This window comes from Vanellus vanellus (genome assembly GCF_965231255.1).
Source record: "Vanellus vanellus genome assembly, chromosome: Z".
Classification (NCBI taxonomy): Eukaryota; Metazoa; Chordata; class Aves; order Charadriiformes; family Charadriidae; genus Vanellus; species Vanellus vanellus.
Window position 1 is genome coordinate 51,596,241 of NC_138908.1, and position 288,358 is coordinate 51,884,598.

A 288,358-nucleotide genomic window follows, 5' to 3' on the forward strand; every position below is an offset into this window, starting at 1 on the left:
ACTATACAAAGGCACACAAAAAACATTTTTGGACCAAAACAGCAGCTCCTGTTTAGTGACATTTAATATCCACTATTTTCAACTGCAAGGAAAGAACTACAGAGAGACCAGCTAAAATGCCAATGGTACGTCTCTCTACCCTTCAGTAATGCACATTTGAAGTATCAGCTTTAGCTGTTCCTCTACATTTTACTTCCATATTAATCTTTCACTGTTATACTTTTACTAATTTCTTTAACACCAATTGAAACCACTGAGGACACACATTGGGATCACAGAGTTTATGACAAAGAGGTGAGGGGAGAGGCTTGTCTCTACATGTACATGGGGGAGTCTGGAAGCCTCCACAACCCAAGGAAATCAGTGTTTCTGCTCAATCCTTTATGTATTCCAGAAACAGTAGCAGACACATGCTATCTTTTTTAATAGGAGTGAATAAAATAGCAAATTAATAGTCAGTACTGAAACAGCAGTGTAAGTGGGCTCAAATGTCAGACGGAGATTTACAAGCAGGGCTGCAGCCACTGCACAAACTCCTAATCTAGGTATTTAGCTACTAAAGAAGATTTCCATGGTGGAATGTACAGGCGGGATAGGAGAGAGATTTAGAATATCAAGAGATTCAGACAGCTGAGATTATTCTATAGAGCAGCGAGATATCTTTCTTTCCCCTCCCTCTATTTCTGCCAAGAATGCATGAGCTTTGCTAACACTGGGATTATTCCATTTAGACTACCGTTTCCTTCAGGTTAATGTAGTGTAGGATTTGCAAGCCAAATTTTAGGTAGCTTTCTTGCAACATCTAGTTATACTTGGCAATGATAGAAACGCAAGGGTGAAGCCTATTTTATGTTTGGAATAACAGAAGAGCAGGACATGGACAAAATCCATTTGAAGGAAATATTAAAATAAAACCAAAAAAACTTCTGATTCCAAGACAAGCAAATAATCCAAACAACTAAAACACAGGCACCCCCATTAAATTTCAGCGCAACAGAGATTTTCAATTACAAAGCTCGCATGGGACTGGCAGAGTAATTTGTTAGAAACTTAAGACTGGCAGTTACATCTGTGAATATTCCTGCTGGAGCTTTTATTGCAAAAAAATTTATGAGATACAAGCACTCTTCCCTCACTTATTCATAACAACAAAACACTACATATACCAAGGTTGTACAGGCAAAAATGTTTTGCATTTACTTGGATTGGTTGTTTTTTTTAATGTATTTGTGTACACATGAACATCTGTACACAATTTATTCTTTAAAAATTAAGTTACAGTTGACTTTGGTAAATACTCATGTTTCACTTAAATGAGTTTTCTCCTTAGTGATTCTAGACTGCTTTCAAAAACAAGTGCTGTGTACAATCTAAAATAATCATTTTATAATATTCATACAAGGCTCAGCTAGGCAAGACCAGTATTGCTATAGGATTTTTTTTTGTTATGATTATGTTAATTTAAAATTGATCCACCAGGAAAGGAGATGTTTGCCTGCAGGGTTTGTTTTTTTATTTTTCGCCTTTCACTAGAAATTAATATTTTTCTTTCTCAGATAGAGAATTTGCACTGATTTCAATGAAACTGTCTAGCAATGCCCGACTTGCACCATGGCTGAAGCAGTCACTTAAGAAAGTGTAAGAACAGAGCAGGTACAATAAACCTAATTTCATCACACACAGCTATGATCTCTGCTCTTTGAATCTATGCCTTCCTATGCCTTAATTATGTACATTTTGAAGAAATACGGCCCTTTTTTTCCTTTTAATTTAACTTCTGTAATTTGAGGATCTCCAATTCTTAGATTGGAAGGGATAGTAACCAACTCTTCTCTATTCATGCGCTCTCCACTCCATTATGATTTCATCAACTTCATCAACCTATCAGAAGAACAAGCAGAGACACAACCGACAACTCCCCACATCTCTTCAATAAAAAAAAAAAACAACCCAGTGCAAAATACGTTGCCACTGCCTTTCTTAGTGGTTTATATGTTCTAAAGTTCAACAAGGTGCCCTTTTCCTCATGCATTTTCTTCTGCGTCTGTAATTTCAACCACAGGCGCCCAGGTTTTTAAAAGTTGCTACCCTCCATGTGTAGCTTTCTTACCTTGTTCTTAATCCTGCTCTCTTTCTTTTTACTCATCCCACCTTACTCCTTGTAATTGTTAGAGGCAAAGACAAAAGGAGTTGAGAATTCCTGAACTCCTCCACGTTTTCCCTTTACTCGTACATGGCTGCATTTTTTTTTCCCCTCTGTCAACCATCAGAGAGAACACACAGGGAACACCAGCCCTCTGCCTGAATGGACAGCTAAGAAGTACTAGGGTGTGAACACACCTCAAGGACACAGTGCTGAGGAATTGCTAAGGGAATCTTTATGTATATCACAGCTCTCAGTTAGGGATACAAAGCGCTCAGTTAGGAATACAAGAAGGGAAAGGTGAGAAGAAGGAGAACAGACACTGTGATGAATAAAGGCACCCACCTTTCCCAGAGGTTCCTTTCAAATTGTGCTTTCTGACTCAGTTGAAAAAAATCATAATGAAGATAATGAGCTAGCTCCCTGAAAATCTTTTCTACTTCACTTTAAGACATCTCTATTTATGAAATGAAACATTATATTCAGTTGCACTAAGGAGAAGTATGCCAAGTATTTTAAGATGTACCATTTGATCATTCTCAAAATTGAGGAAGAGGAGAGTCATGTATTTCAGATCACCTTATATCACCACAAGAGCTTTCCTCTTTCACTATTCCTTGCACCTTCCAAACCAAATCTATCAGCAGGGTATGACACCACAATCTACAGACACTCTTCATACAAATAGTATTCCTTAGAAAAACCTGCAAAAGCAGGCACACGTGCACAGACAAATATGGGATTGCCACAAGGTTGTATGCTTGTGCCGTTCCTATTTATGCCTGATGTGAGAAAGCTGGGTATATAAAAATGCTATACACTGTTTTGGGAGAACATACTGCTAAGACATTAGCAATAAGCATTAGCAGATGCCCCAGACTTATTGAGAACAATCTATACATTTGCCTGGACATGTGGAGTGGTCAGGCTGAATGAAGATGTAGAGGCATCCCCTACAAGAATACTTTGCAACTGTTGGCCAACTGAAAGCACAAGTGGCTTCCAAGCTGGGACTACAAATTGCACCACAGTGTGTTCCTCACTTTGGAAAAACATAGTTACAGAAAGAGGACACAAGAAGAACATAATGAATGCAACAGGAGCACTTACAGATAATTTCCAGTGGCTTCTGCCAGTTCCAAGAAAACAGTTCTGTGCTCGTATACCTAACTCTTCATTTCCTCATCAAGCATTTGCTGAACTCATTATCTTGGGAAATCACATAGTATTAACCCATAGCTTTAAACATTTTAATTTATGCAAAAATTTAGACAAATTTACAGTTACTAAGTGTAAGTGAAAAAAATACATTTTTTCATCAAGAATCAAATGTCTTCTGGGCAAATTTTTGCTATATATAGGGAACAAGGGGTCAAGACAAAAAGGGCAGAACTTCACTGGAAAGGTGAGTACTTTCTACTTGCAATTGTTCAAGTGAACAGTTAAGAAACATAAAATAAATTTCTTTCTTCTTTACGAAGATTAGTATTAGCAGTGTTTATTTTTGCCCTTTAAAGTTATTGTATATTTCCACATGCAGGAGTGCAACTTTTGGACAAATCAGTTGAAATACTTAGAATTACCAATGGAATGAAGAGATTTAAAAAAAAAAAAAAAGCCACTGTAGGATTTCATATGTAAAAGAACTTCCATAAATCAGGGTTTTAAATCTCAGTCTTTCTGGACACTTAGTGTCAGAGAAGACATATGGAGATGGCAAAACAGAAGAAATGACTCAAAACAAAGAACTTGCAAATGATTGACTATGAAACACTGCTGTATGTTTTTTCCTTACTATTGTGTATTAACCATACATTTATGTAAAAGTCACATTATATCCAAGCATGAACAAAACTGTCTGGTGATTTCCCTTCTGCCTATATGATCCAAAATGTCCACACCTACATAGTACTTACTATTCAGTGGTAGACCCCTTTTGAGAGTAGGGTATCACTTCACATACTGCTTTGCTCTCATTTAATCTCATTTAAAATACCTTTTCATTATCAGTGGCAATTCTGTCCCCTCCCATGGAATACAAATTCATTGGCAGATTTTTTACATTTTATTATAGATAGTCTTAGCATTTTTAATTAAGACTTATGCCATGCCTGGAAATATTTCTACTTAAGAAAAGAACTAAAGCTGATGAGTGAGCATGCCATCTTTTCCTTTAACTTATTTGGAGAAGAACACTCATCAACCAGGCACAGAGGCTGAATACTCTTTTCCATAGTGAGACAAATACTTTGCCAACAAATACTTCTCTAGGTTCACTAAGAATTATATGTCCTCTGAGACTTTAATTCCTCCAATTTCTCTGTGCTAGAGATAGTTCAAGCAGCAGTTTTGAAAACAAGATTCTCTCACTTTGCACTGTATATTTTTGTTTAAATTGACTTGCTACCATTCATATGGAGAAGAGATGTGCTGTTCTCCACATTTCCATCCACTTATGTTTGGGCCTGCCTCAAATTTAGAGGGTTTTAATAGCTTTGGGAAAAAAATATAATTAACATATATGTAGTCCAAGTTGAAAACACACAAATGTAGATCCCAGCGGGCATTTTGGCAGTATTGAGGACTAACTAGACAAGAAATAGGGACAAGGTTTCAATAGTCAGTATTAATTGCAGACAAAATAGAAAGAACACCCTTACACATTGATTCATTTCTTATTTTTTTCATGAAGAATGTGAGATCATTTGCCCAATATATTTCTTCATGAAAATATCACAGTATCAGCTCACTGATTTCCATTTCTTAGGTACACTGAACAGATGATAGAACTGCTCAGATTGTATTGCAAATTAACATGAAGACTGAGTCCTGGAGTCTAAGCACCATCAAACCAGATCTAGTTCCTCTGCTAATTGGTCTAAAAAGCGTGTGATTTAAACTTCACTTTATTTATTTTTTTTTAAATCCACTGTCTACCCTATGTATACGTACAAGGAAACCATAAAATTGTGCAGGGGAATCTATTTCTCTGTCAGTTGCATACCTGATCCTACAAATAATGTATTTTCACAATGGAGTGATAAAGATAGAAAAATGTGGGAAATTATACACTCCAACTGTATCCGTTGGTAGGATATGGGAAAACAATGCTGAGTTTCCTTTCCCTGAAGGGGAGGTAAGAGTGGCAGTCAAAGGAAGGTCCTCCAGCTTCCTCCTTTCAGAGACCCTCCTGTAGATGTCATAATACTGGTATTTCTCAGTGCTTCTAAATAGCCTTGGTGACCATAGCACTTTTTGTCATCAAAATGACAGCAGTAAGACACAGACGCAGTGAGTAGCATAGTATCCAGTTCAAGTTCTTTCCCCATCATGAATGCTTTTATTACCAACTTTATTATTAATTTATTTCTTCCCACCTCGCCCAGACGAGAAAGAATACAAGCGAGAGTAAATGACTGATTTTAGTATGTAGCTTCTATTTTTCACAGAAGAGAACTGGAACAAAACATTAAAATATTTGTGTGCAAAGCCATAGTGTCTTTTAAGGTATCCAAGTAAGGTTGGTCAAAAACCGTCCATTGACATTTCAAAGAAAAATGAAAACTATTTTAAAGTAAGGCTTTTTGGAACATGCTTACAGTTTCTTTGGACATTTGAGTTTGGCTCAAACCCATACTTTACCAGGTAAGAGTTTTTGATGTGCCTTTGCAAAAAGTAAGAACCCAGTCTCCAGTTCTTTCTTTTATCCAGGGCACGTACCTCGAATTGGCTAGCCATATTTCAGCTTAGCCATTTATCACCATTTACCCCATTTGCTGAAATGACTGTACCAACTTTAACACAAAAACATTTAAGAATAAATATTTCTTCTTTAACGAATCAACAGAAATTTACCACTCAGAGGACAATTTTACACCAAGCAAATGTGTGGAAATCTGGCTGTTGTCTTTGATGGAAGAAGTTTCAGATAAAGTGCATCTGTTTATGCCACATGCTGTAGTGCTACCTCTAACAGTTGAGGTACGAAGTATTTTTTTCAACCAGATTGTTCAATATCAGCAGCTCCCATCCTCCTACAGTGTACTTCCACATACACAGGCACACACACTTCCCAGAAGGGTGCCTGCCAGCTGTATCATTTGCGTAGGAAAGTCCTCCCAAGCTTATCTCTGACTGCAAGAACTGTGAAAGAGTTAAATCCAAAGACTCATTTTCTGTAAAATACAACAGCTGTGATCCCTGCAATAGTATTATTCACTTGGCACTTATTCACACACCATAACTACATACTGATAGTGATTCTACTGTTAGGCTATGAAATCTGGGCCAGCATGCTTACTTGTTTATGTGTTATACCTTGTAGACCACAATAAGAAGACCAAGAAGAAATTTTGGTCAAAGATGAAATCACAGAAGAAAGGGAAAGAAATTCTGTACACCTCTTCTTTTACTAATGCAGGGGGTATAGGGAAATCTAAAGAAAGGTAAGGTAACTCAAGAAGAGATGCTATAAGAGACAAAAAAAGACTTATTTGTTGATTTGTGCCATATTTTTCATTCAGCTTCGCTACAAAATTGACCCCGGAAACAAATAGCACTAGAAAACCAAAATCCAAACAAACAAAACAAAACAAAACAAAACAACAACAACAAAAAACCCTAAGCTTGGACTGTATTCCAGAACAGTTAAACTGGACTTCACTATTTATTTAACAGTTAGTGAAAATAAGTCCTATATTCAGGTATGGTTCATTAATGCTGTAGCAGTCAGGTAACTCATGTGGTAAAGCAAGAGTTTAATTGCGATTAACCAATGAATAGCAATACATTGCAGTATCAACTGAATTAATGATTTGTACAATACTTATGTCATGGCTTATGAGACACACCACAACAGACAGAAGAAATAGGCTGACAGACACTTCATGCAATCTAACAAACGGAAGCGCAAAGTCCTGCACCTGGGGAGGAATAACCCCACGCATCTGTGTATGCCAGAGAACAACTGGCTGCAAACCAGTTTGCAGAAAAGGACATGGAGGTCTTAGAAGACACCAAGTTAAACACAAGTCATTGTGGCAAATAAGGCAAGTGATGTCCTAGGCTGCATTAGGAGGAGTGTTGCCAGCAATCAAGGGAGGTGATCCTTCCCCTCTACTCAGCACTGGTGAGGCCACACCTGAAGTACTGTGTCTAGTTCCGGGTACAAAAGAGATATGGACATACTGAAGAGAGTTCAATGATGATCCACTAAGATGATGAAAGGACTGGAGGAAAGGCTGAGAGAGCTGGGACTGCTCAGTCTGGAGAAGAAAAGGCTCATGGGGGATCTCATCAATGTATATAAATACCTGAAGGGAAGCACCTTCCCATGGGGCCCAGCGACAGGACCAGAGGCAACAGGCACAAACTGAAACAGAAGAGGCTCTGTTTGAACATCAGGAAACACTTTCACTGTGAGGGTGACTGAGCACCGGCACAGGCTGTTCAGAGGGGTTGTGGAATCTCCATCCTTGGAGATATGCAAAAGCCACCTGGTGGTCCTGAGTAGAAAGCTTTAGGTGACACTGTTTGAACAGGGCAGTGTGGTGGGATACAATGACCTCCAGAGGTCCTTTCCAACTTCAGCCATTCTGTGACTCTGATTCTGTGATAAGACAATGGTTCAGCCAATTCAAAGTGGTGACATCCACACAATAACAAAGCTATGTACTCAGTTCTCTGACAAGATATGCCAACCTTATCCTAATACTAGGCAGCTAATGTATAAGTATACCCATTCCTGAACTGCAACTGAAAAAATCCAGTTCATAGATACAATATTTATGGATCAAAATGTTTTGAGGAAGCTTATCAAATATCAACATTTTCTGAAACAACTCTCAGAGATTTTCAACTGAACCATGGAGAAGATACCAACATTCAGGCTGTTATTTATGTATTCCTGTAAGCCTATGTATTACGCTAGTAAGGATCATCTCTTGTGAAGCATCTCAATGTGCAAAAACATTAAGAGGTGCAGGAAAAGCTTGACCCATGATAGATCTATCACTGCTATACTGGTAGAGAGGAAAGCAAAATCATAAAGGTATCCAATTCTCAGCTTCTAAAACAATGAAAAGATTTTGAGAAGTGGGTCAAAATTATTAAGATATAACTATTAAAATGCATATCTTTGCCTACTGGCACTGCTGCAGGAGAAACTATGTCTTTTTTCTCAGCCTCTTCTGATTTTTACTCAGGGTTGGCAGTTTGTTCCACCACTCATACTGGGTCTCTGCCCATTGGCAGCAAGGACTTTGGCATTGTGGTTGGTGTGAGAATAGCAACATTTTTTGACACTCATCTATCCTTTCACTCCTGGGAACTTTGATTAAAGCAAGTTAAAAAAAAAAAGTCTCAAAAAATAAACCATATGTTAATTTCCGTATATGCACAAAGCAAGTTGAGCCAAGGACAAAATGACCATTCAGCCACTATGCATGTGTTCTGTTCAGCCCTTAATTTCTAATGCCAGCTTCTGTAAATTCCCCTTGGCCCTGCCCTTGCTGAAGTAAAAATATCCTGCTTGCAGCACAAATTCTGCCTTCGTGCAGAAAAGCTCCCTAGCAGCTTTCAGTGATGCCAAACACATCCCTTATTTAGGCTAGGAGGGGAAGAGGTTGTGTCCTGGCTTGATGTTCCCTTTTATCTTCATCCTCAAGGTTGGTGAAACAGCAACAGTGCCAAGCTGTTGTTTCTCCACTGCTACAAACCTGGCTGTCGTGCTTAAACTCAGGGAAATTCAACCTGATTGGCTTGGGATTATTTTTGACCACCACTTCAGAGGTAATTACACAACAACCAAGCTACACTGGTATGCAACAGGCTCGTAAGAAGAAGAGATATTTCCCAGTTCACGCAAACAAAATTGTCCAGTGAACGTTTGCAGGTTAGTTACTGTCACATGCTGAAAAATTCCAAACTCTTACAGCACTGGGTGCTTTGTGAATGTTTCTTATTTTCTAGGGTAAAGAGTTTTCTGCACTGTGGAGGAGTACTGTGTATGTGCAGAGGAGTCAGGAGAGCACAGCTAGATTTATCCACCACCCAGTAAAACAGGTAAAAGCCCAAACTTCATCCAATAGACTTGTGATTTTCTTATTATACGTGTTCCTCCATTCCCCTCTTCCCCCCTACCCCCCCCTTTTTTAAAGTATCATTTAGATCTACTAACATACATTTTGACTTCGCGCAGACCAGGAAACAAGAACGGTCCTGTCGGCTAAATTGAGAGCTCAGTATTTCAGGACAGTAGACCACAAACAACTTTTGCCACCTTTAACTGAAAAAAGATCCATGACCACAGAAGAATTTTGACGTTACAAAGAATTTAGGGTACAATCCAAAGGATCTCACAAAATCTGTAGAATTAATTAATGGCCCTATTCCACTAGCACTGAAATTTAAATGAAATAAATAATCTTATTATTTTATTCTATCTTTTCTCACATTTAACAGAAAATTTCCACAGGTCCAAATTCCATCCTTGCATGAGAGATGAATTATGGTGTTCTCCAGAAAGGAACACCAGGAAAGGAAAGACTAGGAGATTAATCAGCTTTATAATTAAGCAATTATTTCAGTGATTTCTTTAGCTTGGTCTGGCACTGAGAAATTCACCATTAATTCACTAGGCTTAATATTTTCTGGGAACTGTAAAACTCATCAGCAGATACTCAATCATATTTATACAAAGCAGTGCAGTTAAAAATATATAGAAGATGAAACATATACCAGCAGAAGAATAGCAGCCACAAGCCACGATGGGCTGGAATGGCCATTGGCCTATTAAACTTGCCATAAATCTCCTCCAGAAGAGTTTCAAATACTGAAAAAATTTAGCTGCCTTAAATTGTACCTGAACTGCACTGTGTATGTACAGATATATCTTACAGCTCACCACCAGTGATCTAAAGCTACAACACTATTTAATGCACGCAATCAGCATCGTTCAAACTAAAAAAACTACCCATTCTCAGTATTGGCTGAAACATCTACTGATATTTAGACTGTATCCCACAATACTGAATGTCTGCAAGTACAAAAGCTAGTGTATTTTTAAATGCTACCTGACTTATACATATTTTACTTTTGAAAAATATTCTGACCAAAATGCAAAAATAATGTGAGAAATTAAGGAAGTATTTTGCCTCATGACAAATGCTTTCAGAAACTTACTTTAATAAGTGAAATAAAAACAGATTTTTAAAATTCAATTATAAATATCTGTCTAAGTTTCAATAGTAAATAGCTCTTTCCACTGACAAAGTCATAACAATTCCTAATTCCCATAAGCAAAAGTGTGGCCATTGTGGACTGAAAATCACTGGAGAATATTCATCATTATTTTATAAATCTAACCGATTATTATAATATATTACCTAAGTATGTAACATAGTGAATAATTTTCAAAAATAAGTTTGAGGTTGTCACTTTTCATTTCTATAACTTGAAAATATCTAGTTTTAAATTTTATTTTTATTTTAATTTTCAATTTTATAACTGAAGTTTCAAAACAAAAGGCTGTTGTAAAGCACAACAACCACATTTGTTCTGAAAATTTTTAAATACGCGTAGGACTTGACAAAAAAATATAGAAACAGTTTTTCTTTTTTCAGTTTTGATGAATCTACATTTTCTCACACACACACAAAAAAAAAGCAGCCTATATACTGTTCAAAATTTCCCAAACAATTAAAACCACGACCACCCAAAATGAGAAAACATAGTGCTTTCCAGTGATGAGCATCTGAAAAAGACATTCAGAAGCAAAGCTTCTCTGTTCTTCCCTGCAAGCCAGGCAGAAACAAGACTAAAGCGTGAGCAATGCCTGCCCTGGCTGGGCCACACCACTGAACTCTATGGTGCTTACAATACGGAAGAAAATTCTCCATTGACAGGAACATTCGAGCATACTCAAGCATGCTTTATACCGATGTTACCTCATGGCTGCACTCCAGAATTAAAAGGTTTCGTCCATCAGAGCATAACTGAGTAACTCTGAATTGCAGACTTCCGTAGTATGTTATCCAAATGTGTTTGAAATCTACTGCAGTAGCCTGATTTTATCTCTCACAGCTGCTACAGAATTGATGGAGAAAGAAGAGGAAGTGCCAGGTGAGAAGGAATTGCCTTGGGTGACCGATACTTTTAACAGCAAGAGGTAACTGCCTGGAGCTGTGCCTCCAGCTGAAGAAAGCACTGTTCCAAAGGTTAACAGTAAGTCATTACAGCTTTAGTCTAGCTAACCAAGTTGGAATTGCCACAAAGTTTTCAGAAAGACTTAAATGCAGTCTCTAGATGTCCACCAGATATTATGGGTATTTTACTTCAATTTCTATTTAATGTAAAAAAACCTCAACATAGTCATATCTTTCCTATGACTGTTGACCATCCGGGCCTATGAAACATACCAGAGATCTGCCCCGACGTTTTACACGTAGAAAGGTCTGTAATGCTTCACACAAAAGTCAGGGTTAGCAAAAGCATCCTGTTCAATTTCTAACGTAGGTAGATGCAATGAACCACATCTCAGTATCAGTCACCCCAAGTCTTCCAAAATTTCATTCCAGGTCTCCAGGATGGATGACACAAAATTATTATGAGATTCTTTTTTATTCGCTCACCTTCATTGAAATCACTGGAACTCACAATTCAATATTTTCTCCATAGTCAGAATAACTGGAAAACCATTTTTTCCCAAGTGGAAGGTGAGAGTCTAACATTCACGCACTTCCACAAGGGGGAGCTTAAAAAAAAAAAAAGAAAAAAAGAACACCGATCCCAAGAGAATTGTGATGAAAATCATGATAACTGGCAATATTGCTGTATTTTCAGGAAGACAGATTACCTCCTTATTGTTTGCAGTACCATGACTACATACTGTTAAACACATATCACTATCCACAGAGCAGACAGATGATGTCTTTCATATATTAAAAGCAGAAGATTCCAAAATTTGAATGCTCGCATCTACCCTGCCCTTGAGGTCATTAAAGGAACATATCTATATAAACTAAAAGCAAACCAAAATTCACATAGTTTGAGACAGAGAATTATCAGAGATGTTTTCTAAGATATTCTGTTATAATGCCATAAATAACGATAATTCTTTTCACTAATGCTGCATTATCACTAGCAGATGATGTAATCATTAATTCTTCCTCTCCAAATGCCTTGCACTGTCATTATCTTTTTTTTAAACCATGACCTCATTTTATTTTCCCTCCTGGGAGGACTACATGGAGACTACCAGTGAAACATGTATCCCACATGAAAAAAAAGACATGAAACAAACATTAAAATTATGCTATCAAGCTTTCAAGAGTCAGAGATGTACCAAAACTGAGACTTTTACAATCTTAATTAGGCTTCGTAATATATATGTATTCATATATAAAAGATAACACTATAGTCTTTAGCTTTATGCATTTAACTTGTGCTTTCTTAAAATCCTAAATCATGGCATCATGTATGACCATGCATGGTTCCACACATGTGAAATAACAGGACCCCACATAGAGCCCTTCTACAAACAGGACATGCTATTTATACAGAAGATACTATGTAAACTGTGGTTTCAACTTCTGGAACTTCAAAGCACTTCCAAAAAAACTGACAAAGATATATGTAAATTCCATTTCTGCATCTCTATGCCCAGACCCAACTAGAATTGCCAGTTCTACTGTAAAACTTCCTATTTTGAAGTTACAGCCCAGCCAAGCCCAGACTAGGTCTATATTACCAGTGACAGCAAAACTGCCACACTGGACATCTTGCCAGCACTTACTTTACTGTGATCTGTGCAGATAGATAAAAATGTGCTAACATACCTTTGATACTATCCCTGTTGATTAGGTGCAAATTTGTGTGAGTATGCTTACAACTGAAGTGTAGCTATAACATAATAACAAGGAAATAACATAATAACATATAAGGCAGCAGCCATAAAACTGCATGAAGATTTAAGAAAAGGTAATTTTTTAAACTAATTTTCTGGTTTAGGTATCAAATTTCTTTGTGTTAGCCATACAACCAAGTATTCATGGTGCTAGGGTAGAATTAAAACCCTTAATAGCTTGGGCTGACAATTGCATAGAATCACAGAAACACCGAATGGTCAGGGTTGGAAGGGACCTCTGGAGATCATCTAGTCCAACCCCCCCGCCAGAGCAGGGTCACGTAGCACAGGTTGCACAGGATGGCATCCAAGTGGGTTTTGAATGTCTCCAGAGTGGGAGACTCCACAGCCTTTCTGGGCAGCCTGTTCCAGTGCTCTGCCACCCTCAAAGTAAAGAAGTTCCTCCTCATGTTTAGATGAAACTTCCCATGTTCAAGTTTGTGCCCATTACCTCTTGTCTTATCACTGGGCACCACTGAAAAGACTGTTCCCACTGTTCCCATTCTCCTGGCACCCTCCCTTTAAGTATTTATAAGCATTGATAAGATCCCCCTTCAGTCTTCTTTTCTCCAGACTAAAAATTTGCAAGTCCCTCAGCCTTTCCTCAAAAGAAAGATGCTCCTGTCCCCTAATCATCTTGGTAGCCCTTTGCTGGACCCTCTCCAGCAGTTCCCTGTTCTTCTTGAACCAGGGAGTCCAGAACTGGACACAATACTCCAGATGTGGCCTCACCAGGGCAGAGTAGAGGGGGAGGACGACCTCCCTCGACCTGCTGGCCACACTCTTCTTGATGCACCCCAGGATGCCATTGGCTTTCTTAGCCACAAAGGCACATTGCTGTCTCATGATTAACTTTTTGTCCATGAGGACTCTCAGGTCCCTTTCCACAGAGCTGCTTTCCAGCAGGTCAGCCCCTGACATGTACCGATGCATGGGGTTATTCCTCCCCAGATGCACTACCCTACACTTGCCCTTGTTGAACTTCATAAGATTTCTTTCTGCCCAACTCTCCAGCCTGCCCAGGTCATGCTGAATGGTGGCACAGCCTTCTGGTGTGTCAGCCACCCCTCCCAGTTTTGTGTCATCAGCAAACTGGCTGATGGTACACTCTATCCCTTCATCCAGGTCATTGATGAATATGTTGGACAGGACTGGACCCAGTACTGACCCCTGGGGAACATCCCTTGTTACAATCCTCCAACTATACTCTGCGCCACTGGCCACATCTCTCTGAGCTCTATCTGTCAGCTAGTTTTCAATCCACCCCACTGACCATTCATCCAACCCACACTTCCTAAGCTTGCCTGTGAGGATGATGAGGGAGACGGTTTCGAAAGCATTGCTGAAGTCAAGGTAGACAACACCCATTACTTCACCATCACTCAACCTTCTCATTTCACAGGTCTCATCCACCTCTGCTACTATTATCATATACCATTCCCTCGCACCAGCGCTGCAGGCAGAGAGAGCAAGAAGCCCTAAGGTAATCAATTTCAGTACAATAACAAAATCTGCTCCCAGTGTAGCTGTGTAGGAGAAGAATATAGCTTGCTTTTTTTTTCTTTAGCCTTTAATTCCTGTAAATATTTTCTTTAAAAACCCTATGTGGAACAAACTGTAAATGACCAGTGCATTACTTATATGCCCTCCTCATCTTTGGTGTGACTGATTGTTCCCATGTGTGTGTAAGGCAAATATGGGAATCTGGGGAGTGCTTCCTTTGTTTTGGAGGATGAGGCAGGGCAGGGAGACAGGCTTACAGAACAGCTGAAGCTTCTAGGAATGATTTTGAGAGTTTCTAACACATCTTGGAAGCTTGCAAGCGAACTACACACTGAAAACTGACTACAGCCATCACCTATTCTCAAGAAACATATGTACATGTATGTACACATGTGCAGGTGTATTTTGTTTTTACTTTACCCTTAACTAAAAATGATGTTACCACCACTGCAGAGATGCTGTGGATGTCAAACCCACAGACAGATTCAAAGAATTGTTAGTCATATTCATAAGATAATTCACCAGTAAGGGACATGGATATCCACAGCCGCAAAGTGCTAGAAGCCTAACAGTGGAAAATATCACTGTGTACATGCCTAACATCTCTTGGTACTCATTGTTGCCTAATGTCAGAGAGAAAAACTCTGAGTTTGATGGATTGTTGTTTTCACTAGTCTTTAGATTCTTATGTCCTAGTGAGATGGCACCCTGATTCAAAGCCTACTCTCACTCAAATTGTCAAGGATTTTGTCATAAATATTCACAAGATCAAGAGGTCACAGAAACTAATCAGCCAAAAACAACATAAAGAAAAGAGGAAAAATAAAAATTTTGAATGCTTTGCTGCAGAACATATACATGACTTACACTTTTTTATTAAGATAATTCAGTTTTACAGGTGATTCATAACTGATGAAGCCATTGGCTGCTCTTTCTCTCAGCACAAAATTCTTCTGAGTTGTAATGGGGTTTTTTAAGTGTTTTTTCTTTCATGGTTATTTCCAAGTTTGAAATCAGATGGTGACTACCTCATACAGTCAGGATTCCGTTGTGTTTTCCGCTGTACATACACACAGTAGAGGTCAGAAAGCCAAGCTCTGTTTTAAGTACCAACCTAATTTGAGAGATGGATAAATGGCAGAACAAAGGGAAAGACAAAGAAGCCTAAGCTGCATGGGAAGTCTCTGTTAGAGATAAGAATGGACTCTTTATTTCCATTCTGATCCTAGGATTTCAAACAATAAAACCACTATCTCCTCCTATATAATTTCTGTTATTATCAGCTTATGTATTGTAGTAGGCTTTTATATCCCCCCTGAAACTGTACTTCATCTCAAAATGTATAGGTTTTTTCTTCAAAAACAGATAGTTTAAAAAATGTGTGGCTGGTGACCATATGAGGAACTCTATAATGCTTTTGGTATTTTGGTATTTTAAAAGTATACAACAATGAATTTTTTCAAGTTACAGTGAAAATGACATCACAAAATTTTTACCTTAAGGACCACACCAACTTTACCAACTTTACAGTCAAGAAGGTCATTATTCTAATTGTCACTACTATTTTTGAAAAACAAGATGCTCATTAATATGCTCTGTTGTGTCATGCTACTTTTATAGTTCCGCTGTTCAAACCATGAAAGTTGAGACTTCATAATAGCTTAGAAGAATACCAGACCATTTCCATTTAAACTAATTAGCTTTGAGCATTTAAGTGTCATACCCTAGGCCCACAAAAGTTGCAATTAGCCAAGTTTCTAACACTTCACACTGAAGCTGAACACTTTAAACTCATTCTAGATATATTTTGCATAGGCAAGGGGGTAAGGTGTGCAGGACTCAAAAGAAGAATAGCTGTAACAATAATCCTAGGTATTGGGATAATTCTCCATGTTTAAATATTTCAGTTAGTTGGATGAAAATAGCATTAAAGATTAAAATAAAATAATAATTTAAGAAAAAAAAAACAGCTTAACAAACATGTTCCAGAATTAGGGTGTTGAAAAACTGAATACAGTGTGATCTACAATTCAGTCTCAGAAATTACAGCAGTTAATCTTACTAATGGTTGCTAAATTGAGGAAAATGCTAAGCAAGGCTCTAAGATTCAAGAGAGCTTATTGCTGATGTTCTCAAAACGCCTACTTCTCAAGTCCCTGAGTGCTTCTTTCCGCTTTTTTACCCTCCTGGCTAGCAATCAAGGAAGCCTGCAGCTTAGTATGCTAACTGTGGCCACTAATACAACCACTTTGTTCATCAACATCTGCAGCAAATAAACCTGAACATATTACCAGCCAACAGTTGTTCTTAATCCACCAGTTACACAGAGAAAAGTGATAGCTATTCATGTAACAACACCAGCCTGTCTCAGCTTTCCATACTTTGCGTATATCACATGTGAAATACAGGGGTAGGTGTGCCCATACAATGAGCACAATAGGACTTGAACCATGTCATGACATTGCATGTAATGAAAGAAGAAGAATTACATTTGAGTTAAAGTGAGATACTATCAATTTATTGGCGGATGCTCTCGCACACATTATTTACCATAGTATCAACACAGCATAAAAGGATTAACTCAACTCTGTATTAGCATTTGAAAATGACAGCTTACCTCTTTTCATCCTTTGTGCACTCCCCATAAATGTTTTTTTCAGATGGTATTAGTATTTACATTGGAATTTAACAGTAAGCCTCTATGTTGATGGTAATTATTCAAAAATAAAACCAAGATGTTTAAATTGTGATGTACTGTACTGCAAAGATGAAATATATCAAGACAGAACTAATATTTTACATTTTTAGGATACTTTTTGGATAATGTTCTCCTGAAAACCTTGCAAAGCCAAAGGACCACACTCTGTACTTAGCCTAGGAAAGTCTCCGATCATAAGCTAAGACCTAGCACAAACCATGTCTGGCCACAGACTCACAAATCCGGAAATCAGGTCACTCAAAACTTAGATTTGTTGATGCATTCTTAACCTGTGACCTTGTGAGAATTCATTAAGATGCAGTCTTTCGTTATACTATGTGCTTAACCACAGGATACTTGCCTCATTTGCTACACTGACAAACAACCCCAGAAGCAACTTTGCCTATAACTAGCCTCTACGCCTACGTGACCAAATAAGAACATCACAGTGGGCTTAGACGACTGGGTTTTACCAGGGGAGCTGTATCTCTAAAAAAAATCAAGATTCAGATCTGGTAATAACCCTGATCACTAGCATATTTCACATATTTTGCTTAAACTTTCAACAAATTTAAAGTGAAATATGAACCTCATATAGAAAGTCAGTCAGCACAATTTAAAACAATCTACCTTACTCTCGTACTGTTGTGGATAGGGCTAACACAAAAATGGTGAAGCAATCTTAATAGGTGGATTTCTGTTGATAAACATACAGGAGCGTATAAATTCTCTCTTCACAGAAAAGAGCTGAATATGATCAGAGTAACTCTGGAGAACAATAATAAACTGTTAAAGTGTAATCTTTCTAGACTACTGCCTTGTGCTGTAAAAAGAAGAGGACCTTACAGAGGCAAGATATTAAAGTGAAAGGCACTGCTTCGGATATAGAGTGAAGACAAGAGAACCCATTGATTCACAGAGTAGATCAAACCCTCAGGGCTTATTTTTTTTCAGTAAGGAACTAAGTTTTCCTACTCAGTGAGTCTGGTGGAGACCCGATTCTGAGTATTAAAACAGTGGCGCTAATAGTGAAATGCATTCCAGTATGTAAGTTACTGAGTCTGTTTTTAATTGCCACATGTGCCATCCATTATCACGTAGCTGCTCATACTCTCGTCTTCACTCTAGAATCCATTTTCCCAAAGCCAGTAACCGGTTACAGTGGAATAGATTTGCAATAATATTAAAAATTTTCAGAATTATCTATAGAATTTTTAAATAGAGCTCTCAACAGCTTTGCTTGAAGACGGAAGATTTCTATGTCTTATACTTAACAGAACCTTTTGAGAAGTATGCTTGGAGAATGTAACTAAACCAGGAAGCAAGACTATGGTCTACTACTTTCTGAAAGATACACAGGGGATGACAGGTGTATATGAACTGACAAAATTGCTTCTTCAGGGCTACTATGCTAATCGTTCTTTTTTTACAGAGGAATTTCAGGGTGACAGATGGCTTCTGGCTTCTCTATCCATCTAACTGCAAAAATTTTAATGTGGATTGCAATGATGAAAACCCAGTAAGATTTCTGTAACTTAAAGATGTCATTCTGGTTGTAAGGTGAATATGAAGTGTCTAAATATGTTTTCCTTTCTGTTGAGAGGATGAGCTACATCATCAAAATGCCTTGGCATGTGTGCATAGCCTGCTTGTTCATACCATCATTCTCCCTCATCAACATCTCTTATGACTGGATTATAATTCAGCACTTCAGGTGGTAACTGGAAAGCTGACCACAGGTTGGATGTCAGTGTAGTTAGATCCTTGAAAATAAAAGTTTTAATAGTGGTCTGGTAGCAGATCTGATGGGACTCTCACTTTCAAATGTTATATCACATTATGACCTTTCTTTGATGTCTCATGGCATGTCTGAAAGATATATTTCAGCACTGATATTCAGAATATTTCAGACTAATCTTGCCCTTCATGATAGGATTACAGGGCAGAAGGAGGGCCTTCTGTAAGACTCAGCTTTGCCAAAAAAAATAGTGAAAAAGAGATAAATGAACCCCATTGAGGCTACAAGGGCTGTCAGCGTGAAATTCTGCACCTCCTGAGCAGCACCAGGGTCAGCCTCACTAGACATTGCAGTGGCAGCACAGGTAAAACTGCAAGTAGAAAATTTTTTACATCAATTGGATTTCTCTGTGGTCAGAGCTTCCTTTTTTAATGAAGTCTTAGTTTCATTTGTCCAGTCACAAAATTGAGAAAAAAAAAACCTCAAACACTTAAATTAACAAGTAAAAAGAAGACAGTCATTCAAAAGTATCAAAGTATTAGTATCACAGAAACTTACAGGGAGCTAATAGAAGAATCCTCATCTAAACCCAAAGAAAACAAGTTTTACTTAAAATATTTTCGTGTGGTTCAAAGGCTTAAACTGAAATGTTTACAGGTATAATTGACCTACCAGATAGACATAGCCTGTTGCAGTACAGTAAGAAAATACAGAATTTCTTACAAGTAGAAAGGGGTCTATAACACACTTCATATGGTGGTATAGCTGTGTATTGCAGGCAGAGTTTTTTCACTGAGTCCACCTAGTGATAAAGATAACATCCTGCAATCTGGCTACTGTCTTTTAATGGTATCTTCACAGTTTAGAAACCCTAGTGTTTACTGTGAAACACCTACTTCCTGTTGGCAAATTTTACTGTCTATTTAGTTTGTCCTCCTGCATGACTGAATCCTGTAACTTTGCCAGTAGCAGAGTTACCAGGACACTACTTTATCCTGGCCTTTCCTGGGAACTTACAGTCTGACCTTTCCATCTCTTGTGCGAGGAGAAGGTCCCTGCAACATTTGGTGGTGGACCCAGAGCCCAGTGGCACTTGCGGGGCCAGGTCCTACTCAAGAGAGACACTTCCAAAGGTCAGACAGGCCTGCAGACAAAGGTACAACTTCATCAGCCTTTTAGCAGTTTTAAGGTAAGACCCATATCTAAAAAATGGGTACCGGTCTACTTCCAACGCAGTTGCAACACCATATTCACATCTTATTTCAAAGACTAGAACTTATAAGACCTCTGGCTTCAATGATGTTGGGCATCCATGCTTTTGTGCCGAGTCAGGTTACTCCTCTCAGCATAGCAATGTCCAAATGCACCCCTCTACAGCCTGCTTCAGCTGTTGCTCCTCCTGGCTCCATTAGTTTCACTGAAGGACTGCTTGCTTCTGGCGTAAATGCTGCCACAACACTTCTGTTGAGAGGTGTTGCTGTGTTGGGCACAACATTGCCACCTCTGAAGTTTTAAACAGACATCCTAGTGAAGCACTTCATAATTTTAGGTCTCTGTATTTACCTGAGGGAAAAAGTCTGGAATATGAACATGAAGTCACTGCCCAGTAAAGCAAAAACTGTGGGGTGGGGCAGGGGGAAGCTAGTAACCTTTACTATACTATATAGATTTGAAGATTTTTTTCTTTAAAAAGTGTCAAGCATAATGTGTCATCTGAGCACTAATGCACTATATATAATGACAGATCATATATATATTATTTTCTTGCAGTAAGTTGTAACAAGGATAATGCTACATGTTCTATTAGCTTTTCTTAAACACATGATCAGAAAATAGAAAAGGTATTTTAAGGTGGCAATTTGTTCTGAAAGGACTTGGGCTGTTCAAGTATGCCTCAGTTCAAAGAAAAATCCATAAAATAATTACAAGTTAATTTGGATGCTTTAAATGGACATGCTAAGACATGCATTAAAGGCAATTAACTGCAAAGGGTATTTCTTTTACACTCTTCTCTGCTTATATAATTCCAAAGTAACACTAATAGTAGTGCATAGAAGGTAGACACTTTAATATAAGATAGTATATTTATATTTATGTGGTTGCTTCACTGGTGAGTGAAAATATAAAAAATTACAGTATCAGTTTGCATGTTTATGTAATATAAATTCATCACTTTCCACTCACTTAATTTTTATGTATAAATATAAGAAAATACTGTAGACTTTATAGGTCCTTATTTATATTTGGATACAGGGGCCATTAAAGGATGAAGAAACAAAAGGTCACTTCTAAAATGGCTTCGTCTAGAAGGAAAAAATGGTCTCAAAATTGAGATTATTAGATTATGAATTAGGGGACTTCATCTCAGTTCTTGAATTAATACATTTTCCTCTGCATCACTGGGATCTCTCTACAGATGAGGAATCATTAAACAGCAGCTGGTCAGAGGTAATAGAAGTGTTAAACATTCTGCTGAGAAGGCCATAATAATAATGTAGGGACAGGATTTTTTTTCATGGCTTTGTTTTTTTTTTAAATGGTAGTGCTAGAACTAGCATTTCCCTGTATTCCTGTATTAAAGGCAGCCCATGTTATAAATTTCTCTGACACTAAATCTTAAATAGCTCATTTAGATACTCAGTATACTCTTTCTAAATGCAAATGTTAAATTAGTCTTAAAAATTCCAAAAAGGAACAAATTTTCATTTTAAATAATCTGTTGAGCTATTCTTTTCCTAACCTACTTTTACATTAATCTCAAAAAAGCTGAAATCTCATTGTTGTATATAATTTCAAATTTATTTTTAGCTAACTAGAAAGACATAATAAATGCATACATTTTGGAGGCACTGATTTAGAAGCTGGAGAATGCATGTCTTACTACCAGATGACTATCAGTTACTATTTGGCTGAAAAGTGTAATTCAATTTTACAAGACCTGTTGTTACTAGTTACCGTGAACGAGCTGTACACAGAAAATTATGGAGCTGATCAGAGCTGTGCTCTACATCTAAAACTATATGCTTCATCGAAGACTGACTATTTTTTGCATCTAGTGAAACGAACCACTTCTTTTTAACATGTCCTACATGATTTTTTAATTTTGAGTGTAATCCAGTTATTGAGGAAGATGCCACAAAGACGTGTAAATGACAGCTCTCTGGCACCATACTTACTACAGTCTAGTCAGTTTTACTCTTCTCCTCTGTAATTTTTATCTATCTTACTAAGATATGTACAGATCAGTTTTAGGACAGAACATGAAAGTCTACTTCTGAAGATCCCCTCCAACCCCTACCACTCCGTAATCCTGTGAAACAGTAGAAAAGTGATGTAACATCAAATACAATACAGCGCTCCTGTTTCCTGATCTAGTGAGCATAGCCAGGGTAGAAGTGGTACAAGTTTTACTCATCCCCAAATTCCCTACTAGGTCTCTGGAGCAAATGGCAGCCAGCCAGCTTCACAGCAGCTTGCTGTGATTTACACTGCAAACTCCACTGGTACAGACTGGGTTCAGAACTGGCAAAACCAAGGTTACTGTTTAACTGTCCCCCTGAGCTCCTTGGAAATGAGCAAAGATACGGTCCAATCCACAATATATTCTGTTATGAAATGAGAGATAACTTTTTTTGAAACTCTAGCACGTGTGATTCTCTTGGTGATAGAGAAAAGTGAAAGGTTGCTCTTGAAGCATGGGAATATCATATCATAATTAACCAAGAGGGTGTGTGACACAGTTTAAAATTGTAAAAGAATGGGGAAAAGAGTAAAAAACAGGACCTGCTTTTTTTGTTTGTTTGTCATAAAAACGTATCTTCGTTTGCCATAGATTTCATTTTTTGGCACTACTTCACAATGGATCAATGGTATTTTAAGCTGTGAATATTGACTCTTTATGAGCACATAAATAGATGTTGGCAGTAACGTTACTAGTCACGACACTGACTAAGAAGAAATATCAGTCTTGTTTTTGAAAATCAAAACAAAACAAAAAAACACTGAAAATCCACAGCTCCCATTTTAAAAATAACAGAGATAATATTAGCTTTTTAAAGAAAAATATTTGCAGGATCCTCTGTTTCATACTAAATTTCCTAGTTTCTATATTAGTCATTCTTAGCAATTTTCATGATCCTCATGGGTAATCAAGCAAAGTCCCTTTTCAGCTGATACTTTGGACAGAGTCTTCTTCAAGTCTTATGAAGGGAATTAGTCCATGGAATTTATCAGATGTAGCATGCAACCTGTCACTGTCATTACTTAAAAAAAAAAAAAAAAGCCAAACACAAAACAGCTAATTCATGAAGTTTGAAATGCTTCCACAGAGTATCTGACTTTCTTCCAAACTATCTCATTCTGGAGAGTTTTCTGTATATGTTATCAAAGTAAAGGTCTGAAAGAATGCTGGATTCATAGGATGCATGCTCTGTCCTACAGCATTTGACAGATAGCACATCCCACTGATCTGTGTCCCAAGAGGAAGGAGGATAAAAAGGAGAGAGAGAGAGAGGAGGTTTCACCAAACCATCAACTCCGATCTGACTATCGAAGAATTTGCTCTCAGTAATGCCTTCTCAGTCCCCAAGTACTTTTCATTATGCTTATTCCATTCCTATAAATTATTTTGCAAAATATAAGGATCCTTATCTACAGAACAGTGAAATGGAAGTCAAAGCCATTTTTTACCATGGTTGGTAGTAGTTTTACACAGAAACTTTTAAGTCTGTAAAGCCTGCAATGTTTCTGAATAATAATGTTTTCACTCCATAGCTGGAGACAGTTCTTCATGAAAATTAAAAAGTGCATAAAAACAAAAGGGAAAGGAAAACACATACGTCAAAAGAACAAGACGTCAGTCTGAGACTTGTCCTGTCTACTGCCCTGAGTTAACTACAGCCTCTTCCCTTTTGAATATGTAGTGGGGTGAGGTATAGAGCTTAAGAACTGAAGCAGAGTACTAAGGTCACACATAATAGAGATCAGACTTCTACAATATGCAGGCAGTTAAGAGAAATTAATTAAGATCTTGCTTTTGGCAGGCAAGTATCTTTTAAATATATATTCCTGTTTTGATATCTATTTAAGTTTGAGTTACACTCTAACCTGACTGGGACAAAGCCAGTGCCACACCATATCCTTTAATACTCACTAGGAACTAAAGGCACTTGTGGAATGCAGCAGTGTGCTGGGAACCTCTCTATCAATAGCTCAAAGTTAAGCAAACTGCCTGTATAAACGGTAGACCTTTTCCTTTGCATCTGAAAGGCAAAGAAGTTTAATTAAGAATGCAGTTATTGCCAGTCAAAAGGAAATACTTTTATTTTTAGGGTAGGTAGTGCAGCATTTGTGACTCTGGTAGATTATGTTATAAAAAACCAAACAGTCACACTTTACCATTGCCAGTAAGCACTTTGCCACGCTATTTTTGGTTAGCTACCAAACTGAATGGGACAAGGTGGGTATAACATGAAGAAAAGTTAAGGAAAAGCTGGATTGAGAAGGACTTTGGCATGATTACATGGAATAATAGCAAAAATAAAAAAGTGGGATTAGCCTGAAAAAAATATTTGCACTAAACAAACAATTCACAGTCCTATCCATATTGTTTTAAAGTCCTTAACCTAACCAAAAAGTTGCTTTATTAAATGCTTACATACACCTATGCTTCCAGATCTCATTGATTCTTAATAAGAAATTTTCACCTTTAAAAATAAAATTTTGATATTTTGCAAATTTTTAAGCTTTTCAAAGTTTTTGTCTTATCCATGTGTCCCAAGCCTACTCTGGCTTATTCTGCAGGGTATTAATTGCAGTCTGTAAGGTAGGTTGCTACAGAACTTACATTGGAGGTCAAATTTTATTTAGGTCTTCAAAACAGTCAGGCTTCTTCAGAGCTTGGATCAAATCACTAAGAAAATATTCCTCCGTTGCTATTTTGTGATTTCAGTGTGTATATGGGTGTTAAAAAATTTTACATAAGAAAGCACAAGATCTGTGCTTTATTTAACTTTTGCTTCCGTTTTCAACAGAAGACATGCATGCAGTGACAGACAACTAGAATCTCTGTCAAAATATTGCAACAAATGGTTAATTACCTCAGGTAAGAAAACACAATATGTATTATTACTACTCTGTGTTAAAAGATCACTGCATTCTTAACTTTCTGACTCCTGCTTGTACTGGCTTGTCTCGCTTTTGCCAATGGAGATTACATGCTGTGTTCATTTGAAGTGCAACACACAGTACACCTTACACACCACAGAAGGTTAGGGCACATGAATTGTTTTTCCATTATCAGCAATAAGTACTATTTGTACTTCATAGACAAAGAACGTTCAATCAAGCGCCAAAGTAAGCAACCAAAGAGTAACACAATGAGTCAGGCTACTTTATAGGCCCAGTTTTGCACTTGCAGTGGATTACACAGATGCTCCATTCACATTTTACCTAACGGCTAATTGCTAGGAGAAAGCTGAGGGCACAGTTCTGATTAGAATAACAAATTTTGTCAGCTTGTATTATCAGTATTTTGCTTTTTTTTCTTTTGCCAAAAAAAAAAATAATATTGAGACCCTTATCCTTAAGTTCCTCACATCTATTTTTACATTTTAGTTGTCTTTTATGAAAGCCATTTTATATACAGAACTTATTGTAAGCAGAATACAATTTCACAGCTAACTGTTTGCAGTGCATGATTTGTATCATGATCTAATGCAAAACGTGCATTCCTAATCCTGTGTCAATGATTAAACCAAGTCCTTTTTCTCTGCAATTTTTTCCATGATGCTAAGCTTCCTGTTGTCAGTTGTGTTACCTCCCTGAAAGAATATTTATCCAATTATGCAAACAAATGGAGAGGCTGCTACATTGCTAGCCAAGACTCACAACAGTACTTCAGCAGGCCCCCAAGCACAATTTCAAAGTGTTTCTCCCACCTATAGACAGCTTTGAAATTAATTTTCTGGAGTGATATAGTTGCATTGCATGGATTTGCTCACCATATGGGCAATCATGCTTCTTGATGAAAAATGGCATATGTTAGCTATGTAATCAAAAAGTAGCTGCACAGATCCCAAGGGATAAGGAAACTTTAGCATTTGATTTGACTGAATCATACATTCATCACTGTAAGAGATATTTGTCCTGCCAGTTTGAAGTTGCTTCTCCACATAAAGCCAAAACACAGTCCCCAGCTATAGCCAGGCTTTTCAGAGAAGAGATTTAACAGACCTACCCTACTCTTAGGAAACCAGTAACAAAACTCGGGGAACTACACTTCTGTTCATATCAGGTAACAGTTAACTGGCTCCTGGGTGTCTCACTAAAGAAATGGCATTTCAGTAAGTAACACTCAACTACCCAGTAGCTGAAGTCGCTGCAATTTATTGTGTCCTGCAAAGCACTGGAAAAGACTGATAATTATTTAAACTGTCTGTGACCTGTCTTTGCCAAGCTTCCCTTGTCCTCTAATTCCTGCCAGAGTTGGCTGACTTGCTAATGAAGAGAAAAATATCTTCATACATCTGTCATACCTATTTCCACATTCAAAGTCTCCTGATTACCTTTTGGTACTTCTCACCAAGTTTGAAATCTTTTAGACATGGTCTACACACCATGTTTTTATGAACTGCTACTGTCCTTGGAATTTCTTTCCCTCTGGTGTAATTAAGCTCCTGGCATGGTCAGTAATCTCAGAACACCCAAGCTCAATTGTATACTCCGTTGTCCAAAATAGCTCAGCCCACAGAATGTGGTTTCTATCAGAGTAGAATGCAATTATATAGCTGTAACTAGCCATGCTCTTGTTAGACTAGGCAACAAACTACTTCAGCTACCAGTAACCTGAGTTTAAGCAAGACCTTGAACAGTCATCACCTCCTGAGGCTAAAAAATAAATATGAGCGTTAATAGAGATATCCATCTGCGTAAATGGACTAATGAAATGGTCAGTTTCCTGATGATAATCTCAACACTGAGTTCTTCTGTTCAGGGAGTGATCTTCTCAGAGGGTGGAGAGGGGAAAGAAAAGGAAGAAGAGGATGATGTCTGTACTTGATTGGAATATAACTTTAAAAAAAACAAAAAGAATTTGAAATATCAAGATTATCTTGACCCAGTCCTGCTTACCCACTGTTCAAGCCGTAGCAAGTGGATTTGAAGAAGAATGCAACATTTCACTGTTGCCCAGAGCAAAGTAGCTAAAAGGCTAAGCTCTCCAGAGCCTTTATTTTGATAACATAACTAACAGGTGAAAACGTAATCTTAAATAAGTATTAGCAAGAACTGATTATTAGTCAGAATATAGGCATAGTAGCTTTTTTCTTTTTTAATGACTGGATCTGATTTGAGACTTCAGATGGAGTGAGAGTTAAGAACATTTCACTTCTAAGGAATTAAGACAACAGGTAAAATTATAGTTTGTATTATAGTTCATGCCAACGGTTATCTCAAAAATTTCAATTTTTTTTTTTATATTGGGGAAAAAAAACCAAAACATGATCATTTTAAATTTAACCACAGCAAGTTGAGACAAAGCACATGGGAATAAGTACTCAGATTCAGATTCCTGTGACTCTTACAAAGCAGCTCAGTGCCCTCTCCTTCAGGCTGTGACCTCCCAGGCAGTCACTAGGCCATACATTTAGAGTGGTTAATCACCAAGGTGCAAGAAGTTAGCCTACATGAGCTAAATTAGTAAGGCAGTCTTCCTAAACTTACCGTATACTGAAAAGAGGAAACTACGCACTTTCAGAAAACAACAGAAGGCGCATAAACCTGCCTGCTTTTGACAGAACAGGGAGCCTAAAAAAAAATATTTCCCCTGTTTAAGAATTGAGCAGAGTAATTGACCTTTCCATCCCAGCTTCCTTCTTCAACAACACAGAACCGTACCATAAGACTTTGTAATAATAATAATAATCAGTGACAGCTTACATATGAAGTGCAAGAGAAACATTCAAACTCCTCACTGCACAGGCATCTTTCTCATCTCTCTGGCTACTCTATAATAGGTGCTCTTCTTTTTCTTAGTGGAAACAAGAGAATCATCCTGCATGTGGAAAACCCTCAGAACAAAAGTCTTGCTAAACAGAAATTTCTACAAAACGTTTTGACAAACGAACATGAGGCAACAATTGAAAATATGTTAGATAGGGACCTCTGACTAAATCGTTTTTAGGAAGAACATGTAAACAAAGATGTATTTTGTTTAACTGATAAGACCTTTCTTACTTACAAAGTAATCACATCCCTTTATAATCAAGATTAGGCATTTATATCAACCTTTTAATAAGAGTGGAAAATACATATAAACAAAGAAAACCTATCACACAAGCACAATTAAGGCTGAAATTCACCTGAACCTTACACAACATGTGATGCTAATGATAGATTTAAGATGTTTTTTACTGTCAAATGAGGAAAAAAATACCTGTGTTTACATAACATAGCATGAGGCATAATACAGCATTAATTAAATGAATGACTTCAATTCCTTTTGAAATGGCTTTTCTCTCTAAAAATGCATATGCACACACACTCCTTGGGGCTTAACTTAATCAGTACTTGATCTGAAGACCTCTGAATGGTATCCAGGGGTACTGATAAATAAGCAAATGAAAGTGATGTCTTACATTATGTATCCATAATAAATAGAAGGAATAAATGTAAGATATGAATCCTTAAGAAACACCTCTCTATGCCCTCTTGCCCAGAACCACATTCAGGGTCTCTAGTTTTCCTATTATCTAGGTTCTACCTAAATTTTCAACATTTTACAGGTAAGCAATTAAAGTGTAGTGTGCATTACACATATATAAATGCAGGGACAGCGGTATATTTTTCTGTAAAGTGAAAATACCCTTTCACTGAGGACTGGGAGTGGTAACACCCTTTTATTGACGTCAGTAAAAAGGGAAAGTTAAATCATTAACAGACGTTAAAAATCAATTTGGCTACTTCTGGCAGGTGAAGTCAGATATTTTATTATAAAAACGATGAATCTTTTGGCTCTTTCTTTCAATAAATTGATTTTATGAAATAAGGAGTGATAAGGGAGTTTTATGAAGTATAAACAGTATATATTATAAATAATAACACATGGCCCTAGAGCAAATGCTCTTGTGATTGATCACAGCTACAGAATCCCTCGAGTGGCTTACAGCATAGTCACATTGGGATCATCTATTGTACGATCCATATGTTAACTAGATAACTGCCTAGTGTGGAAAATTTATAAAGTTAAAGCTAATGAAACCAGTTTTGTTTGCTAGATTTATTTCTCACTGCAGAGATGATGTAAATGGATAGCAGCACATGGCAAGTCTTCAAGGGAGCAAACCCTACCTAATTCAGAGATACAACTCTCTAAAAGCAAGGAGTAGTTTTGATTTCACCTTCAAAATGTAATCAGGAGAAATAAAATACAAGCCAGAAAGCGCGCAGGCTTTGCCTGCACCTGCCAGGTTGTAGTTATATCAGCACAGTTCCCAGAAGTGAACACTGCCACATTGCAGAGCAACAGGACACCGTGATTAACACCAGAGAATAATGATGCAAAAATCCACAAATAAGTGAACATTCTCAACAAGCGTTACCATTCTGGTGTCCCAAAACAGTTTGTGCAGCCTGTGTAATTCAAGCAACGATGCAAATGCACAACGCCAGATGCCCATATGGAAATATCAATAAAAAACAAACTCACAAGACCCTCCCAACTATCATAGCAGCTATTTCTACACAGACCTGTTCTGGGAGCAACCTGGTTCCAACTCCCTGTGGCTGAGTCAGCACTTTGTTTTCACTTTTCAACAGTGAGTTTATGGATCTTGACTCTGCTGACATTTGTTTCAGAGAGGAAAAGGAAAACTGGTCCATAAAGTTCCCAAAGGCTGAAAAGCAAAACCAGGAATGCTTGTGAGAAAATTGAAAGCAGATTGCTGGGTGGACTCAACTGCCAGGGATCTTGGAGCTGGTAGGCCCCCCTCTTACCAGGTGTTACTACAGAAATTACTCTAAACGTAGCTTGCTACTAGCTCACTAGTAGTTCACAGGTAATTCGGCCTGAGAAAACAGGAAGACAGTGGCAGCTTGGTATGCCAGTACACACAATGACAGCAGGACCACCTCGTTAACCTTCCTCAAGCATGACAAATAAGGCTGCCTATCATCACATAAGAAGAAGTCATTCATTCAAATGGTTGGAGGTGTCCAGAAAAACCTTATCCAGCAAGCATTACCTGTTTCTGTACACAAAATAGTGAAATAAGCTACTCTCAGACAGACAATCTATGCTACATTCATGGACAAATTGTGAATTTTGGATGGAGGAAACAATACTGTTTTCCCTTTCATATTTTAGCACGCTACTATATTTTTTTTATAATCTTTCCAGTTGTGCTGGTGCCAAATATATTATGAGGTAATGTTTGCCCCAGACAAGTCTTCATTTCCAGTCATCTGTCAAAGGGAAAAGTCAAATAGTGGCACTGCTTCCACACCTGGTCCTTGAACAAATCCATTGTACTGTATCTTTATGACAACCTACAAATGAATTATCATTTGCTTGCCTTGGAAAAGCAATGGAGGAGATCTCATTGAAAAGCCTTCTATTCATCTTTGTCAAGAGGCAGACTTGAACACAAACCTGAAGATATTAAAATAGCTCTTCTTCACCATTTTATCTAAACTAAAGACATTCCTCATCAAGATATCTTATGGTTCACTGAACTCTCCATAAATACATGGAAAGAATTTACAGGTGGTCAATTGACACCCTCACCCTTCTCTCACTTCTCCTTATGTTCAGCTGTATAGTGACTTCCAACTGATGTCTGGCAGTTTTTAACAATTATTCCTTCCTTCTGCCAACTCCAGTCACATGCCCTCTTTCTATTTGCATGGGACAAATATTTCTATTTTCTATTTTCTATTTAGAATCATAGAAGGGACCTTTAAAGGTCGTCTAGTCCAAAGCCCCCTGCAATGAGGAGGGATATCATCAACCAGATCAGGTTGCTGAGAGCTCATCCAACTTTGACCTTGAACGTTTCCAGGGATGGGGCATCTACCACTTCACTGTGCCAGTGTTTCACCACCTTCATCATAAAAAATGTCTTCCTTATATCTCGTCTGAGTCTACTGTCTTTTAGTTTAAAACCATTAGCACTTGTCCTATCGCTACAGGCCCTATTAAAAATCTGTACCCATCTTTCTTATGAGGCCCCTTTAATTATTGGAAGGGCACTATAAGGTGTCCTCCTCTTTTCCAGTCTAAACAACCCCAACTCTCTCAGCCTGTCCTTATAGAAGAGGTGCTCCAGCCAGCGGTGGTGATTAAGTGCTGCTGAAACTTAACTCTGGATCTACCTTGAATCCTTAATAAATTTTAAATTGCTACTAAATCATAACTGTGTCAAATATTTCCATATGCGACATAGACTTCTGATCATTTTTGTGGTCCTCCTCTGGACAGGTTCATGTCTTTCTTGTACTGAGGGCTCCAGAGCTGGATGCCGTAGTCTAGGTGGGGTTTCACCAGAGCAGAGTAGAGGCGCAGAATCACCTCCATCGACCTGCTGGCCACACGTCTTTTGATGCAGCCCAGGATACGGTTGGCTTTCTGGGCTGCACGTTGCCAGCTCATGTCTAGTATTTCTTCCACTGGTACCCTCAAGTCCTTCTCAGCATGGCTGCTCTCTATCCCTTCATTGCCCACACAGCATTTAGTTCACGTGACGACCGGGAAGGCTTTTCTGATTCTTCAAAAGAACCCATCTGGAGGACGTGTAGAACAAATTCAGTAAAATCTAGTATTAAAAGAATTGTCCTATCCACCATTAGTTTAGCAGCCCTGTCCTTTTGGGAATACAGGTTATTTGAAAATTAAATAGCCTTTATACGCCTCTTTATATATTGTCTCTGTAGTGTCCCAAAGAAGAAAATATCAGAATCACATTATTCCTGCCAGACTGCTTGAAAGAACTGGTTACCAGTTTTCAAATAAACATATATTTCCTTAGTCCATAAATCTTAAAAAAAAATGACTGCTGTCCACCATATTAACTGGTATTAAGATGAATACTTATACAGTGTTAGACAACTTTGACGCTTTGAAATTATGATTTAATTTAACATTTTTAAATGGTCAATTAATTATATCATTTTTTGCGCCAGCTAGATGCAGGAAAACAAAAGTTGTATGTAAAACTTATTAAGAAAAAGCTTATTCCCTCTTATAACCAAGCTTTATTTTGCATATCTTTCAGTATAAAGCTATTTTTGATGGAAATGAAATGGTTAGTTCTGTCTGAGTTTGCACACCAGCTATATAAATTTATATTAAAAAGATTCTTAAGACTCACTCTGTCCTTAACTGAATTTGTAAAAACACACATACATATAAATATAAATTTACATATATATTTATATATATATGCACATTCCTTTCAAGTGTGTGTTGTTATGAGGGGTGTGCAGTTTGACTTATTTATTTTACTTGAAAAAGGCATCTGTGCTAAATTCTGAACAAGTAAGATCACAGAACACGCAGTACATGCTGCTCAGGAACTAAATGTACCCGCCATACCATACATGGTGATTTTGGCATGTTGGCTCAGTCAACTTTTAGAAAAGCAAAGTCTAATGGTTGTTGCTCCCAGCTACCATTACAATAAATAGAAAACTTTTTCACAAAAAATGAAACTAAGCATGCTCAAAGAGTTAAAGAAAAACTAACAAATGCAAATAATAAATTCTTAAAGTGATTATATTCACTCCAGGTCTAATCTAGCCTACTATTATCCAAATTATTCAGTGCTCTTCAATATCGTGCAGCACAGTGCCAGCTAAAAAGAGAAAAGTAATTCTGCAGCACCGGATTCAAAAGTCTCATTTTCCTTGAATGAAGTGATGATCTTATAAATATTGTTATCTCCCAGACTATCTGATCTAAACAGTGTTCCTGTACAATACAGGATAGTTCCCAAGCAGAAGTAACATGCGCAAACCTGCTTTTCTGCTTTCCCACCTACTTAAAATGGCATCACATACCTTACAGAGTCAAAATATGCATCCTTGGCTAATTGCCCACATTCTGGAATGTGTGCTTCATTAGTTCTATCGGATTTATCCCTTTGTGGTTAAATTTATCTCGTGCTGATACAGACCATCGTACAAATGGAACTCCAGAACTCCTTATATGCTCACATACTTAATGTATGGGCAATAAACATGTGGGTTTTAGCCACAGGCGGCTTATGACAAACTCTCTCGAAGTGCTACCAGCTAATTCACATGAGCACCAGAAGGCCTCTGCTAACGTGAGGGCTACTGTATAAATTAAATTCCCAGATAGGGTGAAAGGATCTGCTAAGAAACCCCAGGATCCAACAGGTTCCCAGTCCCAGCATTGTCCCAGGACAGGGACCCTGGGGAGTCACACGCTCCTTTGCCTCTGAGCGTTGCTCACCAAGGTGTCGGGGATGTGTTTGTGGCTCATAGCTACAAGAAGAGTTTACCATACAACCCCAAGTTAGTGAGGCTGCCATTTCCATCTCCCAGCTCAAATAACCTTATTGTACAGCAAAACCCACCTCTTGTACCACATCAAAATCTTGTGCCTGCTGTAAAGGGAAGATATTATTGGTTTTGAGGAACAACTCTACTAGTACGTAATTAAAAATAAATAATTTTGAGTCAATATGTCCATATCTTGCATAGCCAACTTTTAAATTTCAACACAAGTCACTGCTTAGCTACAGATTCTTTGGGTAAAATTCTATGGTGCAGATAAAGCAGAAGGTGAGATTAAGACAATAATAAAACAACTGTATGGTTCCTAATTAGAGTCCTGTTTTTGTTATAAGTAGCAATTGTCTGCAAAACCACATTAAGTTCTGGTTGGTATTAATATTTTCATTTATTTTGCCTCAGACACACAGACACAAAAAACAACCACAAAACCCCCCCCACTATTCACACAGTATCATTTTGCTTCTAATTTTTTGCCTCTCTTGTTTTCTGTCCCTCTAGATTTTCTGTGTTTATGGTGCGCTTACATGCTATTCTACTGTGTCTACATTGCTCTACTATCAGGTTTGCTCATCACTGCTCCTTTCATATACAGGCACAGATGTATGTTTCCCTCGCTATTGCTCACATGCTGGTGACTTTGATCCACAACACGCTTCTTTTTCCTCTTCTAGTCCCAGGACTTCAAAGATAGACAAGCCACCACCTTCTAATTTTTAGGTCTCCTGGGCAGGACACTGTATTTAAAAAAACAAAAAAAAAAAAAAACAAAAAACCAACCCTTGTCTAAACTTTTCCGTGAAATTGTGCCAGTGCACGTGCAGGATTTGGGGTGAGGGTGGGAGTGGTAACAACAGGAAAAAACAGCAGAGAAAATGACAGCATTACAGAGTTTGAGTTTTTAATTCAAGAGTGCCTATGCATTATTGCATTAAAATGCTACTGAATTACTGGATAAATAAAGGATAAATGTGGTTCTTAGCTCTTCAGTGCCAACTAATTTATTCTATTTAATCCCGTTTCCTTTAGATACTTTGTATTTTCTAGCTTCTACCATGGTAAGAAAACACTGAAATCTTAAACAGCACTATAACAGTTCCTGATGAAGAGAACAAAAATATTTTTTCAAATATAAACACATGCACTGGCAATTTGCTTTGATTAGAAAACCGAAGCTTAATGAAAGATTCAAAAAGGATTTATTTTCTGTTAATAGCTTTTTTGTCATGTTTCTATTGAACAAAATACAGTTACAGAGAACACAGATCTAATTATCCAAACCATTTTAAAGAAAATGAAGAAGGCTGATTAACAGGATTAATCACAGTGTGAAATTTTATTGCCATACTAATCAAGACAGGCAGTGTGGAGAGCCCATGACAATGGATAATACAAAAGCTGATAACAAATTATTTTCAAAAAACAATTACCTGACAGAGAGAAGAGACCTACCTGGGAGTACTTTTTTTTTGTAAGGCTCTGAGAACAGGGCTGGATAGAATCATGTGGGTCACCGATTTCACATAAGAGGCCAATTTCAGAAAGCTCCATAGCATGTTTACCACACACGTACAACCAAACACCCCTGGGAACGATGGTTAGACACATCTTTTTTGTAGAAAGTACCTAAGGTCACAAATCGGTGTACTTCATGGGGAAGGGAAAAATCGAACACATCATTGGCACCCCAACAACAAAGAAATTGTTAAATGAAACTTCCCAGATATCTTGAGAAAAGCACTGGGATGCTGACCTAAAAATCTGGCAAGTGGTTTAAGAGTGAGCAAAATGACACAACCAAGCACCAGGGAAGTTTCTCAAGTAAACAGCAACACTTGCACATGCAGCTCAACATCCTTCGAGCCATGGCAAATGTCCAGAGCTTCAGAGGAATGTGGGTGGGGGAAGAGGGGGAGGGAGAAACAAATAATCTGCATCAGGAGAGGATGTAAATAATTCTTCCAAGATTCTGGAGATAACTAGCATGTCATCCTGTTATTCAAGGTTAAGAAGGAACAAAGTCCCGTTTCTATTATCACTGGTTTTGTATAATTAATATCGTTAAATCTTTGTATTAAGCTTTGCTTTCAACAAGACCCGGTATGTTATTGTGGGGAAAACTGTTTATTTTTGCTGGTAGACTTGAAGAGATAGGAGAGGAAGAAGAGAGAAACATGAGAAAAGCCATGTGTCCATACAGAATGCAATCGTCATAGCAATTTCGTGAAAATAAGCTACTGACAACATTAAACCAATCACTTTTCTTTCTTTCTTTTTCCTCTTTCTTTCTTTTTAAAGGTAATGGACAAACTGTTAGCCAAGAGAAATCCAGGTCCAAAGGCTGCATCAGAACAAATGAATGTTTAGTTAAAGGCTTGTTAAAAAGGGAAATATCTATCCAGAAACATCAGAAGGAGTTATTTAAGTGTTTATCACAATGAAGTTATGATTACCTTCTCAGTTAATTGTTTATGTTCATACTTTCCTCTAAATCATTTTCCAATGTCCGATGTATTATTGCATATAACTATTCAAAACATTTCCAGTGAGATTCCTGTGCCTGCTCATGAATGTTGCTAGCGGTATTCATTAATTGAAAATCCAGGGTCATCCTCTATGCTGCTTTCATAACTTCCTTTGCACCACCTCTTTTCTCACTTTTAGAATTTAGTCTTTCTTGGAAATGAAACGATATTTTCCGAAGTACTCTGATCTGAAGATAACCTTGCTAGATTCCTGATTTTACAAGCATTTGTAACTGGCAGTGGTATGACAAAAGTCATGGCATAATGTGAAGAAGATGCCGTATTCAAGGAAATTGTTTCAAAGCAGTACCTATACAGTCTAGTCAGGAAATGGCATAGAATAATTTTATTTTGTTTGCTTTCTTTGCTCTTATAGTGCTCAAACACAAAAGAACAATGCTGTTTTGGTTTTGTTAAGTAGTTTACCACTGCATTTAAGAATAATAAACACATACTATGTATGTTCATTTAATCCTGTGGATTATGTAAACAAGCTTTCCAAAGGCAAATTTATTCTTTTTGACCAGCTATTTAAAAATAGTAATTGCATGGTTAATCATTATAACCTGAAAAGTCAAACTACTTGTTACTACTAAAGACAAACACAATCTCACATTTCATATTTTTTAACTACTCTGTACTTAATTATTTAAAAATACTTTCAAATTAATTCTGTCTAAAAATTCGTACTTCCTTCTTTTGTAACTCAGTGACTTTTATTCTTGCATCCAATAACCCCAGGCAAACACAGCTTTCAGTGCCTTGCAGTGATTTCCTACTTTCCAGATTGTGCTAAAAAAATGGAAGACGTTCTTTCAGCTCAACTATGAGAATGTTAAAGGAGATTTTCTACCTGTTGTTGACATCAGTAGGATCGGTTACATGCTCATCTAAACCACAGACAACTGGAAAGGAACAGTTCCAAACACTTATTCTTTGAGGCTCCATAGATGGTTTCCGCACCTCAATTTAAAAAAAAAAAACAACAACAACACAACAAACCACAACACAACTGTGACATAAACACATCTCTTGCTGCACTCCTCAATTATGTGAAACCAGCCAAAGTGATCTGAAGCTATAATCCCAGTAATTTCTTTCTCTCCCTATTGCTGTAGGGGAGGATCCTCAGAATTTCTGAACCTAATGATCTGTGATTCCTAAGAAACAGGTCATACTGAGAATATAAGGGCAAGGGTCACCTATGAAACACTGGGAAAAAAGCTCTAGGTTCCTAGTTTCAAAAGAGTTCTTGAGATCTCTCTTGCTAACTCTTGCACAACTTTGAAAATTTAGCATCAAGTGAAGAAGCTGCTGTTAAACATGAACCAAACAAAACCTATGTTCAAAGCCTGACAATTTTATAATCCTCCCTTTTAGTCTAAAAACACACAAACCCATGTCTTAGCAATGACATGGAAAGTATATCCAAGTTGCCACATGACATTATACTCCTTCTAGTTGTTCTAACACACCTCGAAATTGTTTTAACATTTCTTAGGTTTTAAAATCCAGTATAAGTTATTTGTCTTCTAAGAGTTACAAGTATACATCCCAGAGCTTTTAAGAAAATAGGATTCTTTGGATCCCTAGGCTTTAGATTTCAGAATAAGTGGGAAAAAATCTATCAGGTTGAATTAAGTCCCATGTTGTCTTCATTTCGTAGAACCATCTATATCTTTCTAACTTAGCCCATTTTACAAATCTAGTTTTTCATCTGGACATTTTTGAATATTTAGGAAGAGTAAACAGAAGTGAAAGCCCTATAAAAAACCCTAAATATGAACAGCATGAAGTCCTCCCAAAGTACTCCTTAAAAGTACAGGAGAAAAAAAAATCCTCCTGCTTTGTTAAAATAGGATGTAGTAGCCAAAAGTAATTGTTGTAAACATTATTTTGGCCTTAGGATATTTGACATTCTGTGCTTTTCATGCAATCAAGAATCTATTCTAAATTCTGAGTTCATAATAGATGCCACTGTTCAAACAAACACTGCCTACTGCAAGAATTGCAAATGTGCCAAAACCTCATGTTCGAGAAATGAAGTACAGCTGTCAAGTTCAATATCCTCACCGCCAATTTTGCTTACTATAAGTTTTCTATGTTGCAAAGACAATCAGCTAGACACATAAATCAATATGCAGAACTGTAGATGAAATTTTTCATGAAGGTAGTGTACCCAGAGGAAAGGATGTACTCTAACTTCTTTAGCTTCTGCCTCCTGTATTTCAGCTATGCTACAAAGTGTTGACAAAAGAATTAAAGCAGAGTATTAAAAAAGAGGAAGTTTCTTCCTAATTCTGTTTTACAAATTGCTTTCCAGACCATGATTTTACCCAGTATTACAGACAAATTTATCAGCAGCTGTAATCCTGGAAAAGGCTGGATATCACGACTAAAGCAGGGATAGTGATGGAAAGAACACTGAGAAGGAGTTTGAAGGACATGTGCTCATGACTGATTGTTTACACAATGCAGACTTCAGGGAGGAGACATGTAATCTTGTTATTACAAGTAAGAAAAATGCTCCCAGCAGATCCGAAACTGGATTTTTGAGCTGACATGTGCAAAAATCTAACTTCAACTATTTTAAACATCATTTTCAGGTGTTAATCCTGTAATCCAAAAACACTCAGCTAGCAAGAATGCAGCTAGCAAAGGTTCTGCCATTCAAGCCTGCGGTTTTCACAGTTGTTATTTAAATTACAATGTTTTCTGAAGAACTTTGCAAAGAACTAAGTTGTGTTGTGCTGTGCACTGCTTAAAGAACATCCCTGCTTTGAAACCAATCGAAAATATAAAAGACACAAGAAAATATAAATTCTCATCTCTGCTCTACAACAGGAAATTTTGTATAAAGAGTGTAAAATATGGGGTACTTAAGAGATGTTGGAAATTCAAGACCTCAGCTTGCTCCTGTGGCAGAATCTATGAACAAAATATCACCGTCTGACTGCAGAGTCGCATGGGGGCAGGAAGAAAAGTCTGGAGGTAAAAGGTTTTTAAGAGGGTCCAGTTCACAGCCCAAAGGAAAACACTAGTAAGATACAGGTTCAATATCCTCCTTTCATTCTCACGTTTCTCCATTCATCAGGGTTTAAGGGTATGCGAAAGACAAGCAGCAATCTTTTTTCTTGTCTTGCTGTTGGAAGTGTTTCTCCCGCCTGACACAGAAATGGGCAATATACAGAATGGTGTGTTGTTCAACAGACAGACAGATGAACATTTGAAGTTGAGGATAAAATCATAAATGTGATATCAGAGTTTAAGTTCATGAAAAAAAGAAAAAACATCCTTCCTCTTTTCTTTGAGATGTAAATACACATACTGTATTCCTTTTCCCTTACATTATTTTCTTCTTTGAGGGTAACAGTAATCCATTTCCTCTTTTCAGCCACATTCAACTTGTTTTGGTCCTTGTATCCTTTTCTAAATAGTCCATATCAACCCTGTCTCCTTGTTGCAGGATATAGCACTCAAAAGAAGCGAACCTTTGCCTCCTACCCCATTGGCCTAAAAACAACACAGAGTGAGATGTTTCTGCAAGTGACTATCTCTTCTCATCCTCCAAAAATCAAACAACCAGTTCAAATGGAAAATTCAGCTTTTGCCTGCTACACATGATACGTAACTTTATGCTTTGCTCCATCCTCATTACTGAATGCAGACACACACATGCAACATTGAACTCTGGCCCTCAAGAATAACTTTAAATAGACAATTTACTAATATATCTATAAATTACAAGGGGAATTTGCCCTTAAATTGGAAACTTACAGACCTGTTTGTTTCTGGTATAGCAGCCAGTAGGTCCATTCTGTACCTTTGATATAGCAAAAGCTATATCAAAATTTTATTAGTCTATTTTTATTACATACCTATCTTACTGTTATTCAAAATATTTTGTCCATATTTCAGCAACATTCCCACTAAGTATAATAATTTAAAATCTTGGTGCTGTCTTTGTGGTTAACTCTTAAATTTTGTTTAAAAATAACTAGGCACCTCTGTGCTCCAGCACAACTTTTTTTTCTAGGAGGAAAAGTAAGAAATTCATTTCATCTGCTCCCTCACAAGTGCTTAGAGGAAAAAACACCCAAATTACATCAACAGTTAGGGATTCTGGCTTCCCCAGTTAAGTGCCTGCATAAGTATCCTCTCATTACATCTTCTTTATTAAGGGAGAAGTAAGGGCTGAGAAACTGTACACCCCCTGAAAGAAGCAGCTGTGTTTGAAACACTGGCAGTACCATCCTCCCGGGTCTCTCAAGCTCTTCACTCCATAACAATTCTGTGATAAAATAATCTTTCAAATGCCAGTGTGCCTTTCAAAGATGTCTTTCATTTTGAAAAATAAGAGAATTTAAAAAGAAAAGACATTTCGTTTTCAATACACTTTACAAATCTGTTCCTTCTCCTAACCCTCTTTTTTTCCTCAGGTAGGTGAAGTATAATCCTGTAAGACAAGCACGGTCCTAAAATGGCCTAGCCAAAGGTCATTGAGGCTTTGTGCTGAAGCTGGCAGTGAATTCAAGCCTCTATTACCCATCCTTTAATGGATAAATAACCAGGGCTTTAACTTTTCCTCTCTGGATTAGCCTGCAGATTGCATTCAGCATTTTAATTTCATATAATTGTCATCCCTTCCTTCTCAGACCACACATTGTCATTTTTGGTAGAACTACAGCCTTATTTTAGTGGACCGTTTCCTGGGTTAACCCTGAACCAGAGACATGTAAATTTATACTAATGATGACTTAACAAACAGGGCATATAGACTTCAAAGCAAAGTGATATCCTACAATGGATTAACATCCTTTGAATAAACATTGGTTTTGATTGCAGTGAAGGCAAAATCACCAATAAATATACCTACTATAAAACATGGCTGTAGTAGATAACAGATTACTACAAATAGATATGCCCTCTGGAAAAGTTTGAGTCCCAAAGACAGAATAGAAATCCACTACATATAGAAACACAAATATGCCTTTTAAAGAACAGATAAAAATAAGCAGCATATATTGAAATGCACTTTTATGCATGCTATACTTCTATACACCCAGTTACAGAACAAACTTGTAACAGGACAATCTACAGAATAAATCGCTTTATAAGTAATCTGTTTACACATATCTGATTTATCCACAGCTGATTTCAATTTACATCTTATCGTACCTGACTTGGCAAAACCTATGGACCCTTAATCATGAAGCAAACTGGTTTCATAAGGCTCTCATGTTACACCATTACCCATATTCAGAAAATAACTTGAGAACAAAAAGCAGATATCCTGTACAAACCAAATAGTAGATGAAACGAACGTGTCAAATCATTAGAAGTCAGTTCAGAAACTCAAAGATCTCAACTACAGTCCTCTCAGTTTCTTTAAAAAAATCTTGCAGCAAAATAAAACCTCCAACTTATAGTAAAATCTACATATACTGCGCTATTGCATCCATACAGGTGAAAAGAGGAAAATGTTTCTCTCCTACTCTTGGAGTTTCACTGGTGACAAACCACTTGCAGTGATGTCTTCAGAAATATTTTTCAGGTCTGATGTGCAGAATTGAGATCCAGTAAGATCTGTCAGCAGTAGCACGCTTCTCTTGGTGGCTGATTCTACTTGTTTCAACACATATTTCTCCTCTCCTAACAAAAAAAAATTAATTCTACAACATACTAAATTAATCACACTAGACTCTTACAGCACTCACAAAATCAGCTTTTTAATCCTCCCTGTTCTCAAGCCATCCTGAAGCACAAATCCCAGACCCAGTGATATCTGATCAGCTCTATCTGCTGCTAAACCCCACACCAGTATCTTCCATCCCATGCAGGCCCCATTCCCCTTCTCTCCACCTATATCTGGAAAAAGCCTGTCAAAAAAATTAGCCCAGTTACCTCCATTTTCCCTAAACCTAATTGCAACCTGAGGCTTGGCATGACCAGGGCACCAGGGCAATAGAGCAGTAAAGGAACAGGCAATGTGGCCTCAAACCAGACCTTGTCTGAACTCTCAAACGTAGAGATCAACTGATGAAATCAGCTCCTCCTGCCCCACATACCTGAGCCCAAACTAGATACCCAACCTGAACTTAGCCTTGGCTAATCAGCCTAGGTCAGCTTCTTAGTTACAATTGGTTTCTTCCCACTTGGACCTTTGTTTTTAAATCTAATCCTTAAAAATTGACTCAATTAACTAAGTGGAGTTAACTAGAGTTCTTAGGCAATTTTCAGTTTTACTTAACTTATAATTTCAAAAACATACTTTTATTCGACACTTTACAGGAAAGAAAAAAAAAAAAAAATTAAAGCAGTGATTCATTACAAAGCCTCTACTGGCTATCATTGCCCTCTTAGTATTATGATGCGGTTTCCTTGGGAGACAGGAAATCTTACAAATCCATTCAGTTTTTGAGTATTGCTATTGCTCAACTGCGGGCCAAAAATGTTGTAGAAACTTCCGTACTGAGCTTTAGCAGTTTATCTTTATCTATGGAGCCTTTTTCTTTTTTTTCGAATCTATGTCTTATAGAGGTTATTATTTTCTTTCTGTAAAGACAATAATTGTAAGGAGCCCTGAAAAACCTACTTGTTTTTCCTTGTGTCCACAGCATACAGCAATTCATCAGCTCTGTTTATAGACTGCTGCATGCACACAATATTTGTGTTCATGCATGTATGTGGCCCAGAGAATCTGGGTCTGCATTTTCAAAACCCATTCATCCATATGAACAATTCTTTTTCTTTTCGATATTAAGTTATAAATTGTTTGATTATTTCTCAAGTCCAAACCCCAATTTTATTTTCACGTGTATTTTTTAAAGTAGTGGGAGTATTAACTGCCAGTCAACACCACTCTTACAATACAAAATACACATAAAAACTTGAACAAATTTAAATTTGACAGAATGCAATGCTAAGTTATATTAAATTATCTTCTTTCCCTCAAAATCTAGGCTATGTCATAATAAACAGTAAAGAAAATCAGGCAAGTATGTGGAGGACTTTCAAAATAGTACATTTGGGGGTTTACAGCTGGGTAAAAGTCAGCAACTGAAAATATAATTGCCTTCCTGTATCCCAATCTGAAAAAAAAGCATTCAAACATCTGATTGTAAGAACAGGCCTCCTGCAGCCCAGCAAACATATTTAAACAAATACATTTGTTTACATGCTTTCCTGTTTCTTGTTTTTCATGACTATTTAAAAATCCTGGATATTTTTACCATTTAAATATACAATTTTCACTTTCTCTGAACTGCAGGAAACTGATTTCCATCCAAGAACCTATGGACATTTGGAAAATATCTATTCATGCACATATAAGCCAGATGCATAAATAATTCTTATATACTCATATACATTTTGTCAAACATTTAAAATTTTGAACTCGAAATTTTTCAATGCGTTTTAGATATTTAAGAACCTGTTTAGTAAAATTTTTTGTGTGCTTCTCCAGAAGTGAAAATTGTAATTGTACCTGGTGCTCTGTATGAGTCAGAGTTGTACTGGAGTATCAGGAGGTTGAAAGACAGCCACACCTTTTCCCCCTGCACTGGAATGAGCTAGGTCACTTTTCTAAGCTGCCAAAGTCAAGACTTACCAGGGGATAAAAGCTAAGGAAAAAGAAAGTGACACCTAGCTGAAGGTTTTTTGCAACGTCTCACCTTTTCCACCAGGAAATAAAGCAATAACAGCACCTGGTGGAGGGAAAGAGGAGCATTAGGCAGAGTTTTCCTTTCATTTTTTCTCCTATCATTAACATGCCTAAGAAGCCGTCAGATTGGCTTCCAGAACATGCATTCAAGCAGTTCATCCCATCCAAAGAAGGTTTTATGTTATTACATTACCCGGTGTCCTTATCACAATCCAACCTTCACAACCAAGGGATTTGAAGCAAGTATTTGGAAATGTTTTAGTGTCCTCTTTTCAATCTGGTTTGCATCCATATACCACCTCCACCCAGGTTAGATCTAGCCAATGCTATTTACTAGAGGAAATGGAACACTGAGAAAGGAGTATATGCTGAAGAGATTCACATGGATTACAAACAATGTATTCATTAGCTATGATTTGGGAGCCTCTATCTGCTTCTCTTTTCAGAGTAGGACCAAACAGACAATATCTTCCTCATAGGGCAACTATCAAAATTCATATAATACATTAGGACAGAATGATGAGTGTTGGGAGACCACAGTAGTTGCTTACACATATGCAAAATTTGGGTGCCTTTAACCCTCTCTTCTATTTAACACATTGTCTGGGAAGGACACAGACTGGAACAACTGGTATACCATTTCTTTTGCTATTACCCTTATCCTTCAGAATTCAGGTGAATTTCTTCCACACCAGGATTCAATATTGGAAGAAGAGACAATTTTGCCTCTCATAAGAATAGAGAGGGTTAAAATTCAGGAAATTAAAATGTGATCACACCAAGTAAGATTGCTGTTTCCCTCTCCATTTCTTATTTTTCCTTAAAATATCCTAAAATTCCATGCTAATCCTCAGCAAGACTGTAATCTGAACACACCCAGAAAGCACCAAAAGTAAGCGTACAAAGTACTGTACCTTAACCATTTGAGTTACCAATGACAAAGCAAAGTATAACAGTCTTCATTTCACAAGGAGTCACAGACAACATGAGGGACTAAATAGGCAGCTCCCATAGAATGGTTTAAGTTGGAAGAGACCTTAAAGATCACCTAGTTCCAACCCACCTGCCATGGGCAGGGACACCTCCCACTAGACCAGGTTGCTCAAAGCCCCATCCAACCTGTCATTGAATACTTCCAGGGATGGGGCATCCACAGCTTCCCTGGGCAACCTGTTCCAGTGTCTCACCACCCTCACAGTAAAGATTTTCTTCCCAATATCTAATCTAAATCTACCCTCCATGAGTTTAAAACCATTACCCCTCGTCCTCTCACTACATTCCCTGATAAAGAGTCCCTCCTCCACCTTTCCTGTAGATCCCCTTTACATACGGGAAGGCCGATACAAGGCCTCCCTGGAGCCTTCTCTTCTCCAGACTGAACACCCCCAACTCTCTCAGCCTGTCTTCATAGGAGAGGTGCTCCAGCCCTCTGATCATCTCTGTGGCCCTCCTCTGAACTTGCTCTACGGGTCCATGTCTTTCTTATGCTTGGGGCCCCAGAGACAGATGCAGTACTCCAGGTTGGGTCTCACCAGAGCGGAGTAGAGGGGCAGAATCATCTGCCTCAACCTGCTGGACACACTTCTTTTGATGCAGCCCAGGATATGTTTGGCCTTCTGAGCTGCGATTGCACATTGCCAGCTCCTGTTCTGTGTTGCATCCACCAATATCCTCAAGTCCTTCTCTGCAGGGATGCTGTCAATCCCAGCCCATATGCATGTTTGGGATTGTCCCGACCCGGGTGCAGGACCTTACACTTGGCCTTGTTAAACTTCATGAAGTTCACACGGGCCCACCTCTCAAGCTTGTCTACGTCCCTCTGGATGGCATCCCTTGCCTCTAGATTACCAACCACACCATTCAGCTTGGTGTTATCCACAAACTTGCTGAAGGTGCACTCAATCCCACTGTCCATGTCGCCAACAAAGATATTAAATAATACTGGTCCCAGTACCAACCTCTGAGGCACACCACTCACCACTGGTCTTTATCTGGACATTGAACCATTGACCGCAACTCTTTGAGTGCAACCATCCAGTCAAATCCTTATCCACTGAGTGATCCACCCACCAAACCCATGTCTCTCCACTTTAGAGACAAGTATGTTTTGTGGGACAGTGTCAAATGCTTTGCACAACACCAAGTAGATGACATCAGTCATTCCTCCCTTATCCACCAATGTTGTAACCCAGTCATAGAAAGTCATGACAGCAAAACTTGCAAGATGAATGAAACATGCAAACCTCAACTTTCAGCTGCATGATCACAGGGATATCTTCATAATAGAGCATTAAATATAAGTATTTTGAAAATTATATTTCTGTAAAATCACTTCCCCACTTGTAATAGGTCCCTATTTTTTAATGTGGGACAGATTAAAGTCTTTCAGAGAGTAAAAGAAAACAAAATAAATGCAAAAATATACCTTTCTATCCCGTCTTCTTTAACTGAAATTCATTCACTGAATGTTGCATGCAATTTGACCACAGGAACACAAAAAACATCCTAGAGGTTGGTTTCATAAGATGCAAAAATATTTTAACTCCCACGTTAATCCCAAGAGCTCTTCCCCCCCCAAACAAACAAACAAACAAACAAAAACACAGACAAAAAAAAACCCAACAACTAACAAACAAACCAAAATATACAACAGTAGCTATGCCAGTAAGCAGCCTTGCCAGTAGTACTTTTGTATTTGTACTTTTATTAACCACTGGGGTCAGCTAATCATATCTGCTGCAATCTTAAAATGCTCATTACATGATGAAATATTTTTGGATCATATGGATTGCTGACCAACTATCCCTTTAACTACTGTTTTTTCCTAAATAGGTTGATGAACTCTTGCATTTTATCACATTATGTACCCACTGTGACCCTGTGATATGTCAGTTCTCTTCTGTAGCTATGGTCACTGTTTCAGAACATGTTTTGTTATACTTAAAATCCCATAAGGATATTACAGGAGCCTGACAAGGCTCTAAATATACTTTTATAAAAAGCCTGAGGAGCAGCGTTATACTTAGCCTTCTTCCATGTTTTCATCTTGGCTTGAATTTTTATGGGGGCCTAGGAAGATCCAAGCTCTCAGGTTTGCAAAGTTGGAATCTATTCTGCACAAAAGCAGACGCAGACCAGGACTGAAAATCTGCATGGAACTATCTAAGTCAAACCAGTGTTTCACATGGCAACAGCCCACTTTGGCTTTGTATTGATAGGAGAGAGGTAAGCTTTCAAAAATACAACATCACATCAGCACTAAAATCCAATATAGGCAGTGGTTAATTCCAAACCTCTAGCATAAAATACATACATAAGGGTTTTAACACATTTTTTAAAATACACCTGTTTTCCTCCTAGTATTGACATAGTCTCAATATAGTGCCAAGTTATAGCAAGGATAGAATCAGCTATATCCCTTTTAAAACAAAACTAGCCCATCCTTTACTGCACAGGTTCTTTCCTTCATTATTCTTATATAAACGTTTCAAATTATTTTAATGAACTCTTGGGTTTTCCTCTGTATTCTCACCTTGTTGGAAGTCTGATGTCACATAAATGGCATAGCTTATATTTGTAATATTTTTCTTGGTAATAAACCAGTTTGAAAGGCACCAAGTAAATACTCATTTTAACTGCACTCCAACATCCAGAATTCTTTGTGTGTGACCTGACATGAAAACATGCAGTCTCCAAGACCAGGAAAAGGGTTGTTCTGCAAACCAGAACATTGCAGGGATCCTGTTAAAATATCAGTTCCCCTTCCTTTTCATCAGCAACCTATTAATAGCAGTATGCCAGTGCTAGACATGTGGCAAGACTCTGGAATTACAGTTATTCATTGCAGTTGAAGATAGTTTTAATGCTATATAATCCTCCTTTCATTTTCCCCAGACTACTGCTTTACAATTGACATACTGAATAAAATTTGTTCTAGGTAAAAATTTCTACTGAAAGTTGAGGTTTAAGTTTAAGGAAATTAAGATTAAAAGCACTGCCACCAGAAGAAAAAAAAAAAAAAGTTATGATTTCTTGAAAAATATTTCAGATTGAATGCAAAAATTTAACTTACACCAACACATCCAAACCCTGCTCCATCACCTAATTTCAGGAGAGGGAAATAAGGACATGATGCAAGCTAATTTTGGTATTTTAAGCTTAAGCAGAAATCCAAGTTCTTCTCTTACAGAAATTTGAGAGATCAGGAATGTTATCGCAACAGTTTAGGAATTAAAAAGAAAAGAAGAAAAAAATAATAACTACAAACAGACCACTACTGCCCCAAGAAATCTTATAACTCCTGAGAGAAAACAAATAGCCAAACACCATCCAGTCCTTGTCAAAACCCTCTGAACAGCTTCCAGATTTCACCAGTTAAACTAATTTCAAAATGGTCTACTTGGACCAGGCATGAAGGATGAACTTTCAGATAATTACAGAAAAAAAAATCATTTTAAGCCTGACAAAGTCATACTTTTTACTTTTAATATAACTCAAATAAGGCTTTTAGAAAAAATAAGAGCAGTTTCTAAAATTTCTAAAAGGTCTAGAATTAAGCTCTTCCTAAGAATTTCCTTCTGATGAGTAGACATTTCTTTAAAAAATGTTCAACTGTAGCTTTAAAATCCTTTCCCAAAATTGTCTTTTAGCAACAAGTTTGATAATTTTGTGGAGTTCGTATTCATATACACATAGAGTAAGGTCATTTTCCCACTGTCAGGGTGCAGTTGCTTTTATACCATCTATCTCAAATGTTAAGCACATCACTTTTCAGCTTGTCGTCCCCTGACTGCTGCAGGTCAATCAGTCAAGGGAAGTGCACAAATTACCAACTGCGTGATGAATTCTGTTGTATTTCTCCCTCTGAACAGCAATGAAGCATCAAGTTTTCCTGTTTCTTTCCTTTATGTGTCCTTTCTAGCAGATAAAAGCATTCTTCACTATGTGGCTGTTCAGTGTCTAGTAGATTCCTCAGTTTCCGTAATAAGAAGATTAAGTTAGGTTTCCAAATTGTATTAAGTTAATGGCAGTCAGGTAACCCCTTGAAAAAAGCCAGTCATCAAATAATAAATCCTTTCTACAACACAGCCTCACTATGATTAACCCAGGGCAGATATGTTTAAAATTTGCCGTTGAAGATGCTATGTTCTACAAATACACAGTTTCAAATCAGGAAAACTGAATAAATAAAACAATGCAAAGATAAAGCTATTTCCTAGTCTTCAATTCAAAACCCCAAAATACATAGTCCTCGTTTCAGTATGCTCGTTTACTCATAAATACAAAACATCATAACAATGTTATGACACTGTTGCCAAAAGTATCAGAGACTGAATACAGAATGAAGAGGAAAGAAACATTTTTCTAATAAAAATAATACAGCACAAGCCTCTAAGTTAAAAGAGAAGCAGAGTTCTTTCATGTCTGTGTGCAACTTGTATTTGTTCGGTATCTTTGCTTACTATCAATTAAGCACATTTCTGGTAGTGCGTAATTCTTATTTGAAAGCACCCACTAAAATGTCTTCTCTCTACCCTCTGTAATTGAATGCCAAAGTAATGAGGGCAAGTAGCTTTCAAATGTAGAAGGTATCTCTATTTAATGACTTCCACCTTAGACCCACATAAGCATATACAGGTGTATTGGTGCAAGACTGTAATAACAGCTTATTACTGTAGAGGACTGCATGATAAGTGTACATTTTGTTAGCAAATGAAAACGATTAAACATTTATGAACTTGCAACATGAAAATGGGGAATTTAGAAAGCAAACATAGAGCTCACCTGCTCATAAAATGAAATTCAGTAGGAACCTAATTACCAACATAAATATTCCAATGAAAGCCAAAAGTTCTGACCCATCTAGCAACTGCTCTTTCATCTTCTGAAACAGTCCTTCATAAAGACTCAGCAAGGCTGGTTAGCATCTCATAGAATTTATCCCTAAACAAGACAGTTCCTACAAAAACATATATGTAGACAGGTCATTAAATATAATGCTGACTCATACCTGAAAAGCATCTTTTAAAAAATAATTTAAAAAAAAAGGTTATATGGTTATATTCAAAGATTGAAAATCACTCACCTCCGGGACAAACACTGCATTCAATTAATCATTGCGATACAGCACAGAAACTCAAAGTTTACCTCTTGACAGCAGTCTTCCACTAAACAGAATTTGAAAAGCCACTGTACAAATCACAGGTGAAGTATTACGCTTTAGTGACTGTGCTCATAATAAGCCTTTGGATGCAATATCCGGTGCCTTTATCCGCGAGTTAAAGGTTAGAAGTAAAAGACAATGGGGGAGAACATATCAAATGCAGAGGTCTTGTTGCCTTTCTAAGGACTGTTCAGACACAGTCTCCAAATCTGAAAACACATATGTTGATTCATATGACTGTTTTCCTATGTTCACTGGGATCACTTACAACCAAAGCAACAAATACACAACACATACACTTTTTAGCAGGAGCACAGCTGTAGCAAGAGGATTCAGAAAGCCAGGTAGAAGTAAGGGGGAAAAAGAAAAAACATTTGGAAATTATTTTCTGTCTCTTACATTGGCACACCTTTTTTACTTCAAGAGATTTTTCAAAGGCAGCTTTTTCTGCTTGAAACATACAGATGTCAAATGCCTAAAAGAGAATTTTCTAATAAAACTTCAGAGAAAAAATAAACTGTTGTCACTTCAAAATGGTCCCATGCACCACTCTATGCACCAGTCTACTATAATAAATTGACATGAAACTATTGACACTGCCTGTTACAATGAAGCAGTTGTTCTCTCCTTGAAAAAAAAAAGAGTAGTTTTACAAATGTGCCATTTTTCCAAATATTAGTTAAAGAAAATGATCACTAAGACATTGAGCTCTGACCTTTGCTGCCTCCTTAATTCTCCAGCCAAGTGAAAAATTTTAACCACTTAAATATCAAATTTTGTGAAATTGAACAAAAAGCTTGAGATGTCACTCATCTGTCAAAAAATTCTTCCCCTCTTCCTTTCCCCTTCCCTACCATGACATAGCTCAGCCAAGCCCATGGCAAAGAAGAAGGGGTGTTTGTCAATGCAGTGGTTGGTCAGTCATTTCTTTGGGAGTCAGGATATGTCTGGCTCCCCTCTATTTCCTCCAAAAACACACTAAGAGAAATAAAATAAAATAAAATAAAATAAAATAAAATAAAATAAAATAAAATAAAATAAAATAAAATAAAATAAAATAAAACAAAACAAAACAAAACAAAACATGCAGCCCCACAGGGCTAGTTTTTGGCTATTATATTACATAGTAGTGTCATTCTTATACATGAAGTATTTCCTTCATATCAACTCTTCATAGGTTCAAAAAACATGTGCAGCCCAAAGAAAAACCAGTTTCTGCAGCCCACCTGAGCTACACGGAGAGTGGCAATACTATTGTAACTATGTCAAAATCCACAAGCGGGTCTTTCCATTCAATGCAATACATACGCCTGTTTAATCCACAAATCAAAACAAAACTAAATGAAACAATTACTGGCAGTTTTGTATAAATCCACTCTTCCATTATTAAATGCCTCATTGAAGAACTGACATATATGGGGTTAGTTTAAAAAAATATATTTGTGCAGATGAAAATTCTGGAAACACTTGGTTCAGTCAAAAGTAACAGTATCAAACAACACTCCACAAGCCATATCTGGGACTGATGTAATGCAGTCATTATTTATGGCACCTAGCCATATAGGACTATGAACAAACTGAAGCATGGATGCAAGAATAGGCTTTGTTTAATTCCTCTGATGGATATTATTGGCTGAGATGGGACAGTCCTGCTAGATCACCCACTCCATTCCCACACCAGTCCTGAACTGGTGTGTAAGCAGCACATATAATACTGCTCTTGTCCACTCGGCAGAACAACGTGCTTAAAGAACCAGGCTTTCTGCTATCCAGCAGAACTCATTGTTATAATCTGATTTCCCCTGTATGTTCTGTCCAAATTTTGCAATTTATTTTTTTCTCTCCTTTCTTTTTCTCTCCTATTTGTAGAAAATTTAACTGTATGTCAAACACCACTAGTAATCTATTCATCCCACAATTTATTCCAAGGTACTTAGTGCAGCTCCGCTTAATATATATCCCAAAGGCCTTGAATTGTCTCTTTTCTTCCCATTTCTCCCCCTCTTGATAACCTTCCTTGCACATACATGTTCAACAATTATGCTGAATTCACATTTCTCTCAAAAGGCATAAAAAATACATACCCTTAAGACTGAGAAGGGTCTAAAGAGTTTAATTAAGTTTAATAGGGGCATGACTCAGATGCAAAAGGCATTATTCACCAAGTCTTGTAAACAACGTTACATTGCTTACTAAAACAGAAACATCTTGTTTGCAGCTGGGACACAACTGTATTTTTAGGGCGCAAAGTGCCTCAAGGTGAACAATGTTAATATGTACACATGGACTTGAACTGTTAAGAGATGATTTAAAATACAGGAATAGAAGCATACAGGGAGCACTGTGGTTGCTAAATCCAGCGAATGACTTGCTAGTCTACTAGCCATACATCATCCTATTAGCAGACCTCATCATGTTTTATCATCTTTTTGATCACAGGCAAGGCATACTTTATTATATTTTGTAGGAAAAAAAGAAGACACTGAGAAGTAAAGGTATTGAAGTGTGGATTGCAGTGAAAGAGGATAAAAAGCATACCTGGGCTCCTTTTTTTTTCCCCCCATATTAAGTCACCTCAAATACTAAGGAGGAGATTCAATTTCTAACCAAGATTTTCAAAACTCCTAATAAAAACACATGCTTATCTAATAGCCACACAGAATTCCTTAATCCTTGGGACACCTAGCAGCAATAATTTACATCCTCTGAGGTTTCCATATATGAACTTCTACACCAAGAACAGAGATGCATTTTAATACACAGGTTACGTTTTTATTAAGAGAAGTAATTTACCAGGACATGAGACTGGAACACGATACTAGTAATCTAATCTAGATGATCAAAAATTATACTTCCACTTTTTGAAGGATATGTTCATCAATCATTTCTGCCATCTCTCATTAATGATAAGATAACAGAGTATTCCATATCTGTACCTAACTGTATGGTTGCATTGTCATTCCAATTATTGCTGGAAATACTCATGAACAGGGCAGTAGTTTTAAGTCCATGAAATGTGGCATACAGCTCTAAAAGAGGAATGAGAAAATTTCAAATCAGATAGACACCATAAAAGTAGAGTCCAATTCCCTCTTTTTCCCTCATCTTACGAAGGCAAAAGCTACTACAGAAGAGTTGTTTATTGGGGTCACACAAAAGAGCAACAAGCAATATTGCCAGAGATCATATAACTTCTCAGAAGACCCGTGCTAAAATATTGCCCGTGTTTATCTCGTGACCTGTTGTAGCTTTTTTTTTCAGCTGCATTTGGATCTCGCAAAGCCTTCATTCACCCCACCTTTGCACAACATGTCCTGACGAAAACATGACTGTGGGATCCAGATGTAATGTCAGTTTGTGAATAACCTGACTTTGCCTGGTGCAACATATACACATATTCACATAGGGCCTGTGAAAATGTGTGAAAACGCTGAAGGCCTAAATCTCTAGTCAGCTGCAGGTTATGAATGTTCAGTAACTTAAGCAAATTTAGTCTCACTTTCACAATTTTAGCAATAGACATCTCCAGTGCAAGGCCTTCCTCTTGCTAAATTTTCAACCCTTCTTCACAAAATGATAAAGGGGGCTTAAGACTTTCACGAAAGAAAGGTCATTAGAACTGCTTTAAGTTACATTTTTCCACACAAACCTGAATTCTCAGAAATGGCTCTACATTTTTTCACAAAACTTTCCTAAAAACATTTGGTTGAAGTCAGGTGCCCACCATGGTAAAAAGCTAGCCCAAAGTCTTCTCTTCACCAAATTTGTAAGTAAAAAGAGGCTCTGCAGAAAAGGATGGGGCAGGCGCAGAGCTGGTGGACACAAAGCTGACCATGAGCCAGCAATGCACCCTTGTGTTAAAGAAGGCAAATGGGATCCTGGGCTTTATTAGGAAAGGATTGCCATCAGGTCAAGGGAAGTGACCCTTTCCCTCTACTTAGCACTGATGAGGCCATGCCTGGAGTCCTGTGTCCAGTTCTGGGCTCCCAAGCACAGGACAAACATACTAGAGAGAGTCCAATAAAGCGCCACAAAGATGATGAGGGGACTGTACCATCTCTGTTATGAGGAAAGGCTGTGAGGGACTGTTCAGCCAGGAGAAAAGCAGACTCAAGGGGACCTTATTAACGCATATAAATACCCAAAGGGTGGCTGCAACGAAGACAAAGCCAGGCTCTTCTCAGTGGTGCCCAGTGACAGGACCAGAGGCAATGGGCACAAACTGAAACATGGGATGTTCCCTCTGAACATCAGGAAACACTTTTTCCTGTTAGGATGACCAAGCACTGGCACAGGTTTTCCCAGAGAAATGGTGGGGTCTCCATCCCTGAAGATATTCAAAAGCCATCTGGACATGGTCCTGGGCAACTGGCTCTCAGTGAACCTGCTTGAGCCAGGGGGATTGGACAAGATGACCACCGGAAGGTCCCTACCAACCTCAACCAGTCTGTGATTCTAATTAGAAGGGGAGAGGCAATCTTATTTGAAACAACAGGAACTTCAATGATATGACAGATGATGACGTAAAAGGACTATACCTTCCTCCAACTTCATGCCTTCAGTTGACAATATAACCAAGAACCAATTTTAACTAATACAAAGCTTAAAAGACCACTCCAGTCATTAAATTAAAAGAAGTTTATTTAAGCCTTCCACAACAGGGTGAAATTTCTTTGAGTTTGCTCAACTTTAACATTACCAGCCATAATTATGTTCATCAATACAATTTTGGTCATAATACTACCAAGATCCACAAGAAACAATCCACAAAATTATTTTGATGGGTACAAACTGCTTTCAAGATGATTCTACATGGAAAAGTAGGGGCATGGTGATATTCAGTGGTGGCTGACTAGTTGAACTATATAAATATACTATTTGTATTCTAATATTTTGACATCTCATTTTTTTCTACAGTCTCTAAAAATGCTTCCAGACTGAAGTACTTTGACCTTCTAACTGTAACACGGTTAGTTTTTCAAATGTAGGGATTGTGAGTGTATTCCTATTTTCAGTAGCTTTGACTGGCTTTGTTTCCAACTTTATTCAATAGAAGAGAAAGTTATAGGCTTCTCTTTGCAATGGAACAAAACTCAGTGGGTCTTTGCTTGGGAAGTACTTTGTTGGAGAAAAGATAAAGGTAGATAGTTAATAAAATTTACTACTATGTCACTACATGCAAGTATTTTAGAAGAATGCTTTCTTCTACACACGAACTATTTCCCAATAAACAAAATACCCCTACTTCACTCCCTCACACCCTATATTTTGTGGACATAAAAAATGGAACACTGTAGCAACCACACTATTTAAATAAAAAATTGCATAGGATATAGCAAATATGAGGCACAAAAAGCCTAGGAATACAATGACAAGCATAAAAATTAAATTTACCAATGGTCTACATTTCCCTACGCCCCATCCAGACCTAAACCTGCTCATATCTAGTCAGCCTATAAAACACATGTGAATATGCCTGCAATCATCCACAAAGTCTATAGTCTATAGTCTCATAGACTTGTACATGAGTCTCATAGTATCATACATGAAGTTTAAAAGCTGAGTCTACTACAATAACTAATTTGACACAATTAAATTTAAAAAGCCAGTTTAGGTTCTTTTGTGGGGGTATCTGCTATAATCTCTTCCACATTTTTAAAATTCGAACAGCAAGTTTAAAAAAAAAAAATCACTCTGAGAAGTTCCACTAAACCCAATATATTGGTTTATAGACCTAGAGGAGGACAAAATGATAAAAACTGGTGATAGCCATTCCCTGTCAAAACTGTGCAAAAAGAGGAAATAGAAATTCCACAGGAACACTGAACTGAGGATGCAGTAGGAATGTACGTCATCCCCAGCAAACTAGAACTTCATTCCAAAATACAGCTTGAAAATAGAGTTCAGACCTATAATTATTAACAGATCCTATTTTTTACTAATTAAAAGACCCAATTCGGTCTAGTTCCTGAATGACTTATAAAACAGGAATAACAACAACACTCAATTTGAAGACTCAGTTTACTTCTCATTCCAATAAAAAATGGCAAAGGGTTTTGTATGCTCCTTTTTATCATAATATGCTATGACAATATCACCCAAATTCTAAATTCATGGTCATAGTTAGTACATGAGAACAAACGTTCTTCATCTTAATTTAATCTAAAATTTAGATTAATACAATGCAGAGTTACAGAATTACAGTAATTTTTAATATAGTCTTTGTGATACATGCACATACCTGTGACTGCTTAGTAAAGCATAACTTTAATCCCCACTTATTCCACTATCTCGCATTACCAATGCTAGAAAAACAACAGGAGGCTTCCCGGGCTGATTATGTTCTTGGCCCTAGGAAATGCTGTCCATGAGGACAACTGATTTTATTCACACTATCACTGTGTAAATTCGAGACTAGAGGTAGGATGCAGCGCCAAACTGCTATTTCAAGAGTAACACTATTTCAATCACTGTAAAATTAAATTAATGTAACTAAGTACCCAACATAAAAGCCAAAGGCAACTAAACTGCCTGTCTGTTCCAGCTCCCAGGCCACTTCACTGCATATCACTTGCGCCATACTTTTTCAAAAGTAAGCCTGAATTTGCATGTAAAAAAGAAGTAAGAAGTTATGTTAATTCCCCACAAAGAGGAGGTGCTTGCAAGAAAGAGGAAAAGCAGGTGCACAGGGGCAGGATAAGGAGGGACGGAGCTGAGTGCCAGGGGAGATCAGCTCAATCTCAGCCCTGGGAAAAAGCCTGTGGCAGGGTTAAAGGTTGTGGCAGATGAGGTTGCCATTGCAGGATCCCTGCTATTACGGCTCCAGAAGCCTTTATCAGAAAGAAATACCAGATCCCATCGGCCATTGGTCTCTATGGGCAAATCTATGCACCACTGGGGCACCCTAGTGCTACCAATGCACTCTGCAGGTTTTTGTCTACAACTTTTCCAGTGACGCAGTCATGATCCAGTCCTGACCACAGGTCTGCAGGTGTAGGTTGGCATCATCCTCCCATCCTCATGCCCCCACAGCTTCCCAATGTGCTTTTGAATCATCTCCTTCGCATGGTATCCAGAAGTGGTGCAACAAGAGAAGGCAAAGTAATCTAACATAAAAGTTTCTCTATCAGAATGAAGGACTTTATTCAGATTTCTAGGCTAACCTGCTCATGGATGTACAGTTACCACAGAGGTTCAAGGGAGGAGAAAGCCTGTGGTCAGGAGCACAGGAGGAGACCAGAAATGTCCTATTCAGCAGCAGCCTGAAGTTACACAGAATAATGTTTCTAAGTTTATTTCATGTGACCCTGTAGTTTTTTTTGTTGTTGTTGTTGTTGTTCTCTTCAGAGGTTTAAGTTAAGCTAATGCCCTGAACACAAAAAAGATCATCATCTTCATTGCAAATGTGCTATCACTTATTTAAGACTCATCTTCCAAATTTGAGAACAAAACCAAATGGTAATTATATAGGAGAGCCATGTTCACACTTGCTTTTCTTTAGGGCACATACAGAGCTGAAAGTGGGTTCATTTATTGTCTCCAGAAAGCTGACTGGGGCATCATCAGAGACGTTTTTGGGTTTGGCATGGTTTTTTCTTCCTTTTTTTGACTTGACTAGAGTCAAGCTGGGCAATGGCAAATTGATGACTAAGCAAAGCAAACTACCTGTAGAGCATGTTAGAGGATGTAAATTATACCCAAGGGAAACGCAGTGACACGGCCCAGCTCAGGACTCGGCTTCCAGAACAAAATACCCGTCCAAGAAACCCAGGCGGGGGACTCCCAAAGTTGCTCTGCATCTTGGAGAGTATGCCCCCCCCCGCGAAGGAGGCTGAGAACATCACCCCCCGACACTCGGCAAAAGCTCAGCAGTATCGTAACTTTTGTAATGGGGACCCTCCCATCTTCCCTTCCAGAGGGCTGTAAAACCCGCCTGGCGCAGGCTGCCGGAGACGTCCGCTCGGCAAACACAGCTGCCGGCAGAGCCTCCCGCCAGCCCCCCGTGCGGGGCAGCCACCGCGGGCACCCCCGGCAGATACCTGCCGGCTCCGGAGGAGCCCCGCAGCCGGCCCGGGGCAGCGCTCTCCCCTCGCCGCCCAAACCCGTCGACGGCAGCATCCCGGTGGCCGCAGGTGCGGAGCGCTCCGCCGCGCCCCGCGGAGCTCCCACCGCCCCTCTGGACCCTGGGAGCCCCGACCCGGCGCTGCCCCCGGACCCCCTTACCTGCGCGGCGGCGAGGAGCCCCAGGGCGAGGGCGAGCAGGGAGGCGGCAGTGCCCCGGCGCTGCCCCGCCGCCGCGGCCATCCTGCTCCCGCGGCGCTCCGGCGTGGTGCACCGGCGGGGAAACGCGGCGGGGGCCGCGGGGGGGAAAGGTGGGGGGAGCGCCCGGTCCGCCGCTCCGCGCTTGCTTCGCGGCCGCCCCTGCGCGCCTCTGCGAGCGGCGCGGGGTGCGCGGCGCCTCCGGGCCCCGCAGGGCAGGGAGGTGCGCGGGGGCGCGGCCCCCCGCTGCCGGGCGGCGGGGAGGGAGGCGGGGAGCCGCCGCCGCCGCTGCCGCCGGTCCGCCCCCGCCCGCCGCTGCCGCCGCCGCCGCCGCCTCCCCCGAGGCTCCCCCGGGTCTCGGACGGAGCGGGCGCTGCGGAGGGTGCAGGCGGGGGCCGCGCCCGGGCAGGGACGGAGCGTGCAGGCAGCGACGGGGCGCGCAGGGAGAGACGGCGTGCCGGCGGGGATGCGGTGTTTGGGGAGGGATGGGGCGAGCAGGCAGGGATGGGGCACGCAGGCAGGCACAAGGGCATGCAGGCAGGGATGGGCCGCCCCTCCAGGGTGAGGCAGGCAGGGATGGGACACGCAGACAGGGATGGGGCACGCAGGCAGGGATGGGGCACGCAGGCAGGGATGGGGCACGCAGGTAGTGATGGGACACGCAGACAGGGATGGGGCACGCAGACAGGGATGGGGCACGCAGACAGGGATGGGGCACGCAGGTAGTGATGGGACACACAGACAGGGATGGGGCACGCAGGCAGGGATGGGGCACGCAGGTAGTGATGGGACACACAGACAGGGATGGAGCGTGCAGGCATCGATGGGGCGCGCAGAGAGAGACGACGTGCAGGCAGGGATGGGGCACACGGGTAAGTGATGGTTAAAGGAGGAACAGGGCATACTGGCACGGAGGGGACACGGTGGCAAGCACAAGGCAGGTAGGCAAAGCCAGTCATGCAGATCCAGGGATGGTCACCCTCCCGCTGTGGTGCACGGGTCGGCTTTCTTTGATGTGCCTGCCTACTAAGCCTAAGAGCACTTCTAGGACGCATAAGCTGAAGTGCTGGTGCGCTGTGACACTTGCTGCTCACGTCTGCCTGGAGGTAAAGGCTGCAGGTGCTTGGCCTGGGGAGCAAAGACCCTTCACACAGCGCTCTCAGCTGCCTTCAAGCCTTCTCTTGAAGGCGTTGGCTAGTACCTGCAACTCCAGCATCTGCTAATAGAACGGTCAAAACGCAAGCTGTGGCAATCAAACGAGAACATCAACCTAGCCAAATTTGTGTTGGCCGCTTGTGAGAGGTTCGTGGCAGCTCCTATAAGTCTCTTGCAAAACCACAAGAAAATGTATTGTTATTACACACGTCTCTAAAGCTCCCACCATAAGCCTATTCAAATGCTCCCATAGCGTCTGGGCACATGTATTTACATACTTGGATTACCCCTGGAAAATGCACACCTCATTGAAGAGCCAAATAAATCATGTGGGAATCCTAAATAAAACTATATGTTGATGAAGTAGCATGTGCACGGACTAAAGACTGCCACATTTCTCTTCATCTTTTATGCGTTATGTCAGCCATTGTTGGGAAAGTCTTTGCCCTGTGCAGAGAAGGTATGTCGGGTTTAAGGCTCAGATCTGCATGTGAAATCATAACAGCCCTTCTACATTGAGATTTATAACCTATTTCATCTGATAACTCTCTACAACCTGTTATTTATACAACAAACAGAAGCTCTATGGTTAACATTTCAGAAATGCTCTTTCAAGTACAGCTACATAAAGCACAGTAGCTTAAATTGAAAAGTGCCTGCTTATTTAAGTATACCCAGGAATAATCTATGAATATGCATGACAGATGAACTTCTGGAATTTTTGTTTTCTTTCTAAAGACATATGGTTGGGCAAAGATGTAAACACTCTGCAGTTCTTGTTTTTATTAGCATGTAATTATAGAGGTTAAGGCTCCTGTATGTATGGAGGAGTAGTATGGTCTAAAATATGTCATAAATGCTACATGATCCAAGAAACACAATTTGGCTGAACCAAACATGACATCTAATTTGTCAGGAATGAGCTGTTTACAAGTTTCATGTTGCAAACTACGCTTATCTTTAAAGAAATAGGGAGGACATTTCCTGGCATTTACAACTGTCTGAAGGGCCTGAGGGTTCAAGGTAAAACCAAGCTATATGTTAATTGTCAGGAAATGTTTTATTGACAATTGTTACTATTTATGTTATGAATTCTGTGTTATTAGCATATGAAATGTAAGATTTCTCTATTCTTACACTGACTTTCTATCTACAGGTGATTTTAAACTCCTTTGATACTGAAAGTGTTGCTGTCTAACAGCAATGTAACAAAAAAAAAAAAGTTCTTTTTCTTACAGTTGTATCTAGAAGAACAGTAGAGTTGTGCAGTAATAACTGAGGGAAAAAAAGAGCTTTCTGAAAGTGTCTTCCCAATTAAATGGACATGAAGACATTTGACAATGCTATTTTTAACCAGAGAAGAACTTAATGCAACTTACAGAAGTATGCTCTTATTCTTTTGTAAGACTCACAACAATACTGCCAGGCACACGATATCAAATCTACACTGTCATCAGCCCAGGGATCTGAGAAGACTTAGGAAGATTTAAGATCTTTTAAGATCTAAGAAAAGATCAAGGCTTCATGTGTAGGGAGGGAACGTATGTAAGGAGATTTCCTAAGGAATGACTCTCCTTGTTCAGAAAAAGAGACGGGTTAACAACTTTGAAGTCATTTTTAGCATTAGCCAGAAGAAGGCAAATAATATGCTTAGCAAGGTTATGCTTTTCTCCACATTTAGAATGCAGGCAGGGTACGCTCTTAGAAAATCTAACTTTTTTGTCCTACCAACATTACCTTAGTGTTACAAGATAGGATTTTTCTATGTCTTTTTCTGTTTCCTATGTAACTGCATTATTTCATGCAGAAATAGCAGTGCATTTTTAAACACAGACTTGCCACTCTAAATTCAGGCAGAGCCGTCAAGCAGACATAATACTTGGTAGGTTGATGTTAAATTAAACATCTGAGGCTTCAGGCGTTTTCCTACATCATTCTCAGAATTACACAGCATGTTTGGCCAAAATGCTCCTCTGCACTACAATAGTGATGTCCAACCATTCTCAGTATTTCTGTGGGATTAATTCCAGGGGCCCAGGTTTTCCAGCAGCTCAGAAACTACAGAGAGGGCCACATTTCCATATAGATGTTCACAGTTTCCACTTAGGTGCTTGCATAAATAGAACTTGCATCAGTGAGCAGCACCTTGTGTTGTATGTACACAATCCTTTTCTAAATGTAGAACATTGTTGTGACACGTTGGTCCTGCTTAGATGATTGGGGGCTTCTGAATGTGGGACACCTCAGGTGACTCAAAGGGTTGGTAGACCCTTTGTTCCTATATGTCACCTGCTGCTCAGCATAGGCAGTGAAGAGCCCCAGCACTTTTCAAAAATACAGAATATGTGTGTATAAAATTTTCCCCTTCTTTTCCCCCACTGCTTGCCACTGATACAATGATTTTCAGCTTGTTTGAGAGTTTCCATTCTATAAGTAGAGTTAGCTCAGGTACAGGGTGCAAGAAGTAAATCATATGAGTAAACATCTTTGGATTCCTTTTCATCTGCATTTTTAGCTACACATTATTCAAAATCAATAATAAGCAGCAAATGTGATTTTTCCTTATAGTTGATAAAAGGCATGACTTCGACTTGAATCTTAGGAGTTAAATAAATAACAATCAGTGGAGGAAGCATTTTATGCAGAAAACAGCAATGTTTGAACTACTAAACTTGTTAGTGAGCTAAAATTCTCATTATTGAAAAGTTAATAATTTTCCTTAGAACATACGGTTTCGGTAGTGTAGTTCCATCCCAGACGGTGAAGCTGAAGGAAATTCAAATGCTAGAAATATGCCTTACTATTAGTGAAAAGAACAGTGAAGCAGAACATCTACAACTCTCCTCTCCTCTCCTCTCCTCTCCTCTCCTCTCCTCTCCTCTCCTCTCCTCTCCTCTCCTCTCCTCTCCTCTCCTCTCCTCTCCTCTCCTCTCCTCTCCTCTCCTCTCCTCTCCTCTCCTCTCCTCTCCTCTCCTCTCCTCTCCTCTCCTCTCCTCTCCTCTCCTCTCCTCTCCTCTCCTCTCCTCTCCTCTCCTCTCCTCTATTTTTCCTTTGCCATTTTCCATTTCCTAAAACAAACAAAGCCAGCATTTTGTTGACTGTGTACATGCATCAATCGGATTTTACCTGTTGGCATCTGAACAGACAATCACCTTTTAACTCTTTCTGCTCTACTTTTCATTGTGATCTGTCTTTGGAGACACTTAGCCAGCAAACACCTGATTATCCCAGAGGTGGTCTTTCAGAGTCTTCAGAATCAGGCCCCTTCAGAATCTGTTTCAGAGTAGTAGATTATAGTGAATTAATAAAAAAAGTCACAGAAATTCAGGAATCAGCATAGAAAAAGAACAAAGAATTCATATGCAAACTTAAACATTAAAACTACTTTGTATGAAAAGCAACATTATATCTGTACAGTAGTAGAAACTTATCAATGGGTTTATCTTTCTGTATTAAAAGTTTATTGGAAGCAGTTCAGAGATAGAGAAGCCAGACTGAACTAACTAATTGGATGAAATGTTTAAGTGTTTGGAACACTCAATCTCCTGATTTTTGGCTTGTTCAAAACTCAGAATGTGACAGCATTTGTTTTTCTTAACTTATAAAAAATGACATCATGATCAGTTAAGAAGTTAAACAATACAGCACAACTTCAGGTTTTGGGGTGGTTTTGTTTTTTTTTTTTTTTTTTTTTTTTTCTGGGGGGAGTGTGTGTGTTTTGAATACTTGCTTGTTTCATGGAAGAAAACCTGTTCTTTATATAAGAGCTCCCAGCAGAGACTGCATCTAAAACACTTAACATTCCAAAGTATAATAACACATATAAACTCTGCTGGGTGAGGCTTTCTGGGTGAGGCTTAACTAGCTATACAAGATGTAGGATTAATAACAATAAAAAGTTGTTGAAATTGCCATAAAGCGTTTAAAGACCTTCCCAAATCGCTTACCATCTGCTGTTCCCCAGGGACATGCAAGAGATACTTAAAATACTAAGACAAGTAACATTTGTGGAAGAGGCAGACTGATGCAGAAGTTATTTCTGATTCCCTTAGCACCTCATCTGTAGCTTAGAAGTCTCTATACGCGCAATGTAATCAGGAAACAGTCACATATAATGTACTGAATTTAGTTTCAGACTACATTTAGTAGGACTATGATTTTTCAAGGATCTGTGAGGTTTTTTTAAGGTATTTCCTTTATCCAAATAAGGAAGCCCCAGAAGTGGAAGTCAATAATGCTGCCAAAATATGTGGTCATGTCTATAGCAAGAAGTGCATCAATTCAGGGCAGTTCCGGAACAGCCTTCTCTAGCAGTTCTCCCTCGTCATTTAGGGAAAAGGGATGACAAGAGCAAAAAAATGCAACTCCCTTGACTCGTGAATGCAGTCTGTGATGTCAGACAGTGTATAAACTCACACCGGTGGACAGAATCCAGCAGGTCTCAAAGTGACTTGCTAGTATCCTTTTACTTAGGGCAAGGTAGATCCATGCCAGCAAAAGTGCTGCAGCATCTCAGGGAAGGAAGCTTCTCCTAGATTTATTTAAAATCTGTTATCTGTTAGGATGAATCCTATTCTTCATCCTGCACCTGCAATCCTCGGTCTCCTCTCAAGTGCTGGAGGAAGAGACAGGTGGTAGCAAAACTCTGTCACCTCCTTCCTCTTCCTCAACTCTTCTCAAGCGATTTAATCAATAAGAAAAGGGGATGGGAGCAGAATACAGTCATCAGCATTTGAATATGCAGTGTAAGGAGCTGTGGAAAAAGAGTCTCACCTTCTTGTTGGCCTGTAAACGATCACTTGTGATGTAAACTTCAGTATTTTAGCACGGTGCATTTACCCACTACTAGAAGATGGAGTGGCATGGGAAACGTTCTGTTGATATAGGAGCTGTCAGGCAGTTACACATTCCAGCCCCGACGGCTGCAGTAGAGTGGCACTCTCTGACATGGTTGAAATATTTGTTTGCATATTTTGGTGCTTTTTTTCCTTCACTAAAACATCACGCTAGTGTAGAACAAGGGCTTTTTTTTTTTTTTTTTTAAACTTTCATGTACTTACAGCATACCTGGAAAAATCTTTCCTGAGTTCCTGAGGTTTGGTATTTATTCCAAATCAGATAATGGCAATTCCTACATTCTGTCATAATGTTTTATCAACATGACTCTTGGAGTTTATTAAGTATTTCTTATTAGTCTTATTTGATAATAAAAATAAGCAGTCTTATTTGCCTCCTAAGGAACTTTTCAGTACTATGAGCTTTTGCTCATGATGTTCTCACCTTTAGTGAGATTAATTGTAATAAAATAAAAATAGGCTTTCTCCCTCTAAGTAAGATCGTCATTCACAGACCCCTTCTGCTGTACCAAACATGCCAATGACTTCTATTAACCTGCTCCTTTGGCCCTGTTATAGAGCAAAATCCAGTCTTTTTTGACATACAATCTAACAGACTTAAACATCAGGCAGTGAAAATGCAAGAAGTAAACATCCAAGCCCTTTGAATTCCAAAGGCTTGATTAAAAAAATTAAATAAATCCATAAGCAATTTCATACAACTGTTTCATTTGCACTGTTCAGATACTGGTAAATTGCCATCTGATTATCTTTTCAAAGCACTTTGTTACCAAAATTTTAATACAGCATCTATTGGTTTACTTGAATCTAAACCTGATCTCTAGCGCCTGCATCACTTCCAACACTTAAATCCCCAGGCCAAAAATATTTCTGAGCTAATATAATTCAGTATTTGGTATAGAGCACCAAACATGTCATAGTCAATGAGTTGTCTGGACAAGACTGTCACTGCAATTCTCAGTGTGAAACTGTACTTATTTCACATGAGAGCAGGTTGGAGCCACGTGCCACCTGTACTATGTCTGTCTGAAAGCTAGCACCCTGAAGCAATTCTGTATTTAAAGAACTGTTCTAAGACTTCATTTTCTCAGATTGAAAGGCAAAAGGCACCGCTTTGATTGCCTATGCTGACTTACTGTATAAGACAGGCCATAGGACTTCCTCAAATGATGCAAACTACAGCCTTATCAATTCTATCCTCTGACAAACTTAAGTAGATTTGGTTCCCTGAGTCTTTCCTTAATTATTCATTTGGGTCTTCTCAGAGCCTTCTCTACTTTAGCATCCTGCGTGAGTCATGGATGTAAGAAAACGATCAACAACACTTGCATCTGTGCTGGATACACTGCTATTCACCACTATTCAGCTATTCACCACTACCTAGTTTTCATTTTTTACACATCCAATGGTTGCATAAAACCTTTTGGCCACTGTATCACTGGCTCATAGTATCAACTATAACTTACAAATCTTTCTCAGTCTGTCTGTTTCCTTCTATGCCATAATATGAGTTGTGTTTCTTTGGAGTTACAGGTAGGAACACGTTTGAATTAAAAAAATACACAGTCCATTTTCATCTACCCTGCTTAGCAAAAAGTCCGAATCATTCTCTTACTCAGAATGAACACACTCTTTTATTATACAAATCAAATCAACATAATCCCCAGCACTTTCGGGTTATCTTCATGCTTTTATTGGATGATCAAGTTCCTTCCTGACATGTTGACTTTGGGTAGGTGCAGCAGCAGACATTTTGGAAGGGTTGTTCATCATTTCATCGTGTATTCCTTCCTTCCCTACAGAAGATGGATCAACTTTCCACAAAAGCAGAACTATTTACCTTATTCCTTGTCAGCTCTTTATAGCCATATTCTGTCTTCATTTGCTTACAGCACAGGAAGGTTTTTTCAGGAGGATAACTTAACCTTTTTCCTCTTGCATCCTCCAAAAATCCCGGAAATTATTTGTAAGCTCTAAGGTATTCTGTGCATCATTGTCTTTTGACAGAGTTATTGAAAACCAAAATGTATTAGTGACATAAAGCATCCCATTGCAGCGTATTTTTTTTTTCATTTTATCCAGCTTGCTCTCTCCCAATACTGAATTTATTTTCATACATCAGTCTCAGGCATCGGGGAGCAGACCACCCACAATTCCGCAAGTTAAAAGGACACATAAACAATCCACTTTTTTGAAAATAGGTCCCATGAGAACTGCTCATGATCCCTAATATTCTTTCCTGCCAGAAAAAATCTGACCAATTTTTGCAGAGTTAATTTGATCAGCAGTTGGGTGAGAACAGAATCAGGCCCCATATCTTTGATGAGCCTAAGCTGCCTGTGTAGAAGGAAGGCAACCGTTGTATGGAAAAATTGCCGACATAGAATATCTTCTTCTACCCTAACATATACAGAGTATGCATAGTAAAAACATTTACATTCACCAGTGGCGTGCACAGATAACCAAACTACTTTTCTCCTTCCTAGTAATAATGACACAGCAGGCCATGAGCTCATAAAGACAAAGCAACCTGAAAAGTTTAGGCAGTCTTAACGATATTCTCCTTTGGCACCAAGAAACACATCACATCTCAGTGTTAAAGTGCAATGGTAAAATAAAATAGAAATCCTATTATCACTTCCTGTTCTGTACAAAACAGAAGCAGCAGCCAACAGTAATGCACATTATATCCTGATAGTTTGAAGCAGAACATTATGAAATTCAGCAGGTGCACATCAGACTTCCTGGAAAGATGCATGGAAAACAAATATTCTCTCCTTTTTAAAGTAACAGCAATAACTCCACTTCAGTAATCCAGAGATGATTCAGTGAAGAACGAGCCCTGAACCAGGCATTTGGTCAGCAGCTTTGCTATAAAGCAAATCTACCTCTCTTTCTACTGACTGGTACTCATTTGTGTGATATTTTGTTTCATGAACAAGTAATTGAGGTGTGAAGTATTTTAAAACATCACAGTTAAAAAGCTGGCCTTTTTTTGCTTTTAGGACGGCTGTTTCTTTTGGATTGCATTCTCCTTCCCTTTATAGCCTAAAGTGAGGACCCTCCCACGTAGGAAGAGTCAGCAAATACCAGTCAGATGGCTTTTGAACAGACTATCACTGCAGTTACATCAGCTTCTGTACAGCACTGACATAAATGGGGACAGGAAAGCCAGCACTGGTAGAACTGAATAGAAATGTGTTTCAGATGAAAAACAAATAAGAAATAAGACAAATGTTAAAACAGGTTCATCCCACAGCCCTTGAATCCTATTGATAAGCTGTGGGTTAGATGCAGTCTTCTGAAATATCACTTCTGAAGTCAGAGAAGTTCAGTAATACTGGTGGGGAAGTAATCAGAGCTTGACAAGAAAGCCAGCAATATCCACTTATCTGAGATGTAAAAAGTCATCCCCAACTGTGATGAGTCCTAGTTTGTGTTCATTTTTTGTGTATATCCATGTAAATGTCCTACCATGTTTCATTCCATTTTACCACAGGCTAAAATTCGTTTAAAATTCGCCAGATAATGTTTTTATTTAAAGACTTTCATTCGGTTTGTTGATACTCAGGAAGCAAGTCTACAGCTCCATATTACTAATATTTTTCCTCTTCACCTTCTCTCACAAAGTTTTCAAAGTGAAACGCTTACAAGATGAAAAAATATACTTTTTGAAAATTGAAAGATGAACATGTTACAGCCACAAGATGTCACTGAGGCTAAAAAATCACTAGAAGGCAAAGTGGGCTAGACGTATTGCAAGGAAAATAGCTGTAGTTCTAAAATATGGTGTACAGAAAGTATCACGTGTCAGTCTCCAGCTATCTGATGAGGACTAGGCAGAAACATGCACTGTCTTGGCGCACAGTTGATTAAATTCTAGCATGCATGGCCACAGTCCGTCCAATACTGACAGATGGAGCCTCAGCCAAGCAGGCTACTAATTTCACCTAGTATGGAGCTCCTGCATAAATAGTGAAAAACAAGGGGCAGGAAAGATGAGCTCAGCGGTAGCTTTGTCTATGGCTCCACAGAGTTGTGTTCCAGTAACCCTGGAGACTAACTCCTGCCCTGGAAAACATATACAGTAGACCAGGCTTCCTCCTTCTCTGCTACAAGAGTCCTATCAGTCAGGATAAGATCTCAGAGTACAAAGGAAGGTGAGAACTCACCTTCTAGTCCTTCTTATGCCTTTTTTGAAGTAGAATAGATGACACCCATGCACAGCATCTAAACAGTTGGCACTGATTTCAACACTCTGCAGCCTGCTCCTTAACTCCCTAATGGATCGATAGCCGCCCTCCAGGCTGAAGAACCTGCTGCTGTCATGAGCATTACAGAACTGGACTGCTAGCCACGTGTATAAATGCTTCACAAACTTTTTTCCTTTCTTGACCAGGAAAAAAAAAAAAGAAAAAGGTATTTCTAGAATATATGTTCCTTTTAAGAGTCATACTTTACAAACTATATTCTGCCCTAACAATCATTTCCAGGCACTTCAGTTACATACACTGTTTTGAATTTTGCCTTTTGCCTTAGAATTTCTCAAGGTATCTTTCATGTTATACAAATAGGAGCACCAAGAGTTACTACAACATTGCTCCGCTGGTCATTTTTGTCCACCCATGTGTAACAAAGAGGAGAGGAAAAGTGAAGGGCAGAACGTGAAAAATACACAATCCAATATAGCTTTTGGCTATGACATCCTATCAAACTACATTTTTTCATACAGGTGAAGAGTCACTAGTAGTCAAATCTGACTACTGATTTATCATCTTGTACTAATGTTTAACTAAATTTTACATCTTTTAGTAAAACACTTCAAGCTTTGGGAAACCCAGTGCACCAAAAGTCTATGAGAACTTAAACATTGGTTAAAAATAAAATTAAAAAAGAAAGAACCTCCAGTGTTTATGGTAAATACCTCCTGGTTACCTTGGCGCAAATCACAGCTTACTACAGACTAAAATAGTGCTTCCAAGAACCCCCAGATTTTAGTGATTTGCATTCAGTTTTAGCGGACCTGAACAGAGGTGCTAGCATCTGTTGTATTTTCTATCAAAATATAAACCCAAATCATCCCATTTGAGGAAGGTGTGGCTTTAGATCTGCATTTTGCACGTTCTACCCCTTTTTTCGGCTTGCAGTTAACAAATGAGGGAAATAACTAACTATAAAAAGTCTTCACACAACACTAATGATAGAATTGCTGCCAGTTTTCAGAGCTCTATTTTGAGCCATTTTGAGCCTAAAATGATTCACAGTACAAAAGCTGTCTCTGCCACCATTTGAGTGTCTCAACAAAACCACCAAGGAATCAGTACACTAAGCAGCAGCAGTGTACTCCTCTTTCATTCCCTTCCAGGCCAAGGTGAAAATACGTTGTGGGGCACCATGGCACCCCCGATTCTCAACATGCAGATTGTGATATAGCACATTTCGCAAATAGAGACAGCTGAACACCATTTAAAATAGCTGTTCATAAGAGCATAGGTCTGATTTATGCCAACTACTTTGCATACTGAAAAAAAAAGTATGAAGAACAATACTGTGAAGAACAATACGGTAAAGAACACAAATGAAGAAACATTCCCACTTTGACTGAAGTAAATACTCAAAGATCTGACACTGCAGAAAATCAGAGTCCAAAATCCAAATGGAAATCCCTGATATTGTTACATAAAGTCTTTACTTAATGATCTGTATGTATGTTTTGAATACTACTTCACAGAAGAATTAAAAACTGCCTTAGAACCTGTTCAAAATTTCAAACCCCCAAAAATTGATTTGATTAGACTTTAAAGAAATCCAATAATTGCAACTGATCACCTTCCTTTGAGGTAGCATCTACACAGCTGTCTACTCCTTTATAATGCCTTTCTGAAGGACAGAAGCACAGACAGAGTTAGGCTGCATCATAGTGCCATTGCCAGTTTCTTTAAGGAGAGTTTTAATCAGTTCTTCACCAGAAATTAGAGAAGTGTTGTCATCCTTGCATTCTACATGGCATTCATCCTTTTAAGTGATAACAGAAAGTGTTATCAAACATTAAAAACCTGTTGCATACTATAATGCTGATTTCTAGATAACAGGGGTTTTGTTGGTTTGGTTTGGTTTTGTTTATATAGCAATAAACTGCTTTCTAATTTGAACTGTACACTTGAGCAGTTACTGCTTACACTAGTTACTGCTAGCATACAGTTTTACATAAGAAATATCTTCTGCTGGAGAACAAAAGTAGCCTTTTGCCTCTTGATTAAGATCATTTGTTCATAGCACCAACCTCTTTAATGTCAATATTTGCCCATTTGGAACAGGAATCCATGTCATCAAAGCATTAAAGTTAACATGAATAATCAAAGGCACGTGAGCATTTCAACCTTAACCACAATTATAAATTAGCTTCTTTGCCTTTAGAAACAACCTGTGGACTTCCAGAATGCCAACATCAGACTTTCTTTGTCAAGCTGAAGCAAAAGTGAACATGGACCTCACATAGGGAAAATAAGAACTGTGCCTTTTTAAGCAGAAAGAAAAAAATCACGCGTTCAATAACGCCACACACCCACACACACACCTCCACATCCCCCAAATTCTTGGATGACAGGTAGAGATACTAAATTTAGGGCACTTTCAGACAACGGACCAATAGGACAATGAATGATTTGGCCTTTTTTGCTGTATTCTGCTCTTAGTGGTATCACTTCCAACCTACAATGCTGCCATTGAACTGCTGCTTTCTAACAAGAATTGCCGAAGAGGATCAATGAGATTTGCATTTGGAAAGCAAGCTCTTTCTAGAGCTGGAATTGGTTGATGCTTTGCAGTTTTCTGTTCACAGATATTCCACAGAAAAAGCTGCAACTTCATGTACAAATATATATATAAAAGCCATGGACAATTTATTGACACATCCAATAGATCTGCAAAAGTTACCCTGTAAAACTGTGTGCATCAGCACAAGATATAAATCTTTGCATGTGAATACACTGGTAGGTAACAAAACTGGACACTAAAACTTATTTGCAAAATTTTGTTAGCTTTGCAAATTAAAATTGTTTCATAGAAAATATATCCAAGAGAACTTACATTTATTCACAAAAGCTAACATGCATTAAAAAAAAAGGTGTTTCACACTTCACTACAATGGAACTGTCATCCCCCTTAACTGAATTCCGTATTTTATTGGTGGGGAGAGAAGAGCAGCATTGGTTGGAGGACTAATATAAATAGATAAGGAATCTTTGTGACTCTACTTGTTTGTGCAGCATTCCACACTTCCCCAAGAAAGGCTACGGATATTGCAAAAGATGCATAACTTCTTCCTGAACTGATCCCTTCAGGGCTAAATCAAAATTAGCATTCAAACTGAGTGAATCAAGAAAGACATGTTTAATTATATTGCCAAGCAATATTAACTTCAAAATATATTAAAAGCCTACAGCCCATCAGTCTAAATGAAAATAATTTGAAAGCCTCAATTCTCTTTTTCTCTTTGGGTTTTATCGATTATGGTTAACTTATTTGCCAGAAATTGTACTTTTTACATGTAAGGGATCAAAGACACTGTTACATGTTTGGACTCTATTGGTTATTACATATTCACCAATATTCATTTGATATCCCCAGGAATTTTAATTTCTTACATAAAAAATCTTAGGAAGATTTTTCCAATAGCAAAAAATGGGAAGAAAGGGAAAAAATGTAGTCAATCCTGTTTATTCCTGATACAACTCAAATGCAGAACACAAGATTTCCTACTCTCACAGCAATAGTTATTTTTAGTTAATTTTCATTCAAAGCTAGGTTTGTAGGGGAAGAAAAAAACACTATATAGGTTTTTTTTTTTAATTTACTATTAAAAAGTTTCACTCCGGAAAATATAGAAATATTTCACCATTGATATAATGCCAGGAAGCTAAAATATTTTAATATGCTACACTGACTTCAGACTACTTCTGAAACATCAGAAGACCATGTTTGAATCTGTTCAGCATAGAATACATTAGCCGTTCACAGCTGCACAGTAGGTAGTTTTTTAAACAGTTTGGGACAGTTTTAAGAGAATTGTGTCTACTATTACAAAAAAGTCTAATGTGAACTATCTTTCTTTGATAGCCTTGGAAGAGACTAAGTAGGAACAGAGGCCAAGATACGCTGTTTTGAGGATGCTGGTGCATGTAGATCAAGTTTGGTTCAAGAACTGTATTGTTGTAGCCACTGTTTCTATCCATTCCTCTGTGGATCTGGTATCTTCCAGTGCTGGTGAAGTGGCATCTGCCATGAACAGTATTCAGCACTCTTGATTTAAGGCTGGGTGTTCATGCTACCATGAGGAAAATAACTTGATCAAATAAATTCATAACCCTCATTCAAAAATAAGCAGGAAAAAAAAAAACGGGTAATATGATAAGCATTTGTTAATAGTGGTTTGGCAATAATCAGACACTTAAAAAAAAAGTGTGAAAAATGCATTCATATGGACCAAAACCAAAATATTGTTTTAAGCACTGTTCTTCCATTAGTAATTTTCAACATGCTTTGCAAACCAATGTATAAAGATCTCTGACAGACTGAGAAAGAAAGGCATATAGAGACATGGTAACTTGCTTATAAAGTCAAAACTGTCACAAATAATAAGCTTAGGGGAGATAAGCACCAGTCAGTGTAAAATGGAGCATTGTTACCTGTAAGACCAGATCCTGTTTGTTGCAAAGTTTTCATTCCACAAACACTACAATATTTTTAGCTCTGGAAGGCCTGGATTCAATTTTTTAAAGTTTGGAAGAGTGGCTTTAGAATATAGTAAACTAGTTAAAATTTTTATTTTATTTTGTTTTCAGCAAATCAGATCTAATTATTAGAAAAAACCTCACTTTTAAACCACATTATTAGTATGTTTCAGATGTGATATGCATTATTCCAAAGTATAAGTACATTTTTTCAGGTAAATAATTCTATAATGTGTAGTCAATTAGGACTAGAAATACCTTCATCTAAGGCATGCCTATGATTTCAGCACATGCGTGTGATACAGAAAGCCAGAACCTAGTCAAAATGGAGACCTGTGATACATTATGATCACTCAGATATGAATAATATCTCCCCCTTATGATGTCATTAGTAGTGAGCAATCCATAACAGTCAGAATGAAGAATTAACTTCATTGCCCAAATAGGTGACTGTCTGCTACACTCATACTGAAGGCTGCTATGCGTTATGGGCAAGCTTACAGCCATTTTATGAGCTCTATGACAAGACAGATCTTATAAGAGGTTCTGTATGGGATTTTCCATTATATATATGGCATTTACCCTACCTTAGATGGGATTATAAATCCATGTATATTAAACTACTTGAATGGAGAAAAGCAGGGTTTGTTGTTTGCTTTTTCTAGTAAACAGTGAACACTTTCATGTCTAGCTTTTGGGCCAAAGAATGTATCTTTTGTGGGAAGTAAGTAGTGTTTCCTTAATGCCTTGAAAAAGACTCACCATAGATTTAAATATATATATATTTCATTTTAAAGTTGCCTATGAGATTGTTTTGAATAACCACCCCTTTTTCCTGGATTCTTAAGTCCCAAACTAGTGCCCTTTCCCCGCAGTCTACTTTAGGAGCAAGTCTTGTATTATAGAAAAAAATTTCAGTCAGAATGGAGTAGCTCCGAGACTCTGATCGTGCTGGAAACATTCTGACCAATTCCAATAATTTGTTCCAAGCTAGACGGGTTTTCAGTTTTGATGGGGTGAAAACTACAGCAAAACTAGAACAAACCACCTAGCTCATTTATAGTAGTTACAGCAGAAGGGACACAGAGGACAACCCATCCAGTTTGGGGCTCAGATACACTAGTGGTGAACCTTGCAGTACTGCTTTTTGTATTGTACCTGCTGTAGGATTAAGCAAGGTCTAAAGCCCCTCAATTTTAAAGAACAATATCTCATTGAATAGACTACTCCTTTCTCTTCTTCACAAAACATTCATATTTTGATGTCCCAACCACAACCAGCATATTTGTTGGAAGCGATAAGGAGTGGCTTGTTTGTACGTTAAATTTAGGAAGGGACGAGGAAGATCATAAACTACAGGTAGCAGAGATGTTTACAGATATTAATAATTTGGGATATCAAATTTGGGATATCAAAATACTTGTTTGATATAAAAAGTTATATGTCATTCAGCTTGAGAACTCTTGCTGTGTATTCAACATCAGCTTTAAGATGAAATTGTGTATTGCATAAGATTTCTCAAACTAATGTTTATCAAATAGGTTCCTACAATTCACATTTTTATATGTAGTTGCCCTAATGTCCATTACGTATTAATTCTCTCAGGACAGATGTAGTTTGGGGTTCTGGCTCATGATTGAAGACCACTCAATAAATGCATCTAAACCAAGGAATAAGGCTCCTATAGCCACGTACATACTGTGGCCACTTCCCAGATGCTGCTAAGACCAGTACATGTACCAGCCCCCTGCTTGCCCTCACTTCCCTTGGAAAGAAGGCTGCAGGGGCAGGTGGAGATGGGTTCTTTTATAGTTCCAGAGACTCTGGGGAGCAGAACTGTGGAGCACACCACCCATGCAGAACAGGAATGGGAACTCTCAGTCCCCTATATGAAAACAAACAGTACATGTTAACAGAGAAATTGAAAAAACATCACTGCAAATACTCTTCCTTTTTTTGTCAGGCTTTCCTTTTGGTCAGTGCTTTTTGATTTTATTTTATTTTTTCTCTTTATGATCAGTCAAAACTGAGGTCATATAATGTGATGTTTGGCGGGGAAAAAAAAAAAACAACAGAAAAAAAAAAACAACCAACAAAACCCCACAACTTGCTTCAGTTTGAAGTGTGAATTCTAAACCCCTAACTTTAAGCTTTGGATTCAGGCTTACTGGCTTCAGGAGTAAATGAGAGTGCAGCGAATGAATATGTTTTCCTGGATCAGGGTCTCAATGCCTTTGATTTTCTGCTGTCGTGTCCCCTCATCCCGAGCGTTTCTAAACAACTCTGAATTACCCTCCATACCAAAAGCTCCAAAGAGCATCTTTGGCAACCAGGCTGTCAGACATACAGGAGAGCTAGACACAAACCTACGTGCACTGAGGCACGCTATAGGGGAATGCTGGCTTTTCACAGGAAAAATGAAAAAAAAGGGGAAGAGAAAGAGAGCAAGAAAGGAGAGAATGGAAGAGAGGAAGAGAGGAAGGAAGGAAGGAAGGAAGGAAGGAAGGAAGGAAGGAAGGAAGGAAGGAAGGAAGGAAGGAAGGAAGGAAGGAAGGAAGGAAGGAAGGAAAGAAGGAAGGAAGGAAGGAAGGAAAGAAAAGAACCTGGGGCTGTTGGTTGACAGCTGGCTGAATATGAGCCAGCAGTGTGTCCATGTGGCCAAGAAGGCCAATAGCATCGTGGCTTGTATCAGGAATAGTGTGCCCAGCATGACTAAGAAGTGACTGTGCCTTTGTACTCAGCACTGGTGAGACCCCACCTTGAATAGTGTGTGCAGTTTTGGGCCCCTCACTCCACGAAAGACTGGTGCTGGAGTGTGTCCAGAGAAGAGCAACAAAACTGGTGAGGGGTCTGGAGCACAAGTCTTATTAGGAGCAGCTGAGGGAACTGGGGTTGTTTGGTCTGGAGAAAAGGAAGCTGAGGGGAGACCTTAACGCCCTCTACAACTACCTGAAAGGAGGTTGGTGGGGATCGATCTCTTCTCTCAAGTAGCAGGTGATAGGACAAGAAGAAATGGCCTTAAGTTGAGCCAAGGGAGATTTAGATTGGATAGTAGGAAAAATTTCTTCACCGAAAGCATTGTCAAGCATTAGAACAGGATGCTCAGAGAAGTGGTTGAATGACCATCCCTGGACGTATTTAAAAGATAGGTAGATATGGTGCTTAGGGTCATGGTTTAGTGGTGGACTTGGCCATGTGAGATTTACAGTTGGACTTGATGATCTTAAAGTTCTTTTCCAACCTAAACGATTCTCTGATTCTAAGGAAGGAAGGAAGGAAAGAAGGAAAGAAGGAAAGAAGACGGAGATATGGAGGGAGAAAGGGAAGAAGACAGGGAAGGAGAAAGGGTTGAAAAGAAAAAAATCTTCTGCTGTGATTTCAGTGCTTTGGAAATCAGCTTTACAATAGCAGAAAAAGAGAACAGAAGTGCCCTCCAACATTGTCATGGCTGTTGCTGCAGGCTGTTTTAAGAGCATATGCTGTACAGTAAAAAGCATTTAAACCCCACTAGTGAAAAGAAAAAGCCCCCATATTTAAACATTTGAAGTGTGTGGGGAGTATCCAGGAGCCTCATAGAGGAGACAAGGAATAATAAAGCAAAATTTTTAAATTGAAAACAACTTGCTTTAAGAGCATATCCTGAGCCCTAGCTGCAGAACGTGCCTGCATACCTTGCTTATGTATGCAATTTCAGAGAAATGTTGACAGTGAAAGGTGACCATCTGCCAGGAAAAATGACTGTGAAGTGGTCGACAACCTCAGCTGTAGCCATTTCCCATTTACTTAGCATTATAAACATATCAAAAGATTTCAACTATTTCCTGTGTTTCATGGTATGGCCTCCCACACCCGAACTACTTTACATCATCCTGCTAGAATGTCCTATGGGGAATATCCACTATTCAACAAGGAACAGTTTTATTTAAGTACAACTGCACGGGGCTTTTTTAGCAAGTGTGTCCCTCCATTCATTTTGCATTCAGATGTTCTTTAAAGCTGCTGTGCTTCGTTTCTTCCCCATTTATAATCCGATTTCGAATGTACACCTGCTGCTCTTGTTGTAAGTAGCTGGGCTAGCCTAATATCTCTGATAATCACTTAATTAATTCACCACCGTTTCACTGCTATTACTTTTTTAATCTCTCCCATTACTTTCATACATAGAAGTAAAGCACAATATTGATTGCCTGGAAGAGAAGTTTACTACAGGGCTATCTTTGTGGTAGCACACAAGCTAAGCTGGGGGTTTGAAGGCAAGCCACGCTGGGGTTTGAATGTGCCAGGTCCTATATCACTTTAAGGTCTGTTTGGAGACTGATTTTAGAATAGCAGATGGCACAATGTAGGACTTTCTGCAATATTCATGTTCCCCCTCACAAATAGTCCCTAGTTCATCTGTAATTAATAAACAGTTGCAGTCCCCATTCTCCGGCATTTTAGGGAAGTCAAGAACCCAGAAAGTCATGTAAAATGGTTGAAATATTTAGTAGAACAGATTCACCATGTGTTAAAAAGTAGATTGGTGCCTTAATCTCCCAGAACCCACAAAACATGGGCAACATGTGCCTTCAAAGTATATACCACTATTAGCACGAATGCAGGAAGTAAAGTCATCCCATTCAAACGGATGTTATATAAAACTGTGAGGTTAACAAAAGAAGCCATAAGAAATCTAGCAGCAAATATAAAAATGAAATAAATGAGAAAAATCAGATCAGCTATAACCAAAATGAAACATCCATAGGTCCAATATTTCATACATGCACGCCTGGGTAGTGAAACAATCGAATCAAAAAATCTGAGAGGAAATTCCAGGTGGGGCTATCAGGTTTTCACTGTTTGTGTTAACTCTCGTACAATGTATGGGTTTAGTTAGTGTTTATTAGCTTACAGAGTAATTCTGAAAGAATGACTAACCTATGTATCATTGCTCTGCCAATCTGTATTCCTGATAGTATCTCAAATGAAAAAGAAAAAAGAAAAAAAGATGCAAATATATTTTTGGAATATTTATTTGGATGTCATTGTTTTGGAAAACGAATGCTGTATAGCTTCCCTATTCCTCCTAATATAGCTATATAGCAAAAGATTCCTCTCTCAAGCTGTAAAAATAATTATGGTTTCCGTTGTCTTGGAATTTTAGAAAGTCCTTGTTTATCCCTGAGCTGCTCATATAGAAACAACCCAAAAGGTGGACAAAAGGTGGGTCGAGTATAAACAGCCACTCACAACAGACTGTGGGTATTTTACCTCCCCCCCTCCCCTGGGCCTGTTGGATCCTGGGATATAAGGAAAAGAAAAGTTTTCCATCCCCCTCTGAAGGCTCGAACCCTGCCGCTGTGGAGGGAGGGCAGAGCCGCCGTGTTCCCCCCGGCTCCCCGACCTGCAGCAGTGGTTTCCACCCTCTCCGCTGCCGGGTGCGGTGCGCAGCAGGCGGGGGCCCCGTGATATTCCCTCCGCCCTGTCAGGGATTTCAAATGTTTGTTCTGGAGCATTGCTAATCCTCAGGGAGCGCGGTTATTGCTGATCGGCGGTGTGGGGGAGCACAGGGGCAATATCCTTGTACGTTCCCTCGCTGGCACAATTGTGTGGGCTGCGACCCAGCCCAAAGTGATTCTGCTTCTTTCCACTTCCCCATTCTTAATAGCACTGTGCCATCAGATATGTTTTTTTTATTAGGCAGAATCCACTCCGCCACCACCGTGGCCACAATAACTTCATTTGTTGTTAGGAGGACGGAGAGGGGAGGAAAGGGTGAGAAAGAGGGAGAGGAGACCTGCATGCTTGCTGTTGAAGAAAAGCCTGTTTGTGCTTAATACATTGGAGAAATTGTTCAAGAACAGTTCATCCATGTGAAAAACATAACCCCTACATGGCTGCCAAGTTCAGTAAGGCCTAGTATGATCAGTTATGTAAGTGCCAATCCTAAAACTTGACGTTGCCTGGAGGCAGTTTCAACCTCTACACCCCATTTTTTCTAAGGTTGTAGAACATTTGAGAGAGATGTTACTTGCTTGTTTGGGTCAATTCCTTTCCTTTTTTTCCTGCTTGTTCCAAAATTAAAACAACAAAAAAAGAAATTATAAAAAAAAAAAAAAAGAAAAGGAAAAAGGAAAAAAAAGAAAAAAAAGGCGGGGGGGGTGGGGGGTGGGAGGTGAGGACATCTGTGCATCTGGCAAGTTCCACAAAATCAACACCTAATTCAGGGAGCTGGGATATGGACACCATGTAGCATAAAGGGACCCAACAGCACCGGAACAGTTACAGGAAAATCATGTGTTTTCATACATTTTATGGCACGTGTTTTCATACTGTACTAGGATTGGCTGATGGCCATTTCTTGACAGTCATACCTATGTGTTCTCAGGCAGCCCTGTGATTGGCTGCCTGTGTCTTTTGGGCCAGGAAGAGCCCAGACTTAAAAATATATATGTTTATATCTGATAGATACATATGTAGAAATATATATGTATAAAGGAGCACAAAAATATGTATGTATACATATATTTATATATACATAGATACGGTATTATATATATGAAACATTTATAAAAATATATAAATTAAATATGTATAATCCATAAAAGTATAGGTATAAAATGGATAAAGCATTATTTAATGAGCTAACCAGATGAGTAATTAAAGTTTAAATGTGAATAGAAAGCAATTAAACAGAAGTTGGGGCCCGGTTAGGGTCCCCCACTTCACAAGGCTGCAGAACAAGCCCAACACGTTGGGGAAGTTGACCTTCAAGAGAGCTGAGGGGTGCCAGAAGGGTGGGGGAACATGCCAAAGGGCTGTGGACCCTTCCTAAGAGGCCGACCAAGGGGCCCATGGTGCAGACCCTGTTGTGGGCATAGAAGAGACTGATCCCATGAGCCGGACCAAGAGGCTCCCACGCTCACACTCAGCCCAGCAGGATGGCCACATAGGGCACCTGGGGCAGGCCTGGGGGCTTTGCTTGGGGCTGCAAGACACAGACAACACTGTCTTCAAAACTGGTAAACCTGAGCAAAATGCCAGCTTCAGAAGAACATACACATGCGGGCAATAAGGAAAAGACCCAAAGGAGATCCCAGAAAAGACCAGGTGAACCAGAAGAACAGACCAATGGCCCATGAACTGCAAACTGGATTTCAAGGTCTGTGTCACACAGAAACGATGGGTAGTGGTGGGAAGCTCCCTTTCCCTGTGGCTGGGGAGGTTCTTACAGTTACCTGTAACATCATTATGGGATGCAGGTTGGTGCTATATGTGTCTCCATATGCTTAGGTTGATGCTGCAAATAAGAGGTGGAAGATTGAGCATGCCTGTTAGAACATCCTGATAACTGCAAAAGCAGCAAGACACAGGCTTTGGGACACAGACTGCAGACCCATGCTCTCAGAGAACATCACTGGGATGCTGCTAGTAAAAGGGCAGGCGGTGATGCTATGACAGAGACTGAAGAAGTCAGGAGGATGGTCATACAAGTGCTAGCTGTGCTGGTAAGGCTGTGGCTATTGTTAGTAGGACATCAAAGCAAAACACAGTGTTACAAACAAGACCATTAATTAGTACAGCTAAGACAGTTTTTGGAGGGTGCAGCAGTAAACAGTAAGAAAGGTTTTAGCAGTCACAAATCATGATTATTTATTTTCAAGCACCGAGGTGTAGCAAACAGTTTGGTGGTGATAAAAGGGCTGGTAGGGATGTTAGTTCTGATGGCTTACAGGTCATCAAAACAGAAAAAAAAAAAAAGTTAGAACAAAGACTGCTAATTAGGAAAGCCAAATAGATTTTGTGTGACTGCAAGTACCTCATTTTCAAGGGGGAACCACTAGAGCCCTTAAATGCAAACTGTTTTTCTGAACATGTGAACCAATGAACAAGTCTCCCAGTAAGGTAGAAGATGACCCCCTGGAAGGGACTTACCAGTTACTGCAGCAGGGTGGAGGAGGCAGCAGTCTGCCCTGTGGCTGCCATGGAGCATGTTAGGCAGTGGGACTGGCCAGTGCAGAGATTTGGAGCTGGACAATATGTAGAAGAATACATATTTATTACTTTCGGTCCAGTATCCCTACTTGAAGCTTATGAAACATTTGTTCAGGGTGTAGAGTAAATTTTTGATCATTTATGCCAGCTATTTTAACCTGGTGATTTTGCTCAGCTCCATCTTGAAGCTGTCAGCATGCATGACTCTATATTTTCCCACTATTTATTTAAACAATTTGAATCAACAGAATTTTTAGATTGGGTTAGTACTCTCCTGCAAAGTAAGAGAGAGCTGTGTTTTGATCACACTTTCATTCTGCCTGTCATTATTGTGAAAGCCATAGGGGGCAGGGTTTGAAGAACCCTGCAGCCTATCCCCTAGTCCAAAATTACAGACAAAAAGCTTCTCTAAGTAACAGAGTCACAGAATCACAGAATCTCCTAGACTGGAAGCCATTTCCTCTTGTTCTATCACCTGTTACTTGGCAGAATAGGTCAACTCCCACCTCTCTGCAACCTCCTTTCAGGCAGTTGTAGAGACCAACAAGGTCTCCCCTCAGCCTCCTTTTCTCCAGGCTAAACAACGCCAGTTGCCTCAGCTGCTCCTCATAAGATATGTGCTCCAAACTCCTCACCAGTTTTGTTGCCCTTCTTTGGACACGCTCCTGCTCTTCAGTGTCCTTCTTGTGGTGAGGAGCCCGAAACTGAACGCAGTTCAGCCTCACCAGTACAGGAGTAATATTACCTCCTTGGTCCTACTAGCTACACTATTGCTGATACAGGCCAGGATGCCGTTGGCCTTCTTGCCCACCTGGGCACACCGCTGGCTCATGTTCAGTCAGCTATCAATCACCCCCAGGTCCCTCTCTGCTGAGCAGCTTTCCAGCAACTCCTCCCCAAGCCTGTAGCATTGGCAGGGGTTGTTGTGGCCAAAGTGTAAGACCCAGCAATTGGCCTTATTGTAACTCATACAGTTTGCCTTGGCCCATCAATCTAGTCTGTCTAAATCCCTCTGCAGAGCATCCCTACCCTCAGGCAGATCAACCCCAATTTTGCGTCATCTGCAAACTTACTAAGGGTCCACTCGATCCTCTCATCCAGATCATTGATAAGGATGTTAAACAGGACTGGCCCCAATACTGAGCCTTGGGGGACACCACTCATGACCAGCTGTGAACTGGAATTAACTCCATTCACCACCACTCTCTGGGCCCGGCCTTCCAGCCTCAGTTTTTCTGCGAGTCTTAAAGCACTCATAGCCAAGAGGGGCCTGACAGATGCAGAACTGTTAAGCAGAGCAAAATTGCTACATGACAAACTGTGAAGGTCTGTGCATGGAAAGGTCATGTCGAGCGACATACCCTTGCATGAAAATCTGCTAAATGCTAATATACATATCATCCTCCTATCTGAGTGGTTAAAACATTGGGGGATTTTTAGGCAAAACAATGGTCTTAAATACCTGAAGAACTGTTTCCTTCTTTTACATGATGAACTTTTTTTGGTGTTAAGGAGTTCAGGAGGATGTTTGGGATGAGAAACCTCTGTGAGCTTTGCCATACATCATATAACCACTATTAATAAGTGTCGTTATAATTGCTGGCTCTGCTTGTCTTATGAACATGCATTTATCTTGGGGAAAAGTATAAGATGCCACAGATGCAGCCTGTTGTGCAGTTCTGGGGAATGCTTACAGAGAGGCACAAAGCTCTGGCTATTAAAAAAAAATAAATTGATATTTTAGCTAGGATTTTTTGTGAAAAGTGTAATGTCTGTGTAGAAAACCAGCATGAATGTAAAAGCTGGAAGTGCCGAATGTACTATACGCAGGTCTGTAATGGAAACCACCACCTAAGTTTCTTGCCAGTGATCAAAAAAAACAGGAGAAGGTCAAGGCTGTATTATCTATGATGTGGGATGTATGCAGGAGATAAGAATACATATCCCAAACTACATTTTTGCCATGGAGTTATCACCAGATGCCCCTTGGGATGAAGAAGGGGCAGAAAGGAAAACTGAAGGAGAATGGGAGTTTAAATGTCTCATGGACCTTATTGAGTTGTTTATGGACACAAAGTTTTCGGGCTACACTTTCCTAGCACCTGATGCCAAAGGCTAGGATGGCTACTTCATTGTTAGTCAGCTTCTAAATGAAAAAATGCAAGTGCAATTAATCACCCAAGGTGGTAAACTCATATGCATAGAAGTACCCAGCCTGAGTACACACTTCACTGACTCTTTAAATATTTTACCCATGAAACTAAGCAACCTTCCCCAAGCTATGAGTACAAAGATCTGCAAAAGTTTTTTCCCCATTTTTTTTCCAACACTGCTGAAAATCAGAGTTACATGGGCCCCTCTTCCACCACTGGAATATTACGGGGTGGTCAGCATGGTGCTTGAAGAAAAAAAAGACTTCTTGGCATAGCACAAAACTATTCAGGAGATTTTTGACTTGCAGAACAGGGTTACTATTGCCAACAAGATCATAGAATCATAGAATCATAGAATCATAGAATCATAGAATTGTCTAGGTTGGAAGAGACCCTTGGGATCATCGAGTCCAACCATCTACCCTACTCTACAAAGTTCTCCCCTACACCATATCCCCCAACACCACATCTAAACATCTCTTAAACACATCCAGGGATGATGACTCAACCACCTCCCTGGGCAGTCTATTCCAATGCCCAGCCACTCTTTCTGTGAAAAATTCTTTCCTAATGTTCAGTCTAAACCTACCTTGTTGGAGCTTGAAGCCATTCCTTCTTGTTCTGTCATTAATTACCTGTGACAAGAGACCAACACCAACCTCTCTACAGTCTCCTTTCAAATAGTTGTAGAGAGCAATGAGGTCTCCCCTCAGCCTCCTCCTCCTCAAACTAAACAGTCCCAGCTCCTTCAGCTGCTCTTCATATGATTTGTTTGCTAGGCCCTTCACCAGCTTCGTTGCCCTCCTCCGCACTCGCTCCAGCACCTCGATATCTCTCTTGTATTGAGGTGCCCAAAGCTGGACACAGTACTCGACGTGTGGCCTCACCAGTGCTGAGTACAGGGGCACAATCACCTCCCTACTTCTGCTGGCCACACTATTTCTAATACAAGCCAGGATGCCATTGGCTTTCTTGGCCACCTGGGCACACTGCCGGCTCATATTCAGCTGCTTGTCAATTAGAACCCCCAGGTCTCTTTCTGCCAGGCAGCTTTCCAGCCACACCTCCCCAAGCCTGTAGCACTGTACAGGGTTATTGTGGCCCAAGTGCAGGACCTGGCACTTGCCCTTGTTGAAACTCATACCATTGATGTTGGCCCAATGATCCAATCTATCCAAGTCTCTCTGTAGAGCTTCCCTATCCTCCTGGGAATCAACACTCCTGCTTAACTTGGTGTCATCTGGAAACTTGCTGATGATACACCCTATGTCCTTATCAAGATCATCAATAAAGACGTTGAACAGAAATGGTCCCAACACTGAGCCCTGAGGCACACCACTTGGGACCAGCTGCCAGCTGGATTTAAATCCATTGAGCACCACTCTTTGGGACCTTCCAGTCAGCCAGTGCTTGATCCAGCAGATCGTATGCTCATTCAGGCCGTGCAAAGCCAGTTTTTTCACGAGAATTGTATGGGGGACAGTATCGAATGCTTTTTGAAAGTCCAGGTATACAATATCAACAGCCTTTCCCTCGTCCAATATTCTGGTAATCTTGTCACAGAAGGAGATCAGGTTCGTCTGGCAGGACCTGCCTTCCATAAACCCATGCCGACTAGGCCTGATCCCCTGGTTGCCCATTATGTGGGTTTTGATGGCACTCAAGATGACCTGCTCCATGACCTTCCCTGGTATCGAGGTTAGACTGACAGGTCTATAGTTACCTGGATCCTCCTTTTTGCCTTTCTTGTAGACGGGTGTTACATTTGCCACCCTCCAGTCCATTGGGACCTCCCCAGGTAGCCATGATCTCCTGTAAATGATGGAAAGCGGTTTGGCGAGCACGTCTGCCAACTCTTTCAACAATCTTGGGTGTAGCCCATCCGGTCCCATAGACTTGTGTGCATCCAAACGGCATAGCGGGTCACTGATCTCTTCCTCTTTAATCGTGATGCTAAAACGTAAAAATGTTGAGGGAGGCATGCAGGTCATACAAGAGTGTGATTATAGCAATAACCCATCACACATTCTGAGAAAAAGAACAGTGAAAAGGTGAAGGCTTGTTGCTGTAGAGATCCCTTGCAGTACCTTACGCAAGCCTCTACTTGCATGTCCATGTACCTGTTTATTATCCTTAAACTTAGCACAGTTACACTCCTCCCTCCAGAGATCTATCATCAGAGGAAAAAGAGAGATTCAACCCTTTCTACTCAAAGGTTTATGTATGCGGCCAAAAATTAAAATAGTCAAATCTGTCATGTGTTACAAGATGGTGAATATCAAGTAGTATCCTACTTAGATGGCTGTGCAGTTATTAATAGAGTGCCAAGAGCTTTTTAATTTAATGAGTGCTTCTTCTGTGGCTGTATCTAATGCTACCATGAAAATGACTGGAACCCTCTGGAAGGCACCAGCTTTGGATATGTGTATTACACAACACAACAAAAGATGAACCACCTATAGAGAGCAGATTTTAACATCAGATCTAAACAGGTGCATGAGTGGGTCACTATAACAAAATCAGACATGGAGCTTGCAGACAAACTGCTCACACTGCTGGTCCCCAGAGATGTGCTTTTTGGTGGCAGGACGAATGCCAGTTGTGAGTATTACAAACCAGCCACTGACAGAAAAATACATTAGCATGATTTTTCTAGCCTCTATCCCTTCATCAACAAAACAAAATGTTACCCTCTTGGACACTCTGGAGTTATTTTTGAGTTTCGACACCCTGACAGCCTACTTTGGGATGTTCAAAGTAAAGGTCTACCAGCCTCCTGGGCTCTTTCTCCCTGTGCTTCCCGTAAGTGTAAATGGCAAGATACTGTTTCCCTTGCACAGAAAGCTGCCAGGCTCTCTGCAACTACAGCAATGAAGGAGTCCTTGTGGGTACCTGGTATTCCCTGGGACTGAACAAGGCTCTGAAGGAGGGCTATAGGGTATGTGAAATTCATGAGGCTTGTCATTTTGAACAGGGAGTGGGAGTAGTAGTCTTTTCCCAGATTATATAAAACTCCACCTCCACCAGAAGCAGGAAGCTTCAGGCTACCCTGTCTGGTACACAGATGATGACAAGAAAGCTAACATATTGAAGATTACAGGCAGAAAGAAGATGTTATTTTGTGGCCTGAACATATTAAGAAAATCCTCGCCAAATGCCAAGCTGCAAAACCATTTTTAAAATCCCCATGGGCAAAATTGAGACAAAGAATCAGATGAGTTATAGGGTTACTTCTTTTCTATGGCTTACAGCCTGTCCTCCTGTGATTGTACCAACAAGGATGCGGCCACTGTTTGTCTCATGGAAGCATGTCAGCAGATGTGTGACCCTAGAGTATAACACTAACAATTTCATAGTGTGCTTCACCGCAGCATACCCAGGGCTCAAGCTTTGTGATCTGTTACATGCCCTGCAATACCATTGCCTTTATCACGACACAGACTCTGTGACATTTGTAAGTCACCTGGGGGAACGGATGTTGCTGCTCAGGGACTATTTAGGTGGGTTGACAGGCAATTTGCTGCCAGATGAGCACATTCTGGTGTTTGTGTCATCAGGCCCCAAATTCTATGGCTACTTGCAGTCTGGAGGCAAGTGTTGTTTAAAGGTTAAAGGTATCACTCTAAGTGCAACAAAGAGAGAAAATACCAGTTTTGAGGCACTGAGAGGTCTTGTGTTGGACTGTATCATAAATCCAACCAGTGATGACCTTAAAAAGAGTGTGAAAGAGTAGTTTTTTACCATCAGGAATGAGGAGAAGTGGGCAACAGAAACCAGGACCCTTCAGAAGATGCAGAAGGTGGCCAATGGCAAAGCATACTGACCAGAATTTTAAAAGCTTCCTCTAGTTTTTCATCATGCGCATGTGCTGGAAGCACCCCTCTTCTACTATTCTGGCGTGGCCTAGCAACTGTGGGAAAGTTTATTTTGTAAAAAGCCTTTTGGAGAACATCAAACGCTACCTCTCTGATATGCCTGAGTATAACCTGTAGTCTGACCATTGTTGGCAGGAACTGCTCTGTAAACATTCTTCTATCAAATTGGTGGACGATTCACCTGAAAGTCTTAGTGATAACCATTTATTTCCCCCTAACAAAGTAAATACAGTTGTGATCAATAATTTGATGAAATTTGCTTGTGAGAGCAATGAAACTGAGAAAGATTTTGCTAAGTATGTGCATCACAGGAATCTCAGTGTCCAGAAAGATTTTACCAGGGTAAAATGAGTTGCACAGTCATTGTCAACACAGAATATATGGTGTTGTTTCATAATCACAGAGACAACCTCCAGGTTGTGTCCCCAGCTAGGCAGATGTATCCTGCTATGCCTTCTTCTTTTTAGAACTGTTTGAAATTACATAGGTACCACCTGGGTGTCTGTCTGTAGATTTAAATGCTTCTACCCAAGGATTTTAGGCTAAGAAGTGGTCTTTTCCAGTCATAGTGGCTGGTTCTTTACACATTGGAAATAAAAAAGACTGGTGTTCAGTAGTAAATAGAGAGGACCTGGACTGACATCTTGCATTTCTATCTGTGCAGGCTTAGGAACACAGTGCCCCAGTGACTGTCCCTCCTGGAGCTGTTGATTGGCCCTCCCCCTGGCAGAGGAAACCAATATTCTGCACTGCTCCTGATGACCTGATAAAGACTGTTTCTAAAATTGCCCATAATACATTGAAGGGGAACATTGCATTAACACTCCAAGAGATACACATGCTGGAAAAGATTTGCAAATTCATTAAAAGCCTGAGTAGTAAAAGCATGTCCTTCAAACTCCTGTTCCCTGCAAAGCTACCATAGGCATGTCTCCATCCAAGTCTACACACCAGAACAGTGCCTACTGAAAAGAGGGCACCAGGTAAGGCATTTCCACTTTCATCCAAATTGGAATAAAACCTGCAGTCTATCAAAACTCAAGCTGAAATCAGAAAGGAAGCTTTAGTTTAGTAGGCTGGGTGGGTTCTGCATAGGTTGAATGGGTGCGAAGTGCTTTGTAGCAATGCGTCCTTTCAATATATTGTCATTTTGGCATAATTGCATCATTTTGTCATATAAGGTAGATAGGAAGTACTTACAATTTGTCTTTCTTCCCCACACTCCCTAAAAGCACAAGTTTTTTCTTAAACCTGCTGAAGAACCAGCAAAATGCTTTTTCCTACAATAAGTAAATACTAGTCGTCAAAGTGGCATAGGCATACAGTTAGTCAGGATAAGGATCAGACCAGATCAACTGGGATGCTGTCTATGCAGGGCACTTCCACCTACTTCTTCTGGTGTCTGTGGCAAGATTTCTTTAATTTCTTAAATGCAGTTATCCCGCCCAGACTGAAGGGAAACAGACAGAAGAGTCAAGCCCATTCAGATCCCAAACCTGGAGTTAAAGATATTGTAATATGCTTGTAAAAATTGTGTGCTGCCTCTGCCTGCATAATGCACTGAATCACACTTAGCTCTTTCCCTTTGGGGTTTCAAGCAATTTTCTGCCTGGGCCTACTCAACCAAATTCCTATGGGTGTTGTGAATAGATGGGGGTCACAGTCCAGCAGGTTTATGCTGGCTTAATTTTTATTTCTGACTAAATCTCATCAGATTTTGTTTACCTGATGACAACAACTGGCTGAAAATTTCTCCACTGCAATTGCTAGTAAGTCTTGATAATTCTCTCAAGCCTTGCAAAGGAGCTAGCAAGAAGAACAAATAAATTGTGAATTGCTGCTAGGCAAGTGAAACTTGGAGGTCTGAAAGTGTGAGGTTAGATGATCTCCCAGGATACATCTTAAGCCCACATTTGAGCCTATTATTTATTGGAATGAAGCTGATGGGAGCAGAGGGAAGAAAGAGAGAGGGAAGAGAGATTTAGCTGTTTAAACTAAGTATAAGTAGTAAGGGAGAAGGACCACAAAAAAACCCAAAGGGAGTTTAGAAACGTGCATGCAGTTAGAATGCTGGTTCCTTGTTTTTATGCCTTAGCTGCATCAAGCATATTAATTAAAAAATTAGAGATTTAGTTCGGTGCAATTCTGTTTGACAGCACTTGATTTGAAAAAATCACACAGCCTCATGAGACACAGCTGGGACAAAGACTGCTATGAGGGTCAACAAACACCACACATTGGGGGTTAAAGAAAGCATGCCACAGTTTGCTTTTTCTTATTCAGGATTTCATCATAGTAAAAAAAAAAAGACACACACACAAAAAGGAAACCTCCTGGAAAGCCAAGTACTCACACAGGCCTCTGCTTCATAGGGATTAATGATCCCCATTCAAAACTGTGCTACATTCAGAGTAGCAGGGAAGACTATATCCTTTGTTGGCATGAAAGGGTGGGTCTCCTTTGACTTCAGCAGAGTTTGGCTTATTTATGCTAGCAGAGAATTTGGCCCCAAAATTATTAGTTGCATTATAAGTACCTTTCTCTGCCAGAGCAGGATTATTCCCTCGTTCAATGCATTTTGCAGTCTAATGTTAAACATGAAATGTTAAGCATTCCATATGACAGGGTTTTCCCTATGCCTCTTGGGATGCTAACTCATTAAGAACATTTTCTGATTGCTCAGTCTATGCTGATTTCTCTTTATTACCATCTGACTTCAGTATTCCCAGCTCTACTCCATGGTACCACCCAAAGCAATTCTCCATCCTTTCTTTGTGTGTAACTATCGAGTTCCAGGAAAAGGAAGGATCCTCTTTCCATAGCACTAACTTATGCATAACTGATTGTTCTGCAAAATGTTCAACATTTATTATTACAGGAGTTAAAAGTTAACTTAAGAAATAAGCCAAATGTCATCTTTGATCCTGCTTCTGTGCTAAAAGTAGTACAAAAATTCTTATTGAGTAGGTTGCCAGGAAAAAGTACATAAAGAAGTACAACATGCCTATGCCCCTACATGTAGGTGAATGGAGATTGCCAGATGCACTAGAGGCACTCTTTAAAGGGGAACCATAAAGAAAGCAAATGAGGAGCCTCCTACTTCTCTTCTGGTGCTGGAAGTACACTCTGTACACTCCCTGACACTGTTGCTAAATGCCAAAGACTGAGCCCTGCTTGTTGAGATGAATTAGATGAGCAGAGCTCTAAAAAAAGGCCAGCAATCCCTTGGCCCACTGTAAGGCCACTTGCTTTGGATTCCCCAAGATTGTGAAGGCAGTTCTGCTTTGTGATTGTTTTTCTTATATATTTTAAACCATAATTTACCTTCCAAGCATTCCCTTAGAGATCATTAAGGCTACTTATGAAATAAAATAGTATCCCATTGCCAGTAAAGATGGCACACAAAATAACCCCTGAACTCTCCTTTTAAAATTCTTGTTATTAGACAGCTCGGTAGGAGTTTAGCCAGTATACATACTTTCAGACTATCCCGAGTTGCAGAAGCTGGAAGTCCTACTCCAGTCCCGATACAGTAATTCTGTCTTTCATTTTCCAACTAAAATACACATCTTATGCTGTCTTCGTAAGTAAATGTTTACACCTTTGCAGGATGCTGCAAGTAGTTCTTCCTAATACACCGTGAAGTAGGTTAAACTGAGCGGAGATTGATGCCTAACATAAAACTGGTCTCTATAAAGTGAGAAGTCAGAGCATTGTGATTTTGGCTGCGGAGCCTCACCGGACTTGAGCAGCTAAACTGCTGGAGCCCGAGTGTAATTCTGATGCCAAACATTTGTCTGCACACTGTTCCTGTGCAGCTCAGGCTCAGCTTTGTCAACATCCCTGTGACTTAGAAGGCACTGCTCCTCCTTGCCTCATACGTGGAAACTGTCCCCTGTTAATGAAGTCATACTGGCTGAACATAGTATGCTCCAAGTGAACACTGATCGTGGGGCACGGGAGACACACAAAGAATGGCCCTGCCCTCCCCACCCCAACATGCACCATTTTACAGCCCATGGCTTCCTAGCACGGAGAGAATGCTAAAGTGTCACATCTTCCAGCTCTGTGCTCAAGAGGTGCTCCCAGCTTTGCCTCCGGATGGTCACCACCTGCGTGCGGTACACTTCTGCAGAATAGAAGTATGCTTATGAGGCAGGGAATTCATTTACTCTTTTTGTCTAGGTGCCACAGAACAAATTATTTTCAAATACAGCCCCTCCTAAATGAAGGTTTTGTTTGCACGCTGCACAGCCTACAATATAGAGTCAGTAGAATATTCACTACTTTTAGTGAAAGGTACTTACCATCACAGTGTACTTGTTTTCTAAGTTAGGTGGGTTGACCTAGAAGTCCATCCCTGGCTTTGGCTTCTGGGCTTAATTTCATCAGAAAGCAAAACAAAGTTTCTTGAAGATATTTTGCTATGGTTAAGGTACTTACTTCAATTATAACATTAGCTTAAATCATAAAGAATTACGCTTCCAGGTTCATTTCTATTAACAGTTCAGAGAAGGTAAGGTCATTCAAGAACAATGGTACTTTTCAACTCATTGGAATGGTTATCATGTGTAAAGGAAACAACAAATCAGTAACAAATGGGGAGTGGAGCTGACATGTCGGAGATGAACAATTCCAAAAGGAGGAACAAAACCTTCATAACAATAAATGAAAATACTAGATCTGCCAGTGTGTTACAAACTGTGTGGTCTTCATTATCTATATGGTTCTGGGTTTGAAAATGACTTATCTTGGATTTTTTAAATCCAAATGATGCCCTTTTAACTGAGTATGAACATGACACAATTGTGTTACTGAGATAAACCTTTTAGCTGAAAACTCACATTTCAAAAATATTTTTGCTCAATTTTTTAAATTTGCAGTGGTTAGCTTAACTGGTCTTACAAGGCAGTAGCAATGTCTTGAATATTTCTAGTCCCTAAAGTCATACATTGGATCACTCCAAAACTGAATTCAAGATAGTGGCCAGTAGCAGAATCCCACAATGAATTAATGCAGAAAAGTCTCTACACAGTATTATGCTTATCCTCTGTTTCTACTGCATTTAAAAAAAAAAAAAAAAGGCAAAAAAAACCAAAACAACCAAAAAACCACAGGACTAAAGGATTTCAGTGTTTCAAATAGTCTGCATAAAGCTTACTGTCTCAAAAGATAAATGTCAGATATAAGATGAAAAAAAGTGTAAGAATATATAAAAAAAAAAAAAAAAACAACCAAAAAAAACCCACAAGACAAAAGCCAAACAGATAGAATGGCCCAAGCAAGCAACGCTCCCCACCAAACATCTGGACACTGCAAACTCTGAGGAAGTTACTGCATCAGAATCCAGATTTTGCAGCTGTCTTGTAACGAGCTGTACCAAAACCTTGGATCTGATCATATCTGAGTTTTAAAGATGTTCGGATTTGGACCTTAGTTTGTAGCTCTGGCTGAGTTACAATACATGCATTTTAGATATTTCTGAGCCACTAAAATCATTGAGCTTTGTAAAAACCAAAACATTTTGAAATATATGTTGATATGCTTCACCATATTAAGAAACTGGATTAATTAATTTTAGATATTCTTATTTAGAAGTTATTCTCATATTCACTTCAAATTTCAACCGTGCACACTCTACTAGTCCCATGGAATGCATGTGCATTTTGTGTCCGTAAGTTCCACCTTTTACATTACAATGAAGTACTGGACATTTAAGAGTCAACTAAATGCTTTTCATTGGTTTTGTTTGCATACAGTATTACTTTGCTTGGTAAGCACAAGGCACCATTGATTGAACTGCTCAATTCTTTACAGGGTGGTTTCTCACATATCAGTCAGAATTCTTAACATTTTTCATAGGTCATTCGAAATCTTTAAGATCTTTGGTATTCACCAGAATATTTTCTCTTGCAAGATAAGAAGCTTTTTTGTTTGAATAGAAATATGAGTAAATAACTCTTCCTTATTTCCATGTTTGCCATCACACAGATTAATTCATTTTGTACCACAGAGAGGTGAATTATCTTCTTCAAATGCTATAGCTTTTAAAGACAGTTGTTTTAATTATTTCATATATACCATGAGAGATAGAAATACTTAGACACAAGGCACCTGACAGCAGGTTTTCAGAGAATAACTATTGCGAGACAGAGATATACAAAGTCTGAGCCCCACTGTAATAAATGTAGTACCCGTAGATTCACACAGTTATGAAAGTTGACCTAAATACCTGGCCAGGAAAATGACTGTTTGAAAAGGTTAAGCTTTTGCCATAAAACAGGAGCTCAGCATCTGCTGACACTAGGAGTTGCTGTTTCTCTCCCTCTTTCCTTCCCTGCCCTGCCACGGAGAAATCTGCCCGACATATCCATTCCCTGCTTCAGTCTCTTGGTAAAGAAATAAAAATCTGTCAAAACCCAGAGATCTGCCAAGTACTTCTACTATCTGGAAGATGCTTGGTATTCCCCTGGGCTGCAGGGGCCCTGTCCTCTTTCCGTAGGTACTGCTCACATTGTACAAATGCCTCACCTCAACCAGAAGTTGGGTTTCAGAAATAGTATGCCCGAAAGCCTAGCAGAAGTAGAAGTGAAATTGTGCCTTAATCTGCTGCTCTGCAGGGGACTGAATTACACCTTCACTGAGAAGATTGATTGCAAAGACTAGTCAGCTGCAGTTAAAAGCCCGGAGCACCTGTGTTTTTATGGAGTTCTTCACCCAGAAGGCTAAAACACCAGCAGGATAACAAAACCACCTTTGAAACAAAAAATTTTTCTCTCAGTGGAGAATTTGGGGAAGTATAATTTCCTTTTCTTTCAGGATATATTTTTGTCTTTCGTGACTTTTCAGAGACGTATCAAACTGCACTTCCAACACCATGAAGATTACAGTCACAATTGCCATTCAAAAATAGAAGGTTCTTAAAAATCATTACATTCGAGTTGTTGTAAATGCCCTTTTTAGCTATACTCTTTTTTTTTTGAGACTTTAGAAAACTTTTGGAAATTTTATAAGTATTTTTAACTCATATGAGAGCAAGAAAAATACTTAAAAGATATCTCATGTATCTGGTCATGTCTACACGTTACAGCTTTTTAAATAAAACTGGAGATATTGCAAGAAATACTTACAATTAATTTTGCTTTTTGACTGCACTGGTCAAGAGAGCTAAAACAATGCCATGTAATGAGCCATGAATATAATGTAACTCTTGTTTTCCCTCGTCTGTGTCTACTATCAGAGTAATTACACAGACATTGTCTTGTGCAAAGCATTTAACACTGTCCCGCACGACATCCTAGTCTCCAAAATTGGAGAGACATGGATTCAACAAACAGACCACTCAGTGGATAAGGAACTGGCTGGATGGTTGCACTCAGAGTTGTGGCCAACAGCTCCATATCCAGGTGGAGACCAATGATGAGTGGTGCTCCTCAGCGGTCAGTACTGGGACCAGTGCTGTTCATCATCTTTGTTGGTGACACGGACAGTGGGATTGAGTGCACCCTCAGCAAGTTTGTCAATGACACCAAGCTGTTTGGCGAGGTGGACACACTGGAGTGGAGGAATGCCATCGAGGGACCTAGACAGGCTGGAAAGGTGGGTCCATGCAAACCTCACGCAGTTCAACAAGGCCAAGTGTAAGGTCCTACATCTGGGTTGGGGCAATCCCAAGCACAAATACAGGCTGGGCAGAGAATGGATTGAGAGCAGCCCTGAGGGTGTTGGTGGATGAGAAGCTGGGGGTGTTGGTGGATGAGAAGCTCAACATGAGCCAGCAATGCGTGATCACAGCCCAGAAAGCCAACTATATCCTGGTCTGCATCAGAAGCGTGGCCAGCAGGTCAAGGGAGGTGATTCTGCCCCACTACTCTGCTCTGGTGAGACCCCACCTGGAGTACTGCATCCAGCTGTGGAGCCCCCAATATACGAAAGACATGGACCTGCTGGAGTAGGTTCAGAGGAGGGCCACAAAGACGATCAGAGAGCTGGAGCCCCTCTCCTACGAGGACAGGCTAAGAGAGTTGGGGTTGTTCAGCCTGGAGAAGAGAAGACTCAGGGGAGACTTTACAGCAGCCTCCCAGTACCTACAGAGGGCCTACAGGAAAGCTGTGGAGGGACTTTTTAGAAGGGCACATAGTGATAAGATGAGGGGGAATGGCTTCAACTGGAAGAGAATGGATTTAGATTAGATATTAGGAAGAAATTTTTCACTGTGAGGGGGGTGAGAAACTGGAACAGGTTGCCCAGGGAAGTTGTGGAAGCTCCATCCCTGGACGTGTTTAAAGCCAGGCTGGATGGGGCTTTGAGCAACCTGGTCTAGTGGGAGGTGTCCCTGCCTATAGCAGGAACTAGATGATCTCTAAGGTCCCTTCCAACCTAAACCATTCTATGAGTCTATGATTCTTGACCAGCAATTCAAAATCAGATCCTAAACATGCTAATGCCTTCTCCATCTTTATACATCTTTCCTCACCCATTTGTGAATTATATTTAAAAACAGTACCAACAAGTTCTGTGAGCCAAGGTGAGTAAATGAAATTGCAGTCCTGGGACTTAAGAAAGGGCAATGAACCAGCTATTTAGCTTCCAAGGATTTTCAGTCAGTCAGCACAAAGAGACTGGATGATATCCACATGAAAATGGAAATGGGACATCACTTGCACTTACTGCTCTGAGGCTTTAGTTAGATAAGTGAAATCCAGACCACCAGTACTCATGATCAAAATAAGAGGACAGCAGACACCTACGTGGTCAGGGATCACCTCTCATTTGCTCACTGAAGCAGTACGTAAAACAGACAGTTACCATGCTGTAACTAGCCATTAAATTGCCCTGCCATTTTACCTAGCTTTGCTTCGTGGGAGACAGAAGAAGGAAAAGAATGGTGAGGGAGTGATTTAATTTACAAGAGGAATAAATGCTATTAAAATGTATCACAGGGAACCTTTAAGAAAGCAGCAGGAATAAATTCTTCAATTCATGTCAAACTAAAGACTCAAATCTCACAGGCCTGATAATAAGAAACAGTGCTTTCTTTAGATAAACCAAAGTGCTATTCCAAAGCTATTGTAACAATCAAAATTAATCAACACTCACTGGAAATTTAAGATGAGTAACTGAGCATTTAATGATACTCTTAGGTATAACCCTAGAGTCTGTGGTTGCAGCAAGTCAGTAAGACAATAGTAAGTCTGTTTTAGAAAAATAAGATTGCAGAGGATCAGAGGGATAGCCAAGCCCAGTTTCTGCAATGAAAAAAAGCACTGTAAAAAAGGTTCAGCTTTGATAACTGTCTATAGGATTTCTATTCTTTGTGTCATCACAGAACTCACAGCACTTCTCAGTAGCCTGCAGAAAAGCTAAAGCCAAATGAAGAAAATCCACAACTATAAAGAAACGTAGGAAGTGAGCAGAAAGGACAGAAGGTCTCACAAATCTCACAGCTTCCTGATCCAGCAGGGACCCTATTTGATGAACATCCCACCTGATCCTCAACAGGAAACCATCCCTTACATTACCAAAGGAACAGAAAAAAATCTGATTTTTCTTCCAATTTGATCTAAAGGAAAATTATTTCTTTATCCCAAGCCCAGTAGTTAGTTAAATCTTGAGCGTATTAATTAGTAACATCAGTCAGACACCAGATAAAAATTACTATCAGTAATGACACTTTATCTATATCTACTTTGTTTTCAGTCCAATGCTTCAGAGAAAGACGACAATGCCCAGCAGCCTATCTTTTAAGTGTTTACTGAAGGGGGCGAGGGAGTGAGGAAGAGTGGGAGGGAGAAGAGAATCTTCTTGCCTTGGCAAGGAAATAAGCCTCCATAGCAACTAGCAGAAGACTCAAAGCACATATTAATACAGCAAAGCCAGACTGCAAACAAACAGTAATCCAGGCTCTTTTCAAACTCCTTTTAGAATATGATGTACTCACATATCCAAACTTCATTCCTGATCTCCTAGGAATGATCAGACTTTAAACATAAAACCCTGCTCCTAAGTTTTTTAAGCTTCATATTAAAACACTTTTAATTTATTGACCATATATCTTATTTCAAAGAATATTACAAGACTTCTCCTTAAATGGTTGGAAATACTATTGTATCAGTATCTGCGTTATTATTTTAGTGTTCAGTTATGATTAATTTCCCCATAACGAATGTATAACCATTTGAATATGCAGTCTTGTTATCCTTTAACTTAAAAAGTGTTTCATCTTCCTTAGATACTCTGTTCTGCAAATCTTTACAGTAGCTATTCTGTGCAACTGTTCCAATTTCAGGTCATCTTTCTTCAACATATATGATGACAACTGCATGATACAAAATAGTACAAGTGCTTCCCTGACTCTAAAAAAATATCTGTTGATAGAATTGCGAAGGGTTTTGGGAGCTATGACACACTGAACTCTCAAAAGCAAGCTCCTATTCACCAGAACACTGTGATCTCTTTCTTCTTCAACTGTCTCCAGTTATTGGTTTTCCCACTTAAATCATACCACTATTTCTAGCATCTGATTCCATGGTTATACTCTTGCACTAATAAATCTTATTCTGTGTCACTGTCGTCACTGTCAACAGAAGCAATTAACATCTTCTGTTCTATGCTAGGGGACAAATACCACAAGCGCTCCCTTGGTTGTTAGCCGTTTGCCCTAGCAAACATAAAAGAATGATAAAATACAATGAAAATGCAATTCCACATGGAAACCCAAGGTCAGGTCTCATTCAAGTATTTCAGACAGGTTGATGGAAGAGCTCGACTCAGTAGGGCTTGGAGATCAAGCTATGGTCTCTGCCTGTCCACCAGAGTGCTGACAGTTTTGGTAAGTCAAATCCCGAAATGAACTTCCAGTTCCCCATTTGAACCTCTGTTCTCTGTCTGGGAAGCCACTGGAGTCTGACTGATGGAGAAGCAACTGTATAAACAACATGTAAAAGTCTCTTAGACTTCCATGTTCACCCAGTGGCACTTGACCAGCATGCTAGATGTGACATACAAGTGCTACATTGCTCAAAGCTGGTACCAAATACTTATTATAATATTTAATATTTATTATTTAGGTATTTAACACACTTGTGCAGCACTACCCAAACTGTACATGAAAATCTAAAAGGTGGCTTTGTGCAGCCTGTGTGCATTCCAGAGATAGTTGCCACCAAGTGCTTTTTCAACCTGCTGCATTAATGAAGAAAATTTTAGGCTTTGTCTGAGGTTGTTTATCACTTTAAGGGACAGCTTCAGCAATTGGCCATAGTCAAAAGTATAAAAACCTATGCCATCTGCCTTTGTGACCTGCCGTGAAAAAGAGTGTTAGATATAGAGGGGCCTTGCAGAAGTTAGTAAACATTTGTTACTGCCCTAGGAGGAACACAAAGGAGTTAACGATAGAGAAATTCCCATGTAGGCCCAGATGTCCTCTCAAAGCTGCCAACTATTGCTTTTCTCAGGCTGAGACCTTTCTCAGGCTTCCTGCTTTCTCTCCACCACAGAGATGTTTCCTAACCAAGTAGAAGGAGACGATGCTTCCACAGCCTTTCCTTGCCTAAGTTCCTTGCCAAAATCCTTTGGCACAAGGGGCAGCCCCTACATCTCGCCCCAGGAGGGAGTCATCAGAGCCTGGAAGCCTTTGAGGGTCATGATCTCCAAGGCACTGGCCAGTTCCATTCAGATGGCGCTGTGACTCAGGTGACTGGGTCTAGTGGGGGCCCACATGGAGTGGGACCTGTCAGGGGTGTCTGAGGTGTGTAAGGCGGCTAGAGCAGCCCAACCACCGGGCAGGGGGGCGATCCTGGCTCAGCTCCCCAGTGCCTATGTGCGCTCCCAGGCACAGCCCTCTGCTTCTGCCTTCTGCTTGTCTTTAAGGGAGCCACCATTCCCCAGTGGACACAATACAGTCAGCTTCCAGCTGAATACTATACACACAATCTCAGGCAGATCTCAGTGCACAGGGTTTTTTCCTGAGGTAGGGAAACACTGGAGCAGTGGAGACCCAGCAGGAGCCGGCAGTTCTGGCAGGAAATGTTGAGGAGGTCTGGGCATTGCCAGAGCTTCTGCAACTGCCCCAAGCCCATAAAAATCAGCCTGGGGAGCCTGAGCAAGCAGTAGTGCTGGGAACAGAGCAGGCAAACTGGGCCTGGGGCGGCAATTTGGGTGGCAGGGTAGCAGAGTGGCAGGGGGCAGGAAGGGCATAGTCATCCCACCAGCTCAAGAGGTCTCTGCCAGGATGGTAGGCACTCACCGCAGAGCTAAAACCAGTGTATCTCCAGAGAAAGCCCCTAAGATGTCTGAGACTTCCACCCAGATGGAACTGGTAAGGAAGGAGACGTCAGTACAGATGGTAGGCTGCAACGAGTGCCCAGGCCCTTCTCCAGGAGAATAGGAAAGTACTTGCAAGCACCATGCACAGGTTGATGATCTGTTGCATCAGGTGGCTGAGGTGCGGGAAACAGTTAAAAGGCTGCGCAGTATTAGAGGAGGGGCCAAGGTGGAGGTAGATAAATGTTTTCAGAACCATGCTGCTGTGACAGTCATCGAAGAGAATGAGGCACCTCGCACCCTAGTGACTCACAAAAGCAGGACTTTGCCTTAGTCCACACTCTCCAGCATTACAACCAAAACCAGATACGAAGCTTTAACAGCTGTTGACACCCACAACCAAGGTGTGCAAGGAAAAACTGTGCCAGCAGCACACAGTAGATGTCACAAAAATAAATGACACGTGCTTGTAGTGGGTGACTCTGTTAAGGGGCACTGAGGCACCTATCTGCAGGCCTGACAGGGAGTCACAAGAGGTTTGTTGCCTTCTGGAAGCTAAGGTCTGAGATGTTCACAATAGAGTGCCACAACTTGTCAACAGCACAGACTACTATCCATTGCTACTCTTCTATGCGGGCATGAATGACACTGCAAGCCAGAACCGGGGCAGAATCAAGAAAGACTACAAAGCCCTGGGGGTGCAAGTGAAAATTATTGGTGCCCCAATTACCTTTTCTTCCATTTAGACAGAAGGGTACAGGCAGAAATAGATGTATAATGCAAATCAGCTTCTGGCTTCATGGTTGGTGCCATTGTGAGGGTTTGGGCTTTTATGACAACAGCACATTCTATAGCCTTTGAGGGAGGGTTGGCATCCATCTGTCTAGAAGAGGCAAGGGAATCTTTGGCAGCAGGCTGGTCAACTTAGTGAGGTGGGCTTCAAACTGAAGCACTCAGGGGGGTGAGGTTCAAAGAGCCAACACTCATGGCACTGCAGCCAACTGGAGAATAAGCTAGGCCAATCAGATGATCAGCGACAAACGTCCCTTAGCTGTCTCTCAAGATGTGAAACAGAAGACCAACCATCTCAAGTATATGCATATCAATGCATGCAGTCTGGGGAACAAACAGGAGGAACTGGAGCTTCACACCCAGTCAGAAAGTTATGATATCATAGGAATAACTCATGTGACTGAATGATTGTGATGGATGGCTATAGGCTGTTTCTTATAAAGACAGGCAGGGAAGAAGAGAATGAGAAGTCGCACTCGTTGTTAAGGAGAACCTTGAATGTATGGAATTCAACTATGGCAGTTATGGAAGCCTTATTGAATGCCTCTGGGTCAAGATCAGAGGGGTCGTCTCCAAGGGGGATCTTACAGCATCTGCTACCAACTTCCAAACCAAGACAAAAAGGCCAATGAAACAGTATTTGGATCATGTAAGCAAGCTTTGAGCCAACGGAACCTGGTTCTTATGGGTGACTTCAACTACCCAGGCATTTGTTGGAAGAACAATACAGCAGCTCACACGTCATCCATCAATTTCCTGGGATGCGTAGAGGACTGCTTCCTAATACAAATGTTAGATGTGGCAGCCAGGAATGAGGCAGTGCTGGACTTGCTACTGAAACACCAAGAAAATCTGCTTTGTAACATCTCGGTTAATGATAGCCTGGGCTGCAGTCATGACAATACTGTGAAGTTTGGGATCCTGCTGATCACGCTGAAGTTTAGTACAAAGACAAAGGTTTTAGATTACTGAAGAGCAAACTTCAGCTCACTCAGAGCTCAGCTGGGAGGGATTTTGTGGGAGGCTTCCATAGAAGGAGGATAAAGAAGCTATCGAGTGCTGCAAGTTTTTCAAGAATGCTCTTCTGGAAGCATAAAAACAGTTCATCCCATTTAAAGGTAAGGGAAATAGGTGGAGCAAGAAGTCACCTTGGCTTAACTGCGAGCTTCTGAGTCTGTTCAAAACCAAAAGAGAAGCATAACAGAAATGGAAAAACAGATTAATATCTGTTGAGAACTACAAGGGCATTGTCAGGGTGTGCAGAGAAGCAGTTAGAAAAGCAAAAGCTCAGCTCAAATTTCAATTTGCCAGAGATGTCGAAAACTTCGAGTAAAAGTTCTTCAGATACGTAAACAGCAAGCAGAAACAGAAGGAAAATATTGGCCAGGTCTTAAACAGGAGAGCTGAATTAGTCACCAATAACGCTGAAAACGCAGAGATTCTCAACACTTTCTTCACCTCTGTCTTTATCAGCACTGTTGGGCCCCAGGCCTTGGAAATAAAAATCCAGGTTGATGCAAACACAGACCTGCCAACAGTGAAGGAAGAGTTGGTATGTGATCTGTTACAGGAGCTTGACCTCTACAAATCAATGGGCCCTGACATTATCCACCCCAGGGTGTTAAGAGAGCTGGCTGTCGTTGGAAGCCTGTTCTCCATAACCTTTGAGAACTCATGGAGACCAGAGGATGTCCCAGAAGACTGGAAGAAGGCTAATGTCACCCCCATCTACAAGAAGGGCTTAAAGAAGGATCCAGGGGAATTTTAGGCTCATCAGTCTTACTTCAGGCCCTGGGAAAGTGATGGAATGAATCCTCCTGGGAGCTATCGCAAGTCAAATGCAGCATGAGATTGGGAAAAGCCAGCATAGATTCATCAAGGGCAAATCATACTTGACAAACCTGATTGCCTTCTACGACAAATTAACCTGCTCGGTTGATGTGGGGTGAGTGGTGGTCATTGTCTACCTGGATTTCTCCTAGGCTTTCGATACAGTTCCCCATAGCTTCCTCATAGAGAAATTGATGTGTTAGTCTAGACAAGTGGTCTGTGTGACAACTGGCTGACAGGCTGCACACAAAACATGGTGGGTTGGTGGTAAATAGCTCCTTTTCAAACTGGCAACCTGCCACAAGTGGGATCCCACAGGGATTGATACTGGGCCCAACACTGTTTAATATCTTCATAAGTGATCTGGATGATGGGATCAAGGGTAACTCTGACAAAGTTTGCTGATGATACCAAACTGCATGGGGAAGTGGACACTTGGGAAGGGAGAGCCACCCTGCAGGAAGACCTGGATAGGCTGGAAGAGTGGGTGAACAAGAACCTTATGAAGTTCAGCAAGGACAAGTGTAAGGTCTTGCACCTGGGAAAACATAATCCAGGAGTGCAGCACTGGCTGGGATCTACCTGGCTGGGGAGCAGCTCTGTGGAAAGGGACCTGGGGGACCTGGTGGGTAACAAGCTCAATATGAGCAAACACTGGGCTGCAGAGGCAAAGAAAGCCAACAGGATGCAACAGGGTTGCATCAAAAAGGGCATTGCCAGAGACAAGTCGTTATCCCACTCTACTCAGTGCTTCTCAGGCCACACCTGGAATACTCTGTTCAGTTTTGGTCACTGCTATATGTAAAAGATGAGGACGGGCTGGAGATGGTCCAAAGAAGGATCACAAAGATGATGAAAGGATTGGGAAGCCTGCCATGTGAAGAAAGGCTGAGAGAACTGGGTTTGTTCAGCCTTGAGAAAAGAAGTCTTAAGGGACACCTTGTCACCATGTTCCAGTATTTAAAGGGTGGCTGCAAAGAAGATGGAGACTCCCTTTTTACATGGGTATATGTTACTCTTGGGGAGATTCTGACTGGACACAACATGAAAATTTTTCACAATGGCAACAATCAGCGACTGGAATAATATCCCTAGGAAAGTGGTTGATTCCACAACACTGGACACCTTTAAGATTTGGCTGGACAGGGTGCTGGGCCATTTTTTCTAGACTGTGCTTTTGCATGCCAGATGATCTCTGAGGTCCTTTCCACCTGATATTCTATGACTGTATGATCGGTTCTATGATCTGTCTTTGTCATGGGGACATTTGCCCAGTTCAACTTTACATCAACAGCATATATGCAAGGGTATGGATCCACACCCATTCATCTCAGACTGATGTAAACTCCGAAGTCTAAAGCCAGCGGTTCCACTGTCGTCTCTGCTACTCTGCTAGATATAGCAGGCTTGAAAATCAGTGTAATCTGATTCTCACTCCAGTGGCTGCAGCTTGGCAGGGAAAGCTTGGGCACTTTCGTTCTTGTTCCATGTTGTCTTCCTCGCTTGCCTTTGAATTTAATGTGAGAATAGGCAAGTTCAGGTGGACAATTACATTGTCATCAAGCTAATTCACAGGTGATGATGGGAGAGGGTGGTGGGATGCTGACCAAGACTTGCACTGCTACTGTCTTCTATTGGCAGGGAAATGAGACCACATTGGTGCAAGCTTCATTTTCCATGAAAGACTGTCAGAAATGCTTGGAAGAAAAGCATCTGCTCAACTGTCTGCAAGAGGACAGCAGTAAGCTTAGAATCAGATTGGTTGAGGTTGGAAGGGACCTCTGCAGGTCATTTGGTCCAATGACCCTGCTCGAGCAGGGCCACCCAGAGTCAGTTGTTCAGGACCATGTCCAGACAGCTTTTGAATATCTCCAAGGTGGGATACTCTACAATCTCTCTGAGCAACCTGGGCTCAGTCACTCTCACAGTAAAAAAAGTGTTTCCTGATGTTCAGAGGGAACCTCCCATGTTTCAGTTTGTGCCCATTGCCTCTGGTTCTGTCACTGGGCACCACTGAGAAGAGCCTGGCTTTGTTTTCGTTGCAGCCACCCTTTGGGTATTTATATATGTTAATAAGATCCCCCGGAGCCTGCTTTTCTCCTGGCTGAACAGTCCCTCTCAGCCTTTCCTCATAACAGAGATGGTCCAGTCCCCTCATCATATTTGTGGCCCTTTGTTGGATTCTTTCCGGTAGATCCATGTCTCTCTTGTATTGAGGAGCCCAGAACTAGACATAGGACTCCAGATGTGGCTTCACTAGTACTGAGTAGAAGGGAAGTATCACCTCCTTCCACCTGCTGGCAGTCCTCTGTTTAATGCAGCCCAGGATGCTATTTTATTTTTTTTACTGCAAGGGTGCATTGCTGGTTCATGGTCAAGTTGGTGTCCACTAGAACCCCTAAGTCCTTTTCTGCCAAGCTGCAGATCCAATACACCATACCAACCATATATCGGTGCCTGAGGCTTTTCCTGCCCAAGCACAACACTGTGCACTTCTCACTGTTGAACTGATGGGGTTTCTGTCAGCCCATTTCTCCAGACTGTTAAGATCCATCTGGATGGCAGCATGACCCTCTGGTGTATCTGCTCCTCTTCCTAGTTTGAGTACCCTTGCTAAGGGTACACTATGCTCCATCATCCAGATCACTAATGAAGATGTTAAACAGGGCTGGACGCCGTATTGACCCCTGGGGGTTACTGGCCTCCAAATAGACTTTGCATATCAAAAATAAGGAGATGACTCGAGACAGACAGCATGGCTTCACCAAGGACGTCATACCAAGAGCATTTCCAGTTTGCCAAAATATGTGTTAGTTTGAAATGCGCTAATTCTTACTTGGCGATGATCTGATATTAGATATGGGTTAAAGGGATCTGAAACATCACATTAATGTTAGCTAAGTGTGCAAAGTCATACCAACAAATAAACAGTTATATTCTCATGACTTGTGAAAAATAAATTCACCAGATATATTTACACACACACAAACCATGGGAAGTACCTACACAAGTGTGAGATTTGCCTTAAGTATTTTGCAAGATACCGCATCACTGGATGCAATACTCCTCATTGAAACACTCCCCATTGATTTCAGGAGCTTTATTGAAAGTCTTTGGAATGAACTGACTTCTCCCCCCAAAGGAAGTAGCATACCAGAGCACTGAGACTGTTAGTAACTGTCAAGTTTGTCTTGTGTTTCCTGCTACTTCTTACTCCAGGAAAGCCTTGCAAATGAAGTTTCTTTCTCAGGGCAATATCTAAAGCACAATTCCTGCCTAACTGTTTTTCAAACTGTTATATACACCCCACAACCCCCCAATAATAAGGGGATTTCACATGATATTTTCATTTATAGTGGTGGAGACATGGGAAACACACAAAAAAGGATTACCAGTAAGTGGCACCATTCACTAGATGCAATACACACTAGAAAGAAACACATTTCCTGAGGTTGGTGAAGTGTCACTTTCCATCGTTAGGTCTCAGAGCATTTTGTGTATAAGTAGTTCTATCAGTAATCTTATGCTAAAGCTGAAAAGCAGTGATCTCTGCCTAGGTACCTCCCAGGCCAAAAGAAAAGGTAGGAAAAAAGAAGACTCTTAACCCATGTGTATTTGTCTACTGTTATACAACCTTGATAAAAGGCAGTTTGAAATTATGAGAAGGGGAAAAAAATAGGAGAAAAATACCGGTCCCTTGACAAAAAGAGGATTGCAAGAACCCAGCATTTCATTCTGCAGTATTTCAAGGCACTATCACAGAGCAAATGACTGTTAACCTAATCAGATACATTTCTAGCCTGTAGTTCTATCATTATCAAAAATTGACTAGTTTTGCCCCTGCCTCTCTATTTGGCACATGTGCTGCTGCAAACTCTTTAACCCAATGCATGATACGATAGAATTACCAAAAATGAAGTGAAGAGTATCTGCAAGCTAAACTATTTGCAGAGAGTTGCAAAATCTTAGGCTGAAGATGAGCAGCAGAAATAAATACTAAAGGAACTTCATAACCTATCATCTACTGAAATACAACCACCAGAAAGAATTTTTCTAACAGGTTGGTACAGAAACACAGAAAGTAAGAAGGCTTTTCGTTGTTTTGTTTCCTGAAGCATGTGGCATTTTACTTCACTTATTTGTGCTTGTGCCTAACCAGGATGCAAGATTGTATGGAGATTAAAGAGGACTTTGACCAGCAAATTCTGGGAGATTATTTTTCAGGTGTTTTTAAGCATGTCTCAAGTACTTCACTATCAGTACACAATTCTTCCTGTTAAAACTTGTGGAGATGCAAGAGGTCATCAGTTTGGTCGCTACAGTATTTTGGTCCTGATACAAAACCCATTGAACCAACATTATGTTTCAGTGTACGTGATGGCAGTATAAATATAAATATATTTGCCTTAAATAGTGTGAATTCACTGTTTTTTATCCAAATAAATAAATTGGTGCACACTGTAACAGATTCTGTGGTTTTGCAGCCACCAAAAATCATTTTATTCACAGCAAAGCAAACTGGTATTTAGAGTGATGTCAATAAATGCTATGGTAACTATCACATAGGCAGCAGTTTTTTACCAGGTTGGTTAATATTAATGATACTTGATTAACAGGTGCTATTGAGATATACAGAGAGTACATATTATGCTCAGGTGTACAGACTGAATCACATCAAATCTGAGTACAAATCATCTCATAAATTATCAAATAATTAGGACAAATAGAAGGGCAATGTTTAGTACTTTGCAGCAGTGAAATGGGCTAGAATCATTAATATAAAAAAGATATTGATTTTACTTTAAAAGAAATTTTAAACCATAAAAATACCATGAAGTTTGGATTTTTACTGTTTACTATCCATGCATTTGAATAATAATTCTGATTTTAAGATGCATAGAATACGTGGGAAAACTTAAAAGTCTTTCAAAGAGATAGACAATAAAGTAAGTTTGAATAATTAGGTACCAGATACTGTAATGTAGGCTCTAGCAGAGAGTTTGGTGCAGCCATTAAATCAGACAAAAAATTCTGGACATTATTTTCCTCCTCAGCTCTACTAGTGGCTCTCTACCTCCAACCTTTATGACTCAGATTTACCTTTCCATTGAGGTGCTTGGACAAGAAGCACTGGGTTCAATGTATCAATGATCAAGTACACAAAACTCTGAAATAGGTGCTTTCTGGGAACAAACGAAAAAATGAAGCAACCTATTGAACACTTCCAAATGCAAACAGGAATTCCCTCTTCACCAATATCTTTCTCCGTTTGCCTGGATGATATGCAACCCTCTCTCACTGCATTAAAGGTACTTGCAGGTATCCATTTCTTTCTGTCTTGGCCTGGTGTCGATTGCTCAAAGTTTTTGAAGAGCTGGAAGTAAGACAAAGCCTTCCTAGTTTTGCATGAAAAGGAGCCCACAGATCATTTGTTAAAAGATTTGTTCTTGTCATCTATCAGCTTGTCTTGTGTATCTCTAGCTAAAAGCCTGTATGAGCTTTACGTGATACACTTAACCCACTTATGCTTTCTGAAGAAGTTGTTTGACATATTTCAAAGGTTACTCAATTATTAATATATTTTTTACCGTACAAGGGATTAATTTCTTTCCCTAGTTACATCAAAAAAAGGATTAGGACAATGTAGCTCCTTTTGTAAAATGAAAATATGCAGGGAATCCATAGGTGTGCTAATAATACTTGACATTAAGAATGTTTTCCATAAGAGAAAATACAAAAGAAAAAGCACTTGTATGCCAGCTAGGCGGAGATTTTAAATATGATAACACGTCTTTTGCACTGTGCAGTTCTGGCATACAGTTACAAGTACCTAAATACAGTAGAAGAACATTCCTCAGGACTAGCTGGGGCTAAAGCATCCATTAAAAACTTTAAAATCACCTATCATGAATATAAATTGCCTTGCTCTTCATATACTATAGAAACATACATATGCCATTAGACTAAAATGGATGAAGTCAGGTAAATTTTCAGTACAGGGATTATGGAGGTGAAATGCTGAAGGGCCTGACTTTATAATGTCAAATGAAATGTTTTACATAGCTGTCCATGTTAGAAAGATCCTTGTGCTATATTCTCTTTTTAAAATATACGAGTGTGAATTTTCAGCTTCAAAAAACACTAGAAGAGGCCAAGTACAAGTGAGGAGAAACTGGTTGTAAATTTCCAAAGAAAAATAGTGTCTAAATACAAATATTTCTATCTTGTGTGAAAGTTAGCTTTGGCTGTTCAAATTTTTTATTTATTTCATTCGCAACAAATTTCTCTCAGATCATGAATGTTGCATAATTTCTATGAACCACAGATATAAGAAAATGTAGTTTAAACATTAACAACTTCCCAGTCATTCTCCAAAGCTCTTCCCTTGTTTAAAACACTTGAGTAAAAACTGCTGGTCATCGAAAATTGTGTCATGTTAAAACATACTAAGAAACTATGTAGTTAAAAAGCCCACTACGTGCTTATTTTTTTCTGATGGTTTTCTGACCTAGAATTGTAACTTACAGTAATACATTAAATATTGTCACATTTTTGTAAGTTCCATATTCTTTCTATATACCGTATTTTCTCTGGACTTTATCAGCTTTAAAGACTAGCTACCATAATGAAAGATTATGATGTTTAGTTGCTTTTTGACAGCATACCAGAGAGATAAAATAGGAGGTTTTCAGATCTTATTAAGCCATTCAACTGAAGCTACGGTGTTGGTCTGGTTTGTTGTCAGTCAGGGATAGTGACCAATTCAGTATCCTTTTAAGAAAAAAGAAAGGAATTTAGAGAGGAAGCCTTGAATAATGTATCACTTAAAACATTCTTCACACATCTAAACAAAACTTCTCATTAATAAACAATCAGTGCTGTTCACTTAATCAAAGGAAAGTCATTACTGTGATGTTGCTCTACCTTCCCGTTATCTAGACCTTCTTTGATGGCGTGTTCATTTCTTCCTCTACCCTCGAATTCCCTTGGTTTTTTCACTATCAACTTCTTATCTTTCAGACTGGTAGAGGCTATTAAACACATAGACAAATTTATTCCAGCCACAGAGTTTCATTCAATTGCCTTAGTAACTTCATCTATAAACTATGCCTTATTATGCTCTGCATTTTGGAAGGGACCCAGTCACTAACAGACTGCGGATGCATCTCTTCCCTTCATATTTTGGCCAAGAGACTTTCTTTACTATATTTATGAGCTTTACTAGACCCATTATATTCTCTGTTTTATCCCATTTATACCAATAAATATATTTTTCTACCAAAATTAAATTATCTCTGGTACTTATTAAGCTAAACAAGGACTGAATCTTGGCAGGGTGTTTCCTTAGCCTTCAAAAAATTAGCAATATTTTCCCACATTTCCATTTTTCCGTTCTTTGTTGATGTTAGAGCTGTATGTAGGTGTTCTGACACCAGTTTCACAAAAATCGCCTCTCTACTTCTATTGATTACTACCCTATTCACATATTTCAGGAGGTTAGTGGCATTGTTGTTAGGATGGAAGCGTATTTATTTTGAATTCCTGGAAGCCGCTATAAAGGAATGTCCTGGTTCCGGCAAGGATGGGGTTAATTTCCCCAAGGAGCCGGCAGGGGAGGCAGGTATTCCATACCACGTGAGCCATGCCCGGGCTATGAGAGGCGCTAGCCGGGGAGGAGGAGGCAGTCGCCACTCGGGGGCGGGCTGCGGTGGTGCGCTGCGGTACTGTAATCGCGTTCTTGTATTCCTTTATCGGTGTTATTGTTTTTCTTTCTTCTTCCCTTTGTCTGTTTTGTTAAATTACACTATTTCAACTCACGAGTTTTGCCCTTTTCTGCCGATTTTTCCCACGGCTGTGGGAGTCGAGTGAGTGGCTGCATGGTTCCTTGTTGCTGGCTGAGGCCAAACCACGACAAGGAACCACATTCATAGCAAATATGTGAACAAGTCAATATTTCTGCTATTAGAAACTAACATTTATAGCCCCAGTTTTATTTTGAACACCTCTTCCCAATGATGCTCAATGAGGGTATTGCCCCTGGCACCAATTCTGCTTCTCACCGTATTGTCTTGTGTAAAAGTTTGTGACCTTTGTTTTTATGCCCATATCTCAGTGCTGATACCCATGTTGTCACCTGACACTGATTTTGATGATCTGTATTTATCAGCCTCTAACAGTAGCCCAGAATGAAAACCAGTTTTGAATGGAGCAAACTCTTCAACTCTGTTGAGGCACTAACAGATTGTAGAGGTGAAGAAAGAGGATAAACATTAAAAGATGGGGGAAGAAAACTCACAAGTCTTCAGACCTTTCTGATAGCCTAAGCAGGTATGAGAAATGGAATTTTGATTACTACTTAAAGAATAACCATAGGTTGTCATTATTAATTCCTCCAAATGTCAGACCACCTGCACAGAATTATTAGGAAAGATTTCTGGATTTATGCAGCTGTAATATAAGAGAAGCTGGTCACAAAATCTAGCTATTCTTTTCTTAAAGATAAAGTTTTACAAAGCAAAACCACCCATGGTAACTTATCAATGTGGTTGTTTATGCTTTAGTCATTTTCAAGATGTTAGAAACTATACTAAACATAGTCACAGAGAAGCTTGCACAAATTATTTTGGCTGGTAAATTGACACTTTGGAAATATGTTTCATTGGAAGGTTTAGCTTTCTTGGTCTTAACTGGAAATAATAAAAGCAGAAAATATGAGATGCTTACACATGAAAATATCTTCAGACCTAATGAGACGAGAAGAACGTATCCCAGTGCTTTTCTTCTTATTACTCTGAGAAAAGAGCATTCAGTAAGAAGTTTCTTACTTCTTGTATCTCCATTGTGTCAAGCTAAGCAGGGACCTTGGAGGGCATCCTGCTTGATACCAACCAACCAGGAATTTCTAATTACCCTTTCCTATCACCAGAATTATTCACCATACTCCTAGCCTTCAGCATCCTTTTATATCTCCCTCTGTGTGCAGACACCCCCAGTAACTGTTTCGAATTTGCAGGATTGCTAACCCCAAGGATATCAAATGCTGTTAGCTGTTTAGCTGTTCCTAAATGTTGCTGATAAAAGACACTTCACCTGTTACTTCTTTTCTCTACAAGTGCAGTTGAGCATCAGCATCTGTAGCTTCATAGAATCATAGAATGATAGAATGGTTTGGGTTGGAAGAGACATTTAAGATCATCTAGTCCCAACCCCCCTGCTGTGGGCAGTGACACCTTCCACTAGACCAGGTTGCTCAAAGCCCCATCCAACCTAGCCTTGTACACCTCCAGCGATGGGGCATCTACAAATTCTCTAGGCAACATGTACCACTGTCTCACAACCTTCAAAGTAAAGAATTTATTCCTAATACCTAATCTAAATCAATCCTCTTCCAGTTTAAAAGTATTACCCCTCTTCCTATCACTACGCTCCCTGATGAGTCCTTCTCCATCTTTCCTGTGGGCACCCTTTACAAACTGGAAGGCTGCTATAAGGTCTCCCTGGAACCTTCTCTTCTCCAGAGTGAATAACCCCAACTCTCAGCCTGTTCTTATAGGAGAGGTGCTTCAGCCCTCTGATCATCTTTGTAGCTCTCCTCTGTACCTGCTCCAACAGGGCAATGTGCTGCTTATGTTGGAGGTTCCAGAGCTGGATGCAGTACTCCTGACAGGGTCTCACCAGAGCAGAGTAGTGGGGCAGAATCACCTCCCTTGATCTGCTGGCCACACTTCTTTTATGCAGCGCAGTTTGTGTTTGGCTTTCTGGGCTGCAAGTGCACATTGCATAAGCTCATGCTGAGCTTCTCATCAACAAACACCCCCAAGTCCTTCTCCTCAGGGCTGCTCTCAATCCATTCTCCACCCAGCCTTTATTTGTGCTTGTGATTGCTGCAAATCAGATGTAGGAACTTGCACTTGGCCTTGTGGAACTTCATAAGGTTTGCGTGGGCTCACCTGTCAAGCCTGTCCAGGTCCCCCTGGATGGCATCCCTTCCCTCCAGTGTTTCAACTGTTCCATACAGCTTGGCAAACTTGCTGAGGGTGCACTCAATCCCACTGGCCATATAGCAGACAAAGACATTAAACACCACTGGTCCCAATACTGACCCCTGAAGAACATCACTCATCACTGGTTTCCACTTGGACATTGAGCCATTGACCGCAACTCTATGAGTGCAGCCATCCAGCCAGTTCCTTATCCACCGAGTGATCCATCTATCATACAGATCTCTCCAATTTAAAGACAAAGATATCATGTGGGATAGTACCAAGTGCTTTGAACAAATCCAGGTAGATAACGTCAGTTGGTCTCCCCTTATCCACTACCACTGTAACCCCCTTGTAGAAGGCCACCAAATTTGTCAGGCATGACTTGCCCTTGGTGAAGCCATGTTGGCTGTCACTAATCACCTCCTTATTTTCCATGTGCCTTAGCATATTTTCCTGGAGGATCTGCTCCATGATCCCGCCAGGCACAAGAGGTGGGACTGACTGGCCTGTAGTTCCCTGGACCTTCCTTTTTTCACTTTTTAAAAATAGGGGTTATTTTTCCCCTTTTCCACTTGGTGGGAACTTCACTGGACTGCTGCGATTTCTCAAATGTGATGGATAGTGGCTTAGCAACTGCATCCACCAGTTCCCTCAGGACCCACAGATGCATCTCATCAGGTCCCATGAATTTGTGCACCTTCACGGTGCACCGTAAGGTTGTCCTTACAGTCTAGATTGTCATTACAGAGCTTAATACTGGAGATCTTTAAAAGCAAGTCTGAGTAATATACTATTACAGAAAATACACAGAGAACCGACTTAGGCCAAGATTAAGATATACTGGATATTATGTTGGATTATATCTATAGTTGCTAAGCATTCAGATGCAAAATTACCATACAATTTTCAGCATGCCAGGCATAGTGTTAAAAAACAGTATAGAGAATTTTCTCCTCTTTCTATACTAAGTGCTGTAGAAATAAAGTCAAGTAACTAATTGCCCAGGCATAGGACCAAAATAGTTGAAAGGCAGGGGCCTGTGGCAGTGCACAGTAAGTGCAGGCAGGAGTTACAAATTTCAGGGATTTTTAAAAGTGCTTTTTACCTAGATCCCTGTTGTCTGAGCATTCAATACAAAAATAAAAATAGCTCCATGAAGTTTTACCGAATGTTAAGTAGGTGATGACAAAGGCCAAATACAAAAGAGTTGCAGAGGCTACTCTGATACATAGCCAGAAGAAGTGAAAAGGAGTAACTATTTCCAGCCTCTGCTGGAAGATGAGCAGGTCCTCAGAGTTTACAGTGAATACACAAGAGAGATGTGACGAGAGGAAAAAATGAAAGGAAGAAGAATAATCTTGATAACAGAGATCTAGAAGTTGGTATTATCTGTATCAAAGTTATCTCCTTCAGGACAAACTCCTTAAAAAGCAGGTGTGCATCCTCTACATAAACAAAAGTTATCCCCCATATAAGCATGAAAAAAAATATAAAATAAGAGGCTGTTGCTTCCATTTGTAGACTGGAAAACTAGTGTAGGGGCAAAGACATGGTGCAAATTGTCCAGTAATTTTGCATATCAAAGGAGCTATAGATACCATTTTACATAACACCCAGTAAATCTTAATCTCAGTTTAAGAAGTCTTCTTGTAGCTAGGTGACATCTCTGAATTAGAGAGATACTCAGGAGATGATTGAAAATTGTTTGCCAAAGCTTATTTTTGCCAAGAAAAAATGTTATCCCTTTTTAATGACAAATTGTTTCCAGTGACATTTTTCTTAGAATACCAATTCAGAGTGGAATATCTGAAGAGTGTGAAATTTTAAAATATTTTTGTCAAAGCCAGAAATATTGCCTTTTTTTTTTTTTTTTAATTTCACATGCTTTCTTTTCTACTGAATCCTGGTTAAAACATGGTTTAAACATGGTTTATACAATGTATGAGAGAGAGAAAATAGCAGTCATTTTACTTCAAAGTGGATAATTTAAAAAGAGAGAACAAAACATTAAACCTTTTTACTCTTCATATTTGGTCAAAAGCAAGAACTCACCAAAAAAAAAAAAAAAAATTTCCAATGCCGAGACATTTACAGAAAACATTTTAAAAGTAAGAGAAAGTTTTAGTCCTTCCCAAATAGGGAGAAAATATTTTCAAGCAAGATATCTTCTATTCTGTGATAATAATATAGTGTCATGGGGGAAGAGAAACACAAGATAACATGACCTGGATGAGTTGACTTTATTAAGTAGACCAAAAAAGTGGGATAGGCTGTGTCAGGTAAAGGATTTCGCAGGCATATGCATGTGCACACACATGGGCTTGTACACACACAGAAACACACAGAGTTAACATATATAGTTATGTGCATGGTTCCCCCATCATTTCCATGCCAGAAAGTTGAGGCTGCAGAAAAAGCAACGCTCTCTCCAGCCACTCCATGGTGGGCTCTGCCTGAGGGCTTTGGCTGATGTTTTAACAGTTGCATCTTGGGTCCTCTGCTTCTACATGGTGCCAGATGTCCGCATACCGGCTTTCCCAAACTCTGTTGCTGGGTGGGTTTATAGCCAGGTGCTGTCTCAAATTGATAAATGATGATATCGCAATAGGCTTTTCCAGCAGTTTCTGGTGGCGTTCTCCTGGCATCTGCTGTTCCATGCTCCGTACCATGGCTCATCCCACTAAGTTTTAGCTCGCTTGCTTGCCTGTCAGCCATCGCTAATTGTGCTTAATTACTTATGATGAGGGCAAAGGTTGTGATACTACTCCAGCAGATAAAAAAAGATTTTGGAGACAAAAATACCAAGTATAATATTTGGAAAGAAATGAAAGTTTAAACACCTTATGAAAAAGATTTGCTTTCAGCCATTGCAAGGTATTTTGCCATCTGTACTGTCGAAAAATTTTGGGAATCTATGACAACACAGAATATCCAAATAATATGGAGTTGGGACTGCCTAGTCCTTGGAAACCCTGGTGCGTTTAACTGTAAGGAATTCCCCTAGGTCTTCAGGAACAAAGTACTAGCTGGAGCAAGCACTGTCACTAATGATGCTTTGAAAGGACCCAGGAATACAGACAGCAAGGATTAGTGGCTAGAAAGGATTTTCCAGAGCTCATCAACAAAACATTTCTACTTTGCACATTCAAGATACTTGCAAGGAATGTGCTGACAGCGTCGTGCCGGCAGCACAGCTTGTAAGCCTTTCCCACAATCGTGGTGTACAGGTGGAAGCAGAAGCCTGTATCCATGGAGCTCTGTCCCCACTCTTGTGTTCTTTTACTTATTTTTCTATTCCAGTGAGGTCAAAAAAGACCTGGTTTCTTTTTGTCAGTCTATTGTTTTCTTTTTAACTTGTTCTAAAGTGGCAAAATGATAGCTAGGGATGGTGAAAGCCTCTCAGGAGAAGGTGGGTCTGTGTGCTGCTGGGCAAAAACGCATTTTACAAAGCACCAGCATTGTTGATGATGTCAGCCCAGCTCTCTGATGGTACCATGCAGGGCACACACGGCACTGATTTGCCATCATTGCCGCTGTACCTTTGACATCCTGAGTCCTCTCTGCCTTGTCTATACCAAGCCCATAATGCCTCAGGTTATTATCTTCTTGCCCCACATGCTGCCTCCTTCTGCACATGTGCATGAGGTTGATATTCTTACAATCTGTTTTTGTGGATAGTTTTAAGATTTCACATGGAGAGGACTTGCTTCAGCACTTTTGAGAGGCATTTTCAGCTTAGCTGTTTACCAATATGAGTAACTTTCGGAATGTCTCTGGAGAACCCATGTTTACTCCTGAAAACACTTTTTGATCCTTATTCTCATACTTATCTCTTACAGTCAAGTTTCAGAGTAATTGAATTCTTAGATATTATTAGTTCTCACAGCTCCTCTTACTCCTAGTACATTTTTAGAGAACAAAACAAAATATATTTGAAATTACTCTAATCTTACAGTGAAGAGCAACCAGGCACAGAGATAACTACTTCAAGACACATTTTGGAAAAAGTGGGTCTTAATCACTTATGCCTCAAGGGCGCATATGAAAACTGAGTATAATAAAAAGATTTTGCTACAAGAAGGAACCTCAATTAATACACATGAAGTATTTAGGGAATTTCAGATTAAAGGTGCTGTGAACTGTCAAAACATTCATATTCTAATATGTTCCTTGAGACAGTTTGGCCCAAAGTAAGCATAATTCTTCTTCCCGCTACAGGCTGACAGATGTATTTCATGATGAATAGTTTGTGCTTGAATGAACAATTTCAGAAGTTATTCTGATATTTTTTTTTTTAATTTTATGTTTTCTGAAGGTGAGCATCTGCAATTCTATTACTATATGGGGGAGAGGGGAGAAAAGGCTACATATAAGCATGTGTGTGCCTGATTGAAATTATAAAGCTTTGTGCTAGAAGGATCTGTAGCTAGGAGACAGCTAAAAATAACTTTATTCAGGACAGATGGGTGATGTGGGTATGTGGGTGCTATGCAACTGTTTTACTGGACTTTTCAACCCTAAGGTTGTTTTATTAACCCATTCTGAAGATCCAAATGAAAAAAAAAAATTGCCTACATCATGAAAATATGACAGATGAAAGTAGGCAGGGTAAGCTTTAGAAATTTCCACAGTTCGCACTTTTGGGTGGTTTCGGTTTTTTTAAAGTTTATCATCATTCATGTTTGGGTGATATTGAAAAAGCAAGTTTCCACAACGAGCTTTGCACAATGGCCATTATCTATAGGAATCTTTACTTTTGTTAACAGTATCCTTTAAAACTTTAAATTTCAGAAAGAAAATGTATCTATTTAGAAGTTAATAATATTAAAATTAAATGCCAGTATGCCCTCTACTGGCTCACGGTATTAACACCAAACTGTAAAAGAAAAAATATATATATATTTATAACCTGGCAGGAACTATGTCCAAAATCTAAGAGAAGATTGCCAGCACATTTAATTTGAAACATGCTGGACTTGTTAAAAACAGATTTGGATCCCTCCCACATCTTGAAAAGGTGGTGGCAGCATACGCCATATGTGGTTTGAAGAAATTGACTGGCTTCTCCAGGGGCTGCTGACTGCATGGTGGAGCAAACCACGTTCATATTGCAGTAAGGAGGCTGCAATGTTATGTGTCGTATATAGAAAAAACGCTTTCCAGGGTACAAAACCAGAAACAAAGCATGCCCTGTTACACTTTCTACAGCTCATCAGAGCCTACAAGTTCAGCAGGGATTGTGAAATCCCTGCGGTTGCACAGTCCTTCCCCGCTCTTGTTCCCTGCAGGAGCTCTGACATAAGTGGGCTGCTGGCCTGTGTTAAGTTTAGAAACAAGACTTGATTGATAGCTGCACACTATCAAGAGGGAGCTCTTCACCTCAGACATCAGGTAAGAATCTTCCTGCGCAAACTGGAAATACTTGCTCAGGGGTGGAAGCAGGTGATTGCCGACCTTCAACAAGTGGTGTCCTGCACATTTTAACACCTGTCTGTGCTTCCAGTTTCACCCCCTGGTAATCTCTAGAAGCGTGCATACAGTGCTACAAGCCATATCAGCAGATTTGTTTCCTCATACCTCTTCATACCGCAACGTTGCAGAGAGTAGCAGGAAGTGAGAGCTTCTCTTGGGTTATAGGGAATTCTGGAATTCTGTGAACTTCCTTTAGACATAAAGAAATGAAAAATATATAAAGCAATGGGATTATTTATTACTTTTTCAGGCTGAGAAGAAGAATAGAAAAAGAAGCACTGATGCTGGTTGTGCTCTTAGTTGATAGGCCCTCAGTTGATGAGAGTGTGGAGGGGCACATCTTCAGCTAACATAGTCTAGTGAAGTGCGAAAGTAGTGACCTCCAGACATCTACCTACAAAACTGCAGCACATTAATACCTCTAGTTGACAAACATCATCCCAGTATTCAGTGGAAGATACCTTCAGCATAATTCCATTTTCTGACTCTCAATTGAAAAGCAGAAATTTTTATTTGGCTGGATTAATACCATAGGTGTACAAAGCAAACTGAACAGATTTTTCCTCAAGTCTACATTGTAAAGTCTGAGAGTTTTATGCACATCAATGTATATTCTCAACAGCTCTGTGAAACACAGAATTATTATCAGCCCTATTGTGTTGGAGAATTGAAACTAAATTCACTGCCCAGTTTATGGCAAAAATTCTTTGCCAGCACTGGAAATCAATTCTATGCTGAGTTCCATCCTAGGACCTTAAACAGATCTGGAAACGGGTATGATGTGACCTCAGCAACTTTGGAAACCCCACAAGACCCTGCTAGACTTCCAGGCCAATGCGAATAGTAACTTCATGATGCTCCACAATGACAGCAGAGAGCAGGTTCTGGGAGAAGGAATGTTGAGGACATAGTGAAATTATCTGTAATGTCCCATGCCTCTGGAAGCTTCCTCATTTTAAAAAGCTATCTCAGCTTTACACGCAGCTGAGCATAGCAGCTGCTGCTCGTTTGTAGTGGACATTGCAAGTCTAAGTTTTCGTGTGGTGTTAAAATGATGGCATAAAAAAATCCAGCTGCCTTCTACTTTATTTCTGTAATTCATTCTGTTCTTTGAAGAGCAAGCTTTAAAGCACCTGCTTACATGACTTGCAGGAGCTAATCAGCTGCCTTTGCATTACTCGTCCCGCTGCCCCACTCATCACTCAAGAACTGGGTGCAACATCGGATCAGGTGATTGCTGTAGGATTGATGAAGCTGATGCATCTGCAGTTTCCTTTGGACATGACCACTGATGTGTGCTGATGTCTATCATCATACTTTGTCTGAGGGTTTAAGTTTGTGTTACAGTAACTGTAAGCTGCTAACAAGCTTCTTCAGCCTACTGCAAAAGGACTGTCAGAGGCCACCTCCTTCTCTCACACTGAAGAAGTAAGATGCTTGCAAGGTTTTCTATTTATGACTCTGTTTTTCTCTTCATATCAGTATTTGTTTTAGAAGCAGCTCTGATGACATCATGTGGCAAAGGACATTCCACAGGTCAGTGATTGTTGAGGGACAGGGAAGTCCTATAGATGAGTACTGTTGATAATGGTTGGGTAAATCGCTGAATCCTCCAGTTTCAGGCAGTGACCCAAAGAAGCACTGGTGTGTTTCTGCATGTACCAGAAAAGCAGATCTTGTCAGAGAGCTGCCCAGCCCCTCCCGGAGCCTCCCATCCTGTAAATGAGCGGCAACACAGGAACTCAAGCCCCCTTTTCTTTCCCTGCTTTGTGTTTGTGCTTCTTTTCAACTCCAGGTTTCACAAAAGGTGAAAAGAGAGCGAAAGGCACAAGCCCTGAGCACTATGCAAGTGAGCGCAAGCAGCACGAGGCTAGCTGCCCCTACCCCACCAAATGAGCTGCGGGCAAGGAGAGGACTCTTACTGCAGGGACTTCAGCTCATCCACTGTCTGCCCCAGCAGCATCTGAAGGAGAAATGTTCTCTGTTTGAATCATAGAGCTGCCAGGACTTTCCAGAGCCAGTGGCTCTAGGAAGGAATGGCAAAATATGCTGCTGCTTTGACCTGCTCCCCTGTGCTTTATCTCCAAGGAGATACTATTAAAGGTAAATAGCTTAGAATTTATCTGTACTTTACAGTGCGCAGTAAGAATCTATCACAAAGCTGTTCCCATCTTCTGCAACATTTTGGGCCAAATGGTAAGGAAAGACAGCAAAGCCTTTTGGAAATTCCAAGTTGTGTTTGAACTACCAGAGTGCTGAGAGTTAAAAAATAATAAATTAATAATTACAGAGCATTCTAGAAATTCTGACCTTAAGTCTAAGTCAACCTACTGGTGCTTTACAGAAAATTAAGATCATTTGTATAGAATGCACTGGGGTTTATACAGTGTTACCTGGGAACATGCCCTAATTCATTACTTCATTTGCCCATCTGAAACCCAGCCTACTTTTATGCTGGGAAGAAGACCCATCTGCACACTGACCTTCACACACTGGTCCCTGCTTTCATGAGTCTAGCCAGTTTCCCCAGCCTGCAGATACGGCAAGCCTAGGACACATCCAAGAGCAGAACTATTGTTCAGCATAGCAGTAGCCATGAAAACTCAAAAGACCTAAAAATGCGAAATCAGGAAAGAAGTCCTCATAGCAGTTTTCAAGTCTTGTAGTCCATGTAGTTCATGTGATAAAACCAGTATGACTATCTGTAAAGGGAGAGTTGTCTGTATAATCACTAAGCCAAGACTCAAATACAAAATTCTGGGTGTGACTACCATCCTCCTGGAGGGAAAGGGATATTTTAAAAGAGGAAAAAAACCCACCCTCATTTGGTTCAATCACTTCTTTATTTAAATGGAGAACTGTTCAGGGAACTGTTGGGTTTTTTTGCTGTATTTTTCACAAAGTTTCTCTTTGCAATAAATGAGAAGGTCTAAGAAAGTAAAAGTTTCATGAAACCTTAGGGTTCAATAAAAAGAATGTGCGGCATCAAACCCAAACCATTTAGCTATATTCAGCAGCTGATAGCTCAGCACTGGAAGACTTCCTAATTTCCTCTGTGATGAGTAGCAGTTCTACAGCTAGGTTTGGTAATTAGGAACCCATGTCACATTTTTTAAATGTTTCTAAAAACATACACCTTAGGAAGTAGGATGACAGAAGTTGTAAGTCTGCCAGTGAAAAAGGGATGTTGCCTCCATCAACAGCGTGTCTTACGTGCTTCTAGAAGGGAACAGAGTCACAGGGCTCCATAGGCAAAGCTTTGAACTACCTCAGATGTAAAAGCAAACAGCATCCTGTTTTCTTCGAATCCCTGGATCACAGCCTTCATCCTAGCACTGAAGCTTTAGATACAAACTTTTGTCAGCCCTGGTAATCTCTGTCTTGGCCAAGTCGTATTTTGATCTTTCCACTTGAGGAATAAAAAGTTCTTTAGGGATTACCGTTGTGAGACAGAGAACAGAGCAATACAGAACTGCCAAGAATTGTGTAACATGTCAAGACCAGGCCCATGTCATCAAGAGATTGCGTGTAACACATTTTTTGGCTATATGCATTTCTTCTGGCCCCATTTGTTGAAAGACACAACAGTTCCTTACACCTTAAAAAATATGCTCCCTCAGCAGGGTGGGAGAGCACTGCACACCAATTATCCTTTTGCTCTAAATCATGTAAAACTATCTCTAAGGTAGTTGTGCTACGTTTGCATGCCCTCCACAAACACTAAAAAATAATAATCTGACAAAATAGGGGGGTGCCAGGGCCAGAAACGTGTGTTCCAGATCAGCAGCACTACCTGTGACTGCTAAGCTTTGATAATTAACATAGTTAATTAACTGTAACATAGTTCTTAACTGTAGTACGCCACCGGTAATGCATCTTTTAAAAGCTTCAGGGCCACTGGGTTTGAAACAGATTACTTCCAGTCATTGACAGAAACTTACTTAGAGGCCAGTCCTAGGATTTAGGCCAGAACTGCAATAAAAAGTAACAGGAGTTGTGTATCTCCCTCTATATATATATTTCTATATTTTTTTTAATAGTTTGGGTTGGAAAGGACCTTTAAAGGTCAGCTAGTCCAACTGCCCTGCAGTAAGCAGGGACATCTTCAACTGGATCAGGTTGCTCAGAGCCCCATCCAACTTGACCTTGAACTGAGCCTTGAATGAGGCTGCATCTCTGTCAGACTCAATCAGGGTCTCTGTCAGCATGTGTAGGGACATCCCTTAGATAGACCTATAGGGTTATGTGACAGGGCACTGGCAGTTGGGCACTGCAGGGCAGCCTCTGTGAGCCTGCCCAACAAGGCAGCTCCAACAGACCCATCACAGGGCACATCTGAGCCCCTCAGGCAGATGGTGGCACCTCAGAGAAAACATACTTAAGGGCAAAACACACTGGGCAGAGAGAGGAGGAGGGGACAAATACAAGAGTCAAGAAACAGCAGAGGGAACACCAAGGTCAAAGAAGGATGAGGAGGAGGCAGTTCATGATACACCAGCAGATATTCAAACCGTGGCCTGTGCAGGGACCCACTGCTGGAACAGGGGAAAACCGTGAGGAGGAAGGAGCAGCAGAGAGGAGCTGTTTCAGACTGACCACAAACTTCCCATCCACATCCCCCTGTGCTTCTGGTGGGGAGGAGTCAGGAATGAAGGAGTGAATTTGAGCTTGGGAAATGGGGCAGGAAAGATGCTATTTTAATGTTTGTCTTTTTTGTTTCTCACTACACAAATCTACTGTAATTGGTAACAAATTAGCTTTCTCCAAGTCAAGTCTGTTTTGCTTGTGACAGTGACCAGTAAGCAATGTCCGTCTTTATCTCAACCCATGAGCTTCCTTACCCTCTCACCAAGGAGGGACAGTAAGTGAGCAGCTGGGTGGGGTGTTTGGCTCTTTGCCAAGGCTAACCCACCATAACATGTGTACAACAAAGAATATAAAACAAAATAAAATGCTGTGTCAAGTGAAATTAAAAATAAATTAGAAGTTACCACATCTTTAAGCTTTACTAGAGGGTTTGTGAACACCATCATTCTTTAATGAGAGACAACCTGTATCCACAAGATGGCATGCTGATCATCATGACATTAATTTAATGTGTGCAGTGTTCAGTTTATCCTGTTTATAAGGGCATTATACATCCCATGTTTAATTGACTGAAGCAATATGATGATGACAAAAAAAAGTATTTTTCACACTTGCAGGAAATGAGTACTATGATTTCTGAAATTAAATTCTTGTTAGCTGAAGTTAGCACAACAGATTTGAAAGCAACAAAGTAATAATCCACATTATTCTAGTTATTCTCTCAGCATTTATTTGAAATATCAATACTTTCCATGATATAGTTTATACATTAAGCAGTAGGGAATTGTCTTCAATTCACATCATCCAGTACTGAAGTGGCACATTCGAAGCAGCACATTAAACCTCTGAAAGAGTCTGTACAATTTAGATAAATAAAACTCTGGATAACTAAGCTAACAGAACTTCTGCAACTGTTACCAAAAGAATGCCAAGAAGCTAGGCACAGCACTGTACACACAAAGTGCAGCAAGGAGGAACACAAGAGAACCAACTAAACATATGGGAAATGTTTTTGCATATACAGCCACATGTCTTTAATTCCTCAACACAAAAAGATAACAAGTTTTATTTAGTCCTCATTGAGGGCAGAATATGCACAAATGATATTTGAAGAACACATAGTAGACAGAAACAAATGAAGTGTGGGTCATGTTTGGTTGGTTATTGTATTCCTCGGTGACTGAGTTTACAAAGGATATCTGGTGCTTAAGCAGCATGATTTTTTGCCAAGACTTGACAAGAAACAGTTAACAAATGCCAGTTTTATTCCCCATCTTGCCCTCTTACTGGCATTTTGGTGAGCATGCTCAAGGTTCCTGAAGGGCAAATTCAGGTGGTTTGTGGTCCAAGGTTTTACTATAGGAATCCCCATTTTATGGTTTACAGTTTACCTCTGGATGCAAATAGGCCTTTTAAGAATAATTAAGAATATAAAAATGAGCAGAGAGCAGCAGGACACACAGTACAGTGGTTCACTTTCTGAGAAACCAAAGGGTCTACATTTACACTTCTCTGTGAGAACAGCAAGCCAGTTTGGTTGGAAGATACAATTCTGGTTAGTCAATGTTAGACCTGTGTGAACTGTATCATTTGGAAGAGAAAGATGGAATGGCAAGAACTTTTCCCTCTTTTTATAGAGAACTAAGACTGAAAAGTAATGCAGTGGTGATAGGCATTATCTTCCCAATACCACCTTCACTTCCTGCTATTTCACTATGAGCTACCTGCTTTGCTTGCCATCATCTTCCCTGCTTCACCTCAGTAATGACTCTGGTTACCACCAGGCCAGCATGGCCAATAAACTAACCAACACTATTCTGGCTTAGAAGATACCACGCATCACCACCACGTAGTATGACAACACGTAAACCAAAGATGCTCAGTGGGAAGCGATGACTCTAACCACTGCAGTTTGCACTTGTAAGGTGTAAGAAGCAGCATTTTCAAAGCAGTGGTACTGACACAACTATCTGGGTCAGAGGTGGTGGATCAGCCATCCTAATTGGGTAACGGAACTAGAATATCAACATAATTGATGGGAAAGAAACCTGACTGGCCATGAAGCATCCCCTCATACCAGTTTTCATCAATCTGGTTAGTGAGGGTAATGATATCACCCTCTTTAAATCCCAGCTCCCCTTCATTTTCTGGTTCAAAGTCATACAGAGCTCGGCAGCATGGCTGATCCATGTGAGCACCTATGGAGAAGAAACACAAAGAAACAATGTGCTTAAAAATCTCATCAGTTACAGTATCCTTTTTACCATTGTACCTACTACAGATTTTGCTGTTTCTGGTATCACTCATATGCTGATGACAGTTCCTTGATAACATCTAAATTTGGACTCCTAAACTTTGTTAGAAGACAGCTATCAGCTTTTGGCAGCCTTCAGTTTTCATATGTGACTGCTAGTCTGAGAATCCTAAAAGAACCAAGCTACAGTCAAGCCCACACCTAAAAGCATGGCTATGATCCATTTGGAAGCTATTTTTTATCTGTTTACAAAACATATAAAATGAAGCAAAAGCCCGAATGTATTTCCAGCTTTATTGGCACAGAGGTGCTTTGTTTGTTTACCTCAGGTAAGTAGTGTAAGGAGTAGCTTAACACAACAATGAAGATACAACTGTGTCTTTATTCTTTATTTGGAAACTTCACTGGTACAGCTAGACTGTAAACCCCTGTATATGCTCCTAATCCTCTGAATTTTAGTATGAGGTTTCCAAAGACCTTTTCTTGCCATTCCCACAAAATGATTGCAGAGACATCAGGATAGATTCAGAACAAGTCTGAAATGGAAAGATTTCTAATATGCTAGTTCATGAACGTCTGATCATAAACCCTTTAGGATGGCTAATGGATATTATAAGTCATTAGTTAGATTACATTTTCATACATCATATGAAATTAATAATTATTCCTCCCATGCACTATATTCCACTCCAATCCCCACCCCCCCACGAAGTCCCGAAGTCTCTATAGCTTTAAGCCTATCATCAAAAGCAAAATTGTTACTGGTCAAAATATTTAATATTTAGCAGCACTAAGTTATAAGCAGTCTTAGATCCCTACCTGACTTCCCATAGAAAAAGTTCATGGACTTCCAGTGGTGAGAATGAACCAATGTGTGCCACTCCACCATAATGGCACTTCTAAGAATACATATTTGAGCTTTTTCATGTACATTGGCTTCAGAATGAATAAATTTCAGATTCAAACTTTGTGCATATTCAGTTCAACCACTCACTATGGCTAGAAGGCCCATGTTTCAACTATTTTAGGACAAAAATATTCCATTTCTATAGATGTCAATAAAGCAAGTTTTTCAAATACCAGATTTAATTTATTAAATTATGTCGTGAACCTTCTTTAATTTCTTTACATATCACTCACAGTGAATTTCACTTTATTTGTCATGAAGACTATTTTGCTGCCACAGCCTTACAACGTGTATTTGGTATGCTCATTGCTACTAACTGAAATTTAGATTTAGCAAATAAACTGTAATGACCATAGGAGATATGATCTTTGAATGAACCAACCTAAACGTACATTAAGGAATTTTCACTGAAGAAGGCGTTTCTCTGAAACCGATAAACTCTTCAAAATAAAGAACCTCTATTGAAGAAAATGCTAAATACTGCTCTCTGAAGAGGAAAACATGAATGCTGAAGAAACACAGGAACATCAGTCTGCACTGCCTAAGCACAGACAAGTGTTCATGACGCTACAAAAAAAGCGAAGGAAAAAACTACTGGTGGCATGAGGAGAGCTTTAGTATGCAAGACTCAAGCCAGGCTCACGTACAAGGAGTCTCCATTGCATCCCCCTCCTTGCTAGCATGGTGAGGAGATTATTAGGAGTCTGCAAGATTATGCAAGACAATTTCCAATTGCAGGTGCCAAATGGAGATACTGTGGCTGCCTGTATCTGGGTGAACATCAAACATTCGCATCAGGATGTGATGGGAAGGAAGGAAGACCTGATTAAAGATCTAGTTAAAAAAACATCCAGTCTTGCTAGGTGGAGTGCGCTAGCAATTGTCACTGAGGTAAACTAGAATAACTGGGCTCAGGGTCTGGACAGGGGACAGCCCTCGCCATAACATGGGATAACAGACCATTGCAGACCATTTGAGAAACAAATAATAAGGCTTTCTTAGTATGTGCTGGTATGAAATAAACACTTAAGATAATAATTATGCACAGTCATATAAATGCTTAATCTGGCTTGTGCCACTCCCAATTAGACAAAGAAAATAACTCAGATGGTTTTGTTTTTCTTTTTAGTGATTTTTACTTTCAGGGTCCTTGTATTTTAATACCTGGTTTTAAAAAGCAGGATGAGGTTATAGAGGGTTGGGGGTGGGGGTGGTCAGGGTTCTGCATTTTCATGGAAAACTTGCAATTGTTCTTTTGGTTTTCCAAGTGCCTTTTTTGTAAAAATCTATATTTCAAGGTGAATTTAGTACAGCAGCATCTCTTTGAGCCTCTAAAACTAAGGAAATTTTTGACCGTAAGACACATTTAAAGCAGTGGATGATCCATCCCAGTTCTCCTGCTTGGGGATGTGAACACTTCACAAAGAAACAACAGTTCAAACAGCTCTCTCCTATACTATCCTTATTCTCATTTTACCTCACTATGGAAGAACTAATCTCAAAGAAGAATGCATGGAACTTCTGCATTGTAGCAAAACTTCAGAGTTGGCTGCTTCTTCTCACATTGCTACTGCCGTTACCTGACGGTTTGGGTGTGGTGGCATGGGATATTCCTCCATTGTGCTGAGTATTGTCCCCAGTTGTGAAATCCAGGCTCATACGTGGTTTGGGCTGGTATTCTCTCCTGGGCTGAGATGATGCCTCTTTTATTCTGCCAAAACACCAAGTTAAATGTCAAGAGTTAGTTTCTGGTGGTTAAGAGATGAGATGCATGCAATATCTTTATTTCCATGGCTGAAGTTCCCGTCCACCAATCATCCAGACTAAACAAGTTTTGACATTAGGAGAAATTTTTTGTTTACAACATTAGTTTAAATTACCAAAAGCCACCTGAAGTGACTATGCCATGAAGTTGTTAATTTTTCTTTTGCTCTAGGAACCTAGGATTTTGTCTGGCTTCCTTTTGTCTAATAATAACAAAGAGCTTCTAATAGAGAAAAACTTGTTACATGACTAGCAATGCTTACGGAAGGGCTGTAGAAACATCTCTGCTCCCATTTTTAGCATGATTTTTGCTTCTATCCCTGGCAAGCCTTAACTATTCAGTTGGTCGATGCCAACTCTTGTCATTTTGTGAGGAGACTGTGTGGGAATGTACTGTCTTCAGTTGCAGACAGTTCATTTGTAATTTGGAATACTTGTTTCACAAAGGCACACAACTCCAGTTTTCGTGACTTTCAAAATAAAACTATTATGCATCATTCATTTCAACTTATTCTTCTAATTGAGAAATCTAGAATTTCTATGAAAGGGTACATTTTCAGATTCCACGTTAAAATCCAGGGAAGGGATGATAACAGAATCAGAGCAGCTTATGCAGAACAACTGCCACATAGATTTCTAATACTGCATGTGGAAGAATACTGGAGTCAAGACCTCCATATTAAAGTACAAGCTGGTTTCTCTAACCTTCTCTACATCTGCCAGAGACTTGCTGTTGCTAGCAAATTTTGATTTCTCTATTGAAAAAAACTGCTTCTATCTTAACCAGTTTTGATCCTGATAACAGGGGTTTTCTCGCCATCCACAATGTTATCAATAATAATCAATCCCCAAAGACTGCTTTTCTGTTCATAAACAAAAACATAAGCATACTGAGTAGAGAAAATAAAGTTAAATAAAATCACAGAATGGCTAGAGTTGGAAGGGACCTTAAAGATCATCTAGTTCCTACCCCCTTGCCATGGGCAGGGACACCTTCCACTAGACCAGGTTGCTCAAAGCCTCTCCAACCTGGCCTTGAACGCTTCCAGGGATGGGGCATCCACAACTTCTCTGGGCAACCTGTTCCAGTGCCTCACCACCCTCAGAGTAAAGAACTTCTTCCTAATATCTAATCTAAATCTACCCTCTTTCAGTTTAAAAGTGTTATCTCTCATCCTATCACTACACTCCCTGATAGTCCTTCTCCATCTTTCCTGTAGGCACTCTTTTTGTACTGGAAGGCTGCTATAAAGTGTCCCTGGAGCCTTCTCTTCTCCAGACTGAACATCCCCAACTCTCTCAGCCTGTCATCTCATAGGAGAGTTGCTCTAGCTCTTGTTGTGGCCCTCCTCTGGACTCTCTCCAACAGGTCCATGTCCTTCTTATGTTGGGGGCCCCAGAGCTGGACGCGGTACTCCAGGTGGAGTCTCACAATAGCAGAGTAGTGGGGCAGAATCACCTCCCTTGATCTGCTGGCCACATTTCTTTTTATGCAGCCCAGGATATGGTTGGCCTTCTGGGCTGTGAGCACATATTGCCAGTTCATGTTGAGCTTCTCATCAACCAACACCCCCAAGTCCTTCTCCTCAGGGCTGCTCTCAATCCATTCTCCACCCAGTCTGTATTTGTGCTTGGGATTGCCCCGGCCCAGATGTAGGACCTTGCACTTGGCCTTGTTAAACTTCATGAAGTAAAAAGGCTTTGCTGTGTTACACTCATTAACAGGAGTCAATTTTTCAAAACAGTAAAGTTTTGAAGAAATACTTAAACAAGTTCTATTACACTTAATACTTCCGTGAAACAAACACTATTTTTTGCAGATAATGAACTAGAAGGTGACAGTTCTACTGATTTGCTAAAAATTACCCAAAAGCTCAGCATGAGACATGTTTCTTAAGAAAACATCTCCAAGGAAACCATTCCTACTTCCCAGCTGCTCTGTCACGATAGAGTGTCTTGAAAACTGCAGCCTCCTTTTGCTTGATGAAAAAGAGAGTTTAATAGGAAAAGCCTTTGCTGACCTTTCAGATTTTATTAATTTTATTGCAAGTCTCCCAATGTTTGCCAAGTTTCTAAAGTCTCAGTTCCTGGAATCATAGTATTTTGAGGAAGTTTATGCCTTCCATTAATGTGTAGAAGAAAAATGAAAATTCTTGCACTTGCAGTTCCTGAAGAAAGTTTTGAAGCCCAAGGGCTTCTAAAGGGCATAGCAAGAATAGAAGACTCTCATGCATTTTAAATTTTCATGGGTTTTGCAGTCTAACTCATACTTTTTTTACATTCTTTGTGCAATATTTTAAACAGGATAGTCTTAGCAGTTAGAAGACTTTGTCCATGCCAAACAACAGCACAAACAAGTTCCATTCATATCCTTTAAAAAGTATGTAGGAAATGGGCTGTATGTGCTGTTGACATCACTGAGACTGAAAAGTAACAAATTTGCTCGGTTTAAACATAAAGCATTATTTATTTTCTGGTCCATAACCTCCAAATCCCAGGGCCGTGCATTCCTTTCTGCCTGCATATCACCAACAGGAAAAGACAAATAGTTCAAACTGTAACAGCTCTACATCCCTGCTTAATCCCCGGCATAAGCATACCACAGTGCTCTAGTGTCTGGTGGTGTGGGCAAAGGATGATTTAGCCAGCAGACTCTTTACAATTAGGGATGCACAGCAAGTTTATGCAAAGAATTTACTTCAGCTGATCCACAATAGCAGTCTGATGCAAGGTTCTTGAAAAGCTAACATCATTCAGAACTGAAACTTAATGTAAAGATACCATTTAGCAGAAGTTTCAAAAGGGCAAAAGATAATCTCAATTGTTACAGGAAATCTGTTGCAGAGAGAAGTATTTTCACTTTATGGAGTAACTTATGGACTACATACCAACCCACCTGCTCCTGAGGATTTCTGATTGCTTCTGTAAAGTTAGTGAATTGCAGTATTCATTTGGAAGTGCTGAAAATCATTCTGTGAGCTGTTTAGACAGTACTGCAAACTGTATCCAGAAACAGCCTGCTGGGCAGCCTACCTAACAAAAACAAGTGCTACTCCTAATCGCGAAGAAATTTTAAGACGTAGAACTGGATGAGGCTTACAGACTGTGTGCTCTGAGAAAATAAACACTGACAGATCCAGTAGTACCAGAAACTAGATCTATACTAATGACGTGAGAAAACAGCAAAGAATCATACACGGTTAAAAAGCTGCCTTCACACTGTATGTGAACATTATCTGCTCTTGGGAATTACATCCAGCTTTTAGGAAGAGTCTTCCAGGACTGTGTGGATTAAAATCTTTCCTGTATGTTAAGTTTCCTTGAAGAAGGACACATGTGTGGGAAGCTGATAAACTTCTACAGACATTATTTTCCTCATTTCAAGGGGGTACAATCTGTTTTGTGTTGATAGAAACAAAAATTCTAAACTAAAAAATCTAGAATTCTAATAAAAAGATATTGTATCAATTCTGAGTTACAGAAAAGGGGATGGCAGAGGTAAAGTCAATTAAGCCTTGTATCAAGTTTGATCTGATAATAAATCTGGAAAAAAATTGTATTTAATAAGGTGACAAATGATGGGGGTCTCACGACCTGGCTCAGAAAGATCTTCTGGTAGATGAGAATGTAACAAGATACTCTTTTTCAATAGCAAACATTAACATCTCTCTCAGAAAGACTACTTTGTGAATACATGCAGGAACGGTAAGGAATCGGAAGTTTAAGTCCCACTGACTTCCAATAGTTATACACAATTGCTATCAGTTAAATCGTATTTAACAGTTTTATTGAGCTAAGATGCTTTCCTGAACTCAGTCCTCATTCAGTCATACTCAGAAGCATATGCATCTCCAAAACATATAAACCTCAGCTTGCAATTGCCTAATGAAATGGTCCTTGTTTTCACAAACATAAAATTACCAAGTTGCAAAGATAACAGCATTGCATTTTATTCGTAGGTTTTCTGTCTCTGTAAAACAAGAAAACAAGTCAACAAACTTACAAAAAGTGCATTACCTGTCTTCCAGCTTAGAAGTAACTCGCTGTAGGATCTGTGTGGCCTGCTTGTGGTACTCCAGCTGGGCTTGTACAAGAGCAGAAAGCTGGCTCACTTGTTCAATCTGAGGATTGACAATAAAACATCAGATCTCAGGCGAGTACTAACAGCTCAGCAATAGCAAGTAAAGACCACTGTCACACTGACACTGCAAAGGCAGTATTTTACTTATCTCTCTAAAAACTTGATTCATCTCTGTAGTTCATAAACAGTTACGTATCAGTCTTTATTCATCACCATGTCTGGTTATGACCTGATCTGGAACGGTAACTGCAACTCTTCTCCGCTGATCATCTCCACAGCTGATTTGCATGAACAGCAGCCTACAGACCTACCTCATTCAGCAAACACTATGAAAGTAAAAATGAGACTGTAATGACAGCATAATACACCTTCTCCCTCCCTGCCTTTGAGGGGCACAAAACCATAGGCACTATGGTCCTGCTTCTGTTGTATTCTGGCCTGTGAAGCAGACCAAACCAGGAAGATACTACGTACTCTTGGATGCAGAATATTTGTAGGGAAGGCAGACAGCACTCTAATTCATAAGGGAAAAAAAAAAAACCAAAACTCTGGTGTGGGCAATGCAATTGCTAGCAGTTTCAATAATACACAATGCCGCAACAGTGTAATGCAGGCCATCACTATCTGGCCACATGGGATTGGATGTTGTACAGAGGATTAAAACTACAAACTTGTTTCATTTCAGTACAGCTATATTTAATTTCTAACATGCAAATATTTTTAGGTTTGTTAGGGCTGCTCTACAGCAATCTGGTAACAAAATGAAGAATTAAATTAGGTATGTATTTAAACTTTAAATAAATCCAATCCTTTACCTCAACAGAAATATTAAAACTGAGTTTCCTTTGACCACATATTCTGTAAGACAGACTTCAGCTGAATTTTTTTTTCCTCCAAAAGAGATAATTTTTTCTTCTCGATTGATTTTACACTTTCAACATTAATTATAAATAGAAGATTAAAAAAAGTAATAGATGCTCAATCTTAAACCAGTCTGTAAGCAAATTTATGCTGCAGAATCAGATTTGAGCAGCCACTTTAACTTTGGCTTTCCTACTCACTATTGCATCCGATTACAGCAGAGACTGTGGAGCTGTGAATTCATCATCTCTGATCTTTACCAATCAGACCACACACTTGAGCAAAAGCCTTGGCTGAAACACTGAAACCACAGCTAAGTAAAAGTCATGACTTACATTCACATAATTCTAAGAAGGAAGATATTTTGGTTTTGTAAGTAACACTATGCAGTTAGGAAGCACAACGATGCTACAGAGGACTTATGTTCTTTAGCTCAGTTACCTATAAAATGCCTATAAAATTAGTCCTACATGTGCATGCTTCTGAGTCCACCAAGGAGTCAAATGCACCTCCATTTTACAGTGACAGGAATCTGTGGTGTCAACAAGGCTTTCAAGTTTTAGGCTGCTTTAAACTGCATTCGCTGCTGAATCAGTATCTTCTGCTTTTTAAGATTCAGCTCAAAGATTAGAAAGGGATATCTCACATCCATCTCCAGAAGGTTGAACATGCTTGACTCAGCAATTTCTTTTGATTCATCAAATTTCTCCAGAGCTTGGCGAAGTTCTTCATCGGGGAGCTTGCCCTGTCTTTTCTTTTTGTAATCAAAATCCAGGCGTCGACCCTCCATCTTCTTTAGGTGATGCTAAAAAACAAAAATGCAAATAGAAGCACAGAATAAAGGATGTTCCTCAACTCTCCTTACGATGCATTGTAATAGGTAGTCCATGTACATTTGCAAGCACGTGCTGTTGCGGTGTATCAACCCTTCCCCAGAGAGCAGAAATACAGAACAATGAAGTAGGTGGTTTTACATATCATTTAAGCAGTGATGGTGCACTGCTGTCTAAATAACAGACTGTCAACATTACAAAAGGCCACGCAGCATGGATAAACGCAATTGCCACCTGTATATAAGATACATGAGTTTCTAGCTTTTTAACTCTGATGCAGAATTACCTGAACACTATGGCTTTTCCCTAGACGTTTAAGAGAAAATTCTATTAAAAGCACAAGTTAGTACATTTTTGCCTGTGTAACAGATCGCATAAACAAAGCGACACAGAGAATATTTTTATCATTTCTATCAGACCACCAAAGGATCTTAATGTTGTATTTTATTAAATATTTTCTAGTTTGTTAACTGACATAACTTTCATGTCAATTTGTTTAGCAGCTGCCACATCTAGCTGGCCAAAAGTTAACACTACCAGCACAAGCATTAATACTTTAGGTGCTTCCCTCAGAAGAATCAATTTGTCATCTATTATAATAATTATGACTTTGTCAACTTGTACATTATATCAAACTGCCTAAGACATCTTTCTTCCACATACATTTAACAATATGAAAGCCTTATGGAGCTCAGAAAAACAGTTACTTACACAGATAAGCATTTGCTGAATTGGGAGGCACTTTTACTTCCACAGTTATAAAATTATGTTGTACTCGGAGAAGTATGTGTGCAAACAGATTTTTCTCTGTAAATGTTGGCTGGTTCTTAGATTACTAATTACATAATTCATGCAAGCAAACAGTGTTTGCGTTCAAAATTCCTAGGAATGTTTCAGATGATAGTTTTGTATAGACAAAAGAGTAGAGCCAGTCTAGAGGCAACTATCAAAACCCCTCACATTTCATACACTAGAAAATTGAATGTAAACATCTGTTCATCTGTTTAGTGAAATGAGCTTTCAAATGGTAGGATTAGACTACTGTGTTGATGCTTGCATAAGCTTGACAATGCTACAGTCAAAGAAATGTCAGGATTCTGATCTTTCCCTTTCTAAAGCACCACCAAGAAAGACAGAACTGAAAAGTAAAAATCAAGCCAAAAGAGATTAAAATCGGATAATCTGTGAATCTGAAAGCCCATTTTAAATAACAAAACTTACACAAACTTTGAACATTTATACAGTCTACACATTTGGCATTATTAAAATGCCCCATTGAGGGCAATACCTGTATTTCTCTCAGATCTTTGTCATGGAGATTCTGAAGTGGGTCAATGAAGTTTTGTTTCACTTCCATGTCTAAAGAGTCCTTAACCTCAGAAAGCTCCTTCATAGCTTCTCCCACATCTGCAAGTGCTGGTCCTGAAAGAAAAGATGTCCAGTTTATCTCAAAACAACTTAGTTCCAAACCACTGTAGAATGAAACTGAGTCATGGAAATTTCAGCTAACATTTCATTTTAAGTCTCAAGTTTAAGAAAGAAATAGAGTATGATCCACTGTGTGAATGGGCAACATGGGTTTTACACTTCTGCAGCCCCCAAAGTTTATGCCTTGTAACACAGCCGAACTTGAGGATCCATGCTGTGTCAAGACAGCCTCCTTCACACCCCTCATTGTCCATTCTTTCCTCACTCTGGTGAAACATGCTAGAAGAAAATTGTATGTATTAGCTCCAGTGTTGCTGTCACCAGACACTTGACTGCATACAAAAATAGCTATAATGCAAGCGTAAGTCTCCCCGTTTGTATCAGTGAGACTGGTGACAGTATCAAATGTAAAGATTCTTAACAATGTCACAGATTATTTTTTTTATAAAAGATTTTTTTGACTTGATACACCTACTCAAGTTCATAAACTTCAATAAGAATCAGCTGCCTTCTGAGATTTCCTCCAAGATTAACCTGAGGGTCACAAAAATTACCACTCTGGTTTACCTTCTCTGCATAAAAACAAAAGCAAGAAGCTCAAAAATACCCTCCTGGCTTGAGGTGGAGGTTGATAGGAAAAAATCAACTTTCAAAGAATACAAAGGGTCTGAAAACCTGAAAATGTGAGAAATCAGAAGGAGCTTTGTCTCCCAACCAGGGTATGCCCTGCAAAAGTAGAGAGCCTGCCAGGCCCAGATGAAGAGTGACAAACAGACATAATAGCTACTATGAGTTAAGAATGTGAAAATAATTGCCATATCTATTCTGCTGCGTGCTACTGCAATCATCAGGGAATATACAGCAATTTACACAAACTAAATTCTATTAGTTCTTCATTTTCCCTTTAAAAATGTTTTTGAAATTTAGCAAATGCGAGGCAACCAATTAAAAAAACAATTCAGTTGTTTTTAGCACAAATCAACCTACATCTGCCAAGCTAACAAGTAAATTATGTAAAACAAACAAGAATGTACCTTTTCCATTGCAGATGTCTTTATGCCAGCAACAACATTTTGTGAAGATTCAAATAGGAAACAGAATTTTCACAGTCCTATTTGAGGGTTCTGTGTGTTGCCATATAAAAATGGCCACAGAGAAGCCCACACAAAAAGGACAGAAAGACAAAGAATCCTGTCATGAATGTCATCTCTTTTAGTTAGTCCTCTACTGTCAAGAACACAATGTTAAGTCTCTGTTTAACATTTCTAACTCAGGCAGCCATAAACTCATTTGGGGCTTGGATGGAGGACCAGTTGACAGATAAGACAGGAGTATCCACTAGTGCCTTAAAATGTGGAACTTGGTCAGAAAAAAAAAGGTAAAAGTCTAATAAAAATCTATTAGCCTTTATTCCTTGCAACATTTATTATAAGGATTCTGAGATTAAAAGTGTTTTATTGTACACATTCATAGACAATAATAAGATTACGGAACACGTACAACTTTCATCCCAACCCATACCCAGTAACATAATCTATGACAGAGAGCCTAAAGCCTATACGGATATGGGTCCAAATGGAAACAATTTGACTTTCATCCACAAGAAAAAAATCTGTAGTCCAAATCCGCAAAAGATACTCAACAGTCCTGGACTGACCTTAGAGAAGTCTGATGAAGCAGAACTCTGATGCTTCTTGCAGAGGTTCTTCTGTTATAAGAGTGCAACACTCTAATAATGAAAGTTATATTAAATTTTACTACCATTTTTCTTGCTTTATAAAAGAAAGGGAAGCAATCAAGTTACCAAAGTTGCATTCTTCTCCAAGTTCTCGGCCAAATTTCAGCATCGCATCTGCCAGCAAGGCTTCAGCCTGAGGGTAACCTGGTCCCTTTTCCTGACCTCGAATTTTTGACATAGTGTTGATCATGCTGAGTTTAGCTCTGGAAGCTGAAGGACGCAAGTGACAGAGGTTACAAACGTGCAATAATTTGACTACACAGACAGGAATGCACTCTTTACATTTATCTGAGCCACCTACAATGTGTTTGAAGGGCGTTATCTAAGTTTAGGACTAAGTCCTGTTTTTCATCAACTACTTTTAGAGCAAAGAAATGAGATGTTGTTGATCACTGACTTTTTTCTTCTGCTGGTAGGCCAGAGAGGAGGCTTTGTCCTGAACTTTAAGTCGAAACTTCCCTTGAAATGACTTGGACAGAAGAAAGCCCAGGAACACGCCCAAGATAGAATGTTTGACATGTTGTAAAACTCAGGTAGAAAAATCTTTAAGCTATGCCCAAATTCTTAGTCTTAAAATCCGCAGGCACCAGATGGACAGCAGATTGAGCTGGCGTTCCTCTCAAAGAAGAGTCCAGGCTAGGCACACTCAAGATTAAACTCTGGTACCCCACATTTTTTAAATGTTTGAAAGCTTTTCTGTTGTATAATATTAAATAAAACCTACATCCACAAACAGGATGTCCAACAACCTTTGAAAAACTTGTTGCTTTTTATGGGGATTTGGGGAATCTCCTACTTCAATATGGTTTTCAACTGTACTTTATAGAATCATAGAATTGTTTATGTTGGAAAATACACTTAAGATCATTGAGTCCAACTGTAAACCTAACACTGCCGCGTCCACCAAGAAACCATGTCCCTAAGTGCCACATCTACATGTCTTTTAAATACCTCCAGGGATGGTGACTCAACCACTTCTGTGGGCAGCCTGTTCCAATGCTTGATAACCCTTTCAGTAAAGATATATTTCCTAATAACCAATCTAAACCTCCCCTGGGGCAACTTGAAGCCATTTCTCATTGTCCTATCGCTTGTTACTTGGGAGAAGAGACTGACACCCTGGCTACAACCTCCTTTCAGGTAGTTGTAGAGAGCGATAAGGTCTCCCCTCAGCCTTCTTTTCTCCAGGCTAAACAAACCCAGTTCCCCCAGCTGATCCTCATAAGACTTGTTCTTAGACCCTTCACCAGCTTTGTTCCCTTTCTTTGGACGCATTCCAGTACCTCTATGTCTTTCTTGGAGTGCGGGGCCCAAAACTGAATACAGTACTCAAGGTGTGGCCTCACCAGTGCTGACTACAGGGGGATTGATCACTTCCCTAGTCCTGCTGGCCACACTATTCCTGATACAAGCCAGGATGCTATTTAGCTTGTATTTTATTTTAGATACACAACTGCAGATCAGAAGAAAACACATAATTATCATACTTGATAAAAACAAAGAAAACAAACATAAAAGTACTAATTTGTTTGATGACGTGCTTTAGTGAATTTTTGCAACTACAGAACGTGAATGGCCTGCAGAGAGGGAATTATTTAATGGCACTTGACTTCAAATTTTGCCAGCTAAATCCTATTGCCAGCAAAGCTGACTCAGTGAGTGTTTCTACCTACGTTATTGTGCGTGCTATGGGAGAACGACTAGGAATGCCTCTACCTTCCTCCTTGCAAAGGCCTGACTTTGTTAGTTGCTCTTATGAGTTACTATTTCTGTTTACAAAACATTAGAAGCTCACACTTTATGTGCTGATTTCATTGGTCAAAACTCAACCTTGCACACATTTCTGCAACAAAGCAAAACACTATCAGACTGGAGTCAACAAGCATTTTGCTCTTAATTTACTGTTGAAAGTGCGTATCAGGAGATGGTTCTTATTGCTGTATATGTTTCACCTTGTGGCACACAAATGTATGCAGAGATATAGACACAGAAACAGACACAGGAAAATCAGGCAAGTGTCTAGTAATGACTTTGCCTGACAAGCAGCTATGAAAGGATAACATATTTTTAACATACAGTAATTATGGTTTTCTAAGCTTTCTCACTATGCTTGACTGCCACAAGATCAGGCTTTTCAGCATCTGAATTTCTTGATGCCTTCTGTTTCTGCCCACTACAAAACTACAGTCAGCAGACTGGCTGACTGTTCAGTATAAGAAACTGAATTTTAATGAAGTGTCTGGCCTTTAAAAATGGCATCAAAATGATGGTGGCAATGGGAAAATACAGAAGCACAAAAGAAACTAAGACAAAACCAAAATCAGTCAGGGGAATGGATGCAACAGGCTGAATTAAAACAGGAACAAATGGGAGTATTTTCAGAAGTAAAAGAAAAAAAAAGTAAGAGGGCATACAAAAAAATGAAGTGGCTATATTCCAGACAGGCAATTAAGAGTAGGAAGCAAAAGGTACAGGAAAGAATGAAAGAAGTCAAAGGAAAATAAGGGAAGGGCAAGAAATAAATGATAATGAGAAGAAAGACAAAAATGAAAAATTCATGCTTCAGTGATTCATCTAATCATTTAATAATGTTACATTAGAATCCTGATTTAGTAGGAAATCTTAGAGTACATCCACCACTGGTTTAATTCCACTTTTCCTCTTTTAAAGTTGATTCCAGTAACTTCCATGGGAGCAGAGGTAAGGCTGTGCTCAGTCAATCTCAAAATCCCATCCTGAGCCCTTTCATTTATATTGCTTTATTGTGCTAGTGTCACCTGCTTTCTTCTCGAAGTGATGTTTCAACCTGACTGAAGACAGGCAGAGATGTACAAAACACCACATGGAAGTGACCTAAATACTTGATTCTTTTCCCAGTTGCACTCCCTCTCCTTTACATTGACTTTCATGGTGCCACTAATGATCCACCTTAATATTAAGTGTTAATAGACCCATGGCGAATCATAAGAATACTGCCAAAAGAGTTTGAAAGAAACTTCAGCAGTGGGTTCAATTGCTCATTCTTTGTACTTTCAATCTTGTTCATCCTGCACCTCTTTTTCTTGAAATTATGGTCATGTACATCTGCATGGAAAGTCTTTGGGCCTTCATCATGTTCAATTTTAGTTATTTTCAGCTGTCCTTCAGCTTTTTTCGTAACCGGGAGAAGTCTACATTTGCGCTAACCTCAGCCCAACATCTCTTTTAATACATTCACCTTTGTCTTTAATATCCTTTTGCCTTGCCTTCCCTTCAGCTTCTCCTCCCCCTCCACCCCTTACTCTTCCCCTTCTCCTTCTTCTTCCCCTTCCCCTTCCCCTTCCCCTTCCCCTTCCCCTTCCCCTTCCCCTTCCCCTTCCCCTTCCCCTTCCCCTTCCCCTTCCCCTTCCCCTTCCCCTTCCCCTTCCCCTTCCCCTTCCCTTTTTCCTTTTCCTTCCCCTTTCCTTTTCATTTTTCCAACCAGCATTAATTAATTAACTGCTTAGTAAAGTTAGACAATGCTGCATACTTAATTTATTGATTCTTCAAAACACCACGATGCCAACTGATTTCTAGCACTGCAATACTATGTTATCCAAGCATATTGATGTTTTCAGGGCACATCTTACTTATCAAGGAATGTGTGCTACATCCCAAACCCTCTTCTCCCTACCAAACCCAGGTAAACTTTTAAAGAAAATCTTCTGTTAAATATCACTGTTAAAGATTTTTTTTTCGTTAAATTTCCCTTCTCTTCCCAATGTAATGTTTCAATGTTTTTTGAAAATGAGAAAGCAAACAGAAAATACTGGATATCAGCATTTTTGGTGACCCAGGTAAATAGCAATATAGTTGCAGGGATAATTTTAAAGAGGAAATTTTTTATTTTATTGAAAAAAGAAATAATTTTCCCTACAATTCTTGTCACTATAGGGACCCCTTTTTCAATTGGCATAAAACAATCTAAGATCAGGTGAGAGCTGCAAAGGGTCAGTCCTCATTTCATTTTACTCCATCTGTTACCATTGCCCAGCTGTGGAATGAATAACATGATCTCCTTTGGCATGCAAGAAAGTAAATCTTCCTCCTGCCTATTACAATTTTAATTTTCTGATCCTACTTCCACATGCCATGGGCAGATGAAGGGATGTGTGGCTACAGTATGCAAACTGCTCTTTCCCTGCAGCACTGCAAACTTACATCAGCCTGAAATGCCTGAAATCACACCCTTAGCTACTTCCAGAAATTTTCCTCTCTGACGTTGCTGTGAGCCTCCTCCATGATTCACAGCAATCATAATCAGTCCAGATGTGTCAGTAAGGCAGCCAGAGAAGCACTAAAGAGCCAAAGCTTATTACTCAGTCTATACGATGTTGCACAACAGCAGCTTGACAGTAGTTAACAATTTTATCACTAGTCTCATAATGTTTGTCAATCCTATTGCTTTTCCTGCAGAGTGCTTGTTGACAATGAGCAATGAAGCTGTGGACTGAAGTCATAAACAGCATTTCCTCTGTTGACATAGAAACCATTCTAGTCATCATTATTTTCTCTCTAGGAGTTCTTGAACTTGTAAATATTATTCCTCCTTTTCTCAATCCACTGGCAGTATCATCAAATTATCCTCCTTTCCTCTGTGTTCTAACATAAAAATACCACCAATTAAGCTATACCAGTAACAGTCCTTCATCCTACCACACTGGAGTTAAAATACTTGGCACCAGTTCAAATTTGTTTCCAGCTTTTAGGAAAAAAATTCCTCACAGTGAATGAGTGAATTTGGTCTGTACTTCCATGAAACTCTGAGATACTTACGGTAAGTAGCAGGCCTCATTTTACCTTCACGCTAATTGTGCACAAGCATAACTCTGTTGACCCCATCAGTGAAGCTGGCATTGACTTATACTAGTAGCAAAACCTTTATGTTCCTAGATCACTATGGAAATCTTCAAGTTCTTGAATTTAATGGTTTACTTGATTATAACAGCTCCACATCACCCTTCCTTGTGAAGATCCTTTGGCAAGAGAGGCGTGTGCAACTCTCCATCAGCCCAATCACAAAATCTTTCTTTCATCTCCTCATGGAAACCAAGCATTTATTTCTAATTGGAAAGTTCAATTTAGTCTTCTCTAACTACGTCCGTTCATCTGCCCTTTTCCCCAGTTCAGCATCAACAGCTCTTCTTCACCCTCTCTTTTGTAGTAACTCTAATGAGGATGGGAAATTGCTACAGGACCAGGTGAAAGGTGTTGTTATGACTCTTCCTGTGCCCTGGAGGAAGTTGCTTCAGAACTTTGCCTTTCTTCCCATGGTCTGCAAGGACTGCCTGGTCTTTTTCCCTTACCCAAGGTAAATAACTGGGGCTGTAGAAGAAAGAGATGTCTCACGCAGACACCCTCATCATGCCTGATCCTGATCCCCATACCCAAGGAGGTGCCTGAAACCCAGGTCTGCTGCTGCCCCAGTGCCCCCCAGCTGCCCTGCTCCTGGCTGGAGCAGTGGGATGGGCAGTGACTGCCACTCTGGGGAGTCCACAGCCATCTCCAGCTCTCAGGGAGCCCCCATGCTCACAGTGGTGGCATTCAGATGCCTGCAAGTAAATACGCCCGGTTTCTGGGCATAGGCTACCCCCTTTACCTAAAGCAAGAACACACAAAAGGAAAACAATCCTCCCAAAGCCAGTCTCCGTTCTCCCTGACAGCCTAACACAGAAGTCTGTACTCGTCTCTGTCTTTTACTTCACAGTAACTTCACCAATTTTGTGTTAATCTTCACTGCACCAGTGAGGATGAGATCAGTAAGACTATATGTCAGTGAGAAAGAGTATTTTCAAAAACTGCTGCAACTACCGTGAGACTATGAAATTACATTACCTGGATTGGGCTGAAGATACTCTATCGTCTTTGCCATTATTTCCATAACTGCCCTGCTGGTAACATCCACTTTCTAAAGGACAGAGTTAAACAAAAAGAAACATGAAATAAAGATGTTAGACAAAACGAAGATGTTTTTCTCTCTTCTTTTTGTTCTTATAAATTCTTTTAACTCTTCTTATAATTTTATTTTTGAGTCCTTGAGAACAGCCCTGGTACCAAAATGGTGATAATACCTGCAAACCTACCAAAGCACGAGTCCACCATTTCAATTTGAAGCAGATCCATTCTCAAGTGAGGCCATTAGTACAGAGTATCTCAGGACATGTTTGGAATTAGATACAATTCATTGTACCATGCCGATACTTTACATCACCCTAAGAAATGTCCGCAACAGGGAAAACTTTTTGATAGAACAGTCACTGAAAACTATTTGAATATTTGAATAATTAGCCGTCTTTGATCCCCTGGCAAATGAGGGGAAAGCAGATGTCAATTTAAACCAACCACCAATGATAAAATGGGCTGTCTACCTCTTTCAGAGCAAGGTCTGGAAAAATTGGGGTAAGGAAGACTAGGTATCACTCAATTTCCAATTTCAAGAAACCTATCAGCATGGACACACTGACCGTTTATTTCCTCTGGCTGACTCCATGAAGAATTATTTTATATTTAGGAATTTAAAATACTTAAAACTGAATAGCATTCATTTCTTCTACTGTAATAGGAATTCTTGCTTACTTAAGAAGTACACTGCATCAGCTTCCTAAACTGCATATAGCAAAGTATGCGAGTAATCTCCTTCTCAGAATCAGGCCTCAAAGTAAAAAACGCTGCTTTGGCAGATTTGGGGATCCCTGTATCCTGTCCTGTACTCTACATTTATGAAGACACATTGCATTTCTCTGCAGGGTAGCTTCTGTCTCGCAGATTGAACTCCCTTCCCATAATGGCAAGTTCCTATTTTAAAAAAGAACACCTGAGATAGGTTGGTTGCAACACGCTGTGACTGACATATTTCGTTTCCTATTGCCATTGCCATCTGCCAGGTCTTGCTCTATGCTTTACACAAAGAAGCAGAAGAGGTCTGCCAGCACTGGGTGAATAAGTAGCTGAACTGCCTGGTAGGGAGCCCAGAAATGGCTGGAAGGCTGCAGAGGGAGTGGGGGCGAGGGAACAGAAGGTCAGGGATAGGCAGAAGGAGCATGTCCACTGCCTGCAGAAAAGCTGGCAAGGGACACGGGGCCAGGTGGGCAGCGTGGAGGCAACCGATGAGTTTACTCCATTCTATTCTCAACTCTCAGTGCTCTGATCTCCTGGGCTGCCAACCCATGCCACCCACGAGCACATGGGACTCACCCCTGGCTGTTGCAATGTCCTATTTTCCACTCTAAACCTTGCATCATTTTTCTGAATCTTTGTTAACATTTTCCAGTTTTGACAGCAGTGCTTATACTTGTGCCACATTCAAAGGGCAGCTGGGGGGAAGGGGAGAAATCAAATCTGAAGTACTTTCACTGTAAGAAGTACACAGGATATGCCCTTCTTTATTTTCCATCCAAGGTTTTTTCCCCATCTCACTATACAAATGTACAGATAAATAGCTTGTTTCTGTTGATCAGAGTTATATAGCAGATATGTACTCTACAAATAGCCTAGCAGCATCTTGTGTTACAAGATTCAATAGTACCTTTCAAAGTCAAAGCCAGAAAAAATCCTGCCCCTACTGATCCTTCCAAATGAAATATTATCACCGCCACACACAGCTGTGGCTTTTTTTTCGCTCCCCCTCCATAGAAACGCTCTGTGTTACCACTGCCAGCCTCTCCAAGCAGTATGTTGGGGGGTTAGCCCCATCTACTCAAGGCCCTTTGCCAGACCTCTGAACCTATGGATGAATATCCCAGTGGCACTGTCAACCCTCTTCAGCAGACAGCTTTTGCTTCTCTTGACTGATGCTCAGGAAGCTGAGAATTACAAGCACCCTTTGCCATTGAAATTACCACCTTCTAGACGGACTCTCTGTTTTCAGAGATTCTCTACAAGGGTTTAACTGAAACTAATTTGTAGCTGACATCAGCCTCAATCTCTGAATGAACTATTGGCATTATAAAAAGTGCCTTATATTACGTATGCCTTGGTTAGAAAACAAAAAGAAATAAGAAATGGAAATCTCAGTCTTGCTGAATAGAAGTTAAGTCTTTCAAAATTATTTGAGTGATTCAGGGGCAAAAGCTTTGAAATTCCTGTCCTAGAAAGTAAAACTGAATGGTAATAATGAATAAATGCATCTGTATTTAGACTTACCCTTTCCATTTCTTTGAAGTCATCATCTAGCTTGGTTCCTTCTGCACCTCCTACTTTTTCGCTCACTTTCTGCAGTTAAAAAAAGAATAACAAACAGATTCAGCAATAACTGAAAAATACAGCCATCATGTTCTCCTGGGGAAAGGTTTTTATTTTCTGTAAGTTGATACAACAGTCAGACATATTATTCTTTCTGAAAAACTTATTTCAAGCACACCTAAGTTAAACAATCAGAAAATAAAATATTACTACTTAAGTCTCAGAGACCCAATCTTCTGCTGGTATCAGAAGTACATACTATCGTGTCTTTGCAAGATCACACCTTTATTTCTCTTGTGAGCGAATGTCTGTATCTTGGAACTTATCAAGCAATTAATCAACAATGACAGATCTGTATTCAGCAGACAGAAATATCCATGGTCATGTGCGCTGATGAAAAAGGAGGTGACTTGATAGAATGAAGGGGGGAAGGAATCAAAGCACTAAAAAATTTCTCATCAGAGCTGAAAAATGACCACAGCTGCTTTGTCCAGTGTGTACCAATGCAACACCAAGGGTAATAACCATGCCCAAGCACAGAGCGAAAAGAAGCTCCCAAGGCCTGACTCTAGCCACCCACAAGGTAACAGGCACCCACGCCTGAGAACTCTCAGAAGCACACTGACTCAAACCACAAGCAGACTTTAACCATTAAAAATCAAGTTTATAAATAAAAGTGGTAGGTACATACAAACCCCCCTACATCTGCACCGTGCAAAAGCCTGAGGTTCACATGAGTTATACATAAAATACCCAGTTTACATATCTATTAGAAAGAATGAAAGGGAACTTTGGTGTCATGTCTTTAGCAAATACTCCATAAAATACTTGATTTGAAAACTAATTGGAAAATGATTTTGTGCTACTGTTTCATTTCCCTGACTCAGTGGAACACATTGAACTGAGTTTCCCTTTACTGTCAGTAAAAGTGACAGTAACAGATTTGAATGGTATCTGCTATGCAGCACCATTCAAAATGGATTTTAGCAATTGCATTGTCAGTCACAAAGTTTTTAGGGGTGTAATTCCACAACTAAGTCAGATGAATATGATCCAGTGAATGTATTAATCTTTCACTGGGTTGGTATTTGTCAAAAGAAATTCATCAGACATATGACTTTCTGTTTTCAATCCATTTTCGGCTCTTTGTACTGAACACCATTTTATTTTACAAACTTTCCTAGGTGCCCCTGAATCATCTGTTTTAACTAAGTATAACTACTGATTTCAGTGAAATGACTCCTGCAATAAACTAGGAGAAATGAAAGAAAAATTACACTTTTTCCTCTTGGTTTCAACCACTTTGTTAACTCTTCCATAGCTTTCTTTTAGTATGAAGAGAAGGAAGACCCATAGTCAATCACTCACATGCCAGTAACAAAACTCAGACATTTGATTCATTTAAAATTCACTCCAGTTCACTCCAACAAAGCTGCAAGTGCAGCATGGCCAAGCACTAATGCAAGCTGTAATTATCTGTGCAATAGAAAATGCCTATTAGCTCTGTTTATTTTCTGTCACCTCCTTGCAAATTAGTACCCAAAATGGTGCATTAATGAGACATCAATATTATGAAACATCCTGAAAAAAAAAAAAAATTTACTTATCCCTTCTTTCCTATACAGAATAGATGTGCAAATCCATGCAGACGCTCTCTTGTCATTAAACTGAATGCAGATGAGTTTGTGTGGTCTGTATCACTGAATTTGTGCCTTACAGAGATTAGTGAAGTGTCACAAAAAATCATAGATTTTAAACTCAGTGCTGTTAGGAGCAATACTGCAGTGGATGAGGGACAGATGCAATGTCCTAAAAGGTGCTATTCATTTGCAGTCTCTGTGGAAAATCGTAACAAAGGAAGCCTAAAAGACCAGGAGCTTTCTTCACCAATCCATGAATGAATCTTCCGCAAATGGACCTCCTACTGCAGATGATACAGCAAAATCTGCACAGGAGCTTTCTACCACAAAGATTTCAGGTTCCTGAAAATAACTGTAAGCAAATATGAAAGTACTTGAATATTCAAAACAGATTTGGAATAACTGAATTCAAAGTACCCAAAGGTAATTAATATTCCAGCCCTTTTCAGTTGTAGCTTTACTTTTCATCACTTTGAGATATTTTCATAGTTGCTGAGGATTCGCAAGGACAGGGATTATCATCCCCACAGATGGCCTAAAGATCCCATCTCACATCTACAAACCATAGCCATTGCTCCTTCCCATCATATTCGTCATTACTCTAGCTGAGGAATGTATGACACTTTTAATAGTGCAGCTCTGGAGTCTGCTGGAGTGGTCACTGCTAAGTCTTAAAGGCAGGTCATCCCTCTCTTCTAAACATGCTTTCCATTTTTGGCCACTGTCAATTCACCATCATGAGTCACTCATTTAAAGTGACTAACAAAACTATGTACCAAGTAGAGAATACATTTGTAAAACCATGGGTAAATACATTGGGTATTGTAAAGCAATGGGTAAATACAAATTACATTTGTAAATACATGGGTAAAGTACTGTTACAGACAACAGAGGTGAGTCAAAGGAGAGATATGAGCTGTGAAGTCTTCAGCCCTTCTGGACCTGGGTGACTCCTCTTTCAGGTAGTTACACCATAGGTCCTCAAGGAAGTACATTTGCCTCCATTATCCAGACAAAAATCTGGATTGGAAAAGCACTGACAGACCACAGGAAAAGAGCAGCTGAACCAAAAACCCACTTGAAAATTTAAATACTGTTTTTTTCTTGAACACCAGAGCCACTCAGCAGTCAGAGATGAGAACTCAAATTAAGGATTTAAATTTAAGAAAAAAAAAAAAAAAATTAAGCCCTCCACAATTCTTGCCCCTTAGGGCAGAAGGGAGCAGTGGGCCTGAGAAAGGCAGCCTAAGCTTTTGTAACAGAGCCAACATCTATATCATCACTGTACTGATAAATTCAGAGATATTCTCCAGTCTGTTTATATCTGTCCTCCAAATCAACTGTTAAAGCATTTCATTAAGGCTACTTCTCCACCATTCTCTAAGATTGTCAGATTTGATTATCATAGGTCATGAAGCTATGCCAGCTTACATCAGCTGAGGATCTGCTCCTGTGCTAAAGATTCAGAAAGTCAGAAACATTGCCAGCTAAAAGCTACAGCTAGCCAGCAAACAAAAGTCTCCCTTGTCATGTCATTTGAGTCAAGGTTTCAACATTTGGGTTCTTGCTTTACAACAGAATGAAAATTAGGCCCTTTAAGTTGTCTTTAAAAACGGTACTACTACATGTCCTCCTAGTCCAGTCATATGGAAGAATCAAGACCTAATCTCATACCACAGCCAATATTATTTAGTTATTTTGTGATTGTGTCTTCTCTTTCTAATGTTGATTACCTATTCCATCTTGCCTCCAAAAAGACTTTACAGTAAAATTACCATTAAAATATCAACATCTTTTCATGAAAAAGTACAGATTCAAGATACAAACATTTTCTGTGCGGGGGAAAAAAATGTCACAAAAACATTTTTGTGCATCAAAAATATACAGACCTTTTCTACACCTAACAATGTCATGTTTTACAGTCAGGATCACCATATTTTATATGACTGAAAACAAGTGCTATGTGCCTTAGAGCAAATTCCAATTTTATAAAGATCCTATTGCTACTCAGGCAGAATATTAACTTAATATCTGATGGTCAGTCTGGTTTCAGTAGGGACAACAAACATGGAATGAATCGTACACTTAGGAGAAAAAATAAACTTGTTTTTTTCCTGGGAGATAATATGAAAAAGGCATTTTATTGGTAAATGCTGACAGGATCTGGAATATAAACCATAGTGACAGGAGCATGGTTTGGTAGATAGATTTCATGTGAAACAACAAAACTTATTAGGTTTTAGTTATGGAGCCATTTGTTTTATTTTTCACATAGTTGTGCAATTAACCTTTTTTTTTTTTTTTGGTATGGTTGTGTCATGATGCAGCATGTTGTGCAGGACAAAAAAATGCTTGCACGGTCACTATGAATATGCTGAAAATTCCAGCTGCCTTTTATAGACTACACTGATGGTCACTTGTGCAATATCCCATACAACAGTCTTCTAACTAATGATGATACAAATCTGACGCTGTCATCTCCCACTACTCACAAGATATTAATGTAAATCATATGTGCATTAGATAGATAGCTATTCCATGAGAATTATGTTCTTCAGTACTATGACACTGCACTGTACTAGAGCGCCTTCTGAACAACTCACAGCTCAAACAACTGCTGCCAGAAAGCCTTGCACAGTATGATATGCCACTACCCAAACGTGAAAATGCAGCAAGATCAGCATTAAACTACAATAGTAGTCACCTGAGTCTGCAGCTGTATTACTTTCATGAAATACTAGTTTGGCAGCATAAATAGAAGACAGCTTTGCTTCTATACAGTAGTAGAAAGCCAGCTTTGAATAGATTACCACCACAACGCACTGCCTCTGCCCATGATGCAAACTGAATGCCCTGTTTGCAAAGCAGTCAGACCACAGTAAGAGTGAAAAAGTAACAGTCTCTTTATGGCATGCATTCATAGCTCCAAATAAGGAGCACAGCAACATTTTCACTCAAGGCACACAGCAAACTCTCTGCTGGCTCAGCTGGTGAGAGGGAGCTTAGCTATGGTCTCCACCTGGCAGAAAGCTACGTCTTCTGCACTTGCCAGAGCAGAGGTAGCAACACAAACAGAGCTCCCACATTAACACACAGCCACCTTGGTCTCAGGCTGGAGGGAGTGCCACATCCTTACACTGCTAACGGACAGTAGTAGGGAAAACAGCTGTGTGAGGTGTGACTAGGTGGACTATCTGCTCAACCTGGTGACAGAGCTAAGAGAGGAGGTAGAAAGGCTAAGAAGCATCAGAGAGCGCAGGAAAGAAATAGACTGGTGGAATCATGCTCTCAGCTCCCTATGAGAGGAACAGGGACAGTCACCAGAAAAAATAAAAAAAAACCAAGATCAAAAGGACCTCGTATCCTGCCCCCACCAGGCTGAAGGTGGTGGCTTACTGGAAAGCTGTAAATGGAGACAAGTCCGTGCCAGGGGCAGCAAGTGACCCCCCTCCTTGTCCACCTCACCTTCCCAGGTGCCCCTGTACAATAGGTATGATGCTCTGGATGTGGTGGGCTAGCCCATGGATGATGTGGATGATGGTCCAACTGCACCAGAGGAGTTGACAGGACCGAAAAGGTCTACCCCATATATAACAACCAACTCCATGAGGAAGAAAAGAGAGGTTGTAGTTGCAGGCAACCCTTTTCTGAGTGGAACAGAAGGTGCAATATGCCTGGGAGTCCCTCCTCCTAGGGAAGTTTGCTGCCTCCCTGGGGCCTAAGTTAGGGGCATCACTAGGAGACTTCTTACCCTGTTATGGCCCTCAGACTATTACCCACTGGTGCTCTTCTATGTGGGTGGCGATGGAGTGGCAACACGTAGTCCAAGTGTGATTAAAAGATTTCAGGGCTTTGGGATGGTTAGTAAGGGAATCTGGGGTGCAGGTTATTTCTTCTTCTCTCCTTCCAGTTGCAGCCAGTGACGCTGGAAGAAACAGACACACTCAGTCTGTTAATACAGGGCTCCATAGCTGGTGTCACCACAATTTTGGGTTTTTGAGAATGGGATGGCCTACATGGCACCAGGGCTGCTGGCGTCACACAAGGTTCATCTTTCTCAAAGGGGGAAGAGGGTCATTGCTCACGAGCTAGCGGGGCTCACTGACAGAGCTTTAAACTAGACTTGATGGGGAAGAGAGGTATTATCAGGCTTGCCCATGACAAGTCAAGGGACAACTCACCAAAGTTTGAGGGATGAGTCGCTAGCAAGGCCCCTCAGCCTGCTGCTCTGAGATGTGCTGGGTACACTGCAGAACACTCAAAGTCTTATGGACGTGAGCCAGCAACTCCTAAGGTAATGGGAGCCAACAGGGAAACACGGGTAAAACACCTCAGAGGAATGCCACCTCCAAAGCAGCACAAAGGAACTGCAGCGACTCCAGTCGGCAAGTCAGCTTCAACAGGGACCCAACTTAAATGTCTCTATGCATGGTAGCATGGGGAATAAACAGGACTTACGAGACCTGCACACACCTTCAGGGCTATGATCTCACTGGCATCACAGAGACATGGTGGGATGGCTCCTATGACTGGAACATTGGAATAGAAGGATACAGGCTCTTTAGGAAGCACAGGCAGGGGAAACAAGGTGGGGGTGTTGCCCTCTACATAAATGACCAGTCGGGGTGCATGGAACTCCCCCTGGGGATGGATGAAGAGCTGACTGAGAGTTTATGAGTTAGGATTAAAGGGCGGGCAGGGGCAGGTGACATTACAGAGGGGGTCTGCTACAGGCCACCTGACCAGGATGACTGAGAGGATGAGACCCTCTATGGACAGATAGGAGCAGCCTCACATTCACAAGGCCTGGTCCTCATGGGGGACTTCAACCACCCCGATATCTATTGCAGGGACACCATAGTAGGGCACAAGCATTCCAGTAAGTTCTTGGAATGCATTGATGACAACTTCCTTCTCCAAGTGGTAGAGGAGCCAACAAGGAGAGGAGTTATGCTTGACCTTGTCCTTACCAACAAGGGTATATGGGGAATGTCAAGCTCAAAGGTAGCCTTGGCTGTAGTGATCATGAAATGGCAGAGTTCAAGATCCTTGCAGCAGTGAAAGGGGTGTGCAGCAAGCTCGCCACCCTGGCCTTCAGGAGAGCAGACTTTGGCCTCTTGAGGGATCTGCTTGATGGGGTACCATGGGATAAAGCACTGGAGGGGAGAGCAGCCAAAGGAAGCAGGGTAGTATTCAAGGATCGCCTCCTCCAAGCTCAGGAGCAATGCATCCCAAAAATGAAAGTCAAGCAAAAAAGCCAGGAGGCCTGCATGGTTGAACAGGGAGCTCCTGGACACACTCAAAAGCAAAAAGGAAGCCTACAGAGGATGGATGCAAGGACGGGTAGCCCGGGAGGAATCCAGAGAAACTGACCGAGCCACCAGGGATCAGGTTAGGCAAGCTAAAGCCCAGACAGAATTAAATCTGGCCAGGGACATCAAGGGCAACAAGAAAAACTTCTATAAATGTATCAGCGATAAGAGCATGTCCAGAGGAAGGCCACGAAGATGAGGGCTGGAGCACCTCTCCTATGAAAACAGGCTGAGACAGTTGGGTTTGTTCAGTCAAGAGATGGCTCTGGGGAGACCTTATAGCGGCCTTCCAGTATCTGAAGGAGGCCTACAGGAAAGCTGGAGAGGGACTTTTTACAAGGGCATGTAGCGATAGGACGAGGGGTGATGGCTTCAAACTGGAAGAGGGGAGATTTAGAATAGATATCAGGAAGAAATTTTTCACCCTGAGGGTGGTGAGGCACTGGAACAGGTCGCCCAGGGAAGTTGTGGATGCCCCACCCCTGAAAGTGTTCAAGGCCAGGCTGGATGGGGCATTGAGCAACCTGCTCTAGTGGAAGGTGTCCCTGCGCATGGCAGGGGGGTAGGAACTAGATGATCTTTAAGGTCCCTTCCACCTCTAACCATGCCATGATTCTATGATACCTTTTATCATTACCACCACCCTGGACTGGTTTTCCCATTAATATATTTGGGAGATTGTCTTTCCACAACGTTTCTTATCTACCACATAGTTTGGTTTCCATGGCATAACTTCTCCATCCCTAAAAGGAAAGCTGTTGACACTACAGTCCTATCAAATTGCCACACAGTGGACGGGATGGTAGGAACAAACATTTTATTAATATGAAAGCTACAGGAAACAGTATTGAATGGAGCTTACAAATTCACGATAGAGAAAAATAATGCTCTCTGTAGCTCATCATTACTAAATGCAAATCACCCTGTTGATTTCTCATTCCTGATTGCTTAGTATCTGTTCCACAGGTTTCTATAGTTCTTCCTTGCAGTTTTATCCTTTCAGACTTTTGCTTGTCACTGTAAGGGTTCAAGTTCTGGAAGCACAGTGACAGAAGAATCTTCAGGTTTGTGAAAGATTTTCAAACAGGCTCTAAAATGCTGTGATGCTTTGTTAGCTTTCCAAACACAAGGAAAACATAGCTGACTTGCAAAAGAAAGTAGTGAGAAATACACATTTTAATGGGAAGAAGTCTGTCATTTTAATGGGAAGAAGTCTGTGTACACATGGTGAAGGTTTGCCAACACTGTAGGCTTTTCAGAAGAATAAAACATTTGAAAAAGAACATCTATAAAAAGCACAGTCTCTAATCAAGATTTTTTTTTATTTTATTCTCTCTGTCACTTCACATGCTACAGTAAGACAAAACTGCCACTTGCAGGCTAATTTTCCTGTCTGTTTGATCCTGCGTGGTTTGGCATTTATGGTATCAGAATTTGTTACCACAGAAAACATGTGACATATTCAATTAAAATTTATGGCCATGGCTCTGGTTCTCTGCAGATAATGAAGCATACTTCCTTGTGGCAAATCACACTCAGCAATAACAGCAAGCAAGAGAGGAGATTTTTTTCTGATTTCAGATAAATTAGAATAGGGATGAAAAGAAAAACCCACCTCAAAAGCATATGTAAAATAGCTGTCTTTTAGACTTCTCCTTCTCCAACTGACATCAGAATATGAAAGAGAAGGACCTTTTCCAGATTAATCTGGAGATAGCTTATCTTCAGAAACATTAAGAGGCTTTAGAAAATATCAGAGTTGGTTTACACCTTATCCTGTACTGGAAAGGAAATTAACACCTGATTTCAACTGAGGTAGAGTCATCTTGCTCAAGCATTTCTAGAACAGCCATCTAGATGAGTGATGTCCTGATTTACAAGCCAAATGATCCAATATCATTAGTCTTGGAAAGCTTCAGGAAACCCAACAGATGTGATAAATCTCACCAGAAGCCAGAAGTGTCTGATTAGCCTTACACTTACACTGCACTCATTTGTTAGAGAAACTGAACAAAATCCACACTTTCATTAAACACCAAAGATAACACAAGACAGGAAAGCTTACCACCCTCTCCCTTGCATTTAAAATTGTTTGAATTTTATTCTATTTTCCTTTTAATTTGTAAACACCTTACGCAAAATAGAGACTGTCAACAGGACATGGCATGACAATGTAGAACAAGCCACTTCAGTCATAAAACAGAAACAGGATCCCAATTTAACATACTTTTAAGAGACAGTAATGCCCATTTACATTTCATTAGTAAATTTCTCTTCTTCAGCTGGAACGGCTACAGGGGCATCCACAAGGCCAGCTGGAGCTCGTCAGCACAAGAGCCTTCCCTTTCAGAACAGAGGAGCACATTGACACTACTGCTACCACAGAGACTGCAAAGAGATCATGAAGACAGCATGAAAGGTGAAAGGGAAAAAATGAGAGACCAAACAGTCTCCAGATAACTTCTTTGTTTATCTCCTGTTTGCACTCAGACTTTGCTTATGTCATTGAAGCTTTGCTTTATCCTTGGTAAAATGAAGAAATACACTTGCCTACCACATGGGAAAATAGTGAGCATTAACTGGCACCTGCTACTGCTTGCCATCAGCAGCATATCTAACAGCAATGTTCGTGATGTAGTTAAGGTAAGCATCTGCCAGACAAGCCTGAAATCATCTTTTCCTTCTCCCCTCTGTCACTCAGCAGATATATTTAATCAGGAAATAATATACTCCCTCCCCTGATAGCACTGAAATCACTTTCTTTCTGCTACAAATCTTTGTTCTCTGGCCTGTTCCACCACAACACCACATTAGCCACACGGTGGGTAGGTTTATTCTCCCTTAAAAGTTCCCTTGACTCTGCTGTTGGATGCAGAAAGTCAACAATAAAGTGCACTATTCAAAGATCAGGAAGTGAACTGAATTTTGGAAACCCAAGAAGAAAAGGGAAGGCTATGACTGGACTCTGAAAGGCTTGCCTTCATCTCTCACAAAACAACTTCTAAGTACCCTTTATATATATATACAATAGGTTGGCCTTGCTAGTCCTCACAGCTGCTAGTAGTAGGGCCCATAGCCCTGTTAAAAGCTCCACTAACTGTCTGAAGGCAGGTCAGAAAGCCAGGGAAATTGGCTATAGATGTGACATACATAAGACACAAGAATTGGCAATGCTAAAGACAAACCGTTGCTAAAGCTTGTCAAGTCATGAAGGAAATTCTTTGTGGGATAGGTTCTCTAGTAACACCAGTGAGTCTGGAGCAAAACCAAAATAGCTCAGCGGAACCATTTCTCCCCGAGAAGGATAAAAAGAGATCAGGATCCCAACCCTCAGCACTGTTGCAGTGCAAGAAATATGCATTGTGAACTTGTCCTGTGTTCTTACTCTCCTCATTTAGAATCAATTCCTAATTTGCCCTTTTTTTTTTTTTTCATTTTTAGCAAAAGCTGTCAAAGGGGAGAGAAGTGTCTGGATCAATCCTTTCTTTGACCAATCTGATCTCGCATTTTGCTTTATGGCTACTAACAAGGACCACACTGCAGAATTCCTGCAACTCCAGCATCACAGGGGGAGTCATTCACATTCAGCACTAGCGCACAGAATGAATGTATGCCGCAAGCTTCTGCACTGACAGGAGTTACTGCAGAGCCTCTGCTGCAATGCCACTGCATTACATTGGAGGCTGTCCACTGGTAAGTGAAATAAAGCAGGGTGAGAGCAGGGGAAGAACTGCTGAGGAAGTACTGGTGTAATAGTGCCCTGTGCTGTATCTCTGTATGGAAAGTCCCTGCACAGAGGCACCCACAATGACAGATGAAGTAAGTAATACCCTAGGGCAGACAAAAATTTAAATCAGTATTATGCGTTCCAATGACAGAAGTCTGCTGATAGCTGAGACACTGCAGTGCATCCACAATAGCCAAGAGAATCTATTTCATGCATTTAAACTTGTTACTGAAATTTTGCATGTTTACCAAACACGAACTCTAGGAGGTCCGTTCTCTGCAAAGTTTAAGTTGAGCCAGAAAGCCGGTCACAACCCCAGCACCTTTGCAGTTTAGAGTGGCCTCAGGAGCTGGCAAAGAGAAGCTGGCAAAAGCTCAAAAGCTGCCAAAGAGCTGAGGACAGTCAGAACACTGTGTGCTTTTTTAACATTCTCTGTCCCCAGCAGGTCATCAGTATGAGAAACAGAGAAGAAATTGGCATTAAAAAGATGGCTGTATTAGCTAGAAGATGTGCCAATCTCTGCTTTTTTTTCAGGACAGAAAAGGAGCAGAGAATCTATTCCCGTATGTTATCTATTCCCACATGGGATTTCTGCTTCTGATGACAACAGTAGCATGACCCAGTCCCTTCAGCGGACCTGTGGGCAATAAAATGCTCCCAATTTTTTTACTCCTGTGCAAAGAGATCTGGATTTAGACCAACAATCCTTACGAGTTCTCCACACAGCAGTAGTGGGAGCCCTGCCCTACACTGTACTGCCACAGAGAAAGAGGACATCTGTGCTCTATTTCCTAGAGTGCCAAAGAATTTGGTAGCTGCCTGAGTGTTTCTTCAATGTAAATGGCTCACTCAGCCGGGTGGTGAGAAGGAAACTTTGAGAGAGAGGCAAAACTAATACAAGACCACTAACAGTTTTGGGGGTTCTCAGATTTCTTGCCTAGAGAGATGCACAGCACCAGCTTTCTCATCTGCAGCACTATCAGTTGCCAGCTCCTGACCTATCATGCTGTGTTACCATAAATAAATAATGGCTTTGTATTATAGAAACAGAGTGTAAACCATGAAATTACACATTCATTCAAATTTTCATACTTCTCTCATGTCTCCAAAGCAATTTTTACGAAGCTTTAAGGAAAAGATGCTTTCTCTGGGTGGATAGAATTGCAGCTTTAAATTTTGTTGCTGCGCTTTCAGGCAGGTGAGCTGTGGATCTTAAAACCATATACAGAGGTGTATGACAGCACTCAGAGTAGAAAAAGAGGGAAAGAGAACACAGAGCATTTATCCATCCAGCTAGCATCCTAATCTGGAGCCCAGGTACAGCATGCTTATGGATCATGATCCATCTTATCTCAACTATATACATTAACACATGCTTGATCCATCCACGTACCTTCTAAGTTCAGCAGAAACAACAATCTCTTCCCTCCCACTGCCTTACTTGGCACATGCATACCTCACCACATAGTAGACCCAATCTGGGTACAGGTGACAGGTGGCTTAAACGATCCCATGGTTTCTTAAACCACATCACCAGACTGCTTGAGCTCACCTGCCCCATTTCAGCACAAAACTGAGTTTCCTGCAGCAATGGTTTAAGCTGCCAGCTAGGACGCAGAGTTCACATTCAATCCTCATGGAGAGTAACATTGTCTTGGCTGCTGATCCAGCTAACTTACGTGCGCTAAATGTCAACTTTGAAAAACACTACAGTATTTCACATGCGGGCATAGTAGGCGAAGAGTGCTAGGGCACAGTCTACACCTTGCTAAGATATCCATGAAACATGGAGTCCAAACATCTGATCAGTATTATGCAAGCAGTGATGCAACGATGTGCTGTCGATTGGTAAAGCAGACTCTACTACATGTGACTCTGTTAGGCAAATCAACTGCTCGTTTTTACAGAGTATTAAAGCTGTGGGGGTGTTGTAATTTATTTCAGTACAGGAATGAATTAAAGTTTAGCAGAAATAAATAGGACATACTCAGGCCAAAAAAAAAAAAGGCAAAAGAACAGCATGAGAAATTTACAGCAATTAAATCTGATTTGAGGCATATTTTATAACTCTACATAATTTACACCAGTCTGCGTGCCTTCTGCTGGGTGCAAGTCATCCTAGTCCTTAACATCTGGAAATGTGAGAATGCTGGGAACATTCAGAAGCTGCTAGAGGCCAAGAGAACAAAACACGGCTTAAATACGATTCATCAATTTAACAGCTGTACAAACTGCGCTATTGTGAACTCGTCCCTTCTACATTTGAAAGTGCATTTGCTGGAATCAGTCAGTGAATTAATTGTTATCTGCCAAAGACAAGACGTTAATGGGAGTTTGTGAGTGAAAGCATGTCTATAAGCTGTTGGTGGTGCTGATGTACATTTTATTTCTGGTGTTCCTATTGCCACAATGTCCGAAAGGCTGCAGTCTGTACAGCATAACAAAGTGCCAGTCCAAACTATTTGTAGATTTTCTTATGCTGTTGGCAGTGTTGATAATTTAATAATTACATACAGAGCAACACAAAGCTGTCTACCACTTTCAGTTTGAGAGCAAGCACATTTAGAAATTGCCAAGATCTGCTTTTTTACATGAGCACTACATAAATTAAGCTGAATGCCCTTTCCTTAAATTCATGTCCCGTGTCTCACACTCACTGTGTAAGAGCAATATGTCCCAAAGCACCGGCCTGTTATCAGGGGCAGGAGAGCACTGCAGTACAACAGTAACGCTCAGATAAGCTCTGGGTATTTCTGGGGTGATGCCCTTGATTGATTGAAACGGTGGTGTGCCTTTTTATGCTTCTGAGATGTACACAAATGAAAAGGGAAAAAAGAAAGGGAACTGGATGAGTTAAGACTGGATGAAGCATATCCAGATATACGAAAAAAATGATGGACAGCACCACTTAGCTTGATGCTGTACTATGTACGAGCACACTGCACAGCGCAATGGCCAGGAGCAGACGCAGCTCTTCTTCTGCAGCTGCAGCAAGGTCGGCAAGGGGATTCCGTCAGAGTCCCCGGTGGGGAGGAGGAGCAGCTCCTTCCTGCCAAAATTAATGCATAGCCATAGCCCTAGGGGATTAGTGTTTAAATTTGAAGATGATAGTTTTCTTCCTTTCACCACTGTATGTATCAGCTACTAGTGACAAAGGACATTTTAAAATGTAAGGAAACAAAACCTGCATAAACAAACAGGAGACCCAAGACAGCTCTGACCTTAACACTGCTGCAATTCACCAGCACAACCCCCCGAAGTCCAGGCAGTTACATAAACATACCTGCATTAAGCTAAAGAACAGCGGAGCCTGTTGCTCTCTGATACTTCCTTGGAAATTTTAAGAGGTACCGAAGAAATGAGAAAAATGACCATAAAATCCCCCTGGAAACAAATTACACTATAGTAATGATCTCACTAATTGGCTCATGACCACTGTCAGGACTGATCATAATACAACATGGATCAACACAACAAACTCTGCTTTTGATGCAGTAATATGTGTCTAAGGTTCTAGCTGGTATTTGAGATACCAATGCTCTAAGAAGGCCCCTGTGGCAAAGAAAAACGAAAACTAGGTTTTTACCTAATTTACAAAGCAGTGTCATATGACCAGGAGGGATATAGAGATTTTTGAGAGATAACAATTAAATAGGCTTTTTTAACTAATGTTACCTCACAATTTGTTTGAATTATGGAATCCAGATGAAGAGGTAATAAAAAAGAATGTTGGGCTTGGTAAAAGGACCTGTGGCAGGCTCATAAATTGTGAATACTTACACCTTTGACCATCTCAAGATATTTACAGTCTTTTAGCATTTTTTACAGTCAGTCTTTCAGTCTTTTCCAGGAGCTGAAGCTCCGAGCCACCGTGGATCAAATTGCATAGATACCTGAAGTTTCACAAAAAAGAAAAACGTTCCTCTCAAAGTGCAAACTCAGTTGCTGCTTTTTGCCAGGTTATATCCCCTGTAATTTTAATATCATATGAGAATAAACTATTGCAATGAATAAGTTCAGTTTTATAAAGCTATTAGATCCTATTAACTTATCCTAAAAATACTTGTCTTCATGAACTGGCTGCTTGGGCTCATTTACAGCCCTTGAATTTTAAAAACAGATTAGGAAGCTGCAAAAGTGGACCTGCTTACATTTCTTACCTAATACAGAGGTATGAAAAGAGATAACAGATTCTTTGCTGAATTGCCTTCTCAGAGTTAACCCATTGTTTGCTCTCTCCCTGCCCTCAGTGTCTCGAAGTCCTCTGCACGACCGCTACTGATAATGAAAGCATTTTCACACTGCATTAGCTCATCCAGAAAACGAAACAGGGAAGGTGGATTCCAATGCGCACATGCACATGTCCGTAGACTACTGTGAGAGGTAAGTCTGAACGATACTGAGGCCTCCTTAAAAAATAAAGGGAAGACTCTATAAATGCTGACATTTCATCCTTCCTACATCACACCATAGGCATGTCCCATCTGAAAAAAGGGCAATCACCTTTTAGACAGCGTACTACGAAATAAACCCATAGCTATATAAAGGGAGTAATATTCACAGATTAGAGTGCAGAAATGTATGCATGGGAATAATACTAAAACCCCACCTCATTCTTTCAGCAGGTTAAGGCAGGTGAAGGGCCATCCTGAGTACCTTTTTAGAAATGCATTTGCATATTCACGTCAAGTACAGTTACACAGCAATAATTTAAACCTGTATCGTCCTATTTAGGCAGACCATCTTTGACAGATGGGGAACGGCAGCCCTTGTGGCCCACTCCCACAAATCCTGCTTGCACAACCACAGCCAGCTCACTGACACCTATTTTCTCTGGACTGAATTTATTTTGCAGTACATAGCTGACATAAAGCATGCAATACAGTCCTCGCCATGTGCACAGGGACTTTCCAGCTTGTGTAAAACACATGGAGGTTACTGCTACCTGCAGAAGAATACTACCTGGCAGGAGGAGAGAGGGGATGTGAAAAAGTGCCAGGAAAGCAGAATATAAAGGAGACGTGATCTTTGGTTGGTGTAACATACACAAATCTGCTTCCATTATATGACACAAGTAATCCTAGTAGATGCTCTATGCTGCCCCTGTCAGTGAAAAACTCATCTCCTCTTCTTTCGTCTGTTTTCTTAAAAACATTTATATTGTGTCGGCAGGTGCTGATGTGTTTTCTGCCAGGTTCTAGCCCAGAAGTACCACATTTCATGAAAAGGTATCTGCGTAGTTTACAGATGTAAGGGACATGTAAAATAAAGCTTTCAAATGTCTAGGATTTCTCTTTCATTTGTAATAATCTAACGGAAAATGTTTTTAAAGACAATCACCTTACACTACAGGATAAAATAACACCTTTTCTTCTCTTCCTCCTCCCCATATTTTGCACACTGGCAAGTATTAAAATTTGTCTTGAATTTTAGGATGTAAATATCTTGCACTCTGCATGGGATATTAAAGCATGTATGATCCTTTGTGTCAATCCGCTAATTATATTTAGTAGAACATTTATATTCAATACAACATTTACCACAAGTTACTCTGTGGTGGTATAAAGCAAAAAATAACAAAAGATACAGGCCAGGTGAGATTTTCAAATGTCTAAATTCAAACATCACAACCATAAATAAAAATACAGCAATACCCTCTTGATGTAGTTAGTTAATGAGACTAATTAGCGTAATTACCTACGTGTTCAGAGTTACTGTCCATCATGTAGACAGCTACGCCACTAACATGTTCATTATACCCAAGCAGTTTTATCTTGGGGGGAGTGGTGGGAAGACTAAGTTGGGCTCTGTATTCTTTCACAACCTTCAAACCTGTAGTGGGTTGTAAAAGAAACAGATAGAAATGCTGCTAAATACTTCACTGCCTTACTCAGCCTTATAAGGTGCTTAGCAGTGTACTCACTGTGAGGTAAAAAGTAATTCCTGAGAAATCCTAAATCATTTACACTGTTGTTACTTGCTTTAAAATACTGTGTTTGAATTAGTTTCCAAAGGCAACACACAAGTAGAAATTACACACAGAGGTGGTCAGCTTGAAATAAATTTGATTTCTTAGTCTGGAGTTGTCTCAATGCCCCTTCCAATCTAGAGAAGAACCTCGACCAGACTGAACAAAGCATTCAGTGACAGGCAAGCTCATGGCATTCATCACAGTACCACCTGCCAGTTACTGAGACTCTGAAGAGCACAGATTTTTCACTGTTACCTGCTTATGATGGTGTGTCACAGTCACATAATTTTAAAAATATTTTTAACTCATTTATCATCAGAGCTTTCTAGAAAGCCAGAAAAAAAGGAAACCCTGTATTACAACTGATAGTGTATCCCTACAGACAGCTTCAGACACTACTTCTGATCACACGTGGGTGGGTCTCTGTTATGCTTTACAGGTTTTTGAGGTCAAGGTTCTCGTCATAAGCCACCTATCCTTAAAATACTTTTTCCTGGAGTTCTTCAGTCTCTTATGTTAACAAAAAATAACTGGAGTTGCTAACGTCATGCTAACCAGATTTCAGAAATACCATCTGAAAAGCGAACAGCAATGTTAGACATTTTGAAATAAACACCCGCTTTAAAAGAAATGTCAACCTTGCAACGGTTTTGCATTTCAGTAGTACCCATCAGCTGTTGTTTGATACAATATAATTCAATCAGTACTTAACAACTATAGTGCAGGAGTCCACAGTTAAAGCTATTAGCCTCTTTGCTTTAAGCACCATTTTAACTGCTTAATAAGAACATATAAAAGCTTTGCCTACTCTAGGGAGTGTTTTGCAAAAACACCTCCTTTATGGGTAGAAGTACACTGGCTCCAGGAGGCCTTCAAATGCTGGCAGGACGCTGCTGCCAATTAGAACAATGCTCAGAAGAGGTTTCCACTATGCAAAGCCAGGTGACCTACCTACACCTAGACTCGCAATACAGTCAGCAAAGGTGGAACTCAACCAGTTTAACACTTCTTTTTTGTTAGACAAGATATAGTAACAACAACTTAGACTTGATAGACAGCTTCTGTAATTTAAGAAAGCAGTAGCTTTGTGGCATGCTGAATTACACCTACCGTTGCACATGGGAGGTGGGCAAGAGGGAATGAGTGTAAATATAGCTACACTTTAACTATGAACATCCTAAATATGCAAATGAAAGCATTTTGATCCTCTAAATTCAATTAAAATGTGGAAGGTCAGAAATTATTTACACAAAATCCAATTCCAGCAAGCACCATGACAGTATGACAACTGTTCCCTAGGTGAACCATCCTTAATACTTAGCTCTACAGGATAATGGCATTAAAGCATCCAAACAAAGAAAAATTGTTCCTTCTTCTTAAGAATAAAGAACTATTTCTGTCTTACGCTTCTGTATTGCCAACAATAATTTGGTGTGAAATTTGCTACAGAGTTGTTCATCATGTAGTCACATCCTAATACAGGCATTACAATACATATGAGTACAGGTGAAGTTTTGTTGGGGTTTTCTTAATAATAAAAAAATATAAATACATATAATATACATGTATAAATGTAGACATGTAAATTTTAGTATTTCTCTCTTTCACCATGAGCTTATGGCAATGCAAAACCGAAGATTTTAGTGGTTGAAAAGTATCTTGAACTGAATACAGGGAGTATGCAGAAAGACAAGTCATAATGGCTTTTGCAATTTCTCATTTTTCATACTTCATTTATGCTGAATATGTCACTCACTTTGAAGTTGTGTAAACTGGTGGACAATAAATAAGCCACGCTGTGAATATGCATGAACCTGTGAATAACATTTTCTGTGTCCCAGTTCCTTAGTTACTGTGTGAAATAATACCCAGAAGAATAAACCGTTTTTATATCTTCTCCTTAAAGTATGCATGAGCTATGACTGCATCTACAGTCATGTTGTGCCTTCTGATTATGATCCGATAAACTCATATGCCAGCCACCCTGTGCCAACATAAGCATGAACAAATGCTAAACAACAGCTACAAAAAGAAGATTCTTGACATGCAAATTTAGCAGCACTTTTCAAAAGCCAAAAGAACGCCACACAGAAGCAACACTGAAAATAAGCTTGGTATATGCAATCTGACAAATCAGGGCAGATTAAAAAAAATGTATGGGTACATATACTAGAGGTGCTCTCAAGATTTACTATCCACTTCTTATCCTTCAAGCCTTAGGTTCTCCATTACCATCATGCGGGCCATGACAAGGTGGGCTGTGACCCATTGAATCTTGTCTGTGTTAGGACTTCTAAAAGAGCCACATGGGAAAGAAAGCTGTGGCCTTAGCAGTGGTGGGGAAACAGAAGCCTGGAGAAGACTGCCTTCCAGCACCACAGAAATGTTCAATAAGACTACCAGTACTGCCACTACGCTTCTGAAAGGGGACAGCATGACAGGGAAAAAGAAAACCAAGGCCAACAGCATATCTTTTTAAAGATGCCAAAAACGCATAGGCCAAAGTCTTATTTCTAAGGGAAGAAAGGCTACCCCCATCTATACATCATCTTCTGCTCTTCACCACGAACATGCACCAGTGTCTAGTGGTAGAGCTGTCAGAAAAATCATTACAAGCCCTCGTGGCCTGGTGGCCACCCAACCATTTGCTTTCATTTCAGATCACCACATACTACACTAGAATCTGTTCATGCATCAGTTGCGCCACAGGCCACCCTGACTTTGTATTTTTACAGTTTCAGCGTCGGAACAACGTGAGTCCTTTGCTGAGATAACCTGGCAGTGCTCTCCCCTGTCACGACCGATGACCTATTTTATTTAGTAGAAAGTGGAGGGATGAGAAGCCTTTGCTGCTTTACAGTTTCCATTTCATTCTCAAGCTTATCTTACCACAGCACAGCCACTCTGAGGGATAATGCTACTTTTAATTACTGAGGGAACTGAAGAAAGAATTACTGTGCTTAGTGCAAAAGAGCATGTAATTTGCTCTTATAACAAACATTGTACTTATCTTTAGGAGTAAATGATAAGTTTCTAATTTTTATTTGCTGTATAACATTCTTTTGTGAAGTTGGATTTTTTCCAGTTCGCTTTTCCTTTAACATATGAAGCTGCTTCTGTCAAACGGAGCAAAATGAACGGTTAGAATTGCAAATGAGTGTTTTCTTCTCTTATACTGTGGGAAGAAAACCAGTTTAAAATAAGGACATTATGCCCTGAATAGCTTATCAACAATAAATTTTACAATCACCATAAAACCTGAAGCTGGAAAAATAAACCAGAACAAAACAATTGAAAGTTCCGATTTTGCTGTCCTGACACAGGAAGAATTCCTATTTAAAATTCAGATAAATTGTACCTCTAAAAGACTGCAGGATTGGGACCAGATGCACTAACTACATAAGCTGACAGAGCTAGCCATTTCTTGAAATGAGGCTGCTAACGCTTCTATGTCACTGATCTTTGTGTGAAGAGTGATATCGACTTTTCCCTCAACTTTCCTCTCTCTTGCGTATATGAGCTGTAAGTCTGCCTGAGTAAAGACAAGTCTATTTTTACGCAGAGTACACATCATCGTGCTAGTTCAATCTATCGAGACACTCCCTAGGCTTGACACTCCCTAGGCACCTGTGCTGAGGAGACGTATACCTTCATTTTGACAGGGAAAATGCAGAGAAACTTTTCTAGCATCAAACTGCCCAAGGATACGTCTAAAAGCTAAAAAGCTCTCACATTCCTTATTACACATGAGCTTTATAGCCTCCTGTAAGCTGCAGACAAAAGCAATAAAACTGAAGCTATTATGACACTGGGCATCTCGTGCGAGACAATCAAGCAGATGACTGATCCGAGCTCTGTTGAAACAGCTCAAATGATACAGCATGATGGTGTCTTGTTCTTCCCTGGAATCCCTTCTACATAATGGCTTCTGATCATTCAGATGCCCTTTGTAAAGACAGTTGGGAACCCACAAGATTAATGCCTTTATTAACTGCAGAAAGATTTTTATAGTTTAGGGCATGTGAATGATAACCAGAAATAGTAACTGCCAGTACATATACAGTAAATTTAGAGATGTTTAGGAATTTCTCAAACAGTTTGACAGATAATGCCAATTGGCCAAAAAGACTTTTTACAGGATTCTACCAGTTTCACTATGACCTGAGAAATGTTTTCTCCATGCCAGGACAGATATTCTGTTCAAAACTGGACATAACAAGCGATGCTCTAAATTCATTCAGAGAGTCTCTTTTACAAAAGAGACTAAAATGTGGGTCTCTTGACATCTCACAGCCTTAGCCATTCCATAAAAAAGTTATGCTTGGACGAATTAACATTTGGAGGCTAGTGAAGGGGAGAAGAAGGAACTTACACAAAGTGGAGGAGGTCCAGTTCACAGGAGAAACGTGAGTGAACAGAACAGTACATATTTAAGTAGGCTGCTCTCAGCTTTTTCCACAGAAATTCTCTGCTACCTCAGAACTGTTTTCAGCATCATGCAAATTACAAAATTTCCTGTATTCTCAAAAATCTGCAGAGGGCAAGAAAATCATGCTCTTCCTCATTTGATGACTTTGGGCCTTACAGAGTTTCTAGGTATGTCGTGTTTTTAACAGACCCTATGGAAGATACCTTGCTCAAGGTTGGTGACAAGTTGGTTCCCCAATCCCTTTTCTACCACAATATTGACAGTGCTGAGAACTAAGTCAGCAGTTAATATGTGCAGGTTACAAAGTAAGGTAAAAAGGGTAGAAGATAACATTACAAATGCAGAATGTGTGAAACCCTCCATATGTGTAAATCAAAAACCACCAGGCCTGGTTTGCCTTACCATGACACCAATGAGGTTTCACTGGGTGATTCCCACTTAAAAAGGTACCAGAAAGAGCTACAGTAACTAAATGCACAAGAGACAAACAATTTGTTTGCACAGCAAAAACATCAAGGAAAATTCTTCATGACCTGTGAACTTTCTTAATTTAATTACCCATTAAAAACCTATTCATCTGTAGCTCTTGCGAAGTTAAATGATCAACTGTGCTTACTCAGACAAAGGCATTCTAGCACTCATTACAGAGCTTGCTGCTACTAAAACACAGCAAATCTACCTTTCTTTTGTATGTAACCACAAGTTATAAACTACGTATTTTGATTGCACTGTAAGGAGATGTTTGAATTACTTTATGGTAGTCTCCTGCACCTAATAAATGGTTCTGCTTTTAAATCATCAGCTTTCACAAAGGATAAAACAAGTCCTGATTATTCACAGCAGAATTGTAATTTTCCCTTACTTCTGTCTGTCTTTCCAATGGAGAAAACAGTGAGGGTTTTCAGACAGGTTTTGCTGCTTTGTGCAGATTTTAGAAAAATGCACCGATGAAGTCCATAGGATTGCTGGGTTTTACCCAAGGTGGTATGTGTAAACTTTTTTAAGGACTAAGTCAGCAAGTGAAACCTTGGTGTCTAGACATCTCACTCTCACGTTTCATCTTCAATTCTTTATACTAATTACTGCATGGAAATACTTTTACCAACAGAGGCAACAAAACTTGCTGATGTTAAGGATGTTGACAAAGCCCCAGAATTTCGATTAGTGTCAGACCTGTCTGTTTGACACTGCTAAGGTACATGTGTATGTCTGTACTGCATAATGCAGCCCCACATCAAAGCTATCCAGCTACCTCTGGGAAAGCTGGCTTATCAATGGAGCATAGCACAGTGCTGTGGAGAGCAAGTGACCTAAGCTCGTTCAGGGAAATGGTAGACGTGGTCCCACGGAGGTGGTAAAGGAAGGCAAAGGATTGCAGCAAGCCTGTCAGGTCTTGAAGAGCAGCCACCTCTGAGCACAAGTATGGTCTCCATACTCAGGAGAACAGGCAACACGTCAAGAGATCAGCTTGGCTACGCAGGGCACTCACAGCGGAGCTTCAGTGCTGTTTACAGGAGATGGCAGCAATGACAGGCTACAGAGAAGGAATATAGGAACCTTGCCTGGGTACGCAGGGACAATGCAGAAAAACTTGAAAGCTCAGCTGGAGCCAGAACTGGCAAGGGACACCAAGAGATGCAGGAAGAACTTCTATCACTGTATTAAAAGAATAAACGAGACAAATGGAGGCCCCTTGTTGAACAGGGGAGGAATTACTGTAAGGGGTGCAGATAAGGCCAAGATACTTGGTCCATTCATTGCCTTGGTGTTCACCAGTAAATTCTTCCATTCTTTATGTCACGGTTCAAAGAGTAGAGGAGCTACTGGTAGTGGAAGAGTACATCAGGGCTGTCTTGAGAAAATGTAATTACTATGAATCCATGTGACCAGGTGGGCTGCATCGATGGCTGCTGAGCAAGCTGGTGTGTTCTATCATTTTGGAAAGGTCATGGAGAATGGAGGAGAACCCCTTGGTGCAGAAGTAGTGCAAATATTGCACCCATCTCCAGGCAGGACAAGGCAGCAGATCCAGGGAACCACAGCCTCATTTTAGTCCTTAAGAAAATCGTAGACCAAGCCCTCTCAGTAGCCATTTCTGGGCACATTTCTAGGTGACTAGAAACAGTCAGCATGGATTTACCAAAGGCAAATCAACCCAATTGCTGTCTGTGGCAGAATGACTAAATCTGGGCATGAAGAAACCACAGCACGTCACCTACAGTAATTTTAATGAGGCTTTTGAGAGCATCCCAGTAACCAGGCTGAGATGCTACTGTCTGCATGAACAAGTAGATGAATGAAAAAATGGCTAGATCTTCAGTCTCACAGGGCCACGGCTAATGGTTCATACTCTACCTATAAACTGATAAAAACTGGGGTTCCTCAAGGGTCTGCCCTGGAATCTCATCGATTGTTCATCATCTTTATCAGGGACTAGCATTTCTTCTTGTCCTATCACTTGTTACTTGAGAGAAAAGACCGACCCCCACCTCGCTACAACCTACTTTCAGGTAGTTGCAGGGAGCAATAAGGCCTCCCCTCAGCCTCCTTTTCTCCAGGCTAAATAACCCCAGCTCCCTCAGCTGCTCAAGGTGCAGCCTCACCAGTGCTGAGTACAGGGGGACGATCACGTCCCTAGTCCTTCTGGCCACACTATTTCTCATACAAGTGGGGATGCTGTTGGCCTTTGTGTACACCTGGGCACACTGCTGGCTCATATTCAGCTGGCTGTTGACGAACACCCCCAGGTCCTTTTCCCCCAGGCAACTTTCCAGCCACTCTTCCCCAAGCCTGCAGCACTTCATGGGGTTGTTGTGACCCAAGTGCAGGACCCGGCACTTGGCCTTGTTGAACCTCCTACCACTATCCTCAGGTCACTGATCCAGCCTGTCCAGATCCCTCTGTAGAGCCTTTCTACCCTCAAGCAGATCAACGCTCCTGCCCAACGTGGTGTTGTCTGCAAACTTAATGAGGGTGCACTCAATCCCCTTGTCCAGATCATTTATAAATATATTAAACAGAACTGGCCCCAATACTGAGCCTCGGGCGACACCAGTTGTGACCAGCTGCCAACTGGATTTAATTCCATTCACCACCACTCTTGTGACCGGCTGCCAACTGGATTTAATTCCATTTGGGCCTGGCCGTGCAGCCATTTTTTTACCTAGTGAAGAGTACACCCGTCCAAGCCATAGGGACCACTTCATGTCCTTTTTCGAGCTGTGTTTATGGACTTCAGCCCTGTTCTTAGGACTACAGAAATTTCTGTAATATAAGAACTGTTTGACTAATTGAACAGTGAAAACATCAGTATACGTGAAGAGATACAGTAAAATACTGATTTTGTACATCCTACCAGATTGCATGTTTTAGATGATCTCTGACTAAAACAAGAGTAGGACACATCAGCATCAGAATAAAGCTCAGGGAAGTTTAAGAATCTTTTGGTAGAGAAAGCAAATCAGAAAGATCTAAATTTAAAGTGATCATTAATGCAAAATTACTACACGAACAGTTCATCTGTTTAGAAAATGCAGTGGCTAGCTAGATGACTTTCTGGGCAAAAAAGAAAGCAAATGCCTAAATCATCTTGCAGAATATGTATATACTCTAAAACTTAAATTAGAAATTTTTAAGTGAAGTTTGCATTTGAAAATCATAAGCAATGTATCTGCATTCCTAAATTAATTACCATTAAGGGAACAGATCAAGCCTTTCCCCTATGGAAACAAAATCTTGACCAATGCAATTAACTTGTAAACTGTGAAGGCAACAGCAGTTTGTGGTAATCTGTGATAAAACCCATCCGCACAGATGGATACTCTTTTGATGAAAAGCATGCTGATTGTTGTAGAAAACGTATCACAAATTTGTATTTAAGCTTCGGACTCTGTTCCCAGTAGAGTCCAGTAAAACACTATGCACAGAAATGCAGCATACCAAATCATATAACATTTTACACAATATGAGACAGAATTATTACTCATTGCTGCAGTAATTGCTCAGGACTTTCCTTTGGTTTATATCTACATGTAAAAAAAAAATGTGTAAATACATAAATACATCCTTACACTGCACACATACACTACCATTTTTCTATTAAAAAATTACTGTTAAAGAGATGAAGGATAGTATTTTCACTGTGTGAGTCACTGCTAAACTAACTTTAATTGCTTTCTGCTACATTGCAACTGGTAGGTCTCAGTGATTTGAATATAAGGTATTTCCTGACAGGTGAGCAGCTGTTGCATGCACGTAATGCATGCAAAACCAGACCTAAGTTCTTGTCTTCAGGCTCATTAAGCCGACTTCCGCATTATGCCAATTTCAGTAGCAATGCCAGTGGCACAAGTTTCCTAAATTAGCTTGTCTCAAATTAAATATTTAGAGAAGAAAAGCTTTTAAGACAGCAGGGCATCACTAGGCCACAACTATGATACAAAGCTACAGAGGCATCATCTCAAAATACTTGCAGAAAAAGAAATCTGCTGGCTTCATGGCTGATAATCACCAAGCACCATAGGTTAATGTAAAGTTTCAGAAGCACAGTACATCAACTTGCACTGATTTATAAACCGTGAGTATGCACCAAAAAAAAAATAAAAAAGAGAGTGCTAGGATACAAAATTATGCACATCCATGCACATCCAAATTAAAAAAAAAATAAAATCTTTTTAAAGTTGCATTCTCCAATAATGACGCTGGTTGAAAACACTGGGAGACAAGGCAGGTCCCTCAAATCAGTGAAGAGTGAACTTTGTTGTTGTTTTTCGTAAAAGAGAACTAAGTATTTGAAGAAATGGTGAATTCATGCCAAGAAAGGTCACTAAGTCATGCAATAACACAAACTTATTCAAGCAAAGCAGTGGACATACCCTTTATTTTTAAAATCTACCTGTCGCTAATTTCACATACGAAAAAAACCCACTCCTGTGTTAGACCTAAATTAGGATTGCACAGAGAGGAAAGGGTACACATCACATAGAGATTTGTACTGTGTCTTTAATAATCATTACTGCACAGAAATCAGCATAGATAAAGGTTTATTGCAACTACTCAGATGTAAAATGTGTATTCATTCAAAATTTGTTTCTTTTTTATTACAATTGTACAATTTTAGGCTTCATAAAAAAATTCTCTCTCAGAAAAGAAATATACTACCAACATAGCAGTAGAATGGTTTAAAACCAGTATTCAGACCACAACTTGGTTCTGTTTTTTTTTGCAAGCACTCTCAATGGCAGCAAAAGAGCAGAGAAGTCCCAGGTATGCTGTCAGCCATATATCCATCCTGACATGGCTTTCTCCCCAGTGTTTAGATTTGAGGGGCATTCTCTCATATCTTAGTCTTACACAAACAATCTCACTCCCACTTCCCACACAAGTAGCATTTATTACTAGCTTGTCCAATTTATTATCAGGTCAGCCATGCCTGTTTCAGTCCTGTTTAGGAAGATGTCAGATAAGCCACGAGTCACAAGACAGACATTACACAATGCCATGAACAAAAAAAAACAGGATGCAAGGAGAAAGAAAAAGCAACAGGCTCAATCTCTGTGGATAACTTTTGAAGCATCTTGGAATAGTTCCAGTCCTAATACAAAATGGATCCTGACACGGGTTTTGTGCACAAACTTCCCCACTGTTGAAGTAATTCCTGCCCAACCTCTTCTTAATGCAACTAGGAGGCACAGGGTATTTTTAGAAGGTGTCTCTGTAACAGATGCCAGATAGCAGGTAATATAAGAGTATTGATATTCGGCCCTGTTCAGGCCTAAAAATTTTTAGCTATCGACAGCTCCCTTATCTGGCCATAATGTACCACTAGCCTACAGTAAAATAATAATCTAAGGTCCAATGACTGTTGAACTTTATTCTTCCCCCTGAGTTTCCCCTCCAACTTTTTTACTGTCCGCAGGTTACCCCGTACTCTTCTCAGCCATTACACATGCTTGTATTTCCCTTCTTCAAATCCCAGTTTCTCTGTACTGCAGAAGCTTCTCTTCCACCCTCTCACAGGTCTCCCTCCCTAAAATATCTGTAAAACAGAGATGAACTATCTGCCAGTGACCCCAGCTATTGAAATATTTTACTAAATACACCTCTGGTGAACAATCTATTTGCAGCAGGACTGACACTAAAGGAACAGAAATCACAAACACTGAAGCTTCTGCACATAAAATATGCAATTTGCTATTCTTAGGAGATAGAAGAAAAAGATGCACTGAAAGCCTCAGACTGGCTGCACGGTTTGGTCATATTTATACATGACTTGTGTCAAATAAAGAGTTGCAAAGACACATGACAGAATGCTTTTTACCAAATCAGAACTCAATAGAGAGAGAACTTTCACAGAAACAGAAAAATAAATTAACATGCAAAAATATTTATTAAATATTATGTCTGATACTTTTAGACATACATGAGGGAACAAATACATACTGTAACCAGCAACCTTAGTTAACAATCTCATGTCATTATAGTTGTTTGCTTTACATACATAACATGCACAAAGAGGAAATTCAGGAAAGCTACTGTAAAGTGACAGCGAAAAACTTAAATACTTGTCTCAATGCTCAGCCAGTCACCAGAGCTGCATTGCTTTGGGCACATTATTTTACCTGTCAGTGTATTAGTTTTTCAGAGGAAAGGGAATAATACTATTCTCCTTTGTAAAGCATGTATGTATTTATAGTGCATCTCTTCCTTTATTCAGGACCCCTATTTACACTTTAGGATGAAAAATATATTCAATGTATATTCAATTTAGACAGCTACTATCAACAACAGGGATATCTCAAAACTGTTCTTTGCTATTCAAGATGATGATACAGAAGATCTTATTTTCTTGAAGAATACCACCATTAAGCAAAGCTCCACGTCGATTATTTTAAAGACACAGAACATACTATGCTATTGTCTGCCACAGCTAATAGAGACATGTTAATAGTTACTACGTTTGTCTGAAGACTGTTCAGGATGAACCACGCTCTGGCTTTATTTTGCCAGCATGTGCTGTATTTGTACCTGAGCTGAGCTAATCCTTCATTTGAAAAATTGTAAGATGTATCTCTGAAGACCGTTTAGCTTCACCTACATCAGCTATATGAACTATGGTAGAGCTGTGACTCAGTGAATGCTATCTTTGAGCTGTGTTTCATAACCAGGACACAGCTTTTTCCTCGTTACAGATGGTGATGCGTTTTTTTCTTCTTGGACACGCCACTGATTTATTACAAGTTCATCATGCTGCTAACATCTAAACACTGAAAGGTTTTTCAGAACTTTGTAAGGGCTATATAAAGACTTATCGGAGGGTAGCTATAAAACAAAAATTAAAAAACAGCAGTAGATGGTTAAATGGCATTCTGTAATAGACAATTAAAAAGCATCTGCAGACTTTGTGCATGAAAATAATTCTCTCTAGGTTTACCTTTTGCTGAGTTTATGTGTGTACACTACACTTTCACTTCAGTGCTTAATTTCACATCCTGTTTAACCCTACAAAGGAAAACGTGTTTGGTTTCAAGCTTTTAGACCACCTGTTCACACAATGAAATCATTGCCTTGGGCAACCTGGTCTAGTGGGAGGTGTCCCTGGCTATGGCAGGAGGGTTGGAACTTGATGATCTTCAAGGTCCTTTCCAACTCTAAACCATTCTATGATTCTATGATTATCCAGGGTTAATAATCTCTGCCTAGGAAAGGTCCCAGAATGGCTGAAGTGCATTAGCTTAGATGGAGAGACTGCTGCTGATCATGATTTAGTGCTACCAACCACATGACATTGCAAAGACTTCACATGTGCTGATTAATACGCTCGGTGCCCTTGACATAGAAGAGGTGTTGTGACCTGAAAGCGCAAAGGCTTAGAGATTTTCAGGTCACTGTTACTAATAGCTGACCTGCCAGACATTGCTACGCTTTTCCTACATGGAAGTCCTTTAATAAAAAAAAAAAAAAAGTAAAGAAATAAAAATAGGGGGAGAGAGAGAAGAGAAAGAGTAAAGCAGGGAGTCATCTTCAAGGTGCAAGAGGTACAAACCGGCCAGGGAGCTAGAGAGGGTCAGGAAATGGGACATATCAGACTATCAGATGCAGAATGAATCAAAGGGCTTACTCCTTTGTGCAGGATTTATTGCTATTTTCTCCCTTTCTCCTTTTTTTTCTCCACTATGGATTATGACTGCACTTTAACCCCACTTCTGGAGAAAACAAGCAGTTCAAAGAAGTTGACTATAACATCCTCTCTATATTCAGATGCTAAAAAACTCAGGTTAAGTATTATCTTTGTCAGATCACTAAGCAATGTCTCAAGCTAGGTTCAAGGACAGTTCTAAAATACTTCTCAAACCTATAATGTCATTTTACAAATCTCAAACTGTCAGTAAAGTTCCCAATAATAATGTTTCCAAGAAATACAGGTTAAAATTCTACTTTTTCTAACTTCTGAAATGAAAGAGATTACTGAAAAGTACAAGTGAAAACCACACAGAACAGAACTGTAAAGGCAATAAAAACAATATTCAAAGCTGCAGAAAAAAAAGAAACTTGAAAATTGAACAGTGCAGAAACAGAAAACTGATGAGAAACTGCTAGAAGCAAGAATAAAACAATCTATATGGACCAAAAGAAATGCCAATGCATGCGGATTTTTCAGCTACACAAATCTAAAATGGAAAACGATACCTGAGACAGCAATGTAAGCATGGAGCTGTGCAGTTCATATTCACCAGCATAAAAAATACCAGCCCAAGTGGTTTGAACATGAGGGAGGAGGGTCCCAGAGAGCGTGGAAAATGGCAGCCAACAGGTGATTTTCAGGTAAGGACACAACACGAGCAAAATCTCTAATAGATTAAGAGAACATGCAAAATTATCCTTATTCTGTGGTCTAAATTTCAGCTAAACTGGACACGATGGAAAATTTCTAGTACTTTTACTTGAAAGAGACTGGACCAATTTCTTCTTGGGGTAAATTTTACCTCTCTTTATAAACTGAAGTTCTATAGTCCTCTTACAGTTCACTACAGAGCTGAATCCACCTTTGCAACAGGCATCAAAATGCCTTGGGTAGTGAGAAAGGACTGGTTTGAATTTGCCTAGCTGAGAGACAGCGCTAGCTCTAAGCAGCCTGCCTGAGACTTGCAGCACTAATGACATGACCCAGTCACACCTACCAACAGAAGGATGTGGTACTCATGCTTTCAGGAGGATCTTTGTGATTAATAATGCTGACACACCACTCTCAAAGCTACGGCAGGGTCTTCCACAGAGCTGAATCCTTCACGTGCTCCACACTCCAGTTTTCACTTTGTGACTGAGTTAAGGTTTCCAGACCGGCACCAGCTGAATTAAAATAATTCTATGAAGTAGAAACTAAATAAGAAAGGGATGTGTTGCCACATCCCTTTGTGTTCCCTGGGAAAAAGGACTTTTATTACAAAAAATCCTTAGGGCTCTAGACAGGGATCAGGATCTTTTTTGTGCTATTGCAATAGTCACATACAACAGAATATTTGCTGGAGAAACAGAAATCATTTCTTCGCTAACTTGGACCTAAAAGGAGTAAATACTGTGTTAAAATTCTTTATCATGCCCTTAGCTGATCTCTTTCCCTCTCTTTAATAAGCTAAGTTTCAGGTTATTATTCTTCCTCACTTTCATACAGACCCAAACCATTTTTTTAATCTGAGCAGTATCTAAAGCTACCGGACAAGGATTACATCTCAAGCAAATATTCAATATCCTGAATGGATTCAGTGTTTGTTTCTGTTTCAAATTAATCCCCCTGTGCATTGGCTCGCTGTGTAACAGCAAGAAAAGGTGTGCGTGATTATAACGCTGTCCTTTGGCAGTACTAATGTTAGGACTTTTGTGAAGAGAAATTACCAAAGTACTTCCTGTAGTTGCACAGGAAGTAAATTCAAATAATCCACTAGATAAGACATTTTTCCCTTGAGTATGAAATGAAATTTACAGTAACACTTGGAATCTGAAATAGTACAAACTTAGGGGTTTATACCATCCATTTAGGTCTTCTCCGCTATCTAAAATGTTTGCTGTGCTTATTTTATGGTGGAAGAGATCTTTCTGGCAACAAAAAGAAAGCCGAATTTTTGCAGGACCTTGAACTGGAAGAGCATTTCAACATCTGCAGTCTCACATTCCTCTAAGCACTTGGCAATGGTTTTAACAACACATTATAATTGGTTTTCTTTCACAGACTTCCTGCATGAGGAGTAATTTTGTTCATACTTGTTATTCTTGCATGCAGTGGAAGGGGAGCCTCTGGGTCAGAGAAACAACTATATCTTTTGAAGGCACAAAGACTGATAATGGATTAAGTTGTGCAAGATTTCCCCCCCAAAAGTACAGGATTTCTCTGCTGTCAGTTCAAACCCTAGGGATGACCTCCCTCAATTAGTTAGTGGGGTGAGAGTTTTTTTCCTGAAATTATCTTAGCTTTTGCACTAAGTACAATGGTCCAACCACCAACCTCTGATAGTCTTTGACTTTATTTGGTGGGTTTTGATGCCAAGTCCCTGATTCAGTGTACTTCACATGAGGTTACAGGGGTTCATCTGCCCATTATCATTCCTCTGATCTTTCCCTGATCCTTGGTGGGTTTTTGTGTTTATTGTGATCATCAATTAACCGTGTAGCCTAACATATACCAGCTCAATAGCTGCTCACCAGAATAGACATACTTCCTCCCAAATGAAGAGAGCAGCACACAGCTTGTAAGTAAAACTAAAAAAATGCCAACTCTAAGTTACTCGTCCAAAACACCTTCCCCACATTTTTATCCATGACATACTTGAAATCTCACAACTCCACTATAGTTTTTGGAGTATTTTCAATCCTAGAGTACATTAGAAAGAAGAATTAGATAATGCCACCAGTGTCCTGAAACAGCTGCTGCCAACCCACTAAATAACTCCGGAGCATCACCTACACAATGGGCCTTACCATGCGCTACATCCCACAAGTAGGACATGTTGCACAACATGCCTTGCAGAAAACATCTCCAAACTCTGGGCCAGTTTCTAAATCCATAGGGTTTCAGTTCTGAAAGTAAACACTGCAGTTCCACTTCAATGTAAAAGATTGATGGTAAAGCGAGGGTCACAATAAACGCTCCCTTTACTTGACAGGTAAAAAGATGCCTTTGTACCAAAATGATGCAGTGCCTCCACATATCACATCTGCCAACACCACCAGGAGGTCACAACTCAGTTTTCTCAGCTTAGCATTCTGTACCAATTCTTTACTACTTAGCAAGTCTCTAATGGCATCTCATTACTCACAGCTGAATAACTTCAGTTTCATGGGTATTCAACTCCATGAATTTTTATAGATAATGTTAAAACTTGCTTGGGTATTTAGATAACTAAATATACAGGTTAAATTAATTTTCCTAAATTATAGTAGCTTTAATGGGAATCAATTGTCCAGTGGCAAGAATACTTCCCATATAACTGAAAATACTAAATCGGGATTTTTGATCCCCAAATTTGCTATTCCCATGAATGAGACCCTAAGAACCTTCACAGATGAATGAACAGTGCTGGATTCTTCTCCAAAATTTAAAATAATATATTTTAATGATATAAAAGGAATGTGAAACTAATTGTCCCGTGTAACTAGATTGCTGAAACAAAAAAGAAAGTCTACCAAATGCCTGCTCACATACCAATTAATTCCCCCAGGGCCAATTCTATCAACAGGTTGAAACATCAGAAGGTCTGTGTTGAAAATGCAAAAGAGAACAATATATTCTGAATTCTGCAGTGTAAAAAACATTAGAATATGCTTCCTGCCAATGCCAATCCATTTGAATATCAAAGAAACCTTGAGTCTATAAACAATATTGATGAAAAAAAAAAAAAAAAACAACAAGCCAAGTTCACTACCAAGCAATTTAAATTTATGAAACTGGCCCACAGGGAACATAACTTGAAAAAACTGCTCTCGTTCTGTAGGTGTTGAATCAGGGTATTGATATAATTGTACACTAATATATCACACATACAAATCCATGTCACAAATAGCAAATGGGCCAGGAAATTGTACTGCATTACCAGATTCCATTTCTAACACAGCACAGGCAAAACCCTGCACTGACTGCTAACATTTTTGACACACCCAAACACACAATCCCAAGGATGCTATCAAAAAGGCCCATTAGAAATAACACTTTGTTCTTTTTCAATTGAAGACTCAGATAAACTGTCACAGAAACTGCTTTTTCAGGGGGACGAGTCCTTACAACAGCCTAGACACATGCAGACTGGTAACAGCAGAAGCTCATTTATAAGCTGCTATCTCACTGTGTTCACAGCAACACCCCTGAAGTTAAAAGACTAATTAATTCCCAATATGTGGTTTTCTCTTACCATTTCTCTGAGTAAGGATGAGCAGGATAGCAGAATGCTTTGCAGCAGACCAAAAGCATCATTACTTTTAGCTCCACCTACACAAGTCATCTTGATACAACCTGGTGACTTAAAGATCAAACCGTTAACTTACCAGTGCTGAGTTATTTAACCACCTTCAGACAGGTCACTTAATGACCTTCCTAGGTTGTGTAAAAACATATTCACAGAACTTATGTTATCCTAGGTTACATTAAATGGTTTGTTTTATGTCCACCTGTTGCTTCGTAGAATTCAAAATATCCTATTAACACAGCTTTCCTGAAGCAATTTCTTCAAACATGTAAGCATCAGTTCAACTTACAGGACCCATTTTCCATTTCTTTTCTTGTACATAGTTCATATTACTTCACATTGCTTTTTCAGCAGTGTAAGAAATAGAACCATTGTGTTCTCTTAAAGCAGGAAATCAAAAACATACCTCAATTTTTTTCCTACCACTATCTGGAAAAGAGGAATAACTTTATGATCACATTCTATGCAGAAAGTCCTCTGCCTACAGAGACCCACTGTGACAGCTGATGACATAAAAGCCAAGACAGACAAGTCTTTTCTTGTTTCTTTATAGTGTAGACTTTTAGTCTTAAATCCTCTTTTCTTTAAACCAAACAGAATTTTGCTTCAGGAAACTATCAGTCCTTGTTCTCACCTTACAAAAACTTTTTGAGTTAGATAATGATGACACTGGATTCTCAGCCCTGAAGAGGCTTTAAATTCTGCTCTGTTTTCTAGAAGAAGTATCTGCTTTTTCATAGCCTCTCTAATATAGCACTGAGCAAAAGAACTTAATCAATTGTGGCGTGCTTTCAAGCTGAGGTGCCTGTTTGCCAGGAAAGTCCTGAGACAGTGATTTAACATTCTTCTGTTTCTCAGCTTCACTATTGCAATTCATTATTTGCAAGGCTCAGAGTGACCTCCATAAGCTCCAGTTACACAGAATACAGCTCATCAGTTTCTCACCAGGAGCAGCAGGTCAGGTCTGTTCTTTCTCTTCTGCTGAAGTTCTAAATTAGCTTTAAAATTAAATTGTTGTCTTGTGAGATTATGAGTGATGGAGGTCCCAGATCTCCATCACAACTTTGCATGGTTCATAGGAGTCATACACATGGCAAGAAAATAGTTTATCTGAAGAAACATATAGAACTGAGTAAGCTATGACAGCTCTTGCTCTAGAGCTCTGTACATTGTAAAAACAAAACCTGGCCCACCAATGTGAAAATTAATATCCCAGGACTGAGTCTATGATGTATCTTCTCTGCAGTGCAGTGCAGAGCTCCACACGCAGTTACAAAGCAAAGAGTGTCGGTGGGAATTGGGAGTCTCTGAAGCAAATACTGCCCAACGACGGATGCTTCATACCTTCAAAACTGTAAGAAAGCAGGCAGGGAAAACCAGAAGTCAATTTTCAGTTTTGGCTAGCCTTATTTTATCAACAATTTTCCACTGATTTTTAGGTAAATCACAATTAAAAAGAAATAATTTTCATGGACAATTTTGCCTGAATGTTTCAGAATAGATAACGTGTGATTTACATCAGATTGCTACATGCAGCACACTGCATATCTCTATAAAGATATGCAACTTCAACATTATCACTTTTGCCACAAAAAAGTTTAGCAAATTCTAAATAGAGGTCGTTGATCATTAATAAATCATCTGTGTTTTAAATTCAGTCTGTGGCTTTGTCATAAGCATTCAATGAGGCAGAAGTTGAAAAAAAGATTTCACACAAGACTTAAAATAGAGGTAAATTCTTCCAAAATTACAAAATAAGGTGTTCCCAAGCAGCTATAAAACGTAAGAAAAAATGGAAAATCCACTCTCCTTTAAGAACTACCAGATATTTTGCATTATCATGTTAGAATCAAAGAAGTATACTGACTTCCTGTCAGTAAACATAACTTCATTATGACCAGGGTTTTTTCCACTGTTGTACCCTAGCAGTGGTTATAGGCTGTTTAATGAGCTTCCTGAGCCATTCTGAAACACTTAAAAAAATGTCAGGGCATTTATTTTAATAAATCAGCTGCAAACAGTATTTCCTAAAAGACTAGGGTATTTCTTTCAAGGAAAATGAAACCTTTAGCACCACAAAGCATAGGATCTCAATATACTCCTGTACTTATCCTTTTTCATTTTTGCCCTCCAGATGTACATTTTTCTTAGTATACGAGACCGGTTTCTTTTATGCTGGTATGGCTGGACTTACAGTTAAAAAACAGAAGACTTTAAAGTCCAAGGGATGGTCCTGGAAATGAAAAAATAAAATACTAGAACTAAAAACTAGAAGTATTTCAGAGAAGTCACAGCAAAAGCTGGTAGTCCTGACAAAACGTATTCTTGGAAGTGATAGCTCTATCACAGATAGATTTAGATGTGGAGTGTCACAGACTGGCTGGTATGTACCAATGCCAAAGAGAAAGAAACATAGGAGTTAACAGCCGCCAGAGATCAAAAGCAAAATCAGAGACACATATCACTCCTTAATGTAAACATAATGCAGTCCATGCTCACTTGCCACATGCTCACATACTACATGCTCCTATATGCTCACATACTCTATGCCCATTAGAGAAGATTGGCTTTGAATACAGAAGTTACTGATCTGTCATGCAGGTGTGAAGTCAAACATACAGAAAAACCTGACTATGTCCAAGTTCAGTAAAGAATTAAGGGTTTTTACATAACTAATATATGAACTATACCGCTATAATCACCTGATTAGCTGCCTTGCTCACACTGTCGCGTGAGATGCAAACACGCAGCACGCAACTGCTCTGTGCACCCTCTCTGGATGTTCTGTGCTGATCACAAGGAGCTCTCCTGGGGACCTGATTCATCTCTTCTCTTATTTTGTACAAATGAACAAAAAGAAAAAGCAAACTCTAATTGAAGATACTGGATCACAAGTAGGATTGTTACCTCTGCGGGTGTTTCCAGTACAGACCAGTTTGACCTGGCTGACAGAGAAGCTGGTACTTCCCCTTGGGGAAGGGCTACCATGCCCAGTTGTCCCCACACTGGATAATCTGAAATGCCCCAGTGAACCTTGCTTTTCCCCAAATTCTCCACCACCCCAGCCCTAGCATTTCCTAGGTTTTTTGCTCAGCACACACAACTTCATTAACTTTCATGTTCCACAGTGCATTACCACCTTGTCCCCTGTCCTCCAAGCCTGTTTCTGGGGAACAAGGGCAAGTGCCCCGCTGTCCTCCCTCCCAGCAGACAGGGTCACCACGTGTGGGCTCAGAGCAGGGAGTCCCCAGGTCTCCTCTACCCCAACAGAGCAAGAACAGCAGATTCTCACCCTGATTGCCCCCAGAAGGAGACCCCACCAGATCCATAGAAAAGGAAGGATGGCTTTTACATGAATCTCCTCCTGCCATTTGAAAGCCAGTGCCACTTGCACTCAAATCCAGAGGCCATTGCCTGTCAATCCATCACTCTTTACACTGCTGTCAGCATAGCCTGATGTGTGTGCTTCTAAGGCGCAAGTTAACTGTTAACTTGTTAACTGTTAGCTGTGTATTCATGAGGAGGAACTCTCCCATATACCAGAAATGCAGACACGGGAAGAGCATACAAAACAAGTGGTTTATATAACGTGTTCTTTTTTGCTCAGAAAATGGTTTCGCATTGAGCAAGTGGACCTAAGAAGCTATAAAATTATTAAAGTGCTGTTGCCTGGATACAATTTTTTCCTATTTCATTCCCAAATGACTCTATAAAAAATCCAGGTTAGCTTTGTTCTTATTGTTCAACTGAAAAGTAAAAATTCCTTAAACTGCAGAGAGGTAATCAAGCCATTGTCTTAAATTGAAGATACTTGTTCTTCTATTGGATATATATTAAAAATTTGAAATTGAATTAATGTAAATTAATTATATTATAATCTAAAATAATTAATTCCATCTATAATCAATTTTCTTTCTAATCTGTTATTTTAAATCTACAGTTATTTCTAAAATACCATCTATGTATTAATTTCTAAAATACTGTTATCATAACTTTGTATTTTACAGGTATAAAAAGAGATAAACTAAACTGCATGCATAAAATTGTTTTAAAGATAATGAAGGATTTATAGAGACATTAAAAACACAAGAAATGACACAAAATTACTCTGTAACTTTAATTACTACGTAACTGTATATATGCATTATGATATATAAACTTTTACTATTTTTGCACTAGTTGCAGCTTCATTATCATTTTCTCATTCACTGTACAGAATGGGCAGTATTCATTTAACAAAAAACTGTTTTTTACTTTGTTTTAGCTCTACCGTCAATCTATGGACAATTGTCTTACGACAAAACCATATTCTGCATAAAGATTAAATTCTTCATAATGTTGTTTACCAACTATATTCATTAGTAGCTAAATTGAGTGCTACAAAACCATGTTTTAATTTATTTTAATAACTCTGCAAGATTGTTGAAAAAATTAATTTTTTATGTTTGCTAATTACAGTTCCTGATATTCTTTCAAGCTAGTATTTATAAATTGACAAGAATACATGATGTGGGGTTATGTACAAAGCTTAATCCCTGCTTAAAGAAATTTTTTTCCCAGTGCAGTAGAGACAGAGGTTTTTTTTTTCAGAGTTTTACTCAGCCATTCCAAGCTGCATTGCTGACTACTGAAGGTGCTCGAGTGAACATCATTTATCTAAATATAGCCTTGGTGAACCCCACATGCTCTCAGGTCCCTTCAGAATATACATCATATTTTAATTCTGAAGTAATGAAAGGTGTGCATCACAAGACATCTGAATTATTCCAACTGACTGTCATGAGAATTAAGCAGCTAAAGATCAATACAACTCAAATGAGGTTAAAAAACATGCACACCTCCCAGTAAGTTAAGTTAAAAAAAAAAAAAAAAGAGGTTATTTGCTTGTTTTTCACCCAGATTTATGTTTCCAATTCATAGGACTAGTTGAAATGTTAATAGTGATGAATGAAAGGTCTTCCTTTGACTCCCAGATACAATTACAACTATAGAAGCTACTGTATGGCTTTAACTGCAAGACCTGTTATTATAGGCATTCACCTGAAAAACTCCCATCTCTAGTATTAACCTCATGCAGCACTATATATATATCAATGCAGCATTAATTGCATTTTCCAGTTATAACTGCAGCAAATTTATCAGTTTCTGACTTCATGTTATTCTCAATTAGTCTCAGCTTCAAGAGGTCAGCAACAGAAATGCCACCTCGGGTGATTCATACCCCTCTCCCCAAGACCTAATCCAATACGCACAAAATTGCCTACTTTATTTCAGCCGTGAAGTGTGTGCTAAGTACAGAGGATGAGCAAGAGCAGAAGACAGAAAAACAAAGAAGAATAGGAAAATAAGAAAAGGAAAGGGAGGAAAGGAAGAAAAGGAAGCAGAACGTGAGGAGAAAACAGAAAAGAAAGAAAAAAATCCACAAAACATGCCTTTTACAAGTCTTGCTTGCACAGCAGTCTCTTTTACCTACTCTCTGATGGAAAAGCATAGCACTTAAAACTAATTTCCTGAATTGGAGTTTGCTGCTAATTTGTTGCATAACCTGGAAAAACTAGTCTTTAATGAAGTTATAATTATTTTTAGTGTATACAGTAACATTCTGTACAGTCACCTGTAGCATATGCTGTCCAGTCACACAGCGAAAGACCTTGTACTGCACCCCCAAGAGTGAAGGTTGTCATAGCTACTGTTACTTCAAAAGTCTTGACTTTTCATGACTAACATTTTATGTTTCAAAATAGTATTATGACAAAACATAAGAGACAAAAAAGACACCTCTGGGCATGGTGAATGGTTTGCATTATGGCAAACACAGTAAAAAGCTTTTTTCTCTAAACCATTTACAATCATACTATATAAAAGAAAACAAAAAAAAAAAAACAACCAACTTGGATTGCTTTTCCATACGTCTAGCAAAAGCACTCCTTAATGTCTTTACAAAGACACCATTTCTAAAAGCATAATGGACCACAGGGTAAAGTCCATTTTTAAGAAAATGCACAAAAATCACGAAAAATTATCATGCTTAAAATAGCTGTTACTGTATGATTTGGTTGTAGTAACAATTTGGTACACGCAGAAGCATATTTGACCAGTTTGCTTTTTATGCCATGGGGAGACTTTATCTCTATGAATTTGTGAAAGTCTTGCTTAATAAAGAGCCAAATCAAGACTGAAATAAACCTAGAGGACAAAAGTAAAAAAAAAAAAAATTCCTATTACTTTTCTACAACTATGTTGCTTTAACCTCAAGGAATTGCAAGTATTTTTTTCTACTTTGGGCATAAAGATTCAGCTCTACTTACGCAAGATGAGTCATGGGGATTTCTCCCCGATGAAACTGCCAACTTCAGAGCCTTTATTACTTTTTAATGACGTACGTAAAAGCTTGCTACTCACTACAGCAATGACGTACATTACTCCACGTTAGGACTTGACCCTAATTTACCTTCAACTCTGTTGTCAATTCACATTTCTTCCTCTTAATGATATTGATAGGGCATACACAGCCAGTAAAGAGAGGTTTTAGGATCTCAGAGTTCAATTCCCAGCTGAAGTTCAGTCTGAATATATCTCCAGTAAAATCAATTAAGCTATACCATTTCCGCATCAGTTGAAATCTGGCACCTGGAGAGAACTTAAACCCACTTTTTGGTTAGGATGGTTACTATTCATTCTGCATTTGTTCTTGTTTCTTGCTGAAGTTACCCCTCTCCCTACCTGCTGGAGATGTGGCCTGCAGAATGAGTAAGGGCTGTGCAGAAGTATCTCTGCAAGGTTTGGGGTTTTCTTTGAGTATGAAAGGAGAAGTCAAGACCTTTCTTCCCTTCTTCCCTGTGTGCAGTGAGTTTTCTGAACTAACATCAAATGGATTATCTAGCTGTCCACCATAAGTGGCTACACCATTTAGAACACATAATGTGATTTTGAACCAACTCAGCAACACTTATTTAAACCAAACTGAAACAAGCCTTGATTAAACAAGAGTGTGTTCCGGAAATATTGTGGTTCTATGAAAACAGTTTTAAAGTAATCTTAAAAAAAAAAAAAAAAATCAAATATAATTTGCAGCAAAGATTATAAGAATTATTATTACTTAATGGAGGTACAGCACTAAACCCCCAATCCTTGAAATATATTAGGTTATGGCGGCTCCTAGACCTCTGCAATAAAACCATTATCTTTTTTAGGATGATGTTTAACAGCAGTATGCAGAACATCAAAGAGACACTCAAAAAAGAAGATGAACATTTTAAGGTGAAAACACATCGCCTGGGGTCAAGATTTTGTAAAATGTGGTAGGTGCATTTTGGCCCAGCTGCATTTATCTGGTGGTAAAGCCAGCTTCAATCAGAGGCTCTCACAAGCAAGACTGCTTGTTGGACTTTACACAGTCTACCAGAACTTCCTAACCTTGGAGTTAAAAGGCTGAAAGGTCAGCTACACTTCTAATATGGATTAATCTGATGATGCAGTAGGCTTTGTAAAAATGGTTGTATTAGTCACTTTTTAAGTGTGAGGGGCTTGACACTATTTCATTCAGCAGCAATGTTTCCTTTCGTGTTCTCTGGTTTCAGATTTAGGGGACAATGCCCCAAAGCACAGAATCAGAGACGTTAAATAAAGGTGCAGTAAGGCTCTGTTTCTTCAGTGGTTTAAGACTTCTAGCACCTGTGTGAGCCGACTTGGGCAGGACGTAGGAATGACAACAAGACCATGGATGAAAGACAAAAAACAAATTTAATCTCAATACCTTACGAACTGGGGAGTCTCCGCAGCAACGCCTGGGCAGAGGGACACAAGCAGGGCATGCAGGCACTGCAGGGTGGGAGAAAGTCCTTGTTAGCAGGAGCGCGTGAGCTCCGACTTGCTGTTCTTGCCTGCTTTTCAAGGGTTCAAGCAGGCGTAGTTTTCTACTGGGCTTTGATCTTCTTCAACAACAAGGCAGTGATCCCATGTATGCTAGATAAGGTGTCCCTGTCCATCCCAGGCTTACATTGTGTAAGTGCAGATATTCTACTTGCAAGCACATAAGGCTGAACAACAATTAGTGTGATATATGTGTTGTCCAGCACCCCGGGTGCGAGTCACTTGAGCATGTTTACAATCCTCCTCGCCAATCTTCCATTACTTTCCCACAGCATCTTATATCTTAATGAATGCTAATGTTTGCATATTTTCATGTCTGAGTTACTGAGTATGTCAAAAGGGAAAAATGTTCAGCACACACCTAGCTTCACACTGATTAGCTTTAATAAAAGCTAACCTTCTAAGAAGGTCTTGATACTAATAGCAAATAAGAATCCTAAGGGCTAACTTCAACTGTTGCTTCTGACTTTGGATGGAGGCAAAGGGTACAAAGCAAAGCTGATTTTGACCTCTAATCTTCTGCACAATTTCAATAGCATCCTCACCAGGTAACACCCACTAACCTCCAGTGAAAAAAAGAAAAAAAAATTGCTCCTGAAAAAATGAGCAAAAAAAGAAAAGACATCAATCCAAAACTTTATCACTGAAAACCTTAACATGAATAAGAATGAAGAGACCGGTTTATCTCTGAAGGTATCTACCTGAACTGTTATATTTAGGACTTTTCTCCTCAATGTCCATCCAAAAGTATGTCCTTTGAGGAGAAGAAAATTTACATTGTTGTAATTGTATTCTAAAGAGATGAGTTTCTAAGATACTTACAATAGTTGAAAAAGACTCTGCTGCTACTCTGTACATTGAGAGTCTGATATTTTCTAAGTAATCTTTGGGGTCTAAGTAATTCTTTAACGAACAATTCTTGTCAGTACCAATATAAAATGAAGAACAGTATTATTGCAAACAGACAGTTAATGGCTAAGCCAAACTGTTTCTTAACAAAATCAATGTACATGTTAATTCCTACGAGGGCTTGTTTTATTGGAAATACACTCATGATCTGGCCAATATGGCAGCAAGTGGGAAAATGCCTTATACCTATATGCTCCTGGAAAATAGAGACGCTCACATACCAAAGACTTAGATAGTTTTGTGTACCATCTGTTACCGAAAAAGGGCACCGCTTAAAAAAAAAAAAAAAAAAAGAATATTGCATGTTTTTACTGAAATGCCCATGCAAAAATTGAGTACATTAGTTAAGTGATGGACAACTATTTTCAAGATCTGCATCAGTTCCATATTCTCTCAGATAAAGTCCAAGATAATGTCTTTAACCTTCAGAGACCTAGATTCATTGAAACATGCTCTAAAGACCATAATACTCTCCCCACTTCCATGACTGAGTTTTAAGGGAAGGAACTGCTTATAAACCATTATCTTAATTGAGCATTTGGCATTTGCTACTCACATTGGTACAAAATACCCACTGATACAGCTGAAAGGGTATAAAAATGAATTTAAGCATTACTATCTGTAAGAATATACAGCACAGAAAGAGAGTGATAGATTACAGTAGGAAGAGAACAGCAGAGAACCTGGGTCCAGACATCCCATGGGAATACTGAGATGGGAACTCAGGTTCCTGGTCTTTGAATTTGCCTTTACAGCAGTTATCCTTGCCACTGGCAATGTGACTATGCAGCTTCACCTGTTTCAGGTGAAAGTATGTGTATTACAAAGCCCTATTAGACAGTCTGGCCTGGTGTTACTGTAACGTGCTGTATGAGGTACTAGGTGTTATGCAAGATGTCTTACTGCGGCAATAAAACCTTAGCTGCTTCTTAAAGCTGGTAAGAACATATCAACATCGGGAAACTGGGATTCTTAGAATACTACCAGCATAAACATGAACAAAGCACTCAAAGCCAAACCCACATCTTCGAGACCCAGAGCTAACCCAGACACATAGCATCACATAACAGACATGAGGAGTTTGGGTCTTAATTATCTGTGAAAGCCCTGAAGAGAAGGCACCACCAACAAAATAGCTTTTCTTTCCAGATGTAACTAATTAGTACAAAATACGTGCCATTTCATACCTGTCATGATTGCTGTAAAGCTGTGGGCAGGTCTGCACTTAGTCCATGAAACGTGCATTTTCATGCTGTATATACTACTACGGCACTTTCCATTAGAAATGCCAAATACAACCTAGGTCAAACTGCCTCAGAAAGAGATAGTTTTGGCCATGGTCCCTTTCCTCATTAAAGGAAAAATGCCACCCTAAAGCAAAGCAGGGCAGCACTGGCACTCACTGCTGGGAGCAGGGAGGCTGCTGGTCAGGGTCTAGCAAACTGCAGCCCAGGCAAACTCTGTCCTCCACATTTAAATCCAGAGTCAGCTTCAAGGATGCTGACTACCATTCAGCTGAGTTTTCACATCATCAGCCGTTTGAAGTACATATTAAAATATTTCCTGGCCATCCACATATGCCATGTGCAGCCTGCAGGTCCGGGGCATTGTGCTTTGCAGCTGCAGAGCGACCTTATACTTACATTGGCGTGACTTAGTTCCCAAGGATGTCTCTCTCAGCTTGAAGAAAAGGATATCTGAGGTCATCACCTCCTCCCTGAAGGATTAATGACCAAATATGAAGTCACCTACTCCTTAGTTATTCCTCCTTAGTGGCTCCATATGGAAATACGCCATCCATCACAGCAGCCAGCAGTTATGGAAGCCAGTGCTGAACATAATTCACTTAAAAAATAATGTACAAAGTAGTGCATTCATCTGTTTTATAATGATAAAAAAATTCAACAGAATAAAAATTTAATTGTTAATCATATGATATGTACAAACAGAGCTGTGCATACAGGCCAATAGCAGATGATCTTTCCATACCTGTTCACTTGCATTTAAAGGATGAGGTGAAACACATTTTTAAAATTTCACCATATAAATGTTCAAATTTCTTTTATTCTAGAGTAACACCACCAAAAGACACTGTACTAGAGGAAAAATGAGCACTTCTAAGGACACACAGCATGAGAGCAGGAGGCGAAAAAGCACCACATACTAGTCTTCAATGTTTTTCAGAAGATAGGTATTTTAATTTTTCCCTGAAATGAAACAGATGCCATCATTCTCCTAAAGACAGCTCCAAAAGAAATAGAATACTTTTCAAGCCTCCCTGTCTGCGTAACCTTAGCTACACATCATGCTCTTCTGCAATACTCCATGTGCTAAAGTTACTTGACAGACTTGTTTTGGAATATTCAGTGTCTTTAAAAATCAAGTAAAAATAAGCTATTTTCTGCTGACAAGTGCTGATACTGTTCAATCATCTGAAGAATCCAGCACAGTGTTTAATTACATAACATTGTGTCTCCACCAAAAGGTAACTCCTATGATCACGGTCCGTCGTTGCCATGTTCAACTGGCAAAAAGCCACCCACCCCACTTGAAGGGGGACATTACTCATACGCAATTTCCAAGAGACTGATTTCTTAATGAGTTCCTGGGGCCACCTATTATTTAATTTCAAATTCAGTGATACAGTTGATGATCATAAAGGGAAAACAAGAGAAAAGAGACAGAGGTCCTTCTGACACTTGTTGAATGGTTATTTTTAGAGAGTTCTAAGACAGGAACCTGCTTCTTAATCTATAAATATTATAGATTATTATTATTATATATTATTATAAGATCATCAGAGTTGGAGATGATTTATTGCTTCTGTTTGTTATGGATGATACGTGAATAATCAAATATAAGGTCAAGTACTTGTAGACTTTCTTTTTTAAAACCAGATAGGGAGATACCTGGATGTCAAGAGCCATTTACTATTCTGGGTCTGTCACAGATCTGGAGTTTCGCAAAGTACATTTCCTTCTTGCAAGACACTTATAAGGATAATATTCACTCTGTGATTAAATGAAATATATGTGAAAACTAATGCAGAGTTTAATTAGCAGATTGACATTCTTAACACAAGCTGTTTGTTTACATGCAGTGTCTGTTTATCTGAAAGGGAACAACTGCATTTGGACAGTTTACCAGGGATTTTCACTAATACAGATGTAAGTAGCTGTGAGATAATCACACCTCTGTTTTTATCCTTATATCTCTGCCCCATTCCTCCAGAAATAGATTTTATCATGCCCACAACAGTCTATAAATAAAATTTCTGTTAGAGTGATCCTGTCTGGTGATAAGTCTATGCGGCTTAACTGAAACAGCGATAAATGTGCAGGTGTCTATGCAATCATGACAATAGTATCAAAATGGAATCACGGAATCACAGAATTTTCAGAGTTGGAAGGGACCTCTAGAGATCATCTAGTCCAACTCCCCTGCTAAAGCAGCATTGCCTAGAGCACATTACTCAGGACTGCATTCAGGTGCGTCTTGAAAATCTCCAGAGAAGGGGACTCCACAACCTCCCTGGGCAGCCTGTGCCAGTGCTCTGTCACCCTCACCGTAAAGAAGTTTTTCCATGTATTTGAATGGAACTTCCTGTGTTCTAACTTGTGCCCATTGCCCCTCGTCCTGTCACTGGGAACCATTGAAAAGAGCCTGGCTCCATCCTCCTTCAACCCACCCTTTAGATACTTGTACGCCATAATAAGGTCTCCCCTCAGCCTTCTCTTCTCCAGGCTAAAGAGTCCCAGCTCTCTCAGCCTTTCCTCATAAGGCAGATGCTCCAATCCCTCAATCATCTTAGTTGCCTTTCGCTGGACTTGGTCCAGCAGTTCCCTGTCCCTCTTGAACTCGGGAGCCCCAAACTGGACACAGTATTCCAGTTGTGGCCTCACCAGTGCAGAGTAGAGGGGGAGAATGACCTCCCTCAACCTACTGGCAACACTCTTCCCTATGCAGCCCAGGATTCCATTGGCCTTTTTGGCGACAAGGGCACATTGCTGGCTCATGGATAATTTACTGTCTACCAGGACCCCCAGATCCTTCTCCTCAGAACTACTTCCCAGCAGGTCCGCCCCTAACCTATACTGGTGCTTTACGTTCTTCCTCCCCAGGTGCGGGACCTTGCACTTGCTCTTGTTGAACCTCATTAGGTTCTTCTCTGCCCAGCTCTCCAGCCTGTCCAGGTCACGCTGGATGGCAGCACGGCCCTCTGGGGTGTCAGCCACCCCACCCAGTTTGGTATCATCAGCAAACTTGCTGAGGATACACTCTGTCCCCTCATCCAGGTCATTAATGAATATATTGAACAATATTTGACCGAGTATTGACCCCTGGGGGACACCACTGCTTACAGGCCTCCAACTAGACTCTGTGCCGCTGATCACAACCCTCTGAGTTCTGTCCCGCAGCCAACTCTCAATCCACCTCGCTGTCGCCTCATCTAGCCCATACTTCCTCAGCTTCCTAATGAGGATGTTATGGGAGACAGTGTCAAAAGCCTTGCTAAAGTCAAGACAGATGACATCTACAAAAAAAAACCAAAACACTCCACTTTTTAACAAATCCAGGAATTACTAAGAGTACTTCCCTCTCTTTCTCAACTTGAAATCTCTTAAAGATGAGGGCTGAAATATCAGTAGCAACTTATTTTTCTCTGTTAAGGACTTCACAAGTCCAGGAGGGTAAAAATGATGTGCTAGCAATCTGAATGTCTTGGACTTATTCTACTTTCTAACTCTACAGATGAAGCTGTAAGAGCAATAACTGTATAAGAAGGATTTTCTCTGCCTGCATATCGGTAGCAATGGTACACCTTTGCCAAGCAAACCGTGCTTTTTAGAGTTGATTTCTTCTACTTGCATATAAATGGATCTGGGTAATGCCGTGTCCAAAATCCTGAGGGACCTCTGCATGATCCATTTTCCCACTGAAAGCAATAAAGAAAAAGTCTTTAATTTTAATAATGTAAAATACAAATCCTATACAAAGGATACTTGCACAGGAGAACTGTCTTAATCATTTGGCCCAAGTAAATTGCCTATCCCATTGTCTCAGTTTCCTTATCTGTGAAAAACAGATAAAAAAATTTTAAGATGCTCCATGGGAGGCACTGTAAGTGAAAAATACTATTGCTCTATGAAAGAATTTGTAGGGCTAAATCTCCTGGTCTTCTATGAGGCCATTTTCTCTATATCCTTCCCCCCTTTTTGAAAGCAGCTTTTGCAAAAATGCTTGCATGTGACTTCTAGAAGAAATTTGCATTTATCCACAACTATTCATGGACGCAGTGGAAATTATAGGCAACTTCTTAATGTAAAGCAAACCGTGGGTGAAGTTAGACTTAACAGATGTTATGCTTCACATGTTCCTCTCAGAAAAAGACAAACAGCTATTGAGTTGTGCTTTGTGGGGCCTAGCTACATGAGCATGATAAAGAGCATAGGAACAGATACATAAACTTCTTGCTTGACTGCATTTGACAGACAGGGTACCTTTTTTGGTTACAATATCTGGACACATTGACGCATATTCTGTAAACTGGTCTCCCTCCCAGTCTCATTCCCCTCCTTCTATACTGCAGCAGATGTCTCCAAAACCTGTTTGAAAGGATTGTTCTAAATGCACAGGGTTAATTGTAACCAGCTGGGCCAGGACACAGTAGGCATTTAAATACCTTGTGAGGAAGCCAAAACATTAGACTTCCTTTTTTTTTCCCTCCTTTTCTTACTGTAGTTACTGCTAAAACCTGCTTTGCTCCTACAGATGCCAGCAGGCTCTGGTGTCCTGTGGAATGAATTGTTCATGATGTTTTGCTGAAAAGGAAAATGTACCAATCCACTCATCTGGAGACCATTTAAAGTTCTACTACACACATGAAGCAGAGCGAGCTCAATTTTCAGCCTTGTTTGTTCTTCTTCCCGTGTTTCACCTTCCATCTGCAGCCGGGGTTCCATTCCATTAGCAGCTTTCCAACCCCTAGAGAATGGTTAAGGGCAGGGAGTAGAGAAAAATACTTTCAGTAACTGCACACTTCGATGGCTTCAGTTAGGCTTTTATTACAACACTAACATTTAAGAATCTTTGGAGAGTCTTGCTTAGCATTAAATAACAATTTTGTACAATGAAAATCATATGGCAGTAAAATAATTTAAGCAAGAGGTGTTACAAATGTTGACTGCCTGCCCTTCCCCCTGCCCCTGGACAGAAATCTTCCAAATATGACATGGTCAAACCAGGTAGGGTAACATCACATCTCACGGCCATGTCCCCAGACGCTCAAATGATTACTTGTTCATTTGTTAGATCTGTTTCAGGAATATGGTGTAACATCCCCATTTTGGTGACTGAAAGACCATGAAGAAGAATAGGAGATGTGGACATTGAATCCTGGAAGCCTCAAGAAGAATTCTTCCATTTTCTGAATGAGTGTTATAAGGCCTGGTAAGAGAAGTGGTACAATGAATCCACCACAAAAAGAGGGATGACCATCTGAAAGTGAGTATAAGATCAAATCTTCTAACTGCGGCGAGGAAGGAATAACGATGCATTGACCGCTTCAGACAGATCAACATCAAGATTCTTAACCCCAGTTCTTCTGAAGTATAATCAAGGTGCTCTGCTACTAAATTGCCTAAAGGCTACAATTCAGCTGGTTATCTACAGAATCAGAATTAAAGTCACTGAGAGTTTTTAAAAGCCAGTAAAAGTTTGGATGCATTCCAGCCTAGGGGTAAGCTGAACAGGATTTTTCAGCATTTCAATTTTGGAATTTCAGGGACAGATTTCAGCTAAATCTGCTACAGGATCTAGCTGTAAGGTCAAATGGCCTGCAAAACATATATTATTACCATTTTTATTGGAGAAAAGAATCTGCCTGATTTTTATTTCTTAAGGTAAGTTTGAAGCCTGACATTGTTAAGTAAAAAATCATTGCATTTAGGATGTCAGAAAAACAAACCATAAAAGGCAATTTTAGCTACCTTCCAAAGTAAAACTACACAACTGTATTATAAGCATCTCCTAACATTGAAATGCAGCACTTTCACAAAACTTTGTTAGTCAAGAAGTCATATTACATAGAGAATTTCAAGATGAAATTCAAGATTCTCTAATGAATTTCAAGATTCTCTAGACTCAGAGAATGGTAAAGCTATGCAGGAATAAAAATGGCTTATAAGTTAATGATCTGTTTTGCCTGATTTGCCTCAAATGAAAAATAACAGATGCCTGTTTCATTAATGATTTTGATTGCCATTAAAGCCTGAGCTAAAAGCTCTTTAGACAAAGAAAGTAAGACTGGCCCACAGAAGAACTGGAAGTCAGCCGACAGGGAACTGTGGCTTATTCTTACTCACTTTGGACGAAGCAAAAGTCATGATTCCACTGAAAACTAGTGATGACTTATTGTCCAAGACCAGTGCAAACTGCATCTGAACAGACCAGGAAGAATCAGACGGAAAACCAGCCTAGTGACTGAGACATACCTTTTTCTGCTCTTATTCCTTATTATCAGAACATAATGCTCTTCCAGTGTATCTACCATTTCAGATCATTTTGGATTTACATTATAATGCACTGTGTAACTATCATATTTCTATGAAATCCTAAATTTTTATTCAAACTTGATGCTTAAGCAGATGGCGCGTTCCTGTAAGCAGTTCAGAATCACTATTTTTACCACCTGAGAAAGGGCTATAAGCATTTACCCCTTGAAATGACAAATGTAACAATTTATGAAGATTCATTGCTAGGAGGCCATGATAATGTGTCTTGTAGAAAGAAAGTCAGACTGGAGAAAAGGTATAATAAGCAGATAAATGTCATATATAACAATGACTAGGTGAGATACTTATTTTAGGTAACACAAAGGTAAGCATAATCAGAACGACTCATTAAGAACACATGACTGCAGATCTATATGCATCTCAGCTAGCAGCTGTTGCCTGATTAATTTAGCAGCTAACAAGAAAACTTGATAGTTTGTAGTATGACAATGATTTATTAAGGGTTCCAACTTTTTATTAAATTTATTTTGCATTTGTTGAAATATTGCAATTGGCCAAGCAATAAATTCCATATCACTTTCTCTGTATCACATTTTTATTTTGCTTGACAAAACTTTAAGTGTCGCAAACATGCACTTTGTTTTAGTTCACAAAAAAAATAATCATTACATAACAAATGATGGATCCTCTAGTATAACTTATAAGCACGGTAGGTCATGCTAGCAGTTAACACAGTAGCTATGGCAAAAGGTTTCTTATTCTAGAGCACAGAGATTTGTTTGTGTGTATCCATAATGTTTTAAACATGTTCCTCCTTGTCCTTAATTCAAAACACATAGCTAAGTCCTTAGATGGCACAAAGTCTGGATCTCAGAGGAGCCTCAAAAAGACTGTATTAGAAGATGATGCTAGGATGCTACATATCTCTAAATTTCACACCACTGCAATAAAAATGTGTACTTCTGCCTTGCTTTTCAACTATGATACATGCTTGAATAAAAAGCCTACGGAAAAGAGTGTGCCTTCACAGAGTCTTGAAAATATTACAAAACTCAAAAAATCTGCATAAAAAACCCAAAAGGTTCTTCTGTAGTTCACAGAAGCTATAAGGAAGCTCAGGATGGGTACACTTAGTTGTATAAGCAAGTAGTTAAAATTATTCACCTAACAGACACTCCTTATTGCATACACTCCAGTCGTTTCACAGTATTACCACATTACATTATGTAATGAGGAACTTCATTAGTATTTCTTCTGCCTATGGTTTTCTCTGCAGAAAGTGGTAAAATACTCATTTTGGGGGCATGGTGGAAGATATCCAAATATCAGGGTAAACTGGATTCCAAGATGAATGATTGACATCCCACTCATTTTCCAAGTGGAGAAACTGAGGGAGAATACAGATGATTTGGTTTGCTCTTCTACATAAAAGTCAGCAGCATGCCATTAATAGATTCTGATCTTAAGTATGAAACAAAAGTTTTTTTCATCAGTTGGGTTTCTTTGTTACATATGTCTGCATAAAGCAACAGAGATAGGTAGCTTGTGGTATACAAGCAGATTTCAAATCACTGAAATTTGGGAACATTGAATAATCCTATATTCAAAATAACATTACATGCTTTTAAAATACCCAAGTTGCAACAATCAAATACATTTCCAAGTACTGGTATATAGCTGACCTAAGTATGGAGACACTGAGATGACAATGATAAAAATTGACTTTGTGACTTCTGCTGGTAAAACCAAAACCCCCATGGAAAAAATAATGGGCTAATGAGTCTTTTTTTTACTGTCCCTGTTTACCCAAAAAAGGTTAACTGTGTGAAGATAAGTGCAGAAATAACAGAATGGCACCCACTGAAAGAAATCTACGTGACATACTATTTTAGCAGCTACTATGTTGTAGGAAAGCACAGCTGACAGGAACATTACTTGCTTGTCTGCATATGTACAGAAACAAATCAGCAGCAAGCAAAAGAAAATACAGGTAAAATATTATGTCACAAAAATGGTGTCCTCCACCACTTCACCAGCTGATTTAAACTCAGAGCTGCTCACCGTCAAGTGAATAAAATGTCCACAGTTTTGCACACTTACTAGTCAGGCAAGGTCTTACTGAAGCCAATGGATTTATTTCTTGTGTAAAGACTGAATAAAGGCATCAAGATTTACTCTACAAAGAGAAGTTCAAACATTTCATTAGTACTTTAACCCAAAGGACTGCATTAAGAAGTAACATTTACACATTAATTTTTCACAAATTATGTGAAAATTATCATTTTCATCTCTATTTCATTCAACAGAACTAGTAAGCTTGCTGAATGAAGCTAGTTTTACTGTCTGATAATTGTTCTTAATAGCATCAAATCAAATACATTCAAAATCTACCTTTTCTACTTAGAAAACATGACTCAGAAAAAGTATTATGGTGTCCTTAAGAATTATAATCTAAGAGCCTCCTACAGCCCACCCTTCTCTTGAAGGCTTTATAAGCAATGTAACTCATAGCATACCAGACCATACCGCTTTTCACACATCTGTAGCTCAGCTTGAGAGCTTAGCACATAAAGGGGGAAATATATCTGAAATACATCTCCCAAGCAGAGGAAAATATTCCTAATCATACCTTTTTAAATTTAATAAAAGAAGTTAAATTTTACTTAAAGAGCTGACAATTCTTGTGAAAGTGGTTTACCTGAAAGTTTAATTTTCATGAAAAATAAAAAACATAAGCAGAAATGGAGTTTTATTGAAAACATTTTAACCCTGCTTATTTACTCCTATGTACCAGCTCTGCTGAAGATGGGTTTTGCACGGTCTGTGCATTAATTTCCAGTGAACATCACTAAGCCTGCACTAGGAAAAAGAAAACCCCACAACCACACAAAAAAAACCCCAACCCTACAACCCCTATCCAAATGTTGCAGAAAAAAAAAAAAAATCATCAATCTTTCTTGGATACAGTTGTTTATGTCTGGAAAAGAGACACATACCAAGCTCCATGATCACTGTGTATTCTTATCAAGTAAAGAATGCCAACTACTAGCACAGCAGAAAACAGAGGACTGCATTAGTGTGACAAGATTGTATAGGTTTCCTTCTTCTCCTAACTTCTCCTTCGGTTATGGTTTTAGCTACGATGAAAATCAACTAAAAATCCAAGAAAATGAGAAGAGGAAACACCCTCTTGGAGCCCTGATTCATATGCAAACTGGAAATTAAATAGGAGAAGGGAAGATTAAGACTTTAAAACTAAGGAGAAGTCATCACTAACTGATAAGGGATTGATACAAGATCCATGCAGTTCCTGCTGTAAAACATCATTTCAAAATGAAGCCGCATCGGGAAATCAAGAAAGGAGATTCACCAGTGGCAATAATCATTTTAGGAAATTAACATGCAAGAGCTTAGGAAGACTACCAAAGCCATTCAGGAGGAAAGCTATTTTAAATCACATATATCTCTTTCATTGGTGGAAAAATGTTTTGGGTATACACACAATAGGTTTCACAGACTCACAAATAAACCACAAAAATAGTGTTTACACCTTTTTAAGTCTAGAAAGCAAGTAAATTATTCCTAAGATGTACACTTTCCTGTGTTCCCCTAAATCTATGCTTTAATTCAAAAACAAATCATAGAAATCCTTTGGAGTGGATGTTACTGGTGTTTTTCCATTTTGATACAAGTTGACACAGAGAACCAGAGACGTAATGGCATCTTTGAGATGTCAGGTTTTCCAGGGATTTTGCTTTCGGCTAGCCACAGAGATTTCAAAGTTTATCCTTCCTTTTTTTTTTTTTTAAAAATAAGCATAAATTTTTGAAGCATAGCTTTGCATATACTTTACTAGAGGTTGAGAAATACTGACCACTATTTCTGTCAATTTCCATCTGCTTCACAAAGATCTACGAATGTTTATTTCCTAAAAACAAAGAAACAAATAAAAGACAAAACCTATTAAGATGACAGATAAAGAAAAGGTCTCAAGATTAATGACATAATCATAACACATCAAAATTAGAAGCCAGCTGAACCAACTTTATGTATTTGGCCCAGATTATCAGACTGCAAATTAATTTTTCCAGTACTGTTAGGCACATATCAGAGTTTTACAATTTCCTATTCACTGGCACGGATAATCTCCAGGAAGCTTCTGACGAACACATGCTTATTCCAGAAGCTGCAGCAGTTAAATAACAAGCTAAGACAGCTGGGTTCAATTTAGGTTGCGGATTACTCATTCACTCAAAAAGATAACCACTCTTAGGCTGCTGAAAGCCAGAACTGCTGCTATTACTGAACCCAGTTGCTATGTCCAGCTTTTCTCTATTTAGGACATTAAGGAAATACTTCTAAAAGGCTACTATTTTCCAGGAATAAAAAAAAAAAAAAAGACACAAATTCAATTTCTGAAAAATGACAATTCTTTCTCCAAAATAACTACTAGTATTAATGCCCCAGATTTGTATAAATTAAAGAGCTTAAAAACACAGGAATTTGACATTTTCAACTTTTTGGGCAACGTTTTGCATAAATCTCCTATGTTTTACTCTATAACTGATTTGCCATCTTCTGCCTAAAATCTCTGCACATAGAGGAAAGACTTTGGGAAGGAACTATTGTTACAGATAATGGTATCACTTTTTCTTATTTAGTTCATAAATGCATTATAGTAGGAAATAGCAGGGTTATTCGAGGGTGAGTGTGGCATCTCAATCTATGTACTTTCATTTTCTGGCTGTCTCAATTTCAATTTCTATCTACTTCTTTCCTGTCAGAAATCTCAGTCAGTTACATCTTGACTTGCACAAAAGCACTGAAAGATTCTCTGCCCTATTTTCCATGGGATATTTGGAGAAATCCATATTCAACGTATAAGTCCTAGGGTTTAATATGATTCCATATAGACTTAAAATCTCTATCTAGTTTTTAGTATAAAGTAATCACTAGCCAATTTCTGATTTTAGTGATTTTTTGTTGTTGTTTTTCCAGCTGAATACAGTAAATGGGATACCAGATTCTGCTGAAATACTTAAAGACAGCTTATGGTGAATTGTGTTGATCACTTACTCATATTTGCCTCCAGGCATTTCCCATGTGCCTAACACATAACTTCACTAGACATTTTAATTTATCAAGAATCTATTTCCGGGTGTAGGCGTGATCCTATCAAAGGTAATTCCTCAGAAACTCTTGACAAGGCAGAAGAGGGAAATGATCAATACTGTCACAAGAATATCCAACTGCTTTACTGCAGTTTGATTTATTTATTTATTTGTAGAATGCATTAACCAATTTTGGAGTGACTGACTAAAACTATTCCAAGGCTAAAGCATCAGTTCCACACAAAAATGGGGCACCTGTGCCCTAGTATATTTTTGACTGAGACCTGAATCATTCCTTGTAAAATTTCTTGCACGATCAAAGCCTAAGTGATGGCATCTTTCCTTATATGGACAGAACTTTTTGTGACAACTTCAGCTTCTTCTTTAAGAGTTTTCACATCTTCACTACTTGACTCATCTTTTGTTTCTTCAGGCAACCATGATAGTTACTTTTGGAATATCTTATCTGTAAACCGTGTCACCTCCATGTTTGCACACTGATGACTTGTATTCAAAGCATAGATTAATAGGTCAGCATCTTAAGAATCAGAGTGCCATCATACCATCCATGAAAAGTTAGAATACCACTTCAGTGCAACTGTGACTTGCAAAGTTTCTGTATATTTAGAAATGGAAACAAATAATCTTTGCAGTATTAACTGGTTTCTGGGTCTGAACCTGAGAATCAGTTAAACTACAGTATGATAATGATTTTTTTACCATAAGTTCTTATTTTTCATTTTTAAGTTCTGGTGGCATTTCCCTGGAAACACAATGTGTTTAACAGCATCTGCATAACAGAAGCTTTTCAACACAGGGACATTCTGTTTCATACAGAAGCAAGCATATTCATGACATAAATAAGCAGCTAAATTCATACCAATGTACGCTCACAGGTAAGCATTAAAAGATAAGTAATCCACATCCATTTAAATACCGTGCTTTCCCCATGCACATTATTATTACAGCCATCGAAGGTTCATCCTTCAAAACATGATGAACAGAATTTCTACAAGATCTGAAAGCTTTTGAAACATTATTCACCATCTATTAGTAGTTACTGGAGGGCCACGGCTCTATCCTTGCTTATGACTGCAATGGAAATAAACCTGGGAGAAAGTAACGTTTGCTGTACGCTGGTAACTTGCTGCCTACTGGTTAATTGGTTGAATTACAGTAGTATAGCCTCAGATTCCTTGATCTTTCACAGTATTCACACTGGTATTATGATCCGTCTCTGAAGCATCCTTTTCTGGTAGATTAGGAACCAGGAGAAATGACTCAAGGGAATAGCAAGAGCCCACAAATTTAAAGGGACATTGTCAAGGCTGATAAGTTGAAATAGAATTCCTTGCTTCGTATAGTCATTACAGTAGTGCTACATCATAAGACGCTGTAGTTGTAAGACACATACTTCAGGAACACAGTATTTTGCAAGTAAGTCTACAATCATAAGCCAGTGCATACCAAATTGCAGAAAAAAAAAAAAAATATATATATATATATAAAAGTTTCCATACACAAGCTCCTTCCAGGAAAAACATCTTTAAACAACATCCAAGCAGTATAGTATCCTGCGGTAAGAATCTTTCAATTCCTGTTTTTGTTATTCTTTTAATTACGAGCAAAAGTCTTGTAAGCAGCCTTTGAACACTTTAAAGACATACTTTGTTGCCTTAAAAAACAGTGCTTAGTAAAGGAAATAAGATAAATGAACTGCAGAAGAGATACAAAATTCACAAATACTTGCAGCACTACCTGATTTAAGTTCACTATTAATAAAAGGATTTTTAAAACATCAAACAGCAGTGCTCATAAAGCACAAAGAAAAGAGTTTAAAAATCCTTTCAGGGTTCATTTTTAATGACAATATTTAAGTCAAACATCCAGGAGTTCAAGAGTCTTTATTACTGGAATATCATATCAGCTTTTGGTAACAACAATGCTCTTAAATATTTTTAAATTATAATAGAAAATATTCTATATTTAAGCAAACAGAACTGGAGACATGTCAGGCAAAATCTGGGTCTCACCACAGTACACGAAAGTTTAGAAATGGCAAAACATTGACAACAACTATTTCACGGTGTCATCGTGGTAACTAAATTCAAGACAGTGGAAACTTTCCATGTATGCAGCACTGTAAGTAAGTAATAATAATAATAATAATGAAAAAACAGACTTTATGTTAGATGCCTTGGCTCCTTAAGAGTTGTCCTTAGCATCTTTCATAAAAGGCCATGTGAAATGTAAGAGTCCTTTCTAAATAAATGGATAAATACAGTAGTGCCGCAGCACAAGCCCAGCTGAGCCCCCAGCCTGTGTCTGAGGGACATTATGCAACCTACGGATAAGCCGTATACAGCTTATCATACCCCGTGACTAAATAGAGTCTTACTTCCTATCAGGCAAGATCGAGAGAATAAAAGTGGCTTGTACTACTTTATGAGCTGGCAATGAATCAGTTCAGGAGGGTAGGGGGCACGACTGCCCGACAAGGGCTCATAAGCCGTGATGTCTCCAGTCAGGCGACCTCCGGCAGGCGATCTGCTGCCCGTGCCTCCTGGGACACAGCAAACAGCAGCGTTATCTAAGCTCTGTAATACTCTTACGTCAACTTGCAAAGGCCAGGCACAGGCTGAAGCACAGCTCCCTCACCCCCCCACACCCTCCCCCCCTCAGCGCTTATAATTGATAGTAACTGAAATTTGTTAGGCGAGGGCCTGACTCGACGCCACACTGCAGTCACTAAGCAGCTCCCAGCTGCCCACACGGGGCTCGGGATCTGATGCCGACGGCTCCCACGGCGCAGAGGTCTCCATGGGGGTCCCAGCGCTGCTCCGCAACAATCGTCCCCCCACCCTGAGCTGCCACATCACACCAAACACAGGGAAAGGAGGTGCTCACAGTGGGAGACACAAGAGACTAAGTGCGTACAGGCACAGGCGTTGCAGACATCAAAGGTGCCATCTTTAAAATTCTCCTAACAGCTGCTGAAACTCTTTTGCTGATGTGCTGCTCTACACCCTAAAAACAGACTGATACAAACAAACAATGCAGCTCTTTGAAGAATGAATTCGAAAGAGTTCAGGAGAGTTCCCTGAAGTCCTAGCAGGACAGAATGTGTTAATTAGTGTTACTGACACAGCCTCAACAGCATATTTGACTATTTGGAGATGAGAACAGTGACAAACCCTCTACAGTAAAACCATGTTCAAAGTACAGCTCATCAGGAATTGAACGACTTGTGTCTCTTAGAAAAACAACGGAGAGGATTTTCTGCTCTCATCGTTCCAGGGTTTATACCTGTTTGAGGCAAACACCAATAAAAAGAGTGCAACTTTTTTTGAAGGGATGGACAGCATGATTCAGCTCTGATCCATTAATGACAGCTCCTTCCAATACTCCATCTCTGCAGCGTGTACACCAGCCATAACCTCAGCCAGGGAGCCTAGGGATCCAAGATTAACCTGAACCATCTTGCACTTTTAGTCACAGATGTTCCTCATTTAGCACCCAACAGTCAGCCACAATAGCAATCACCATTTAAGCAGGATCCAGAGCCAAGGTCTCTGGCAGAGACTGTAACAATTCTTCCCCCGTTTACATGCATATAAAAATAAATTTATTACTTTACACTAAAAAAGTGAACTTTTAATTTCAATACGCAATCTTGAATGTGAAGTTCATTCATTTATAGACAGAAATGCAAAGAGAGGCAAAATACTGCAGAGATGTACTTTTTTCCTCTATGAATCCTTGCAGGAACCAGTATTTATCTGACTGCAAATTCCCAAGTGCTTCTGCGTCCAAGCTATTAAAGGTGAAAAAGTGAAGGAATAGCAAGCATATGAAATTGTAGCTGTGTTTTCTGTACCCTAAAAATGCAATGTCCAAACAGCAAAGTATTATTAACTTTTTACTGTTTTGCAAGAGTGTGAGGTTTAAATGGAAAATAATATTGAACAACACACTTACACTGACGATGTCACAGTTCCCCTCAGGGCAGCCCCAGTTCACATCACTATTCAAAGCACTAACCAGTCTTCTAGTCAGCACAGAGAATACTCAAAATATTAGGACATATTTTTTAATGTAATAAAATGCCAGTTAAATAATTTTTTCCCTAAGACATTTCCCGGCTACCAGTGGACATTTAGATCCCCACACTGTGTGTCTGTGCTGCCAGGCCCTCTAGGTACACCAGAGACAGACCATGGCATGAGATGCCTGGGGACGTTGGTAAAAAATAAAAATTCCTTCATTTCTAACCAGCCTACACTGAGTCTAAGACTGATCTCCCCGTCACTGAAGACAACTGCAATTTTCCCTACCACTTTCAATTACAGAAGGGATCCAGCCCTACATGACAGTAACATTCTTTTCCCTTTCCTGGCTCTTGTGACAAGCAAGTAGTCAACTGATGATCCCAGATTATTTTGTTCACAGAACGTACTGAAATGACAGTGGACATCTTGAACAAAGACCTTGTGGGCTGAGAGTGCAAAGTTTTCAGAATCAGAGCTCAAGCTTAATTTTGAATTATCCTAAGATACCATACACGATCATACTGAGCTGAGTGAGCATCTTTCTAGGGGCCATCTACAAAAACTTCTTTGGTACCTTGCACAGTGTGTATGAGTACAGGACTTCCACAAATGGGAAGTTGTCCCTGCTGTCTCCTACCACTTCAACCCATCAGAAGTCTAAGATTGATTTCAGCAGCCTAGCGCTCCTGGTTATGAATTTTTTATAAGCTCTAATGACAACTTATCTCTGTCAAAGAGATTTAGCAGGATCTAAAATGACAGGGGTACTCAACACTGAAATCACGCAACTTGCCTTAAACATCCTGCAGACTTTCAGCAAAGAAATCCTGGGATAGGAGTCCAAGGCATCACTACTTCCAGCTCATTCATAAGCCAGCTGTCACAAGGTGGCAAGGCAGAGAACAGGCTGCTATAAACTCTTCAATTCCCTTTGAACTACTGGCAACAGTCTGCACTGATAACTAAGTAAAGAGGGATGGTATGTATAACATAACGGCTCAGAATAGTCTCTTCCCTTTTCTGTTACATCAGTTTCACCTCTTTCCTAGTGACAGATGATGCTAAAAGTTAAATCAGAGAATAAACAATTACACAAAATTCTGTTTATTTTTTTTGTCTGGTTTTAGCCTGCAAAAGCAAAAATTAATAAAAATTAAACCCACAAGTACTTGGCTGAAGCTCTGGATTTCCCCACTGAAACAAGTGTTTGTCATCATTGGAAATACAGATTATTTTGTCCATCTAGTAAGCAACCGATGGTGCTATTTTTGAAACATAAATCTTCTCATGGAAAAAAAAAAAAAAACATAATAGAAAATAAACCTTTTATCTGTTGCTGAAAATGGTGACTATTTTCCACCAGCTCAACAGTACAAATTAGCTAAGTTCTTGTTTTTTTGTTAAAAGCAAAATATTCCTCTGTGTATTTGTTTATGAGAAGTTTACATGATTCCATCAAAAATGAAAATGAGCTCTACTATAAAAAACTAAAGAACCAAACAGTGAATGCTGCGTTGATAGAAAGAATTCAACTTCCTATTAAATTTCATCGGACTTCACTGCCATGGCAAGAATTAATCTTAAATGATAATACTGCTATTATATGCTATTACAGTGACCAGCTTATTTCAACATGCTCACTATTACATTTTTAGAGAAAAGAAGATGTCTTTGATACTTCTGTGAACACTCTGTGTTTTCCTGTATGCCTGTGTCTTTGTACACCATCAAACCAGATACATGAACAGTAGTACTGGATTTGTCTTCCACCAGCTTATTGCAACATGAGTATGCCAAGACAGATTTCTCAAAAAGTCTGAACTTCTTTCCTTCTCTTAGCATGTGTTGTTAATGGGTGCAAATCAGTAATTTTCTCAATGCCTCTTCAAGACTAGCATCAGGAAAGTAAAGGAAAGATGGAACACAGAAATACAAGATTTCCATCAGTCTCCCACTTGTAGTGGACATTTTAAATATTTCTGAATGGAAAAGGAATGTAAACTAAACAGTGTTCTGCTGGAAGAAAGGTAAAAGTAGCCTACAGTCCAGCTTCTCCACAGCGATCTTTTCTTAGGCTGAAATAAAACAAAAGCAAAAGATGACAGTAAGTGCAGCTTCAAATTATGGAGAGGTTGCAGGGGAGCAATATGCTCTGGGACAGCAACACGTAGCACACTACACTGGAAACCACCGACTTGACTGAAAGTGCTCCCAGCCAAAAAAGGCATCAATGTTCCAACATCACTGATATCTGCGCAAGTAGGCACAAATTAAAGAACAGCGGGACACTGCATTTTTACATCAGCAGTGTTCTGGGGAAGCCTAGAAGAAATGTGACCTTGTAATGTCCCACAGACAGGCACCATTAACATATTGATGCAAATTTCAGGTCAGTACTGGCTTTTCAACTGAGTATCTTCTGTGATTCCTGAATTGCCAAAGCTCAAAATAAATATATTTATGTAGTCTCATCCATAGAGCCAACAAATCAATACACTTATTTTTACTGTCTCATTTGAAAACTCCCTTGACAAATGGAGTAACCTTTTTTTTTTTTTAATTTTCCTCTACCTATGGACTACAATAAATCAGAACTCATTTAACCCTTAGTTCACTGTTAATTCATCTACTTGGCATAGCAAGTACCTAAATCTGAAGCATGCACACTGAGATTTGGGTATCTGGAACATGACTGAAATGTAAAATGGACTTTTCTATATAAAGTCAGACTACAAAGTTATTATTTTATTGATGCTGTTGAACTTCCAAAATACCCTGCAATTCATTTCCCTTTCTATCTTAATCAGATATGCTGTTCCTACAAAACACAATTATCTTGAATCTTCCATACAGATCCACTTTCTTCAGATTCCCTTTGTAGACCTCCACATAGTTTAGGGGGAAGAAAAGCAAAGAAAAGACAACAAGCTTGAAAGCCTCTAACAATGAACAATACCTTTGACACTGCTAGATTCTGCAGAGGTTAGTGCTCAGAAGCAGTTTAAAATTATTCACTAAATTAAGTTGTATTTGTACTTGCTGCAGACTAAAAGCATGCAATACAACAGTTACCATGGCTTAGAGGTGCTGTGGCACTTTGATAATGAGCATCACTGCACGTGTCAGAGCCTGAGATGTGTCAGAACTTTAGCCATCATCGCGTCACAAAGACATTCTCATCGCACAAAACAAGACTGAAAGACCAATTGTCATTGCTGTAATTTGGACTGTACAGTCAAACGTATTTGTGTGTTACCACACATGACTCATTTCTTTACTAATTGTTTACCACCATTTCCTAAAGTTACTTGTGTGAACATGAAGGGGATTACTGTGGTGTGTCAGCATATCCTATAATGATTGCATTCCCATCTGGAAACATATCAGCATTTTCCCTCCCTCAGACCAACTCTAAAAATGTGTATTTTTTAACCCCAGCATTTGTGCTTTGAATGCTTGTGTTTCTCCCTTCTAGACAGCTTCAATCAAAACTGAAATTTTCAAGAGGTCTTTTTTTCTGTTCCTACGACAGCCGTTATTTATACGAAAGGACTTACTCAATATCCCTTTTTTTAGGAAAACAAGATCCCCAGTTCTCATATTTGCACAAGTAGAGAGCTTCCACAGGCAGTCCTGAGAAGAAGGTTAATAAAAACTTTTATATTTGATTTAAAATGCCGTGAGGCTGCATCTACCAGTCTTGCCCACTAATCCTCACTGTTGTGCTCACCTTCAACCTGTTTTTGACTCTTGAACAGTGTTTTCCACAGTAATACTCCACCAAAGCCTTCTCCTTTTTTTCCCCCAACGGTAATTCTGCTACCACTTGCATCCCTGATCCTGAGGGGTCCCTCACTTAGCAATCTGAATCAAAACCGACTTCGTTGTCTGAGGCAGCACCAGGGCTTCAGGGAAAGGCCCACAGGATGTGGTCCTCTCTGCTATTACTTAAGGAGGGACAGAAATCCTCATGATGTAAGCTCCCTTGCTCTTACAACGCTACACCCTACTTGCTCACAAGTAGGCTGTGGTTTGCAGTGTTACTAGATTACTTTCCTGCTTTCAAAGTCTTTCACTTCTAAATAACCTGTTCTACTCTAAGAAACTGAAGCTGCTTAGGAAAGAGCAGCAGACAATCAGTGAAGCCCTGGCTTAAAAAATGCTTGCAAACGCAAACTGAAACTTCTGTGCCCTGATCAAATGCTTATAAGGACTTTATGTCTACATCTTCTATATCACACCGATAAATGTTGCAGTCTATCAACACTTGACAAAAATTTTGTGAAAATTTGTAGTTCTCAGCAAGAAATGCTCCATTCTATAGCTGGTGTTAAAGCATTACTCCTAAATCATGTGATTATTTATTAGCAAACATTTCAAGTATTTGTGTTTTGAATATTCTTCAACACATCAGAAGTACCTCAAGGAAGAACCACTTATTTGAGAACTCAAGTTCAAAGAAAATCACTGGGCAGAACTTGAAGTGGAAAAATAATCTATTTTCTTCCCCAAAAATATGCAGAACAAAATTCTATAATATATTACAATAAAATAACAATAAACATTAGGATTTTAAGAGCTTAAAAATTTCCATGCATCCTCTGTAGTTGGAAGGAATTAGGCTACAGAAATTACCTATACAAAAATGTTTGATATGTTATGTATAAATACCTACCTCACAAGCTTCTCTTTACTTCAACGTATCAAAATCTTTCTTCCTAGCCTTAAATCAAAACCTCGAGCCTAGACGAAAAATTTGAAAGCATAACTGAATGGTTCAGGAAGCATGACATTTTTGTCACCTGCACTGTGCCTGAAGACCAGGCCCTGCATCCTTTAAGAACATGGAGATCTGGGCTGATCTCCAAGACATATGTAGACACTGTACCCCTAAGCAGCCTTCTGCAGCCTGGTCTATCCCCCAAGCCAGCCATAACTCACAGAATCACAGAATGGTCAAGGTTGGAAGGGACCTCTGGAGATCATCTAGTCCAACCTCCCGCCAGAGCAGGGTGACCTACAGCTGGTTGCACAGGATGGCATCCAGGCAGGTTTTGAATGTCTCCAGAGTGGGAGACTCCACAGCCTCTCTGGGCAGCCTGTTCCAGTGCTCTGCCACCCTCAAAGGAAAGAAGTTCCTCCTCATGTTTAAATGGAATTTCCTATGTTCAAGTTTGTGCCCATTACTTCTTGTTCTATCACTGGGCAACTAGTTATTGCTTCAGCCTTTTTGGCCAGCATGAGTGACACTACATGACCACCCTCCTGTCCTTCCTTTTTTGCACACAACACTTGAGGCAGATCTACACTGCATACTTGCCCTGACACAGCTCTCTAAGTGTTGGCCGGGAACAGAGTTGACTCCTGACCTCCAGGACTCTGCCAAAAGAAGCTGTTTGCACATAAGCAGCAAAGCAATTTTTTCCTCTATAGTTTGTTTTACTTGTACAGGCTTCATCGTGGCTTTAATCACGATAGTATTGTTAATACAGCAATCATGGGTATTTCCCAGGGTCATATACTAATATTTCCATACAGGTACAGTGATCTTTGTTTAGATAAAGCCTTCTTTTCTCACTACCACTGAACAACACCCTATAGGCACAGTCTGTGACATGCAGAGCTTATTCCGTGAAATTTCCCTGGAGCTGACTCCCTCTACTCAGTGCAGAAGAACCGAGTTGCAATCCTGCTGTTCTTATAAAACTACAACTACTGGGGTCAAGATATCATCCAGTGCAGGTGAGTCATCTCTGCAGTTTTATACACGGGAAAACAATTCACAAAGTAGAACTGGAGGACATGAGATTTAAAGGAAACTTTACAGTGAACTCAAGAACAATTTTCTTAACAGTCAAGGATTGGTTAAAGAAGTTTCATGCTCTGTTGCTGTGAACATAAATAGTTAAAAACATATTATGCAATAGAACGGATGTGTAGTACTTAATTAAAGCGTCCATTATCCATGATTATGATACTGTCTCTCACAGCATCCTTCTGGAAAAAAATGTCCAGCACACAGCTAGACAAATCCATAATACGTTGCATCAGCAATTGACTGATGGGTCAGGCTCAAAGAGTTACAGTAAATGGGGTTACACCAGGCTGGTGGCCAGTCACCAGTGGGGTTCCCCAGGGCTCAATTTTAGGGACAGTGCTCTTTAGTATTTTTATAAATGATCTGGGCACAGTAATTGAGTGTACATTAATTAAGTTTGCCTATGATACTAAATTAGGAGGAGCTGTGGACTTCCTCGAGGGTAGAGAGACCTTACAGAGAGATCTGGATAGACCAAAGAGCTGGGTAATCACCAACCATATGAAATTTAGCAAGAGTATGTGAAGGATTCTGCACATGGGACAGAATAATCCTAATTATACATACAAACTGACGATGAGAGGCTGGAGAGCAGCCCTGTGGAAAGAGATCTGGGGGTCTGAGTTGATGGCAAGCTGAATATGAGTCAAAAGTGTGCCCTGGCAGCCAAAAGGGCCAACCGTGTCCTGCAGTGCATCAAGCACAGCGTAGCCAGATGGTCGAGGGAGGTGATTGTCCCACTCTACATTGCACTGGTGTGGCCCCACCTCAAGTACTGTGTGCAGTTTTGTGCACCTCCATATAAGAAGGACATCAAACTATTAGAATGTGCCTAGAGGAGGACAATAAAGATGGTGAAGGGTCTTGAGGGAAAAACGTATTAGGAGTGGCTGAGGTCACTTGTGAAAGATATTATCCCAACACCAACAATGGAAAGAAAAGGCCATATACTACATTTACTCTGCAGGAGAAAACACTTTATTGGTTTTGAAATTTCTGAGCTTTTATTACTTTGAAATCTTGCAATTTTATGTAGTATTCTCCTAAAAGCTCCAGAACTTGGAGGCAAATGATTACTTGAAAAGGTCTACTTCGTGGACTTTTAAAGTTTGGCCCCTGCACTTATTGGAAGGTTTGGAAACATGAATACCCAAAGCTTCAAATCAAGAACAATACAAAAACAGTCCAGATGTGTTTTTTTTTTTTTAAACTCATGCTTTTAATCCACCCTCTCATAAGCCCACCTCATGATTTTTAAATGTTCACAGCTGACTATGCTATATATCAAAATAGTACTGCTTGTCTCATTAAACTACCATAATTTGCAACTTGGATATGCAACATAAAATATTAATCACCACTTCAGAAGCCACTTTCATCCTTTAATCTGTAACAGGATAATGCTCTGCTTAAGTTTGCTCCAAAAAGCTTGATAATGTCTTTTCTGCCTGTATCCACATTTTGCCCTTTTGTTTATGTTTGCGGCAGACACATATACAACAGAAGCATAATTTTTAGATATTTTGCACTGGTCTGATGGTAGCAGTACCTTGACATTTTCTCTGACCTACCACTTCATTCTAAAGTCTGCCCAAAGAGGTACTGCAAATTACTGGAGGTAAGATGTATACGTCTAAATCTCCTAAGATGACATGTGAAAAAAATGGACACATACACAAAAGCACGTACCTCCTTTGTCTGAGTATAATGTGCACATCCTCCCGGCTGGGAGTGCTTGATACATAATCATACACAGATCTGTGAATAGGGGATGCATTGCAGTAATTTCACTGCTAGTTCCACAAGGACAAGTAAAGCAGAGGAACATGAAATGAAAAAGGCTTGCACGTCTACAGGGACACTCTAATTGGATTCAAGAATTTTAAATCCACCTCCAAATGCAGAGAAGCAGAGAGTGACTCACAGGCCTTTCCGCAGAGCATGCCGAGGTGAAATTAGCAGGGAAGATGAGGGTTATGTGGGCAGAAGAACCACTATAAAAACAAACACATTTGTAGTGTAAAAAAGCAAGTACAAGTAATGTATTTATATGGCTCCTAAGAGCTTCATAGCTCCTGAGAGAGGACCAGGACCAGAACAGAGGATGAATAATTGCCACATACAGCATCACCCTGAAAGCAGCAAACTGCCAAGGCATCTGAAAATAGAGAAAGCTGGGTTAGTCTCAGCGGCACGGCTACTTTTCATTATGTCACTCAAGCAATCAAGCTGTAAAGCTGTGCATACCAAGTTAGTGTTGTGTAAAGGAAGTGTCTGAGAAGGTGTATAAAGGAAGTGTCTGTCCCACTCTGGATTTGTCTGGTTTTGTCCTCACAGTGGCAAGGACACAGGTAGAGGACTGGGTGTATATGTAGAATGCCACAGGGATATGCCTATCCTTATAGTTATTTGCAGCATCAGCCATAGCAGTCTGAGGGCAAAGCAATCTCTGTGTTGTTACCTAGACACACGCTCTCCTGGACCTCTGCTGCATGCAGCTCCCTTCAACACTCCACTGAAAAAATACATCAGAGGTTATTCAGGTTGAGGTCCACTGTTTGGACAACTCTTTGCAAGTGATTAGTTCACATTAAAGAACTAAGAACACTTTCAATGCTGCTCAGTGATGCCATTAAGTCTTATGCGCAGAAAATCATAATAATCCTAGAAAACCCAAGTAAACAGAAGGAACAGAGCTCTCATGAAGGCTAGTTGCATAAGCATCCCTTCTGCACAGAGAAAAAATCAAAGAAAAAACTCTGTCCACTTTACATGAATGCTCTGTGTAACAAAAGGGGCTTTCTGAAAACTTCAAAGATCTACACAGACCTGAAAATCTTGACATCCACAAGCTCCTACCAAGCAAGACCACAGAGATCACAATGACACTATAGAACCAGACATATAATGAGCTATATAGTACAATAGCATATTTGCTGCCATTACTCCTATACACTGTATCATCTTTTTACAGGGATACAAATGTCCCATCACATAAAGAAAAGGAATTAGGGCATTGTTAATGGTTTCTTCACCCCACTCATCAATATGTTCAGGCTTCAATGCACACCGAGCTCTGGGAGTCAGTATCATCATAAGCAAATACAGGCTAAACCAAACACAAGATACCTAAGTGATTCACAGAAAGTATTAGCTACCTATATGTTTTATTGGCATGACCCTGCCATTCTATTGTCGTGTCTCAACGAAAGCACAAAAGCCACACAATTAAAACTTAATAAAATCTGTCTCTAAGGAGCACAGATATGAAAGATAACAGATCAAGAAAATGGTACAGCACTAACACTGTTCAGTGAATTTGCAGTAGGAGTGTCTCTTTTTAATCCTTTTGGGGCAGTGTAGCAAACTGTTACTGGGTTTTTAAAATATTTTTTTCCTTTTAATTTCTGTAGTGTTGAATGATAATGGTGTGTTAAAAAGAAGAAAAAGTAACGATTGTTTTTCCTCCTGAATTTCAGCTTTTTTTTTTGTTCTCAAAATTATTTGTAGGGTACCATTTGGACCATGCAATAGAAGTTCTGACATTAAAAATCTTTTTATCTTCAAAAGGCTCCCAAAAAATGCATGGTCAAAACAATACAATTTTGTTCAAATTGCTGTCTCGTCAGTCATCTTTCAAACCTTTTGAAATCCACAACTGCAGTTCAAAGATCAGGAACGGGATGCAACTGCGAGTGCTGAGAGAGCTGGCAGATGTTATTGCTAGACCACTCTCCATCGTCTTTGAAAGGTCATGGAGAACAGGAGAGGTGCCTGAGGACTGGAGGAAGGCTGACATCACTCCGATCTTCAAAAAAGGCAAGGAGGACCCAGGGAACTACAGACCAGTTAGTCTCACCTCTGTCCCTGGGAAAGTAATGGAGCGACTCATTCTGGATGTCATCTCCAAACACGTTGAGGAACAGGAAGTTATTGGAAGTGGTCAACATGGATTTACCAAGGGTAAATCATGCTTGACCAATCTGATAGCTTTCTATGATGTTATAACTGGTTCGCTGGATGAGGGGAGAGTCATAGATGTCATAGCACAGACATAGAAGAAATATGCCATAGTCTTCCTTGCAACTTAATTTCTGTGAGTGGTCATAGTCCTCCTGAGAGTGCAGGGCAAGACGGGCACAAAAGGTTACATGCCAAGGAATGATTCCTTCCTTTCATTGTAGCAAATACTGTAAACCCCAGCCTGATTACCTAGGCTTTCTCCAAGCCCCACAGCTGACAGACACACCTAGGGATGCTCTGAAGCATCTCCCACTTTTTCTCCAAGAACACACTTTTGCATGCTAGCTGACATGTAGCTTTTGCATGGATAAAACAGAAAGCACCTTAAAGTGCTTTTTTTCTCCGTTTTTAAATCTGAAAGTCACATTCGTACATCTCAGGGCCAAGTCAGCTCCACCTATACATCTAGCAAGTTAAGAAAGCCCACACAGAAAAGCAAATTCAGGGAGTGTCCCTGTGGAAAAACCTTTAACCTCCATGTCTTGAGCAAACCTGTGATTAAATATGAGGTACACCAATTTTTTTAAACAGAGAATGGTTCTCATCACATACATTAATAAAATTATACATTCCTTGATGGAGAAGTGGTGTTTATTATAATTTGTCAAGCTTCTGGGAGAACTTCAGGAAAGTGTAGCCAGACAGCCCAAATATTAAAATGACGATGAATTATGATGAACACATTCTCAATGCAGAAAATTTACCTCTCCAAATAAACTCTTTTCATCTAAGTCTTCAACTCTACAAAGAAATTAAATATAAGAATTAAAAATAATATAAATGTACAGGATGTCCCCATCTTTCTCCTACCACACACAACAAATTAGCTGCTGTACAAATGAAGGATGGGAAGGTAGTTAAAAGTTATGTGGCTCTGATGAAGTGCATTGCTTGACTGGAAGTATCTGGAAAGATTACGCCTCCAGAGGCCAGGATCATCATACTCTTGACTCTTCAAAGGGATGCATAGTCCAAAGACTTCCTATACTCACCTAAGATGTTCCAGTTCTTACAATGAGTTTTGCCTATTGAGTGTAGATTAGGTCTTCCAGCCCCACTGAATACTTGATCAATGGCAAAATCTCAGCTGGCATCTCATGCAGAAATAGTAGGCCTATCTCTGGCTGAAAAGTGTAGTTGTAAAACAAAGGATTTCAAATCACTGACAAAAAAGACAGGTATGGCAGTACCATTACTCACCAGCACTGTACACTTAGGCAATTTAGGAGGCCAAGAATTACACAGCACACCTCTGCAGCAAGAGCAGCATAAAGCAAGATCATACTCCACTCTACTGACTGGGCTCTGGTTGCATGAGAGCAAAGATTCCCATTAATGATAACCAAGGAGATATTTAACAGCAATAAAAACCAGCATAAACAGACATTTGCCCTCAGGGCCACATTTACAATAGCCATCCTTCTTGGCATACTAAAAGATCAAGAATTCACAGAGTTTCCTCACTAGTTTGCAGCTGTTTTTTCAGTGTCACAGCTTTGGAATACTGGTGAGACAAAAGTGATGCAGAACAGGGAGAGGAATTCACAGCAAAGCTTGCATTGCCAGTGGGGAACCCTTAGAAACTAGGAATCCCTATGGCCCAGCTTTTATCTGGGTGCACAGAATGAGTGGTTAAGGATCATCCTTCACTTCTTAGGCCAACTAAGGCAGATATCAGAGCTCACAACAGAGCACTGAAGTGGTTCCTCACCAGCTTCCTGCATCTGCATGATCCAAACCTTGAAGACGTGAACAATCAGTGCTGTAGTGCAGCATCCAGTACCTCAGATTTGCTGAAGATGATACTCCTCAGTCGCAAGTCAGCAGTGTTACCCAGAGCACCAAAGACCACAGTGAGGCATGCTGCTTTTGGGAGTCAATGGCCTCTTGGTATTTCATGGCTCTGTAAGAGTCCCCATGTAGGTCTCAGAAGATATAATCTAGTTCTTTGAAATGCACTCAAGGTAAAGAAACCTGCTCTGCCACATCTGTTCACTATTACACCATTCCTTAAAATACAGCCCTCTCTGTCCATAAATCTATATGATTTCTTTTACCTGTGGATGATGTTACTTTTCTTCTTTCACCTATCTACAGCCTTGCCTGCAAAGAAAGTTAGTAGTAGTAGCCAAGCAATTTACTGAATTTAAAACTCAAGTCAACCGAGTTGACTTGAACCAACAGCTTTTCACAGCTGTGTGAAAACAAGACTTTAAATATTCATATGATGTAGAAAAGCCCCCCTGGACTTGGATTATTTCCTGCAGTTTTCACAAGCATTTGGCTTGTGAAAGTATTTTAAATGGTGCAAATAAATTGAAAAGAGAAATGCTTAGCAACTGCCAAGTACCTTTTCCAGATTGCAGGTGCATTAGCATTTCATGCAGATCGGGAGTTAACCTTTTAAAATAAATCTCATGGTCATCCCCACTTACTCCACCATGATTTAGACTGCAGAGCAGTCTTGTAGCATGTGAACTGCATTCCTTTTGAATGAAACTGAAGCAGAAATTTCTCTTCAAGACCTCACCTGACATGCTTCAACCACTAGCAGGCATTCCATCCACAGGACCAGACCAGAGTTAGTCCAAAATGCAGCTATAAATAAATCATAAACCTCCACTAGGCGACACTGCGTCCTCTGCACCAACAGCTTTTTGTACAGACCCATGCCTTTGGCACTGTATGACTTTCCAACATAGAGGTAGACTCAGAAGTTCAGGTTAGCTGCTACATCACTCAATCCGAAAGAAAGCAACAGGGAGGTGCACAACCATGCATCCGTCAAAGATCTGGCACACATTTTAAAACTGGAACAGCTCCCACAGGAGATAAGTTGTGAGGAGACAAAATGACTCCATGGAATTATTGTCAGGTCTTTGCAATGGCTGTCATCTGTCTCCTGCTATGTGTTATTTTCCCTTCAAAACTCTTAAGTTTTATAAACATATGGTTATAAGAAAAAATTAGCTTTCACCCTTAAAAGAACTGAAAATTTAAACCCTGAAGTCAAGGCAATTCAGAAAAGAAGAAAAAGCAGACAGCATTATTAATTTTTAAAATATCCTGATTCTGTAATGTTTTCTTAATGTTTGGGATTATATGCTGCAAAAACACTAGATTTAAAAAACAAATAAACAAACAAAGAAACAAAAAAGCTGCTAAAAATTACCTCTGAACACTTAAAATATAATAAACAAGCAAAATATCCCAAATCAGCAGAATTTAGTCTGCAGAACGTTTGCTTGCTGCAGAGTAAAGGCATATAGCACACACATTAGTGAATGTCTCTTATCAACAACCAGGTCACCTCTGTTATTCTTTTGCAATAAGTCTCAGTAGGAGACAAAATTGTGGGAAAATTTTTGAAAGGCTTGGTTATGCATTGCTTGCTTGCAAGACCCTTGATATTACAAGAACACATTCTGCCTTTGTGATTTATCTACCTTTTAAATATTATGTTTAAGAATTAAAAGCCATACTGCACTGTTTTATAATTTAGAACATATCATGTTTATGACAGCACCCTGACTGTTTAAGAACAAATAAGGTATCAGAACAAATGCCAACCTTTCCATCCTGCAAACCAAATACATTATTTTAGTAGAGCCAAGGAGTCACAACCATAGTCACAACGAATCAATTTCTTAAGTCCCAGCTCCTTGGTGACATTGAGATGATGCAGAGGAAACTAGGTCTGCAAACCCTGCCAGAAATTTCTCGGATGTCAAGGGATGTCACAGAAAAAGAGGCAAGAGTCGCTTTTTCCTCCCTCCTGGTCATTTTGCGACACCGATGTGGGAAAACAAATGATTGCAAAAGGGTGCACTGCTGAGTTTTCCCTGTTGGCACAGTCTTGGGAGGGTTGTGGCAGAAAACCATGGCAGGAAACCATGCTTCAATTTCTTTTTTTCTTCTCCCCATCCCTGGGCTTTTTTCTCAGGGAGACAGGTTTATCTATGATAGTATAGGATTGAGTTCCTATGTCTTTCCCTCAAGGCTTTCCCATAGCTTAGCACAGAGCAGCCAGAAATGGCTATTACTTCCTTCTTCAATGTACAGAAGGTAACCTCCAAGGCAAGCAAAAATGGGGCAACAACACTTCGAAGGATTTTCATCTTGCACCTGGAAATACTAAGGAGCAAGTTTGCATTAGCTCATCCACGCTACTAAGTTTCAACACCGCAAATCTTAAATCTATAACCACAAACCAAATCACTCTCAAGAGCAGCAGTGGAGACTTTAATCTAGAAAGCGGACACCTCAACCAACTGCTGACTTCTGACAGTGATACAGTCACAGTGTGCTGTCCTACCATGGCTACTTGCATGATGTTGCATTAGAGAACAGAAAAAAGCAATAAAAGTTATAATCTTCCTCACATGTTTTTCTGTTAAGCCCTCAGTGTAGTGCTAATAAAATTCCCTAAGCACAGCATGCAAAGTCAACACCTGGTCCTACTCTTCACCCTTGCTGGCTCTCTGCTATCTGCACATGCTCTCAAAAGCCCTAAGATTCAAGTATGTTTCACCTCTGGCTCAGCCATCCACAGAGCTGTTACTCATACTCCTGATCTGGTCTTTAACAAAAAGCTCATTTGATATGCATGACTTCTCCCCCAACTGCTTAATTTACCTTCCCAAATTTAATTTTATTGCAAGAAAATGAATATAGCATTTAAAGGAAATACAGTTCTCAGTGATAGAATTTTATAAAGGTTTGAAAGAAATATCAGGAGGAAATCGGGGGGGGGAAAGAAACTCTGCAGCAGTGAATCTGTTTAAGTTCTTGTAGATGAAGAAGTTTCCCTGGACACAGTGTAGTTAATCTGCAAATACAAATGAGAAAAATATGGAACTAGAATAGCCTGTTTTATTGCAGCTTCATTAAATTTTCAAATGTCTCATGCTCCAATGTGCTGTGCAAGAAGAGCAAGAAAAAGTCCTTCACAGAATGCAAGTGAACAAGATATAACAGCACCATGTCTGCATGTCCAAATCTGCTTGGGAAGACTGCTTTTTATAAAAGTTGCTTAAAATCCCATATAGCTGATTTTAATGTATGATCTGGGAAGTGGTCTTGTTCTCAAGATAAGAGGAGTAAATCAGTGGTTACCCTACCAGAGCCAAAATTACAGCAACAGAAATGAGAGTGAGGCCAGCCCTTGGACATCACTGAATTTTCTCCTATAGTTTGGCAGATATTTTCAAATTTAAGTCCATATACATTCCAATTTGCTGTTATCTCAGGAACTTATTTTACTATTAAAATGGACTCTGCAGTGGTACCAGTAGGCCCCAGTCAGAAACTCAACCCAAGCATCCTTGGCTGCTTTCATGGCCAATACCAGGATGTGCATCAAGAACACAACAGCCAAAACCCCGGCTCTGGGAGCTGAGGCTTTCTAGACCTTAAGCGCCACAGACACACGTATGTCCAGAGATTAACAGTGATGCGGGAAAGAAGGATATATAATTCAGTCACTTATGCTAAGTGCTGAGCATCCCAGAGCAGAAGGATAGCTTCTTTACTAAAGATATACTAAAACTCTTACCTGCACCAATGCTTTCTCACATTAAAGTAACAGAGTCTTCCCCCTACATCAGGGTTATGGAGAAGCAAGACAAACTGGGACCCATACATCTGTATAGCTAGTAAATCTGTTACTGCATTTTGCCTTTGCAACCTACCCAGCTACTTTCAGTCACCGACAGCACCTCAGGCGCCAGCACAGACGTCACGGCACTGCAGAGAGCCCCAGAAATATGCTAACACAGAGCTCGGCTTCTGTCCAGGACAGTTTGGAACTTCAATGAACTGTTTGAGCGAGTCAACAATGATTTGAAGCAGGCACTTTGCTGATCAAAACCGAGCAGAACCTTTGGCAGTCAGCGCTGGGGAAACTTTTCACGTGCAAAACATGAGGACTCTGCCAGTCTGCTCAGGACAGCAAACTCTCCCCAGGGGAAGGAACAAGCACCTGAGTTATGGAGAGCTTATTTTCCAGTGACTGCCCAGCAGTTTTGTTAAAAGACTATCCCCAAATCAGGGCAGCAGAGTAATATTTCCCTTTCTTTATTCTTTCTCCCTGTGAGACAGGAAATCTGCAGCAGATGGGGTCGTCATCTTAGAAAAAAGGTTGGCTTTTCCCCTGTTAGTCACATTTGATTACACATATACCGATAGACACCATTGATTCCACGCTGACCTCTTTGACCCACTGGTGTTATTTTGGCTGTATATGTTTTGGGAACACTGGTCATACTTTCTCCTGGGCTGGAACAATACACAGTATCGCAGTGTCCAGATCAGGAACTGAGGACCCGGGATACAGCAGGTTAATGAAGCAGGAAAGAGCAAGTGCTGGCTTCATTCACCAACGCCTGCCATTTCTTCTGCCTCTCTCTGAGTTACACACACATACCGGAGCACAGAATTTCCCTCTGCTCAGTTTTCAAGGATTCTTGTTGAGGACCTCCCCACCCTTTCATCCTCCATACCTTTAAGGTATCTTACTCCACCCATATTTACATTTAAATAAAAAACAGAATACTCTCCAGAGAAGACCAAAAGCTCTACAGTCTATTTCAAGCATTACAGGCCTTTTGGCCATCAAAATGCAGACATTCTGAAATGTGCCAATCCAGACCTTTGAGGAGGAACATGACATCTGTGAAAATTACAGGTCCCAAATCACCCTGACTTAAATTATTTCTAATTGCAGTCAGTGCAAAACAAAGGAAAGAAGTTATCTGTCTTTTGGTATCAGGTATTCGTGGCTCTTACTTTAGTAAGAGAATCCCATTCCTATCGTGCGAAGCTTAGCTTTTGCTGCCATGTGCCCTTTTTGTAGCAGTTTAGATAGGTGAAACAAACCAGACAAAACTGACAGAGGAAAATATATTTTTCTGCATTAAAAAGTTAAAAATCTACATTATTTACCTAACCTTGCCTCTGCTTTCAGCGATTAAATCTTTCTCTCCTCCAGAAACCCACATTTTACCTGTCTAGACTTAAGACAGACCAGATGTATGGCATATTACACCTACTGCCTACAATGGTCATATCCACTTCTGACAGTGGTGGATTTGCCTCATATATGGCAAGATGTATTTAAGCACTTTTGTGGAAAAGGAAGGAGATTTCCCTCCCAGCCTCAGAGCAATATGGTCATATTTTAAAAAACAAATTTAGACCATAAATAATAGAGGTACCATAAGATCTAGCCCTCCTTCCTGAGAGACAAACTTCCGTTTGTTAATGCTAGTAGAAGGCTCCTTAGAAGATAGAGTCTAATTCATAAACCATGTGGTTATTCTGCATGTCAAGGCACATTTCCACATTCAATCATTTTGGTTCCTAAAAATATCTGCATATTGTTGAGCCTTCCTCATGCCTCAGCTCTGTTTTAAAGGTCTTATTTCCTTACAAAACAGTAGAATGTAAAATCAAATTCCATCCGTTCCTGGCCAATACAAGAAATGGGATGAAGCAACCAATAGAAAACTCAATTAGGACCTGCTCCTAAGTACTGAAATCTCCTCTCACTTCAACAAGAAAGATCCAGGTTTAACTAACTCTGTTTCAATGCCAAAGATAGCATTCCTAGAGAAACACAAATTCAGCAGGTGAATTAGTTGAGAAAAATACACTAACTGGTCATCTCTAATGCCTTGGCCAGTTTTATGCAAACGCTCTCATTCCAATGGAAGGATCAGTCTTAACCTGCTGTCCTAGGATCCCCTTCCAAACAAAATCAATTAAACTGAAATGCTGTTCTACTGGCAGCAAGAAAACCATCCATTGCAGAGTTATACTTGTAAAATTGCAGCAATTCAAATTCAGTCCTTAGATTATGGTGCCATAACTTTCCAAGACAGACAAGCTCTGAGTGACTCATCTTGGAAGACAAACACTATTTTTGACATTTATACCTTATGAATTATTAATTCATTTGCTGCATCTAGATTGATTTTGCATGAAAAGGAATTTTTGGCACGTACCTTGAAGGCTGAAAATTGTAGACTGGAAAAGAATTCAGCAAAAATATCTAATTGGATAGTGCTGCTTAAAAGAGCAAGTCCTGTTAGTCTACTGAAAATTGTAGACCGGAAAGAATTCAGCAAAAATATCTAATTGGATAGTGCTGCTTAAAAGAGCAAGTCCTGTTAGTCTACTTAAAGTCATAAAAGATGAAATCAAGAATAATTTTCTGGAGAATTTTCTTTCTAGGAAAAAAAAAAAACACAAACCTTTATCTCTTTTGGAACATGTTCTGTTATCACCCTATTTTGTTGTGGTGGCACTCTACCCCACAGAAGCAGAACACAAGTGATGTCCAGTGCTCAAGGATACTTCAAAATGGAAAATTTCTTAACACAAAGGTAAAAAAAATAATTTCTTAACACAAAGGTGGAAAAAAAAAAGCCTTATTTCAAAATGTTCAGATAAATTGTTTTCTCATTTAAAGACCTTTTGCAGTAAGTAAGGAGTGGAATTTAGCCAAACAAAAAAATAATAGATAAATAAATAAATAACAAAAATGATTAAAAAATCAAACTGAAATCCACAAAAAGATGAAGAAGACAATGGAGGATGTAAACATTTTAACAGTGTAGAATACTTTTCTGCCATCAGAGTAGGAGAAGAAAGCAGGGGGCAAAGCCAGCATTTTTCTTTGTTTTAGAACTTCTGCTTACAAAGGGTTCAGTATAGTATCCCCTTTTTACAAAGTGGTAACAAACCAAATGGACATACGACCAAACACACCCCAATGGAAATTACATCAATATGACACCTGATGTTTTGCTGAGAATAAACCCAGCTAGTGGCACTTATCTGTTTTGAAATAGATGTGGATTCACTTCACCAGCCCTCCCGCGGTGACAGGCCTGTTAGCTGAACCAGTGGCTGAATTTCTTGTTCTTTCAGGAGGCCCTCTGGCATCACACCAAGCCACCTTTACAGGCTGCCACTAGCAAGGTTACACTGCTGCTGCCTCAGCAGCACCGTTGCTGGGATTAAATAACACCCCTTTGGTGGGAGAATGGTGAAGGGGGAAGAAGAAGAGAGCAAACTGCTGCTCCTCGGTGTGTCCCATGCAATACTGCAATAACTACTTCAGCCCAATTTTGGTCTACATAATAGGAAATTGTTTTAAACACTGTTTAGTTATATAGATGTGGCCTCCATCATGAGCACAAAAGCATCATAAGTATTATAGCAACTACAGCTACATATCCATGAATCATTCTGTCCAGGTTTGCCTCAGTGTGTTCCACCCACACACAAATTGAAATTATGCTGAACTTCAAACGGCCACTTCTTATTTTGTCCCATGCAGGGCTATAGAGCCTCCATAAAGGGAAAGCTTGTGCAAAATGGTAGCACAGTAAATATGAATTTCCATCTTTTTTTCTCCAGTCCAGAAGAAACAAAAAAGTTATTTTAATTCCTCTCACTTCTTTGACAGGTTGGATGGATTCCTGTGACATGTGCTATAACCTCAGGTTTAAAAAAAGCTACTATTTTGTCTGCAAGATTAAATGCAGGATTAGATAAGCACTGAAGGCTAGGTAATTCTGCAGTGACAAAGATCATCACAATAATGTCATGCTGTATCTCAGTTTCCGTTCGTCTGCATACCTCCATATATTTTAGAAAGGATAAGCACCACCATTGTCCATCATGGACCACTAAGTTTGAAGAAAATGAGGACCAGAGTCAGAGAAGTTGACAGAAAGCAGCACAAAGCAAGACTTTTTAGTTCAAGGAGAAAAGGTTGTTGGCGGGATGCTTCAGCTGCCCCTGAGGGTACCACGGACTTTCACTGAGAAGAGGGCCATGGGCCTGCTTCATGAGGGCACTTCCCACCAAATGCTGTCCTTTCACAATTTCTCTTCCGATGTATTCACAGAGTGGCAACAGCTCCTTGTGGCAAGGCAGATTTTCAACTCTTTCCCTCCTGTTGAGCTTTTAAAAGTCAAAGACTTCATTGACCCAGTACTAGGTCATGACAGTCAGCCTTCAAGCCCCTTGACGCTCCATCCTCCACAAGAAACGTGTAAGACCACCCCAGCACTTCCCTTACACTTGCACTTGACAGCTACGTAAAACTACAGAGTCGTCTGCACAGTAACCTCTGCAAAAACTGCTTTGGTTAAACCTGTTTACGCTGCTTCAGCTCTTTTATGAAGCATGCTATCAATCCACATGCTAGTCACGAGGGCATGTTTAAATCTTAAAGACGCTGTTTTGCATGAATGACCAAAAGCAGCCAGTTCTTCCTTGCTGTGTAATACTTGAAAGTCAAGTATATAAAACAAAAGTCTGATGCAGGCTGTGTTTTGAGCACAGCATCCACAGATAATCTTTGCCTCCACAGATCACTGGGGGAAAAATTGCAGATGGGTGTCAATCAGTACTCCAGCTTTATATATACATACATACATAAAAATGGAAATGGCAAGTATCACAGAATCACAGAATCACAGAATCACAGAATTATCAGAGTTGGAAGGGACCTCTAGAGATCATCTAGTCCAACTCTCCTGCTAAAGCAGGATTGCCCAGAGCACATTACTCAGGACTGCATCCAGGCGGGTCTTGAAAATCTCCAGGGAAGGGGACTCCACATCCTCCCTGGGCAGCCTGTTCCAGTGCTCTGTCACCCTCACCGTAAAGAACTGTTTCCGTGTATTTGAACGGAACTTCCTGTGTTCTAACTTGTGCCCATTGCCCCTCGTCCTGTCACTTGGAACCACTGAAAAGAGCCTGGCTCCATCCTTCTTCAACCCACCCTTTAGATACTTGTATGCCGTAATCAGGTCTCCCCTCAGCCTTCTCTTCTCCAGGCTAAAGAGTCCCAGCTCTCTCAGCCTTTCCTCATAAGGGAGGTGCTCCAAGCCCTTAATCATCTTAGTTGCCCTTCGCTGGACTCGCTCCAGCAGTTCCCTGTCCCTCTTGAACTGGGGAGCCCAAAACTGGACACAGTATTCCAGTTGTGGCCTCACCAGTGCCGAGTAGAGGGGGAGAATGACCTCCCTCGACCTACTGGCCACACTCTTCCCTATGCAGCCCAGGATTCCATTGGCCTTTTTGGCGACAAGGGCACATTGCTGGGCCATGGATAATTTACTGTCTACTGTATCAGGTGGAAAGATACTGCAGTGACAGATGCTTGAGAAATCCTCACCAAAAAACAAGCCATTATCTTTTTTGTAGGCAAAACAGCAGTTCTTTCAATTAGATTTAGAAACAGGGTTAGAAACTAGAGCAGACTTTTTAAGCCATCAACAACTCAGAAGGGTTACACAGTATCCAGCTAAAGATTAAAGTCAATTTTTCACCCTTTCAATTATGTAATATTAATAAAAAGACACATGGGAATGGTGCCAGATGTGAATACTGTATCTGGCAATCAAGCTAGAGTGCACAAACAGAAGGAATTTCCCTACCTGCTGTGGAAATAATCCCCTTCACAGCTAAGTAAAAATATTTTTTTTCTAAAAATAGTCTTTATTCCCAGATCAAAAATTTGCACCCTTTCCTTGATCTCAAAATGTACCACTCTGCACTGAGAGAAACCAACAGACTGACAGTGGTACATGGCTCTTGAAGAGAGGTTTCTAACAGCCAGTTTGGGCACTATCCTCAGAGGCATGCCACCTTGCAAATGGCTCTTCTTCCTCTTTCCTCCACCTGCTCACAAGTTTCCACACAAGCTCACAAGTTCCCAGACTAGCTTACAAGCTTCCACACCACTGGAAGAGGGAGTTCTTTAAGTCCAACACAAGCAAGACACAGTGCAGCAGCCACACTACGAAAAATATAGCATTGTCCAACTACCCAGAGCAGCTCACACACATACCTTTACATACATGGGAACTGACCATAATTTGGTGGGTAAGGCTGAGAGGAAACACGGAAGGAGACAGGCAGACCCAGTATGAGTCCAGCTTCAGTCACAGCCAGTGGGAAAGGGCAGGTGAAGTGCTTTCACTGGAAAAGCCTTGGAGGCTGCACACAGAGGTCCCACTCAACACTGTGGGAGGGTCAGGAACATATTACCAATATGGGCTTGATGGGGATTTAGGAAAATACTGTTCTCAATGCATCGCTGTCCACATTCTCTATCAGTATTAAAGGAATGGTAACAATTGGTTAGTTGCAGTTTGAGAGTTTAGCAAGTGAAGAGAACATGTTGTGTATAAAGGACGATTGCTTCACCCATTCCAGTGAAAAATATTTTACACGCTTCTGACCAAGGAATTTAAAAAACATTCAGCTACATGGACCACAATATGAAAATCGTTTGAAAAGGAGATTAATATCCAGAATACTCATATTCCCACTGATTTCAATGGAACTGCTCACAAGTTTATGATGATGACACTCAGAAAGGTTTGCTGGATCCATGCACTCTTCCAGGACACTTTCAAAACAGATTAGCAACGCTTTCAAACCCCTCCTCAACCCTAATGTGCTCTTTTTTGCAAATGAACCTATGTTGATAGATTTGAATCAGCGCAGAATCCGTATGAAGCCCACAGGACTTCGTGCTATGTGGGTAACTGCATAGCAAGGCAGGAGTATCATTTGCTTATTAAACACCAACATCAGTCTCTTACAGTGCACTCAACAGGCTGCCTTGTTTAAGAGGGAAGTATGGTACTTCCCACCTAAAAGGCAGGGCACGTAACAAGCTACTGACAACTATGGGTGGAGTGAAAGTTGTTTCTTCAGCTGTTTCATTTCTGAATGTGTTAATGTCTTTCCCTATGAAATTAGTACCTTCAGAAAGCTTAGTTTTGACTGTGCCTCACAAGCCATATTATGCAATGAATGCAGTCATGTGGAAACAAAGCTCATGCTATTTTCGAACAACTCTGTTCAAATGGCCCAGACTGTCAAGTTTGTATCACCCAAAATTATTCTGGTGGTTTTAAAACTGCACACAAACCTGCAGAAAGCAATAGTCTCTCGGTCACACTGGCATAGCACTAATGGCAGAGGAGTTTGCATGCCTAAATAAAAAGGGACCATTTGGTGGCACAGCACTTAGTTGCCCATTCCTGGAAAAACACTCTTTGGAGCAATCTTCTTAGCTCCAGGATGTCTGACAGATTTGTAGCAGCACAGTCAACATTCAAATGGGGTTATTCCTTCTTAGGTGCTCTGTGGGTAATAGCAATAAATGAATAATCTAACCTGCTCCATACTTGCCAATCTAACATCCTGTAGTTCTGCATGAATGTCACGACTTCCAGACTCACCCCCCTTTTCCCATCTCAGAAATACTTCTTCTAAACTTTATGATGCTGCACAGAGGTAAAACCATTAAAGTTTTTCTGAAAGGCAAAAAGGTGAACACTCTATTCATTCTAGAAGGAACAAAGTTTCCTCCTGCTTTTCAATGACTCACTGCCATTGCAGTTGGTGCATGGAACTTGACAGGCATTAGGTTCTTCAGCATGGCTTCTAGTTAAAAAACAGAATGGCAGTATTTCATGCAGGTTAGTTTGATATTTTACGAGTCAAAAAATGATGAATGAAAACAAAATGCTTATGTTGTACAAAACAATTCAGACCTGGAAATCACATAATTTTAAGTTGTCTGCTATGGAAAATAGACTTCTGGACGAAAGAAAAACTTTTTTAGAACATTTAAACTATGCCACAAATCTTTATACTTCTAACTGGAACTGTATTATTAATAATATTTTACAGTCATAATCATCAATTGTCTGTGTATAAGGGGTACTAATGTTACAACAAGAATAATACCACTAAAGATAGAAAGAAACTAAACCAGAGACTTCCAGACTTCACAATGCTAAACTGGGTTAAAGGACACAGTAACCTGAGAAATAACTTGAAATTGTTCCTGGTATGCTTTAGGACTCTATTATGACAGTACATCACACACACGAGTTCTTACATGAATAAGAACCAAAGGAATAATGCAGAATTTTTAAAACTTCTAGTTTGTTTGGTCCTATCTGGGCGGCTTCATTCATACCGGCAATGTCAAGCCATATTTCACCTGGGAATTAATCTCTAGTCAAAAGGATTACTCCCTAGAGTGAGGTCAGCACAACTAAGTCCTGGATTTCTCACTCATACTGAAAACAAGCCAATAAACAGATCAGTCTTGCAACCTACTTGTGAGTCATTCTCATACATGAACGTGTCTTCGTGGCCTGCATACAAACAATCTGTGAAAGTCAAGGCTGGGCCCAAAAATCCCTGGGCCATCTGATGTCAGGCAGCTAAATCTGGCACCAGAAACTTAATATTTTGGTTCCAGGCAGCTAAAACTCTTCCTTCCTTCTAAATGACAGTATTGCTGACAATCAGTGTGAGAGTGTCATCTGAAGGACAGAACAGCATGCACAGACCTTTCACACCGTGCTCCCTCCAAAAAAGATGTTTACCTCTGCTGCTGCGGAGGCATACTCATTAACTTACAATAATAGAGGACTGAGGCTTTTATCATTATTCAGTAAACTTCAGCTTGCCTGCTTCTTAAATGTGGATGACAGAGGCACTGTAGTTCTTATTTTCGGTACCAGAACTTGTGCAGCAGTGATGATTCCTGGGCTCTGAGAGGCACTGTAGGTAGCAGGGGGAGAAATAACGAGGTAGCAACAGCAGATGGGCGCTGCAGGACAGGCTCAGGCACCCTTAACTGCTCCTTACCGCATCTGTCACGAGTACAGCAGGTTTTTGTGAAGCTTATTTTACCAACGATGCAGCACAACATGGTATGAAAGGTGAGACGCAATGTCATCGGATGCCTGCGTGGGCCCATGCAGGACTTGACGTATCCCATTGCATTCAGAGTCACAATGGGTAGCGGAGAAATATGTAAGGCATTGAGAATCAGAATTCGGACGAATTCTTGTATTAGGGACCATTCTTTCAGGAGCACTTCCCCACAGCGCAACAACAGATGAGGTGAAGGAGATGAGACAGATGAGAAAGGAAAAAACACAGGTGTTGAAAAGTGTAACGGCTGCTGTGTGTTGCATGCCTGCACCTACAGGCTGCCTACAGTGACAAGACTGTTACCTGAAGATGCCCGCAATGGCGATTAGCAGGAAATAACTGGGGATTTTGTATTTAGTTGCAAACAAACAAACAAAAAAAAAACAACTCCAAAAAAAAGGCACATTACACTGATCTTCGTCTCAAATCTCTAAATCCAAAGAAATTCCCCTGACTTCTATCAAACCATTTTAGATCCATTCCCAGAGCACGCTGAGTCAGAACCTGATTCAAAAACTGTACCCTCACGGACTATAAAACACAGATTTTGTATTACAAAACAACTCAAAGCCTGGTGAAGCATCCACCCTGACCTTCCTGCACTGTCACAGCATGCCTAGAGCAACAGGACCAAACCTCATTATTCAGGTTTCAGCTGTACTCTGGAGCCAGAAAACAAAACAAAACAACACACACGCACACGCACAAAAAAAAGGTCATGTTTATTGCCGAGGTACAAAGTCAGGCTAAGTATACACCGATGGAAACGTGGTGCACAGCCGCCGGTAAAGAAGGTCCGAGGCCCACGGCAGGTACCGTGGCCACCCCTCGCTGCCTGGAAGCCCATTCCGTGCCCACGCTGGCCCAACGGGGGCAGCGCAGTACCTGCTCCCCGACCCCGGCAGCCCCTGCCCGCCTGCCGCAGCGCGGCCAGAGCAAGGGTTGGGGGGCGGGGGGGGGGGAAGAACCGAAGCCGGGTAGGGGATGCGGCCGGCCGGCACCCCCTGGCCCTACCCACGCGTGTACCGTGCGGCCAACGCAGTCACGCAAAACCGCGGACACCCGTGCAGACCCACCCGCAGCCGCGCGCACTCACGCACCGCGCGGACTCCCGCGCGTGTTGGCGCAAGCGTGCGAGCCACGCGCGCGCCGCCCGCACGGTGGACACCCGTGCACACTCACGCGCCACGCACACCCGCGCACAACAGCCGTGCAAGCCCACTCGCCATGAAAACCCGCGCGCGCGCACGCACGCACGCACAACCCGCACGCGGCCGCACGCGGGAATACCCACGCGCACCCCCGCACCACGTACACCCCCGGCGTGCCCACGCAGGCGGCCGCGCGAGGCACAGCCGCACGTAGCCCAGCACCGCGCAGCCCACCGCACCGCGGCGCGTTGCGGGGCGCCACACGCATCCACGCGTGCGCCCCACGCGCACCCCTTGCCGCGCGCGAGGGGGGCGAGTGGTACCTGGGTGGCTTTGTGGAACTGCTTCTTGAGCCCGGCCACCGACATGGCGAGGGCGGCGCGCCGCAGCCGAGCGGAGCCGAGCGGAGCCGAGCCGAGCCGAGGGGAGCCGCGGGGCGATGCGGTGGGTCCCGCCGCCTGTCTGCCTGCCTGCCTTCCTGCCTGCCCGCCCGCGCCCGCGCCGCTCGCGCTACACGCACCCGCGCGCCCAGCGGAGGCTGTCAGGCGGCGGCGGCGGCGGCCGTTGCGGGGGCGCTGTGACGTCAGGGCGGGACGCACCGCCTTCCTTCTACCGGGCGCGCGGGGGGCCGCCCCTCGCCGCCGTCCTGCGGCCCCCACCGCCCCCACCCGCTCCCACGCGCGCGTCCTAACGGCCGTCCCGTGTCCTAACGGTTGGTCCCAACGGTCGGTCCCGTCCACCCCCCATGGAGTCTCGCCAGCACCAAGGTGCGCGCTCTTTCTGTACGGACACACGCACGCACAGCCCTCCTCCGGGTGGCCTTCCCCGCTCCCCCGCCGCGGTCTGGGCCACAGCCGCGGAGTTCCTCAGCCTCCCACACTCCCTGCGAGGCCCTCAGGCTCGCCCCAGCAGCATCCCCGGCGAGGAGGGGTGCGGAAACGAGCCTGGAAGGAAGAAATTGGTGGCGCGGGAATGAGGAAAAAGAGAGGAAAGCAGTTGCAGAGGGAAAGATCAACGTGGTCCAGATACCTGAAGGAATGTTTGTCACGGTACTGGCTTCTTCAGGCCTGATTTGCCTCAGAGCGCAGACGGTAGTTGTACCCTAGCCAATTGGGATCCCTCAACAAGTGCTCTTTTCTTCTCTCACCTTGATGTCGGTGACACCTAGAAAAGCAAACCTAAAGCCTGCCCGTTCCAACCTGCTGGTGTGGCTGTTGGCTTGAAGGTAAAACCCTAGAACCCAGATAAAAGTCATGTACTTTAGCAGTTCAGTGTCATAAACACTAGCAGAACAGTAATTATCAGTTATTAGGCTCTGCCAGCAAAAGACCAAACAACGTGAGCAATGTGATCCAAACATAATTATCCTCCTCTGCAGGCTGGACCAGTGACTGCATATGTGTGCTGCAAATTAGCACAACCGAGATGCGCAGTCGCTCTTATCAGTTGGTTTGAAAGCAGCCGTGCTATGTTGACTTTCTAACTCCATCACAACAAACACTCAACAGAACATAGTGAAACGGGATGACAGCATTTTCAGAAGTACCTAAAGCTCTTCCTGAACTCTGTGTGGACTCGCCATGGTGCACCGCACAGGCTTGGTGCACATGGCCAAGCTGCACTGCGGTGCCCTTCAGGCCCACATATCGTCTCAGCTCTGTCAGGTATGGGCGAAGCAACTATACCACGTATCAGCATCCAGAGGCAGAGCAACACCTCCAGACCACCCAGTTTTACTGACTTAATTCAGTTCTTGGAAGCTACTTGCAATGAGGGAAAGGATCTCGAACACGAGTCACGTCAGTGCTCTTGGAAGTATTACCGAAGTTATTCATCGTGAAGAATGGCAAACCAAGAATATCCCTCTGTGCACTGTAGAGTGGGGAGATTATAACAGCCTTGTCCTGGGCACAGTAGGAGGCACCCCCTTCTGGCCTAGTCCCAAATCTGCATAGATTTCCACTTTAGTATGAATATTATTTTAAATAATGAAAAAAGAGACCATATGGAGATTCCAAGCAAGGAGTGGGAGTTTCTTGTGCTAGCCATTGTGCTTTTGACAGAAAACTCGCATTGTACTGTACCTAGTACTTGGCAAAAGGGCTCTACAGTCTGCAAACACAGTGAGAGATGGAAAGTAGACCTATGAAAATCATAAATGCCATAATTTGAATTATTTATATAAAATGAAGTATATCTTTCTATGTTTCTAAATAACTGGAATTGAATGGTTACATTTCAGGATCTGGCATTTGCTGGCTATTTCAAAAGAGTACATTCCCATCTGCTACAAATTTTAGTTGAAAAATTGTATAAATAAAAGAATAAATAAGAGACAATGTGGGCATAGAAAGGTCCACCGAATTCAGTTTCTGGGCGAGCAGCTGGAGATGCAAGGCCTCATTTTCAAGGGTATTATGCCCCTGCAGCTCTCACTGCATGTTGATAGAAATTACTAGGATGCTGACTGGCTATAAATCAGCGCAAATAGTAGTTGAATGCCCTGACTCACCTTGTATTACTGACTGTGCATATTTGTGTTCGCACAGCTGAATCTAACACTTTTACTTGTGCTCACACTTCTTTTTTCTTTTTTTATAGAACATCTATATTCCTGGGAGTGGAAAGTCTTATCTTTATTAAAACACAATTTATGTGTGTCAGTGTCAATGGACTTAAAACCACTTTGAGTAAATTAAATGGTGACACTTGTCGGCCAAAGAGAACTTAATTTAGTGTCTGCTCTTCGGTATATCATGTCATTTGTGACTTCTTCTCCTGGAGCAATCTACGTGAATAATGCTTTGAAATCAGCTTCAGTGAGATGACTTCTGTTTTTAATAAACTCTAGTGAACAGTAACAAATGATGTTTGCCTATAATGTATCACATCTCATTTAAAAATATTTATATGTATTTATGAGAGCTATGTGTATATATTTGTATCTATATATATTCCAACTCCAAATCCCATTTTAACACAAATAAATGTAATAGGCTAAGCACTTGTTTTTATTCCATATGGCAAAATAAAATTCTAACAATGCAAAAATAAATTAAGAAAATGTCATTTTTGCATATCCAAGCAATAACCAAATGCAGTAAGTGCTTTTGAAGGTGCAACCCTAATCCTCTTTTGTGCACACTGTTATGACTTTAGGTTAATCATTCTTACATGGCACATAGTAGATTCTGCAAATTTAGAACCACATGCTACTTCTAGCAATATTTGTTTGCATTATCTGATGATTTTAAGAGCAAGAATCTTTGCTAACTTAAACCTGTCATGCAGGTACAATGGGGAGTAATACATAGGAAATAACCCATCTGTCATAAAAAGAATTGCATTTTTGACTACCAAAAAGTTGTAGTGTGGTATTGTCAATACTGATGGTGTGATAAAGATTATACAAGAAATACTTTTATTAACCTACATGACAATATCATTCCAAAGAATTTAGAAGAATAAGATTCTTCTCTATTCTGCCAGTTGCCCTATCATGAACTCTTCAGTTTTTTAAAGAAGGCAAAGAAGAAAACAGGCAAAAAAAAACCCAACCAACCAACCAAACAAACAAACAAAAAAAACCCCACAACCAAAAAATCTCATACTTGATCTTCAAAGAAACAACTAATTTGAGGTAGTTCATATATTGAGCTACTGATTCCAGATGCCTGTTTTTCAGAACCTCTTGACAACTAAGCATTGTCAGAGTTACTGGGACAGAACATTTCTGAAAACTGTACCTTGGCTTTCTCTAGCAGAATGCACAAAATTTCACGAACTTTTTGAAAACGTAAGTCATCTAAACTGTTTCTCAGCAAAACATAGTGTAAAATCTTTTATGGCTAGCTAAATAGTAAATAAATTCCTTATAAATGTCATTGTATAATTTTGCAGCACACTACAGTGTTAAGCCTAATGGCAGAAAAAGTTTTCCATTAATTTTTTTCAACATTTGAATGTTGGTTGTAATCCGTATTTTTGTTTAACACACAGTCTAAGCCTTGTTCCCATTCACTTTGCACCTGATCTCAGCCTTAAGTTTCTGTTACTTCATTTGAGCACAGACAAACTAAACGTGCCCAATTTTTTCCTCAAAACCCTCATCTCATTCTTTTGCAGGGATGTTTCACTCCTATTGCCTGGTTGTTCTTAGATTAATTCTCAAGTTCTCCCTCGTATTTTCCTCCAAGGAACTTATATCCATTTACAGACAGAGAGTAAAGGGGCAACACAACTGGATCATTTGGAGGAATTTGGAGGTTGTTTTGCTTTCCTGTGTCAGGAGTCGAAGGTGCATAGCAGAACTCCAGATGACTTCAGCCTCTACAGATACTGCTAGGGTCTTTGCAACAGAGATAGATAGAGGTGGAAATCTAGGAAACTTCCAGCAGTGGCATGAGATGGAATAGGCTCCATGCTGGTGTAACTCCTTTCATAAGTAAGATGATTGAAAGGCACAACTCTGCTGCACAGAACTGAGCTCTAAAGCCAGTAGGAATTGAATCTGCAGCAGCATTCACTAACTCATACTGGAGAACTTTAGTCAAAAGGAAGAACAGCACCATTGTCTCCTGAGTTTGCTTTGTAACTCTCACACCCAGATTCTGTGCAGGTTAAATGTCTCTTTTAGAAACTAGATCTTGCTACTATGCAAGGTGGTACTGCTATTCTCATTCTGAAAGCCATTTTGTGAAATAAGTGGAAAAAATTATGTCAGTAGATCCCAAAGAATTTGACCCATACGACTTTTTGATACAAGTTTTTGTTTTCCTTAAAATTCAGCTAATATTTCAACAGCGCAAAGTGATGTAAGGCATAATAAAATCCCTTGGTAAGTGGCCTGCCAAAGCAAAATAAAATACTAAAAATACAGCAAAAACATTAGGAAAATGTACCTGAGCCAGACAATTCAAAAAACTTAATTCCAGGAGAAGATGGCGTGGCTGCATATTCTAGGTTCTTGCAGAACATGCAGCAGAAGCAAATCACCCTGTTCAGCACTTATGTAATAAAAGCACATTGGAAAACCAAAGGTCAATATAATCAAACAAGAAACAAACCATCAGGCATCATGAATACAAGTTTTTCTCAATGAGTGACACAGAAATACCAAAAAATACCTAGAGTGTTTACTCACGTTTCACTGGGGAAGAATTTGGATATTTGTAAAGTTATTTGTGGTGTTCTGTCAATGATTTTATATGAAATCTTTGTTGCTCTTACCCTCACGATGCTTGTGCAAGACAGAGAAATATAAAACAACCTTACGAATAGCAATTCAAGGCTCCAGGGAAAGTTTATTCAATCACCCACAATTGCTCAGGAACTGTGTAGCTCAGTCAGAAATTAAGTCAGAAACTAAAATTTATGTATGAGTCCTTACTTGAAATCTAATCTGAGCTACTCTGCTACAGGTCAGCTAGCAAAGATGAGTGAATTCAAGGAGTGTAAATCAGCAGGAGCTGAGTAATCATATGAACATTAAGCCAATGCTCAATTTAAAAAAGGCTGGAACATTATGGCCATGTAAGTGTGAAACATAAAGGAAACAAACAAATCTGTTACTGCATTATCTTGCATGCTACTTGTGGTCTCCGTGTTGGTGAGCGGTCCCTCGCAGTACAATATCAGCAAGACTCATAAATAAAGCACTGCAACAAGCATAGTCTTATGTCAGATAACTTAATCCAATGTATGCATAGTGATATATTTCATCTGTTTGGTTCATTACAGCTTACTACATATAGGTAAATAATGATCTGTTCAGATAGAGATTGTGCGCTGAGAACTCATCACAATTGCTTGGATGGACGAATATATATACACTCATGTTGCAAAATTGTTACTCAGTTTTTCATTTCTGTGCTATAATTCCAGTTCTACCTAAGTAACCATTTTATATTTGCTTTTATTTGTAGTCCATTGGAGACGTTTTGAAGTATTTTAACCTTTAGAAACTTTTAGCCTGTTATCTTTGTCTCATTGTGAGGCACGTGCAGCTAATACAAACTAATGTAGAGCTTCTAAAGAAACTTCTGGCTCTTGAGACTATAAGCCCTGAGAATCAGTGACTGGCCAGTTTTTCCAGACTTTCTGCTCACCTTTCAAATTTCTTTTCTTTTGTGGAAGCATAGGTTGGTTAAGAGAGCACAAAACATTTGAGACATGTAGGGTGGGAGAGAATTACAGAAATACTAGATGGAATTGAGGAACCTCCAATGTACTCTTTTTATGGACATCATTAAGGTGAAAATATCTTCAGAGATTGAAATTACCAGTGCAGTCAGCATGAAACAACCAAAGTTTCATAGCAAATTATGTTAGAATACGAGCTTTGAAGAACAAACAGCTCTTCCAGCTCTGCAGCAGTAACTGAAGCAGTGAATTCTGGTTCAGTGATGTGCCATTAGCTCTTAACCTCTGCAGAACAAAATGCACAGTCTCTTGCCCGCCTGTCTGCGTTTCACAGTATTGCTGCAAATCTGTGTTAGGTTTTGGGCACCAACTGGTCCTTCTGTACTGTAGAATGTCCAATAATAACTGTAATCAGACAGCATTAAAATCGTATTGCATCCAGTTGTTCGTATTGTTGTCCACAGGTTCAGAGGCTATCCCATCTGTGTCTGTTTGATGTACTGAGAATAACTCTCTGCCACCCTTGACACAGATTAGTGATGAAGTTCACAGATGTTGTGACCTATTCCCAGCGGTCCTTAATGCAAGAATGCTGTTAAGACATTAATGCAAGCGTATGGCTCCACAAGCTTGAAAATTAACATTAGTTTGGTCTGATTGCAGAAAGAGTGTTTCTGAGAATTTTGTCTGGATCAAATGGGCCAGATGAGGGACAACAGAAGCAATGAAAGTGCAACTGATGTACTCAAAGGCTTCAGCTGAAACAAGATGATCCTGGAACATCTTGATTTTGACCTGCTGCTTTGGATATTTAGTATTGTGAATGAAATACCCAGATCCCCCCCCCCCCCCCCCCTTCTGACCTTTTTTGTTTTCTTTTTTTTTAGGTACGTAAGGATTACTAGCTCCAGTAAAAAAAAATGGCAGTAATTATCATCTAAGAATGCTAGGTACTGTACCATGTAACAGATCCCAACTACGTACTGAGCCAGGGACCTCAATCACAAACAGATGTACCTTGAGTTCTCTAGCCTTGATGTTCAAACTGGAAAGAAAGAGGCCTTTGCTATGCAGCCTAAATCATGCCTCCATTAAGTGGAATGTTCCTACACTCACTTGGTTTAGTACTGTAAAAGCTCCTGTGTTAATATAAGCCCAGACGCCCCAGGTTCTCAGTCCTGTGCTACCCTCCCTTTCATGGACAAATTCACACTGATCGCTGGGTGAGAGAAGATGAAACAGGGAGAGCATCCAAACCAGACCTTGGTGTCACCCACATAGCTTTCACTGTATAGGTTCCTTTCTGTTAATTAAGTAACCAGTACACTTCTCTGAGCTATCAAGGTGATTAATATTCCATCCTTTCCCTGCACAAGAGGGGCTTTCAAAATTCCAGTATAGGGGGTTTTGTCCCATTTATATGATCGAACACAAGTTACAACAGAGTTCGTACAGAAAGTGAAGAATTGACCGCCCATGCATCTCCAGTGGCTACAGTGAAGTCATAGTATAAATTAAATTGGCTTGTATAATTGATTAGGAATCACTGTTTGGACTATGCTCAAGGCTTAAACTAGAGAGAAAAAGAAAAAGGAATAAATTTTGCTGCTTCTACAGGAACGAAATAGATAACAAAAAAAGTCCCCCACCTCAACTGACTACAAAAACCAAGAAACAGTTCTGTTATGCTCTGTAAACAAAGATTACTTCTGTCTTCCCTACAGCATCTGCTCCTTTACTACAGGGCTTCTCAGGCCTTCTCCCCCAAAATGTGACAGGGTAACTCAAAAAAAGGTCATGGGATTATCAAACTATTTTCTCGTAACCTTTTCTATACCTGCATGCAGGAGTCAATGCAGCCAGGAGTCAATGCAGCCAGGAGTCAATGCAGCCAGGGCAGGGTGAAAAGGCAGAGTTCCTGTACACCTCTTTTGAGCTGGCACTGCATTGTAGAGGAGACAGAGCCTTGTAAAAGTAGGCAGCAGACTCCTACCACAGCACAATATTTTTTTTTTTAGAAAAGCTCCAGTAGTTAGACTTCATAAACTCCAAAAGTGCAATAATGTAGACAGCAGTGCAAGTGTGCAGTACTCTGCCAAAGTAGATGTAAATGCCCCATAAGAAGTCATAAGAAGTGGGAGCAGAAAGTCAATGAGAAAAGAGTGGATCTTGAGCACTGTGCAAACTTCCCAACCCGTCCTTTGCTAAGCAACCTGAAGAGGTCATGACTATTGCCTAGCCTGTGTTTTATAATATAACATCATCTCTGGGATTCTGTGATATATAGTCTCTTTGAAGCACTGGCTACCTCATTCAATTCCTTCCTGTCTGGATTATAGCCAAAAGTCACAGTTTTGTGTTCCCTGTCCCACCTCCAGCATATACAGCCACAACAAACACCCTTATTCCAGAGTACAATAGTGATGCTTTTGAGAATACAGAAAATAGCTAGTTCTCATGAATCAGCTTATGCCAGAGTTTTAGTATCCAACTATTGCAGGGATTCACAACCACTTCCACCTGTAATTTCAGAACGATGCATTTTTTTCCACATACTCTAACCACATTTCTGTATTGTTCTGTAGTCATCTGTGTAATATTTGAAACAACTTGCACAAAAGAAATAAGTTAGACGAAGAAAAGTGTCTTTTGCTATTCAGTGGTGGATTATACAGTCCAAAGACACAGTATTTAGTAAATTTGTAAGCATTTTCCCAGTTTTTCCAATGGGCTAGCCTTCCTCTACTTTGTGTTCAAGTGTGATGTCACAAGGCTAAACCCACATTGTGTTTTAAGTACAACTGATTTGCATGAAGGTGCTGCAGTATTGGAGGCTATGGAAATCACTAAGGTAGTAAGAAATGGACATCCTCAAATCAGGTAAGCATATTGGTATTAAAATAAAAAAAAACTCACTAAGTTGTAAACATTTAGGAATAGTAGTACTCTTCTCACCTGGCTTTAGATATATCAGCAGAGACATAGAATCATAAAATCATAGAATAGTTTGGGTTGGAAGGGACCTAGGTTGAAAGGTCACCTAGTCCAACCCCCCTCACACCTCCCACTACGTTAGGCTGCTCAAAGCTCCATCCAACCTGGCCTTGAACACTTCCAGGGATGGGGCAACAATTTCTTTGGGCAGCCTGTTCCAGTGTCTCACCAACCTCAGAGTAAAGAATTTCTTCCTAATATCTAATCTAAATTTGCCGTCTTCCAGTTTAAAACTGTTACCCGTCATCTTTCCTGTAGGCCCCCTTTACGTACTAGGGGTCTGCTACAAGGTCTCCCTGGAGCCTTCTCTTCTCCAGCTTGAAAAAACCCACCTCTCTCAGCCTGTCTTCATAGGAGAGGTGCTCCATCCCTCTCATCATCTTTGTGGCCCTCCTCTGGACCCACTCAAGCACATCCATAGCTTTCTTATACTGGGGGCCCCAGAGCTTAATGAACACAGTAGTCCAGGTGGGGTCTCACAAAGGCGGAGCAGAGGGGCAGAATCATCTCCCTCAACATGCTGGCCATACTTCTTTTGATGGAGCCCAGGATATGGTCGGCTTTCTGGGCTGCAAGCACACATTACTGGCTCATACTCAGTTTTCCATGAACCAATACCCCCAAGTCCTTCTCCATAGGACTGCTCTCTACCCACTCATTAACCAGCCTGTATCCATGTTTCGGATCGCTCCGGCCCTGGTGCAGAACCTTACACTTGGTCTTTTTGAACTTCATGACGTTCACACAGACCCATCTCTCAAGCCTCCCAAGGTCCCTCTGGATGGCATACCTTCCCTCCAGAGTATTAACCTACCTACTCAGCTTGGTGTCATCCGCAAACTTGCTGAGGGTACATCAAAACTATCTCTACAACTCTCTTTTTAATTAACACAGAGAGAGATTTGCTTCTACAACAGAAGTTACCTGATTTATCTGTGTGTTTTCAGATGATATGAATTGTCTTGCAGATACACCTCTTGTCTCAATAGACTCTAAAAGATAACTAGACAGCAGCTTTGACATAGACTTTTAACAAAGCAGGTGCCTAAACTTATGTGGCCGTAATACTGCTGGGGACAGAGGAGAAGAGAAGACGGTGTGGGTAGGTGGGGGTGAGCACATTTGTTTATTATATTAAAAGTACAAAAGATATGCAGAAGACAGATTTTCACAACAGTGCAGATGTAAACAGAGATGATTCTACTTATTGCTAACTGGAGGTTGTACGATTGAACTGGTCGCTGACACTCACGTATCAGACAATGTTAGGCTCTCAAGACAGAGAATTCAGACAGGGTTTCACAACTTAGCTGATAGGCCCACAAGATGCAATTCCTTCCCTAGAGAGACTGCAGATTACTATGAAGATATTATTTAATTCATGACAAAAATAACCCTAAAACCTCATAATGATGGAGAGGGAAAGGAGAAACTGAAGAGCTAATTGGAGAAATAATTAGAGAGGCATCTTAATTTGTGTTGCCTATTTTATAATATTAGGGGAAACTCTATTTTGAAAGTTCCTCCTCTTTTTTTGTTAAGACTTTTTTTTTTTTTTAGTTTTCAGCTATCTTAAATACTCTTCAGTATAATGTACCATTTGAAGACTGCAGCTATTTTTTGAAAAACTCACTTGTTCATTTTTATTTTTTTTTAAACTTACAAATGACCTATATTTCCTGTCCAATAGCAAGTTTAAAGAGGCAAGTCTCGAACTGGAGGCTGCTTGCATCGTATCTGGAAGAAAAGTTATTGAGATCAGAAATCAATAACTTAAAAATGTATGATATCTCTGGAAGCAAAAATTTCTTTCTAATCATGCCTTTTCCTCATGTCTTAAAAGAAACATAATTTGTGGGTTTGTACTCAGTGCAACATATGTCTGTGCTGATTGCCAGTGATGCCACATTTACTACTGATCAATAAATTTGTCTTTTATATATAGCACTGATTTATATTGAAGTTATTCTACACTGCCAAAACAATACCTCAAAATCAATAAAAACTATGCTATTATAAATATTCAAGATTTTAAAATAGTATTTTTACTGGAAAATGTTTCACTTTCTAAAGGGAAATATTAGGTGGGAGTGAGGAAGAAAGATCACAGGCTGATGATGCTTTGGGAGAGCAGATCAATCAATAAAAGGAAAAGGAGGTCTGATTAAAATGCTAGGAAAGGGATGGTGTCTATCCTCCCAGTTAAATAAATGTAGGTATGCTTTGCTGAAGTCCCAGTGAGACTTCCGTAAGAGATAAACACTGTGTATGTAAACAGCAAGAATGAACTGTATTTAATTGAGTACCCATGACATTTTGTTGAAATGCATACAGAGCATATTTTATAGGTAGTTTGCTAGAGCAAAAGATATGGTTGGGAAAATCAGGCAAGTGTTTGGTACATTTAGAAGCCTCAATGACTTTGTGCAAAAGACTTCTTTTACCAAGTGCGCCAGTCTGGATATCTAATAAAAGGGAGTGCCTCTCTCTGTGTACTTGAGGAACATTCTAAAAGTTGGTTTTAAACTTTCAGAGGTGCAGTCCTTGCTCGGCACATTGAGTAAAACAGAGTACTGACAGTCCGCCCTGAGCTCTGCTTCAATTACTTCTTGGTCTATGCTTAAACATAGTTAAACATCCAGTTTAAAAGGAAAACCCATTTTAAGAATCCCTATTTTTGTGCACACTTTCCTTTGCAAACTGAATTTTAAGCCTAGTGAGAAAGTCAGGCCTGCTGTAAAGGAGATGGAAGCTGTGAAGAATCAGTGTCTTACCCCAAGATTGCATTTGTGCTCTTGAAGTTAAATTAAAAAAAAAAAAACAAACCAAAAAACAGATTCAGTGTCTGCAATGAACTAATCCAAGCATTAAAAGCTACTTCTTTGGTTTCTTCTTCTGGAGAACAATGGCTTGCCTTAGACCTCCTCTGAAGAGAAATGCTTTAGATGCTCCTTTCCATCTGCTGTTTGGTCTTTCAGAGGCCATTAGTGTCTCTAGAACTGCTCAGAGTGGTACTGCTCTGCACTTGCCTCTGCCAGAGTGCTTTAAAATTGGAAACTGACCTTGATCATGGGTCATGTAGCATCAGACCATTCCTACTAATGTCATTTTAAATACTCTATCAACATTAGTGCATACAAGACAAAATAGGCCAGCTGCTCCCAGATGTTGATGGAATGCCAGGAGTCCAAGCTGATAGTCAGAAATGAACTATTGAAGGAAGTACTTATTGCTTTCCCATTCAACATCCAAGACTTCAGGCAGTGCCAAACTATAAATATCTTCAGCTCAAGCTGCTTAAGGTCAGTGGATTAATGTTAACAGCGAACAATCATTAGTGTATTAAACTCTCACATCATCACAATTAGTGGACCTGCTTAGAAAGCAAAAAAAGTATAGAGTAACTGCCACTGAGGAATTAAATCATTCAACTGTATATTGTGAATCTGTGCTCAAAGAATAAAAGGCTAAAATTTTTGCAGCTTTGTTCTTACAGCTCTTAACAGGTTCTTATTTTAGATCACTTCCAAAATCTCAGCATCATGCTTGCTGGAGTTATTCATAGCATGTGGGGAAGGGCCAAGCACAACTGTTATTCTAAGGAGTACTTACAAAAAGACACAAATCCAAATCTTCCCATTTCCTATTCAGTGTGATCTCTCCATTACGTTGCTTTTAATATTACTTTTATGATGTGTTTAGATAGTTCCAGTTATGCCACTATAGAAAGAGGCTAAAGAAGTGTAGTATATCAGATAAGGTACCCAACTTGTATTAATCATCCAAAGAGCAGTCTTTCACATAAATTTTCAAAGCCATCATTGACAAACTCACAGCCATGAAAGCTGTCATTGCTCGTATATTTCCTCCTGACCCTGATTCATGAAATTTACTGTCTTTTTCATTTTGTTATTTCATAATCATTATTCCCCTGCATATTTATCTTTTGGGTGCCATGTTATACTTTTATCTTGAGTCCTCTTGACAGCTCTTGACAGCTTTTTTGCTCTTCAATTCACATGGTAGATTTGACTGCATCTGTATGCCATCTTTGCCCTTTGATCTTTCCATTTCTTTCCCTTCAATCACAAGGGTGTGGTAGGACGTTACCTGCATCTGGTGGGAGGATACTGTTCTTTCTTATGGTGGAGAGAAAGGAAACCCAAAAAATTAATGTCCAAATCTTCAAATAAACTTGCTCAAAAATAATGGCCTATGCTTATGCGTTCCTGTGCTGGTTTTGGCTGGGATAGAGTTAATTTTCTTCATAGTAGCTAGTATGGGGCTATGTTTTGAATTTGTGCTGAAAACAGCATTGATAATACTGGGATGTTTTTGTTCTTGCTGAGCAGGGCTTACACAGAGTCAAGCCCTTCTCTGCTTCTCACACCGCTCTGCCAGAGAGTTGTCTGGGGGTGCACAAGAAATTGGTAGGGGACACAGCTGGGACAGCTGACCCCACCTGACCAGAGAGGTATTCCGTACCATATGACAACCTGCTCAGCAATAAAAGGTGGGGAAAGAAGAAGGAAGCAGGGAGACATTCAGAGTCGTGGCATTTGCCCTCCCAAGTAACCGTTACACGTGATGGAGCCCTGCCTTCCTGGAGATGGCTGAACACCTGCCTGCTCGTGGGAAGCAGTGAATGAATTCCTTGTTTTTCTTTGCTTGCGTACGTGGCTTTTGCTTTACCTATTAAATTGTTTTTATCTCAACCCACGAGTTTTCTCACTTTCACTCTTCCAACTCTCTCCCCCATCCCACCGGGGGGAGTGAGCGAGCAGCTGCGTGGTGCTTAGTTGCTGGCTGGGGTTAAATCACAACAGTCCCTTCAGAGATAAAGCTGGAGCATTAGGGACTCCAAATACATTATGATCTTAAAGAAGTTGATTACTGTTGTGTCTGGTCTCATTCGACCCAGGAGTAAGATTTTCATGTGTATGCTTCAATCAGATAATGGTTACCAGTATATTTTTTTTAATTTGAAATATAAAAGCCAATGTATGGAGAGGCTTCAGATGGAAATTTACACATTGCCTTACTGAGTAGATGAGGGTAAAATTAGTGAGAGATTTTGATTACTGCAAAATGATTCCTCAAATACAAGAAATAGCATACTATCTGTGAAAAAGTGACATTTCCAAAGGGGAGGCAGAATTATAGGATGACTTTCAAAGCTCTCCTCTTTCATGAGTGCAGCGATCTTCATCAGAATGGAGTTTATAAAGAGAAAATTGAGCACAACAGAAGAATAGTTTGCCAACTTTGAATCCATTATGATCTAGTTACCAGTGGATAAGGACCTATGCTTTTCATCTGGAAATAAAGAGAAAGATGACCTTTGGATTTGCCTTTTAAAACAAATATATGAAGCATTCTTTTCCTTTATTTCTACTCCTTGAATCTTTACAAATTTTGTAGCAGTGTCCTGAGTTTACGCTTCAAACTAAAACACCTGGTTTGAGTTAAGAGCAATTTCAACATCATAGCCAACGTCAAGGCAGTCTCCTTTGTGTCATGATCTTTACAATGGAGGCTGTGACTGTTCATGTATACCCTGGCACTCTAGTATCTTTCCCCAAGAAAAATAAAAAAACAAACAACAAACTGCTGTGCTGTTATTTAGATGTTTTGAGAACCAGTCTGAAAGGAAGAAAGATTTTCAAGCACAATTTTCATTTACCATGGTACAGTAAAACATTTTCAATCTCACTATTTTCATGCCTACAATGCCGCTAGCACTTACTGAAACTGGGCATTAGGTGCTACTTAATCCACAGCTTCCTGGAGACAACAATTTTTCTATTGTATTTAAGACTAATTTGTTCCTGTGTCAATATTTCTGCCAGTATCTAGGACCTCATGGGGCATTTCTACAGGAGGGCATATTTGCAGGAGGCAGCTGAAAAGTTCCATGGTGCACTTGCTAAACTGTTTCTATTACGTTGCTGTGAGGTAACCTACCAAATCTGCAGCGTAGGCATACCCACAAGGTCAGAATCAGAGTTGAAACCATCCGTACGCTCAAAGGGCTGTGTTCCTAAAGCTCAGTATTTTAACAGCACGACTATCCCATTTACCCATACTACTTTGTCCATAGTATATAAAAACTATACAGTTTTCTACAGTTTCCAATCAATTCTGCTTTTGAGATCATCTCCATCCTTAGCACTCTAAGCATGCGTAACAGATTGAAAGATATGTTTAGCCCACAGCTGCCAACAAGGACTACTTTGGTTTCTCTGTTCCCCAAAGTGAAATCTTTATTATATTTAAATCAAAGGGGGATCTTGCATCTGATGCAAAAAGGATCTGACCCATATCTTCATTCTTGCTGCATAGGAGAACCTAAATTTAGAAGCTCAGTATTACATCTGGGTCTGGACAGGGCACCTTGTTATACAAAGGCCGTTGCAGGTGAACACAAAGTAGATCTCTCACAGGAAGATTAAGACAGGCGGATAAATTTCCTGATGCTACTTCCTCGTCCCCGAGCTTGTGCTTTTTTCTGCTCCCCCTTCCCTCCTCCTCCAGGCTGTGACTGTCTGGATTTCTTCGTCTCTACAGAAAGCTGGGTTAGGAAACTGACACAGCTCAAAAGTAACCAAAGGGAAGGAAAAAGGTTCAGTTTGCATTTACCTACATAGCTGCTAGCACTAGCCCAAAGGGAGCAGCAGGACATGCGGCCATAGCAGGGACTGATGGAGGGATCATCACTTTTAATGGTAGCCACGATTTCTATTGTTTAGGGTGACTGTAAAAGCAGAAGCTGAGCAATGCCTAGCCACCACCTAGAGAGGAAAGAAACCCTAACGAGGAAGATGGAAGAGTTAAAAGCCCCGCTACAGTTTAAAGTCTGTGCAGATTGATACAGACTTTATGTCTGTGGAGGTGGGGATTGGAAAAGTTTTAAACAAAAGTTCACTTTGCAAGCAGAAAAGAAGACAGAAGTTGGTTTTGAAGTACATGATAAATTAAAGGCTTTTTAGTTAATTTGGGCAATGGCAACTGAATTCTATGAAACAGGGAGAATAGCACTCCATACGAAAGTGAAATGTAAGAGAATAGTTCTGTTTTAAGAAAAGTGCAAAAAGATTCTGTGGCTAACCTCATTAAAAAAAAAAAAAGTCTTATGATTTTGAAGGGCTGAACACCTACTGAGGGAGCGGATTCTGGGACAACAAGCTCAGAGACATTACTGAGGTCGGAGGGGGAGAAGGGAACACAAAGAATTCCTGACAGAACAATAAGACTTTGTCAGGGACAGGAAGTCGGAGTCTATAATGACGCTAAGTGAGAGTTCACAGCAGTCTGTAAGTGAGCATCCAATATCACAAGAAACTATTATGTGAGGAAGATGGGTGTTACAGTTTATGCCCAGTGGGCAGCTGATGCCTACACATGCACTCGCTCACTCCCCCCCGGTGGGATGGGAGAGAGAATCAGAAGAGTAAAAGGGAGAAAACTCATGGGTTGAGATAAAGGCAGTTTAATGGGTAAAGCAAAAGCCATGAACACAAGCAAAGCAAAACAAGGAATTCATTCACGGCTTCCCATGGGCAGGCAGGTGTTCAGCCATCTCCAGGGAAGCAGGGTTCCATCACGCATAATGGTTACATAGGAAGACAAACACCACCACTTCAAAAGTCCCCCCTTCCTTCTTCTTTTCCCACCTTTTATTGCTGAGCGTGACATCATATGGTGTGGGGTGTCCCTTCGGGATCATACATACCATAAGAAAAAAGTAGAGACGTATATATGGTCAGGTCAATTCTTAATATACAAGAAAAACAACATGAAATTAAGTTCAGAAGTTTACAAACATCAGCAAAGTACATTCGCTGTACAAAGATGACATCAGCCATGGGCTCAGATGAGAGTTCTGGCAATTGAATAAGGCTGGACAATTGTGGCATCAGACATGGAGGCAAAAACAGTGTCACAGCAAAGCAGAAAACATGGTAGGGGAGGTGAATAAGATACAGAGTGATAAGCTTATCCTGATCTAGCAATACCATCAGAATTTAAATACATTAATTCTGTTCTGTGCACTTTCCCCTTTAGCTACCGCTAGTATCAAAAACACGGTCTAAATCAACCTCATTTATGTGTTAACAAGCCAGCAAGACATCCTTGACTGCTGCTCTTTGGTCATAAATTGTTGCCTGAATTCAAAGATCTCAGCATTACACCATTCCCAGAGTGAACTCCATCATTTATCCTGTGACTTCAGTTTGATTAGGAATCAAAATCTAAAACATAGTCCTCTTCTTTGTTAAAAACTACTACTTCTTCCTGATTGCCAGCTTGGTTTTATGGGGGGTTATAACATTTTAATATAAATATTAGTAATTAATAACTAATAAGCTGAGCAGAATAATTATGGTCAAATAATTTTCTCTAAGAAAATGTTTTTTCATTATTGACACCTGATATTTTTTCATAAGCAGAATTAGGACCGATAGCTTGAATGGGCAACTGGATGAAGCCCAGAACATATCTAATACCTAGAATACACTTACTAGCAAGTTTAACTCACAGCAGTTGCCAAATGGTTTATATTTTTCCTTTTGCTTTAAGGTGGTTGCTATGGCAAATGAAGGCTACAAAAAGACCAGCTCATTAGGAAGAGTCAAGGGCAGACTAGGGAGAACGTACACATGTATATTTCATTAAGCCAATAAAAATGATATATAAACCTCTGCGATGTCAAAAGCAATTTACTGCTTCTCAGGGTTGGACCTTACTGAAAATTTCATGAGCATCGATCAGGATTATTTTGTGGTACCATATAGACATGTTACAATTGATTTATTTTCCTCTCTCTATTTTGATAGACTGCTGTGTAACCCCTGTAAAGTAAGTGCCATTGGATATTTCACAAGAAGGGGGGCTTGTTTTTCTATCCATCCACACTTCCTCTTAAACCAAGTCATTGAGTACTTGGGTGCGTCAGCAGCTGATGAGAAGGTGAGATGCTTTTCATTCACTTGTTGGAAAGTCACTGTATTTTTAGCAGCATTTTAGGATTTATGACTCCAGCCTACAGACCATAACAAGAACCATATTCTTTGTGGTTTATGTGTGTAACATTTCACACATTATCAACAAATATTATGCAATAAAGAACCATGCGCAAGAATAATGAGTCACTACTCTTTTTCAGTGAACAGGTTTCAGAGGAATAAAGCTTAGAAGTTAATAGCTACTATTTTTCCCTTTCACAAAACCTGTTAAAAAGTTTGGAGGGAATAAGGAGTGAAAGAGTGAGTCACTGGTGTCAGATTTTATTACTGGATAATCATGATAGGTTTGCATCTCAGTTTATGAATGATTAAATTATTTTTTTTAAACCATATTCTCTATTAGTGTGCTTTTTTCTTGGAATTGTAAGAGACACAATCTAACTACTAAAAAGTGCTTCTTAGGTCATCTCATTGCTGCAGAGTTTCCCCATCCTTATCACAGTATCTGTACAGACTTCCAGTTCTTTGAGCATAGATTCAAAAGAGAATCACCAGTCATTTAGGTTTAGGAATCTGAAGTACAACCTGCTGGCACAGGACACTGTACAGCAAAGCCGCATGACAGGAGAAGTAAAACGCAGCAAAAGAAGCATGGGTGCCCATCTCAGCTAAAAGAAACATGAACTCCAGTGGCTGTCATATCTGGTTATGATCTGTGATCTGCGTGGTGCAGCACTGGAGGACAGCGGTCTGTTTCTTATGCCTGACTTGGACTATGACTGATTCATTCCGTATCTCCGCATGGACACAGTACTCTTGTCCCCGGATTTCAGTGCCTTGGCTGTAAAGCGTTATTTATGTAAGATAATACTAGATAGCTCATATCTGTGCATTGGCTTTTATCATTGACTTTGAATATTAATTACCAGCCAGATGCTGATGCTAGTCTGGTTCCAGATGCTGCCACCATGTGCCAGTCTCCATCATACAACTCTGTAGATAAAAACTTATGGATCTCAATAGTTTGTGGACAAAGGTACTTCTCAGATTGAGGGTGTCAGAATTAGGCTTTGCTTAGCTTGTACCTGCAACACAGAACATCTCCACTTCAAAGTCTTAACTAAGAAGGTGTTTCAGAGGCTGCTGGAAAGCTGTTGAAGAATAAACTTTGCATATACAGGAAGCTGGGAGACTTCATTCAGGTAATGATTGTGTTAAAAATTATAATATTAAAGTTATTGCTATTACTACTATGTTTACTGTTCAAGGAAAGTGATCTTTTGAAGAACTGAGTAGTCTTTGGTACTTTACCCATCTCTGACTAAATACAGGATCATATTCCAAGCTAGTGCAAGGATCAAAATTAACAGCACACACCCCAGGACAAGAGTAGAAATAAATCATAATGAATCATTATAGTTTGGAAAAGAATGATAAATCAAGGAAAATACTGCCTATTACAACTTAAAAAAAAAAAGAAAACCAAACAACTGTCATTTGAAGGAATCAGACCACCTCCTGCAAGTAGCCTCTGTGTCATAGCAAACAAGTGACTTGACAGGGTCTTAGACATGTTCAGGACAGAAGGCATCCTGCCCTTTCATTGCTCTGCTAAACACAAGACATGTCAAGATCCAGAGAGCTCTAAGAGTAACAGAAATGCAAATCTTAAAATATAGGCAAGACAACTGCTTCAAAATCAGACCAAAAATGGATTGTTTTGAGTTTCCTTCTGTAGAATACAGAGCAGATGCAGATACAAGAAAGCAGGAAGGAGGCATTCCACTCATCTGGCGCTTGCATTGCATCATCGTTCTTCATTCTTACCACTACAGAGTCAGCACCAATTCTAGAGGCTGTTTAAGACGACCAGGGGTCGTCTTCTGTGCCTAAAATTCAGCACATGCTCAGTTCCCCTCCTCATCTGGGTTGCACTGCTGCAAACTCTGCATATTGATGAATACTGAAATCTCCCTCTTAAATAGAGGGCATATATTCAACTCTCAACAAACTGCGTATGTCAGTCAGTAGGTAAGGCAGGGTCATATGAAACCAGGCAGAAAGTGCGTCTGCATTGTATCAGGATAGAGTTTGTACTCTGCCTTGAAGTCTCAATCTTAATTATTAAACTATTAACCTATGCCAAGTGTCTGCCGAGTTTCTGTCATAATGCCAAGATTAATTCTGAATCAGACCTCACAGATGACTTATAAATCCTCTTTGCATAGCACCTTAAATACAGATGCTATTTTGGGGGAGGTTAATACCAGGAAAACCCCTTATCCAGTTAATTCCGTGCAAAAAGAAGACTTGTAATGGAACTTAGCCACTTCCTGTACCCTACTTGGCTTCATAGTGTGTACTTCAGTGCCATCCAGTGTTAGACAACAAGTCATTTAGCTAAAAAAAAGTAATCTCTGCCACTTTAATACTTCAGTTCCTGATTTACCTCTCCCAGTTTACAGTACATGTGTCCAATATCCACCCGCTTACTAAAACCTTTTAGACTTTTTAAAAATCTTTTAGAAACATTCTGATTTTAATTCAACTACCTAATTTCAAATGCTAAACACAGAAAAGGAAGAGGATCACAGTCATCTGAGAAATTCTGTGTCCTGAAAAAACAGAAGATCATTTGAATCCTGTTTGTCTAAGTGGCAGTTCAGACCAACTGGTAACAACGTGCTCCCTGGTTGATCATGGTTTGGAGGAAAGGCCTATATTATCTGGAGGACATGGAAGCTTCAATCTTAAAAGACTGAGAACTTATCCTGTAACCACTTCCTGCCACAAGAAACCCCACTAAAGTCTTCCTCTGAAGGAGCGGACTTTATTGGCAGAATGTTTAAAAAAATTATTGCTGCTCATTTTTCCATTTGAACAGACAGAGGAAGAGACCATGGTGTTTCATTTTGCTGTCTTTAAAGATGATGATCTTCAGTCAGTGTTGAACTGACTTACTAGATTTTTTTCGTGAGCTCTCATAGTTCAGACTTAACACTTCACAGGCATTCTTATCTAGTATGCATTACTGCTAAAATAATATATGAAGACAACAACAACAACAGCTAAGTCATATGAACATTCATTAACTTCACAGCCATATGACCCTACCTGTGAAGGCTTGGAAAGCCAGATCAGGACCAGAACAGGAGCCAAGAAAGAGCAAGGAATCAAAGCAGAGCTAAGAGAGGAGCAATGCAAGGCAGCCTGATGGGCTGAAGTGGGAAGCGAACTCTGCTCTGCAGGAAAAGAAAGGAAAAGTGCTGTCAGAACCAGGAGGCTCTTCTGAGAACCTTCACCCTCAGTTCAGAAGCCCACCTGAGCTCGGGCTCGGGCCCTGGTCCTGGGCTGAGCTATGCTGTAGGAGTGCCTGTCTCCAGTCCTGTCTCCTGCTGTTGATGAATTGTTGTTTGGCTTTCCTGGGCTGATGTTGGACATGAGTCATCACTTCATTTTGCCTGATGATTGCAGGCCTGTCACTCAACTGGTGGCTGTCAGCACCCTGCTCTCGCAGCTCTCTGGCACGTGCTACAGGAGCCATCTCACCATGGCTGGGACCAGGTGCTGGAGGAGACTGTGCTTCTGGAGTAAGCACATGGCAGGGCACAGGGAAGCCAATGGGGTGGAGCCCTTGCCACAGCATCTTTGGGTTTCACAGAATTAAGCTGGTCTGGTCTGTCTGAAACAGACCGCATGTCCCTGGGGCTAGCTCATGTCTTGCTTGTGCCAGCTAGTAGCCTCACTTGCTTTCTAGTGCTGGGAAAACATGTGTGACAATAAGAGAAATTGACAAGAGAAATTCTTGTCTTGAACCAGATGCTCAAGGGTAGGCTGTATGGAGAACACAGCAATGCACTCCCAAATCATCAAATTTCTTATCTATATGATATTCTGCTAGTACAAGCAGTTTTCATTTGTTAATGTATTCTTTTCCTTCAGAAGTTAAAAGTGTAATTCTGAAAAACAAGTGCAATATCAGCATCTTCACTATATGAAGACCTTAAATTAAATTTAATAGAGATAGTAAGTTACATAAACAAGCATTTAACTAACCATTCTCCCTAGCTTTTCTATAGGGTCATTATAACGGTCCCATTTACATTTGTAAAAGGTACACTGTAGAGAAAATCAGTATTTTTAGAGTAAAAATCATTGCATTTTCAATTGACACCTGTAAACCCTGATTTTCACGCTGATAAGCTATAGATAGAGCTCTTGTTGAGTACAGTTATTTCTGAGGTGTGGTCATAAAAAGAAGAAAAATGACCTCGACCATGCTTACAGAATCAGGGTTAATTCTTTGAAATAACCAGTTCAACACAAGTTCCTAATGCAAAGTCGTATCTTCATAGTATGAAATAATCCTGTTGGCCAGCTTGGGTCAAGTGCCCGGGTCTCGCTCTTCCTCATCCCCATACCTGGCTAGCTCAAAAACACTGAGACCTTGAAACCCATATACCATAGTGAGTTATGAAGTAAATATTTTCACACAGTATTTCAGACACTAGAGTCTCCTAAAAATGTATTTTCCCTAGCATTAGAAGAGACCTTACTGAAAGTAAAATTACGGAAAGAGAAATTAATCCTTTGTTGCTCAAACCAGGACAGTTTCATAGTCATAAATGCCAGGCTTTGAAACTGAATCTAGACAATTTCAATGGGAAATCTTGAGTCACGAGGGTTATTGTTCATAGGGCTGCTGTACTGGATTCTCCATCACATCAACTCTTCAGCCCAGTTTGAATACCTTTTTAAAAACAAGTTTTGACATTTTATGCTGCAAGTTTTGTTTTGTTCAACAACAACCAACCATGAAGGAAATCTGACTGTCATCCTTCAAAATCTAGGATTCGTTGAATTACAAATAGCGATGTGTGATTCCAAGGGATTTAACCCTATTTCAGGAAGATGTCAAATCCGTGTCCTGCAACAGGTTCTATAGGACAGAGTCACTTGAATGTCTTGTCTATAGCATCTGATATAGGTATCATAATAGTCTGTTACTCTGGTAAGGTTATTCTTTCACAAAGACGTGAGCCTTAAATTTCCCCGGCCAGTTAAACATGCTGTAAAATAGCCCTCACAGAAAGCTGCACTTTTATATAGCTGAGGAAAATGCAAATACTAATCCACTTATCTCAGAAAGGTTGTTATCTCGACCTAAAAACCTCAAGATGTGGAGTTAATATCCTCAACAAGCTGGACCCTCTGCTTATCTGGCTCTGGACCTGTTTGGAGACATTCCTTTCATATATTAGTTTCATACCCAGTTCTAATCGTACTAAGCAATCCAATGGTGATGCATAAACTGTGTACAGTGGAACAAAACTATTGAAATTAGCTCCCTTTTTCCTTGCTCTGATCTTCAGCTTGTAGTTTAGCTAAATATCAATTCAATTGTAGAGGTGAAACAGAAAAGGCAACTAGCCTAGCTGAAAGAATGACAGTCAATTAAAATACAGACCTTCCTGACTCCGTAGCCTCTTCGCATTCCTGAAGATAACAACAAAAACTTAACATGCCTAGCAAGACAACTGAATTGATTGCTAAATATGTGATTACAGCAGAAGTCAGGGAGTGTTCCCAACTCTCTCAATCATTCACTACACCACAAGAAATTTCAAATAATTATACCTTGGGAATTTTCAAATCTCAAATCAGGAAATCTCAAAAATAGACCCTTGTTTTATGTATGAGAATATTGCATAATGAAACAAAGCAAAGCATGGAAGTAAATGAAGTGGGTTCAACAACTTGTAGACCTAGAATAATATTTTATTCTGTGGAATGTAATGTATCTTACTTCAAGGCACTACAGAGAAAAAATAATGATGTAAATAGGTTTCCTCTTCTTTTCCAAGAATACAAAGAGTGACACTGCACGATGGCTACATGAACACTTTGACATGTTTTTGATTCCTCCCTGAACGCCTTGTTATTGTGACTATTAGGTCATATCATATAATTACACTTACCAGCCGGAGTGTCATTCATTTAGAGAATACCTAGCCTTAAAAATTGCACTCCAGAAGATAACCGGATTATTCAGACAATGAGGAAGTGCTGAGGCACATGGGGACATACACACAGTGCCCCCTCTAATGGAGAATCCTCAGGACATAAGCAGATGGATCTCATTTGTAATAAGAGATCTACATTTGGGAAGACTCATGTCTTTGATTCCTATCAAGGTAAATGAGGATTTGTGTGGGTTAAGCAGATGGCACTACAGAAACATAGTGTGAGAAATCACTGTTGACAGATGCTCTGACTTTAATTTTTACATTTTAGAGTCCATAATGAAGATTTTTGAAAGGGTTAGAACATTTAAACAACTTTGAAGCTCTGCACAACTCTGAAGCTTTCATATTTCTCTACGTATATACACATACGCATGCATGTGTACGCATACACACACGTACATGTTTGAAACATGTAGATTAAAAAGTTGTTATTTTTTAGGGACCCATCCTTGTGACACTGTACATAATGGCTGTAAATAGCCAATATATTTCACCCGTTGAGATATCAGCTATCGCTGCCCGGCTGACAGGTCTGTCTGACATAGTATTTCAGAGCTTGCAGGGGTCAAAGTTCCCTGCCAGGAACCCCGCACCGGCAGATGCCAGCAGCGATCCCATTTTTTGTGAAAGTTTGCCATCTAGAGGCCATGTCAGGAAGCACCAGGATATAAAATTACTGCCTTAATAAAAGAAAAACAAGTCAAGTGGATTTTCTGGATGTTCGCAGGTGTAGTTACTTCAAAACAGCACTGCCTTTAATGTATTTTATGTTTAGCTTTGTTGGCAATATCATCTTGAAAGTGTCGAGCTGATACTTCTCCCCAAAACACAATCAGTTCTTCACTGAATTTGTAACATGCACGTGGAATCTGAGCTTAGTTCCAGTGAAACGGGATTTTAAAAATATTCCTAAAACATAATCAAGATAAGTACTTTTAATCCTTTTACAGTAAGAAAGATTGTTTCAGAAACCCTCTCCTCTTCTGGTGGTGGGCCAAAGATTAAATAAGCAGTTCATTGCAGAGACAGAATTCAACAAGAGAAAGGTAAAAAATTATTTTCTTCAGAATATTAGCCTTTTTATTCTCCACACAAATATATCTCAAACTAAATGATTTTTTTTCAATGAAAAATGTTGACTGATAGTCCCATTCTCATTTTTTTTAATATCAAATTAGAAAAGTTGAATGAAAATACATTTAAAATACCTTTAAAAGATTAAGAAACGTCTTCAAAGAGATTTGGCAACTTTTCCAGCAAAGTTGGCAGAAAGACTAGCAGTGCTATAATTTCAGGAGCACCTGTGAAGTAGTTACAGTTCTTTTATTTGTTCCTCTTCATCAGAAAATCTAATTTATGGTTTTGGGTTTTTTTTTCCTGCTCCTTTTCTCATTAGGGTACTTAGGTTCCATTTTTACTCTAAAAAAATTGTAATAAAAATGTTTGTCTTTCTAAAATGCAGGAAACTGTACCTACCACCATTCAAAATGTAAGAAGGAAGAAAATCTTTGCCAGAGCAGGCCTGATAATTTTAGGACAGTAATGAGGTATTCAGCAGAAACATTGGTTTTATCTGATGTGGTAATCACCCTCCTCCCATCCTGGCCCGCTCACTCCAGAAGTTTTTATAGGGATAAACTGGTACCTGACGATGCCCGTGTTCTTCCTCTGGGAACACTTTGCTTGGTGACTCAAAATACTCTGTTTGGTAAAATGTACGGAGAGGAAGAGATTATGTACTTTTGAATTTTGTAAATAGAAGACAACTGGTATCTCATGTTTTTTAAAGACTGGAGTCATGACTGCTGCCTATACAGGATTGCTATAGCAACCTATACCTGTCTTGCTGCAGCAGCTGCTGCGGCACTGTCTACAGGCAGATGTTGGAGGTGAAAGCCTGGAGCTTGAGTCATTTCCCCAGTGCCCAGGCCCTGCCTTTCCCACAGGGAAGGCAACCCCGAAGCACAACGAGGAAGACACCATGCTCCTGGGCTGTAGGCTGAGCCTAGACCCAGGTGGGCTGATCCAGCATTTTCACTGCACGAGTGAGATATAGCAAATTACACTCTGAGCCATAGTCCCCCAGCTGGATGCTCTTGGAAGCGGGTTTGTAAGATAAAGGACTGACCCAAGAAAGTGATAAATGCCATGGAAGAAACACCAAACACACCAGAATCCAAGGAGAGACATCCCTTAGTCTGTGTGCTCCTATTTTCAAAATGTTTTCTTTTCATATTTCAGAGGGGCTCAAAGTAAGAAGATGTTAGTGCTGGGGCTAGGGGTTTAAAAAAATTTCTTAAAATACATGATTTAAGCTAATCCTCTCTGCATCAGAAGGAACAAGATGGTGTAGCAAATAAAATGCAGTGAGAGATTTCTTCAGCCTCTCTCCACACCTTTGTGTTGGAGGGAAAGCACCAGCCAGGAACAGGCTGCTGGAGGTACTGAGGAGACAGACCTGGGAACCGCTCATTTTGCATTTTTGCTGGCTCACAAGGCTCACGTGCACCAGCTTCTCTGAGCACACTGGTAGGAATGGTAGAAACAGACTGCATTTTGTAACTCTAAATTTAGAAACCGAAAAGGCAACCGTATAGCTGTCATGATTTATTTTGAGAACTCATTTCACTCTGCTACCACATTAGCAAGCATTAAGACCTACGACCAAAGAAAGCAGCCAGGTCTCCAGAGCAGCTCTCTGAGGACCGCTTGCTGGAGCAGGCCAAAGGCTGCCACCTCACTCAAAATCCCAAAGTAGCAGTTGGGAATGTAACGCCATGCAGACTTAAGGTAGCTAAAATAATGCAGAAACTGCAGGGTTTTGTAGGTTTTTTTTCCCAACCTTTACATCAAGTACTTAACCATATGCTTCCTCGGTATAAACTTGAGACCTTTCCTTGAAGTCTGCCTAGTGGTAAGGTTTCCAGGTTAACAGGTGGGCAGGAGGGACAGACAGAGTATCGGGCAGGAGGGACAGACAGTGCACCGGGCACAGCCGGCAGATGTCGGTGGCAGCTGTGGGTGGCCTGTGCGGGACCAGGTCTGGGACTGCCCTAAGCACTTGTTCATTTGTTTGCTTTCTCAATACCAGAATCAGTAATTAAAAGCTTTTTAATTGCCAACAAATTAATTTGATGGAAATTCCCCTACATGAAGCTGGTTTGTTCCCTGTGACAAGAAGATAGGTCAAAAGCCCTTTATGTGATCTTTTCTAAAGGCTTTTTGCCGGACTGAGCGAGGAAGCTTTTTCCTTCATTGGAAGGCTATGTGGAGTCCCCACGTAGCCAGCTCGTTGCTCGCTTGATCAAGGCGCTGTGTTGCTGCCACCAGTGACTCACTCGCTTTCCTAGAGTGAGCCATCATCTGCCTCTGCCATGGAGCACGAGTGCTGGTGGCAGCTCTGCAGGCTCACTCGTTAGCAAGCGAACATTTACTCGAAGGAGTTAAAGTCTCATCAGAGAAATGGCAGACAATGCAGAAGACTTGGATGAAGGGAAAGAGATGTATCTGTACTGAGGTACATCCTGCAGGACTTGTTTTGGTAGAGTCCAAATGTGATGTTTTTGCCAAGTAAGCTTATCCAGCTTATTGACCCTAGTAATTTTCAAAAGAAGGAGAAAATTAATCCCACCTTTAAGACCTAGGCCACAGAGATTTATGGAGAATTAATTTTCTTTGTAGAGCATTTCTGGGTCTCTTGTGACATAATGCACAAAGGAAACAGCTGCAAATAAATAACACTTGCTGTATTTTCCATTCCTTGAAAAAATGGTGATAATTCTGGCTCCACCTGGGTTTAAAGATTTTGTTTTGCTCTGTCTCTCTCTTCGGATGAAGTAGATAATCGTTTGGTTCTGCAGCATTCACTGCTGTTGTTTACTCTTGGTCCAAGAAAAGATCCGGGTGCCCAGGAGACACAGAAATTTGCAGGGGCACTAGAGCAAGATGTTTAAGTTATGAGAAAAAGGTACTAGTTTGGGAAATTGTCACAAAAAGTTGTCTGGTTTACCTGTGAATTAGCTGATGTTCCTGGCTCTTTCACTAAGCCAAACGACCAAAATGTTGAAATTATTTTGAAATACATTTTGCTGGAATTACTGAAAATCATATGAACATGGTTTCCACATATTTTGATGGCTTTATCTTCCATAATTTTTATTGGCATTAATTTTATTGGCATTGGAGCCCATGTATATTTTTAGCTTCAGTAAAACCATGAGGCAAATAGTTCCACAGCTCAATTCCCTTTGCATGGGAGTGTCTTCCTTTTGCTTGCTTTGAGTATGTCACCTGATAGTTTCATGTGATGTCCCTTATTTCTTGCTTTGGAAAAGGTGGTCGTCAACCATTCCTAAAGATGAGTTTCTTTTTTTTACATAGGGCTAGTTCCAGGTCTTAATTTACAGATGCAGGTGGAATACATTTGCATGATTTTCAGTAATTTCAATAAAAGTTCTCTCAAGCCCCTGTTGTCACCAGGTGTAACTGAGCAGAAGTTTAGTGATGTCTTCCCTTCCTCATCCTTTTCTTAGAGACACTAAATAGTGAACTGCATAAATTAAAAGCAGCACAGTGACTTCCTAGGAAAAACACTGGACTGACATGCAGAAAACTTTTCTGTTTCACGCTTGTGTTGAGTGATCTGAGGCCAAATAGATCTTGCTTCTGATTCCCCACCCAATATGAATAATGATAATTATATCTATTGTAAAACAACTTGATATCCATAGATGAAGAGCCATAAACAACAGCTAAATATTATTACCAAATTAATTCAGAAACCTGGGTCCTTAATTTTTTTCAGGTGGGTTGGTCCAGAGGAATACAAACTCTTAGATCAAAGATGTGAAGAAGCAGCAATTATTTGTTAGGATTGCCAGAGAAATCTTGGTGGAAACAACTGACTAAAACTCTATATGGTTTTCCCAAGAAAAGTGAGGGATTGCAGCTTGGTGTTAGCTGAGAAAGAACTGGGACCACTATTGAAAAAAACCCACACTGGAATTAACTTTTTATGGTATTGAATTTTTTTAATACAATTAAATACATTGTACACAAGACACTCCAACTCAGAAGAAAATACAGCATTTCCCGGGAGTATTACTCTACATTGAATTTTTTTTTTTTTTTACAATCATTCGTTTTTTTCAACATAAAGGAAGCATATCATTTTATGTAGCACGTATCATAAAGCTGGGATTTACAAAGAAGCTGAAATAAATTAGGTATTCAAAGTCCCAATGATATTCCCAGTTCCTTTGTAAATCCTACCTCTACTGTTCTGACTAGTACAAGCAGGAGTTACTTAGCTGCTTTTTCTACTTGCTGAATTGTACAGATGCGTATTGGTCTTATCAAAAACATCCTCTCACTACACAGCCTGCACTGATGTTCACTGCTAATGCATTTAAAAGAAAATAATTTTTAACTGGGCATTGATTTGCAGCAATTTTTCTCTTCGGGAATCAAACACCACGCTCCTTTTTAAAGAGGAATGTAATTAATTCCTCTTGTTCAACGATTAATTAGTTCACAGTTTCTACTTATGTATTGAACATGCATATTGACAGTTCTTTATGTGAAGAGGAAAGACATGAGGAAACAGCACACGTATTTTAGTTACACTCTGCAAAGACAGGTCTTACCAACATCATACAGTGTGTTTCATAAGAGAACTGTACTCTTCTACCAGTTTCTTCTTCTCATTTAATTTTTCCAGTATGGCATCCATTAAGGATGAGGCAAAAGGAAACTGAAAAATAAACATAGTAAGAAAAATTATCATTGAACTTTATTTTCTTGATGTGAAAAAAATTTATTAAAATCTTTAAACCATTAGATTTCACTTAGTTCTGACAACTACCACACATGCACACATCTGATCTTTAAAGTTCACCTGCCTGGTTAGTGTCTGAAAATTTGCTCTCTATCATAAAAATGATAAAAGAACAGCGTAAAATGAAAAAAAGATAAACGCCTTATTGAACAATTCATGCTTTACTGACCATGTTAATGATGTAAACCGCAGTACCAGCATCTCTGTCATTTATCTTCAATCAGCTAATCAATAAAAGGTTACAGTCATCTCTAGGGCATGCAGAAATGGTAGTGTATGTTCACTGCTCTCAGGAGGATGAGACAGAACTACCAGTACAGCTCTCAATGATGTGCCTTAGACTCACATGTGAAAACTTGTAAATAAAAAAACCCAAAGCAAAACAAAACCCCAAACCCCAAAAGCTCCAACTGGATTGACTGGGATATGACACAAATGTCTGCTCATCTAAAACACGGTATCAAAAAATTGCATCTACATATTTACAGAGAAAAGTGAAAACCTCTTTTATACCTTCTCCAATATAAAAGATGTATTTGCAAAATCGATGTCTTCAAAGAAAGAGATTTGGTATATTTTTCAGTGTCATTGCTTTCATGCTTAAAGAGGTTTTCTTTCACAGTCTTGGTGCATCAGTGCACTATATGCTGTGAAGTACTTTTGGAGGTGGTACAAAACACTAGTCATTGCAGCTCCACCCGGAGAATGGTCAGTGCTGACCAACCAGAAGAGAGCAGAACAGTTTTTATTCACCTTTGGAAAAGTCTCTGTTAGCTTCACAGAGCTCTGTCAGCTTTCCTGAACTCCTGGTGAGACCAGTGATGACCGAGGGGTCAGTCCCACACCAAAAGTAACAGCTGACACTCATATCAGAAGGAGAGATAATTTTACCTTAATAAGGCCACCAGAAATAAATTAGGTAAAATATAGCAGTTGGTTGAGTAGTCCAATCACCAGCTTCCTTTGCTTTTCACAACAGTAGTTCAAGGCAATACTTTTGCATCGAGAACCACTCTCTAGTTCCACACTCGAGTATCACTACTTATTTCATTTTTTGACTCCTCTATTCCATCTCAAAGAGAAAACTGTACTGTACTTATACCAGACAGAGTACTGCCTGTTTCCTAGATATACGAAACAAAAAACATCAAACAAAAAAAAAAAAAACAAACCCCAAACCCAGACGTAAAAGTACATCAAATACAAATGCAGGTGTAATGTCTGAACTGATACACAGGTATGAATCTATACACTGATATTTATAATTACTAACGAGTCAGGAAAAAAAATCTAAAATGGTAGTAAGTAAGATCTTGTTAATAGCAAGCATCTGTCATGAAGTGACTGTAATGGCAATCCTACATGTTGCTCCACAGTCACTTTGCAGTTACAGAAAAAGGAGGGTAACATGCATTATTTCCCTTTTCTACAGGAGAGGGGGTTTTGAAGGGCTGGTACTTGCTGGCCAGACACGTCTCCATCTGTCACAAATAACTTATGTCTATGGTAAGAATTTCCTAGTAGTCATCTACACCTGTCAGCTTTCTCCTGTACACTATTGTGATGACTTTTTGGGGAATAGAGGGATCCAATTCACTGAGCACAAATCTATTCAGAGAAATATAAGACATAATCTTATCTGAAATTCTGTGACACTTGCCGCTGCTGTGCTTTAAAAACACTGACTCCAGCATCCTGTTCACACTAATTGCTCTCTCCTTCCTTGTTTAAATGTGTTTCTTACGAGAACACTGTACCATAACCCAAGTCTTTAATTCTTCTTGCCTAGCCTGACTACATTCATTTCTGATACATTTTACCTCCTTAATGTTGTGCCAGAGATGAATGGTTTCTTATTGATGTCTCTGGCTCATATCATTCTAGCTACATTTTATTTGCTGCTCACTACTTTCTGTGCCTTCCATGTCAGCAAAGCGATCTTTCAAGAACTCTTTCCATTTAAATAATTAATTTAAATCAAGAGTATTTGAAAGTTGAATGTTATGTCATTCTTTCACCATTTGCTGGTTTCAGAGAAAGTGCTGTGTGTTTTTATCTGGTTTTCTTTCCATACAGACACCCAGAACTGGATGATCTCTACAGTCTTCATCTTTAATAGAAGCCTGTCAGATTTACTTTTAATGATGGCTCTGTAACTATCCTGGGAAGCTTCCCTCTACATATCTCCCCAGAACTTCACAACTGTTGAAGATGTCTCTACTCCAAAGAATTCATCCCAGCTTCCAAACCTGCCATATGCTTGGGGAAAGCTTTGGGAGTTCGGTGAGTGCTAAGTGCACACCTAAGGAGCGAAAGCTTGTTTATACCACTGATAATTATACGTTTTAATACAGAATGATACTTCCTTCAAATGTTTTCCAGTTATCATCTGTGCCACAACCAATTTATCTGAACACTAAGCATTAACAACGATAGTGATCCTAAATCAGTAAATTATGTTAGGCTTTGAGAGCAGTAGTATTTAATTGATTTGTATAAACTCAGAAAATTTGAGAGCACAAACTACATGTGGATTTAAAGATTTTTATTCATTTATTTATCCTTACCAGAATTATATGTTTCTTCTTTGATACTAGAAAGCCATATGAATGAAATGGCATACTTCTTACACAACTTCTCAGACAGATATTTTTGCTGTATGGATAACTGTAAGCTAATATGACCCTAAAGAGTCAGGAATGCTGATAGTTAATTCTGTTTCTCTCACCTATTTATTCTGACCTTGAGTATACTTCTTTTGAACATCCCTTCCGTAAAAAATAAAGTAGTAATATTTATCGACCTTACACCACGTGATTAAGTCTCACTCAGCACAAGTACATAAAATACACTGGTCTGCCAGTAAAAAGACTCATAATGAATGCAAGACAATGTTATTCTAATGAGACATAGCGTCTCCATTCACAGAGTACAGTGTTACTTGGCCTCTGCTTCAGAAAGTCTAAAATGTGTTAACATGAAAATGGAAGTATTTAATTTCTGGACTACATGAATTACTGGTTACACCTATTTTATATTTCCCTGTATGCATCATCAGGATAATACATTTGCCCCACAAATCTATTCAAACACACTGCAGAGCTGCCTAAAATTGAATTAAGTGAACCACAAAGAATAACCTGAAAGATACCTAAAGAAATTCAGATTATAATGACCAAAACCTCTTAATTTTACTATAAACTAAACATCAAAGTTTACAAAAAAAATTAGAGAAATGCTTCACTTCGCTATTGTTCTTTGTCCATTCTGCTTCGTGATGGCTGTATATACATGATTATATAAATATATATGGGCCTGTCTGTATTCTTATCCTGAGTAATCAAGCTGATGTCTCCTTGTTTTCAGTTCAGGACAAGTAATGTAATGTGGGTTTTTTTGTGTGCATGAGATAAAACTCAGATTTACACCATAATGGATCATCAATGCACAGGACTGAGCTCTTATTCTCATAATGACAAGAAAATCATCATTACTTTCTGATGGTCTGACATCAGTGTTAACGATGTCCAGGATACGTGGTTCAGACTGCACTGGTGCTGCTTCTTAAGGTGCAGGAACTTGAAACACCTGGTGCATGGGTGAACACATATGTGTGCATGTGAGCAGAGGACAGGCAATAAGCAGACCTGTTCAAAGAGAAGGAGAAGACAAACACAGGCTGGAGAGAAACTAATGAAAGCAAAGCAGGTGAGTTCCAGTCCAAGAATTTGAAAGGAAACAATCGTAGCTGTTAGTGCACGTTCCCAGATGACACCAGAGGAAATCTATATTTAGAAGCCAGTGCAAATTCTAAAAAGGGGTTGGGGAAAATCCCTATCGATGAGGAGTGAATATACTGTTACAAACCCTGTTCTAGAGATGGATTATACACATACCTACAGAGCGTCCATAGAACAGAGGGGAGGGAGGTTTTCTGGAAGTTGTCACTGTTGGAATATGATTTGTAGGTTCATAATGAGGTCATGAGAGGAAAGATTTTAGTAGTCAGCTTTGTTTATGTGAGATGTGGCATCCCGAGGAGTACATCAGGATAGAGCGAAGGCAAGTGCTGCTGTGTATCTGACAATGGACATGCTAAATCAATGCTGTCATTTGGTTCAGTGCTTGGAAGAGTTAAGCAAATTATTTGTATTTTATTGAAAAATAGTTCCTGGAGACTTCAGGCAGGAATCTGGATTTGGCTAACATGCTGTATTCACACACAAAATTATTAATGGATTATTCCAAGATGCTGTTCCTTACAATCCGTCACAATGAATGAAAACCTTATAAGAAATCTTCTCTAAGTTATGTGAAAAGAAGTCACCCTCTTGGTTTGGCTATGTATGTTTCCTATGATGGGAAAAAGCTAGAGAAGGATGCTGGGGTTTTTGGGTGGGGTTTTTTTTGGTTTTGGTTTGTGTGTTTTTTTTTTTTTTTTTTTTAATGATTATATACTGTGCCAGGTTCAAATTATAAGATGTACACACTCAGATGTGAGGGAGAAAGTAGGAAAGTAGGTAGGGACCTCATCGCTTGCCATGCAAGCTGTAAACACAGATACATATTGACATAACCACACTTGTTCCCTCCTCTCCCAAATGCCATGAGCTGTTAAAAATTCAGTGGTCTATAATATGATACCTCTCCCAGCTTCTCTTTCCCATGCCCAATCGCTAGCGCATAATCAGCCTGATGTCTCTATACATGACTCAGATCCACCTGTGGAGGTAGCAGATACCTGCATGCGTTCCTGTGAAGCCTCTACACATACAGGCTCTTCATAGGCAAGAGAACCTATTAAGTTATTAAGATGTTTCATTTGCATATTTTAGTGAGAACTCTAGTCATTGGGTGTTAATGTACAAATACAAATAGGCAACTGAAAAAACACTTGTTGGCCATTCAAGACATAGGTTTAGGCAATAAGTGATTTTTACCAGCTTGGCAGAATTCAGAACACAACTGTACTTTTCAATTATATGATTCTTATTTACATAATAACATCCTGATGCAGAGATGTCTCTATCAAATTGCAAGCTTTTTAGCAGTGGTGTAGGTTCTGCATGTGTGTTTCTATAGTAGTTGATAAAATAAGGACACAAACTCTGAGTAGGGTCTGTGAGCCTCAGGAGTGCAAAAATATTTATCACTGAAATATTAACATTCTTGTAAAGCTGACAGAAATTAGACTTTTTCAAGTCGTAAGCATGTGAAAATAAAGGTGTAGATGAAGTGTAAAACAGAGGTGTGCTATCCTTTATCATTATACTTTAGGGGAATCTATAAAATGACAGTAAAAAGCAACTAGTGCTTCCCTCAGTCTCCCCCAAAATTCTAATGCAGCAGTAAAATGTCGTATGTCAGTAATAAAAATAAAATGTCTATGACATTTTAAATGTTATCGTACTGTCACAGCGGAATAAAATTAGCTTGAAGAATGATCTAAAGGGATATGATGCAGTTCATTATGTATAACAGCAACAGCAGCAGTTTCCCAGTGTTCATAAAGGTTTCTCCATTAAATTTACCTCCAGTCAATAATTAGGAGTCCACAAATAAACCTAGGCAATTAAATCAATACTGCTGGGCAATTATGTTCCCAAGTCCTGGCTCAATGGCACAAAAAGACACTATATCAAACTGCAATATTAAGTGATCTGATGCAATTCTAAACCGAACGTTTTCTCAGAATAACAGAAAAGGGTCACCCTGCATCTCCATTCAAGACGCAAACAGGTACACAGTTTGCCAACCTGTAACACTACGTAAGCAGCCTGTTATGAGAAAAGTCCTGACAGAAAGCTTTCACTTCACCGTGAGCTTTAGTTTTCTTATCAGAAGTATTACCAATGCCTACAAAAGGAAACCACAACCAAACTGTCCAGAAGATATGAGTTAAGCATTTTAAAGGGCATAGAGCTCTTCTGTGAGCTGCTCCCAAATATAGAGACCAAGAAATCTTAGCAATTTCCATCTGTGTGACTTAGCATGGACAGAAATGAAAAGCATAGCTGGCTGCTCCCAAAAAACACTAATGCCCTTGCAATTCTAAAGACGGTCGGCTTGCCAAGAATTACTTTTACTCTCAGAGCTCCTCCTGAGGAACCCCACAAGATGGAGCAAAAACCACTGAAACCCACTATTAATGTGTACACAAACTTATGCAGCTAAGAGCAATGAGCTCCTCTATCCTTAGCTAACATTTGCAATCCTAATATAGTCGGTTACATAGTCAACAACTCTCCGTGCCCCGGTTTTTGCTGTCTGTCTATATCAGGTGAAGAGAAGTGATAAAAGTCTGCTTAGGATTTTTTAACGATTTACCAAAGAATGGTAACAAAAAATTCTTCATCGTATTCCATGAATCTGATTTTGGAGTCCATAACATGGACAGAATCTTGAAATTTATAAATTTTTAAAAAATTTTTAACATGAAGGCAATTTAGTCAATAGAAATATTTGTGCTTTTACTGCTGAGTTCCGTGTAACAGTACAATATTACATTAAAATCCCAGTATTTCTGACAGAGCCAGTAAAAGCAAACTGATATTTTCATCTCTTCCACTGCAGCAATTAAGCAGTCTTAGTGGTCGTAAGTTTTGATAATGAAAGAGGGAAAAACTGTCGTTTCTTAAAAATCTGGTCATAGGACACAATCTAGACTCAAAAGCTGTTAACGAAAAAATATATAAATCTGAATGCGAGTGTTCTCTTGAAATGGCTTTCAAAATATTTTCAATCATTCACATTCTTAACTGAAATGAACTACATTGCTAATGGACCCGTGCTGGTGAATATGCATTAGGAACACTGGATTTATAAATCAAGTTTTATTTCTTTTCAGACACCAGTTACCCATCATCTGAATAAAGGAGACAACTAAAATATAATGGAAAAGTTTCAAGAGTCAGTGTGTGTTGTCAGTGATGTCCAAACAAAAGCTGACTATGGCTAGAAAAGCAGGGCTCTCACCTGCCAATAAACTGCCCTTGATCACTTACAAGAGGGGAGCATCCCAGCAGACTCCGTGTGTATTAAAAAAAAAGACTTGAAAGAGAAGAAAAAGTATCACACAGGTCACAGCGGCAGTCTCAATGGACCCCTCAGGGATTTCTGCTAGTCTCAGCCTTGTCATCCTCTATGCAGCTTTCCTCTCTGCCCAGAAAATGTCGATAGGAAAATGTTTGAGGGGCCTCTGGTGGAAATTTTTTCATTCTTTCTGCATTGACAGGATGCCAAATCAATATTTACTTCCCACTAACAAGCTGCTCGAGGTCTCAGTAGAAAATATTGTAGAGAATGCGAGAAGACACGATAATAAACAGCTGTCTGGCTATGAGGAAAACATGAATTGACTGGAAACAGGTCCACAGTAAAAGGTCACTGAAACCCATGAACTCCTCAGGTGTCCATATCAACTACTAACTTTAAAGGCACATAATAAAAAACCTCTTTTTCCTAAGAGGTATGAGAGAATGGATCCTTTTCACTCTAGCAAGCATTACACACTGTTTCAATAATTCAATTAACACATTTGCCAAGATCTGTGCTTGTTTTTTCCAGCACTGTTTCACTGGTTTCAGCTGTTAAGTTAGCTATCACAAATCCTTGGTTAACATCTCTTCAGTTTTATCCACTGACTCTTATTTTAAGAGAAATAAAAAGGAAATGCTGCAAAACAAGGATTTTACAGTGCCTTATCACAGTATAGTTTGGGACCGTCAATGGCAACATAATTGCAAATGCAACAGATTAATTACAACCTAAAAACACTTAGCTACGCAGAACAGAAAGTTATAATTCATTAAGGGAAGATATAAATTTAGCACCTGTGCTTCAAGAAGTTTCTGTATATACTGCAGCCACTCTTTATCTTTTTCAAATTCCATTTTTGTCTTTGCTGTATCCTAAAAATAGAAAAATACAACATAGACACAATATTTTGACACCACCTGAGAAGAACATAATGAACAATAAAGGAAACGTGTAACTGAATATACATTAAAAACCAGCACGTGGAAGTGGGAACTATGGTTGCAAGACTAGTTATCTGAAGCATGTCCACCAAGTATGAGGGCTCTGTTAAATTTATAAACTTATCCTTGTCTGTGTGCGTCCCTAGAAACATGCACAGCATGTTCCTTTCACAGGAATATACAGGTGTACATATGATCTATGAGTAAATATTACAAGTTCAATGTAAAGGTTCCCGAGTGTATGAACTGATAAATGGATTATATATCTAAAATGTTTGTGTGTATCTAAATGTTTGTGTGTTTTACATATATATTCACAACAGTGATTACCACAAAAGATACAGAATGGATAAATTACTTTGAAAATGGAGTAAGCATGGAACAATTCTGTCAAAGTGAATCTCTTTACAGGTCTGTATAAATGTTAGTAAACACGGCAAATATCGGTCCGTTTTATTTGTATTTATGAATGTAATCCATATCAGTGCACACACATCCAACGCACCTTTGTTTAACCAACGCAAAAAATCTCTTTTGTGAATTTTGTAATGTAAAGCTCCAATAAGGCTAAACCTAAGTCATCACCAGGGTACTTTTACAGCCCAATAATGGTCACTCCTAGACAATTTTATTAAAGTAAGTGTACAGGCTTTTTCATGTATTATTTGATTAGGCCTAAATAAATCTGGGTAAGAAATCCTACTACTGTATCTATTTAATAGACAGTGATTTGATGAAACACTATCAAATATTTCATAGTAAAATGTATGACAGAATCAACAAAAAAAAGGCTATGGATTCCCCCAGAAACCATCTGTCTACTAGAAATACCTTTAATAGGTACCACAATTCAAGAAAGGAAGCATCAAAGGAATCAATCTGGCACAGCAAGACACATTCTAATTTTGTTTTCATTAATGCATAAGTCTATTTAAATTGTAGAATCTGCCAAATAGTCTCACGAATAGGGAAACTACTAGGGATTTTCAAATAATGTCTCTACATCTACATGCTCAAAACAGTATACTTATATTTTATTTATGCATGTCCGAAGTCTCGCCACCTTATGAGTCTCTAACCTGACCTTTTTATTTAAATCCAACTGTTCTGTTCTTTTTGTGCTGGCTGCTGCACAATGAAATTCCAGTCTTTACCTGGAAATCCTTTTCCTCAAGAACAGAAATATACAGCATCTTCTGCTTTTACTGAAGAGTCCTTAAAATAACTTACCTCATCATCTTCTACTTCTAATATCTCCTCAAGATCAGTTGTTGAAACATTAAGGATAGATGCTGCCAACTGAACAGACTCTTGGGAAATACCCTTTTTGCATGCTCTCGCTTCTCCCACTTTTTTTGCCTGTTTGATTTTTGTTCTCAGCTCTTGTACACTTTGCTGTAACTCCCTGGTTAGAGCCTGGAAGATAAAAGCAAAAAATACTCCATTGCAATTTTTCTTAAAGTGCAAACACTATGAAAAAAACAGTATCATTTACACTAAGCTCCTTTAGATGGGAATTATCTTCATTCAGTATTATTGGTTCAATAGAATATGTGCTGTAATATTAAATAACATGGTATTTAGAACACAAAATATGAATTAATACATTAAAACAGAAAATGCTCTTAAATATAGGTACATTTTTTTAATGTCTTTAGCAAAATAACTATATTCATAATGCCATCAGTAGTAAGACAAAGCACCTTCCGCAGAATTAATTAAAAATCCTTTCCTGATCCAATCTATCAGAAATGTTCTTGAAATAACAACAGAAGTGTCAGGTTTTACTGAGGTCAAACAGAGATCTTTTTAAAGCTTACTGACACCTCCCTGCATGAAGAAACACTACTACACCTCTTCATTCAAAATCTGAAATTTTGGTTACTCATCAAGGCAAGGTAATTCAAAATTGTCCTGGCTACCGATTCTTCCCAATATAATTTCTACAACCTAAACGTCATCACTGTAGTGGTCGTCTGTTGTTGATAAGCAGCATACCCTCGGAATGCACAAGTTCACCGTATTATTATTCAAGGCTTTCATAGGAAGGGCTGTATTCTCTATGCAGCTGGTCCATACAAAAGACCTAGCCAGGCCAGGCAGGCTCTTTGCAAGGGTGCTCTTAGGAGACAGCAGGTATTTTAAAGAGATACCAGCTCAGGTGGTGGGAGGAAGATCAGGTGCCAGATCAGAATCACTGCAATTGTTCTTTAATCCTGGCTTTGACAAGGTCTGAAGCAGCTGTGCCAAGAGAAGCCTCAATTTTACGTCCCATTTCTGCCGTTGAAGGCTTTTAGTTTTAAGCAAGAACTAGAGCTTGACACAATGTCTGATGCTGCTAATTCTGCATAAATTAAACTGCCTTTATTACCATTACTACTATTACTAGTCACTAATAAAAATAATAATAATGGACAATTTTTCTATGATAATTTCTGAAATGTGGTATACATTGTTAACCCAGAAAGATACTTGAAGCTTAAAAAAAATATGCAGAAAAACAGAAGAATATAAAAATAAAACTGTTGGAAAGGTTTAAAAGATAGGAGAGGAGAACCATTATCTGGAGCGGAAAAAGAAAGGGATTACTTGTACTTATTAAAGCTGATGTAAAAGCCTAAGAAAAGTAAAAAGTAGCTAGATGACTAGACAAAAAATTGTACTTATGGTTAATGGGAAAGAAGAAACCCAGCAGGGCTGAGGCCACTCTCCTTAGGTTTTTTTTAAAACTAGAAGAAAAGAAACTGCATGAAACATCCTGCTGAAGAGACTTTGTTGACCTGGGTGAAAGCTGACTGGAATCTAAACCTGATTTTGGGTTTTGTTCCCCAACACCACACAAGTACTGAGCTTGAATACCTTCCACACCTGAACATGAGCCAAACTGCACAACAAAGAATTGATGGTTTGAATTCCTACCTCTCCTATTCCTAAAGTTCTCTGCTTCAGTGAAATAACACTAAGCATTAGTATAAATCATCGGTTGTATAACTTAAGTTATTTTGTTTCAATATTTATGAAATATGACAAAAAGCGTTTTGTCAAAAGCAGAGCAAGACAATTTTATTTAAAAATTGCTGGCTGAGAGACAAGAGCAGTAACTCATTGTCAGAAGATCCTCCTAGCATATTCAACTTCCATGACTCAAGCAGAACTGTGATTGTCAACACAGACACCCTGGCTGAGTTTAAAATGAGAGAATAAGGTTTTCTTTCGATCATCGTATCTGGGGCTCATCTTATTAAACTATCTCTCACCAGTAGATTATTAACTCCTGAAAATTCTTTTTCTGTAGAATGCCTTCATCTCATAGAAACTGACTGCAGAATTATGAAGCCTGTTTATTGGCATTTGGGGTAAAGTACTTTACAGTCTTTGGTGTATTCAAAATACAGTCATTAGAGAGGATTGGCTGATATATGTCAAAGAAAGCACAACAGATTCATCCAATTCCAAGATCTGTTTATTTTTCTACCACTTCCCAACTTAACATTTTTCTGTATTTACCTAAAATTTAACTGTTAAAAACAAAATTACTCTGCCACATATCTGGGGATAGAAGCTACAATTAAATTTGTCCCGTTTTCTGTTTCAAGTGTAGGCCCCTCCATTCACAATATTTCCAACAAAATATCTTGTACATAGGCCTGTCTGAAAGTACAGACCTGAGAGGAACAAAGAAACTTGAAACATTACAGGCAGGGAGCTAGGGCAACTTGGAACGAGCTCATAGAAGGAAACAGACTAAGAGAGGAGAGAGCCTCAAGTAGAAAAGCATACAATATAAAAAAAAATACAGATAAATCACAACATGTTTTTGTAGCATTTGATAATGGTCCAACAGTAAATCCTGCAAAATGTCGGAGATTTATTGGAAAATGGAAAAATAAGTTCAACTGTACTTTTTCAATCAAATTCTATCAGCTTATGAGTGAGGACATCTCTCTCAGACATAGGTGATCAGATTAGAAGTTGCACATTTGTATACTGGTGCAAAGAGGAAATGTAAATTAAAGGATTAAAATATCAAGGAAGTTAACTGCAAAGCCACAGGAAAGACTAAAAGTAATGAAAATTAGCTGAGCACAGACAAATAAAAAGCATGATAATAAACAAAGTTAAACATTGACTCAAACATCTAAGAGAACATATAAAAAGAATTGACAGACAACAGTCTTATGATATTATTAGATAAATTTTATTGCTGTATCCAAACTCCAAAAGAGGTTCATGATGAACGAACAAGCTGACGGAACAGCAACAGCGGAACCCAGAAACTGCAACTCCACTGTGCTTGTCTTTTAGTTCAGAGCTCCAGAAAGGAAGTTATCAGAAAGAGCCTGAATAGAAGCAATTAAAAAAAAATAAAATAAAAAAAAAAAAAGAAGAAGAAAAAGGAAGTTGAAACAAAAATCAAGGAAAGAGAAAACTATCACTAATATATTTTGATATGCAAGCGTACAGGTTATATATAATCACAGAAGATCATACATGTAGAGGACTTGCGCTTCAATTCCTTTTTCCCTGAGCAGTTCTAATACACTAAATCATATGTGAAATACACAGTATATGTGAAAAATAAGGCTACTTTATGGACTTTCAATTCAGACTCTCAGAGACCAGCTATTTTTGAGCCTGCCTTCCTCACTTTATTAAGTTGTAATAATGTTTTAATATACATTTTTCACTGGATAACTACCTTAAAAAATGATAGCCTCCCTACGATTTTTACGTTGCTTTCTCTGTTGATATATCCTCATCCGTCATATATTAATGTATTGATGTGCCAAATTGTTTACTTGTTAGTGATTTCATTTATATGTCAGTTCATGCTTTACTACAGAAATGTTCAATGTCAAAGCCACACAGGTCTTTCACTGAGTTAGAAAGAACCATTTCCAAACTGAAAATTACAAAAACCTAAGAATTAACCAACATAGGTATTGTTGGTGAGTGTACTGAAGCCAGTATAATATCGCTCTTTGATTAAGAAATTGATCCAATGCATTCTGGAGCTAAGCGTTGGGTTTTAAACTAAAACATATCTCACTCTGTATTTCAGAATTTCTAAGCATACACAGGTGATAGAAACTGGCTGCAATGAAATCAATGCAGAATATGACTTCAGTACTATATTGATGTATGATAACAATGCCTTTATTAGTACTAGTAATACTAGGATTTGATCTTTTCTCTTTGTTTTTCTTTGCTGTCAAATCTAGGGGATATTTATTAGGAAAGCCATTTTCCCAACTTAGATGTTACCGTCAGAGTTATTCCCGTGGGACACACTTAGCTGCTACTAGAATAGGAATTCCTGATTAATTTCTGAAAACAAATCTACAACACATCTTGTCGGACGAGTGCCATTGCTACTGGTCTGACTAGAAAAAAATGAGCTTAAAATTCTAACAACATGAGCTTAAAGTACCCAGCTCTTTTCAATTGGTAGCAATTGTTGCATTATCTAGCAACTCCATATGGCTATATAGTATATATTATATCTACTGGGTTGCATACAGTTCTAAAATATCAGCCTTATAAGCCTTTTTACTTTGTTTACTTTAAATTAATTCTTAGGAAAATAGTTTTCGATTTTGGTCTCAAGCACGCAAACACTTTTTAGCACTGTATCTTTTGCCAATTTTGAGACGTATAAAGACAAAGGTCTTCTTTCATTTAAAAGGTCGTATTTAATTAAACACTCAAAGAAGTGATACACAGACCCTGACAATACACTATTAATAGGGCTTTTACATCCCCAAAAGCTCTGACACTAGTTGATCCTGGAATTGACATAAATTGATCAATGGCCCCATGTAATGCCATATGACCAAGTCAATGCCTAAAATTATTATCGTAATTGCCATGTTATTTACACACTCTATTTTTATTGTTTTTAGCATAATAAAACTTAATGGCTCCAAGATAAACCAAAGTCTGTAGCTATGTGTAGCCAGATTTCAGTCTCGCACTGGTGCAGATCTCATGGCTACTTTTGTGGCAGAACAATTATTGCTGGTCTAAGGATAGGGCAGATCCTATAGCTCTAAAAGGTTGAGAAAGCATTACCACCCCAAATAGCTCACGATTAAAGAGACAAAACAGAATGAATGCCCAAAGTGACACAAAGAGATGATGTCATGCACTGTTGCAGCAGCTGAAACAAGCACTCAAGTTTCTTCCATGAACGTACAGTTATTTGGTTCTTAATGCCTCTCTAAAAATGACTTGCAAAATATTTTCAGAATTAATTTTTAAATACCTCACAGCATGATTGCTGTATGTCAAAGAAAAACTCTTCTATAGTAATTTCTTTTTTTATCTATCTATCTATCTATCAATAAAATTTGTTACCCCAGCTACCTCCTTCACTTGAAAAAATACACCTTCTAGGCATAACTTTTTTTCGATCAGAAAAGGGACAAGAATGTAGACAAGAAATAAAGACAAGACAGACCACTGCAATAGATTTGTCTGGCCAAGGGCTATAACATGTAGCATTCTGACCCACGGGAATGAGTCAGCCTCAGGAGGTTAACTTAATTCTTAAGATCCCCAGAGATCACATGTGATTTCAAAGACTCCAGCAGATGCCTTGAAAGTAGAGTATAAATGGGTGGAGGAGATACAGACCAGTCTTATCTTCGTCTGCCAACTTCTGTATTCAGTACCGACCAACAATGCTATTGCCAAATATTAACATGGTAGTAACATTATTTTACCAATGTCACATAGGTCACATTTATAATATGGCATGTTGGTTTTATTTACCTGTCTTCAGTCACAGTTTCTGCTTTATTTCTAAAATTTGTGAACATATATGTTCCAGCTACGTGGCTCAGCTCTTTATTTGTACATATTTGGAGGAATTAACATAGGCTTTTATTATCTTTTCTATTAAGAATAAAGTAAACAAGCTGTAGAATGCATTAAAACTCAAACAAAACAAAAAGATACCTTCAAGGGAATATCAGAGTGACAATATTATCTGAAAGCTAGCAGAGCTGCAAATTTTCAAAGGCTAATTCAATAAAGAATTGAAAGGGAGAAATATGTCCAGTAAAGCTAGGTATCAGATTGATAGATATGGTTTAAAATAAACAATTTTATGTTGATTGGCACTGGGAATAGTGCTCACAACTTCAGAGAGATCAGTGGAAGATGAAAGCACATATTGCCTGGAAGAAATGCCACACCCAATGACCTGTAAGAATTCCATTTTACATAAAGACTGGGAAATTGCAGTAGGTACATACAAAACAATGTGATACTGCAGTTGCATCTACAACCTGATTTTCCACATCCATTAACACAAGCAATTCTGAACACACATAAGCATAACTAAGGATGTAACAGACAAGATCTGAAAAATTAATTGAAGTCGTTCAAAATATTACCAGCCTCTTCTACCCTTGTGGCAAAAGCTATCTCCAGTTTGCAGTCCCACATCCTAGCCCAACCCTGCCTTCTTCATGGCTCTGAGCTATGGATGACACTGTGAACTAGAAAAGGTGAATTCAGTAATATCCCAAACCCAACATCTGGAAAAGTGTAGACAGATTTGTACAGTATTGTTTTTCAACTACTAAAGCTAAATTCACCATGGCTTTCCTGACAAAGTCCTCGAGTCACACAGTATAAAAGGGGCCTCAGGATTTCAGTATTTGAACACAAAACTCAGCTTCCTGGCACTTAGGACTGCAGACCTAAAAAACAGTTAAAATGCAATAAGGAAGAAGAATGTTAAGGTACAACAGCAGAAATGAGAAACCGTGCTGCCTAAATTCGATCATCTGATTCCTATTACAAGTAAGATTTGAATTTGTACAATTATGCTGGCTTAAATTGTGTTATTCCCGCTGCCATTAGGAGAACAGAGGGGAGAAAGTCTCACTTGGCTGGCAACTGTTTAAATACAGTATTTTTCCACATTTCTCCCAAATAACTTTGCTACCAATCTCACCCTACATCCTCTACCAAAATACCGTTCCTTCCTGATTCAAAACCATTGAAAACAAACAATTTCTTTATAACCATTTATTTTCAAGGACAAAATTAAGAATGTTCTTTTGACTGCCTTTTCTTAACCAGCTCCAGGTGCGAAAAACCATAGGGAATTAAAAAAAAAAAATTTCAACCTATATTTGACATTTATAAGAAAAGAAAATGGAATACATTGTGCTATGTCCTAAAAGATAGTTCAATTTATTTACAAATTAATACAAAAGTGACTTAAGTCATAGCCGGTTTTTAATTTTAGATTGTTTTCAAAACAAACCATATTTAAACAAAGATGCAGCAATGGACTTATTCTGGCCAATTACAATGTAGTTTATATTTCTGTGGAGAAGTACACAATATATACTTAAGAGTATATTTATTTGTTTTAAAATTCCCTTTGTGATTCAAAATCAGGGGGTTTTGTATTACTGGCAATTTTTTTTCTATTTTTCCTTTCTAATACTTGCTTGATAACTGTTTAGCTATCAAACTTTCATTTATGCCTGAAATCTTGTCTTAAAAATCTACTTCTTTTCATAGCATTCTTTGTAATGTGGCTTTAGGTAGAATAAAGCCTCTCTTACTGCATCAGATGGGCACATCATTTATAGAACATACAGCAGATGCTTACTGATATGAGGGATGTTTGGTCATATGTAATATTACAGCCTTAAAGTTATCTAATCTCTCCTGTAGATTAAGCTTTAAGACTGTCAAAGACTTGAGGTGTAGACCCACATGTTTTCATACTGGTAATTTCTTTTCTAAGTATTAGCAAACGCTCCATAGTTTGCATTGTACTGTTGCTAAATTTTCAACACAATTACCATGTTTTGTGACCTATAACAGGGAAAAAATAATAGTTTGCTTTATAGCAGAGAATGAGTTGAAATATGTATAATCAGGGTGGGATGACAGGCAGAATATTTCTGTCAAAATATATTGGTTTCTAAAATTATATTTATGTGAAATAGGCAATAATAATAATTTAAAGTCCTATTTCCTTCAGCATTTAAGTCCTACCTCATTTACATTAATTTTTTCCCTGCTGTAAATTCTTTGATTTCAACAGAATTACCTCTGATTTACACAGGTGCTAGCAAAACTAGCATCATTCCTTTAAAAGAACATATATTACAGTTATTTACACAGAGAAAAAAAAACAAGGCACTGACACAAATTAGAGCTTCACACACATGTAGTAAGAGATGCCTGGGATCTCACAGAGTTTAGTATCTGAACAGTTAGGGCAGACAAAGTCACCACAGTTATACTGGACATTGCAAGCAAAGAATATTCAGGGCAGACCAAGAAATACTGAGGTGAAGCAAGACTCCAAAGGTCACATAACAGGTCAGTGACCAAGATGTGAAGAGCACCAAGATTTCCTGATACTCAGTTCAGTGTCTGAGCTTATGCTATCTTTCAGCAGAAACACATGCAAAGCATAAAAACTGTAAACCAGATGCCCTGTGTAAGACCATTGCAACGCTGAAACAAACGTGTTTGAAACCTAATTTAAGAGGTCAGCTCTGGCATTCTTTATACTCTTAAAAAAAATCCAGAAGTCTTACCAACTGTGACTTCTTAAAATACTGTCACTTGTTCACTTGCTTTTTATGATTCCACCCTCCTAGAGCTCTTCCCACCTTTCTGTAGTTCTTTCATCATTTCTGTTGAGGAATCCCCTCAACTCCCACCTTTCTAAATTACTGTGGAGACTTCACAAAGCTCTGTATATGGGTGCTTTCTGTTCTCTCTGCTTCAGTTTTCAGCTTGCTTTCTTAGTAATCTGATCAACATACATTGAACAATTATTTCTACATGAACTCTTAAATAAATCGTTACCGAAGACCATTCTCCCCCTTTCACAGTTTTGCTGTTTTTCCTGTCATTTTGACAAAAAGTTTTGCAATCACTTCAAGCCCAGAGCCTTTACTATATAATTTGTACTCATGCATCTATCGCCCACGTCTTCCATTTAACCCTTTCTCCAGTCAACACTGTTTCTATTTTTTAGACCCCAAACTGGCCATTATGTTTAAACTCGGCATCTTTCTAACTATCTCCAGATTATGCACAGTATAAGCTTTAAAAAGCATTCTCTCCAAGCCATTTAAAGGAATCACAGGTAAATCTATACCCATCTACGGAGTGCACTGCAGAGTCTTCCAAGCAGCTCCCAGCTGAGCCTGTTGCAGTCTCATTCTCTGAAAAACTTAGATTTTTTTTTTTTTCCCTGAGGCAGAAAAGTTGGTGAAAATAGTTTCCTTTTCAGATCAAGTTTGTTGGATCTGTTCACGCAGTACCTAAGTATTAGAGAGTCACTGTCTATGAGAATTGTTCTCAGGCACTGCAAGAAAAACAAAAGTAGTACTAAAATCAACAAGATCAGACATGCATCTAAACTTTGCATGAGACATACATGTGCAGCTACAGAAACCTGACATACTTTGCAATTTGGTTACATAGGTTGAATCACTTCAATCAATTCCTCTAAACTCTTAATACAGAGGGGGATATAAAATAAATTCAACACAATTTAAGCTACGTCTGTTATCATCTTCAAGTATCATAGTCAAAAACCAATGTGGAGTGTTATCCTTCTAAGCTTACAAAACAAATAAAAAGAAGAGGAAGGAAAAGCTTTTCAAAATATTTCTATTTATTCTTCATTTTTAATAATCTAGATTTTATCCATTAAGACATCTACATTATATGCTGTTCCTGGCATACTGTATGCATCACTAACCATATGCCTTCTGTAAAGTATAAGAGTTCAGCCATTCACTTCATTCATTAAAATTCACAGGGCCTATTATTCTGTTTACAGTCTAATAGATATTCACTGTCACTATTCAGGCCTCTGATTCAATTTGCCTAAATCCCAGATGCAGAGTAATCCTGATGGAGATTAGCTTAATTTATCACCAATTTCTTCTCGGAACCAAGAAAGGTTGGTATTTCATAATAAAAGCTGTGCTTCTCCTTTTTTTCCTAAGGCAGCACGCATAGTGAAAAATAAGCAATAAATCTTTAATGGTGAGATTTTCAGTTAAACAAATTTTGCTTTGCATATAGGACACCCCCTCTTAAAGGTGTGTATTCTGCAGATAAGAATAGTGATTCTCATCAGACTGGAACACATCTCCGTAACCAAATATTACGCTGATTCTGACTGAAGACAGATTGGCAGACTCGTCATCTACTCTATACAACACAAAATAATCACTCTGGGTATACTTTTCTAGGTAAAGTGTTGACAGTTTGGAGTGTAATAAATGAAATATACTTATCTTTTGGCTTTTAAGTGTTCCCAGTGGGGAACATTTTCTAGCAACTTGAAGTCATATTAAAGGTGTCCACTTTCAAATCAAAACTGACAGTGCTGATTTACGTAAGCAATACTATCTGCTGCTGTTTGCAAAATGTCCCAGTGACCTGCTGAAGAAACCTTTGTTTGGTCAAACAACACTTCCAAATTGGCACGGCTTATATACAATTGTGCAAGCTTTTTAAAATAAATCGGTTTCCATCTGCATAGAAAACTAAAGTTCTATTTCAATAGAGCGTTAGTCCATTTTTGCTAATGACAAGATTTTACAATTATCTACAATGCTTAGCATTTTTAGTTGAAGAAACAAATGAACATTCAAATGGTATCCCACATCTCAGCTGCGTACCCATATAAAAAGTATGTTCTCCACACCCTGGGCCTGGAAGAAGTTGGAGTGGTAATACTGCCAAGGAAACTGCATCCAAAGGGTTTGAGAATACATTCACCAATGGAAACATCCTATGAAGAATATTTCTTACTGTCTCACCATAACTGGAGAATTCTGAGAGTCCCCTGCAAGGATTTACTTCTATCCAAAGGACCGACTGTGTAACTGGAGGTACAGGCAGTAGTGTTGCTCTCTTGTTAGAAAGGAGTTGATAAAACCCAACAGAATACTTCCCAAATACTTGAGCCTCCCAACCCAATGACTATTTATCTCTAATTCTTTTTTTTTTAATTATTTTTTTTATTTTTACATAAAGAGAAAATAGGATGTTATCCTGAGAACATGTTTCCTGGCATGTTCCTATCTTCCCCAACACAGAACATTTCAACACAAAAAGACAACGACGGTACATAACAGGAATTGGCCAAATGACAGGAATTTTTAACACGCAAGTGGTGAGTCATTAATTAGAAATTTTTTGTAAGAGCAAGAAGTTTCAAGGGACAGTCTCAATTAGCTCTGCCACTAAAGGGCAGTCCCAGCATCTCTAGCCTGCAACCATGTAAACCTGTCCATACTCTGACCCTCTGTGGTACACAAAAGCTGGTCTGCTGGGTTTTGAAAAGGTAAACAGCATTTTCATAAGCTAGCTCACAATTGACCCATATAATATTTGTGATGACATGTCATCATAACATCATGACATGGAAGAGGGAGGAAGTTTCACAGGGGCAGAAATGAGCAGTGAGGGTCACTCCGAAGTGGAACTTTTAACAGAACTGTTAACTTATCTTCAACTGCATGTTAAACTACAGCACAAGATAGCAGTGAGAAAATATGCCATGGCAAAATTGATGCCAGGGTTCAAAGTAAACTGTAGAAAGGTAAGAGAGACTGACATATGTTGGGATAGAAGATAAACTGACTGAATGGCAAATGACTGGCAGAACATCACTCAGCCAAGCGGAGGTGGAGTAAGGCCTCTGACATGTGTGGCTGCGCGTAGCTCTATGTCAAACAACAGAGCAAGGGGGAAATGCACCTAGCTTAAGCCCTGCTCTGAGTAGCAGAAATGAGGGCAGATGTCTTAAGAGAATTGAGTGTTAGATCCCCAAGTAGATCCACTAAGCTTGCCAAGTAAACTGCCATGGGTCTTGATTTTGGCAGTCGATTCTATCAGATGGTTATACTGGAGACCTATCAAGAACAGTGCCAGAACAGACCAGATGTGAACTGTGCTTCAGTGGGTATTCCCTGTGGAGGGCACACAAGTCCCAAATCACAGAGGCATTATGGAAGTGAGAAATGCACTCAGCTGACTTTAAAGCATTCAGTCACCTATAGCTGCAGTTGTGCCTTACCAAAACTTCAAAACATCTTCCTCAAGGTCAGAAAAGCTCTGATATTTTCATGTTCAGGCAGATGTCATCACTGCAGATTAACTTATAAAAATGAGTTTTGCTGTGTACAAGTTGAATGGGAGAGACAACATTACTAAGTCTTGAGCTTACAAGGGTCTGTAACAGCAATATATGGTCAAAGTTGAGGTGAGCTTAAAAAAAAAATACAGTAATGGTGGAAAACAGAATTCCAGATTTTGGACAGTTTCATAGCAAACTAGTATGCTGTACCCTATTTTTGACAGACAACTAGTCAAGGAGTCTAATAGTATGTTTTTAACTTTATCCAATGGCTGTTTTCTGCAGGTGTTGCCACAGGTACAACAGAGAACATTTTACTCAGGTTGTTGGGCTGCACATAACTGGCAAGATCCACCCGAGGATCTGATAGTGCAATACATGTTATAGAAAATACTGAACAATGGTACACTATAGAATTTGGATGCATGGTTCAAAGAGAATTTATGGTGCTGATGGAAGCTGGATGGGCTGAAAACACGTATCTTTATAAAAGGCATCTAAAATACTCTCAGAGCCACCTTGTCCCTCTTAAAGGTAGTTGGAGTTCTTCTAATAAATATATTATATACTATATACTATTATATTACTATATATAAATATATAGTAATAAAAATGTTTTCATTTGGCCTAGCTTACATTATACTTGTGGCCTTACTTTCATTATTATTTATCAGTCTTCATAAATGCCATTGACAAATTTTATCAGGATTTGATATCTAATTCTGTGAAAATGTTTAATAATCAAGTTTAGCTCTGATCTTTACAGAACTCTAGAAACACCTAAATTTCATTAATTACTTTTCAGATCAACCACACAGGCCATTTCTTATCCATTTAACATATTATTGATATTGCATAGACCACATTTTTTATCTGAATGTCTCGGTGTTAGGTCAGACATCTTAAAAAACAGTATATTAAAATGAATAGTGACCTGTATCAAGTGACTTGTACTGCTTTCCAGAAATAAATCAGATTTATTCAATGCAAATTATTTTCTATAAAGCCATTCTAAGAAGTACAACTCTACTCCTATGCTTTAGTACTTTAATAATTGAATTTCGTATCACATTTTCATTATTTTAGCTAGAAATGAGGTCAGACTAACTGACCTAAAAATACCTATCCTGACTGCCTTTTGTGGATACCAACTCAATATTATCATTCTTTTAGACTCTTGGCAGTGTTATAGTATGCTTACACTTACTTTGAATACTCATTCAAAATAAGGATCAGCAAGAGAAAAATTCCTTAACACTAAGCCCTATAAAGTTGTAAGCTATAAAAGTTCTCAATTTAAAAATACTACTTCTTTCTAGAAATCGCTTAAAATCTTCCATTGGCTATTAATAGACGGGGGATGTTTCATCATCTTCATATAACATCAGCCTACTTCCTTCCATATACAAACCAGAAATATTCATGCAAGACTTCTATCTTTACACAGTTAGAGTTGTTTTATTTAATAATGGGTTGTATCTACCCTGTAATAGCTATCTTATTACCAGTAAATTTTAAATCCTGCCCCTTTACTATTGTTATTGGCCTTGCTACCCACAGATTTCATATTGATATCTTTAGTGTCTTCTCCATCCTCTATTGCTGCTCATATTTTCAGGTTATTATCTATAATCCATTTTCCACTTCCTTTATATTGCCTTTTTTATTTCTAAACATTGTATTCTTTTTCCTATCAAGCTGAAATAGATATTTATAAGGAGCTACCCTCTAATTATGGAACTGTGGGGTTTTTGGTTACTTATTAAACTGTCACAGTGCACAATTATCTATTCATACTTTCTACTAGCCTGTATCTTCCTCATAACAGCTTTGGAGAAATGAGCCGCTCTGAATCAACCTACTTTAGGTGCCCTGTTGGTTCCTGTTGGTAATTTAGGACTAACACCTGATCCCTAGATCACTCTCCAACAAAAATAAGTCCTGTGATGACTTACAACATATTGGATACGGCAACTTTTGTTTGTAATTATTTCTTCCACAAGTTTTAGAAACTATTACTAGATTTTACAATCTAGCAATTTTAGTTAGTTGCATAAGTTTCAAAACTGAGCTCCCCATAGCAATGCAATGTACATTACAAATATGTGCTTAACCAGTAACTCATCATATCCTCTAATTTGTCCAGTGGTATATATCAGAATTCTACCAGAAACCTCTCCCCCAGATTTTTTAACTTAGTATATTGATCCAAATGGATTCAAGATCCTGTGGTTCTGAGTTATCGATAATTCTGAGGCAAGTGACAGAGTCTGCTATAAACAGAAAGAGCAACACTCTCTTCTCTGAAGTTCCTCTGTTGTCCTATTAACAGCTGTAGCTATTAATTAGCAATGCTGAAATTATTTAATTGTTTTATGTAAAAAACCCTATAATGTCATAAGAGCTATGGAAGGGCTAGAAAAAGTAACTGCTTTCAGTTGATTAATAAGGAGATTACACTTGCACTTGGAAAAACAAGTACGGCTTGTGAAGTGATCAGAATAGCAGATAAAGATGAGGGTCATACAAATATGTTAAACAGGTTAAGCAAGAGACAGTTTAAACTTGATTAAACTTGATCTCTATACAGAAAAACCTATCTGAGTTAGTGAAACTTGAGTAAGAACCAAGGTCAGGGGAAAATTGACAGCTACCTGGAAGGAGAGAGTGGAAATGAGACAGACCAGACTTCAAAGGAAGAGCTGGTGCAGGAGGGAGTACTGCTACTTCTTATTGTGCCACCTCGACCTTCCTGTGCAGGTTATAGCATCAGATATGTAAGAGGTATTTTAACAGGATTTACTTGATATACTACAAAATTCCACTGAAATGCCAAAGATTATTAATTATATTTTTAATAGTGGTATACTTTGAATAAAATCTGATTTCAGACAACTTTTCCCCCTAAATATTCAGTACGTAACTAAACAAAGCAGTCTACTGAGGAACTCCCTGTTCATCAATATTTGACTTACAGACAGCATCTTTATTTTCAAAAAATCTTTCTGCACAGGAACAGTAGTCAGCAAAAATGTTACTTGAAATATGCATGCATATTCTTTTATCCAGGGGAGAAACTACATATTTAGATTTATTAGCTAAATACTATTATTATTTATAGAGAAACTGCATATTAACATTCTTTTCCCATCCAGTACGACCGTGAATATTCATGGTAACTAACAGAGAAGCAGTCATCTTAATCAATAATGAAGGAAGTATCATAATAGTTGCTAATAGGTGATTTTCCTCATTACAGCTACTTTTGAAAACAGAAGATCTTTTACTTTTTAATTTTCTAATTTTTGAGAAACTTTTCATTATCAAAGTATATAAAGTATTGATAGTAAGAACACTTGTTTATCTCCTTTGTCTATAATTGCTACTGCAGTTAATTCAACGAAGTCATTCCAAAATTCTAGCAGCCTGAATGGAGACTGAATTGCATATCTCCGTCATCAACGACATAGGAGTATTTAATTAAAACAAACAGACAATACATTGGATTTATTCAGACTTTCCCATAGTTAGCCAAATATAAGGAAGCAGCTGTGGAAAGAACACTCATTTCTTCCCCTTAGAGGAAGCATTCTGTATTAGAAGAAAGCACAATTTTCCCCCCTGAAAAATAACAGTTTGTTCAAGAATAGGCAAGATACATCTGAATCACATGGCACAGTGAGCAGTTTTATACCACTTCCCTACAGGTTACGAAACAAGGCAAACAGAAGATAGCCTTTATTTTAATCACAAACTTAAAAAAATAAAGCAACTGATTTTTTAAATAACGGGCACGTTTTTTCATGAAAGTCAGTCTTCATTTTCACCTTAGATATTTTAGCTTATAAATTCTTTGAATTTAGGATTTTAAAGTGCATTCAACATTGTTCAGTCTTTTTTCATAATGAAGTTGATATGAATTCTGCAACTGAATTGAACATGGGACGGTTTCAGGCCAACACCAGAGGTCTGAAAACTTCCATCTAGAGTGACTTGATATCTGTTGATGACGGAACGAAGGTAAAATGCACAAGTATTTAAGTTACTAAACTTCAATCCACAATGGCAAGCTATTAGCGAAGAGATAACTATATATGCTACCTTTTTACAGTGCATCAAAATAGCACTGCTTTTTGCTTTGGATGCTACCAGACCTGCTCAAACATACCTGAAAGCAGCTCACCTCTACAGAAATTCAAGAATAGCAGAGAAGCGGATCTGTTTCATAGGTTAGTAAGATATAACCTTGTCTGAAAGTAGGTATATAGTAGATGCATGCTAAATTCAATATATATATATATACTGAATAGGCATTATAATTCTTAGGTACATAGTGGATATTTCAGAAAAATAAATTATATTTATATTTCAAATATTAAGTTACAAAACACAGATTAGTCTGTTCTGTAGAACTTCACACTGAAGCTGTATGATGAAGTGATCTGTATAACACCACACAGTATTACTGCATGACACACTGTCGCAGATTGTTAAGTATTTAACCAAAATAAGAAAAGAATATCCTAGGTACTGCTTTTAAAACTGCTTTCAATTTTGCAAGAGAGGCTTCCTTATTTAATATATCTGCAATAAAAAGCACATGTAGAAAATGAGGTAATACACACTAATCAACAGATATAAATTATTTTCTTAAACATGTTGGGAAACTTTTTCTGCAGAGTAGTTTTCTTTACAGCTAAGCACTTGTTTTTGGGAACAAGTACATTGGCAACCATATACAAAAAGATGACCAATAAAAATTACAGAATTCTACAGAAGTCTAGGAAAGAGATCTAGAACCACTGACTCTTTCTCCCTGCTTAGACCAGTTCAGAGCTGACACCAGGCCAGTGCAGGACCTTCAAAGATTGTTCCAGAACAGGGAATGCACCAAAGATTAGCCTCCTTTCTATCTTTTACATTTTGTTTTCACTCAAGAATACCTTTATTTAGGTGAACACTCAAGAGAAAATCAAAACTCAAACCTTAACAAATGTCATGAACTCTTCTACTTTGTCATTGGTGAGCAGCAGCTTCTTCTGTACAGTTTCCAAAGCCTGTCCAGTCTGTTTAGCCAAGCCATGTAGTTGTTGAGATGCAGCAGCTTCAAGTTCAGTCATGGCATATTCAGTCTCAATCATTTTGCTCTCTAGATTGTTAAGCCTGACATCCTGAAATACATCCACAGAGAAACAGCGGTGATATGATAAAAGGTGATAGGAAGGTATGGTAGACCACAAACAAACGAACCAACCGACCAACCTCCCACGCAATAGTTAACATCCCAGGACATTCTGTTTATATATATAAAACTTATGTGAAAACGTATGTATCATGTGAAAAAGCAACTTCATTTGCAGTCATTATGTCCATGTTCCAGCATCTAAACTTCAGACTGAAGTAAAACAGAGGAACACATTGCTATTATTTTTTTCTTTTTTCCATTTCTGTATTTAAAAAGTCTAAGCTGATGACCTTGCAACTTTTCATTTGAAAGTGAGGTATGAAAAAGTTCCATGGTGGAGCCGTCACAACTCTAATATACCTTTTTCTCCAACTCATCTTTAGCCTTGTGATACATCTGCTCATACTGAGACTTCTCCTTTGTAACTACATTCAGTCTTTGTTTCAGTGAGTCAATGGAAGCTTTTTTGTTTGAACAGTCTTCAGCCAGTGCCTTTACCTGAAATAATGAAAGGTCAAGAGCAAATGACTATTGAGATATAAAACTTAAAAATGAAAATCAAACCAAAACTAAGCTTACCTATATTGCATAAACATACCTGTATTATATAAATAATTTGATTAAAGTACCTTTTTCTGAAATGACAGTCTTTAATAAATCTCTGCTGCTGATCCAGTAGAGATCAGTTTGCACACAATCTTGTTACATAAAGTCAATTTATATTAAGTGTAAAGAAAAGCTCTTCATTTGCAGAGCTGTTTGTTTATATATATTATACTGTTACAGTGCATGCAAAAGGGAGCAAACCACAACTTCCACTCATTTCTGCTATCAGAGCTAGAAACATTAATTAAAACTCAGCTGAGAAATTGATAACTGTCTACAAGTTAATAGTCTGTAAAGCCTCTTAGATAATTATTACCATTTTGCCATACAATGCAAACACGGATTTTGGGTAAAATGAAATAGACCAATGCTCCTAGAAAATCATTCAGCTGTCCTCATAGTATTAATCACAAAGTTTTCCCGACAATATCGAGTAACAGGGAATTTCTTTGATCTTCTGCTGAAGATAATGTAAAATTTATCAAGTTGATTTTCCTCATGGAATAATCAAATTAATGTATGGAATTCGATTGTCTGGAATCCGAGAAACATAGCGCTTAAAATACTTGAACAACAGCATTAAAGCACATCATTCCATTCTAAATCTTTCGTCTAAACCCAAACCCAGGTATTTCTCTGATTTCATACTTTAGCTCCCTTGCTTACTTATGCTCTCACTCTCTGGCTGTGGATTTCTTAATAACACCTTATCTTTGGCACGGAGGGTAAGACAGCAGCTCTCTCTAGAGCTGAAAGTGCTATATGACTGCAAGCAGAGATAGTGCTTGTGATATCCAGAAAGCACCTGCATTCTAGGAAAACAAAAGCAAATTGGTAAATTGTTTATTTCTATTCTGGGGTCATATGCTGCATAACCTCACAGACAACCAAATGTCATAGTGTTTTTCTGGTTTTAAAGGCTGAAGTGCAATAACTCGGTTGGATAGTACAGAAACATGCCAAAACATATGCAAGTTCTCCTAGCTTCAGTGAAATCATCCTAGAATTTTGCAGGAGAAAACGATTTGCTGTAGAAATTAAACTCTGCCTACACAGACAGAATTACATTAAGCTAAGAACTGTGAATCATTCATAACATTGCAGTAGAAAACAGATTAACATATTAAAGCATGTAACTACTATAGCCAGGAGAGGTGCATGGACTTCATTAGCGTATGTCATGTAAAATGACACTTGTTTCAGGTCTACTGTATTTTATGAACTTACAGTGCATAAAACTAAATCTCACTACTTAAAGCATATCCTTGCAACTCAGTGTTATGAATACTTTAATATTTAATTACACCTCTTATGAACATACATTAAATTATGCTGAATCCATCCAAGCTATCACCATATACTGATGTCATACAAATTATAGTGGAGGGAATTGCACCCTTAGATTAACTGTATGTTGTTTGCTTAAAGCAATATATTGATTTAGTATATATAGCATGTTGAAATAACTTCTGTAAATCCACCAGCTTTTGCTTTTCCTAAAACTATCAATAGGAAGAAAGAAATACCTTTCTCTCAAGGCTTTCTAATGTTTCATTAGAGGTTTTCTCATTTTCTTGATTTGTTTTTAGACGAGACCTTAAGTCTTCTATCAAATGTCTTTTCATATTAAGGTCCCTCTCCAATCGAGAAATCCTAGAAGGGAAGAAGTCATACTGCATATCACTGTTAGAAAATATTGTTAATATGCAAATATTTTAAACAATTAAAAAGTATAAATGCAGTAGACAAAGTACGATTCCTGTAGCTTTAGTATATTTTTTAAAATAAAAGCTGATGCAATTCTTGCAATTGCCGTATTCTCAATCATTAAAACCAGTTTCAGCTCTCTTATTAAACAGATCTGTTTCTAAATATTCAATTTATTTGTGATTTGTTTTTTGCTGTGGTTTATGCTCCAACTCTTCTGATCTGAAATCATAATTCTTCTTAAGCTATTATCAAAAAAAGAAAAAAAACTATTGAACACACAAATTTAATTAATTAGATTTCTTTGATGTCTGAAGCGGGTACTATTCAAACACTATTTTGTGCAAAATTATTTTTAAAAGAAAGTGAAAGGGGGAAGTGTCCTTTCATTCACCTGAGTAATACACAGAAATACATGAAAAATCTCTGTCTCTGTAATATGTCAGGTAAGATAATAATTCTTAAAAACTGAAAAACCTAGAAATGATATCAGCATTTTTCAGAAATTTCTCAAAAAATAAATTTACGTACCACAATGTAATCTCTGTTCAATAAGAAAATTATGCCTTCACCATTACGATACAAATAAATATTTGAAATATAAACATAAGCAATACCTGAGTATGTTCAGACTTCTGCTTTTTTTTTTTTTTTTAATGAAAGCAAAATGAATGATGGTAAAATGTTCAGGAATAAAACATTGTTGATACCACGTCAATACCATATTAAAAAAAATCAGGAAAACAGTGCATCTTAAAATTTTTTCCATCTCTTTCACATTTATACTATTAATGCTATTTTTGTGATTATATATTACAGTTTATGAAAAAACAGTATCTATTTTATAAAGGAAGCATGATAACTAGTAACTCTATTCTAAATTTAAGTCTTATGGTGGAAAAAAATGAGTTTCATTTTGAAACAGAAAATACACAATGTACGGAATTTAACAATTTTAAGATTCATCTGTTTTTTAAATGAACTAATTTCAGATAATTAAACTGCATTCTTTCTACAAATAAAAAAAAAATAGAATGGTTAGAGGAGTTAAACTCTGGGACCGGCAAAAAATTCACAGTTACACTAACAGGTTATATTTATATAGTAATATAATTGCAGAACCATTTAAAGTAGGTAGAATAAAAATCACAGT

At 39.5% G+C, this 288,358-nt stretch overlaps 2 protein-coding genes across 2 annotated transcripts in view; both read right to left on the reverse strand.

Annotated features, from left to right (window-relative positions):
* Positions 1-123,749: 123,749 nt before the first annotated feature.
* SH3GL2 (SH3 domain containing GRB2 like 2, endophilin A1) lies at positions 123,750-228,983 on the reverse strand (the record flags this gene model as incomplete). The annotated part of the gene is made up of 9 exons (XM_082497721.1): positions 123,750-124,001; positions 126,545-126,675; positions 130,746-130,849; positions 132,317-132,475; positions 133,792-133,925; positions 135,736-135,879; positions 141,523-141,595; positions 143,830-143,898; positions 228,939-228,983. 9 exons carry the CDS (start codon positions 228,981-228,983, stop codon positions 123,802-123,804), a joined length of 1,059 nt encoding a protein of 352 aa, XP_082353847.1. The 3' UTR covers positions 123,750-123,801.
* Positions 228,984-258,364: 29,381 nt separating this feature from the next.
* Positions 258,365-288,358, reverse strand: part of CNTLN (centlein) — a 203,219-nt gene continuing 173,225 nt past the window's right edge. The window contains exons 22-27 of the mRNA XM_082497720.1: positions 287,025-287,151; positions 285,253-285,390; positions 284,693-284,878; positions 267,788-267,973; positions 266,411-266,488; positions 258,365-258,494 (exon numbers count right to left, since the gene is read on the reverse strand). Of these exons, the coding sequence (XP_082353846.1) occupies positions 258,393-258,494; positions 266,411-266,488; positions 267,788-267,973; positions 284,693-284,878; positions 285,253-285,390; positions 287,025-287,151 (817 nt within the window). The 3' untranslated portion in view covers positions 258,365-258,392. The remainder of the gene's footprint in view (positions 258,495-266,410; positions 266,489-267,787; positions 267,974-284,692; positions 284,879-285,252; positions 285,391-287,024; positions 287,152-288,358) is intronic.